The sequence below is a fragment of the Chelonoidis abingdonii genome, chromosome 8 (genome assembly GCF_003597395.2).
Source record: "Chelonoidis abingdonii isolate Lonesome George chromosome 8, CheloAbing_2.0, whole genome shotgun sequence".
Classification (NCBI taxonomy): Eukaryota; Metazoa; Chordata; order Testudines; family Testudinidae; genus Chelonoidis; species Chelonoidis abingdonii.
Window position 1 is genome coordinate 93,901,847 of NC_133776.1, and position 251,972 is coordinate 94,153,818.

At 42.6% G+C, this 251,972-nt stretch overlaps 2 protein-coding genes across 2 annotated transcripts in view; both read left to right on the plus strand.

The window, feature by feature from the left end:
• IL1RAPL2 (interleukin 1 receptor accessory protein like 2) overlaps nt 1–77,815 on the plus strand; it is a 556,252-nt gene extending 478,437 nt beyond the window's left edge. The window contains exons 7-11 of the mRNA XM_032767086.1: nt 47,923–48,052; nt 54,787–54,932; nt 61,863–62,006; nt 66,717–66,887; nt 76,673–77,815. Coding sequence (XP_032622977.1) covers nt 47,923–48,052; nt 54,787–54,932; nt 61,863–62,006; nt 66,717–66,887; nt 76,673–77,370 — 1,289 coding nt within the window. The 3' untranslated portion in view covers nt 77,371–77,815. The remainder of the gene's footprint in view (nt 1–47,922; nt 48,053–54,786; nt 54,933–61,862; nt 62,007–66,716; nt 66,888–76,672) is intronic.
• A 36,569-nt stretch (nt 77,816–114,384) lies between these two features.
• On the plus strand, nt 114,385–241,255 carry NRK (Nik related kinase). Its single transcript, XM_032767056.2, has 31 exons — nt 114,385–114,650; nt 121,618–121,683; nt 160,892–160,948; nt 169,549–169,674; nt 170,491–170,601; nt 172,264–172,354; nt 174,779–174,909; nt 178,538–178,592; nt 181,608–181,686; nt 182,616–182,791; nt 184,706–184,778; nt 185,203–185,410; nt 186,347–186,511; nt 189,256–189,411; nt 193,484–193,636; nt 200,261–200,392; nt 201,468–201,535; nt 202,763–202,884; nt 206,115–206,203; nt 207,635–207,741; nt 211,299–211,392; nt 214,341–214,505; nt 215,408–215,537; nt 216,640–216,798; nt 219,157–219,300; nt 221,068–221,202; nt 224,351–224,451; nt 225,905–226,054; nt 228,390–228,549; nt 239,778–239,917; nt 240,757–241,255. Exons 1-31 carry the CDS (start codon nt 114,594–114,596, stop codon nt 240,838–240,840), a joined length of 3,684 nt encoding a protein of 1,227 aa, XP_032622947.1. The 5' UTR covers nt 114,385–114,593; the 3' UTR covers nt 240,841–241,255.
• The last annotated feature ends 10,717 nt before the right edge of the window (nt 241,256–251,972 follow it).

Genomic DNA, 251,972 nt, shown 5'->3' on the forward strand with positions numbered 1-251,972 from the left:
TACCTCACAGGGGTGTCAGTAGGATAAATTATCTGTAAAGTAAGTTGAGCTCTCCAGATACATTGCATTTTATAGTGCCTTGTATTAGTGATCTTTATTATTATTATATTTATTTTTTTTCAAACAAGGCCATTCTAAACGATTGCACTAATTTTCTCATAAATTTATGGATTTTATTGGTGGTCCCTTGACAATAGTTTATAACAACCCTAATGTGGGTAACCCTCATTGAACCATGCTCTAACTGCATTTGTGAAACTGCAGTATCTGTGCAAAGTGCCGTTTAATGTTAAGGATGTTCATAACTTTTTAACGGAGTTACAGTTTCATTCTCTGGGATTAATGACTGCGGCATTAAATACTTATTTAGGAATTTGGGAATGTTCACTACAACTTCATTAAGACTGATACCTCTCATTTAAGGCTTTGGGTAAGGAGAAACTCCTTCTCCTTTCACTGTGTTTAATATTTCTGTAATAAAGAATTATATTAAATGGTGCGGTTTTCTGTCGATGCAGCAGTAGTCTGGTCTGCCTGAGTGCAAGGTTGATCAGCCAACTTTTAGGTTCAGGTCAGAAATGGCCTTAGTTTTCATGTCCCAGAGTATGAAGGAAGCTGCTAATGGCATGTTCTGATGATGGACGCTTTCCAGCTCTCTCTCAGACAGATGGTGAGCAGAGAATTTGCACTCGATGTCTGCATTGTCTAACACAAAATGGCCAAATAGCATTTGAAGCACAAATGTGCAAAAGAAATAGAAAACTGAATTATGTTTTGCTAATGTTCATTGAAATTTTTGGTTACCATAGTCTTTCTGAGACTAAAAATGCCAATAATGCCACCCCCCACAAGTACTCACCAAGTTTTCTACAAATGTCTCATTTAACTCCTGATTCACAGTCTCACTCTCGTTCCCAAATACATTCAGCTGTAGCTAATTTGGAGGCCTTGGACTTCTGGCCTTCCAAATGATAAGAATTAGAGACCCAGCTTCTATATGTAAGCAAACCCCCTACCCAACTCCCAAATAACAGATCACAAATTACCTCTACTAGCTCCACTACATAACACTTTGGTAACATGCAGGAGATATTTGCTGGTTTGGCAGACTGTAGATGGCATAGGCTATGGAGCAGAGGGTACCAGCCTGGTTACCTTTTGGTGCTGCAATCCCCCCATGCTCCAGGTTGCAATGCTACTCACTCAGATTTGGAAAGGGTGGGTGTAGTGGCTTATGGATAAGGCTGCTGGTGGAGGGAGGGGTACCTGAAAATGAAGAGGAGTGTCAGGCAGGGGTGGGGAGCAAGTCTCTGGGCCTCTCACTTTAAATGATGCAACACAACCTTGGTATATGCTTTAAAACAAATGTATTACTGAATTTATTATAAAACTTACCAAATAAACAGCAAGGCCTCAGTCACACACTGAGCACCATGGGAGGGAAGGCCTATGCCTCACTGAGGTTCTAGCTAGGTGCGTGACAAGTCTACTTGCAAAGGTCTGATCGAAGGATCGGAGCCCAGAATCTTCTGTCAAAATGTGGAGACAATGTAGGTTTGGAAGGAAGGATACTTTCTCAAGACGTTGAGACTTCAGGGGATGGAGACGACTTGGTAATTAGACAAAAGTTTTGAAATTGTCGACTGATTTTTGTCCTCTCAGCTGTTGGCTGCTCCCTCAGAACATCTAGTGAAATGTGGAGCGCCTACAAATAATTATTCAGTTATGTCAGGAATGTACAATACTCAGCAGCTCTGAAAACAAGGCTGTTGTGTCTGAGGTTGGGCAGCTAAAACTTGAGTAAACTTAAATGAGTGGGCAGTTTTTGAAAATGTCGGCCTTAAGACATCAGCCCTGCAATCTGGTTCATGAATACAGCTTTGAAGTCGATTTACATCCAATGAGACATTAACTTCAATGGAGCTGAGATAATTTACTCCACCTGAGGATCGGCCCAAGGTGTATATTTTATCATTTCATTGGTGTTGCTTCGGGTGTTATAACTTCTTTTAGAATTTGGGGATGAGAAGAGTTATCAAGTGAATAGTTCTTCAGAAAAATGAATACACTGGAGAGAACCATCCTTGGCAGAGGAATTTAGTGCAAATTGTTCATTGAATCAACTTTGAAAATCAGATAAACTGTTTGTTAAAAAAGAAGAAAAAAGAAAAGAAAATCATGAACTTCAACAGGATAAATAGTTAAATGGTTTGTTACCCACAAAGCCAACTTGGAAATGTGCAATGCCAGGCCAAATTCATCCTTGGGGTCCAATTCAACCCCCTGCTTTTTATTATTTGAATGTTATATGTATTGTATCATGACAAGTGTTGTTTGAAATTAATTCTGCCCTTCAATCTTCCGAAGTGATACGCTTTTCTCTGTAGCTTAGCACAGCTTAGTTGTAATTCATTACAATTTGCACTGGGCATCGCACAACAAAGCTTTTTCTAAAATGTAAAGATTTTTTTAATTCCCTCTCATCGGTCTACTTGACTTACCTCATTAGGTTTGTTTGTGTTAACATTTAGGTCTAAATCCACCCATCTGATCAATGGGAGTACATCTCAGATAAGCAGCAGAAATGAGAGGATATTTCAGCTGCTATGCAGAAACATTTTATGGATGCTTCTCTGCTCCAAACAGGGAGTTTTTCCTCATGGAGAATAAATCCAATAGCATTCCACAGAAATTACTGTAAAAAACAATAGAATTTTAGACAGAATTAGACTTTGTTGTTGGCATTGTTTTTAAGTAATTGCCCTGTGGAATTCTATAACAGGGTAAAGGTTCTTTATTAAACTCTACAGGAGGCTCAAAAATATAAACACAACATTATTAAATTCTATAGGAATTTTCAGTCAGGGATTGGAACATGCAGTTAGGTAGTCATCTGATTCCTGTTTATGCTTCAGCAGAGGCAATATATAATATTTGGTCCTCGTGTGGTATGATGAACACACTTCTAAAGAATGAGATTGCAGGGAAATTTCTCTACTAGTGAAATGATGTGAAAGTCCCAAATTTCTTAATCACATTTACAAATACATACATCTACAGTGCACGGTGCTAATTCCTTTGGAATGAAGCAATTCATTTATTGTCCTTCCAGAGAGGCAATACCTGCTGTATCCTAGAAAAATTATATCACCTCCTCCTCCTCAGCTCACGTTGGCTATTTGCTCAAATTTCCCATATATAGGAGAGGTGGGGGATGAGGAAGAGTAAGAAGGAATATTAGACTCCCCGTCTTGCTGCAGCTGCTCCCAATGTAAAGTGAAAATGAGCTTGGCCAATCATTACATCTGCTCCTCTTTGACAGTGAAAGTATAGGCTTCCAGAGGCCCATTGCCATCATGCCCAGAGTGGTGTTGGTGCAGGGAGGAAGGATCTCTTATGATAACTAGACCTGCCTTTATAATAGAGAAATGCAGTTGACTGTGAAATAAAAATCTCAAAACTTCACCATACAAGGCTTCCAACAAATATAACATTGAGGAAAACATTGCTTGGAATTAGGGCTGGTTAAAATTTTTCCATCTAAACTGTTTTTTGGATGGAAAATGGGATTTTTGACTGACTGAAAAATCTCGCAAAGGCTGGCCACTTCCTATGGAAAATTTCAACTTTGTCCAAAAACACCCAAAACTCAAAAATTTTCATTTGGAAGTGCTGTCATGCTGACTCATGGAAGTGTCGTTTGGGTGCCTTATGCCCCCAATCTCCATTATGGACCAGGCTTCCTCGCCAGACTACATGTCCCATTTATACCTTGGCCACATAATACCACATGGCACCACACCAGAAGGATAGACCAAGTTATATCATGGGTAAGGATTCGATTGAGTCACGGAAGTGACCGATTCTGTGACTTTACTGGACCTCTGTCATTTCAGGGTCAGCTGTCAGTGGCAGGGGCGGAGCCAGGACTCTGCATCCCTGCCCTGCACCTGCGGCTAGAGCTGGAGCTGTTCCCCACCCCACGCACACCCTGACTGCAGCTGGGACTGGAACTGAGATTGTGCGCCTGTGGCATCAGCTGGAGCCGGAGCTGAAGCTGGGGCCCAGTCATTCCCCACAGGGCTCCAGCTGCCATGCCTTCCTCCCTCCCGCCCATCCTCTTCCCCCCCCCCCAGTAATAAAATCCTGAGAACTGACAACACTGGATAACCGGCATCGGTCTGTCCAATTTTGTTGTTCTTCTTGACTCCCAGCACAGATAATCATTCTCTCTCTCTTTAAATTCATGTTTGAGAATAGTATAGAGAGAAATCTATAAAGTACAGCTGGAACAAGACATTTTGAACCAATTTTGAACTCTAGGGGAAAAAACCTACTATATTGAAGTCAATAGCTAAGCTCCTATTGACTTCAGTAGAGCCAGTATTTTACCGTACATAGAGGTAGCTGTTACTTGCACACTGAAAGTATTTGAACACCACAGGTCTAGAAACTCTTCCACAGTGAGCTCTGTATAAAGAAGCTCAGGAAGAAACATGTTGATTTCTGTTGCAAATGCACAATCTCCTGACATTAGTATTTAGTCTTTAATGAACTTTCTCTGTGCTGCTAGTTCCAGAATATCAAGCAGCAACTTCCAGGAAATTTTAAATTTATAAACATTTGCTCATATGGAAACTGTAGTTTGTTCATTCCAAGGAAGTTGCAGTGTCATTACCTCAGGCTAAACCAAATCTTGCATTAAAGTAATATAATACAAACATGATAATTTGTGGCAGTTCAGACTGTTCACCAACTGAACTGGGAGGCAGAACACTGTAATTGCACACATGGTTATTTAGAAAGGTCTTGACATAAAAATAATGATGTTAAATGGGTAACTAGTAAACAGTGAGTTGTATTTATAGATGGAATCATGCATCAGTGAATAACAGATAAAGTTAGAATTAGTTGGACCTGCTTTGATTTGTCTCACCTTCAATCGTGAGATACCATGGCTGTGTCTGTAACTACCAGGGCTCAGTACTATACACTGAGAAAAGGCTTTTTATACTCCTTTAATCTGCATTCAGATGAAAAGATACTTCCCTTATTATTTTTAATTCCTTCACAAATTTGGAATGATATTGCTTTCATGACCTTGGTATAATTAACAGTAGCTATTTCTTGTTAATGAGCTATTACCTGCAAATCCATATAATTCTTCTGACAGGCTGACAGTGTGACTAATTAACAAGGTTTGACCAATAGCTCAAATCCACCGGAAAGGGTTTTCTCCTTTGACACTAAAAAGGTTCTCTGAGGCTCTGTGTATGAATGTATCACAAATTGTGAATGGCTTCTGCAAGAAGGGTATCACAAAATCACCATGAATAGCAGTTTGTCTGTAACGTTAACCTAGTATAGGGGATATTTTACACCACATTCACACTGGGATTTAAACTTTGCTCACAAGGATGATGTGTATACATCCTAGGAAGTGGAAGTACATTATCAGACAAGTTTTGAAAACGGTGTCTTTAAAAGACTGCAGATGTAGAGGGCTAGGCGTTTCATAAATAAGGGCCTTATGGAAAGAATCTTGTAGAGAAAGGGTTTGGGGCATATGGTCCCTGTCACAGAGAGTTTACAAGCTAAGTATAAGACAAACAATTTGAACCCTGGTTGAAAAAGAGGCGTTCCCTTTCTCTGTTACTGAAGCTCATTGTTGATGTGATGTCTGTATTATATAACTGACAGCATGCACCTAAAAGTATCATGGATACCTACAAGTCTGAATATTACTGGAACCTATTTGGTTTCTAGGGAGAAGGCCATACTGTTTTCATTTCCTTTGGGTCTACTGCCACATTCCATCCCTCGTTAGATCAATGATAGGTGTTTTAGTTACTCCATCTGTTCTCTGAAGTGACGCACTGTGTCTTCACTGCAAAAGGTGGCCTGTTTTTACATCAGAGGTAGCTTTTAACTTAATGTAGCTAGTTAAGGTCCACCCTATGATCCCGCCTTAGCATTGATGTCCTTAGCTACACTGGGATAAAAACTATAGTGCCTTATCTCCAGTGGGATTTTGTATGGAGGCAGCTAACTCGAGATAGCTATCTCAATATAAAATAAACCACTCCCCTCTTGCAGTGAAGGCATAGCCAAAACCCTTGCTTAAGCAAGGTATTTAAACGTATGGTAGCCTCCTGGATGTCAGTGCTTAAATTTACATACAGGATTAAGCGCCTTGGTGAATTAGGGTTAAAGACTGTGGTGAAGAGAAACAATCTGAAGTTTTCTGAAGAATTAAATCTAAAGTTAACTGGAAGTTCATATGCTGTAATAGCTCTCAAATTTTTCTGTGTTTTGACTGTACTTGGCATTCAAGTCCTCAAAAGTTCTCTCGTAGGCTTTTAAAATAAATAATACTGTAACCATATTTAAATTGGGTGCAGTCCTAGCAATCAAATGTTATGAAGGTTTCATTTAAAGAAGGCACATAAATTATAAGGACTTTAGTCCTTAGGATAGACATAATAAATGGTCTCTCTTTCAGCGAAGAGATTGAGGAAGAGCACCTGGGACTGCATGGATTCTCCATAGATACCACTTTAACACAGCAGTGAGTCCTATGCTGAGAATGCACAGCTAAATACATAGCAGCTGTCAGACTGCAGATATAACAGCGGGAGTGTGTTTCTCTGCTGGACCCAGTCCATCTTCAGTTATTTAAGTTCTGAATATTATAAATGACGTACAGGTTTGCTTGAATACAGGTGACGGCTGTTCATTGCTGATGGAGGTAAAGGCAACAAACCTGAAATGTGCTAAAGATATCCAGTAGGTAAACTGTATTTTCTTATTACTGTTAGTCTACCGGAATATATTGTGAAAAAAATGAACTTCCCTTTACTACAAAAGCAGAGCATGATTAATGTGAGATTCACCACGGACAGTCACTAGAACTCAAAGTGCACTTCTTGGCTAAACATATCATTAATCTTATCACAAAATACTTCTCCATTAATAGCAGCAGAGAGAAGCTCCCACAAATTCCAAGCCATAAAAATTCTAGGAGGTAGCTACATTCTGGCTCCAGCGTGGTTTTCACCTTCAGCTTCAACAGCCTCCTTGGTGAATTACTGTTGTTATATTTGTAAGTAACACTCCACAGAGAATTTACAAAGCAGCAGAGTTGCTAAAGCTTCTGTCAAGGCTTTAGCACCCTAAATACACAGGGCCAGTGCAACCATTTAGGCAAACTAGGCGGCCACCTAGGGCGCCTAGTGATTGGGGGCGCCTAAAAGTCCCCTCCGGCGAGGAGGTGGAGTGGAGGTGAGCTGGGTGGGGGTGCACGCGGGGAGGGCCGCCTGCAGTAACGGGGGGGGAGGAGGCGCACAGGGGAACAGCTCCCCACCCCAGCTCACCTCCACTCTGCCTCCTCCGCTGAGCACACAGCCCAGCTCTAAGTCTCCTCCAACCGGTGCCGCACGCCTGGGTGGGGAGGACAATTAAAGCAGCGCCAGCGTGTTCAGTGGAGGAGGTGGAACCGAGGTGAGCTGGATGGGGGAAAACCCAGGCAGGGTTAGCTGCCGTGGCGGGGGGAGTCTCCCCAGGCAGGGTTAGCTGCCGTGGCAGCAGGGGGAGTTCAGGTCTCCCCAGGCAGGGTTAGCTGCCGTGGCAGATGGGGGAGGTCAGGTCTCCCCAGGCAGGGTTAGCTGCCGTGGCAGCAGGGGGAGGTCAGGTCTCCCCAGGCAGGGTTAGCTGCCGTGGCAGATGGGGGAGGTCAGGTCTCCCCAGGCAGGGTTAGCTGCCGTGGCGGCAGGGGGAGGTCAGGTCTTCCCAGGCAGGGTTAGCTGCCGTGGCCGGGGGGAGGGGGGAAGTCTCCCAGGCAGGGTTAGCTGCCGTGGCGGCAGGGGGAGGTCAGGTCTCCCCAGGCAGGGTTAGCTGCCGTGGCGGCAGGGGGAGGTCAGGTCTCTCCAGGCAGAGTTAGCTGCCGTGGCGGGGGGGAGGGGAGGTCAGGTCTCCCCAGGCAGGGTTAGCTGCCACGGGGGGACGGGGGAGAGTCTCCCCGGGTGGGGTTAGCTGCCGTGGGGGGACAGGGGGAGTCTCCCTGGACAGGGTTAGTTGCTGTGGCGGGGGAGAGGGGGGAAGTCTCCCAGGCAGGATTAGCTGCCGTGGCGGCAGAGGGAGGTCAGGTCTCCCCAGGCAGGGTTAGCTGCCGTGGGGGAACAGGGGGAGTCTCCCTGGGCAGGGTTAGTTGCTGTGGGGGGACGGGGTGGAGAGGGATTAGCTGTCATGGTGGGGGGGCAGCTGTTGCGGGGGGGGAGCTCCCCGGGTGGGGGGCTGAGTTAGCTTCTGTGAGGGAGCGGGGTTAGCTGGGGGGGAGGGGGTGCAAGGTGGAAGTTTCGCCTAGGGCATGAAACTTCCTTGCACTGGCCCTGTAAATATGCATAATCTCTTTAGACCCTAGAGAACAGCACCTTCTAGTCTCATTTTCTCCTCTCTCTCTCTCTCGCTTCCCCTACCCCCATGGTTTTCTGCCTCAACAGCCACTTAAAAACAAAAAGTGCGATCCTTGGCTGAGGGGGCAGAAGGCAAAGGTGGCTCTAAGTGATGGTTTACACATCCTCTGGCCAGCCAGAGGAGGGGCCGAACCAGCTTCCAGCATGAACTTGGGACTTTTCAAATCACACCGATAGAACAGTGCCCTAAAAACTGAGCACCTCACACTCTGGCCACAACACCTGCTCACCCAGTGTGCTTCCTTCCACCTTAAGTGTCCCCAGTAGAGCCCCGCAGCAGGGGGACCAATCAAGGATTGCCTATTGTTCCAGAGGCACAACGTGCGGCTCAGGGTCTGGCCCATACCAATGATAACTAATCTATTTTACAAAGTTCCCAACAAGTGACACAAAACCTTTCAGCAAGAGTGACACCAGGCTACTGCGGTGTCCTCCACTTTGATTTAAGCGGCGCATAGCCCAAAGTAGGCTTTAAAACCTGTACTTTTTAAAGATGAAGACTGAGCAGCTTTTAACTAACGTCAAAGTCTATGTTGTGCCAAGAAGCTAAGGCTATTCCAGTCTCTCACTTCAGGCTGGCAGTAGGAATTGTGCAATACCACCAACTATTATCACCGTCCAGGTCGTCCCCAAGCAATTTCTAGTCCGGGGTTCCCAGACTTGTTCCGCCACTTGTGCAGGGGAAGCCCCTGGCAGCCGGGCTGGTTTGTTTATCTGCCATGTCCGCAGGTTCAGCCGATCGCGGTTCCTAGTCTATAACAGCCAAAGCACTGCAAAGCTCCATACATTTATATACAGTATGTAAGTAATTACAGAAACAACAAAGAGTCCTTGCAGCACCTTAGAGACTAACACATTTATTTGGTCATAAGCTTTCGTGGGCTAGAACCCACTTCATCAGATGCATGGAGTGGAAAATATAGGTGCAGGTATAAATACATGAAAGAATGGCTGTTGCCTCACCAAGTGTGATGTCAGTCTAACGAGACAATTCTCAATGTATGCAATCGCATACATTATATAACAATCCGTTCTTCAAATTCAATGTATTGGCCAAAGAAAATCCTAGACAATAAAAATATTCCACTACCAGTCAGTTTAGAGCCAGATTGTCACCCAGGCTGAGAACAAAGAGTAGCAGAAGTCTCCTTACTTACTCCTTATTTGTGCAGGCTCACCATATCACTGCTAGCAACACACGGAAAGAGCAGCCTGTGATGGACCACTCGCCAAGTCTTCTCAACCTACCAATGCAACGATCAATGCAGCTGAGCCAGCATTGCAGAAGAAGCAATCTGTGACAGGTATAGGGCTGGTGCAGGTTGCTGTACACCCTCCAGAAGAAATGGGGGAGTAAGGAATCAGGTTGTGACTCTGAATCAGTCTGGTTCTTTGTCTACTTCTGGGGCAATAAACTGTGTGTTATCCCTTGCTCGAGGCTGTTGGCCAATCCACAACTAAGCCCTTAGTGAACACACTTTGCAGAGTTTGCAATCATTTGAAGATCAGAGAGAAGTGTTCAGCACCTAAGAACTGTCCCAAACCACTTTAGCAATCTGATTTTATATTAAACCATTGTCAAGGTCCTTTGCTTAATAACATGATTAAAATATTCAGAGGGATCTTGATAATTAGTTGACAGCATTGACTCCAGTGGTTAAACCATTACCACATTAATGCAGGAAAGACTCATAATAGACTCGCAGAACTGCCTAACTTTGAGCAGAACTGCTGCAAACTTAAATCAGCAGTCAAGCCCTGAAGGATTTCACAGTCACTATAGCCATGTTTGTGAAGTGATTGTGGCTTTAATTTTTGAGTCAGCTTTCTCTAGGCTGAGAGCTGTGTGCCCTATTGTTTGTTAGCAAAGCGCCACGTCTGCTGGGGAGCACATCTGTGAAGAACTTGATGTGGAAGTGAAAGAAGATGAAGGCTTTAAAAAGGTGTTAATGAGTTGGAAACGGGTCAGCAATGCATTCCTGGCTCATTAAAGATATTCTCTTCATTCCAAATAATTGTCAATTTGGGCTGACATTCTCAGAACACCACATCAAACTTGGGTGAACTGGGGAACTAGAGATAAATCGAAATGCCAGCTACTCTCTCCTGCCATGGAGAGAATGGATAAATATCGATTTTAAGTACCTACCAAAACTAAAAATGTATGACTGTTTGCACCATTACAGGCCTTTTTATATCCAAACCCCTTTGTAAAGAACTTTTTTCAGAAATGTATATTTTTAAAATTAGCACACAGGGGGCTAGCTTCTCAGCTGCTATCAGTCCTGGAGCTTTGCTGATTTACACAGATGAGGATCCGGATCATTGCACTTTATATCTCTACTAAAAAAACAGCCCTTATCATTCTATACCTCCCCCAGGCCAGGACTGCTGAGAGAGGAAGCAAAAAAGGGATGATTTATAGATGAACTTGTTTTCATTCAAGCCTGAGGATCATTTTTGTATTTGTTCTTGTTTTTAACCTAAAACCAATTATGGGGATTTCCTGTTTTGTATTTCAAAAAGCTTTGCTTCTCCTGATAAAAGGCAAAAATGACCTTTTCCCAAATCCTATTAGTGAGCCATAAATTAGAGGTGGGATTTTTTTCCCCCAATAAATCGTAAAAAAGTGAACAGTGCATACTAATAAGAAAGTGCATTTCACAAAGTGTATGACAAAGGATTTGCTCAGTAAAGTTAGATGTTGCTTGACATAAGGGGTGCTTGGCGTAATCTTCCCTAAAAAACAAAACAAAAAAAACAAAACCAAGATCTAAGCAATTTTCTGGATTTTTACCATTTCCCTTGTTTCATAAAGACATAGGTCATCTTGCATTGTCAAGGTGTGTGGTTTAACATGGGTGACATCCACTGGAAACAATTCTTCCTAGCAACTGGCCCAATGAGGCAAACTCTCATCTGTGGGAATTCTCTTCTCTTCTCTTGGAAGTGGTTCCATCCACTTTGGCTCATAGATTCATAGAGGTTAAGGTCAGGAATTACCAGTAAATCATGTAGTCTGACCTCCTATATATCACAGGTCCTTAACTTTCACCCAGTTACCCCTTCGTTGAGCCCAATGACTTGTGTTTGGCTAAAGCATACGTTCAAGAAAGGAACGTCATCTTGATTTGAAAACATCAAGAGATGGAGACTTCACCACTTCCTTTAATAGTTTATTCCAATAGCTAAACACACTCGCTGTTAAAAATGTGTGGCTCATTTCTAACTGGAGTTTGTCTGGCTTCAGCTTCCAGCCACATTTCCTTCTCCATGAGATTAAATACCTTTAATATCTGGTATTTCCTGCCTGTGAAGGTCCTTATACACTGTAATCAAGTCACCTCTCAATCTTCTTTTTATCAGCTGAATGTGTTGAGCTCTTCCCACTTGGAAGCATTTTCTCCAGCCCTCAAACCATTTCTGTGGCTCCTCTTTAATGGTAGTGGCCAGAGCAGCAGCTGGAGACTCTTGATTCGTTGCCTGTAATGTATAGAGGCAGGACCCAGGTTGGAAACTGCTGTATTTGGTTAAGTGAATCAAACAACATTTATAATCTGAATATTTCAGACCTGATCTTGCACCATTGAATTCCATGGGAGCGGGATGACACCGCAGATGTATGCCCAGAGCAAAAACTCCACGGGTGGAGGCAGAAGTGGCACCAGGGTTTTTGGAGCCTTAGGTGGGGGTCCTTCCGTGCTCCCAGTCAGTGGCAATTCTGCGGCAGGGGAGTCCTTCCACGTTCCTGGTCTTCAGGGCACTTCGGCGGCGGGTCCTTCACTCGCTCTGGGACCCGCCGCCGAAGTGCCCTGAAGACCGGGAACGCGGAAGGACCCCCCCGCCGCCGAATTGCCACCAAGGGCGGCAGCCCTCCCAAATCCTGATGCCCTAGGTCACCTAAATGGAAGTGCCAGCCCTGGGTGGAGGCGAAGCATTGTTCAGTACTAGGCAATGCCAAATCGCTTAGTTAAATCTGCTACAGTCAGCCAGTCTATATTGGGCATTCAAAGAAACTGCACACCGATTGCTGAAATGTAATCACTGAGTCACATCACTGAGTGGTTAATCTCTAGGAAAGTTAACTTTCTCGGCACAGGCTAGATCACATCAGTGGGAATTGTTTTGCTTGTTTATTCCCAGGTCCTGATTGTGCCTTCTGCTCTTTTTTGCAAAAGGGATTGTGAACTATCCGGTGGGAGCCACTTTGATGTCCTGTAACATCGCTTTTACTGCACATTTCAAAAATGCAAAGGCACAGCTTGCTTACTGTAGCTCAACAAAGGAGCGAATCAATGTAAATCAAAGCACTTGCCAATACAACATCTGCATGTGTAGGCTCCATTATTAGACAAATCTTTTCAGGGCTTCAAAAGGTGGTGCCAGCCAACAAAATCTGCACATGCCATAAACAGGGCTGTTTCCCTTACTGTACTTGGCAGGAATTTGTGAAATTAGCAGTTCAGCTCTTTGGAATACCAGCAGGAATAAGATAAAAAGACTATGCCAGTATTTACTGACCACGCCGCTGCATTCCCAGGCTGAAACACAAAGTCATTTTTTGACATGCCTTCTGTGACACTGGGGCTGTTGCTCAGCATCTTAATTTCCTCAGTTCCCTCTTCCCAATGTTTGATGTTCCTTTGAAATAGCTCTAATTATTCATTAGGCAGTTCAATGTCAATGACAAGGAAATAGAAGACATAGCTATAGCTCCATAAAAAGAAGTCAAAAGTGAGAGTGTAGAAGTCCCTCTTGGGTTTACACTCTACAAGTCCTCTAACAGGGCACTAGGTTCCTCCAGCCTGCAGATCACAAAAGTGATTTTGGAAAATTAGGGTGTTATGGGTATTATAGGGTTCTGTCCCCTACATCAGCATTATACTTTTTCTGGCAAATGGGGAAAGTGAAACTTTCCTGGACAGAATATGGAAGAACTTCTGCCACCCATTGCCTCAAAGACCACAGTGGTAGCATCTTGCAGCCACTGGTCCATCCACAGTTTCCTTTAATCACTGTTAGGGCCCTATAATTTGCTTCAGTGATATTTTCACTTCAGTCACCTGGTTTGTCACCTGTCTTTGCAGAAGCTTTGTCAATAAATCACTTATTGATTTGGAGTTAAGTGATATTTATCACCTCAGTTTTTGTGTTGCATCTCTGATACCTCTAAAAGGGTGTCCAAAAAGTCACCGGGAGGCCAGAGCACTGGAGAAGCTCCTTGTTTCTGATCCCGGATGGGTTGTGGAAGGCAATACTCACACAAGATTTACCAAACTTCTCCCAGCCTTACCCATTTCTAGTAGCCCACAGCCCACCTGTATGTAGTGACTGGAACTGACGGTCAGAAGAAAATTTCCTGGGCCTAGTTATGAGCATTCACCATTTTGTCTCCCTTCTCCAGGTGACTTAGAATCTTGCATTTAAAATTCAGTCACTTAGAATGGATTTAAAAAGGGGTCTGATATTTATATGGAAAACAAAACAATACAGTGGTGCTATAGTAAATACTAAAATTATGAATGAGAGGTTTGAAAGCAACACAATCCCTCGTGCTTCAGCACGTAAGCCAAAATCAATTATTGCGGGTGAGGAGGAAATGTTCCCTGGGGGCAGGTTATCCCATAGTTGCTTGATTCCTTGCACCTTCCTCTGAAGCATCAGGTTACTGGACTAGATGACCACCGGTCTGATCGAGAATGGCAATTCCTTTGTTCCTAAATTGGCACTTTTAGCTCTTCAGTGATTATGCTGGGGGTTAGATTAGAAAAAAATCAAATGAAGAGTCAAAACTATAACGGTTCAGGGCTGCCCAGGGGGGAGGCAAGTGGAGCAATTTGTCCCTGCCCTGGGCCCCGCAGGGGCCCCCACAAGACTTTTTCGGGGGCCCTTGAGTGGGGTCCTTCACTCGCTCCAGGGGCCCTGGAAAACTCTCGCTGGGCCAGGGCCCCTGGAGCTTCTTCCACTCCGGGTCTTCGGCAGAGGAGGTGAAGGGGTAGCATAGTTTATATGTGGTGGCCTTATTATTGTAAAGGTCGGTACTGTTCATTCAAATCCAAAAAGCAACACAAAAGTGATCAAAAAAGTCAAATCTTTAAGCCAGAGAAAGATTAGATTAAAAAACGAACAGAAATCTATCAGCATCATTTAATGCTTTGGAAGCAACTTAATGGCTCAGAATTACATTTTTCTCCTAGTGATTGACTATATCCATTTTCTCAAGCTCTTGATCTGTACAGTTTTCTAAAGCATTTGTTTCTGTTAAATTAGCCTGCAGTAGCTGCTGAGGCTTTGATACTGCATGTCGGTGTATCTGATATAGTCTAATAATATTAATGATAATAGGCCAAATCCTCAGAGGCGAGGAACTCCTGCAATTCCCATTGGAATCAATGAAAGTTGCAAAGGATTGGCCCCTCTGAAGGTTTGGCTTATTGATAATGCGTTGCACTTCGGTGGTGCCTTCCAGCTAAGGCTCAGCAGAGAAATATATGTAAGTGTCTCAGTTAATTTAGTTCCGCAACATCTCTGTGAGATAGGGTATCATTATCTCTATTGTACAATTGGGAACACTGCTGAGGGAGAAATGCCTACGCTTCAAATACTGGTGCCTACATGCTAATCAAGGTGGCCTGATTTTCAGAGGCACATGTCACTCACAGCTCCAACCGAAGACATTTGGAGTTGTGGGTTCTCATCGACTTTGCAAATCAGATTATTTATGTGCCTGACTTTGGGCATCTGAGTTGGAAAAATTTAGTGGATTGGTCTGCTTGTTAGAAATACTGAGCACCCTTCCTCTCCCCTGTTGAATTCCATGAGAAAGTCAGTTCTCAGTATCCATAAAGATCAAGCATTATGTGACTTGCCCCAGGCCACAGAGCAAATCTGTGGCAGAGCTGTAGAACCTATAATTCTTGACATTCAGTCCTGAGCTTTAGCAGCAGGATCATATTTCCTGCGTGAAACAAAACAAGGCCAAATCCTGACATCCAAATCAAATTTTACTCTGTCCAACCAATGTAGGGTGACCAGACAGCAACTGTGAAAAATCGGGATGGGGTGGGGGGTAATAGGAGCCTATCTAATAAAAAGCCCCAAATATCAGGACTGGCCCTATAAAATTGGGACATCTGGTCACCCTAAACCAATAGATGTTTGCTTGAGTAAGGAATGAATAAAATGTGAGCAAGGTAGGGTCTATAATTACGTTTTTTTCTTTAGATTCATTTCTCCCAGCACATAAATTCAAAGGGGACTGTCAATAGACATGTCTGTATACCCTTTTTAATCGCCGACTAATTGTTTGCTTGGCTCTATTGATCTTTAAATTACATAAAGTCACAAGCAATTTCTTAGTTCATGTCTGTGGCGTTTGTAAGCAATACCAATATAATAGCTTTGATCTTAGATCATCTTGTTTGGAACTGACAACATTGTAAATGCTTGATGATCAATCCTTGTCCAGGGGAGAAGAAGTTGTCTGTTTCCTAAGGTGAGGCAGAAGAGATTTCCAATCCAGGAAGAGGTTTGTTAGCCACCTCTGAACATGCTCCCCTTTTCCCCAGCCAGTCGACCAAAGGTGGTCTTTCCGTTTGGGCATTCTACTGACAAAATGCCTTTGATTCTCAGCCACTGGCCCCTTTTGCATCCATGCTCCCTCCCACCTCCTCCACACACACACACACAGAGCAGGAAAGAGCTTTTTTAGGCTGGGATTTTCAGAAGAACTTAAGGGCATTATATGCCCGATCTAATGGCCTAAAAGAACCTTAACTGACTTGCCCAAGGTCACCCAGGAAATCTAAGATGGCAATAGAAACCAGATCTCCTGACTCCTCATCCTGTTCTTTAGCCCCAAGGACATTTTCCTCATCATTCAAACCCTGATGATAGGGATCTATTCCCTCTTGGCTTTATAGGATGCCATCCTTTTAAAAATAGAACATGAGAGTTTTATTAATATTTAATAACTCCCAGCTTCTCACCAGTCAAAGTAATTTTAAAGCTGTTACCTCTTCCATAGGGCAGAATCTTCCCTTCCGGGGTCCTGATGCTGGACCCATTACTCAGGCTGAGCAGCACTTGCTCCCAGAAGCAGTACTATTGGCTTAGATGAGAGTTAGTTAAGTGCAGAAGTTAAGTGCTACTCCTCCAGGTACAGGTTGAAGAACTGGGCTCATAAAAACACGTGAATTGTGTACCCAATTATTTAAAGCTTTTAGTAGAAAATGATGATATGTATTTTAGTGAAGTGACATTAAAAAAAGTGTAGGTTACCATTACATAGACAGCTCAAGGGAAATTCCATTGGATTTGGCTGCTCTTTTTGAGTAGTTTGTTCAGTGGTTCTCAACTTTTTCCATACCAGGACCAACCCTGGTGGGACTGAGATGGAAAACCCCTCCTCCCCCTGCCCATTTAGCAATATAGGAAGGACAAAGTGGTCATGATACCCTGCCTTACACCTGAGCCCGAATTTCAGGCTGAGAAACCCCTGTTTTGTTGCATGCTAATCATACTTACTGGGAGTGGAATCACTGGTTTTTGTTTACTCTTTTTCCAGTATTGTCAACTCTGAGAGGTTAAAAAACAACCATGGGTCAGGCCCAAAAACTCATAAGATTGTGTTTAAAAAACATTTTGGATGCTTTTTATTTGCTTTCTGTGTTTTGAGTTTTTATGGTACACTTGACTCAAGTGTTTTTTTTTAAGTTTTCCACAACTATGAGATCTAGAAATGTACTTTAAAAAAAAAAAAAAAAAAGCTTGGATTATGACCTAATCACATGCCTCCAGGAGCTGGGTCTTTTGAAAGAACATCAAATATTGAGATGCGCACACAAAATTCACAAAAGTTGCAACACTGCTTGTCCCGCTCCTGAATCTTCCTGCATTTTACTCCACATTTCACCCTTGGCTCCAGATTTGTGGGCAGGATGCATAACAAGCCAAGATAGAACAGGTGTGTCGCTACAGTGCATGACAGTCTTAGGGTGATTCTGGACTTTGTGTTAATCCCCATCTGTGTAACTTCCTTCCTTGTTTCCTGTCGGGGTGTTCTGGTGCTTTGTTTTGTCCTAATAGAAAAAAATCACTAAACATTGTGAACATGAAAGTGCTTCTAGGCTGCCCTGCCTGTTCTTATTGTCAATCAGAATGTAGGCATTCACTCGGTCATCCCTTGCTCAACTAAAAGTCCCACTGGCTTCACGGGAAATTTTGGGTATGCCAGGAGGGCAGGATTGGACCCTTCGTTTTTCAGTCTGGCTGCTTTATCAAGACTGTTCTCAGTTCTTCTGGCTCATTACTTTCTTGCAGCAAATATCAACAACCAATCTGGATTTTGACTGAGCTCATTAAGATAAGCGATAGGCAGTTGTGCTGGATAGCCTCCTGTTCCCTGGTGTCATCGACAGCCTGCACTTCGCTGCCACCGACTGATTGACTCGCTCTGCTGCCATTTGATTTAATTTACTCTTGTCGTTTGAATAACCTCACTACTGCCAACTGATGTAATGTTGCCTGTCTTGCCTCATCGCACCACCTATATTTGTCATCCTGATCTTCCCTTCCACCCATATTCCCTCTGTGTCTTCCCTGCCTTCCTACTCCTCCCTTCTCCCTCCTGCAGTCTCTTGTGATCTCAAGCTCCCTCCCAATAAAAAGCTGCAAAACAGACCCAAGTTATCACCTTGCCTGACTGTTGTAACCTTTGACCTCTCTTCCCCTTTACCTGCCCTCCAAGGTTTGTTGCTGTAACTTGTCTGTTAAATTTAGGGCTCAGCACACTTCCTGGGTTCCTAGCCCTTAGCTCCCAATAAGCCTGCTTGAGCATAAACCACCTATAATCCTTGCTCTGACAAGGGTCCCGGAGCCATGTGGCGCAGCTTCTAAAGTGAGCAGAGTTCGGCTGGGAGGCACTGGGGCTAGGGGATGTGGTGGATTTAGCGCCTCTCCCAGGCAGCATCCACTGCTCGGGCCCTTAGGGACCAGTTCTTCAAAGTGCTGAGCATGGGAGTTGATGGGGCTCAGCCCTCACTGGAGTCAAAGCTGCCCTCCTCTGGCAGATTAACTGTGAAAGGCTAGTAATGTTGCTACCACCCTGGAGTGAGGGTCTCTCTGGGGCAGCTGCCCCTGCTGGGATAGCGTCGTATGAAAATGTTGCACCCGCTGAGATTAAACTAGTTGTAAGCTCTTCACCGTGGGATCTGGGTGTCCTGTCTGTAAAGGGCTGTGCACCTTTATGGAAGTGCATAAGTAACAATAATATGGAGTTGATACCGAACAAAGATTAGAGTTTGCCAAAAAGGAAAGTTGACGAAACTCTTTTCCACCCAAATGTTTGGTGGAAGAGAGAGAGAAACTTGCTATAGCATGGTGGTTATGGCAGCGGGAAGCCCAAGTCAAGTTAAAGCCCACGTTCAAGTTCCTGCTCTGGAGCACTCCACATCACATCAAATGAGGTAAAGCCCTGAATTTAGGTCTCTAACATCTCAGACCACTGCCCTAACCACCAAACTACACAGTGTCGGAGACCCATGCTCTTTCTCATTGTTTTCCAGCCAGCTCTGCTCAAGATACAGATTTTAACACTCTAAACAACGGAAGGTATGAAACACATCAGAAAACAGAAAGGTGTGATAGAGTTAAAGAAATGCCCAAAATGACCAAACCTGAAAACCATCTTTCTCTTAGCCAATCTGCTTTTAAAGAAAGCAAACATTCTCAAAAAGAATGAGGACCATTATTGGTCAGTGGCCTTTAATTTAGATTAAACATTCTTATCTGGTGGAATTTTTAACTAAAAGCTCTGAACAACAGGAAGAACTAAATGTGAGGAAAATTCCCCAGACAAGAAGTGAGTGGATACTAATGACAGGTACCAAAAAGAGTATGTCATCTGGTGACACTGTATGTGCGCATTGGTTTCTCATTACTACAAGTCAAGTCATGTAGAACTCACAGCTTGCCCTTTACCATAATTTATATCCACCAAAGCACTAAACAGATTCATGAAAAACTGCAGCCAATCCATATCTATCATGTTTTATGTCTGGTTGAAAAATATGGGAATTACTTTTATAAGTTACATGAAATATCTGCTTTTCTACTTGAAACGATAACGGTCTCTGCCAATGCTTATTCAAGATGGTTTGGGGTCGGGGAACGAGATTGGCGAGGCTTGTTTTATTGGTGGGAGAGAGAAACCCTTAACCTTTTCTTTTGAAGTAGAGAAAATGATTAGTGGTAATATGTGTGCATGAGGGTCTCAGGAGAGGCCGGAGCCACTCATAATGGAAGACTGTTTTCAGCTAGGCTTCTCAAACACTGCTCCGGCAACATGAATCAATCCTGATATCAAACCCCCTAGGATTAGTTCAGTTCTCTCTCTTGAGAAGAGGCTGCTAGCTATTGTGAACTTTGCCAAATTTACAAAATCCACTGGGAACTGGACAAGGTGGTATCTTCACAATGTAAGTGTGACAGGGTTCAACTCACCACCGCTGGTGCCCCCTGCTGGTCGCACCGGGAATTAGCTCTTGACCTCTCCGGGGCATCCTCGCTGCATGGTAGTTTGCCCGTTGTCTCCGTTCTGTTGCCCTGGGATCCGCGTTGCTCCCTGCTCAGCGGCATCTTCTTCAGGACAGTCTTCACCCACTTCAGGACACTGCCCTCCAGCAGTGCCCACTACTCTGGTCTCACCCCCTTCTAGGGGGGAAGGTTAACAGCAGTCCTTCTGTTAAACTGCCATAAGAGAGCTACTCCACAAGGAGGAGGAGCCACCTCTGAGCATGATCTGCTTCCTCTCCCCTTCCCTTTACTTCTTGTTCTCTGATGATCTGGGAATATATCTGAACATGCAATTTAAAGAAGAAAAGCTCTCCAGGCCATTAACAGTTTTCTGAGCCATCCAGTCACCCAGAATTGTTTTTTTTTAATTTACTGACATTGGAATAGAATGATTAAGGAGGACGTTAGAAATTGGAGAGGGTCGAAGAAGAGTTACAGGAATGACTCGAGTTATGGAAAACATGACTTCCCACAAGAGACTTAAGGAGCTCAATCTATGTAGTTTTTCAAGGAGAAGGCTAATAGAGGATTTTTTGACAGTCTCTAAGTATCTTGACAGGCAGAATCTATAGGATACTAAAAGGTTTATTAGTCTAGCATAACAGGAACCAACAGCTTGAAGTTCAGCTAGAAAAATTAAAACTGGGAATAAGCTACACATTTTTAACAATGAGGGTAATAAACTATTAGAACAGCTTACCAAGACATATGATGGCTTCTCCATTGGTTGAAATCTTGAAATCAAGATTGGATCTCTTTTAAAACAATACTGTCTAATTCAATCACAAGTTAATAGGCTCAATGCAAGGATTAGTGGGTGAAAGATTCTGGTCTGTGTTTTATGCAGGAGACCAGAATATGTGGTTATAATGGTCCCTTCTGGTCTTAAAATCTATGACTCTCAACAGAATTTTGAGAGGACTGGGTCTGAGCATTGGAAAAACTCCAATTTATCATGCCATAAATATAACAGTAAAAAAATCACTAAAGGACTTTAATGAATTTCATATAGTTAGTAAAACAAGTAAAGATGCAAAAGCTGCAAAAAAAGATGCAATTTTCAACTTGAATCACATAGGCTTATCGGAGGCCACGTCCCAGGGTGTAGCTACCTGCAGTCAGAGACTATACACACATTTCCCAGACCTCTTTTTGAAATTGGTATCTATCAAAGGCAAATGTATCTGACGCTCCATCATGCTGTCAGCACTTCTGGAAACTTCAGAGCTCAGTGCCACAAAACACATCTTGAAACAGAGAAATGGAAAGTGTTCAAGGAAATTCAGGTTTCCAAATACTGTTGGCAGAATAGAAATAGAAGTGGGTGGGAGGTGAGGAGTTGCCCTGTGGAGTTGGTGATGCCGATTTATGTTGACATTCAGGGAAATAAAGCAAACACTTCTGATTCCTGTGTGGCTGTGTTGGACAAGTCACAATCTCACCTTTGATTAGCAGAGACCTTTGCTCCAACCCCTGTTTTATGGCAAGATGATTTAATTATCCGTAAACCATTGCTGATTGATACATATCAAGTTGAGCTTTCTAGCTCTCCAAGACTGACACTTACGCAACCACTGATGGCAGCTTATTTAATGGCTTAAACATCCTACAGATGGTGCCATTTTCCATAACTTCTAGTCTGAATGTTTTCTGCTCCATCTTGGCACCATTACTACTTGTTTACTGTCATTGATAAATTAGAATAATTGATCCGTGATTTCTTTATCAGCTCCGTCTCTGTAGTTATAGACAGTTAACATATGTCCTTGGAACTGTGAAGTCATCCTTTTCAAAACTGAACCCATCCAGTTCTCAAACCTTACCCCACAGAATCTATTTTGCCATTCTTTTACAACCTTGTTACTTTTCTGTGGACCCATTTCTAGTCATCATCTCCCATAATTGTTGCTTGCATGCAAAACTGTGCGCACCTGTTGTGACTCTGTGACAACTCCAGGACATATTTTGACAGTAATTTGAAACATGAAGGCTTCTCATGACAGATGCACCAACTTAGGAATGCTGTGTAAAGCAGAGACAGTACTTTTGACAAGCAAAACTGATGTTTATTTTCTTTAAAAGCCATTTGTAACGACAAGTCCTTTTGAAATTTTGAGAGAGGACAAGCAATTGGCACAAAATGGCAAACTCTGCTAAAGACATTCATACCCTAATAGGGTCCCGGTGGGTCAGGGCTGTGATTCAACACCCCTCCAGTAGCCACTATCCTTTTAAAAGTTAAAAAGCACTCGTACTTACAAACTGCTTGTTAAGTAAAGATACGGTGTTCGTGGCTTGCAAAAGTTCCCACATAACACAGAAAGAGGCACATTTGATTTGTACATAAAATAAAAATTCTAGGTGTTGATTGCTGCAAAAGTTCTCGAGTCGCTGTTCACTGTCAAAGAGGTCTTGGTCTGTCAAAAAGTTCTGTGAGTGCTAGGAAGATTTTCTGTATAAGAATGAGGCCTTTGTGCTGTTCAGCAGCGTGAGTGGCATTCTCAAATTAGCACCAACACACTTTACTCCTCTTAGGGAGATTTACTTTTGTTAGGCGGAACTCCAGTGAAAATGAAGAGCAGCAGCAGAAGTATCAGTGTGTCCCTGTTTTTCAGATTTGGTAGATGAACTAAAGAACCCGACTGACCCAGTGAGAGTAGTTTTCCATGGTTAATTTTCTCTTCTGTATTACTGATTTTCCTTTTTCATTATGTTTGAAATTGAGAGAGCTTTGTTCAATGTTAGCAGCCTATGGCCATGTAGACATGAGACTGCACTGAGATACAGGGCAGGAGAAAAGAAAATGTGTGAAAAATTGAAATGACAAGGTTATGTTGGTAACTTGTAATATGGAGAAAGAAAATGTATACCCAGTGTGCTTTGCCAGTAGTAAAAGGAAATGACCATACTATACAGGAAGGTCTTTAGAGACCACAGAAAAGGCAGAGCTTGAGTCACGATGATTTAAAACAAAAAGAAACTGAAATATTTTAATGTAATGGGCGTGTATTTTGGAGATGGGAGGATGGTTTAATAAAAAAAAAAACCTAATTTCTCCTTTCCAGGTAGTCAGCTTAGAGACTTTGGAGTATATTGTCAGCTGAGATGAGACCAATTTTGGGGTGCAATTTGCATCCATATTTCTGCACCCAGAAAGCAAATTGCCAGTGTAAATCTGTAGTAGTTCCACCTCTATTGCTTGCAGTCTCTTAGGGGCACAACTATTCAGCTTTGCGCTTGCACCGGAGCTGTGTGAAAAAGAGACCAAGCTTCTGAGAATTGACCCCTTCAGTCTTGTCTGCGTGCACAAGCTGTGCTGCTAACTGGCATAGAGGTGCTTCTACTGGCAAAGCTTATTCTTACAGGGGAAGGAAATAAGGGGCCTTTAGGTTACTACTAAGGATTGTACAGGTGTATAATTATATTGGTAAAAAACCCATCCCTGACTGACCTACTGGTATAAAAACTATGTGTAGACCAGGCCGCAAAGAGGGAACTTTCTTGCAGATTTCCCCTCAACAAAAGCCATCAACACAGATGAGAACAGATCCTTCTAAAACTGTCAGTTTTGAGTGTCCTCCATCATTTATTCAGGTGATGCTGCATCATGGAGTTCTGAGACACCTGAGTAGGGATTGTACCTCATTACTCATCAATCTCTGGAAATACTTGAATTGTCTCTGTACCTGCCCTTCTCTCAGTAACCCAACCTGTATCCCACAGTATGAAAGAAAAGGCCAACCTCCCTCCACAATGGGGGACAAAGAGATGCAGAGGGTGGAACTTACAGCTCCTCTTGTGCTCACTTAATGAATTTTATATGGTGCTCAAGCACTACAGTGCTGTGACCAGAATAAGCCCACAGACAGAAGAAGTTCAGTCCCTCTGTACAGAGACCACACATGGTCTTTATATTATTTTTGTGTCGGAGGTTCCACTTTTCCCCTATAAAACTTGTCCTAACTCAGTAAAAACTTTGAGTGAAATTCACCCCTGTGTACCATATAAGTCTAAGTCAGGGGTCCCCAATGCAGTGCCCGTGGGCATCATGGTGCCTGCGGGGGCATCTAAATGCTCCCGCATCCTGGCCGGCGGTCGAGCATCTGCCAAAATGCTGCCGAAATTCAGCGACCACGCTCTCAATGACGCTGCTTGCTGTTGACAAGTGAAGTCATCGAGAGGCATCACCACCAAAATGCCGCCAAAATTCGGCGGCATGTCGGCAGATGCTCGACCACCACCACGGTCCTACGTCTGGCACCCGCCAGCCTAAAAGGTTGGGGACCACTGGTCTCAGCTGAGCCCTGAAATGAGACTTAAGTGATGGCTTTCTGCACCAGGTTGAATGTCACTCTCTTCTCTTTCCTTTTTTCAAGTTAGACTAGAAAGCATCCATACGCAGGCTCTGATCACCCTGCCACTTATTTAATATTACAGAAGCAAAATGTAAGGCATCCAAGCAGGGGTGAGCACAGTATCGACTGCTCACACCCCATACCTACCGTCAGCCTGTCTGCTAATAGCAGGGTATCAAGGGGAGACAACCCCATTACATGTGAGCATGTTATCAAAAACAGAAACCCATTTTAAAGCATAGTCCTGTTAAATAATGACATTCATTGGTATAATGCAAGACTTTTCACTGAAGACCCGACACTGAGAGTGCAAGCACACTGATGGACTTGTGTTTGCATTCTCCTTGACACACAGCACTTCTTTTGCTTTGTTTTACTCCTTTGAAACAACCCCTCGATCCTGTACCCCACTCCGTCAGCTTGTTCCAAGAGCTTTGGCCTCCGTTCCAACTAACATCCATACTATTGAAAAGGAAATGAGTATATTTCAGTGTGGGCAGGGCCAGTGCAACCATTTAGGCGACCTAGGCGGTTGCCTAGGGCGCTGGGATTTGGGGGGGCACCATTTTCTTCAGCAGCGACTGCAGCGGCTGGATCTTCAGCTGCCCCGGTCGCCGCCAGCATTTAGGTGGAGGGAGCTGGGGCAGGGGAGTGCGGGAAGGGCCGCCTGCAGCAAGTAAGGGGGAGGGAGGGCGGCACGCAGGGCAACTCCCCGTCTCAGCTCACCCCTGCCCTGCCTCCTCCCTGAGCATGCCGTTGCTGCTTCATTTCTCCCGCCTAAGCTGATTGGCGCCACAAGCCTGGGAGGCGGGAGAAGTGAAGCAGCCACAGCATCCTCAGGGTGCTCGTGCTTGTGCACGGAGCAGGGGTGAGCTGAGGCGGGAGGGTGCCTCAGGGTTGAGAGTGGGGAGCTGCCGCAAGTGGGGTGCCTCAGGACAGAGGGGCGGGAGCACTTCAGGGCGGAGTGGGGAGCTGCTACCGGGGGGGCGAGCCTCAGGGCGGGGGCGGGGCGAGGGGCGTGCAAGGTAGAAGTTTCGCCTAGGGCACGAAACATCCTTGCACCAGCCCTGAGTGTGGGGTTGGCAGACAAATCAAGAAGGAAAGCCCTTCTCATCTTGTGAATTGAAATTATCCAGTTGGATCATTACCTAGGAAGGTAACGCTGCATCATGGTCATGCACACACCGCCTTAGGAGGGGGTCAGCACCATCATTTATATTCTCTTAATCATTCCACAGCCGGCTCTTTGCCCACCTCCCTTCAGATACGTAGGGAATGTTTGTCCATGCTGGCAGCGAGGTTAAAATTTCTAGACTTCTTTCAAGTTATAAAGGTCCTGCTACTCCTCAGCTTAGTGGCAGTTGTCCCTCTGAAACATTCTATCTGGAAGCATAACCTCTATCCCCAACTTGCAGTCCCCTCAGTAGATACAGGGCCATGTGTGCTGATGCTGTTGGGGCATAAGGAAGGGGTGTCCAACCTACTCACCTTCCTGTGAGAAAGTTGATGAAAACACCTCAAGAAAATGCAAAAACACCCTAGTGATTTCCACTTCCATTTCTGCATAGACATGATTTTGAAAGTGGATTTGTTTGAGGGGGGCAGCCATGGGCTATCAAAGAGCTCATGTAGCTAATTTGGGTTGAGTTTGAGAATAGCAGAAGAATACATTTTATATCTATGGCTGACCCACCCCTACCAACAAAAATGCTCAATATTCAGGACATTGAGATGCACAAAAATACCACACCCTGGAGCTCAGTGATTATTCTGTTCTCCAGCAGCAGATGCTGGGCTAGCTACACCCTAGTTAGTGCAAAGAACTGTAAGTTCCACCCTCTGCATCTTCAAGGGGTATCACATCTAGTGTGAGAGTCACCTCATGGGAAAGCAAGTGGGGTTTCCGCCGCCATCCTTTCCCGAGGAGTCAACCCCGGGCAGTTTTAGGAATTCAACAGGCTTTGGGTCAGCCTCTTAATCTTTGATAGGGGCCCCATTGTGTCCCAATTAGTAGAAACTGCAGTAGAGAGATGCACGGAATTAGCCCACTGCCCTAATCACCCATTCCCTAGGCAGTCCTGCCTGCATTTTGAGTGTTCCACTGTGGAAAGGATTTTTCAGGTGTTTTGTAAGCTGCAACTCCCTCCACACAGGCTTACTATCACAGGGGGATTGCCTGGCAGGGCTGGCCCAGGATTAGTTTTGAATCTTGCTCATTATCTGCAAAATTCAGAAATTGATTAGAGTAAAGCAGAAGGCAAAACATTTCCAGGCAACAGTGAAGCCTCAGAGAAAACAAACCTTACCTAAGTAAAGGACCTTCCTGTTCTTCAGGCAGCCAGCATGGATATGGCAATGTAGATTCGGGCTTTAGAAAATCAGATTATGGAGCAGAGATTCCAGGGGAGTCAAGTTTAGTCAGGATGATGCCTGTCACACTAGAGGAGCTGCAGAAACTCATGTCTTTCTCTGGTAGATGGCCTGCAGATAATCACAGCAAAGGAGGACTTGGCATGCTGCTCACTAAAGGTTCTACACAGCTGACACAGGTTCTGACGCATGTTTTAGCTCAAACCTTCCTTGCCATCCATACACAAAGCCCTAGGACTTGTGCCTGTATGTCCTCAGAACAGGGGCTTCTTGGGAGGTATGTCTCTCGCTGGGAGACATTAATGAGCTGGGAAAAGAATCATTTTTTCTGCCAAGAAATGAAGGAAATACCTTAGCACAGGGGTAGGCAACCTATGGCAGGCATTCCAAAGGGCGGCCCGCGAGCTGGTTTTCAGTGGCACTCACGCTACCCGGGTCCTGGCCACCAGTCTGGGGGGCTCTGCATTTTAATTTAATTTTAAATGAAGCTTCTTAAACATTTTAAAAACCTAATTCACTTTACATACAACAATAATTTAGTTATATATTATAGACTTATAGAAAGAGACCTTCTAAAAACGTTAAAATGTATGACTGGCACGTGAAACCTTACATTCGAGTGAATAAATGAAGACTTGGCACACCACTTCTGAAAGGTTGCTGCCCCCTGCCCTAGCAGGTGATTTGTTGTACAGTGGGAGAATTTTACCCAACCTTTTCTACATTCAGCCTTCTACTGGTCAGAAACCCATAAGCCATGTAGAGATGCCTCTCAGACTCCAAGTGCAGCGGTCATCATGCCCACAATTACGGACCCAGTGGTGTCTGCTATGCCACACTTACTCCCCTGGGTAAAGCCATATAGTAACAAACTCTTGTAGCTATATATAGCGGTGGGTAAATGTCGACCACTTAATGGTGCCTATTGTATAGGGTGCTGGAGATATTTCTGAATCTGGAAACTGTACTGCAGTGTTCTCCCCAGGAACGAGACATGTTGTATCAGATTTAAAATCCTTCAAAGAAATGTACACAGATTTGCACAAGCCTCGTCGTATATCAGCTGTTCCCTCCAGGGAGTTATTTCACAGCCATAGATCTGACAGATGCATATCACCATAGGTCAGTACTGCAGTCATGCTTCTACAGCTTTGTGTGAATAGCCCATCACCACGCTGTAAGATTATCACAGTTACCTGGATCTTTACTGATGCCCAGATGGTGGCAGTAGCTACTCCAAGGGACAGGGGAGGGAATCATTAACCGTTTGTGGATAATGCACTAGAAGCAGCTCAAATAACAGTCTTGACAGTGAAGTGTCTGTGGTCTCCTATTAGATCTCGCAGAGAGCAACTTAATTTCTTTCTCAGTGCTATCACAGTTAGGAAAAGAGATAAGCATAAAGAAGGGCAAAGCTTTTCTCTCAGAAGGATTTTGTAAGCTTCTAGTCTACCTCCTAAGTAAGATACTGTCTTGTCTCCAAATAACACCACAGGCAAGGCACCACATGGGACATTTCAAGGCTCCAGAACTGTAAATCATAAAAGTCAGTTTCTCTTTGGTAGCCAGCGCTGTATGCAAAGTGCTCTTGTGGCACAGTTTTAGCTGTTGCTGGCTGCCGCTAGAATAAAGTATAGTCTTAAATGAATGTCGCGGTCAGTCTGTAGATTGCTCAGGCCATGCTTAATGCTATTGATGACCCTGTCCATGCCCTCAAGTTCTTCCCATGACTTCCTAGCCCCCTTTATTTGAAGATAACAAACTCTTGTTTTTGCACGATATAACTACATTAAGTTCAGACAATGGTCTCAGAAGATTGCTCTATATTAACTGATACAATAGCTTTCCCCAGTGGAACAAGAGTTCATGAAGAGTTCTCCACAATGGGAAAATATTACTTCCCTTCTCGCTTTGTATTTCAGATTCAAATTAGCAGCTATCTTCTTTTGAGCTCTGGGAAGGACGTGAGCCCTCTCTCCACAAATGGTTATTTTTGAAGGTCTCATCATAGCCACATTATCTCTGTGTATGATTCATGGGGGCCCAGACTTTTTTCACCATTGCAGGTGGAATGCCTTAAACCACAAGCTTCAGAGTTAAACTAGCTGTCACAGAAGTGGCTGGCTGATTGTTAGCCATTGCCTGTAAACTTATGACTTTACAAATTCTTGTTTAAAGAGAAGAACCTGGTGTCCTGTCGTTGGGATGTGCTTTTCCACAGTACCAAAGACTCAATCTGGGAGCCCAGTTCACTATCTCACAGTATGGCCCATTTGTGCCACTGTCCTGAACCAAAGGAAATGTAAACTCAGCAGATCTGGTCACCTGGGAATTCCCCCCAATCAATGCGGAAATCGCTAGGCATTGTGGAGATCTCATAGGACTGTGTACATAGTCCTTCCAGACCCCAGCCCTAGGGAGCATGGCCAAGGGAAAGGAGTATGGATCCAAGTACTACTGGATCACATTGTGGTGATAGGTAACTGGGCATAAACTGGAACAAGCCAGAGAGTTTTTTAACTTTGGGATGAGAGCTGAATTTGCTGCTAGTCTGCCACAGAACCAGGGTACTGCAAAAATGGCAGAGAGTCACTTTTGTCCACTCCTTCTGCCCTGGTGCTAGATGCACAAATCCAGCTCTCTGTTTTTGTTGTATTCCTCTCTCTCCTAGTTAAGGGTTTTCTGAGCTAATTTTCAGTCCTTGCAGAGGCTTTCCTCATCCCCCTTCCCTTTTTACACAGCAGGGGATTCATTAACCTTTGGAGATTTCCCTGTTGTGTTATTAGAAATTGCCTTTTCTTTCCATGATCATCTCTGGGCGGGATGCCTTGAATCTCAGGCAAGGCACTGGGGAATACGATTGGATTTGCCTCACCAAAGCAGAATTGTCCTTGGGCAAGCAAAATATCCACAGGGTTGGGTTTTTTTCCATTGTCATCAGTCTGACAAGGGTGAGTGAGTGGATTTTTTGCTTGGGCAGGTAAATTTTCCTCTCAGCTTTGCAAGGCTGGCAGTGCCATCTCTCGTGATGGTGCAGACCTCAGGAGTTGTGAGTCACAAAGCCTTCATGATTTGGCACTCACCAAGCAAAATTTTGGATTACTAGAGCCCTACGTGCCTGAAATTACACGTACTAGGTGGCTAATGTGAGTTTTATCAACTGAGTTCAAGGCAAGAGACTCCGAGTAAACTAGAGTTCTCACCTCTAATAGGTTTAGGGCAATTAGACTATTGCCTTCAGTAAATCACATCTGTCAAAGAAAAACCAAGGTCATTTTCAACATGACACTTACCTGGACTGATACATTATGGCTCAAATCACTGAGCACCATGGGTCGTCACAATATCTCCTTAGGAAGGAATTGTTTTAACCCCTCAAAGTTGTTTGAGTTTTTCTAATTTATTATGACTCTTTTAGTTTCATTCAGCTTTATTTCCCCATTAAATTATCGCATGCCTGCTTCATTTAGATCTCATCTTTTGATTAAATAAATGGACCATAAAGTATTCCCCCCCTCCCAAGGTTCTGAGAATAAAAACTAAAGAACCAGAGAAAATTGTTTCTTTTTCCCATATTAGCAAATGTTTTCAATGTGCTTGACCTTTTTTCAAAATTTATATCCATCTTAATACTATTTATGCCATTACTTGTTTTTTTATAAGAAGGACAAATAAAAAAATGTTTTGTTTCATTCTGACAGATTAGAAGAGATTAAACTTCACAGTAAATTGTTTACTGGATGACTGAAATACAATAGTGATTCACTTGCTAGGCAAAACACAGGTTGTATTTATTGAACTCTGTTTTACATTTTTACTCTCCTTAACCGTTATCTCTAAATTCAAATAAACAAATGGAAATTATCTGCTGGAGCGAGCTTGGTGAAAAGGTCATGCCTGTAACATTTTTGTTTTTCTTCTTAAAAATAGATACTTTATATATTTAATATTCACTGGGGCTCTGATTTGGCATTGCACTTAAGCATGTGCTTAAGCATGCGAGTAAGCCCATCTCCATTGAGCAAATATAAGAACATCATGAGAATAGCCCTACTGGGTCAGACCAATAGTCCAGCTAGCCCAGTATCCTGTCTTCCAACAGTGGCCAGTGCCAGATGTTTCAGAAGGAATGAACAGACTGGACAATTTATCAAGTGATCAATCCCCTGTCATCCGTTCCCAGTTTCTAGCATTCAGAGGTTTAGAGATAACTGGAGCAGGGGATTGGGGTCCCTGACCATCTTGGCTAATAGTCATTGATGAACCTATCCTCCAGGAACTTCTCCAGTCCTTTCTTGAACCCAGTTATACTTTTGGCCTTCACAATACCCCCACAATACAGGTTCCATCCGTGTAACTCCATTAATGTTCATACTGCTACAGTGGTTTACACCAGCTGAGGAGCAATACTCAAAGAACAATAGTCCTCATTATTAACCAGGAAAATTGGTCCTTGGCACTCAGTGCATCATTTTTGCAAAACTAAATCCACAAAGACAAAGAGCAGTGAGGGTTGAATCCTCAGCGAAGGGCATTTTTGGCTTTCAGCAGGAAAAGGTCTTTGGCAAAGTAGACAAAGGTAACACTCTTCTGCCAGTATGATTGAAGTAGCACAGCACAAGCTGCTCTTGCTGAAGACAATACTCATGCTCTCAATTGGTTTTTTCCTGTCTTCTTTTTTTAATAGTTTCACAATAACTAGAATTGTTGGCAGCTGGCTCTGAAGTGGCCTCAGTGAATGCTCTCTATTTCCCCTTATATTGCTGCTTATTTGAGTCTATATTGCAGCACTTCTACAGGCCATATTCTGGCACTGAGAGGATATATAACTTGAGATTCCATCTATGTGGGATGAAGCATTCTGCTGAAGGTTCCCACAAAAATCTGAAAGTCTTGATTGGTGGTTAGGCTCCACCAATCCCACGTTACCAAACCTTCCCCAGTGAGGAGCTGGGAATTTTAGCTGAATAACACTTTCCTTAACAGCTGGACATGTAACCTATACCTGGTAAATTCTCCACCATCATAAACAGGTAAAAGTCACACCAAAATTCTTCTTAAAATTAAATTTACTACTTCAAAAACAGCAAGTTTCCTGCTAATGTGTCTGTAATGAATTTCAAATAGTCTGTAACTTTTTCCTGGATGGTCGGGGATTCAGTGGAGCTACTTGACTGATAGAAAAACACTGAAAGATGATTTTCTGTACCTTGTTATAGGAAGTAACAGTCACAGCCCAGCAATCCTGATCACTTGAAATCAGCATGCTTGGCATAACTTCTATCCTTTTTAGGGGGAATAGGATACAAGGTTTACTATTAATTACATTATTATTATTATTATTATTTATTTTATTATTAATTACCTTTTTTAGATATTTGTGAGAACATTATCTGTTTGGTTGCATTGTAGATATGTTAGTGAAAAATGAGTGATCACAGTTATTAATTTTATTATTAAAAATCACACATACTGTGTAGTGATGTAAATTTATGTAATGCTTTACAAACTGAGGACAACACATGCATACACACAGTAGCAGCCCGTTTTCCTATCTTGTACTGAAATTTAAAACTCAGGACCTGAATTTTAAAGTGCCCTCTATTTCTGTGCATGAAATTTTGCTTTTTTTGCCAATTACCTTACGAGTGCTGGGCAGTGAGGGCTGGGATGGGCTGGAGATTAAATGGAACAGTGGCTCTTAGTTCTGCTGCAGAGTTGGGTTCTGGATTGCGAAGGGGCAGACCAAGCTGCACTACGGCTATAGAAAGAAATGGCTCCTCGTCCTGCTGCTACTGCTGTCGGTCATTCCATTTAGAGGAACTCACCCCCTGGATAAAGTCCCCAAAGACTGAAGCATTCAACGGAAGGCCAGAAGAAAGTCTCAAATGACCACCATGAACTTTGGAGCTATAGTCTGTCTATATATTCACCAGTTGTGTGAGTCTGTGCATGCACTTATAGCTGTGGAGAACCTATGGTAGCTATAAGAAGCAGGGGGAGATGTGTGTATCCAGATCTTTAATTAAACTCCATTCCTGAGGCCAGAAAGCTCTCTCAGACCTGCCTGCACACATCTGACATGAAAGTGTAGTCTGACCAGCCCAGCGTATGTTAAACTCTAAAGAGCCCTGCCGTGTTAACCTGACATCCACACTGAACCACACCTTCACAGCCACTTGAAAAGCTTTATCTTTGTCATTCCAACATGAGAGAGGGATATCCTTGGTCTTTATCTTAACAGGATAGCTTTATCATTGTCTGAGCCCCCAAAGCTGAGAGAAGTTAGTGTAGTTTCTTAACTGTGTTCTATCATGTTGCTGATTTCCTTAGCAATCTCGCACATGTATTCTGCCTAGAAAAGTGAAACTTGCTAAGACAAATAGCCACTCTATACATGTGAGTAAGATACAGGATTTGGCCCTTTGTGTGGTAGATTATATTTTTCTGAGACCCCCCGCCCCAAAAAACCCTACTTGTTAATGTATCTTTAATTTCCTTTGTAGGAAACCTGATCACCCTGTTACAAAGTGATGCCAGATAGTATCTCATTCTTCCCCTGGAAGAAAAAAAAACCCTATCCCTAATTTATTTGTGTTATGCTGAAATGCCAGAATAAATTTTCATAGAGAAATATTAATCTTTCAAGTTCCGGTCCTACTGGAATGCCTCCCACATGTGGGCTGGCAGGGGTGTATGAAGGGCAGTTTGGGCTCCGTCCCACCAATATGCCACCCAGCAGAAATCTGCTGGTGTGGAGTGGGAGATAATCTGCTACTGGCATATACCAGTAGTAGATGGTTTTTGCTTTTGGATTAAGAGCGGAATCCAAAGAAGCAATGGTGACTCTGAGTCAAAATTCCCTCCCTGTTTTGCTCCTGAGGTAGCTCAGCTGCATGCTGCCCCTGATTCAGGGAAGATTGAAAAGTGAACCTCCAACCCCCAATGGCTATGAGAAATGGGCTTTCTGGCTGTGTTGATGGATCAGAGTGCAGGTCTTGAGCATGCACAATGTGAAGAGTGGAGACAGTTCTCCCCATTCCCTGGTGAAAGGTAGGCTAGCATGACAGCTTCAGTGTGCAAAGGGGACCTTTTACCTGCTATTTGACAGAAGTTATTTCACAAAGCATTTTACCAGAGGATGGAGAAATTCATGTAATTCCTTATACACTTTGTATAAGGCTGAAGTTGTTGCCCTTAACTGTAGAGGGATAAAAGGACTGGCCTGGTGTGGAATGAAATACAGGCAGGGATGAGGAATAGAAGAAGTCTGTAACAAAAGGAAATAAGCAGTTGGCAAATAATTGTCACGACAAATGTCTGTCTCTTTCCTCCAGCTGTCAGATCAGTATCAAAGACACAGTCGTCTGCATGATGTGATTAACGAGAGAAACCCCAACTTTAGTTCAAAGGCTGATAGTGTGAAATGAGACCTGAGATCTGCAGCCCATAACAGTATGTCACTCCCCTGGCAGAAAACATATCTCTGTACGCTATTACTATAATTATCTGATCATAGGAGGCTCACATTAGGATGTAAGAGAGCAGGGCTTCTGTTTCAAAGGCATTAGTGACAGCTACTTATAGTCTGAAATACTACCTCCTCTTTTCCAATTCACAGTTGTATATAAAAGTTTCTGCTAGACTGATGAAATAAAACATGACAACTTGTCTCCTAGCCCTAATGTAAATTTCCACTTCATTATTATTAATCGTATTTGTTAAGTGCCAACAACATGATCAGGACTGTTCAAGAGACAGACACCAGGACAATTCTGGCTTCCAAGAGCTTACGTAAGATGCAGTTTGCTAAGTGAAAGCATCACTGAGAAAGTGCTGGAAATGTGTCACTCGGTGACTCTGTTCATATATGAGTAGCCAGATGCGATGCCAAGTGCTCTGAGATCTTCCCGATGACCTGGATTGGACCTGTAATTCACTATATTCTGCCTCATTGGGTTAAAGTAAAAATCACCCCTGTTGCTGTGTTCTCAAGAGGAAGAACAAAAAGAGGTTGCAAACGGGGCTGGCCCGAAAAGAAGAATTTGGTTTTGCAGAAAAATGTGAGGGTTTGACTCACATCGGAATGGAAAGGAGATGGTTCAAATACTTGAGAGTGTGTGTGTTAAGTCCCTGCCCAGCCTGATTCAGAGCAGGTACTTCCACTTGGGTTCCCACTTCCCAGGAAAGAACCCTCACCACCAGGCTATTGCCCATTCCTCCATAGGGTGCACACTCGCTCTCCTCTCCCCGACCAGATTTCCATTCTGGACCTGAGAAATCTTCCCAACAAAAGTTTTGTCGAAACTGATCTGTTTCCATGAAAAAAAAATTGCTTTCCATTAATCAACATTTAAAAAAAAAAATGTCGAAAACTTCCGACCATTTCTATCTGCATGGCTTCCCCAGATATTCATTGAAGAGTAGTTCAGTCCCAAAGCAGTTGTGGTCCCTGAAGGACCCCAGGTACTTAGAGCTTATGGCGAGGAATTTCAAAACTGCCTTGAAATTCACTCAGTCTCTTTTGAAATTCCTAGCTTGGGGTAACAATTTTGAAAGAAACTAAAAGCCAGGTATTTAGGTATTTAAAGATATTTAGATTAAAGATGCAAATAGGTCAGGTGTTGGCAGACTATGGCCCACGGGCCGGATCCAACCCATCAGGACTTTGGATCCGGCCCATGGTATTGCCGCCCCCATGGTGCCATGGGCCCCATGCCGCTCCAGGAAGCAGTTGGCACCACATCCCTGCAGCCCCTGGGAAAGGGGGGACAGAAGGCTTTGCATGCTGTGGGTACCTCCCCCGAAGCTTGCGTTGGCCAGGAACGGGGAACTGCATGCAGTTTCTCCACCCAGATGTGGCCCTCGGGCCAAAAAGTTTGCCCACCCCTGAAATAGGTACTTATTATGATCCTCAAAAAAACCCCTAAGCATCTAACACTCCTTGAAATCAGTGGGAGTTAAGCACACAGAAGCTTCTGAAAATTGCACTAGCTGCCTAAATATATTTAAAAATCTGGCCCAAAGTGACCTACGAGCCTAACTCAAATTTTCAGAGTCTCTTAGGCATTTAGGACTGTGTCCCATTGACTTTCAGTGATACTTCAGCTCTTAAGTGACTGTCACTTTTGAACATGGAACTTAGGATCCTAGGTCATTTGGGTACTTTTTGGAAAATTTTACCCTAGAAGATTTTGTTCCTATTGATCCATTTCCGAGGGATCAAGCACCGTTTCAACCTCTTGTATATTTTATCTTGGCTTTTCTCTTCTTGCAAGGGCCACTATCAACCAGAAGAGCCACAAGCAGTATATCCTGTGGATCATCATTATTTCCTGTGAATTAAAAATGGATCAGGGTGTTCAGCATTCTCACCTACAAGCTGTCTAATGTTGTTCTGCTGTCTCCCAGATATGCTGTATGTGCTTTTGAGTCTCATGCATAATAGCTATTATGGAATAGCACAGATATCTAGCAGCCAAATATGTGAGGATGGCTCAGGACATTTTTAAAAAAAAGAAAGACTGGAACAAAAGAATCAGGAGCAGCTTCAGAAACTATAAAGGTCAAAGCAGGACAAGCATAAGATCTTGTACGTTTTCTTCTCTGTATTCTGGCTTGCACTTTTTCTTATTGCCAAAGAATTGCTTTAGCGAAACAGTCCAGATGTGAGTGAATATACAAGTTCACAAGTTAACTCGTGTCATGTACAGCAATTTCTTTTTCACACCTCTCAGCACAGATGCCAAAACACCGTTTGTATTCAGTTCTTGAATCATGCTACAATGTTGGTGACCTTCTTGAGATTTATTTTCTTTGTAGAAGTTGCAGAATATAGCAATCCAGCACCTGAAAAAAACAATTCTTAAATGCTGTTTAAATTATTTTAACAAAGCTGGAAGCTAGTTAGATAATTTTCTTTCACTTTAAAATGGCATTATTAGAGCAATCAGTGTCACTACACAGAGCAGGTCTCTTTGTTTATCAATTTTATTTAAAAATGCTTTCAGCGTGTTAGTTCCTGGCTCATCCTTTCATTATTCAAGCATTAGCTGACACTTGTAAGGATTCTGCCCCGGTCAGAAATCTACTAGTTGCTGAAATGAAGAATATTGAAACATGCAGCAATGGAATTTTTCAAAGAGCAATGAGCCCATGGACTTTAATGGGTGCAGTTAGGCCAACGCTGCAGTTTTTTGAAAATCCTACTAACCACCTTTCCTGTCTGTTCTTGCCAAGAAAAAATTATTTCCTTTTAATATAGATCATCTAGGTATGGCTTATTTTCACAGACCCAAATAATACAATTTGTGCTTACTCGGGTCAAACTGCCATTGGCCTCAGTGGGAGCATTGCCTGAGTAAGGGAGAGCAGGATTTAGCCCATAGCCAGGATTCCACTTTGTAAAATAATCAGTTAAGCAAAGGAGGAGGGGGGGAACCACCTATAGTAATTAGCATGAACATTGTAAATCATGTTATACCAAACAAAACATGGTTCCTTTGATCAGTTCACGCTCGGGAATGCTAGTAAAAAAGAGCAAGAAAGTTGTTAACATGCCTCAGCCGCTAAAGATATTTACTGCAGCTGCCTCTTCCAGTCTTGTGGAAACACTGGGAGTCTGAGCAGATCAGCGGTCTGTGGGGCAAGGTGCCACAGGCCAACGTATTGCAGGGCTGCTAAAATTCCCTCACTTTTGAGCGAGTGCAGCAAAGGTAGAACAAGCATTGTGGGTCAATTGCAGTCCCAGGATCTTTGGAGAAGTGGAGGGAGTGGGGACCCAGACGAGAAGCAACAGGGGGAGGATCTAGACTGTACCTTCAATGGTAACAGCAGCAAGAGGGAGAGTGGAAGTCTAAAAAGTAGGTGGGATGGGTCTAATAAACTCCTTTATTTCCTGACCACAGCCACATAGTAGTGGTCAATATCTGCTGACCCCAGTGACTGATGTTACAGGGGAAGCAGTGGGGAGAAAAAAGAAATATGGGAAAGGGAGGGAAAGAAAGTATTTAGTGGGCATCTTGGCGAAACATTGTGGTGAGAGGAAGAGGAAGTGGGGGGGGGGGGAGAGAATGGAACTCAGAGGGTAAAAAGAAGGGAGAAGGGAAAACCTGAGAACGAACCATAAAGCTTTTGAGTCCAAAGGGAATTGCCAAGTGAATAAACGCTGAGAAGGGGGAGATTTTGTGGCGGGATGGAAATATGGTGAAAGACAGAACATGAGGGAGAGACAGGAAGAACCGAGTCTTGGGAAAGAAACCCAGCCTGGTGAGTTGGAGAGAGTGAGAAGAGAAAGTTAGAAAATACTGACGGAGAGTAAAATGGCAAAGAGCCGGCAGAAAATGATGGAATAAAGGTAGCAGAAAATAAAGAGGCAAACAAAAGAGGAGAAGGACTGGGATGAGAATGGAAAGAAGATACAGCACACATGAAAATAATACAGCCCACAATGGTCAGTGCAATCATTTTTATTTTCGTTATAATTTATTCCTTTTCATGAATGAGGCTTTATTTACCTTTCATGAGTTCGATGCCATCCTGGGGCCTCTGGATGCCATATTAGGGTGCACGAACTGGCACTGATGTGTGCAAAATGGACTTCTAGTTGCCTAAGTGCTGATCTGAGCATCTGAATCCAGGATTTGAATACCTCATTATGTGCTCCTGTGCGATCGATTACGCCCTCTATCTGCAGAGTCTCCAGCTTCCTCTGCCTATTACACTAACTAGTCAGCATCTATATTCAGGGTTTATTAAATGAATTCAGTATGAGGGGGAGGTATCAATTTTTAAACCAACCTGATGTTTATTCACCACATGGCACAAATCTCAGGAAGTGCTAAATACCTGCATCCGTGTTCCATTGGAATCAAGGAGAGCTGTAGCCACTCAGAAGCTCTCAGATTTGACCCATGAAATGTATGATATGAAATATGGGAATGAGGAGGACATTTGCTGACAGTAGCAGAAGTACAGAAGTCCTTTCTTTGCACAGTATCATACTGTTTATTCAGTTCTAATGAATATGCACAGCTCAGCAGAGGTTGCCTACCTAAATCTTTCATTAACTGATACCTTTTAAACGCAACCTTGTAAACTTAAAGAGCAAAGAGACACCCTACTTAACAAAGCATTTGGCACCGTATGTATTTTTTTTTCCAGAATGTCAGACTAAGAGGGTTGATCTTAGATTGCAAGACTGACCTCTAGTGTAAAACATCTGCTATTGTTTACTGTCATAAAATCTATGGATCTTATTCAGCAGATATTCAGTATCCGCAGGCCACCCGAGTTCCTGCAGCTCAGCATCTACAGAGCTAATTCTCCCTACAACCCAAAAGCTCTTATTCTTTGTCTGGGCTCGGGTGTACTTGTGGGTTCCTGGATTCTGCCTGTTACTGCCGATTGCAAGAGAGTGGCTAAAAGCAGGTCCTGGGAAGGAACTTGGCGAAAATTGACAGCAAACTAGACATCAGCTTCTGCACAAAGATTGTTTTTCATGAATCAAGGTTTATGTTGCCCCTGGCATTTGTGGTGTGGATAAATTGAAAGTAGAAGCCCTGTCTCCCTTATCGCCTTATGTCCAGGATTTCCTTCTGAAGTAAAGGAAGTAAGTTCTTTACTTCACTGTTCTATTCAGTTCAGCTCACTTTGCCAGATGACTATAAGACAGTCTGCTCTTTGGTTAATTCCAGACATTTTTAAAGTTCATTATAGCAGTCCAGATTTCTGGTCAGTGACAAACCCATGACACAATGATTTGCCTTGCAAACCTCACAACTGGAGATTCAGATTCAGTCCCGTAGACAGTCTCTAGAAGACTGTTTGTGAGATGGGCTAAAATATGTCTTTCATCTCTTATGTCTAGTTATCTGAGTAATGATGTACAGTACTCAGTGGAATGTCTATGTAAAGTCTGCACATGAAAGTCACGTGAAACAAAAGACAAAGTTGTCTTGTGTTACATGAGCTTGTAATAAAATCATAAAGCATGCAGCTACATCCTCACAGTTTAGGAAGGAACATAAAAAAGTTAGAAGAGAGGTCGTAAGAACATAAAAACGGCCATAGCGGGTCAGACCAAAGGTCCATCTATCTCAGTATCCTGTCTACCGAGAGTGGGCAATGACAGGTGCCCCAGAAGGAATGATCAGAACAGGTAATGATAAAGTGATCCATCCCTTGTTAATCATTCCCAGCTTCTGGCAAACAGAGGCTAGGGACACCATCCCTGCCCATCCTGGCTAACAGCCATTGATGGACCTATCCTCCATGAACCTATCTAGTTCTTTTTTGAACCTTATTATAGTTTTGGCCTTCACAACATCCTCTGGAAAGGAGTTGACTGCGCGTTGTGTGGAAAAAATACTTCTTTTTGTTTGTTTTAAACCTGCTGCCTATTAATTTCATTTGGTGACCCCTAGTTCTTGTGTTATGAGAAGGAGTAAATAACACTTCCTTAGTTACTTTCTTCACACCAGTCATGATTTTATAGACCTCTATCATATTCCCACTTAGTCGTCTCTTTTCCAAGCTGAAAAGCCCCAGTCTTTTTAATCTCTCTTCAGACGGCAGCCATTCCATACTCCTAATCATTTTTGTTGCCCTTTTCTGAAACTTTTCCAAGTCCAATGTATATGTTTTATAATAAAAAATGATACATGGATAAGATAGGAGGAGAGAACTTGGATACTCAACACAAATACACAAAAGAGAAGAGCTGGGGAATGTGATGACAGCTGATTAATAACTTTAAAATAAATGAAGAGACAGCATTATTCCCAGAACTAGGTAGGCCAAGGAGCATTGGCCTGAATCTAAATGTTAAAATAGATATGAGGGGAAAATTAAGACCAGCTGGATTGTACAATAGACTCTGCCCTCACCGCAAGAGCAGTTGAAAGTGAGATAGTAAGTGGTCGTGCAAACTGCAAGGGTCCAATGGGTGACTACAATGTTCCTGGCTGGCGATACAGCCTGCAGTTCTTTAATAGTCATAAGCACTGTGTTCTATAATTGAACTGGGTGATATAATGTACATTCTTCGCTGGTGCCTCTGGTATGTTCCATGAAACTCTGCCAATATAAATCTGAAAGCCACTTGAATAATGTGTGCCCTCTCTCCCTCCCATTGCCAGCTGAGAGCTCTAGAGGTCACAAAATGCTGATGTCTAGCCAACATCTGAGAAGACGGATGTGGAACTGCTGGGCCCAACTGCATCTTTCCCAAGAAATATAGTGTCTTTCTATCAAGTAAGACACCTGCACTATTGTCAAATGTGAACCAGTTAAAACCTAAGCATTGATGAGGAAGGCCTGGAATGAGAGAGTGATTCTGCAGAAATGCACACATCTTCCCTTCTGCATGTGCACAATAGCCATTACTGAGGCAAACGAGATAAAAATACCATATAAAGGCACTAATCAGTAGTATTAATGCCCATAGTGTCTACAGATGCAAACCCCAAAAATGAACCATGCAGAATTAACTAGACACCGCTTATGACAAGAAGGATTTCCTTGTGAAGGGGGTATCCTGTACTCTATTCTGCAGGCCAACATCTTCAGTCTTTTGTTTGGTAGACAGTTTTGGCACCTTAACCCAGCTGAAACTGTTTTCTATCTTCTGAGAAGGCAGAATGCTACTAAAGCAGATGAGCATGATCACGGACGTGCCAGAGAACCAGTATGTGCATCAAATTGGTATATGAGTGGTCAGATTCTTGTCCAAGATTGCTGCTAGAGCAGTCATGAACCTCTGCCCAGATTAAAGAGAGATCCTGTCATCAGTCGAGCCAAGTACTGACCTGACTTTGGAAAGCTTTACCTCATTTCTTATGGCTTGGGTGGAGTGTTTTGTGCTTTAGTGTATAAGGAGAAGTGTGTCATGAGGAAAGGAGACTGAAGAAAGCTAGTAAGGTCTGTGCGGTCTAAGCAGTTCTAGAAAGGAAGCACCTGTAGATGGTATCAAAAGTGGTTTCCCCACCAAATTGAGTTTCCTGCAAAAGAGGTGCAGGTGCAGAGACCAAATTATGACCTTCCACAAAAATTGTGCTGATTCAGACCCAAGAGTACCATTTTAACTGTCTCGGGTTATTGTTTAATTGTGTACTATGCACATATCAAAATCAGTTTATGGCCAAAGGGAAAACAACCCCTGCCCAAGTATCATCATTTTTTAAAACTTGTTTGTTTAGAAAACAGTTCTCCAGTACATGTGCCAGGCCTCATCAGAAATCCTTACCTTTCTGAAAGTATATTCTATACAAACAACAAGTGTGCCATCAACCTGCATTTTCAAACTTGAGTGCCAATATTTAGAGACCTAAATGCATCCATTGGCACCAAAGAAATATAACTTGTTTTCCAGCAGCACTGAGCATCCATGCATGGCCTCTCTAGGGTCTAGTCTCTTTTCTCCACAGCCCCTCGACTCTCATCTTCCTAGTTATATTGGACTGCGGTAGGATTACTTAGCTGGCAGGGGAAGACAGAACTCTGTCACTTTAAATAAATGTCATAACAAGTGACACAGACGGAGCACCTTTCATCCAAGGATCTCAAAGGACTTTATTAACCATATTAAGCCTCCTGACACCGTTATGAAGATGTTACCTCCATTTTAGAGATGGATAAATTGAAGCACAGAAGGGTTGTGCCTTGCCTGAGCTCATCCTGCAAATTCATGGTAAGAACCAGAAATAGAACCCAGCAGGCTACACTGATAGAACCACCCAATGTTGTAACTATTTGGGGTGGGAAATCAGAATGGGTTTGTGAGATTTGAGGCGGGAAATTGATGTCATCATTACCTTTTATTCCTCTGACCTGACATTATGTAGCAGAGGTGAAGTCACAGAACAAGTAAAATCTTGCGTGCACCTAAGAAGTCTGTTCAGATCCGATGGGTCCATCAAGGAGGAGTTTTAAAGGAGATGTGCTTTAGTGACATATGCCACACAGAATCTGATTAACTGATGGATGGATAAAAATATGATGTGTGGTACCAAAGTGAAAATACGAACTGTATTACCCTATGGTCTGGAAGCAGCTGCGTTAAATGCAAGAGACATCAGAAGGCTGGAGGCAGTAGGGATGAGTGTCCTTCCGAAGATGGCATGTGTAAAGTGGAATGAAAGTACAAGAATCAGGAAATCCCAGTATTTCAAACTTTTGAGCTTTTGAACAAAGGATAATGGTGACAAGGAGCCTCATTAACATTAGTGGGCTTTGGATCAGGCAATCTGGACAGAACCATTTAAACCTTATCCACCGGAGGAAAAGATCACTGTAACAGGAGGGCTAGGGCTAATCAATCTTGGTTACAGACTGAGCCAGACCTGGAAGAGAGCAGGGTGATTGCCCTGTAAAGAGCAGCAGGGGGCTGCAGTGAAGGAGAGGATGTTCAGGGATTAGAGACTGCTAGGAAGGAGCAGGCTATAGCAGAGAGTAGTGGGAGTTAGGACAAAGGCTTCACCCGGGTAGGACACGCCAAAGCAGGAAAGGTACCAGGCAGGAAGAAGAGACACCTTTGTTTTGTGTAGACATTTGGATGGGCTGGAAAACTTTTTTTGAATGTTTGTTGATTTAATAATGCAGAACCCAATGAAGGATGGGAGTGGACAAAAGTGGTTGGGATTTTTTTAGTTTAGTGAACAGTCCAAGAGGGGAAACTGAGGAAGGCCGACTCTAGCCTGACAGTAGGCCACAAGGGGGCACATGAGAGGCATCTGGCCTGATTCCAATCACTAACAGAAGTTAGCCAGAAAAGACTATATGAGTGTTCTTACCGGTGCAAATAGCAACCAGTATAAAGTGGTAGAAAATAAGCTACCTGCCTACAGAGAAATCGATATGCCAGTGTGCATCAGTTGGATCCTGTGATCTATATACAGCTTTTGTTTTTGTGCACCAGTCTCCGAGGCATTCATTTAGCCATGATATTTCAGTTTTTAAAGGACCAAACCCCTTTTGCAGAGTTATTTTAAGCATCATTCATTTGAGGCTGGAAGGGTGTAATAGTCAAGACGAGATGCAGTACAGAATATGCCACTTGCACAATATGCCAAACCCACAGTAAGAATGTTCAAAATCACACAGATCAATATTCAACTGCAAACACTTTCTCAGTCCTTAGCAAAGACTTCCCGTGAAATCACTTTCAGAAAAGGTCTGCAGGATTTGGCTAGCTGTTTTTAGTTGGAATTCTCTTCTGAAAAATGAAATGCCAGGGGAAATGTTAAAATGTACTGTAGAATTCATATTCATTTATTATGAAAATAGTCATATGAAAATTGACAATAAGATTTAGCTATCAAAAGTTCCAGTTGCCAGCAGTTGTGCCTTATCAGCTGGGAATTTACAACAAGCATGTCTGATTGATAGAGTAGGGGAAGAAAGCAAAAGTAGACACTTCTGCTTGGAAGCAGAGGCTTTAATGTAACAAGGTGACCCCAGTTTAAAAAAAGGAGAATTAATAATATCTAACAGTCTTTTCTACTCTTTCCTCACTGTTAGTTAAAACGCTCCATTAAATGTTGACTTCATTAGTAATCCCTTTAATCATTCCCCAAGTTTTAGCCAAATATTTAAATTTTAAAAAATGTCTTATCGGATTTAAATTGAACTCACTGACAATCGAGGCAATTGTAGAATCCCACAAAGTATTTGGAACTTTGATTTTTAATTATATGATGTAAGAAAATTTTTAATTTAGATAAATTTTAACTCTTTTGTGCAATGCATAATGTGAATAACTATGTGCAGTTCTCTGGGGGCTGGGCATGGATCTACATGAGTCAATAGAGCCCTATATTATATGCAGCTATATATTAACTTTTACTCCAGTTGTCCAAGAAGCTCCGTTCAGTACGTGATCACTATGATAGGCTGCCTCAGAGCCAAATCCTGCTCCCATGCTGGTGCAATGAGAATCACTAGAGGCATCGCATCCCCTGATTCAGAGATTCTGCCATCGATGGTAGGATTTCTTCAGATGGGTACAGGGTATTATGGCACACACTTTGCTTCTTGTCTATATGGGGTTGGTTGTAATTCCCAGAAAGCCAATGAAACAGGCTTCAACTGCAGCCAGTTTTATCTCAGCGTGGGATGGAGGAATGGTGGGAGCTTGCCCCAGTACTGAGATTTACATCTGGGTATAAAGTCTTCTTTTAAAGAAGCCTTCTTAATGTCTTCTTTTCTGGCCTAGGGGTATGTCTACACTGCAGGCAGGAGGTGTGATTAGTCTTACTAGCTCAATGCTGGCTTGAATAATAATAGTAGTGAAGCCACAGCGGCCACTTCAGTATGCACTCAGGGTGGGTAGGGGTAGTCGTGTAGCTGCCATGGCTTCACTGCTACTGCATCACACCTCCCGAGTTCTGACTGCAGTGTAGACAGACTCTCAGCTTGTAAGGCTGAAGTAGGCCAATAGGGCAACCTGGGAGTTATGACCTGTACAGACCAAGCACAATAAAAGTAAAATTACTCCATGTGGATGAAATACCATACAAGACCACTGCATAGACTTTTGCGTACCTCTGGGGAACAGGAGGACTCTGTGTACAGCTGTTTGCAGAAGGTATTTCACCCCGGGCATAATTGTATTTGTACCATTTTGTAATACTTTGAAAAGACAAGTTGTTCCATCAGATAAGGTCTCTTATACCTGCCTTTGACGCATCTGCTACAGGTCACTGTCAGAGGCAAGATACTAGATTAGAGGGATGACTGGATTGATCTGCTATAGTCAGTCCTATATTCCTAGTTGAATACAAACTGCAGAGGCTGTTTCTTTCTTCTAACTGAACTTTTACATTAAAAAGATCCGTTTATTTTTCAGTTTTGTCAGCATGGCAAAGCTGTGAACTACAACCATAACTTGCAAATTTAGAATGTATAAATCTGTCAAGGTAAAGAATGCTGATCCAATGTATATACATTAGGTGTGTTTCACAGGCAGAAATACTATACTGGCAGCTATTTAATTAACTTTTCCTACTTTGTTAAGTGTATGACTTCAGGATATTTACTTTGCACTTATAGAAATCAGACATCTCTTTAGAATGTTTTTGTTTCTTTCATTTGATTCTGCGAGAATCTGCTGGGTTAATGAACAAAAAACATCCTGTAAGAAACTGTTCCAGCACTACTTAATGGCCAGCACAGTGTGGGGCAAATACTGTCATTTTTAATAGACCACGTCTAGCCTTTTTCTTTTTTCACATTGCTCTAACTGTCTTTTTCCATTAAAGTCAAACATGGATTGAACACCCGCATGCCAGGAATCACTAAAATGTATTTAAATTGATACGCATCGTGTCTGCTGAGTAAACAGCACAATAAGAACTTACACCTGGCATTGGCCATCTATAGAAATTGCAAAATGTATATAGCTGGGGGACTAATTCTCAGTCACATCAGTTAAGGACACTAGTCAGCAGCTCATAGAACTGGTTCCTATGTGAGAATGCAGATTGGTCCAGAATATTTCAGAGAATTATTCCCCATGTTATTGTCTTGCAGTGAGTGAGCTGAGCAGTTCTGCATTTGGATATATATTGTTTGACTGTTGATTCATTGATCCTTTATATCGCTTTGTTATGGCATTAACCAGTATTGCAGGGGTGTGTGAATAAATGTAGATTATATAATCTATACATCAAGCTATCAGTATATAATCAATATTTATAGATATCAATATGTTCTGTGGCTAACTGCAAATAATAAACACAATAACAGTAAATAGTGTAGTGACAATTTTCATGAAACCTTGTTTAGCACACTTTCATGAAGTGCATTCTGGTTTTCTTTCCATTTTTTCCTCCCGATGTTTTCTGGAGAAACAGTCTTTTTCTCAGACAAGATCTGCAGATTTTATTTCCCTCACTGTACTCTAAATTTTCAAAGTGACTTGTGCTTTTGGGAGCCCAGCTTGAAACAACTTAAAGGGTCCTGATTTGCAGACACTGAATATTTAGCATTTTATGGAACTCCGGCTCCTTTAAGGTTTCTGAGGTTGAGCCCTAAAAGAGTGAGGTGCCCATTCTGTTTCAGTGTAAAAATTGTTAATTACTAGCATGGCTGGCACAATAAAACAGTTCTTCTAAATATAGTTTAGTCCTTTTTCCACCTCCTGGTCTTGATCTAATTCCAGTTGAAAGTCTTTTTCATTGACATCAGCTCAAGCTCCCCCATCTTCTTTCTTTGGAGCTAGGGATACCAGAGCCTCTTCAGCAACATCCGTGACATATGCATGCTGAAAGAGATCCAACAGCTGTATTTGGATACTCGGGGAATGGGCAAGATTCCCCAAAATTCACTGGTGATGGCTGCTATTGCTGCTTTAGCTACAACTCCAACTGGCAGGCAAGCAATCATCTTGCCTGCAAACCAAATACTGAATGATCCTTTTGGCTATCTAATATAGCTAAAGTCATGTTTCAATGAAAACTTATCTAGAAGCTGATTCCTTGGAGAGAAAACAGAGGCAGCAGAACCATCTGTGTTTTGTTTTATTTCTTTTAAAAAAACTTTTGAGAGAGAGAATGGGAAAAGAGGCTTCTTTACTTTATTATCTGATCAATCATTTGAGTTTTAATCATTTTTCACAAATCCAATTGATATGAACATTGCTCCTATTGTGGCTACCTTGCAATTATACACAACCTTTACTTGAGGGGCTTTAAATGCTTTATGAACAGTACATGTGTGAAGTGGGAATTATTACACCCATTTTACAGAAGGGTAGACAGAAGCACACAGATTTAGTGACTTTCCTACTGCCTCACGATACTGGCCAATTTTTGGAATAGAACCCAGAACCTTGCAGGGAGGAAGGCCTCTCCTTTAGCAACTAACCCAGCATGACTTCCCCATGACCATTTCTAGTAGCTACCTTCTCACTGTCCATGTGATACCATTCTGAGAACATTTAAATGATGGATAACGTAAGAGGTTTATATTGCTACTATCCACTGCACATTTTAGTTCACACGGTAATTTCCCCTCACAACTCATGGCTATTTTTCCTTATAGCCTTTTACAAAGAACTTTATTCAAAACTTTTAGCAATAGAATTTTCACAGGTATTTTCCTTCACTGACATCTATGCTTATTTGTCTAACCTCCTCTCTGTATGTTATCCTCAGGTAACCCACTAAGCATTGCCTGCAAAGCATTCTTTGGATTCAGTGGAGAATCGGGCCCCGTGATCTACTGGATGAGAGGGGAAAAATTCATTGAAGAACTAGAAGGTCACATTAGAGAAGGGGAAATCAGGTACTGTTTGGAGTATTTATTTTACTGCTAAAAAAGTGGTATGGCACAACAGAGAATGTTTTTAACAGCTTTTTAATTGGAACCAAAAATGATTTTCTTGTCTAAAAAGTGATGGATGGCTGCAAACCAGTGCAACATTAGCTCATTGCTTCTGAATATACTCTAAAGACAGTGTGGCTATCCATGTGTTCTGAGGATATGTCACCAATTTCCCTAGGCTACCACTGACATGCTTCTGAATGTCCTGGGGGTTGTTTTTGGCCTTTAACTATAATGATATTGTCCACTACATTTGCCCCAAGTGGCTGCTCTTGGGAAATTAATGTTATTTTCAGTATTGATGTTAATCCTAAAGATGGATGGCCACCTGCCAGAGATTTCCACACTGTTTCTCTTCTATTTGCCCAACCAGCATAGAGAATGTACAGTGCACATAACTTAACCAGTGCCTTCTCTAAGCATTTGTGTTCCTTTCTGCAGAGAAACAAGTAATTGTGAGGTTTTTGTTAACTCATTTTGTGTATTTTTTGTTTCATCAGACATTCAGATTGCTGACCACTGCTTATTGTAAAAGTTTTAAAGAAAAGAATCCTTCATAATATGTGTCTCCGTTAATTTGTATGAGTCCAAATGAAGCTCGTAGTTCATGGAGTTTGTACGTAATTATATTCCCTTGTCATCCCTTGTTAATGATCCCCTGACTAAAAGCTTCTTGAGTAGGCCCCACATCTTCATCTATGTTTGCCCAACCCATGGTGATGTTCCCAATTCTCCTTGACAAATAATGAATAAAAGTATTAAAAGAACCAAGGTTGTTTTCATGTCTTCCATCTCTCACTTGTTTAAGATCCATCTTTAACAGCAAATTGTCAAAGAAATCCAAAATAACAGACCCAAAATTTCCCCTTAGTCACATGTAAGATTCCTCACAAAAAGTAAGAAGGGTTTTTATTGCACACTTGCTGTGCTGTTTAATGACTGCCAATATAAAATTCCAGCAAACTGCTGCCTGCATTAATGAGCATTTTAAAAACTCTTCATATGGAAGTTCCTTTATAACAACAGAATGATTTTGTCACTCCCCTGGAACATCCAAACTTGATTCCAAACTAAGTCCCCTGTTCTGCCCCAAATTATGTGCATGCCTCTTCCACTGACTTGTTTGAGAACTGGATGTGCATAGAATTTAACCTGAAAGTCGCAATATCTTTCAGTAGAAGTACATTGGGCTAAGTTCTCAGCTGCAGCAGATCTCTGCTCAGTGCCACAGGGGAAGGTGGGAGTCAAAGTTGGCTGCCACGCATCTGTCCACACTTGCCAGAGATTGCTGGAGCCCAGCATGATCTGACCATGTGCCCTCCTGCAGCCCAGCATGCATTCCACTCTGGAGGGCATTAAACCAGCAGTGAGCCCTTAGCACAGATTACAATTGGTTTCTTTATCTGTTGGCTTCTCAACTTCATTGATTGAATCGGAGGTTAAGTTGCATTTGTGTTCCGTTGCCCCTATCTAATTGTTCCTCTTAACTAATTTCACATTTCCCCCAATTAAAATCCTTTAACTCAGAGCATAAACTCAGAGCAATTCAAGTGTGTCTTCTCTGCAGTACATCTAACAGCACCATATATCCCCTCTTGCTTTTATAGACCATGGTCAATGTTAAAAGCTCAGCACTTGCCAACAGCTCCAATGCTGTTATGTTAGGTGCCAGAGTTCATGCTTTTCTTTAAGTTGGAAATAAACACAGCAACCACATACATGGTAACTGTTTGAAAAAGTTGACTTTCTCATGGTGACCAGTGTTGTCTACATCCAAGATTGACCATGCCCTCTTAATTCAACACTAAACACGGCTGTCATGTTACGAGCACTGCAAGCCTGCCCATATCTTCCATCCAGTCATTGTTATTGATCTTTTCCAAGATAAAAGGTATGCAATTGATGCTTAGAAATTGATTAGCAGTGGTAGGCCCTGTCTATTTGACACTTGTCCTACCGTTCTGCTATCAATGCATCAGCCATAGGTATGTCCCTTTAAAAGCTGAGATAAACTTGTAATAACCGGGCATTGATACAATCAGACCAATGAGTTTCCAGGCATTTTTGTGTTGCTAAGAGTCTAAAGCTGTAGCTCTACTTTGTATTTTAGAGAAAGTTAGAAGCCCATCCCTTTGCTTTTCAAACTTAATCTGAATCTTCCCTGGCTACTTCAGATATTTTCCTTTACACAAGATTTAAGCTACTCCCTTCTGTTCTGAAGAGAATGTAATATAGCTGGTGAGGTCTTTTGTACACAGTCATGTGACACTCCAGAGAATCTATGATATCCATTTCCACCTCTAATATTGATAATTGACAGTGAATTAATCTGTGCTTTCTTAGGAGAGCACTACAATGTGTACTCAGATATATTCCTTTTGAAGTCATATCCATGGGACTATTTTCCTGGGTAATGGCTATTCAGCATGGTTAAGGCCTGTAGAACTGAGTCTGGAGTGATTTATCAAGAGGTTGTGAGATGGCATGACAAAGAAGGTAGGGGCTGATCACCGTAAGGTGGTGATTATCATTGCAGGGGCAAATCAAAGATGGGATCTTCTTTTTCTAAGTGAGAACGGCCCACTCCTACCTCTCTCCCCTTTGAATTAAATTCACCAAAGGCTAGAATACTGTAGGGAAGGGGGTGGGGGATGAGACTTTGCCCAGATTCTTCTTGCCCAGGAGTGGGATTTCCACACAGTAATAAAAATGTCATGTAAATTGAACCAGTGCTGTTAAACAAGGAATAACAGTCTTTCAGCCTGCCTGCAGAGTTGTGAATTGCATCTGATTAGCAAAGGAATTCTCAGTGAATTTCAATTCTATTCCTTTGCCACAGCCGAGAAATATTGTTCACTATAAATCTTACTTTACAAATTACCCTATCAATTGCTAATATTTTTGTCCTCTTGTGACACCATAAAATAGTTTACAAATCCCTTATAATGCTTGTCTTGGAAAATATATTTGTCTTTTTTTTTCTCCCCAAAAGAAGCTTCTCCGTGTTTAAAATGGAAATAATTTAATTCCTATTCAGTGCATGAAAAGATGTGAATGGGGACATTTTAAATTGAAAGCCTCATTTTCCCTCACTGATTTATCTCGCTCTCTGCACTCTCGCCCACACAAGTCAATTAGCAAGTGCAAAACACTCCAAGAATACGTGAAAGCTTCTATTCCACTACAAGAAGTAAGAAAGCAAAATTACTACTGCTATTTAGCTAGCGTGTTAGGGTGTGTCCGCACTGCAGTCACAGAGTGTGGATGCAGCTTGCGTAAGCATGCCTGAGCTAGCATTAATCTGGCTAGCTCAGGATCCAAAGCAGTGAACCGTGGCAGCATACACTTCAGCAGAGGCTACCCACTTGAGTCATTGGTTACAGCCCAGGCAGGTTGGTACAGCTTACACTGAATCCTGTGCTGCAGTTTCACTGCTCCAAGATCCATTACATTCGACAAACCCTTGAATGCTTTATAGACAAGTAAGAAGATGATGACTCTTCCCTGAAGAGCTTCCAATATTAAAAGACAATATACAGGGGAATAAGTGATTAAGCAACGAAGCCCACCATACAGCTTGTTAGTTCAATGGCTTCTGTCTGGAAGTGTCTACGTATGTGTCCTTTCATCTACAATCTATCTTTCTTGAGGGAACAACTAGGGTTTTTGTGCCTGTTAGAAATAGTGGCCCAGATCCTCGGCTATATATGAGAAGTGTATATCACAGGGTGGGAGTTAGCCTACAGATGTGGCTGTAGATCACATGTTGATTAATGAAGGCCCTGATGCTGCAAACAGAGTTACCTGTATGTACACTTATGTGCCTAACATCAATGAGAGGGACTGTAATCCCTCTGCACCTAAGTCATTGTATCTCAATTTGCTGCATGGGAATTTGGATCCCTGGGTGAAGTCAACAGCAAAAATCCCACTGACTTCAGTGGGACCGGGGTTTCTCCCTGTGTATGTGGATCCCTTTGCAGGTTCAGGGCCTGCGTTTGTTAAAATTCTTCTTTGCTTCCCAGAAAACATGGCTCTGTCTATTCACAGGATCAGTTACAAAATGCAGCCATTTGGAGATTGCACATCTTGTAATATTTTGTGTTTGTACAGAACACATTTAAAGGAATTTGTCATGAGCTCTGTTCTGTGGGTAAAAACCAAACAAAAGGTCTAACCCCATTAGGAGCTTCCTAGAGTTTGCTGCCTTTACCTCAGCCCACCCCAATATTGAAGCATCTCTTCTCATTTCCATGATTAGATCCCCTTCTACTGAGTTTATTTCTCTGCCATTTTAATTAGCAACAGAATAAGTGACAATGATTCTCAGTCCAAGTGCAAATCTTTTTTTTTTAAGAGAGCTCTTTTTAGATGATGCTGCGTTATTTAAGTGTAGCGTGAATGGCTGGTACTTTCATTTTAAATGGCTTTGGAATAATAGTTTATTTTATCATAATTTTAAACTATCTTTATAATTGTCATTGTGTGTAAGATTTGCTCATTATAATAAATCTAAGCCTGGGAAACCCTGAAAACTCATGAACTGCTTCTGATTAATTCCCCCAGATATCTTCTTTGTTAGCTGTTTTATTCCTTCCCTGCAGTGTGATTTGTGGACCAAAATGGGGAGCATATTGTTTACCAATAGAGAAGAAAGACGGGCCAGGGGAAACTATCTCAACAGATACAAAGAATATTAATAAAGAAAATGGACTTAATTGATTGGACGTGTAATGAGTCAGCCAGATGGAATGCAAGCAAAAATTTAAGTCTGCAGGCTGAGCATCTTCTCTCTGGAGGTTCCCATTCTGTCCAGAAATGATGCAAATTCAGCTTTTCTTGCAGTATTTCAGCCCTTGCAGTCTGTGCCAGAACCAGGAAATGCAGAAGTACACAAGAATTGAAGATAGTTGTGCAAAAAGAAGCAATTCAAACTTTTCCAAAATTCAAAGATATGCTGGGGGGGGGGTGGCAGTTCTGAATCTCAACACACTTGTGCAGATACAGTGTAACTAGAGAAAATGTGGCTCCCTCCAGTATGGTTTCTGAGAGTTTGTCTCAGATCGCATAAGGTTTCTTGGTTTTAGAGACGGAATTGAAAGGGATTAACATACTGTAACTAGGTGGTTTAGAGAGGCACTTGAGTCACAAGTTCAATGCACACCCAAACTGTAGGGGTGGTCAGAACCCAGAGGCAAATCCAGATTCTGGACCACAGGATCTGGATGCTGGATCTAACCACCCACAAACTCCAGATCACTATGTTACAGCTGAAACCATCTCTTACTTTGGATCAGATTTTTAAAAGTTGTCCACTCTCATTTGGGCATTAAAATTTGTTGCCAGATTTCCCAAAGTGCTCAGCATGCTGAGTGCATGTCTGGTCCTGAGCTCTTCTGAAAATCTAATACTGAGCACAATGGGGCCCCCATCCCAAGCGATACTTGGTTGAAAATTGTCTATCTAAATTGTTTTTCTGTGGGGGAAAACAATGGGTTTTTTTTAATTAAGTGAGCTACTTTCCATGGAAAAATTTTTCTTTTTATTGAAAACTCCAAAATCAAAACATTTTTGTTTCAGCCAAAAGTTTTCAGATCTTGTTTTTATGATGAAAAGTCAAAGTTTTACTTGGCGGGGTGGGGGGGCTTTTCCAGCTAGGTTTGCATTACAAATGATAAACAAGTCTGTTGCTGTAATTTTGGGCTTCCTTGGGGAATGGATTTTGTTCTTTGGGAAACCTTAATTTATTTTTCCAAGAGTCTTTACTGTTGTGATTGCAGCACCTATAGATGTAACTGAGCTAGCATTGATCTAGCTAGCTCAGGTGGCAAAGCAGGGAAGCCACTGCAGCATGGGTAAGCCATCCAAGTAAGTCACCAGGATCCCAAGCACGTTTCTACAGCCCGTGCTTCCTTGGCTTCATGATTCCAGTACCCGATCGAACTAAATTAAAGATGTGCCCATAAGCACTTTGCATTCTTAGTGCACTGCATTATACATGGTGCATGTAAAACTGTACTATAGTCATTACAATGCTACGTTATTTGTGAGTGCTGTGCAGAGTTCCTGATGCATTTTTCTCACATATTATGCAATAATACGCTAAGAGGGCTGAAGTGACTCCGGTGGCTACAGAGCTGATTATGTAGACGCTGCATTTCCTGTTGCAAACTTGTTAGATGTCTTTTACAGGCAGCTGATCAGCACCAGTGTCATCATCAAAACCCATCTGGGTTTGTTTGTATTGGTTGGGTTTGATTTTTACATACTGCTGCAGGATTGCAGGAACCCAAACCCTTCCCCTCTGTGCCTTAGATCATGTGAAAGACTGAGCCACAAATCATTGATCCTCCACGTGGTGTGCCCATAAAAGGGGAAGAGCAGAATCCCAGCGATCGCTGGCTTTCCGCAGAGCTGCATACCTGCTTTCGTAGGTTTTCCACCAGAGCACAGTATGCAACCCTGCTTCTGCAGCACAGCCTCATCTTACTCTTAACTGTGGCCTCATAGCTGTCTTTCCCCGTGCATGATCCTCCCGTTTCTTCTCCACCTATTAGGGGCCCTTTCAGGTCTCCTCCATGCTGCGTAAGTGGAAGGCAACCTGTGGCCTTTTGTACACTGTGTGGCATATGGTGATCTTTTCAGGGGCATCCTGTCCCTATCAGACTAAGAGGAGACGTCATTCTTCCTTTCAGACTCCTCAAAGAACATCTTGGAGAGAAAGAAGTGGAATTAACATTAACCTTTGATGCTGTTGGGGAGGCAGACCTGGCTAACTACACCTGCCACGTGGAAAACCGAATTGGACGTAAGCATGCCAGTGTCCTTCTGCGTAAAAAAGGTATTTAACTCTCCCATGCCTTAGAGAATGGGGTGAGATCCTGGCTCCACTGTAGTCAATGGCAAAACTCTCCTTGACTTCAAAGGGCCAGGATTTCTTCCTGTGTGCTTATTGCAGCTAAAATACGTGCGCCTTGTGGCATATGTGTACCATTAAATGTAACATTGTTTTAGAGAACTACTGAGCTCATATTTAGACTCAGTAATTGAGTAATATGGCCCCAGCTCCAATGAAGTCAATGAAAGGATTTCAATTTAAACCAGCTGCAAATTTGAAAACACACACTGTTTAATATTGAAGTTCATTGTTTTTGTATTTCTCGTTTATCATATTTTCACTGATTAAACTGAGCATTTTAAACAGTACAGGTGCAGGTTGATTTATTACAGTAACAAGAAGGAAAACACTGCTACAGAGGAGACTGTTCATAGAATCATAGAATTTTAGCGTTGGAAGGGACCTCAGGAGGTCATCAAGTCCAACCTCCTGCTCAAAGCAGGACCAACCCCAACTAAATCATCCCAGCCAGGGCTTTGTCAAACTGAGCCTTAAAAACCTTTAAGGATGGAGATTCCACCACCTCCTTAGGTAACCCATTCCAGTGCTTCACCACCCTCCTAGTGAAAGAGTGTTTTCTAATATCCAACCTAGTGCTCCACACTGCAACTTGAGACCATTGCTTCTTGTTCTGTCATCCATTACATCCAATTGATTGTTAATCCATTACCATTGTGTTTACCTTTACCAAGATATTTGCAGGATTCACTGTGCTGAAAATGGCAAATATTGCAAGTGCCATGATATTTTTAATACTGTTGGTTGTAGAAGAAACATTCAAATTAGTATTACCTTTTAAGAAACTCGGTGGTTTAGAACAAGCCATTATCTTATACAGAATGTAAAAGGTATCTCACTAGAATCCTTCCCATTTTGTTAATTTCAACATCCCCTCTCATTTGGAATTAGGGTGACATTTAGAGGGAAAGACTCCATCAGCCTTTCCCCACTGTCTCCCCTCTGCCAGAACCTTTCACTGACATGTACAGCTACACACAGCAGTGTGGACACAGCTTGTGTTTCACTGCCATGTATAGCTACACATACCCAACGTGTGGTGTAGACATGGCCTTATGGAGATCCCCATTCAGTCTCAAATGAAGCATTCCAACAGGTGCAAAAGCTGTGAAATTGTATCTATTGGAAAAGCAAAACTGAGAAGCCACAGGAAGCTCAGGAAGCAAAACTGAGAAGGCACAGGAAGCTCAGGAAGCAAAACTGAGAAGGCACAGGAAGCACACAAAAGGGTTAACAAATTGGGCGCATTGCTAGTGTTACTCTTGGTTGGAAATGCATTTACCAGAAAAGTAAAGTTATTTTTATATGTGCACCTGGAAGTTTCCATATAAAGGTTGCTGAAGCAGTATTTTGTTTCCTTTACTGAACGTTTAGGGTGCACAAGGAATAGTAACAAAATTCAAGGCATTTCAGAATGCTAGTGCCACTACAGAAGAAATATTGCTGAGTATAGAATTTGGAAATTGGAAAGGACCCCCACCTTTCAGTTATTCTATCATCTCCCCTTGCACTGTGACTGGATACATTTCATATTCACCCTAGAGTGTCACCAGTAGTTGAATTTCAGGTCTTGCCTTGAATATCCCCATTGGTGGCAATGCGAGAGTGATTCTTGGCTGCTTGTCCCATTGTCTAATTGTCTGCATATTTATAAAGTTCTAATATTTAATCTAAATTTCCTTGTTGTGCCCTAAACTAATCAATTCTTATCCTATTCTAATTGCCCTTTGTCTCCCTGTATGGACTTGCAAAGTACCCACAGAGCGATGAATATTAATCATGATGCTCCAATTATAGTATTAAGGATCAAAAAGAAAGTCAAACTTTAATTGTTGAATGGAGTTTCTGGATTAGGCACTGATCCCTTAAAGACAGGGCCACCCGGGTGGGAGGCAATTTGCCCCAGGCCCCGGACCCCACAGTGGCCCCACAAGAATATAGTATTCTATAATATTGCAACTGTTTTTTTATGGAAGGGACCCTAAATTGCTTTGCCCCAGGCCCCCTGAATCCTCTGGGGGGACCTGCTTAAAGAGCATGTTTAACAAGGAAACTGTTCACGTGCTTAGATTAAACGTGTGCTTAAGTCCTTTGCTGGATCAGTGTTTTAATTGTCTTGCAAACAGGCAGGTTCATTTCAAAGGATAAAAACTACAGCTGTACCTAGGCATCAAGAAATGTTGGTGGTATATCCACACAGTAATGGTGTTTTATCTAGTTATTTAGGATTCAGTGTCATCCAGAGTGGGGCAATTTTGCCTACAAATTAAACAACTACAGCTTTAGATGGACAACTTTACATGGAAACCAGTCTGATTGTCCCACTTCTGAAAACAAAAACACGGGTGTGTTCTTGAGCCATGAATACCACAGTCTATTCTCTGTCACACAGTTCTTCACTGGTGTCTTTCAAAAACACTTTATTATTTGCTTTGATATATTTTAAAATGTATTTTCCACACAATCTTTGCCCCCACGCTGCCTGAGTATGCCTGTTACTTGGGAGTCCATAGGTTATGCAGTCCTCATTCACCTACCAGCAGCTTTCCTCAGTAAATAACAAGGAAATAGCTTAGAATTCCCTTTAGATGAATTTGAAAACAGTCCTTGGCTTTTCTGATAAAAAAAATATCTAAGTGCACTATAAAATGTACTTCTTACAACAGAAATAACTTGTCAGGAGCTGCTGAGTCGAATCAATCAGTGGCCCGAGTTGAAAGACGCAGTAGGCTTTTCAATGAAAGGATATACTGCAACAATATCAGCTCAACACTTATTTTCAAGAACATCCACTTCACATCAGATATAAAGGAAACAAATTTTGTATTTGATGTCATCATTAGCCATGAAGGAACCTTCTGAGCTTCACTGAGCTATTGGTTACTGGGTATTTGTAGTTCTCCTAGCATTTAAACCAGCTCAGTGCTCCAAATAATATATCATGGATTAATCTTTTTCATTATTTTAGATAAGAAATATTCTTTGCAACTTTTCCCTTTACTGATTTTCCCTCGTGTAACAGCATAAGGGCCAGATTCTTAGATGCTTCGTGCTCCACAATGCCTTGCTGCACAAGTTATCCCATTGACTTTAATGGGACTACTCAAGGAGAAAGGGACTACTCATTGTGACTTGGGGCCTGAATGAAATAGATCTGAATGTATTTTTTGGTTTTGATTGAAGTAATGGGCTAGACTGCAAACTACACCAAGATTGGAGACAGTGCAGCTCAGGGGGGAAAGGTCTCAAGGGCTGGTCTACACCGCGGGAGGGAATCAATCTAAGTTACGCAACTTCAGCTACGTGAATAATGTAGCTGAAGTCAATATGCTTAGATCGACTTACCACGGTGTATTCACTGCGGTAACTTGACGGCTGATGTTTCCCGTCAACTCCACCTACTCGTCTCACTCCGGTGAAGTACCAGAGTCGACGGGAGAGCGCTTGGCGATCAATTTATTGCGTCTACACTAGACACAATAAATCGACCCCCACTGGATGGATTGTTGCCCGTTGATCCAGCGCATAATGTAGACATCCCCTAATAAGTCTGGGCCAGTCAAGCACTGAAACAGTCAGCCAAAGGGACTGTTGGGCCATCCCACATCCCTTCTTACATATCAGTTAAGCAGAGCGGGAGGGTGGGTGACATAGAACCAGCTACACACACAGGGCTGAGTACATTTACATTTAGCCTAGTCTCAGTCCCATATTAGCAGAAGATAGTGACAAACTGGGGCGAGTTCAGAGGAGAGGAAAGTTATGAGGAAAGATTAAACCATGTATAGCTTGGATATTTATGTGGTCTATGGGAGGTACAAGTCAGGCTAATGGAATGTAGTTAAGAAAGACAAAATTTTGGAAGAGTGTAGAGCTATCAGACTGTGAGTAGTCTCCCTAGGGTAGTTGCGCTACCTCTATCATGCAGGACTTTGAAAATGAGCACTGAGAAATGCAGAGTGACTTTTTCCTTCTCGTACTTCTGTGGGACTATGCTTTCTTGCTGGAGAGATCTTGCAAATTGGAAATTGAAAATTGAAATTGAAAATTGAAAATAAGTTGAGGGCATCTGATGGTTAATTACTGAAACATGAAGCATTGCTAAATGAAACTAAGCCCAAAATGTGCCCACCTAATGTTCTTTTTTCAACCTGAAGATGACATCAGTGGCAGAATGATACTTTTTCTTAGCATCTGAGTTTTTGCAAACTTTATGCTTCTAAACTTTGTCTCTTATCATCCTAGTTCTTTGCTTTATGTCTCTTTGAACTATATATGTCAAAGTGGTAAATATCTGCACTGAAATCTTGTGTAAAGTAATCTGGGCTGTTGGTGATAGCTGTGTCAGATTGTCGTCTTGTAAATTTTATGGATGGATGAATTGCAAAGCAACGCTGAGTAGTTCTAGTGTCTATTCTATGTTTGAGAGGACACTTCAGTCTGATAATGGGCACCTCCAGGTCTACAGATTTATTTATTGTAGGTCATTCCAACTTTTGTCATTGGTTTGTCAGTGACCAGCAGAGCTCTGGGGACCTGGGTTCTATTACCAGCTCAGCCACTGGCGTGGCGTCACATCGCCAGTCTGTGCTTCAGTTTCCTCATCTGTAAATGGGGACAAAGACTCTTACCTTCTTTGTAAAGTGCTTTGAGATCCATTTATGAAATGTGCCCTTTATAATTATCATCATATTAGCATTTTCCTGGTGCAACATCAGCTGTAATCTATAAATGTTTACGCCAGGCTCCACTTGTATGGCTCCAAACCCTGGCAGTTTTGCATTATACCATTTCCTGAAGGCTAGAATATTTGGGCTTTGTTTGACCAGAGTACTGAGATGATTAAAGAGACAAGGACTCTCCACAGAAAACAATCCTGCCCATGGCCTACAAAGACACACAGGAAATGTTAGGATTGGCTGTAGAGATGATACAAATGGTTGTTATGGCTTATAGAGAGAAGGACTCAAATTTTGTAGGTCTCTACAGATTCATCTTAGTTATTATAAATCAATGGGCCCTTATTGTCCACAGTGTTAAACCTGGGTGGAGGCAAGAGAGAGGGGATTACGTTTGACACCGAATATACAATAGAGCATAACGGGTCTTTCAGCTTTGTCCATTGAACAGCACAGAGGAAGGTAAAATTAAGAGCAAAAGTGAAGAGAATGATTAATTTATTTTCCAAAAAGGAAAAATCTTTATCTCAATAAATTCTCCAGTACTTTCCTGATGTCACTCTTCCATGTAAACAGTCACTGTCATTGTTACAAGGATGTTCTGTGGTTGTAAATGGCAGAGAGATTGTTCCTGCGGCCACAATGGGAGCTGATATTGACCAATCAGTCCTGAATTAAAACTTTGAATGGAGGGAGGGATAGCTCAGTGGTTTGAGCATTGTCCTGCTAAACCCAGGGTTGTGAGTTCAGTCCTTGCGGGGGCCATTTAGGGATCTGGAGCAAAAATCAGTACTTGGTCCTGCTAGTGATGGCAGGGGGTTGGACTCCAATGACCTTTCAAGGTGTCTTCCACTTCTAGAAGAGAAGTATGTCTCCTATTATTATAATAAAAAATTCTATTCCGTGGGAAATTCTGATATTTCAAAATATTCTTTCATCCCGATTTCGAACAAAAAGTTGAAATTTCAGAATTTTCTGTGAAATGAAAAAAAATTTTTTTTTGGCAAACATCAAAAAACCCTTATTGAAGAGCTGCAGTTCGTAAGGTTACACCGCTTGGTTTTGACTTTGTCTTATCTAATAAGTAGTATATTGGCTATAGTATATTGATGAAGAAACAATAGAGTCCAAACAAAGCGTTTGGATCATTTTTTGTCAAAAATTTGGACAATGTCAGTATGTTCCAGTGAAATTTTTTGATTTCATCAGATCAGCATTTTCCAATGGAAAGCTGTTCCGTCGGGAAGTTTTCAGCCAGCTCTAGTCCCTTTTAAGATATAGCACGTACTAAGCAAAAGTTTGAGAACTCCCACCTTACGCACATTGGTACCTTTAGTATGCATCATACCAACAAAAAAAAAAGGCACTTAGCTGTGTCGTGTACATCCCTGGCTTCCCACTGGCCATTAACACTGGACATGAACATTATGTTATGCACTCTAGAGGCTAGAACAGGGGTTCTCAAACTGGGGGGCGGGAGCCCTTGGGGTCACGAGGTGATTACATGGGGGTCGTGAGCTGTCAGCCTCTACCCCAAGCCCCGCTTTGCCTCCAGCATTTATAATGGTGTTAAATACATTAAAAACACTTTTTAATATATTAGGGGGGTCACACTCAGAGGCTTGCTATGTGAAAGGGGTCACCAGTAAAACAGTTTGAGAACCACTGGGCTAGAACAATTCTCAAATGAGTTAGCCAAAGCCCTGGCCTACCAGATCAAATCAAGTCACCTGCTGACTTTATAACTATAAAAGTTTTATTTAGTTTGCATTGGGTAACTAGAGTCTCCTAAATAACAGTGAAGTCCATCTAGTATAATTACTCTTACAAACCATGTACAGTATTTGGCGCGTTGTGCCAAAACAGAATATACAATTATCCTCTGCAAGCTATTTAGAGACTGATTAATACTCTCTGTAAATTCACTGCATAATTCCCTTGTCGAAGAGTTATGACTATGGCCTCAAATGAATTTTAGGTGGCAATTGTAGACTGGCAGTAGAAGGAGTGAATAGGTAAAGTATGATAATAGTTAATGAACTGAAAATTGGGTAGACTTAATTTTATAATGGCAATAAAGAGAAGCTGCTCAGTTGTATATGGAATTGCACACTGAATTAGTGCAATTAAAGCTTGGAAGGATCATAACCGGTCTGTCTTTTTCTGCTTATTCTAGATTTGATCTACAAAATAGAGCTTGCCGGAGGATTGGGAGCTATCCTTCTTCTGCTTATTTTGCTTGTGACGATCTATAAATGCTACAACATAGAGTTAATGCTATTCTATAGACAGAATTTTGGAGGTGATGAATCTACGGATGGTAAGTAGTCTCTCAGGGAAACTGACTATAAGCCCAAAAGAGATATGGGCCCAGTACTGAGGGACCTTAATTTTAACTGAAGCCAAAAGGTGCCTAAAGTCAATTGAAATTGAAGGTATTTAGCACCTTGAAGGATAAGGCCCAAAAATCCTATTCCAAAATCCACTGAAATTAATTGGATTTCTATTGACTTCAATGAGCTGGCAATAAAGGAATTGTTCTGAAGCCTCTTTTATAATCCTTTTATTGAGGACAAAGTGTGAATGGATTCCTCAGAAGAATTCAGTTAGGTGAAAATCAGTTCTGACCCTTCCTCGGATTTCTTAAATTCCATTCATGTTTCCCAGCATCACTCCCAATAAGAACAGCCACCAGTAAGGTGCATATTACGGATATTTCTTGCTGGACAATTTCACTATATTTGCCGATTTAAAAGAATCAGCAAAAAATGCAGTAATTATTTCTGTTAATTAATAGGTCGATGCTATTTCTCCCCACTCCCCGCCCCCCCAATCAAACACTAGTTAGGAGCAGGAAAATAATTTAATGCAGATATGTGGACTATTTCAGAGGACTCACTGGACTGGCAGTTTGGTGTAAAGCAGATAATTTTTAAATGCTTTCCCCCTTCATATCTATGGTAGGTTCTTAACTTGTCTGCAGTGAGACTACTCGTGCTTAATAAGCATGTACTTGAGTGCTTTGCTAGCTCAGGACTTTGGTTTGACACATGAGGTTTGATTCACCACTGCATTATTAGCTTCAAAATCAAAGTTTTGAGATACTGTAAAACGGAAGCAACCCAGATGTGACTCAGGTCCATATAATTTGTTCCATGTTAGTGTACTCTGTGTCTGCCAAAGAGCTAGAGTGGCATTTTCAAATGCTTCTAAGCCACTTGGGAGCATAAGTCAGTGAACGTCAATGCGCCTGAATCACTTAGGCACTATTGAAAATCACAGACCTAAAAAACCCTATATTTTGGAAAAGAAGAGGGGAAGGTTTTTTCCTCTTATGCAAAAATAACCGGTTCCCCTGAACTATTGCGTAGGCACCAAGCTGTGTCAGTGTCCAAATAATAATCCTTTCCATTAAACACTGTATGGATATGTTAAGGGAAATCCTGGCCTTTCTCAATTTTGCCTTTGGCTTCAATGGGGCCAGAATTTCATCTGCTGGCTTCAAGAATGTGTATGCTACTTATGAGGCAAAGGAAAATAATTTCCCTCTTACTCTGTCTGCATTAGTAGAACTGAGAAACTGTTTAAATATCATGACACAAAACAAATCTCTTCCAAATGGTCAGAATTCAGACTGACAAGTCATCAGCTAGGTTCTTAGGTGGTATAAACTGGTGTAACTCTTTTGACTTTATTTCACACCAGCTATTACTTTGATGCTTCACGCCAGCTGGGTCTGTAGCTCAGAGTGCCAAACTCAACTCTGAATTGCCTGGGTTCTGTTGACTGGTGTCATCAGCATCAAGTTATTGCTATTTTTAATGTGATTTTTTTTCTTGTTTGCTTCGTTTTCATTTAAAAAACAACCCTGGTTCCTGGAGGTTTAGAGAATGTCCTTTCAGCACACAGGTCATTTTGTGCACCTGTTAAATTCATAGGCACTGACTCTGTTCGGGAGTGGGTGGGAGGTGCTGGGAGGAGGGGAGGAATGGGGCAGGCATAGGCAGAGTGAGGGCAGGGCACGCTTGAGGGAAGGAGTGGAGTGGGGGCAGGAGAAGGTGGGAAGGGGACAGAGCCTTGGGGAAGGAGGCAAGGACGGGGTGGGAAGAGGCAGCATGAGGGAAGGGACTGAGTGGGAGCCAGGCCTCGGGCTGAGTGGCAGTGGAGCACCCACGGGGAAAGCGGAAGGTCGGCACCTTTGGTTAAATTTGAAAAACACAGTTGTATTTCCAATGGATGTTCCAGTTTGTTTAGAGGTATTATAGCCTAGTGTCTTATCCACAGAGGCACAGAGCCTTAGTGAAATCACAGGTTCTGTACTGATATTCCTTCTGTCTATGCAGAGTGCGTTAAGAATGAGGACAGGCATAAAGGTACTCCTGTATAGATCCAGTTACTGGATTGGGTCCTAAAACTATTTCTCATTTATTTTAAATGGTGGTGCTGAAGCCAGGTGGATTTGTTTTATTCTACAGTTAAAAAATATCTTGTGTAAGTTTTCTTAGATAAATTCACATCCTGTACAGTGTGCAGCTATATTTTTAAAGAAAACGTTAAGGATTAAAAGGTCCTATTCAGAGGCCTTTTTTTAAAAAAAAAATTAAAGCAGAGATTTTATCTAATTCACCTGACTCCATGAGCCAAAACTTTAAGGAAGACACCAAATATCACAAGGCTGACAATAAGATCATGAGAGTTGACAACACTGAAGTGCACAGTTGGATGCATAAGTGAGCATTTAATTTGTCTTTGCAAATCAGATACAAAACACGTGCCTAGCGTTTTAGAAAGCCAGACCCAGGAAGTCCACACGTGTTAAATACACACAGACACTTGTGTTTCCCAGACAAAATATTTTTTTCTCAATAGCAAGTTAGATTTAAAACAATGTTCACACATTTGTTAACCTTGACTATTAACCTGCTCTACATCGTAGCTTGATTGTTTTGATTTCACTCTACTTTAGAGCCAATGTCAGTGGTCATCCCTGGGGTTGGCTTTACTACCTTGTCAAGGGCCTGAACTGTAAGTGGTGACATCTGCCTCCCTGATCACCCATTGGCTGTCCTCTGAACACCTTCTGGCAGGTTCCATTGTTGCCTAGTGCGTCAGATTTTGGAACAGCCTCCAGACCTGTCTGATTTTAACCTTTGTGCTGCTGGTCTTCCTGACTCAGCAGTGCTGCCATCCTTGCCATTCTAGTAGTTTGCTGATATTGATGAAATGTTAGGATATCAGTTAAACTAGATCCCATGCTGCTCTGGTGATTAGAGGCAGATCTGTTTCTGTTAACTGAGCCATTGAAGGTAATCACGCAAGACCTAGCTCATCATATCAAAATTTACCAAACTGTCTCAGAACCAATAGTTCACTTGAGCACCCTGTTTTCACCGTGAAATCAATTCCACAGCTAAGTAAACAAATGCCCACATCTTGTCTGCTTTTGCTCATGAGCCACAGTGGACTAGATTTATCTAAGGAATATTAGGGAAATAGTCACCATGTACAGAGCAGCAATTAATAAATCACATTCTCATCAACTATTTATCTTCCTTTAATACGAAATATTGATGAACATTGACTCTGCTATAAAGATCTTTTCCAGTTCTTTGCAGAAAATTGGTGCTTAATAATCGCATGTTCACGTACTTCTCTTTTTACTACATTAATGATTTGATTTTTCATTTTCTGTAAGAAATGACAGCTTGTAGCCATCACTAGAGACCTTTCTGTTAAAACTTGACTCTTTCACATATGTATTTTTCCCACTATTTCTGAAATAGCTGTAGGACTATAATAAAGGTAACGGCCATTAACTAAGACAGCATTACAAACCCCAAACATTAAAAACGATGAATCAGGCCCAAGAAAACCCTGAAATTAGCTTAAAAATCATTAGATTTTTTTAAAAATTGAGTTTCTTTATATTTGCCTTTTGGATTTTGTACTAACTCAAGTTGTGTTTTCAGGCTTATTTCCACAAACACAAAGGCTTGGAACTTTTTTCTTTTAAAAGCAAGCTCAGATTTTCCCCTAATCAAATGAATCCAGGAACTGGAACTTAAAGAAAAAATCCAGTTATCATGAGACTCACAACAACATTGCAAGAGTTGGCTACACTGCTAAGATGCTGTAATACAATGTGGGTGAGATTGTCCCCATCTTGTTCTTGTGGGGGTAAGTGGCACAAACAACCTTAACCTCTGTTGTGCCTCTTCTGCCAACTCAAGGGCCAGGTCAATTATACTACTTCTTTAAAGTGCCACTGAGGGTGCAAGCCATCCCTCCACATTAACCAGCAGAGATGGCCAGCAGCTAAGGGAGGCGCTCAAGTAAGTCAGGCAGTGAACTCTGTGAAAGGCTGGGTTTGATTAAGGCACAATAACTACTGGAGTTTCCCTGGGAGTGGTGCACCTCTGCACTTCTTTCCCTCCCCCACCACCGCCCAACATACACCTGTACCAATCAGGCACAGTCTGGTCCTTCATTATGTATAAAGGACAAAGAAGCCCAAGCTGCAACATTTGGACTTTCCCAAAGCCTGTTCGGGTGTGGGACAGTCTCCAATGCACCTGTTTACCTTTTGCTGAACCATACAAAGCCATAATTTACCAGCTCAGCTTGCAAAGGGAAAAGAAGAAGTGACAGATGAGTGCCATCTTCTTAAAACTTCTATAAAAAGAGTTGGATAAAATGAGGCTTATGAATACCCACTGATAAAGCCGTATGGAGTTGAAAGTTATGTATAAAACCAGGAATAATTCACAACCTCTATTATGCAATATGGAACACTTGTGTTTCACCATTAAAAGTTTTTGGTATAATGCAGTGGTTTTTAAGCTTGATATTGAACAACCAGGAAGAAAATATTTTCACCAGTACTGCATTCCTTACACGTGCAAAATCCCCACTGACCTCATGATAGGAGTTATGACACACAAGGGTTTCAGAACTAGGCCACAAGACAGTTTACCTCTGCCTAGTACATTTACAAACAGATGACTGTGAATAGGCTTTTGTTTCTCTACAGACAACAAGGAATATGACGCCTATCTCTCTTACACCAAAGTGGATCCAGATGCATTAGACTGTGATAATAACGAAGAGGAACAGTTTGCACTTGAAATACTGCCAGATGTTCTGGAAAAACATTATGGATACAAGCTCTTCATTCCAGATAGGGACCTGATCCCTAGCGGGAGTAAGTACTTCTGAACTTTGGGTTTAATCCTGTCTGATGCTATTGGGAAGGCATGTTAAGTATAGAACAGAGATAGTTACAGTTCATTCTCTTTGCAAGCCTGCTTTCAGAAGCTCAAGAGTTTCCTAAATACACGAAGGTGTGACCTCCGGCTTAGGGTCTGATCCTGCACCAGTGAAGTCAATGGGAATTTTGCCATTCACGTCAATGGAAGCAGGATCGGAGCCATACAAAGGGGGATTCTGCAGAACTGTAAGCCATAGTAAAAAGGCTCAGTGTCAGACAAAGGTAATTGCCAAAGGCTACTAGGAAGGATGATCGGTACACAGCGAAGTTCTAGTGTATCATTTAAAATGGGATCTCTCAATAATTATTATTCAGGCAAATACTTATTTGTCCACAGCAACCTTACCAATACAGCAATTCCTACTGTCTTCTACTTTTTTTCTGATTTTACAGTGAGCAAATATTATACTTCTGTTTCCAAGTTAACGACATCAGCTGAGCCATTTTTAAACTAGAGTTTTGTCCAAGTGCTGCACTGATAATTTGTACTGTGTAAATAATCCCAATTTTCCAAAGGGATGTGCACTGTTCAGTTATCTGATTCTGTTGCCCATTTCTAGTTAGTGAAATGCAGTTGTCCATTTCAGATCAATTTCACTGCAGTGGCCCAGTATTCTGCTGCATGTGTTGATGTCGGTAACCACAATGACACATCTATAGCTGTTTGGTTTTTTTCCTGATTTGTTGTGGGACAAGTAAAAATTGACATTGTAATATGCATAATATTCATGGATTCTGCATGCACGGTTTGTTTGCATTTATACCATGTGTTTTTGCCAAATAGTTGAGATGCTCCTGTGAGAAATATGCTTTTGAATATTAATTTAGTTTGCAATGTCTGTATTCAGTTAGCTTCCACTAAGACGTGTTAGAAAAGGGAACTATGTACCTCTGTGTATGTGTTAATGTAAAAGAAATATAAACATAAAACCCAACTATGTCTGCTCCTAAGCAGATGTACAGAAAGCCCTGCCCTATACTGAGGCAGTTATAATCAGCTGCTTTAGCAACTTGCCTGCAAAGGAACCTGATAATGTTTCCCCAGTACCACCAACCTCCACTGCACACTCCAAAAATGTGGGCATCTTATCCCTTAAGTATGTGGAGGAATTGAAAGCAGAGCCACAGCTTTGCCCCCCGCCTCGCCTCAGTCAGTGGCTAGTCAGAATGCACATTGCCTCTTTGTTACACATGGAGCAAATGCTTCCCTGGTGTTTCTGAAGGCCTTATAGCAGTCCCTGCATTTGCAGCCTGTAAGCGATGGCTACTTACCCTGTCCCTACTGCAGTGCTCCTTTACCTCTACAAGCCATCAGATAGGGTCTGACCTTACACCACTGAAGAGCATTGCAGAATTGGTCCCTATCAGCATCAGCATATCATACCGCTTCTTAGCAGGAGTTAGAAAAGTCAAAACATTCCCTTCTCTCCCCAAAAGAAACTGTTAAATGGAATTGAAAGGGTTAAATGCCTAGGCAGGACTCTGTTCTTTCCTGGCTCAGAGTGCAGACTGGGAAGCGTAATCCTTCTGGTCTGAGAAACAGTTACGTTAATAGGTAAGATACTGTTGAGAGAAAACACAGATGTATTTGCCATAAAAATCCCAGTGGGCTTGATCACTAGCAGGGATTATAGTAAGTAATTGTGGTTCAGATACAGTCCATGCAGCAGGTTTTTGGTTTTTGTTTTTTTTCATGTAGCAGTAGTACAAAGTGAATTAAAGAGAGAGTTTAAACGTATCCTTTTAATGATAACATATTGAAGGTGAAGATTTATCTGACACGAGTCTGCTTCTCCCAGCTGCTACAATAACTAGCATACAATTTTATGTTTGGCTACCTGTCATTCAGACACTCAACAAATACTTGTCATCATTTTGGGTATTCATTTAACATCTCCTGGAATGCTCATTTTATGAACATTCACAAATTTAATATCTCTTTTCTCCTCTCCATCATCTCTGCTTCAGCATTATGAAAGGGCTTGATTCTTTCATACAGAACCTCAAGAATGCTTAATCAAACTTAATGACGACAATGCAGAATAAAATATGTACTTGAATTGGCATGATTTGTGTGCCTGGGATTTGTGAAAAAAAGGAACTGTATTTCTAGAGGAAAAATTGGACTTTTGTTAAAAACTGTTCAGACACACAAATGTATGTATACCCGCATATATGTATGGAACATACCTACTTAGATGTTCTATTTAATATTGACTTTACATTACAAAGGGTTATCTACAGTAGATTAAAAACAGAACGGACAGAATAGACTGCATAGGTGCTCCAGAGAAGGAAACACACAATTTATTTTTTAACGAATCTCTCAAAAGCAACAGTTCTATCAGACTATCTGGTTCTTAGGTGCAGATTCCTTCCGGGGGAAAAACTGATTTATTTTTCTAGTGAAATGCTTTCATGTACTGTATTTTGTCATCTGATGACACTCAGTATAATGCAGCACTTTCCCACCAGATGATCTGGGGTGTTTCTTCATATAACTTTTCTTGTGCATTTAAGATAATAAGATTCGAATGCTATAGTCAATCGTGTATCCTTTGGAAGGCTGGTTGTTACAGATAATCTCTGCGATGGTAAACTGCTGCCACAGGAGGGTGTCCATTATTGCTCTGACTTCCCGGCATGAGGCAATGCATACAGTTGCTCTCTGGACTGGGAAGTATCCAAGTATAGATTTGTTAAATAGCGTTTGGTGGTTTATTTTGTCTCAGGGCATTTTTGAACAAACTGAAAAGCTTACCTCAGTAAAATCAAAGGGCAAGTTTGATTGTGGTTTAATTAAGTTGATTCTTAGTTTAGCCACTGGAAAAAAAATATATAATAGTCTCTTTAGGTGGAACAGAATGGACAAACACCTGTCAGGGATGGTCTAGGTACACTTCGTTCCTGCCTCAGCGGAGGGGGATGGACTAGGTGACCTCTCAAGGTCCCTTCCAGCTCTGCATTTCTATGATACTGTCTTTATATGCAGGATATAGAGCCAGATGGGCAGGCTACTCAGGGGGAGTGAATGGGCCATTACCTAGCCTCAGATACCCAGCAGAGAATTTCCCTGTTGGAGAGGGAACTTCCTGCTGGTATGTCTGTGCCATATTCAAGCCCTGCACTTGAGCTCCCGCTCTTGAGCTGGGGGGGAGTGCTGGGGACAGGAGGGGCCATACGGGGGGGAGCATGTGCAGCAGCTGTCATTGTCAAGTGGGTTCCAGCAGCACAGATCAAAAGGCATCTTCCATTTTGGAAAATGGGAATCTGGCTTGCGGAGGCCAGATCAGACAAAGGCAGATTGCTGCTTACAGCAAGCTCTGCTTTCTGTGGTATGGGATACTTGAATAAAAATAATATCATAGCAAAATACAAGTGATCTCTGCCTTCCTGAGAGAAGCACGGGGAGAGAGGAGGTGTAATGGAATCTACCTATGTTGGGATCCCAAAAAGCAAGAAGACCTATTTGTGAGTCTATTCCAATAAACTAACTGGGTGTCCCTAAACCTCTGATGTCCAGAAGCTGGAATTGGACAACAGGGGATGGGTCACTCAATAATTGCCCTGTTTTGTTCATTCCCTCTGAAGCATCTGGGCATAGTCAGGACCCCAGGCACGCCGGGATGCCAGGCGACAGCAGAGCCCTGGCAGGGGGCGGCAGCTGGGATGCCAGGCGCAGAGGGATGCCAGGCGGCAGCAGAGCCCCAGGCATGGGGCCAGCAGCACAGAGGGACCCCACGCGCAGGGCGGCAGCCGGGACCTTGGGTGGAGTTTAACCATTACCAGCAACCGATAAGCATCAAGCTTATTGGTTAACCAGTTAAACTCTTACATCCCTATTCTGTGGACGGTTGTGATTTTCATGAAATGCCATTTTCTAATGGAAAAATATCCTGGTGGAAAATGTTTCACCAGTTGTAGCTGTTATATGGATGCAATAAATACATGAAATCCCAAAGTCCTTGCTCACTGTTTTTCTCAATCCTTACTCAGAATACAGTCATTGCCTGATAAATGGCTTAGTAACTGAACAAGGACCTCAGGGTTTGGACCTGAGTTTTAGTGGGGTAAGTTCTATGACCTAGAAAACTTCCTGTAAATCTTGTTGCTGGGTAATCAGCTTGCCCAAGGGGACTCCAAGTTCATCATAATTTGATGAAGCTGAAGAGTAGCGGAGATGACACAGAAGAACCCTTCAGCCATTGCATTATTCAGGAATAGGGGATATTAAACATAGGTCACTATATATCGCAAAGAGGAGACTGATGTTACTGGAATTATATTTGTCACAGAGGAAGAGGAAATTCAACTTTCACTTCTAGGGTCCCAGATTGGTTACCGTTTCAGTGAACCTGGACCGGAACATACTTCAATCCCTTTCTCTCCCCATCCCCTACCGAAACTATGGAAAAGCCTTGATCTGTATCTGATCTTCATAACCCTGGTCTTACCTCTGTGACAGGCTGGATTGGAGCCTTGAATACTGACACCCTCAAATGCTGGGGTAGTTCAGATCCAAATCCAGAGTGTGGATCCAAACTTCACAGCTCAGGCCCTGCCCAATGTGCAGTGCAAATTAATTTGTTGGTCCAGTTCGTAGTATATATGTGTCCACATCAGTCTGTGTAATTACACTATAGTGTACAGTTACCACACAGTTTGACAAATTTGACACAAATTGAACAAGAGATCAAGGGCTATAGTAACATGCCAACCCAACTCACACTTATCCTCCTAACCGTTGAATAAAATTCCTCGAGATGCCAAAACCAGGATGAGTGGGTGCCATTTCATCCCGAATACTGCAATGAAGCACATTGGTAGCTAGCGGTCCCAGACTGTAGAGAGTGAATAGTTTTGGGGCTTAGGCACTGAATTTGGACACTGAACTATAGCTGGCTCTGCCAATCCTCCTTTGTGTCTTTAAGTAAATGATTTAATCTGACTGCTCCATCTCTACTATTTAGCCCAAGTGAAGGGCGAGAAGATGTCTCTGCTCTCACCCTCCCCTTCCACCTGTAGATGTTATTACCTGGTTAATTTCCAGGTCCTTTTTCCAGGGGCTTTGCTTGACCACTGCAAATGAGGGGAGGGAGTTGGCAGGCCCCATGCTTTCCCCATATTCTTGCCCAGGCCTAACACACAGGCTAGCCATACAAGTTTTCTGAAGATAACTATTAGGAACTGGGCTTCCAAAAAACAAATGATCTGGGGGCCTATGCCTCCCTGATATAACTCTGGCCATGTACCAGGGAGGATGTTTGCTTTTTATTCATTTTATTTATAAGTAGGGTGGCAAAAGTGAACCAGGTCATTGAAACCAAGCTGAGAGCTACAGGCTAAGAAGGAAGGTCTAACGTAATGGGAGATTTCCCCTCTGGCTTGTATTGTTTCATCTTATTTTTGTTCTAGCACCTATTAGCAAAGGCGATTTTATAAAATGGAACTAATAAATACACTCATTGCGATATGTGCTGCATAAGGCAGTAGATGGCTTTGGTATTTGAACTTTACTATTTCCTTTAGTGTCTGGTGTGAGATCCTAAAAAAAAATCTTTATGTCATAACGCTCCATTCAGAGTACATAATACATACTCTATAGTGCTACTGCATTTACCGTCCATTGTGTTCCTCTTTACGTCTTTGCTTCTCTGTGTCGGCTTCCAGTCAAGTCTGACTCACAAATGCTAAATGGGAAATTACACAGCTTGCACGGTCAGACTTGGTGTTCCCACTGCCCTTTTCAGGGTTGTTGCATGCTCTTTTCTTTTGCTACAAAGGGGAGTCCCGATTCTGCAAACCAGAGGCTAATGTGTTTTCTCATCATCATCTTTAACCAGCTTATACTCCCACTAAAAGAAGAACTGCTGTGCCTCTTGAATTTTGTAGGGTTTTGGTTCTTTGTTCACTTTCTCATCCTCTTCTGCAGTACGGTACCTACCAGCTAAAACAGGAGACAAAATGGACCACATGTTGCCTGAATCAAACTCATAAATAAAATGTAAAAGATGCCTTTTGCCTATTTTGATCAATGTTAAACATTTCTCCTTCTGTTTTATTTCGTTTGGTTGGCTTGGTTTGGTTGGGTTTTCTGTTGTTTTTCAGTTTGTTTGTTTTTTTGTCAGTGGCCATGCTACTTCACTGTCCTTTGAGAATCTTTATGGTCACAAAATGCTGCTGATCAAAAGCAGATTATCTTGATTGAGACAGGAAGCAGACTTTGAACCTCACAACTTCCACTCCCGGTCCCTCTCATTTCTGGCCAGATCCTCAACTGGTGCAAATCAGCACTGAGCTGTTGAAATCAATGCAGCTGCGCTCATTCCTACCAGCTGAAGATTAGTGATGCCACTCCAAGAAATACAATTGCACTCAAGTAGTTCTATGTTGTTTATGAAATTTGCAGAACTTTGTGATTATTTTTTGTTTTCCAACTGGTAGTAAAATTGGCAGAGGAGAATTCCCCTACTTAAGTTTCACATCTGAAATGTTTTCTCAGCGCTCTGTTTCACAGATGGCATAAAAGCAACAGCAGAATATTCTGCGCCTGTTGCAAAAGAATCCCAGCCTGCCTGTTTCACCACAAGCAGGGACATTACAGAGAAGGCAACAATGTTGGCTTTGTTTTAGTGCACGTTTTCCAAATCACAAGGCAATGTTCCCCTATAAAAATAAATGTTGTGTAGAGATCTTGTGTTAGGTCCCAGCCTCTGTCTACCACCACAAGGGAACTGGATTCTGGACATAACTTGACAGCAGAAAATTCTCCTGGAAGAAGAGACCTTCCTGCTGATGTGACGCCAGTACAGCCAGCTCCTGTACCAGCCACTCAGCCTAGCCCCATATGGTGTGTTCATGGATGGGGCTGTGCTGATCCTCCACCGGTATAAAGCCCCTTAGGACCATAACCACGTGACATAAGTTAGTGCAGCTCCAAGACTCCCTGAACTCACACGGGAATCTGGCTGGTACAGACTCAGGGAGTCACAGGCTGGAACTTGGCATACTGCTGTGAAGATATTGGAATGATTGTGTATTTAGGGGTCGAGCAATTTCAAAACCTGCTTTCCTTTCCTTTGGGATGCATAGAAGGGTGCGTCTAGTTGTGTGCAAGCCACTATTCTCAACTCCATCCTCACTGCCCCAAAGGATCCCTTGTTCACTGGTCAGGTCTGTCTGTGACCCAGCTGCAAACTTGAGGTTTGAGAAAGGACTCTGAAGGTAACCTTGTAAGGGCTAATTCTGGTCACCTGTAGAAAGAGCTCTAAATGTCCACCCATTAAACTGCACACAGCAAAATAGAGGAGAAACACAGATGGGTGAAGAGCTCATATGGGGAAGCCAGGGTGTCTTTTTTCCCCCAGATCGCCTCTTCAGCTATAGAGGATATAAAAGCTAAGTCTGGTGAGTTTTCAGTTGAAATGATACAATATCAGCTTTATTGTTGCAATTAAAAATATCGCCACAATTTCTTTAAAAAGATAAGTGCAATGGATTGATTTTTTTAAAAATAGTGTGTGTGTTGTAACAGACATGCATAGTACCTGCGTAGCTATGAATAGTATTAAACTGAATATGTGAGACTTTCTGAAGTGACTGGACAATATTGTGTCCTATGCACTTGTACACACCCGTAGTCTGAATTTCTTGAAGGAGGAATGAAAATGTATCAGGAAAGATGCATGATGGTTTGTTGTTTTACTGTATCTTGCAGATCCAACCTCTAATGATGAAGCTTCCCACCTAACTTCTTTCTTTTTGGGAGCAGAAAGAAAGGAAGAAAATGAAGAGTCTGAGCTGTTGATACATTGGGATAATCTCTTTCCATTGTATTGAACATTTCTACCTTGCCTTCAGTTTTGTTTCACCAGTTCTGCTGATAGCTTTCCTACTGCCGCTGATCCCCCCCCCCCATTTTAATGCTGAATTTTCACTTCAATAAGTAAACATTTTAGAGAGAGCAATGTTTTTTCCTTAGAAAATATCAGTTTAAAAAAAAATCAAAGAACTGTATATGCTGCATGAGTAAACGATCATAACACTTTAACTAAAAAGATTGTTGCATAAACAATTGTACTGTATGTGTATGTCTTGAAATGTTTGTTTGTCTGTAGGGTGTATAAAAATTTGCTTTTGTCATATGTGAAATAATTTTTTCTTGCTGCTAAGTGGTGAAATAAAACGCTGGTAAAGGCAGATTTTATGCTAAATATACCCTGAGTCTCCTGAAATGAAGATATTTCTGAATGTCTGTTGGCCTATTTCATAGCTGTTTGTTTGGTGGGAAGTAGTGTCAATAAGCATGCTGCGGCATTTTGCCTGGGACTATAAAATTAAGTATTACAGTAAAAGACGTTGCTCAATGAAGTGTACTGTAACCATTCATCCTGCTAGAGGTCAGTATGTGTAAGACAGACACTGCCCTGTGCTGACTAAAGGCCTGTTGTGTGCAGCTCCTGTGTCTAAATCTTCATTTGTAACACATGCCTTCCCTCCTTTCTCAGACTGCGTGCTTTTGAGTAGCATAGCTGCGAAGGACAGTTTGTTTAATAAAAAGGAAAGTGTTACCAGCAAAATGATATGCAACCAAAGCACGTTTTTTTCTGTTCTCACTATCTTTATCGCTGTTTATTATTTTTCTGGGTCTGATCCAACACCCACTGAAAGTCTTTCCATAGCTTTGAATGGTTTGGGGTCAGGACCTCTGTAAATAGATGTGAAGAGGTCCATGTCAGATTACTTTCATTGGCCTCTCTCCCCCATTCTCCTTTGTCGGGCATATCAAACAAACAAACTAAGATTCAACCCCCAGAATGAATTCCGGGCTGATAAATTGACCTTGTGAAACAGGAAGATGGTGTACTGCATCTCTGCTTACATCAACACCTTGCAAATGTTAGCATGCATAAATACTGTAGAACATACCTTTTCCTTGTTAGTGGTACCTCAGAAAATAAACACCTCTGAGTAATTCTACATTTGCTTATATTTTCCATTTGTTTGGGGGGTTTTCCCCCCTATCATCTAATGAAGATTCTGTTAATTATCTTATGTATGTAGAAGCATAGATTTGCAATACTAAAACAGATCATTGGACCTCCAAGATTGTGATCAATGTGTGTAGAAAAAGGTAAAAGCTGCCCATGCTGTACCTTTCCAATAACATAATTTGTACATGTGGTGATGGAGGATTCCTTCCCGAGCACCGGTTAGCTACAATCCATACACCCTGAATCATCCTTGCATCCTTCCATTCTTTATACCTTGAAGCATAAGAACTGCTTACTGTACCTTAGCTTGCATCCCAAGAAATTTTAGTAATGGCCATAGCATAGGTTGTGAATTTTATGCTTTACACAAAAGTTACATTGATCTAGAGCAAAAAATTTTCCGTAAATGAAAAACAAATATTGTCATTTGTAAGTCACTGAAATGCAGCTGAACAGTGAGGAAGTTAAATCAATCTTAGCTATACTATGATGAATATGGGGAAACCATTAGGAGCTAGACTTTTTTTTTTCCTTTTCTAAATTTTACGTAAATAGAGGGATGGTGTATATTAATGTCCAATCATATTTTTATTGTAAAGCTCTATTAAATGGTGGGGATCAGACCCTTAGTAAACCTGGGTATTTTAGTATACTTAATTGCAAGACTAATGTTTTAACACGATAGACTTCTTTATTTTATTCTCTCTCTCTCTCTATAATTTGTAGCATACATTGAAGATCTCACAAGATGTGTTGAGCAAAGCAGAAGACTCATTATCGTGTTAACTCCAGACTATGTTCTCAGGAGAGGATGGAGTATTTTTGAGATGGAAAACAGGCTCCATAACATGCTAGTCAATGGAGAAATCAAAGTTATTTTGATTGAGTGTACTGACTTAAAAGGCAAAGTGAATTACCATGAAGTGGAATCTTTAAAGCACACCATCAAACTTCTCTCAGTGGTCAAGTGGAAAGGACCAAAAAGCAGCAAACTGAATTCTAAGTTTTGGAAGCACTTAGTCTATGAAATGCCAGCGAAGAAAAAAGAAGTTTTATCTCGGCGCCAAGTCCTGGATTCTGCAGAACAGGGACTTTTTGGAGACCTCCAAACTGTGCCGTCTCTTGCTATGACAGGCGCTTCTGCCACTTTTGTAGCATCTCAAGCAGATTTAGCCGATTACCATCAAACAGATTCCATGCAAATGAGACATTATTGCAGAGGATACGAGTATGACATGTCAGCGGCAACCATGCCAATAGCTTCTATAAGTAATCACCACACCTATTGTAACATACCCTTGACACTACTAAATGGACAGCTACCTCTTAATAGTATGATGAAGGACACCCAAGAATTTCACAGGAACAACCCATTGCTACCTTTATCATCCCAGGAACTTAGCTTCACAAGTGATATTTGGTAGTGAAGATGAGAACTCTTTTGAGATGCTTTCTGAGTACCATGAAGACAGATTTTTAAAGAAAATTACATCAGTGCCACGGGGTGCCGAATCAGATTTGAGGCAGAGGCACATTTACTCACTTTTGTACCTGAACTTTTTGTTTACATTTCCAAATTATTGACAAAGGGGACCATCTTTTGTAGTTCACTATGTAGCTCATATCATTTAATGTACAGTTGTATTGATTCTTTGAAGGGGGAAATATATCCTTTGATTTTAACATGTATGTTTTACAATCTGGTATGGATGGAAGTTCAATACTGTATATGATCTCCGACACCCATCTTTACGTAATGGGATTTCAACTATTTACACAGAATTTTAAAAAAAGAAAATATAAACTTTAGTACAGATTGCAAATTCTAAACTTAACATACTATAAAAGAAAATATGTCTTTGTAGAGCACACTGGATGAGCCATTCTCAAAAGAAAACCCTAGGCAGCACTTCCCATAAGGTTGTCACAAGTACATTTTAGAAGATGACCGGTTGATACAACAATGTGGCTGAAGAGTTACTAGCTTTATCAATAAAGTGCACAGTAACTGCAGAATAAATCAGCTGCTCACATCAGCATCCATTCATTTTGTTATTGAGGCATAACTTAGTCCTAGTCAATGGTCAGCTATGTGTTTTTTATTAACAGATTATTAGCATATTGTCAGATGTTTAGGATGATTTCAAACAACTTTTGTGTGGTTTATTAGATTTCACAAATGTTACAGTTTTAAATGCCATTTTTTAAACACTTCAAGTACAAACTTCATTGTCTGTTAACAAAATCATGATTTCTTAAACTCCCCTGATGTGTTGTAAGATTTGTACTAATGGCCATGTAATTTTACATATTTTTTTCCAAAACTGAAACAGTTGCAATTTAAAATGTACATGTTACTGAGAATATTAGCAATAGAAAATTAATACAGCAATATTCAGAGATTAAGAGCTAAATTATTCAGGTTTGCTACTAATATGACTTCAATTGCAGTGATAATCATCTGAAATGCAGTTATGAAAGAGAGAATATGCTGTCTCTATATCTACCTGTCAATTTATATATCTTTTACTATGGCTCAAGCACAAGTATTTCTTTTCTCAGTGCTTCTAGCGATACATTGTGTAGATTGGGTTGCCTAAGCAGCTCTTAAGGTCAGTTCATACATCTCTTACTCATGTGAGTAGTTTATGTGTCCCATGAAAATAATGCTACTTATCCTCTTGGGAAGCATTCTGAGCTCTAGGGATGACAGTCATTCTCCAAGTCCTAAGTATCATTAATTATTTAATCAAGGAGTCTCTTGGAAACCATTAAGATTGGTAAGGACTAATTACATGATTAAGGGTTATAGAATTGGGCCAATGGAGACAACAGCGTTTGAAGAAAAAGTTCTGAACAACAGAGGCAGGAACCAATTCTGCAGTTCTTAGCAAGGCAAAATTCCCATTGACTTTAATGAGAGCACACCCAACATGAGAGTTTGCCTCTGTAAGGGCTGCAGGATCAAACCCAGAAATAGGTTGATGGAAGGCAATGTTGCCCACATCTTAATATCTTTTTTAGTCTTGCTGCTTTTTGCATAAGTTAAAGTTTGCACTTTGCACATAGCTGCCTGTGGTTCAATCAGCAATCAAGGTATAGTAATTCTCACATTTTGTAAATGTTTTTTTAAATCATAAGTGCAGTAAAATTAAAATGAATACCAACTTAAGATCAAAAGAACTAAGTATTTGTCCAAAGGTCATAAGAATGAACTTAAATGTGCAATAATCCATAAAGTTCTGTATTTTTCCATTGCTTCTCTCACAATATTTATCAACTTTCTCTTGCACCCCATCACACTAGTTACGAACTGTAATATTTTCATTCTGTTCTCAATAATACAAGTTTATCTTGTTTTTCTAGACATTCATGCATTAAACGTGGAAACCTAGAAATGATAGTAATTTATTACAAATGTGGAACTATAACTTACTCTTTTGTAAAGTCAAGTTCAACATATGTAGGTATTTAATATAAATATTTTTCTATTGAGAAAGAAGGTGATTTTATCACCATTATAAATACATGTATTTAAAAATGAAATTTACAACATTTGCACTGTTTTATAAGTGTTACAGATTGTATTTACACTGGTTATGTTCTTTAATGAAAAGTGTAACTTAAAAAAAACTAAAACAAAATTGCATGAAGAGAGTTGCATATGTTTAAGTGAAAAGCTGTACTTTATTTTCATTTTCCCATTATTCTAAAATCTTTTTAATTCACATAGAATGTTCAGTGAGATTTTTAAGCCTACTAGTTCTGTATTGAGCATGCAAACTCTGAAAACATCTGTAGGTCTAGCTGCTTCTTTTATTTACAAGGATTAAACATGGGTCTCAGTTTCAGTTGCTTGGCCACAATATGTATCTCAGAGCAGCAGATACCCAACAACGAAATGCAGCCACATCTGCATTGGGGTAACATGAAAAGAACAGTTTTTCTGTCATTTTTCAGAACACATTGTGTATCTATGTATCTATATATTTTAATCGTACATGACAAATCACATTCTGCTTTTTAATCTGAGATTTACAATTGTGTATCACATGCTGCTACAATATATACATAACTTGGAATCTGCCGTATCCCTCTGCTTTGAGTATGGGAAAAGGGAACAGATCTTGCAAGAGATACCACTTATTTCAATTCACATTACAAAGAAATTACATGGTGGAATTCTAGTTTTGCTTAAGTAGCAATTAAGCTTCTGGATAAATTTTATCAAAGGGTTTAATTTAGAGTTAAGTGGGACCTGAGTGGTGCATAGACAATGTGCTAGTCCACTGTTCCTGGGGTGAATTTAACCTAATGGGCTCTACCAAACTCCCATTAAAGTCAATGACTTTAATTAGTCTCTCTATTGAGTTCAGTGAAAAATGGATTGGGGCAAAGGGGCTTTTGTCCTAGTATGTTCCAACATACCCAGGAGAACGTCATTACCTGAAATAAGCAATTGCATGCACCATATTTCGCTTGACTTTCTTTAGAAAAACAATATATTTGTTCTACTTGCTTAGAGGAAGAGATTTTGGCTGGCAGAGAATATTTAGCAATGTAAAATGGCTGTGAAGAGATGGGAAATTCAAAAGGAAGGAGGGGAATAGCAGCAAACTGAGTAACATGCAGGCTCCAGACTACAACGGGCTGTATGGATAAGCAAAGGTCTAAATGGTAACCACAAGGTTATTCTGGTTTGGGATGACAGTCATCTTTTTAAAATGGCATCTGTAGCATAGTAGTGTTTGAAAACTATTTTACATACATTTATCCTAGTGTGTGAAAAACCTTCAAAAAATCTAATAGGAATGAAAAGACAATTTATAAAAATGAGATTCATAAAGCTGGAAATATAAATCTGTTCAGTCTTTCTACTGATTCTATTATAGTGAGGGAAATTCAGACAGAAGACCATTTAACTTGGACTGAAGTGCCAATTCTGAGTGAGTACTGACTGTTCTTGGAATGATTTGTGTAATTACAATGAATCATACTATGTGGGGATGGGGTGTTATGTACCAGTATTTCAATAGTTAATATCCATTTTGCTGAATGAGAAGGCTGTATAATTAAATGTTGTCATCCTCTGTCTATATAAGGCTTATCTAAAGTCCATTGAAACCATTAGAAGGATGCCCATCAGCTTCAGTGTGCTTTGGATCAGACTCTAAAGATCCAGGTTTACTGGAATACAGAAAAGAAACACAAAGAAAGAAAGAGGCTAGTAACTATTTACTTGTTTAAGCTGTCTACAATCGAACTTGGTTTTGTGTTTTGCTTTGTTTCAATTCAATGCTAACACAAACTGTGGTACTTCAGGGCTGTTTGGCCTTGGGAAAGGAATTTAGTGTACCTCTTTGTTATAAACAAGATAAGGACTTAGAGAAAAACAACAAATGCCTTTTAAAAATCACTACCTTGTGGTTTTAAAAATGCTTCTACTCTGCTCTCACCAGAGTTTCTCCTGGTTCAGCAGTCCATCCCCATTCAGCAAAATGCTTAAACACATGCGTAAGTTCCATTTACTTCAGTGGAACTTAGGCAAGTGCTTGAAATTAAGCACATATGTAAATGCTTTACTGAACTCACACTGGTCACTTTTCAAATATGCCCTTTACCTGGTAATAGACCTTCTGAATAAAATCCAATAACTGAGCTTTATTATACCATAAGGCTGAACAACCCATAGAGATTTTTATTCTAGGCTTTTTCATATTCTGGGATTCCTCTTCCTAATAGATGGTCTCTCTGGGCCCAATCCTCAGAAGTACTGGAGCTGAGGACCTCAGCCGCTCACAGGATTAAGTCTTCAGAGAGAGTATCCTAGCTGGGCTTTTAATTTTCCATCTTCTGAACTGATCTGAATACCTTGACAGACTCACCATTAACAGGTTCCAGGCTGTAGAGATGAGACGATCTTCAGTGCATGCTAACCTGGGACTGAACTCTCTCCAGGAAGTCAGTAGCAGATCTGAGATCAGAGGTTTCTTCTTTGTTACAAAGTCAGTTTGGTAAGTTTTCCCAGCACACCGTCTGTGCGCAATTCCTCTGAAGCTATGCCACAGCTCACAGATGGACTATAGTTCCTCAGTACATAACAAGGGTCAAACCACAGGCCCTATGGTATGCCAGTAAGGGGTGAGACAACCCCTTACTGCTGCATAACCCAGCCTTGCATCAGACCACTCAATCACAAGGCCATTTAAGTCTGATGTGGAGATGATCTGCACCTAATCCACAGGCACCTGGCATGGAGTTGCTTAGTGTGGTGGACCAGGAATGTGATCTGTGTGAGCTCTCTACCCCCCAAGTGGCCTTTTATGCATCTTTACCAGCTCTGAAACACCTGTGGGGACCATAGAGGTTACTAGAACCCTAAGGAGTAAGCACCATGCTATTCAACACAGGCACAAGGGGGGACAAGACTGTATCAGGGTCCTTGTATTCTTGTAGTTCACGTATGACATTTGCCTGTTCCTAGGAGAATTACTGGGGGGCTCTGACTGTAGTAGGGTAGGGCCAGGTCTTTCTTCAGTACAGGTGGCCCCATCTTTAGTTAGTATTGCACAGACAGAAACATCTTGAAACTGGCAGATGGAAGCTCACTTTGTAGCCTGTTTAGTTTCCTCAGTTATTCAGTTTAGCAGTGACCTTCCCACCTCTCCTTCCCTGATATGTTCCAGGTGCCATATACATCAGCTAGGGCAGAGATCTTACAAATGCCGCCTGTGGGGAGGCAGCCACACCTGCTCTCCAACATTCAAATTAAGTCATGAGGGAGCGTAGGATTCTTTAAATCCATTGAGATTGCCAGCAGTATGGCCCTATTGCCAACACCATGTGATGGATGCAGATAGGATCAGGATTGGGCCTATCAATCCATCTAGGGTGTTTATTCTGCACCTATTACCATAATGTCTTGATGATCTTACAGCCCAATGCATGCCAAATTCCTGTTAGGAGTATAAGGTTAGAAGGGACCTCCTGGATCATCCACTCCAGTCACCTCCTACCACAGGCAAGCCCATCATATACCCCATTCATAAACTTATCAAGCTCTATTTTAAAAGTAGGTAGATTGTTTGCTCCCCATTACTCCCATTGGAAGGCTTTTTTGCCCGTATAAACTGTGTCTTCACTGGGACGGCTTGCAGGCATAGTTCTACCAGAAAATCCTTTTCTCATGTAGACAAGGCCTTAGACTCCTAAGCACCTAAGTCTTTTTGAAAACAGGAACTTAGGCTCAAAAGTCAGTTAGAAGTTTTTGAAAATTTTACCCTTGGTCCTGTACTCTGACAGCCCTTTCTGGGAACGGCTGGTACGTGCTTTATGCCATCAGAAGGAAAAATAGGTACTGAACATTATAAAATAATAATGCACACATTTGTTTAATTGTGTAAATATTTGACTATTTATAAGTTTATGAAAAAAATGCACTAAATGTCCCCCCAAATAAACTTTTGGAAGCGTTTAACATTGAAATATTTCAGAAGTAGTCTTGTCCAAATACTTACCTACTTTTCTGCCCTGATTAGCATAGTTTATATGAAAAACCACAAGATTTAAAAAAAAACAAAGAGGAGTCCAGTGGCACCTTGAAGACTAACAGATTTATTTGGGCATAAGTTTTTGTAGATAAAAGACCCACTTCTTCAGATGCATGGAGTGAAAATGAAAAAATGAAAGATTTTTTAATACTTTATAGAAAAAAATTAAATTAGAAAATAGGAAAGTAGCAGCCCACTCGTGTTCCATAAAGACAGTGTTGGTTTAACTTTCCTTGTCATTGAGATGTATTTAACCTTACTCCCCTGAAGAACTGAGCTGACTTGCCTGTGGTGCTAAAATGAGGAAGTCTTTTTCAATAATTAGAACAAGACGACATTTGATCATCTTAATGGTTAACACACTAACTACCCTACATGGAGAAAATGAAAGTAGGCTTTAACAAGCACGCTCTAAAGAGAAATATAGAAAATCTGTATAAAGTGGAAAGCAAAAGCTATTGAACCTTGCCAAAACATTTGTCATATAAATGATAAAAGGGTAACCCTGCCAACAGAAGCAGAACACAAGCTGTCAGCATTTTCACTTCATTGCAATATAGCCGCACAGCTATAGACCAAGCAGGGAAACGAATACATACAAAATTCAGTTTTTCAAGATGAGCCAGATTGTTATGGCAGATATACTGTAAACTACTCCCCTAATTCATTTTGCAGTAGTGCCAGATACCATGTAATTGACTGTATTAGGTTGTAAGAGCTTTATTTTCTTCAGTACAAAGTCCAGACAAACTCTCTTCTATTGGATGAGTGTCATACGCTTCTTTAAGGCTTTAAAACGGTTTCTGTTGATGGAATATTGAGTGGTATACAAGGCTGTCTGGTATTAGCTTTGGCCAAAATTTTCAAATATAGGTCCCTAAAGTTAGGCCCCAAAACAGGAGTAGCTTGATATGCAGAAGTGCTCAATACCGATAGCTGTTACTAAATCCAGTGGCACTAATATTATTCAAAACCAGTGGGACTGGGATTGAGTTCAGTGGAATGACTGATGTGTTTAAAGTTAAGTGTGTTTGCTGGATGGGGTCCAGAATGCTTAGCAGCTTGTTGGATTGTGCTTCCTGTGTATCGAGTGATTTGTACCAGTGGTTCTCAAACTAGGGCCACTGCTTGTTTACCTGCCACATCTGCAGGTTTGGCCGTTCACAGCTCCCACTGGCCACGGTTCGCTGCTCCAGGCCTATGGGGACTGCAGGAAGCAGCACAGGCTGAGGGACATGCTAACCGCCCTTCCTACAGCCCCCATTGGCCTGGAGCGGCGAACCGTGGCCAGTGGGAGCTGCAATCAGCCAAACCTGTGGATGCAGCAGGTAAACCAACTGGCCTGGCCCGCCAGGGGCTTTCCCTGAACAAGTGACAGCTCTAGTTTGAGAACCACTGATTTGTATAACAATTTGTGCCCTGCTCTGAAGGAGGAGTATAGCAGAGCCGAGGTGAAGATGAAAATTCTCACAGGGAGGAGTCCTGGTGTATTTGATATCTGAACACAAATGATGTGGAATTCAGAACTTGGCACTAGGCTTTGTGATGTGGAGAGGTGACTCTCATACAGAAAACTGAAGGGGAGATTGCTTTTTGCTACCAAACACAGTTGCATGAGAAATCAAGACCCTGATCCTGCATAGACTTGATGTAAATTAGCCTTCTCAGAGAATATTCAATAAGAATCATATCTAATGAGATGTGAAAAAGCTATTATAGTATACAATATACTATGACCGGTGTCTATGTGAATCAAATGTAACATCTGCCAGTAGCTACCAGGAAGCATAGAAAAATTAATCCCCCAACAGAAGGAATTGAAGAGACCGACTCCCGTTTTCAAAAGCCGCTTTTTACATTGTGCATAGAGAATGCAGAGCTGTCCCACAAATACTACCACCATTTGAAACCTCCAAAGCCCTTTGAGAAGACCTCAAAGCTCCTTGCAACCATGAAATAAACTTGAGACCACATCACTAGAGTAAGAAAATGTTGCCATTCTCAGTTTTCATAAATGGGAAACTGAGACACAGAGAGGTTGAGGTCCTGCCACAAATCAGGAACAGAAGCAAGATCTCTCAACTCCCAGGCCTGGTCTATGCTAATGCTGAAGTTGAGCTAAGTTACGCTAGTTAAGTTACAAAGTAACGTAATGTAACTTAAGTTGACATACCTCAGATCCACACACAGTGGTGTCCATGCTACATTATGTCAACGGGAGACACGCTTCCGTCAATTTAGTGTGTCTTCATCAGACCCAATAAATTGATGCTGCTGCATCAATCGCAGAATGCTCATTTAGCCATGTAGTGTAGACAAGGCCCCTGTCTTGTTCACTAATCGCTAGCTAATCCTTCCTCGGTTACAATACTTACAAGCCCAAGTGACAGTCTGAGTGCACAAAAAGTGTAGATAGAGGTGACTACTTTGAAAGAGTGGGTCAAGATTCATTAGAAATCAATGAGATTTGGAGTTTGGCTGTTAATGGCTACAGTACTATTAAGAAAGAAATAACTAAAGATCAGTAGATGATTAGTCCATTTGGATGGAGTGCAGATTCTGGAATACACTGAGGGAGAAATTCACCCCTGTGCAGAGAGAGTGGTGTATAGGCCTTGGGCTGGGGTGAATTTCACATTGTAACAAACAGAGCTGAAATCGAGGAAGAACTCAGCTCCAGCACTCACTGTCCTACTGTCTAACACTGGAGCAGAGCGTTAGAAAAGACGTTTCTTACTATTTCACTGGATGAAGAAAAAAAACAGTGAATATTGAAGGAATTAAATGTAATTAAATTTGGCCAAGAGAAAAAAAGCTCAGGGGAGAAAGAATAGATAATTGGACCCACCTGCCAATGCTCAATCCCATGTTCTGGTCCCTACTTATTACCTTCATTGTGCATTACACCACTTCGCCCACTTTGAGCATGGATATCACACAGAATAATCTGTTGCTTTACACTTAATCCAAAGGAATAGAAAATAACATGCTGCTTTCAGGTAACCAATAAATTTAATTTTGTAGCCTGGGCATGGATTTGTAGCTGAGTTGTCTCTTGATCAAGAGTAAACCTTGTGCGAGTCTGTGTGAATGGCCACAGATTTTGTGTCCTTTGCCCTGTTTTTACTACAACTATCCCATGGGATATCAGACCTATCCCTGAGAGCTAATCTTGGCACTTTCATTTGGGATGAGCCACCACTGCTGAGAGAGGAATACACAGAGGTTTACTATCAGCTGTGGGACATACAGTGATTTGGTTTGTACTTTGGAGGGACATAACTTGATAAGAAGATGGGAGGTTAGACTACTTGATTGCGGGAACAGATTCCTGGGGAAAGGAGGCGGGAGAACTCTGTATTGAAGGATGATTGAATCCTAGCAAATAGAAATGAATCCAAACTGAAACGAGGCAATTTAAGCCCCTAGGGAAATCTGAAACTGGGCCTCAATTTCATTGCTGGACCCCCATCTTCATATTAAGTAGACCCAACACCTTGGCTACCAGCATGCTTAGCCTATTGAAAAAACTCCAATCCAGATCAAAATGTTGGCCACCTAAAGCCTATCTTTCCTGGGAGAGTGTCTGACGGCAAAGCAAAGTAAGTTCATCTTATTGCATTGTAGATTCAAAACAGCTTATGACAGAGCCAGAGAGAAAAAGTCTGAGCAGGAAAAGGAAAAGGGATGAATGTTAACGAATCCATATTTCCTCTCCTGAGACGCAGCCAGCCCAGGCACCTTTTACAAATAATGGGAAACCGTACGAAGAGTTAGGCATATGAGTGATTGGGTTAGGGTCAAACAAAACCAACAGTCAGAACGAGCATCAGATGAGCAAACGCAGACTTGATCCTGCAGTCAGATCCACCCGCTGAGGGCTGTAGTGTAGACAAACTGGTTGGTACCCCTTTTAAATAGTTGGCAAGCCCTGCGGGCCTCCTTGTTTTCCTGGGGAAAGTGTTAAAAGGGATACTACCCAATTCTTATACACTGCAGTACAGACTCCCTACAGGTGTAAGTTCCAGTCATGCAGTTCCGATTGCTGTTTTAGGCCCTGATGCTGCAAATAGGCCTCGGTAATATGAGAGCAAACAGTAATGAAAACACTCTCTTAAAAAAATCGGGCATTGAGTCCCTTCCCATTTATCTGCATGTCATAAGCTTGTCAGGGCCAGGAGTGGTTGTTTTACATGTCTCTAAAATAATTAACACACATCTACATAAATAATATAAATACAGCATCTGGCAGATGATGCTCAGTTACTCTATTAATAATGTATTATGCTAATGATCTGTCTAAAGCTGAGAGGAGCCGAGCAGATGTGGGCTGAGGTTTTCAAAGCTGCCTAAGCGATCTGGATGTCCGATTCCAAGTAAAGTTCATAGGAATTGTGTTTCTAATGGCTTTGAAAAGCCCAACCATAAACATTTTAAATGGCAGGAAATAAAGCTGGAAGACTACAGAATTACTGTATGGTAGCTACTGATGCATAATGTGGACATGCTAAAAAGTAAGGTGACGTTGCACATAGCTGAAAGCCCCAGGAGTCAACAAAATAGTGGCAGAATATAACTAAAGCTGCGATTGCAGAATGCAGCAAAGCTAACCTTTGGGCTGCTAAGCATTTTTCCTTTTTGGCAGCCAGACAAATGTTACGAAAGAATGACTTTCGGCATGCATTGTATCCGGAGGGTTAACAATCATCTATAAGAACAGATGCAGAGATAGGGCTGAAACTGGCAGACTGTGCTTCCTTTTCTGAATGAGTGGAGAGCTATGGAGACTCAAGGGATGATGGGAGTTGTCTGTGTTGGAGAAATAAGGTCACAGGAATGGTCAGAGGGGCCTTGGGAGTGATCATAGCAACAGCACAGAAGACAGCCAGAGAAACTTCTTGACTTTAAAAAACCAGCTTCTCATTATTTTACACTGACCACATTGCACTAACTTTTAATAATGAGGGGAAATAAAAGCCTAATGAAGTAGGAGTGACTTGTAAAGGGACTTAAAGAACATTAAGCAGGTACTGCAGGAAAAGAGGCTATAAAGCAGCAGGTCTCCCATGTGATTGTTAACAATGGGAAAATCTCAACAGGTTCAGTGCAGATACATCAATCCAATAGGGACTTGGCTCAAGGTATTGCTAACAGGATAATACAGAGCCTTTTACCCCTCAGACAGAGGTTTAAATCCAGCCAAGTTCAGCACTGGGCTGATAACCAAAATGGGTGCCAAATGGGATGTACACACCTGACAGCCAGGAACTGGACAGAGATCAACAACTCACTTCACACAGGCCACTAATGGCCATCAGATGAGGCTTTTGGCTATCTCAGCAAAAAGATCAAGGACAGAATAGGCACAAAGACCGAACGACTGTCTCAACCTCTCGTGGTGATTCCTTTCCAGACAGGGTGTGCATTTATTAGCTGGGCGGTGTGCGAGAGCTTATGGGTTGGGTCTGCACCTGGGATAGCAGATTTCAGTTTATCCAAGCCTTCTTGGCCAAGAAATCTCATTAATGTATGAGATTTCCAGTTTTCCAGCTGATTTTAGGCAAGGTGGAGAATACTTTTCTTGGGGCATTACGGCAAAAAATAGCTCCCATTTGGACCATCAAAACAGAATCAATGTTCTGCCATCTTAATGTGAATGAATAGGGAATTGAGCTAGGAGTAATCGTGGCCTTGATAGTACCACCAGTATGGCTACGATCAATGCTGCTGTCCTTAATACGGTGCCTTTGGAATTCTTTCTGTCTTGTATATTTATTGCGGACCCCACATCTCTGAATTCCATCAGTTCAGTCTGTCTGCGTGCCCACGACCTTGCGCCTTAAAATGCAGCTTCTGCCCTGTGCTGTCACCAAGATGCTTGTTCTTCCCCTCAGGAGTTTGCCAGGCCCTGAATCTTCCCACTCCCTTCAAGAGCAGATGAGGTGAGGCTATGACATGGTACATCAGTCAGCTGCCACTCAATTAGTAACAGACCAGAAGACAGACTATGGACGAGACTACCTCATTTTGGAAATGTATATAGTCCAGAAGTATTTGCCGCTGTCTCATCTGGGAGAATTCATTGCTGTGCTTACACAGTGCAGAATGATGACAGCACAATCTTATGTACACAGGGCACTGAGGCAGCTAAAGCAGCGTATGACATGCTGAAATGAGCTCCAGTTTGTCGGGGAAATTTGTTACTATAATACTAAAATGCATCAAGTTAATATTTATCTTAATGTAATGGAGGCTACTAGGAGATGGCCCTGTGTTTTTTTTTAAGAAATGAAGTTGGGGAGGGGGGAAATTCTCACTAAGTAATTGAGAAGTAGAGAGTGAGCCTAGATCGCTGATAACTGCAGCCAGTGTAATGCTGCACGTTCACCTACCAAAGTCAGGAAATCGAATTCTCCCTCTCAGACATTCTCTGTTCCAAACAGCCCATTGCTACACCTGATTTACCCTGAAATCTGTCTGCGATCGCGGTATTTTAAACTGCCATTCACAGAGGCTACCTTATTTTTCCACTGATTTCATGAGTCAGATCACATCTTTCAATGGGCCTTTATGGACACCCCATTTGATGTCAAAGAGGGGAGATCGCTTACAGAAAGCGAGCTTGAAGTGCAGAGTTTGAAAGGCTAGAAATCACTGAAAGGCCAGCTCGGCCAATAACGCATACTGTAGCAATTGGAATTAACATACCATTGCACTGCAATAACTTAGGAGCCACTCCCAGCTATAAAACAGCCAGTAATGGACTCAGATGACCCCAATGTTCCGAATTTGGCAGGAAGCAAATGCCAAATAGTTGTTCATATGCAAAGTAGATAATTAAGCTTAAATGGGACCAGTGAACCAATAGCCTTAACCTTTATTAGAACCTAGCATCATTTCATTGATGTCGCTACCTCCCATACATCAAGGGAGTAACTAACTCCTCAGAGAGCAGTTGATGGATGGAGAAGAACAGGTGATAGATTTCAAGTACCTGTTGAAAACCACAAATGTTCTGGTCCTTCTCCAGTCATGATACAACCACCTTATTATGACACAATGCAACAACAACACTGCCTCTAAGGTATAATTCCCAAGAGGAATCACAGTTGGCCAATCTGTGTTTTATCTTAGCGTTCTCTTGCATATGGACCAAAAAAGAAAGGGGATCTGGATTACCCGTTTTGCAGATGACTAGAGATTAATAATAACCTGAAAGAGAACAGTACACCTGAAATGATATCAACATTTACATCTGTATAAATCTGGAATAATGCCATTAAAATCAATGCAGTTTTTATGGATTCCCATCAGCTTCACTTAGAAGAAGATTTGTCCCATTAATCCTTGAATGTTCAAAGGAAATATAAAATAACAATCAGCTGCACCTGACTCCCCTTTTGCCCAAAAGTCTTTTAAAGCCTCTGTCAAGGCCAAAAACATATCACTGACGTTTTTCTTTTCAAAGGACTAATTCATGTGAAGTTGAATGACAGAAACTACATTTCTTCTGTGCCTTGATAGGACTTAAAGAATGTATTTCCAAACTGCTACACGCGGCTGAAATTAACAATGACAAAACTTAGTTTTACGAGGATTTGACATCAAAATACTTTACTGGGACTTCAGGGAGAAACATGATGAAAAAGATTGAGCTGTACTTTTAAAAAGATGAAACAAAGCAAAATGTGCAACCTATTGTGCAATGCTGTGCATGAGGGGGGAAAGATGCCTTCCTGACCCTGACAGCAATTAGTTTACAACCCAAAGAATGAAATATGATTACCCTTATCATAGTGTGCATCACTGGAAAAGCCCTAAGCAAATCTCCCATGCAAAGTTACCAAAGAGTATCCACACACACAACATGCACACACCCACCCCGACTTAATATTTTATAAACACAAAAAGAAGCCAAATGGAAGAAAATCAATTCACAAGTTTAAAAAAATGATATTGAGGGGAAATATTGGCCAAGTAGGATCTAGTCCAGAAATCCGTCTCACTTCGATTTGTAAGTGGGATATGTGGGGAAAAATAATAGTTGTATAAGGAAAAGCAGGTTCTCCCAAACTCCATTAAAAGTAAACAATGCTAAGGGGCATACACAAAAAAGATAAGCGATGAATATCCTAACAGCACAGAAACAAGGACATAACAATGGGCTGTTTAGTACCATCACGTGCACTGGAAAAGTGGAGGTGGCCACTGGAAGGGATTAAATATGACTAAAAAAAATGCAACTATCCTAAGTACAAAAGACTCATCAAAAGAAGCCCCCAAAAAGGGGGAGGGGAGAAACATTGAATGCAGACCATTGCTACATTGTTCATGCAAATGTCAAGAGAAAACACAAACCCATTCGCCCATACTTAAGTAAGGCAAACCATTATCTGGCTGAACAGACAGACATGCCTGGACGAAAAAACAATCAATCTCTCTGGGGCTAACCTAAGACCAAAAAATATAATCCAGTATTGGCGTTCACTAGTGCTTTTGTGGTTTGTTAGTTTAAAAAAAAAAGCGAGAAAAACCTCTGAAAGTCACAGCAGCAGAGGGGAACAGTGGCGGGACCAAAGCAAAGAGCATAGCAAACAGGCAGAACTGAAAAGAATTGTGCATGTGCAGTCATCAGATGGAACATCGGCAACCTTTGCGAGTGGATTAACGAGAGCGAGGCCCAGGCCTGGAACTGCATGGGAAAAGTCTTCTGAACAGCCAGCCTAGCAAAAGCTGCCTGAAAAACACCTTTGTGGTATAACTAAAGAAACTGTTCAACTGCCTGGGCACAGGGCAGAATAAAATTAAATTGAGGATAACCAGAAATGTGAGTAAAGTCATCAGTATCATAAACCATATCACAATCATCTATTTGGTGATATAACTCTGCTGAACCCAGTTTGTCTGTCCCCGTAGACCCAAGGGAGAATATAGGGGACCATCTTCTCACTTGCAATAAAGACTCCAGAACAAAAGTGCCTAGTTAGAGCACTGGGGTTGACTCTAATTGTTCCAGCAACAACAGCTCACCGTTTTGGAAAATAGGCGATAGAGATTGAGAAAAGTCACCTCAGATCTCTTGCACAGATGAGAAGCCTGAGGAGAAAGGGAGTAAAAGGTTGAAGAGAGGCAGCAGTGGAGTTTGCAGGACTTGGATGAGGAGTTCTAAGGGGAGGGAACAGCGAGCTCATCCACAGCTCTTGTAATTTTAGGCAGTGGACCAAGACTCAGGAGATCAGAGTTCATTTCCTGGTTTTCTGTCTAAGGCTGTGCCTTTAAGGGCAGGCTTTGACCAGCACAGTTCTACTCCTCTAAAGACAGGTATTCTTGGAATTGTTGTCCACCAAGGTCACACGACTGCAGGCTGGACGCAGGGCCTGCTGGGGGAAGATAGCCAGGTTATAAAAGAGCTGCCAGCTGCCCAGAAATGGGGAGGATTTGGGCATGGCTAGGAAGTTTTCCCATAGTGGCTTAGGGAACAGGCCTGGGAAAGGAGTATAACTGCCCCACTGCAGGGTGCTGCTGTGTAGTAGTATCTTAGGCATATTGTGAGCTTGGAGGCAACAGCTGCAATTGCTCCAAACACAAGGCCCTTCCCATAAATGCTCACAGCTTTTGAGTACAATGGAGGTTTCCTTTACTAGTGCGGCAAGAAAATATTACCCCAGGCATTGTGCTTTAACAGTTATCCATAAATTAAACCGGCAATGTCTCACCCACCCTTAATGGCGGGTCACAACAGGATATGAGGAAAACCACATCTGTGGGGCTCTTCCGAACACTGCCTTGTAGCTGCCTGCTGCTGCTACTAACTTCCTGTCAGTGACAGGCAACCGGCTGCTTCTCGGTCCAACCCTTAGTCCCACCTCTTGGGCTGCCTAGAACTATGGATTCTCTCCACAACCAGCTCTCAGGCTATTGCTGATGGCTTGCTGCTCCTCCCCACTTGTAGTCTCTGACTTTGGGATCTCTCCTTTTCCTGTGCTGGAGAGATTATAGAGCCCTCCACCGGCTCAGTGGTAGGGGGGCGGGGGGAGTAACAATACTCAGTAACGAGCCAGCAAGTTCATTATAGGACCCTGTAGCAAGGCTGCGGCTAGGAGCCTGGACAGGGCCAGGGAGATAAAGGAGGAGGCACAACCAGGAGCAGAGCAATAAGGAGCACTGGCAGTGGTGTGCAGGTGTGAGCAGTGGTTTGCTGTGGAGAGGAAGCCAGGGAAGGGACCAGGGAGGGGATCTGAGGAGAACGCTGGGACTAGGTGGGAAAAGGCCTAGACAAAGATGAGCACAGCAGGCAAATGGCCCTGGGAAGCAATGGCAGACTGTTTGGTGTTTAAAGGTAGGCAACCTCCCATTGTATAGGACCCTATGGTGGGAGCCTATAGTAGAAGAAGGGCCTGGGCTTCTCTATAGTACTGCTTTGTGGTGGCGGTATTGGGTAAAGGATCCTGCCAGCAAGTGGGAGGACTTGGAAAGGAAGCAATTGCAGCCTGGGTTGGGCCAAGTGTTGTTATGCCCTGGAGAAGGAAGACGGATGGGCAGCCCCTGAGGGGAGGGCTGTGGCCCAGTGACCAGGCTATGGGGAAAGCTATGGGCCTTTTGAAAAGTCAATGCTTTGGAATTTATGTCAGACTTTTTGTTTGCCCCAGAAGGGGAGACCTTTTGCCAGCTCACCCAACCCAGCTGGGAAAGAGTGTCTCTGAGGAGCTGCTAAGCCAGCAGATGCATCAGAGGTAAGATGCCTGTTACCTATGCGACACTGGGCAAGTCACTTAGCTTCTCTCTGTCTCAGTTGCCCACCAGTAAAATGAGCTAGTGACACTTGCTTTCTCCCACCCTGTATCTGCCTTCTCTTTTCAGGACAGGGACTGTCTCTCATTACGTGGCTGTACAGCGCCTCGCAAAACGATGCCTTGATTATACTTGGGGTCTCTAGGCACTTTTATAATACAATAATAATTTCTGCAACCTCCAATCCCTGCTGCTGAGGCAAGAGCCCTAAGCTGTTGTTTATTGTCTGTCAGGACTATGTGACAAATGCCAGATTGGAGTCAAAGGGAGGGGAGACTAAGACAGAACTCCTTATAGGGAACCAAGTGATAACCTGATCCTGCTTCCACAGAAAAACAGAGATCTTGAATGGATCCAGTAAACCTCCTGCCACAGTGTAAAATAGGTGCCACCACCTCATCTTTACAGCCTCAGTGGATTCTGAGAGATCCCCATCCTATCGCTGCTTTGTGCGCCCCCTCCTACCTCATCACTGCAGTTCCTTACCCGTGGCAACAGGTACCACCATTCACATCCGCGTGCTTAACCATGAGGGTTTTTTGTAACTGAGTCATTCCAGCCAACACGTAATGTATATTGAGCATCCGTCTTTGAGTAAGGAGGAGGTTGGATGGTAGAGTGTATGTGCTAGCGTTGTTCACCCAGCCTTCTGATAGTCTTCTCCTTTCAGTTCCTTATCTCAAAGTTAGCTTAAACAAAGCCACTCAGAAGGGACTGCCCACCTTATGTGGTTTTACTCTCTGCTTGAGTTTGTGGTATTGGCTACTTAGATTGTAAGCATTGCTCCCACTGGTCTATTTGGGTTACCCTGGGTTTTCCAAGGGGGACAAAAGCCTGCTCTAAGGTTATGCACGTGGTTTTGCAGAAGGTTATGCAGTGGAAGAGTAACCCACTGGTGGCTGGGTGTTACAAGTCAGCCTTTTGTGACAATCACAGAGGATAGATGAGTTGTACAGCCTCCCACTATTGAGATGTGACTCTTCAGCTCAAGCTGTAGCAGTTTATGCTTGTAGCTCTGAATGCCCCTGATAAGTCAGCCAAGATGGCGGTCACTATGGAAGCACCACACATTCTTGAGAACTGGGTTGTTGGTTTTTTTTTATGAGATTTCCAGTTTGGTTGATAAAGGTATTACTGTGAATGTAATGTACTTAGATTTCTGTAAAGCATTTCACTTGGTACTGCATGGCGTTTTGATTAAACAACTAGAAAGATATAAAGTTAGCCTAGCACACATTAAATGGATTAAAAGCTGGCTAACTGATAGGCCTCAAAATGTAGTTGTGAATGGGGAATCGTCATCAAGCAGCTGTGTTTCTAGTGGGATTGCACAGGGATCAGTTCTTGGTTTTATGCTGTTTAATGTTTTTATTTATAACTTGGAAGAAAACAAAGTCATCACTGATCAAGTTTACAGATGACACAAAATTTGGAAAAGTGGTAAATCTTGAAGAGGATGGGCCACTGATACAGAGTGATCAGGAGTGCTTGGTAAGCTGGGTGCAAGCAAACAGGCATTTTAATATGGCTACATTTAAATGTATACCTCCAGAACAAAGAAGGCAGGCCATACTTACATGATGGGGGACTCTATCCTGGGAAGCACTGAGTCTGAAAAACATTTGGGGTCTTGGCAGATAATCAGCTGAACATGAGCTCCCATTGTAATGCTGTGGCCAAAAGGGCTAATGCAGGGGTAGGCAACCTATGGCACGCAAGCTGATTTTCAGTGGTACTCACACTGCCCGGGTCCTGGCCACCAGTCCAGGGGGCTCTGCATTTTAATTTAATTTTAAATTAAATTTTTTAAACATTTTGAAGCCTTTATTTACTTTACATACAACAGTAGTTTAGTTATATATTATAGACTTATAGAAATAAACCTTCCAAAAAGGTTAAAATGTATTAGTGGCACACGAAACCTTAAATTAGAGTGAACAAATGAAGACTCGCCACACCACTTCTGAAAGGTTGCCAACCCCTGGACTAATGCAGTCTTTGGACGTATAAACAAGGGAATCTTGAGTAGGAATAGAGAAGTTATTTTACCTCTGTATTTGGCACTGGTGTGACTGCTGCTGGAATACTGTGTCCCTTTCAGGTGTCCACAGTTCAACAAGGATGCTGATAAATTGAAGAGGGTTCAGAGAAGATCCATGACAATGATTAAAGGATTAGAAAATCTGCTTAATAATGATTGAGATCCTTGAGTCTATTTACCTTAACAAAGAGAATGTTAAGAGGTGACTTGATTACAGCTTGTTAGTATCTACGTGGGGAATCAAATATTTAATAGTGGGGTTTTCAGTCTACTTGAGAAAGATATAATGTGATCCAATGGCTGGAAGTTGAAGCTAAACCAAATTCAGAATGAAAGTAAGGTGTACATTTTTAACAGTGAGCGTAATTAACCATTGGAACAATTTACCAAGGGTCATGGTGGATTCTCCATCACTGACAACTTTTAAATCCAGACTGGATGTTTTTCTAGAAGATCTGCTGTAGGAATTACCTGGGGAAAGTTCTATGGCCTATGTTGTACAGGAATTCAGACTAGATTATCACCATGGTCTTTTCTGGCCTTGGAATCTATTAACTTAAACTGGAACAAGACTAATCCTCTTGGAAACTCCACACAAGGTTCCAGTAGACCCTTGTCACCTCCTTTATCACCCAAAGGCTGCGGCCTAGATCATGGCACCATTAAGTGTTGCCAACTTTTGCACTGTTTGGTCTTTCTCTTAAAGCCTTGGATCTTGAGGTCATGCTATTTCATGAGAATCTCAGCTTTCATTTAAAAAGTACTACTAAGTTTCTAGCCCTTGTGGTTGCAGAGAAAACATAAAACCTAAAGGCTCAAATATCAGGAGCCAAAAAGGAAGAACCCAAAATGTATTATCTTTAAAATATCACGATTTTAACCAAACTCATGATTTTGGGGCGGTCTGACTCACAATTTGTGATCTCTTGGGCTGGCAGTACTGCAAACATACAATCAGAATCAAAAGGAAAAGCTTTAACCTATTCAGAACCTATTTTCTAAACAGTTCCCTGCTGCCCCCACCCGAGGTCACTTCCAGTTGCAGTTCCCAGCACTCTTCACTTCACTTTAGCTACAAAAACTAGGGTGACCAGACAGCAAGTGTGAAAAATCAGGACCGGGGTGGGGGGTAATAGGAGCCTATATAAGAAAAAGACCCAAAAATCGGGACTGCCCCTATAAAATTGGGACATCTGATCACCCTAACAAAAACCTACGGAGTCAATTGGACTTGTCTGACCTGATGACCTTAAAGTATCTTTTAACTGTACAGTACCAGTTCCTAGCTTGATTGGCAGAAATCTACAAGATCCACCATATTGTGTTCCTGTGCTTTCTTTTCACATAGAAAGAGAGCCCTGCAGGTTTTCATCTAGCCCTGTGAACATTTTAATTAAATATGGATAGTGATGTTTTTAAAATATAATCCTCAGAGACCTCAATATCTTTAATCAATTGGCACTTTTAATTCATATTTCAGCACATGCCACCTGAATCCAGGCTATCTCCCTATATATTACTATAATGGGCATTCTACCTACTTGTCACCAAATAATGAGGATAAACCCAAACAAGGCAACACCTGGATACTATGGTCAGAGAACAACTAGATGGCTACATTTTCCTGAATTAGGTAGGTGGAGTCATGACATCTACACATGTGACAGCTAGAATGAATGGCACTGAAATAGACCTATCAATATTGCATAAGAAACAGTGATTTTTGACATAGTAACCTAGCAACAGCCTTAGTGTTTCCAAATACTATACCCCTTGCAAAATTGTCATGAACATTCTCCAGCCCAGGCACAAAATCTATGTCCTTTCTTCCCCTAACAAAATGATAATGTCAATACTAATAATATTTTACTCACCCATGAGAAAATTCTGCTCCAGGTGACTGAGTGAATACCAGTCTTCAAGGATGAGTTAAGGAGACTATGGACATTTTAACATTATTATTAGGAAGTTACATCAACAGCTAAAAGACCTAATTCAGATTAGGGCTAGGCATGGTACAAACATGTAGTAAAAAAGAGTAAAAGTGAGCAACCTCATAAAATGCACAAAATCTCAGATAGTTTAAATCAGCATTAGGTCCTTCAAGCAATGAAAGCCTGTAAACTGTTTTAAGGAGGTGTCCAGAAGCTGAAGAAGTTAAAGGTATTTGAGCAGTTAATGAAGCTTAAAGCAGTTAAAAATTTAAGCTGCTAGAACAAGTGGAGTTGGTTTAAATCTCCACTCTTAGAGTTCTAAGTACAAGTATGCTGCAGGGTACCAATTCTGGGCTCTGTGGTGGCTCAGCCTTTGGACAGAGGCCACAAAGCTGGCTTGCCTGCTGCCCTGGAGAGAGAGATTACAAGGCAGTGTAGACCTGGCATCATGTGTGGCCAGGGTACTTTCTACTCCAATTATTATGGGCTGGCAAAGCGGCCCCTGGGGCCATTCAAAGCACCTGTATGTTGGACTAACCTGAGGCACCAATTTAACTTACCTAGGGAGCCAGTCTCGTGAGAGGCACCTCTCAGAACTTGGGAAGCAGAGTGTTAGGATTCTAAATTCAGAGATGGGAGCCGTATTCCCTATGCTGCCACTTTTCTCCTCTTCTCCCTGCCTGCCGACATTGTCCTCTCCCTCTTCTAACTACAGAAGGGGCCTCCCTGCTTCCTCTCACTGCTCTCTTTAAGCCCCTTCTAATAATAACAAGGCCCCACTGACCACTTTCCCTGTACAGAGTCACTTCCTGGCTAGTTCTCTCAACCCCATAAAGCTGCCTGGCCACCTGCTGCTTCCCAGTCTGAGCCAGAAGGTGGGACCAATATCAGGGAAAGGAGCAGCAAAGCTGGCTGGGGAAGGTAGGGTATGTCTGGTTCCATTCAGGAATCTCTGTGTCGCTTCTCATTGTTCCATCGCAGACCCTGGCCTCATATCCCCATTCAGATCAGACTCCATCCTGGAAGCTGATGGTATTTATAATGGTGGGACTCACTGTTCATCGGATTAAATCATCTGCACAATTTTCTCCACCAGAAGGAGCTGGACCTGTTTAACAATTTGACATCTTAACTCCTTAGAGTGGCTTATTGGTATTTAATATCTAGCCAAATTGCTTCCTTACTACTGGTGTTGAGCAGCCATCGGTTACAAAAATAGTAGATTCATCCCATATCTACTGAGGGGCAATGGAGCTTTTCTTCTTCACAGCACTGTAAAACCATTAAGGAATAAGTCCTCTCCACACCTCTGTAAGGCACGAGGAATAAGATCTCCATTTTACAGATGGGGAAGCTAAACCAGAGAGGTTAAGCGACAAGGCCAAATGATTCTCTGTCTCAAAATTTAGAGGAACCTAGAGCAGCCAAGAGTAGCCAGGGTGCAGCAATACCTCCGCCCAGCATGCCTCCTGCATTGATGCTATGCAGTCAAGGATTCCTCCTATGCCAGGGTTAATTCCCTGGGGTGCACCTATAGCTGCCTCATACTGGTATAGGCAGAGTAAAGGAGCCTTGTAGCAACAATGAATCAGGTCTGGGGAGATGAAATGACTTGCCCAAGGTGACGCATACTATGGCAGAGTACCCCAGTCTCTTGCCTCGCAGTCCAGGCCCTTAACCCCCAAATCATCCTGTTCCCAAACGTCTGAACTCCTTTGACTAATTGAATTTTAAAATGGTTACAGTCAGAGCCGACAGCTACACTGTGCAGTGCGTCAGAACGTAACCCCACTCAAGCCCTCCACTGGCTCTATAGTCACTGCAAAACCAGGTTTGTAATGAAAATGCTGGCAGGTCCTTAATTAGAGCAATGTTAACAACTATCATAGAGAGCACAATATTACAGATATAACGTCCAGCCAAGCTTTGTTAATATACAAAGATAAAGATTGTTCAGATGAGACAGGGAGGGATATAATGGAAAAGACCATAGACTTAGTCACCAGTTAATGTCGGATGAGGCCAGTATCACTGAGGGTTTAAATGAGTTTCTCTGTCCTTCCCATCAAGTGATCACAAAAGAAGCAGTAGGCAAGATCCCAAAGACAGGAGTGCCTTTCCCTTGAGGGAAAAGAAAAAGATTTCAAAGGCTCAGGCACTGTGCTGGGGCAGCTGAGTTCATTCAAAATGTTCAAAGTTGATTAAGTACTGAGATGAAAAACAACACAGGACTTTAAGGAAGTGGGATTGAGAGCAGGAAAGACTTTACTGGGGATGTTTAATAGCTCACTTTGGCCAGCTTTTCTGCCAAAGTTCTCGATGGGAGCTAACGTACTATGGTTCTTCTTTTTTTTCTTTTTAAGAAAAGGAGCAGCAAAGGGCCAAGGAACTATAGATATGCAATTGGGACTAGTAATGAAGCATAAAAAACCTTGGAAACATTTAATTTTGTGAGGCACAGAACTGATTTATAAGGAGAGTCTCATGCCTGAGAAAATAGTTGAACTTGCTGAGTACATTGCCGAATTTGTAGATGGCATTAAAAAGCAGAGATGGAACAAAACTAGGACATTTTATTTATTCATACTTTGGAAGTCATTCCTGCTTTGAAAGTTGGTTTTGCAAAATCAAAACCATCCTGGTTGTTTTTTTTAAGAACAAAATGACATTTATCTGACAATTCCCCTGCCTGTAAACCTTGGGTGATTCAGATATGAGTTCCTTATTATCCAACCCATCACACTTCAGTGGCTGGGATAAAAGGGAACTCTGATCTGAGTCATCTGTGGCTTAGTATTTGGCTTTTTGCCAAACCAAACCATACTTAACAAGATTTTAAAAGTCCAAAACCTCAACCAGTCTGTCAAAAGTTAACATAATTTGTCAGAATTTCAGAAAAGCAATTGATGCTGTGCCACGCAACAGATTAATTTATGTCAGTGTGGAAGCTATGAAACTGTGATGCCTTTTGGTTTCTTTGTACTGCATTTTTAAATGTCTTCTTGTGTGCAGACACAGCAGATGTTCCCCCAACCCCACCCCAACAAAGTTGCTACTAGAGACAAAAGACACATACTATGCTGAAATTCACCAGAATGCACATAAAACCCACCAAGATCTGAGGAACGAGTGTCCCACACGGTATCTGGAAAATTATCCCTTGCACAACATACGCAACTTTGAATAGGCCCCATTAGAAGCAACTGGAGTCTACTACTTCTGCAACAGGAGACTGGGGAAGACCTGAACAGAGAGAGAGAGCGCGCGAGAGATGTGAGCGCACACAAACTTTTTACATAAAATGAGTGAGTTAAGCTTTGGTGTACCCCATCAATTCGTCTTGTTATCTCTCCTGCAAATTCTTAAACCAGCATGATCACAGTGCAAGCCAGCTATGCTTGAGGTGAGAGGTTTAAAAAAAAATTTGCAAGACCAACGAAAAATACTAAGATTGGCTCTATTAAAGTATAATTTTATAATGTTCTCAATTACATAGTGATTCAGAAGGGATGGGTGAAAGGAACTAAACTAAGCAAACAAATTTAAAAATATTAGGTTGATGAAGCTCATTGGAGAAAAGTAAAAAGCACCATTCAGTAAGGCAGAATCCTTTAATGTGGGCAATCTGTTTCATTCTTCTATTTTTATTCTTCGCAAGCAATTTGTTCTTTCTCTCTCTGTTATAAGCTGCCAGACAAAATCCACGTTGAACCTGATGTACTGGGGAGTCAGGCAGATATATTGGTCCGTCAATAGCACTTAAACCGAACACGTGTCAAGGTGCCCAACAGATAGCAGCAAGCAGCGGTAAAAAGGGATGTTGGCAATGTTGCAGGGAAACCAAAGAAAAAGGTAGAATTAAGAGGATGTCAAATTCAAGCTGAAACTAAAATATAAAGAGTGAAATTCTGACCCTACTGAAGTTAATGGGAGTTTTGCCTTTGACTTCACTGGAGGCAAGATTTCACCCCAAGTTAGCAATTTCAGTTCAACTATTGCATGAAACTATCTTTGTGAATAATCCATAGAGCAAAAGGATATGGGTTAAAACACTGACCCTATTGAAGTCATATAACAAGTGGGGTTCCGCAGGGGTCTGTTTTGGGACCGGCTCTGTTCAATATCTTCATCAATGATTTAGATGTTGGCACAGAAAGTACGCTTATTAAGTTTGCGGATGATACCAAACTGGGAGGGATTGCAACTGCTTTGGAGGACAGGGTAAAAATTCAAAATGATCTAGACAAATTGGAGAAATGGTCTGAGGTAAACCGGATGAAGTTCAATAAAGACAAATGCAAAGTGCTCCACTTAGGAAGGAACAATCAGTTTCACACATACAGAATGGGAAGAGACTGTCTAGGAAGGAGTATGGCAGAAAGAGATCTAGGGGTCATAGTGGACCACAAGCTAAATATGAGTCAACAGTGTGATACTGTTGCAAAAAAAGCAAACGTGATTCTGGGATGCATTAACAGGTGTGTTGTAAACAAGACACGAGAAGTCATTCTTCCGCTCTACTCTGCGCTGGTTAGGCCTCAACTGGAGTATTGTGTCCAGTTCTGGGCACTGCATTTCAAGAAAGATGTGGAGAAATTGGAGAGGGTCCAGAGAAGAGCAACAAGAATGATTAAAGGTCTTGAGAACATGACCTATGAAGGAAGGCTGAAAGAATTGGGTTTGTTTAGTTTGGAAAAGAGAAGACTGAGAGGGGACATGATAGCAGTTTTCAGGTATCTAAAAGGGTGTCATCAGGAGGAGGGAGAAAACTTGTTCACCTTAGCCTCTAATGATAGAACAAGAAGCAATGGGCTTAAACTGCAGCAAGGGAGATTTAGGTTGGACATTAGGAAAAAGTTCCTAACTGTCAGGGTAGTTAAACACTGGAATAAATTGCCTAGGGAGGTTGTGGAATCTCCATCTCTGGAGATATTTAAGAGTAGGTTAGATAAATGTCTATCAGGGATGGTCTAGACAGTATTTGGTCCTGCCATGAGGGCAGGGGACTGGACTCGATGACCTCTCGAGGTCCCAATATTATTTCCACTGATGAATCAGTGTATGGAGGGTGAATTGTACATAGGCAGAGAACAGATGCATAGATATGAATGACTGTATAAATCTATAGGTGTTCAGATATCAAGGTGACGGGCAAGGTAGAACAACCTGAGTGAAATAGAGGAGGAAAAGAGAGGGGAAGTTTATGGTGTGGGGAAAAATGAATACGGAATACACTTTGTTGCTGTATTGACACAGCTTTCATACCACCAGCCATGTATGTGCATAATTCATCATTTAACACATTGAACTACAAGCAAATGACTCCAGCTGGGAGCCCAGAAAAAGAGAGAGAGAGAAAATGCCAGGGATTCCAGAATGGGAAAAATGTGGCTGTTCTAGTAAAAGTATTTGCATGGATGTTGTCTGGTACAGCAGAGAAATGTACTGGATTTAAAGGAAACAGGAAACCTCCAGTAAGTAGCATTACTTGAGAAACTCAGCTCTGCAGTGCTGAAACAATACTATGAAGTCATGGGTCATGCTGTAAATGGGAGGGTTATCAGCCTACTAAGGAAGAGTTTTCTCTGGCTCTTTATGTACAAATAGATCGAGACACACATTGCCCAGAAATGCCCTTGCATAAGGCCAAAAAGAACATTTGTTTCTCCAAGAGCACCAATATGTAGCATTCTGACTAATTTGTGTTTTGAGTGAGACCTATATCATTAGCTTTACCATGGGAGATAAGAGGACATTGTGGCTGTGATTAAATTAAGAGGCGCTTTTTCCAACTGGGCCTATCCATTCAGGGATAGAAAGCTATTTGGTCATTTAATGTCTCATTTTGGATATCCTGCAAAACTAAACTATCATCACCACCAGGAACTGAAAAATGAACTTTTTAAAAAGAGATTAAAACTTCTGGGTATATTATTGAATGCTGTAGAGAACATGGTTTGGGTTTTGTTTTTTACTCCTCAGATGCTAAAAGTAGAGGTAGATCCAAACTCAATCCCTGGATTCTTGGATCCAAACACCATCAAACTCAGGAGAGTTCAGATCCAGAGGTGGATTCAGGTCCAAATATTACCTCCTGACCTAATCTTTACATTTATAAATCAAGGTTTAATAGCAGAATTCGGGAAGGGATGAAAAATATTTAGCACTTAGGACTTGATCCAGAGTTCACTGAAGTTAATTGAAAGACTCCCACTGATGTCAGTGGACTTTGGATCATCCCTTAGATGCTATGGTAATGAGTAGTGTAGAAATACCTTAGACAGTAGACAGATGCTGTGATATCTTAGTTAAATGCTAGGTCTTGGAATCTAGGTGCATCTTGCATGAAACTATAGAGCGTCTCTTTCCCCTGCAGGCTACAGGACTGCCACATCAGGCATAAGAGATATGTTGACTGGTACAATAGTTCCCCATACACTATATATCAGAGGTCAACAACCTTTCAGAAGTGGTGTGCTGAGTCTTCATTTATTCACTCTAATTTAAGGTTTTGCGTGCCAGTAATACATTTTAACGTTTTTAGAAGGTCTCTTGCTATAAGTCTATAATATATAACTAAACTATTGTTGTATGTAAAGTAAATAAGGTTTTTAAAATGTTTAAGAAGCTTCATTTAAAATTAAATTAAAATGCAGACCGGAGGCCAGGACCCAGGCAGTGTGAGTGCCACTGAAAATCAGCTCGCATGCCGCCTTTGGCACATGTGCCATAGATTGCCTACCCCTGATATATATCCTCAAATCTAGGGATGGATGAAGCTGTGTTTCACTTTGCTCTGATCAACAAATGGTGCATGTTCAACATTGTGTGGGTCATTGGCTTTCAACCTTCCCAGACTACTGTACCCCTTCCAGGAGTCTGATCTGTCTTATGTACTCCCAAGTTTCACCTCACTTAAAAACTACCTGCTTACAAAATCAGACATAAAAATACAAAAGTGTCACAGCACATTATTATCGAAAAATTGCTCACTTTCTCATTTTTACCATATAATTATAAAATCAATTGGAATATAAATATCGTACTTACATTTTAGTGTGTAGTATATTGAGCAATATAAACAAGTCGTATGAAATTTTAGTTTGTACTGACTTCGCTAGTGTTTTTTATGTAGCCTGTTGTAAAACTAGGCAAATATCTAGATGAGTTGAGGTACCCCTGGAAGACCTCTCCGTACCCCCAGGGTTATGCAAACCACTGGTTGAGAACCACTGGTTGTGGATAACTTAGTTCCAATTGCAAGTATCTGGAATGAAGACATTCACAGGGCACATACACAACACAGTTGGTCATAGACAGTGTCTGCAACTTGTAGCCCTATGGCAGAGAGTAGACACAAGTCACCCACGAAAAGAAAACCATGTTATAATTGGAAACTTAGGGGACAACTTTATAGTTAGAGGATGGTAAAAAGAGGTCAAGTAAATCAAGATCTTAGCAGCAGTGAGTTTGCTCTATAGGGCTTCATAAAAACCTTAGCAGCAATAGATCATTTCTAGGATGATGTTCTAAGAGGAAACAAATCTAAGCATTGGCCAAGGAGCCCTACTGATTGATGTTGGTTGTGTTTTCCTTAATACTGTATTAGTTATTGCCATTAATTTATTCCACTGCAATTTTATTTAATAAACCTGTTGTCTGTTGTCCTCTTCCCCCATATGTCTCCACCCAGGGACCTCTGCGGAGCACTGGGAGAGTTACTAAGCTCACCACCTTAGCTGGGCAGGCAGGGTGACCCTACCTTCCTCCTCGCAAGCCAGCAAAGCTAGCCAGGCTCAGAGAAGGGTTATGCAGGGGATGCAGTCCCCAGGACCTCAAGGAGCCCCATGCATGTCAATGCAAGTTGGGCAACTAAATTCCTTTGGGTTTCTGGGCCAAGGAACTTCTCTGCATTGACCCCCAAAGCCAGGGTGTGCCTTAAAGACACACCAAAGGGTTATTTAAAATCTCTAGTTAATATTCAAAAACCATTTCAGAGTAAATTCAATAAAAGACTGTTACTTCAGAAGGAATATTCTGGTGTCTGAATTTCAGAAGCTGCACAGGTCCTAGTATAGACATGACTTACATTGGCAGAGTGAAGTGTGCACTAGGGTAAGCCATATCTGCACGAGGATTTGCTCCATTGTAGCTTCACACCAGTGACTGAAATCCCAGTGTAAACAAGGCCTAAAAGAAACAAGCCAGGCAGCAGTTTGGAACACACTCTTCCTTTAGCAAGTGTCACACCTGGCAGTGATCATTATTACTGGGCCCAGATCTGAAGTCAGTGTGAGATGTTCCAGAGAGTGGAGTTCGGGATTAAGCCCCCTACTTCTTGGGTACAATGGCATGTCCTTTGTTGAAACAAAGGAAGTTCCTCTTCCCCCTTTACACTTGCATTTCCCTTTTAATACAAAACATCCTTTGCATGAATATGGCTCTTTAACAGACCTTCATGCTCAGGCCTGCGGTGGCTGCTGGTGGATTTGGTTGCAGTGGCTTGTACTTTGCTGCAGGAGGAGAACAGAAGGCTGTACCAATATACTGCTGCCGTGCAGTCGACTGTCCATGGTGGCTTTTTTTTTTTTTTTAACTGACGTAATTCTAAAGGGAATCTGTAAACTTTTTTATTGTTAATAAGGTTAATGTATTTTCTTGATGTCTTTACTGGCAGTCTGAGATGTAACACTGAATTCACTGATCACTTTGGGCGTTATTCTGACATGCCGCCTCAGGCAGAAGCAGAGTGCAAGGTACAATAGCAATAACATAAGATAGCAGAGACCCTCTCTGCCGATGCTTGGTCAGGGACTGGAGCGGAAACAGCCTACAGAGTCAGCAGTGGGACTGAGAGCACTCCTGCCACTTCCTGTTTCTGCAGAAACAGACCTCAGATTGGCAAGTGGAAGATAAAGGATTTAGGGCTTGTAAGTCTGGTTGCACTCTGAAAAGTGACTATGTACAAAGGGCACTTTCTTACTCAACAGATCTGCCCCCTCTCTATATTCAAAGTTAAGATCTGCTAGCATTCAAGATAAAAACAAGCTACCCTTTACTGCTGTGAGCCCTGGAAAGCCAACACAGCTATGAGACAAACCATGAGCTGGAGTCTGTCCCTTCTTTGGTATTATCAAGAGAATTGCTTCCTAAATTCCAAGAAGTTTTACCTATGTAAGTCTAAGGAAGGCAGTGGGACTGCATGGGCATCATTGAAAACCTAGTTCTTCTTGCAGGACCTTTACTATTGGCAGGGGATTAAAGGAAAGGGACCATGGTGAAGGGTAATGGTGGTAGCGCTGGGGAAAGACATTTCTACCACATCCAGGAGTTCTCACAAAAATATTGCAAATAATTTTGTACCTCGTGAACCAGATTTTTAAACAAGCTAGGAGTACAATTACATATGGAAAAGGTACACGTGGTAACATGCACACACCGTAGCTGCGGTTGTGCTTGTGAATGGCATATGTGCACAGGCAATGGTCATACACAGCTACATATGCAATTGCAACAACACATATGAATCAGAGGCACGGTTATGATCCTAACTTGATTTGAACTCAAGCATTTACCTTTTTAATTTTCAACCACCAGTTCCCCTTCTGTTGTTACTCTTGTGTTGTTGGCCTATAAGCTCTCTTTAAGAACATCCTGCTGTTACAGTAACTTCACTGTGGGCTGATGAGTACCCTGATGGATAGGAACAGAGGGGGCCATGACTTTAGAGTGAACCCACTATGTCAGCATAGTCCAGCTGACAGTTGTCTCATCTGTCAACCAGATGGTTCTGGGTTTGAAATCCAAGGTAAAGCCACATAAAAGAGCCAAGCAGACAGAATAGATGCCTGACATCCTTCCATCTTTGTTTTTAAAATGCAAAAACTGCCTTAAAATACATGGTCAATCTGTAACTCAAGCCAAAAAGTCAAAGCCGTTGCATCTTTCTGGCAAGGATACTCACCGTATTCCATGTGGGAAGCTGTGAATACATTTACCTATTTTGTTTTACTTTCAATAGGATCAGTACAACCAAAGGTCAGTACTTAATCCTTGGCATCAATGCCAAATCTGCATGGGAACTGAGGGCGGCCTATGGACCCTGAAAGCACACTCCATATAGAAACACTCTAGGATTTAAGGACAACCACCTGCAAATCCAGGTTGATGGAATTACAGGAATTCTGTATAATTCACCGGCAAAATTAGTTCAGGTTAACTGGAACTACGGGTTTGAGTGTCATTTTTATAGGGCCTAATCCTGAACCTGTGAAGTCTATCTGAATAGGACTGAAGCCATAAAAGGCCTTGTATGTTCCAAGCCCCCATCTTAATAGAGACCACCTCTGTGCCCACTGGTAATCACATGACCTACCAGGGGCAACGACAGCAATTGATCACTTGGTGAAGTGTTAGAAAGTAACTATTTTAATTTACTTTACTGATGGTTAGCAGCTGGAAGCTAGGAAGGCTAGCCAGCACCGTGGGACCAGCCTGCTCTCCAAATACCACCAGCAAATGTTGATAGACCACATTTTAAGAACCAAAAGATCCCAGTGGTTCCAAATTAATTAGAAGTAGGCAAGATAAAATTCATGTTTACTTGTATTGTGGTCGTGCCTATGAGGCCCAGTCATAGCTTGGGACCGGCGTGCTCGGTGCTGTACAAATATAGAACAAAAAGACAGGCTCTGCCCCAAAGAGCTTACAATCTAAGTAAAAATATTCCTTAAGGCAGGACAGTGGAAAAGCTAGAGATAAGGAAATGGAAAGAACTATCTGTCTCTGGGATTACTGCTAAGCTCTTTTTAGAGCCTGATCCTGCAATATTGAAATCAATGAGAGTTTTGCTTTTGACATCTATAGGAGCAGGATTATGCCCTACCACATGGGCAGCGGCTGGTAGGAGGCCAGAACACAGGAAGCGTCCATAAATTATTACTGTTATCCTTAATCAGCTGTAAAACATTCTTTGCCTTGTAAAAATACTATGTACATTTGTGGTAAGACATGTTTCCTGCCCTAACAAGCTAATAATCAGTGAAAGACAAGACAACAATGAGGCAACAGTTCAGAGATAAAAATGCTTGGAAAGGTTCTCCAGGAGGAAAACAAGGTAGGTAGGATCCATTAAAGAAGAGAGTCTCATGGAGGTTTTAGAAGGTGGCAGAGAGAGAGGACACTCAGCAAACAACTGGGAGACTCTCTCATGTTGAGGAATAGCATGAAAGAAGGTATGACCCCGAGAAGAGAAGGAGACAAAGACAGCTCTATGGCTAGGGATTGGGAGGGGCACAGGGAGCAGGATGGAGAGTGGAGGGAATGACAGCTGAGACGTAGGCTAAGGTGAGATTTATATAAAGTCTGGCAGGTGAGGACAGGAATCCAGTAAAAGGATTCAAAGGGCAGGCTGGCACAGAGTGCTAGGAGGTGACCTAAGCAGTGGAGTTTTGGAAAGACTGGAAGAGGGTGGGGAAGAGGGCAGAAGCAGGAGAGGAGAAAGATATAGTAATCAAGCTGTGAGAGGAGCAAGGGCTGGCGGCGTTTGTGTCATCAACAGATGCTTGTCCCCACATACATAGTTCAGCCCCTTGAACAAACTTACACATACCAAGATCTGATTACCGCAACCAGCCCCAAGTCCATAATTGCCCTCCGGCAGCTAGCATACAGAGGAACTGGGTGTGCAAGCTGGGGACAGCTTCGCTGTTAATATACACTGCAGGGAACTATTTTAAAGGAACATTTTCAAGTCAAATGAGGCATCAGCATTTCTTCTCAAGGAAATTGCTAAAGGACTTTATTTCAACATTCTGTCCCTCAGCGACAGGACTTGCATCCGCAGTCGTGTGCTAACAGATATTTGAAACACTGTGACTTGGTTTCATATGTAAGATTATAAAATGCCTATTTCAAAACTGATATGGGTATCTCAATCCGGCTAACTCTTTTTCCAGTGGACCTCTGCTCACTCCTAAGTAAAAGAGTATGAAATTCTAGCCAATGTCTCCTAAGGATGATTTTTAAAGTTCAAGGAGTTTATCGGAGGATACAATATATTTCCCTTGACTTGTGCCTTTAAGTATGAAAACTAGACAGCCCCACAGCATGTAGATCTCTTCCATCCCACAACAATGCAGTCGTACATTATGTTCTTTCTGTATTTGTAATTACAGGGCAAAACAGATTTGTAACGGGCAGCATAGTTTGTAATCACATGCCATCCTGAGAGCTAGCCATAACACTTTACTGCAAGCTTGCCAACTACATTTTTGCCATCCTGCCCTAAAGTGTAACTGATTCCTCTCCACCATTATCTCACTGTCGTGCACCAAGCTGGCTTAAAGATGGGTTGGAATTCCCTTTCTTCCAGGATAAAGGACTCATTTTTGTGAATGGAATCTTCAGTTCCTGCTGCAGAACTGGAGCTCAGAAAATTGTTCCCTTCAGCATTAACTACTGGCATGTATTGATTCATGCCTTCAAGGCTGTCTCCACAAGGAAAGAGTCTAGAAACATCTCTAATAAAAACATGAAAGCTGGAATCCTCCTTTGCATGGCTAGTTACCCCAAATCAGGGAGGCCAAGGGCTGTGGGCTTTGCAGGGGCAAAGGGCAGCTCTGTCTAATGTATCCTCCTCTGCCCAGTGTGATTTCTCCTCTCCCCTCCTCCTCCACTATAACACAGAATGTATTCTCTATAACAGGGAGTGAAACCCACTGGAAAGAATTTGGGCTCTAAAATTATATGCCAATGTACTGATGTGTTTTTCTTTAAATCTCTTCCAAGTTTACTTTTCACTGAAGTTTGCCAGGTAGGCAGCCTGGGATTTCCTCTGGGGTACAACCAGTCCAGTGACCTCACTGCCTCTAGAGCAATCAACGCCGACAACTCATAGCTGGGGCCAGGCTTCTATTTCAAAAAAAAAAAGAGACCAAGAATTGACTGATGACATGGAGGATATGCTCAGTCCTTGCAGGAGTGGAGTCGCTGGACTTGCTATATCTAGGAATGCCACTCGTGGGGGCGGGGAATGCCTGCATTGTGGTGCCGTGATGCTGTCGGCTGTTTCAGGACACTGGAAGCTACCTTGCAGAAGGTAGAACTGCCCTGCTGAAATCAGTCTGGGTGGTGACCCAAGCTGTCCCTTCCTGTGAACGTTGGCAGGGCTAGCTCCAAATTCTCAGGGGGGGTCCCACAACTTCCATAGCTGCATCCGCATTCTGTACTGAAGGGAACTTTTGAAAGCGTCTGCCCGTCTTTTGCTATGGCTGCTGAGTGCTCTCGCTCTCTAAGTAAAATCAAAGTGCCCATCATTCCCTCTCATATGAGCCTTAATATGTATTCACAGTTAGCAGGCATTTCTGTCCCACACAGGACAGAGGGCGGGTGGCTTTTCCCAGGATACACTGTGAATTTCAGGGCAGCTATACAAAGGGCAGGACTGGAGTGCCTGTACAGAGGGGCAGCCAAATAAGAAGCAATACATAACATTTGGTAATGCTCTGTGGGCTGTGCTCCTCCTCAGCCGCATGACCATTGATTCCCTGGGCCCAGCATAAGAGACTCCAGCTGGTAAGAACAGAGCAGCCCATGTAGGGATTGCTGCACTGTGGGGAGGAGGTAAAATGGGCCCAGCAGGGGCCACTCCTCCCCTCAGCAGGGGAGACCTCCCCCATACTCTGGGGGCACTGGGATTCAGGTGGTGCATCCTCCCCCACTCCCTGCTGTGGGATCTAGGAGGTGGGGGTAGAAATTGCAGAAAGGAGCCAGGCAGAGTTTCCAGCCAGTAGGGACCGAACCAGCCAAAGGAGGGACCCTGGGATATGCCACTCACTGCTGAGGAAATGTTCTCTGGCTTCTCTGTTTTGCTGATCGGCAATTTGCTCCAACCTGCCCCCTCCCTCACAGCCACCTCACCTTGTCAGCTTCACTGAACACCCTCTTCTCCCCTCCCCTGTCCCGCTCACCCCCCTGCCTTTCCCTTTTCTTTCCATTTAGCTGATTCCCCTCCTAAATCCCACCCCCAAAATTATGGAAATAACATGCCATGTGCTGCCATCATATTGTTCTTTCCACTGTGTGTCCTCGTCCTCTCCCACCTTGTGTCTGTCTTAACTGTTTAGACTGTAAATTCTTTGGGGCAAGGACTGTCTGCTACAACACCTAGCACAATGAGGCCCCATTCTTGGTTGACCCTGAGGCACTACCATAATGAACATGATTAATAATAACAGCATCCTCCATGAGCCAAGAAATGCAGGTGTTAATGGTGCAAAGCACTGCATTCAATTCCACGTGAGATGCCCTTGCAATCTCTTCAGTCTTGCCAGGGCAGATTGCAGCAGAAAGCAAAGCCCACGCATGGATGCCCCTGCCTCAAAGATGGGTGCCCCTGCCTACAAACAGATGGCCTACCCCTGACCAGTTTGCAAGAGGGGCTTCCATGGAATCTGGGGAAGGGAGCATGACATCACTTGCAAGCCCTCTCTCTCAACCCTCCAAGGGTTGCTGGTCATTCCCTCCAAGGGTGAATCCCTGTGCTTGTCTTCACTGCAGAGTTAAGTCTAGTTATAACCTGAGGGTTGCGCATCTCGAGTCCTGTCCACACACAACCCCTTCACTCGAGGGCGGTGGTGCTTCTAACAGAGTTGGCTAGCCTGGCAGGGGTACATGCTACTGCTCCACAGAGCGTGACTCAGCAGCTGCTTTCACCATCACTTCTGTGCAGTTCCAGAGTTATTTCACAGTGTGGCAGCTCTCATTGAAGCGAGGCTAACGCGAGGCGTTAACTGGTGTTCGATAACTCCACTTGACTCTGCAGTGAAGACACGACCTACTTGTGGGGAAGAGGTGTGACTTGCTCCTCAGACTTGAGTCTCTGGAGGTACCTTTACACTGAACCCTCCCTCCCTGCAGAAGGCTAAAAATAGCAGTGTAGATGTCCTGGCTTGGGCTCTGAGACTAGGGTGACCAGATGTCCTGATTTTATAGGGACAGCCCCAATTTTTGAGTCTTTTTCTTAGATAGGCTCCTATTATCCTCCACTGGCTGTCCCAATTTTTCACACTTGCTGTCTGTCACCCTATCTGAGACCCAATCCCCATTGTGAACTCCAGCCCAAAGGGGAGTGTACCGGTGTTTGTACCCCAGTAACGCAAGCCCTGCAAGTCGAGCTCTGAGACTTGCTGCCACGGAGGTTTTTTCTGTGTGTTTTGCAGTGTAGACGTATAGCTTTGTCAAGCTGGCATCAGTGCTATCTCTGCAAAAGAAAGGGAGAAGATCCCACGCACCCCTCCAAAATATTTAGGGAAAGGGGTCCTGCCTTTAGCAGGAGGTTGGACTAGATGACCTCATGAGGTCCCTTCCAACCTTTTGATTCTATGAATAGCAGAAGCTGTCCAGAGATCAGGAAGAAAGGAACGGGGCAGGGGGTAGCCCTCAAAACAAGGGATGCTGGAACAATTTGTATATTGGGGGTGCTGAGAGCCATGGAACCTGACTATAATGGAAACCACTTGAAGCCAGGGGGTGCGGCAACACCTATGCCCAATACCTACCCCAGGAGGCTGAAACTCTGCCAGCAGAGCAAGCTAGGAAGCTCCCACCTGGAAGCTGTCGAGCTCTGGCTCGGAGCAGAAGCGCTTCTCCAGCAAACAGACATTGGCTGACTCTGGAGAAACTCAAAAAGAGAAAAGCAGAGGAAACAGCTGACCTGGGATCTGCTGGGTCTGACACCTACTGGGTCCAGCCCAATGTTCCCCGTAATCTAATGCCTAAGTGGAGACGTTGCGGGCTCGATCCAACTGTCGGGTTTTGCCCCGAGCTCCGGAGGGGCTTGGTGCACTGGGAGCAACTAGCCTGGGTCTGCCGGCTCCAGCTCGTTACCTTTCTCCCTAATCAATTCCCTGCCCCTCCCTCCCCAGTCCTGCTCCTCTCCGGCCACAGCTGCTGCATCCAAACCCGCTCGGGCACGTCACTTCCTTGCAAACTTTCCCGAGGAAATGTCTCTGCAAAAGTTGTTTTTCTTCAAAGAAACTCGGCTCCGGGGCTGTTTCCTCGCCCTCTGACTGGATTTCCCGGCGGTGCCTGCTGCTTGCATGTCAAGCTTCCTGTGTTTGTCACACAGACAGACAGCTCGCAGCCATGGATGGACCCGCTGACAAGGGCTGAGCTAGGTCGAGACCGTTAGCTCTGCAAAAATCAATAAATTACCTTCACTCCGCTCGTGCAGCGCCCCTCATCCTGCAGAGAGAAACGCCTGCATTAGCGGGGCTTCTCCTGCACAGCCACTGACTTCAGCCGGGTGAAGTTTCTCGGGACCTCGGATCATGGCTCGGGACTACACGGCCAAGAGCTTAGACAACATCGACCTGGCTGCGCTCAGGGTAAGTGGCACCTCTGGCTTTAGCCTGGGTTGGGGCAGCGGAGCTCATGCAGATCTGGCCGGGCTGGAGCCATCTGAGCCTGGCTGAGGTCATCTGCCCTGCCTAACCTGGGTTGAGCCAATGCACGTCTGCTTTGGCTGATCCGATCCATCTCTAGCCAGTGTGACCTGAACCGAGCCGTGCTTAGCTGGGCTTTTCTCCCCCAGCCGGGTCCATGTCCCTGCATTCGCAGAGCCAGGAGCCGACCCCAAGGCTTGCTCGTACCCAGACGCCTGTTGCTTCTGGTTTCAGCTTGCTGCCTCCTGCGCGGATGTTTCCTCCTTCTCCTCTCTGGATGAGAAGCCTCAAGGCTGCTTCAGTCATTCCTGGTGCTGTTGTTTTTCTGGTCAGGGTAATGGTGCGCTTCAGTGTCAGAACTGAGGTGTTTAGAAAGCGATTTTCAGCCTCTCTCGGCTGCTGCCCTGCACCCACACAATGTGTTTTCTTCTTCTATATTATTCTGGCAGATCCTTGATTTTACAGCATCTGGTTTTAAGCTGGGATTAGCAAAGGATTCCCAGCCTTACAGAGTTTTAGGTTTAGTTGGGAGACAATTTTTTTCCCTGATGAGTACAAGTCACTGCTGACTATTGCAAAAGGAGCAGCTAGGTGGAGTCTATGCCATGCACCTTTAAGGACAAAATAGCTGATGCCTGATCTTTTAAAGGTAGGTGTCACTATTTAGGTTGCCTGCAAGCTGCTTAAAGCTATGTAAAGACGTCCTGGGCTGTGCAAACTGTGGGCCCAGTCTTCCTTGCATGACTGACCTTTAGGGGGATCGGACTCCTTGCGGAGTAAGATGAACAGGATTTCACCTCATCTGTGTAAATATCTCTAAAATGCACACCAAGGGCCACGTGTTCTGGTGGTGCAAATGGGTGAAACTCTATTGAAGTCAATGAAGCTGTGCCAAGGTCCACCCGCAGAGAATTTAGCCCGGAGTAGTCACATACACACCACGTAGGACTGAATGCTCCTCACCTTGCTGCTGCAATAACTGTAGTCAAGTCAACTCACAGGCTTAAAATAAACAGGATTTTAGGGGCCAGAGATGGTATTTTATTTTATTTCAATCTCATCACTGTCCCCTTCCCCAGTAACTAACTCACATTCATTTCAATTAGAATTATTTTAATCCTGCAAAGGTGTGGGGAGAAGGTGGGTGTGGTAAATAGGGCCCCTATAATGAAGAGTATGTGTCCTATTTTTCCAAAGCCAACAAAGCTGACATGAATATGGCTGATTATATGTACTAGCATTGTGACTGCTCTTGCAACTTCCAGGGTTTTAATGTAAACCAGCTCTGTCTCCTTAAAAACGATCCTGGTCATTTTTTATGCCCACAAAGAGTTAACACAGTTGGTTGCAACTTAGGTGGCCAGCTTAGATTTTTAAAAAGATGAGTGGAAATATCATGCCAGTCCAGCCACAGCTATTCTTCTAATGCACTCTTCCAATCCAGGGAGGGGAAAAAACTAGTAAAACTGCGGTGAAGTGCTTTCAACCTCAAACAGGGAAACCAAAGCAAGATATTTTCTAAAAATGACTTAAAAAGAGGGTTTGGAAAACCCTGCACAGAAATCATATGGCGGGGGTTCCAAACACAAAGGCAGGAAGAATAAAAGGCCTGCAGTATCATAGGGATTGCAATGATGGCACAGGACCCACTGACCTGGTCATGGCCGGGAAAGCCAGAATTCAACCTGAAACGTAGCTACTCTTGGACGAGTAAGACAAAGTGATGAAGTTAAGTGGATGTGTCTTATCGTGTTAAAGAAGTAAGAATCCTGTGTGAGCAGGAAGGAGACTAACTTTGGAAAGCAGCCTGCTGACTTTCAGTGTTAAAGCCAGCAAATCTCCCACAGGGTTTTATCCCAGAGATCCTGAATACTGCAGGTCTAGACCTCAGTAGGGATACACTAAAGAGTCCCAAAGTGCCCCCTTGATCCACATGTAAGACAGTGTTCAGCTACCTCCACAGCATGGTCCCCACTCCCCAGACCCAGCAGAGGCTATAGTCTTGGGTCCATGCAGGAGGCAAGAGTGAAGGCAGGCTGAGGCCAGCAAATTTTTCCAGCCCCATGGAAATTATGAGTGGAGGGGAAAACAAATTTGATCTGGGGTCATAGTGCCTATTTTGCAAAGCCGTCTCCCTGAGTCAGCCATGGCCAAAGCTATCGCATTGTTGTGAGGGAGGCAGCTGACTGAGGGCAGAACCAGTGTAGAGGCACATGGCCTCTGGGCAGATGGCATTAGTTCCCTGTGTGTTAGCCCCACCCTCTCCAGTGGGATGGTATGAGGGGATCCTCACAGAGATGTCCTCCTCCTGGGCCCCCTCCTCCCATGGGAAGGGGTGGTCTGGCCCATACATTCCAAAAGTTTAGGGAGCATCAGGGTGGAGTTCTTCTGCTCTTTGGCTTCCAAACCAGATTATTACCCCGTGCTGCCCTGGTGATCTAACGGTGTAAATTTATGTTACCAACCTCCCAGGGTTGCTCGTTTCATAAGGGCAACCAGAGGGCTAAAATGCCTTTTGATTTTTTTTTGTTCCTGTAAAGAGGGACAGAGGCCCAGTAGAAAAATCAGAGCTGCAAACTCTTTTCTCTTGCCTGGCTGTAGAAGCCATGAAGAGTGTATTTCAGTTGGTATCCTGTTGTGTGCAGCATTTGGCATGCCACCCAGTAGATGGGTAATATGTTGCCCAGGTGGCATCCAGGTCAGCAGTCTTGCTGTTGCCTTTTGAACACTCTGCAAATGATAAAAGAAAGCAATAAGACCAGCATATGGTTCAGGGCATTACAGTAATTAACCTCAAAGTGATGAATGTTTGGGTCAGAATTTTGGCATTGGTCAAAGGAAATGTAGCAATGTGGCAGTGGGTAGGTGGTGAAGGGTTATACGGGCTGCGGAGTTTTAAAATGTTCGCTGAGAGGAAGCACTACATCAAAGATGATTCCTACCTCTGAGATAATGAAGAAGCTGGCCCAGTGTGAGGACTTACCCGTAATGTGCCAGCTGAGGATGCAGTGTTCATGTCCAACCAGACAAGGACAGTACACAGATCCCAGCATTTGTGACACCAGCAAGGCCTGGTTTAATACTGTGCATTGATTAAAAGAAGAGAGATGGTCAAGCATATTGGCTCCAGTCATTTCTTTGGAGACTTGAGACATGAAATTTGAATTGGCTACTAAAGGTGGTAGGGTTTTTTGCTATGTCTGATCTGCTGTTGGCATTCAGTTAAATGGTGGAAGCCAGTAGCTAGCTGAGTAGGTTTTTCCTAATGTGCTCAATACTTTCACAAACAGGTCTGGAAAGGGTGGGGGTAGTTGGCCAAATGGGTTGATAAAGCTCGTTTTGAGGCAGATAAACCCTGCATAGGTTATATTTGCATAAACAGAGAACTTCTTTCCTCTCACCCTATTATAGGCAGAACTAATTTTACCATTAAGGTGTTGGGTGCATGAACTTACTGAGAAATTAAATTTCTTTTCATCCACATTGTTGTGTGCCATTCACAACTGCTAATTTATCCCCACCATCTTCCAGAGAGAGAGCCATGGGTGGGGCAATTGCTCTAGGACTCTATATAGTGCAGTCATTCACACAACATTTTTGGTGGCCTCAGAGTGCAGCCGCCAACACTTGTTGGTGCCGCTCTGTCAATTTTTCCTAAAATACATCATTAACTTTGGGGAAAACAAATTAATATGCACATAGACATGCCCAAATCATTGTAATTTACTTATATAGGGTTGGTTTTTTGTTTTTTTTGTCAGACTCAATAATAAAAATAATGTACAGTTGTCTCTATTCTTTACTGGACCTAAACAGACTAGAAACACAAATAAGGTGCTTTGCATGGTGTCTTTTTTTCCTTGTATCAGAGGGGTAGCCATGTTAATCTGAATCTGTAATGCATCCGACGAAGTGGGTATTCACCCATGAAAGCTTATGCTCCAATACGTCTGTTAGTCTCTAAGGTGCCACAGGACTCTTTGCTGTCTTGTTTTCTTGTGTCTTTTGCTTTTTTGGTTGCTTTTCATTAAAGTCTTGCTAGCTGTTAAGCCTGCTGTGAAAAGTGATATTAGTATACCAACAAATATGACTTTTCACAGCAGATTTACTCCGCCTAGGCAAGCCTGGGGACAAATTAAGTCCTGAATGGGGAGATGGGTAGGAAAGCAGTGGAGGCCGGGGGCGATGGGGCACTGGGGGCCAGTAGTGATTGGGGGGGGTGGCGGGTGAGCTCAGGGCCAGAGCCCGCCACTGCATGGCTGGAGAACAGAGCCCAAAGCCCCGTGGCTGGAGCCTGCCAGCCCAGGGCTGAAGCCTGACCTTACCACCCCAGACAGATGGGGAATTTGCTGGCCGCCTGCTCCTGCAGCTTTTTGGGTCTCCGTGGGAGGAGAGGAGCAGGGCCCAAACACTGCTGGGGACTCTGGGGGAAGAGCCACTGTTTCTCTCCCCACCACCACCACCTCCCAGGAGGCTGTGGCTGCAAGAAAAGCTGCTGCTGGCTGCATGGAAGAAACAGTGCTATAGTGCACATTACACAAAGGCGCTCTAATGCGGAAGAATTCCAGGGAGGGTGTCTGAACATTTGATTGGACTGCCTAGTAACCATGGCTCAGCACTGCGAGTAGCGCTTATGCCGTCCTACTGTAAGGCCCCACGAGTTTAGAACTCAAGCCTGCAGAGCTGCCAGGCTGTTGGCATCTCCATGTTGCCAGTCAGCTGCTGCTGTAACCAACTTGCTGCTCAGCTGCCCATGACCCACTGTGGGCATGGACCATGGGAAGTCCCACCTCAAGGTGTCTGACAGGTACCAGCTTCATGGCTCCTGATTGGCTCCCTGTCCTATATAAACCCAAGGGGTGTTCCAGGAAGTGGCCAGGCAACAGTGTGGCCCGCCTATAGCTGCCAGACCCATTCTTTGCTCCTGACTTTGACCTTGGCTTAGTTTGATTTTCGGCTTAGTGCTGGCTCTAACATAATTGAAAGAAAGAGCACAGCTAATTAGATCCCAGACCAATGGAAACGAAGCACCATACAAGGGCTCCACTTCTGCAAAGCCTTTTATGTGCTTTTCTAACTTTTTGCACATGAATAGTTCCATTGATTTTGGTATGCATAAGAAATTGCAGAATCGATACCGAAATCAAGAAAGGATAAACTCAAACTGTGCCATAGCGTCTAATGTTAATTTCTCTGCTAATTTCAATATATTTCCTTGTGCCTTTCACCCAAGCATGTGCATAAGTGAAAAGTCAGTCTGAACTTGTTCCATCTTGTTAGTTAAACAGAACAAATCTACAGACAGTTGGAGATATGGGAAGGACACAATTAAAAATCATCTAACTACAAAGGACGGAAGATGAGTGCGTTCAGATTTACTGTCAGGGAACACAGAGAATCCAAGCAAGATAAAAATAGATGTTCATGGCTATAAGGAGGACTTGTGCTTTTGCCACTTCCGGAGCTATTTGACTTTGGAATAACTGCGCAGTAACGCAATTGTAGAAGTCTCTGTTACATTGTTCTCATGATGAAATCTATTGCATGCTCATCAGGACATTCTGCTGACAAAAAACCTAGTCCGGTTTTGTTGACGCAGAAAACTCTTGTTTATTTCAGAGGGGGATTTGCCCAAGCAAAATGGGTTGGATCAATCCCTAGATGGACAGTTTCTGTGCCAAAAAAAAAAATTACTCAACAAATAATCTTCAACCAGATAAACATTTTTTTCTGTGATAAATGACGGCCTTTTCTAGTCAGCGTCACAGAAACTGGACTTCTGAGTGAATTATGTGATTCTATAGCACATCCCTCAGTGGTACCCAAAGATATCACCTGACGTGATAGATAGCTAAAACAGATGGTGAGAAACGGATTCACGGAATTAATAATATTTCATATAAACTTCTCAATGATATCCTCCAAAGAAATGCAGTAGAGTGATAAATTGCTCAGTCAGCTACCAAGAATCTGGTCTCTTGAGTTCTTAATGGTTTTATATAAATCTCTCAAGTGAGTTTTAACTGAAACAACAGATTTCTTAACATGCTGAGTTGCAGGAGTAGATGTTTACTTGTCCATACTCTTCTGCAGAGTACTCTTGCTACTTGAGAAATGATACAAGGTAGATCTCAACTTCGTCCTTGTGGACAAGGGTGGGTTTTAATGGAGTGGGTGCTAAATGAGCAGGAATTGTACTAGCTTATTTCACATAGGCCCTCGATCATCTGTTACGTGGCAGTTGGTCGTAGTTAACGGCAATCAAGTCTGGATTCAAACCCATGATGTTGAGACAAAAAGCTCTTTATTCCTTGCATCTTCCAGTCCACCTTTGCAAAGTGAGACAGTGTGCATTTTAGACGTGGACTTGATATTGTGATTGTTTTGGTAAGGATAGGTCTAAATCAAACACAAATGAGTTATAGGACGTTTTTGTAACTTTGGTTCGTTCTTTCTGTAGACCACTAACCTAAATTTTTCATGACAGAAGAGAGGCGTCCAAATGCATCCTCTAGATAGGCTCAGTGGTTAGACTTGGGACTTCTTGGTTCCATTCCTGCCCCTGCTACTAAATTTTCATGTGACCATGGGCAAGTCATGTAACTTCTATGTACTTCGGTTTACCCATCTGCATTTATGTATGATATTGGTGTGTTTGAACTTTCATTGGCGAAGATTTATATAGTGTTTTTAGAGGCATGGATGAAAATCGTAATAGAAGTTCATCATATTTTACTATTAATGATTATTGTATTACTATTTAGTTTTATTATCCTCTCTATTTGTAATATAAATTGTTACAAGAAAGCATGTTGGAATTTTTTGCATTCTGTTTGTAACAGTAGTGCTCCCTTCGAAAAGTAAGTAACCGCTTTGCCATGAATAACAGTATTTCCTGTACTTTTTACAGGATCCAGCTGGGATATTTGAACTGGTGCAAGTAGTTGGAAACGGGACATATGGACAAGTCTATAAGGTTTGATGCCGGTTTAATTTACTGTGTCTTTCCTGCTATAACTGTTGCCCTATAGCAAAGAACAGGAAACATGTAAGATGCGGGAGTAGTTGTTACAATAATAGCTTGCTTTGTCTCTCTGTGTTATAAGCATAAGTCCCAATTCTGAACCTTAGCGTCCAAAATGTGGGTGCCTAGCATAAATTCCTCTAAGCTTAATTACCAGCTTAGATCTGATAGCACTGCCACCAGCCAGATTTCCAGTGTCTGGTGCACTCTGGTCTCCCCAAACCTTCCCTGGGGGACCCCAAGACTCAGATGCCCAGAGTCTTACAACAAAGGGAGAATACCCCTCCTCCCCTTGTCTCCTCTTACTCGCTCCCAGGCTTCCACTCCCTGGATGGCCCGGACGATCACCCTATTCAATTCCTGTGATGAAATTGCAAAACAGAGAGATTCAAGTTTCTTGTACCGTCTCATTTTTGTAGTTCTAGGTAGCTTTTGCCACTCTGACCAAAGAGATTTTCCCTCCCCCCTTTCCTTCCTCCCACTTCTGGCAAGGTTTAACTAGGAAAAAATCCAACAGTTTAAATAAAGCTTTAAAATAAAAAAGAAAAAACAAATATCTCTTATCAAGTGTCACTATACGAGTATTGCTTAAGAAAATCTGAATAAACAGCCTGTATCCAAAAAAATACAATTAACATGTCCGCAACGACACACATGTAATACAAAAAATACAAAAGCCATCTTGTTTTGTCTTACCTTGTACTCACATGGAACACGAAGATTGAGAGTTGACGAGAACGTTCATCGTCAGAGCCGAGAGCACAGAGAACAAAGACCCGCCCCGAGTTCCCTCCCTTGAGATTTGAAAATCTTGTTTCTGATTGGTCCTCTGGTCAGTGTTTGGTTCCCCTTGCAGGGTGAATATAGACATTAACCCTTAGCTATCTGTTTATGACACTCTGCATAACTGTTTGTGCCCGATCCTGAATAGTGGCAGCAGTGAAATTGTGTGTTTTTTCCTCCAGTGACACTTTCACGTTTTTGTGGGCAGCTTACCATGGTGACCCTCACACTGATTTCCATCACCCTAGTCTCTCCATCTTGTTGTCATTTTCACTCTAAAAATATTTTCATAGATTGCAGGTACAGTGCAAATACAGTGAGAACATTTTAACATGAGAAATAACTAGTATACTGCTGGATCCAGTAGAGTGCCTTCTTTGGGGGAGAGGACACAGAAAAATATTCACACAAATAGTCGTGCGCTACAGGGAGCTGGCATGAGTGAATTACTTAGCCATGCTCTTCAGGAGGGCTGACAAGTATCTAACTCTTCCTGTTGCTACAGTTCATTGCTGGGACACTAGGGCAGAACTACCAATCAGTTAGTTATGTCAACGGATAATTCACCAAGCACAACATGAACATGCTATACAATGCTGGGCAAACTATGCAATACACAGTTTGACTTAAGAATTAGTGTCAGCTGATCTAAAGAAGTGGATTTGGGGTCTTTTAGTCACGAGGCCTTCTTTAGGAAGGATCAGAAAAGGAGAAATAGAGAAAATATATAGGGAATTTAGATCAGTGTTTCCCATCTGGAGAAGGGAAATGGAGGAGGGTGCATGGCACAAGATTAGTCCAAGGAGAGCACAGGGCAGGTGAGAGGCCACAGCAACGGAGAAAGCTCCTTGGATCTCCCACAACGCCCACCAGAAACAAGCTCCCGCAGCATTGGATAATGTGATGGGCTACTCTTTGGAAGCCACTTTCATCTATCCCCGCTCCTTGCTGTGTAATGCAGTTGGCCACCGGACAAGGTCACATTTAGAGGATTCAGGCTCAGGCTGTATGCCACTAGTGTAGGCTTCTCTTCTCCTGCAGCACTCGCTCAGCTTTGAGGGCATATGTAACCCTGCTCTGTCCATCCACCAGTGGACTCTCCCACTCTCCCAGTCTTCTGGTTAGCGGGGAACAGTGAAGGGAAGCCGCAACAGAATAACAAGCTAGAAAAGGAATAAATTTGTCTATGAATACACACGCAGCGGGAAATAGAAAAAACAAGACAAAAAGGAATAAGGATCGAAGGCAGGAAAAGAAGGAAAAAATGGACACGGGGAGGGGGCATCTATTGTATCAGGATCTGGTGATGGAGACTTAGGCTCTCCTTCAGCTCATCCATAGCAATGGGAGGGTCTCCGCTAGGAAGAGGCTGTGAACCTCTTTGTGGATAGCACTTATCGTTCCTCAAGATGCCCAAGATATATAATTCTCAAATCTATGTTAGTGTTTAATAAGAAACAACTGATCCCACATTTTGGTCTCCCTTTGAGATTTTAAAGATCTGTAGATACCTTATGGAAAAGCCTGGGACACCTTGTCTGTAGAGACAGTTCTGCTGAAATACTGTATTTTTTGCCTTTCCATCCTGCATTTTTTTTATTTGACATTTTTATCATAACTTTCCATCTGCTGCAGTTGTTAAATCTCACTTGTTTGTTACAATGCAGCTCAATGGCTGCGGCAAGGATTATGAAGTCAAAAGTAGAGAATTCAGAGTTCCAGTAGGCAAATCAGAAGCCAATAAACTTTTAGGGCCTGCGAAATCAGTGGGGTTGCATGGGTTTTACGTAGGACAGAATCTCCGTCTGCAAAAATGAAGATTGCTGCTGCCTGCTACATCATTTCCCTTCATAATTTAAAATAAACCCATTATTTCTATCTGGTTACTCTTTTAAGGATTTTTTGGGGTTGGAATTAATCAGCCGCTCTTTAATCACCCTAAAAACAGGAAGGAAAAACATAGTTCAGTTTATTTGCTGAAAAAGAAAAAGTTTTGAGAGATCATATGGTTTAGCTGAATGTTAAAATCTAAGTGCAAAAGCATGTAAGAAATGTTGATAATACTAATTAAGGGTAGTGCCTGAGGCATTTGTTCATGGGAATGAAGGAGAGCCTTGTATTTGGTGGAATGTATGGTACAAGGATAAATATGATTGGGTAACACTTCCAAGAACCAGTGACCAAACAGTAAATGGGTCAGTTTAGATATCTGGGAATGGAAAATAATCACAGCAGCGTAAGAATTTAAATAAGGCGAATGTTAATAGGACAATAAAACCAACTTTGTTGTAATAATTTGTTAGGGCTTTTCAGATCTGCAAGCTAGGGACAGATTCTGATGTAACTGAGATCAGAATCTGGCCCTTCAAGTGCTAAGATAGCAAAGCAATACCATGGTTTTTTTTTTTTTAAAGGCCTGTTTGTGAGTAAACTGAACAAGAATGCTGCTTTCAATTCAGCCTATTTTGCATCGCTTAATTTTTGGCTGTCTGTGAACATTCTTACCACTAATGTTTCCTTCATATAAATATTTCTGACCACTGGATTTGGGGCCCATGACAAAGATCTGTTTAATCAAGAAATACAAGTGGCTCTTGGCGGAAGTGTAAAGTTAAGTCATCCAGTCAAGAAACGTAAACAATATGATGTGATTTAGGTGACCAGACACAAAGCTTCTAGCAAATTCCAAATATTAAGTAATCAGCTGAATACTCAGTTTGAGCTGTCTTCACATAATCCTGTGCTCAAATGTGTTTGTAAAAGCCATTGATTGAAAATTTTTTGAATATTAAACAAATTTATTAAAATGCAATCTCTTTGCAGACAACTTGCAAACCCGGGGGTTAAATGCATAGAATAAACGGTGCGGCCACCTGTAATGGAAATAAGATTATGGTCAGAGTTATGATATTTACATATTTTATTCTGGTGTATAATTTGTTTTTGATTTGTACTTAGCTTGGATTGATAGAGATGGGTTAGTGGATGCTGGCATCATTTTTTTAGTTTATGATCATAAATATTTTAGTCAGAAAGTAATCCCAGCTATCCAAATACTTAATTGTGTCCTAGGAGCATGTATTGATTCTTCAAAGGCAGCAATATCTTCCATACATACAAAAATAGCTAAATATACACAAAAACAACCTAAAACACAACTCAGGCTCAACAAACTGTATCCAAAGTAGCGAAGCAGAGCAGTTGGATCTAGAAAATCAGAATTGTTATACTGTATTTTTTTAAAAAGCATGCAATGCTGTAAAAACAGAATTAGAGGTTCATCATTACATAGAAAAAACTGCTTAATAGACTTTCTGAGAGGAAAAAAATGATACCTAATCACTGGAATGTTGTAGACCCAGTTTCAGCTTTTTGCCAATTAAAACTGAAGTTATAAAGCCACTATAAGGCAAAGATTGTAACAGAAACACCAGTCTACAGATGTAGTTGGCCCACAATAATATTAGAGCCGCACAGAACAGCTCTAATGGTAGGATCTGTATACGTTAAGTGAACAAAAGCTAGAGAAGTACGTATTCAGACAACATATGGGGGGGGTCAGGTTTGCAGATCCCAATACTGGCAACCTCAAACATTCAAAAATCATGAGTCAGACACACAAAATCATGAGTTTGGCATAGAAATAATCAGAGTTTTATAAAATGATATATTTGGGGTTCTTTTTATTTTCCTTTTAAATTTTTTTAGGCTTTGGGTTTCACATTTTCATGCTTTTATCTTCAGCCATAATGGCTAGAAACATAGGTTTGGATTCGGGTTTTTTGAGTGACAGCTGAGATTCGTATGAAATCACGTGACTCCATGAGCAGAGACATTAAGAAAACAGATATCACGTGGCTCATGATAAAATGGGGAGAGCTGGCAACACTGATGATGGTTAGCGAGCGTAGCAAATTTAACGTTACATAAAAAAGGTTCACCTTAACCCTTTCTTTCAACTGTGCCACCTCAGGTTTTAAACACAGAGGGAGCAATGGTGTCCAGTCCCTGAACACAGGTTTGCATGAGATTGAGGAGCTGTAAGGCGCTTCCCTTGTGCATGGGCTGACTGGCACGATGAATAGCCCTTGTGCTTAGGGAGGGCAGGGGGAGTGGTACCAGCCTCTGCGAAGCATGCAAAGAGGAGGTGAGGTTAATGGCACCTTTTCTGGACCCCTTCTGCACGAACCAACAAAGCTGGCTCCCTGTGGAGCAAATTCCATCCTGCACCCCCTTAAAGCGTGGCCGAGAGTCCCTGCAGCTTTGGAAGTCATTGTCCTAGCCTGCAACACAAAGCTGCTCAGAGCTCCTCCTGGGGCTGGGTACTTTGACCACCCTCAAGTAGAGAAATGTCACAGGTTAGCCTATAGCAGTGGTTCTCAAACTTATTTGATTGGCCCCTTCATCTTTGTGTCTGTAGTCATTTACGTCTCCCCCACCCCAAGTACATATACTGCCTCTCAGCTCTGACGGCAGCGTGGCGCCAGCAGCAGTGCAGAGGTAAGGATGGCAATGTGAAAAGTGAACAGCAGACTTAGCACCCCATTGCCACCCTTACTTCTGCACTGCTGCTGCCACCAGGGGCTGACAGCCAGAGCCCCACCTCTAGATGAGGGATTGGTTGGGAGCAGGGAACGAGGAGAGCCCGAGCCTGGGTGCCAGGGCTCCGACTGTCCTCATGGGCAGTGGGTATCATTGGGCAAGGGAGGCTAAACCTCCTCTCACCCAAGCCATGGCCTCGCCCATGCTCTGCCCTGAGGCCCCAGCCTCGCTTCCCCTCTCTCCCAAAGGCGGTGGGGGCTCAGCTCGGGCCAGCGGCTGGAACTCGGGGTTTGGGGCAGTCTGGGATGGCTTGGGTCAGCATGCAGCTCAGGTAGGCCGGCGCCCAGGGGCAGCTCAGGTTGACCCATGGGTCGGCTTGGTACTCGGGGTCAGACCTGTGCTCAGGGCAGGCCGGCTGGTGCTCGGATCAGCCTGCACAGCTAGGGCAGGACACCTGGCGGTTTGGGGTGGTTTGGCTGGCACTCCTCTGGCTGCAGTGGTGGGCTCTTGGGACTCTGGCAGGGAAGAGGGGTGGAAAGGTTAGGGGTGGGGCCTCGGGCAGAAGGGACAGAGCCAGGGGCTCACCTCCCCAAAAGGTGGGGGTTCACATGCCTCCCAGGTATGCATGACCTGTCTGTATGAGCCCCAGCTGCCTGGGGCTGACAGCCAGAGCTCTTCAAAAAAAGCACACAGCTCTTGCGCCTCCCTTGACATATTCCCAGGCCTCTTTTGGGAGACCTGCCCCAAAGTTTGAGAACGGCTAGTATGGGTGGGGGAGGAGTAACTCAGTCCGTTGGTGATATAGTCATTCCTGACATACTGACTCATTTATTAACAAGCAAACCTGCTATTTGGGTGCACTTGGCTTGATCCCCAGGGGAGATGCTGTATAGATCCAGTGAGGATTTGTAACAGGTACTGATCAATACAGCCGCCCAGATGGGGCAGAGAATGCAGCCATTTGGATGAATATTACAGCCAGGGAGGAAGTGAGAATGTTGTAGGCCGTTGGTGTGACACTCTGATTTCAGTTCCTTCTAAGTCTGCAACCACATGACCTCAGGCTTTCATCTCGCAAGTTTGAGCCTGGTACTGCTGCCTGGAAGCTGACTAAGGTTTACGTAGCTGCTCCCGGACATGGTGTAGGAGAGGCAGTATGTGGCACTCTTTCCTGTGAATCAGTGCTGAGTGATGTCCAGGACGTTGTACTGTTGGAGGTGGCATCATGCAGAAGAGTGGTAAAGCCAAGGGTCTGACCTCATGTGGTCACTCTTCGCAAGGGACTCTTAGTGTCCTGGCCCAGGTTTTTAAAGCTATTTAGTTGTTGCTGTGCTCAGCATTGCAATGCCCAACTGATTTAGGAGCCAAATTCTCATTTTCAGAAGGGATTTAGGTACTTAGGAGCCTAAATCCTACCTAATCCCTTCTGAAGATGAGAATTTGGCTCCTAAATCAGTGAGGCATTGCATGCTGAGTGCAGCAATGCTTAAATAACTTTAAAAATCTGGGCCTTGGTATCTGTCTACCTGGACTACCCTGCATGGTATCATCTGCTCTCTACTTTCTCCCCTAAACTGTTGTATTGCTGTGAACTGCTAAACCCTAGCCATGTTACACCCCATATGAGGGTCCATTTCAGTAGGGATTTATATGTATATCAGTTGAATTGTTTAGGATGAAACATACTGTTTATTTTATTTACTATGCCTTTAAGTCTGTGTCAGCCTCGTTGGTGGCTGTGTGCAACAGAGATCTATGAATAGAATCTAGGTCTTCTGACTTCCCGCCCTGAGCATTAGCCACAGTGGCACTCTTCCAGCAGGTGTGACCATGAAAAAACTGGGTAGCAGATAGGTGGGGCACATACAGTCGGCGTCATTTTTAAAGAGTCACTCGTCTGCCCAAAACCACACTTTAAAGTGTGCTCTGAAAAGCGACGGTCAATCCCACAAGCTCAATGTGGTCTCTGAGGCTCAAGCTGGGTTCTTTCTTCCTCACACGTCAGCACCACGGTAGATGTTGTAGGCCAAATTAGGCCATCGTGACACCCATGCAGCCTTATTGTCTTCCGTGTGACCCCTTTGATGGGGCCTTTTGACTTTGATGTTCACTTCCCTATCTTGGTCCGAAACGTTGGCTTTCTTGTGAGAAGGCATTTGTGGAGGGCTGAGGCCAGGGCCTGGGGAATGAATCTCTTTAGGGTGATCTTGTTTTGGAATATCTGCTTGCAGGCTGGTGGTAAATTGTGGAGGGGTTGCACAGGTGCTGACTTTTATATTTCCCCATGGCTGCTCTGCCCTGAGGCCCCCTCCCTCACTCCATCTCTTCCCACCCCCGATCCACCCCCTTCCCTAAGGCCCCCGCCTGCCTGCTGCTCTCTGCCTTTCCCCAGGCACCTCCAACCAGCTGCCAAATAGCTGATCGGCAGCCGAGTGGAGGCCCCGCCCAACAGCTGTGGCGAGTGGGTGCCTGAGCCCCAGAGCACCCACGGAGTTGGCACCTATGAAGGGTTGTCACTGTTTTGTGTGGCACTGGTGGATAATGATTGCATAGTTAATAGGTCACAAGGGTTCCTAGAGCTTAGGATGGATGTTCTTTTTTGGCTGCTTAAATCTAAATGAGTAAATGGGTTGATACTCTGGGTATGGTTTACTGTCCTATCACAGGCATGACTGCAGGTCATGTAGACATTCCCAAGCTAGCTTCAATCTAGCTAGCATGAATACCAATAGTAGTGATGCTGTGGCAACATAGGCTTCAGAATGAGCTGTACAAGCCTGCCTGGGACACTGGCTTATTACCTGGCCAGCTAGTCCTGCTACTGCTTCACTGCTATTGAAACTCGAGATGGCTAGGTTAAAGCTAGCTTAGGTAAATCTACAAAGGCTGCCATCACTCTTCCAACTGCAGTATGGACATACCAAGAGTCAACAATTCTGTGGATGATGGACTCCAGCTCGCTGTAATGTGGCTTCGTCGGTTCTGCAGGACAAACAGGAGCGAAACACCAAGAAAAACTTGCCTTTATCTCTACTCTGATCATGGGTGACTCTGAATACATACAAGGAGCAGATCTGCTGAGCAAGAAAGTATTATTTTTACACAGCTGCTTTTTGGAATTGAACCACTCTTCAACGTTGGCATGAGTTATGAGCTACTATAATAGTAATGTTCAGCAGCAGGTGATGTCATGAAACATACGTGTGACTTTTTGGCATCTCTTAAACAATTGTTTAAGTCTGTTAAGTTCTGCATAATTAATTTTATTAAATAGCTGAATAAAATAATTGAGGCCTATTATCCAGAAAGAACCATACAGATACTGTACATAGTTTATTTGTCAGGGAAGAATTGGAATAGCATGCAAAGCATCACATGGCCTTGCTAAATTGTGAAGTGTGAAAACCTGAGGACTATGCTGAAAGCCTTAATTGATGATTGTGCCTTAGGCACGTATTTGAAGGCTAAATTTAAGAAATGTTACTATTATGTTCACTGAAAGACAAAAATTGAACATGCTTGGGCACAAGGACTGGGCTGAAATCTTTCAACCACCTGCCTCTGAGGGCTGGATGGGCTAGGCTGCCTTCCTTGGAGGAATGTTAATCCTTTATCCCAGAGCTTGTCATAATCACAGTTCTTTTTAAAACATCAGATAGGCACAGTGTATTTTAATACCATAGTTCCTTATTTTTGGTCAGTTACGTTTTCCAGGCCAATTATAGTCACCAGGGCTCTGGGGTTTAGCAAGGCAATAGGGGCTTCTAGATAAGGGTAAAATATAACTTCAGATCCCAGCAGCGGTTGGTTGCAATATTGTTCTGTATGTTGCCTTTCTTTGTAAAGGCTTGAGTTTTTTAAGAGTTCTGTTGGCCTTGTTTGTTATCTTGTCACTTACTAGCTTTTTATATTGTAGTCCATTGGCTAGGGTGTACAGTATGTGTACCACTGTCCTCTATTGGATGCAGTCAGAATTGATCAAGTGTGTGTCATCAGCCCTTTAGTGCTAGCAGCTAATGGAGATTATCCTTTAGTTCCAGTGGTAGGGGTGTGTGCTTTGGGAACCAGAGGATCTGAGTTCCATCTGTGCTATTGCCATGAAGTTTGAAAAGCCATGGTGAGCAGCTGAAGGAAAACCATGAAGTCCTAATGTAGGTGGCCACAGGTTTGTTGTGGTATCGTTGTATATATACTAGAGAATCACAATTCTGTGTGAGAAGATTGTAGTATGGCACTCCAGATTTAAAACAACAGACCCATGATTTTAATAAAATGTGTACACCACAGATACTGCTAGGTGTTTCACCCTCTGCTGTTTACTCTATAGGCAGGTTCACATACACGTACCCTCCAAACATACAGTCTTCATGAGTAGGGTGACTAGATAGCAAATGTGAAAAAGCAGAACAGAGGGTGTGTATGGTGGGGGGGTAATAGGAACCTATATAACAAAAAGCCCCAAATATCGGGACTGTCCCTATAAAATTGGGACATCTGGTCACCCTATTCATGGGGCTTCTGCCACATTTGGTGCTTTCATTTTCTTCCTATTTAGAAAAGAAAAAAGATATTCTGTAGCTGCTGTTTCATTGTACTTTGGCCACTGAGAGAGTGTCAGAGGCAACAGCAGGCTATGTGCTACTGCGTGGTTCACATGTTCCTGGAGCAGTTAGAATCCAGAGAAACTTGTTACTCTTACTTTTGTCTGCAGATCATGCCACAGTGGAAAGTGTCTTGATTGCTAATTGCCAGGTTCTATTGTATCTTTTTCATTTAGGGCAAGATTTCTCAAAGGCCCACCCTCCCTTTGGTGAGAGCAGTTTGCACCTGCAATTCTATTGCAAACACAAACCAGAGCACTTGCCAGGAGAAATTATTTAGAGGCACAAGTAGTGTGATTCGTACTCTGAAGCTTCCTTTAGTGACTGAACCCCAGTATTACTAAGTCTCATGATTTTATTACAAGTATTGTTTTATTCGCTGTTGTTTCTTAAAGCTCCTGGACTCTTGTAAGTAAGAGTTTCAGCTTTCATTTAAAAAAAAAATAAAATGGTTCTAGCCCATGTGGTTTAACGTGCTTGAAAACGTGAGCCCTAATGACTTAATAGATCTGGTAACATTTTGCACTTGCCTTGGACAAGGTGCTAGGCAATGGGGAATGAGGCCTAATATTTACAAGTGGGAAAACGGGCAAAAAATGTATTAATTCATTGGCTATCTTTTGGATATTAGGGGAAGAGGCTGGGTAATTATCTTGAGCAGATCTTGATCATGCAAAGTGCTGAGCACTCAGGCAACTGAAATCAGCTACTCATGTGCTTAATGGAGCTACTCATGTGCTTAAAGTTAAGCACGTGCTTAGGGTTTAAGTGCTTTGCTCTATCAGGATCAGAGGGATCAGCACCTTGCAGGATTGGGAGGTGTGTGCTCAAATCCTTACCCACTTATTTATATTGCGGTACTCACGGACCAGGACCCCCATGTGTTACAGAACTAAAAGATGGTCCCTACTCCCAAGAGTTCACAATCTGATCTGAGAATACAGCCGTAGGTTTTCCACTAGAATTGCTGCATGTTTTATTATAATGGTTATTTAGTATTTATACGGTGCTGTAGAAAGAAGCACATCATGCCTATACAAATCAGGAACTGGAAAAGAAAACTCCTGTTCTAAAAAAATTAAAATTGAATTAATGAGTTTGGTATGAGTAACTAACAAGGGGCATGGTGACTTGAAAGTAGCTAAACCTCATGGGAATATGACAAGTGAGTTTGGTGGTCTCAACTTTGGGCCTGATTTACCACAGTGTTACTCTCATGATTGTCAGATAACTGTGGCTGCTGATAACACTGCAAGAGAACTGGTAGTAAATGCAGACAGAGTTCTCTATCCTGTTTTCTTCTAGTACCTTAATATTCCATTTCTTTCCTTAATCTTTTTATACAAGTCCGTACAAGTGTTTAAATAACACATTCAGCTGCATCGGTGATCCTCTGTCAAACATCTTATCCTTCCTAGAGGGTAGACAACGAAAGAGCTCATCACCCCTTTAGTCCTGCTACCAGATTTCAGAGCAAGGATAATATCCAAGTACAGGCTGAGATAAAGAGCATAAAGAGATAAAGACAGCAGCTACTGACAATAATAGCTGCTGTCCGAAAGTACACGTAAGTTTGCAATAGACTTCAGCTGAGCTACACCAAGATAAGCTGAGGATCTGGCTTGTACACTTTAAAGGCCTGGTTTTAAAAAGGCTGAGTACCCATGTCCCCTAATGCTCAGCACTCGAGCTGGGCAAAATTTTTCGACAAAACCTATATTTTGGTGAAAAATGCAGATTTGTGTCAAACAAAATCTGTGGCAAATTTGCCCACGTTGTTTTGGTCAAGAAAACCCTCTTAAAATTAAAGGAAATTTTGAAACAAAAAATTGTTTTGAATTCAGAAATCAAAACATTTCATTTAGAAAATGCCAAAGTGAAACATTTCAGTTTTCCCTGAATATTTTTATTTTTAAAATGTTTAACGATCAAAAGCTCAAATTTAAACAATGTTTCTTCAACCTGAAACCCCCATTTTTTAAATGCCAGTAAATCAAAAAACTCAAGTTACTCACAAAGCTGTACTCACCACCTCTGCAAATTAGTCTGTCTCAGAGTTACACTAGTTCTTTCTGTCTCCTTCATTATCCCCATCACAGAGGTTCACAGGCCAAATTAGATTGTTGGTCAAACCTGGGATCTCCACTGTCTCCTAGGTTTAAAATCTAAGACACCTGAGCAGTCTTATAGTCCTTTGTGGCTTCTCCTGGTTGGAAATGATTGGAATGTCGAGAATTGAAAAATCAATCTGCAGCTCAGTCAGTCTAAGGCCAGGTCTACACGACGCGCGAAAATCGATTTTAGATACGCAATTTCAGCTACGAGAATAGCGTAGCTGAAATCGATTATCTAAAATCGATCTACTCACCCATCTTCACCGCGCGGGATCGATGTGCGCGGCTCGCCATGTCGATTCCGGAACTCCGTTGGTTTTGGTGGAGTTCCGGAATCGATGTAAGTGCGCTCAGGGATCGATATATCGCGTCTAGATGAGACGCGATATATCAATCCCCGAGCAATCGATTGTAACGCGCCAATATGGCGCATCGTATAGACGTGGCCTTAGACTGTGTCTTCCCTGAGGAGTTAACTTGAGTTATCTTCACTTGAATTACACTGACTCTCTGCTGCCTTATACCCTGTGTAGTCATTTACCCCAGTGCAATGGGAGTGCAAAATTTTTCCAAATCAGCATTTTGCACCCATTTTGCACAGATGTCAATAACTGCACAAGATGCAGGGCAGTGGAGAATCAGCCCTTCCTCCCACCGTCCAAGTGCATCTAATGCAGTTGCCTGCCACAACTGGTGTTCATTGATAGGCCCTTAATTATTCCTAAGGTAAGAGTCACCAGCAGCATACTGACCAAACACTATGTGGCAGGGGGTGAGGGGTGGGCAAGTAGAGGGGCTTGACAAAAAGGCAACAATTGGCCATTTGTTTGGTCACTACAATACCACGTATGTCACTAAAAATAATGTTATGAAATTGAGTGTAACGACTGCACTGGGGAGAGCTTCTTTCCCTAATGCCCTCCCTCCTTCGTCCCCTTGCATGGTGCCTAGATATAATGGTGTCGGTTGCATGACCCAAGAGGAGGCTGAGGGAAGACTGGCTAGTGCACACGCCAATATTCCATGCCCCGTGGAGGTGTGGCTAAGCAGGGTGGGGGAGGAGCCAAAGCCCTGCCTCCTGGGTGTCTGCTAGTGCCCTGGTTCAGCCTTGTGGCCCTGTTGCACAGCCCAGCCAGGAGGAAGAAAACAATTTGGCCCAGATTCGTGCCTCACGCTAGTTTCTAAGCAGGCAGGTGGCAGGACGCTCTCCCTCAGACCAGCACAGGACTCTGTTCTCCTCTTCAGGCTCTACCTAGCCGGTTGGGCTGGCAAAGCAATCACTAACACTGCCTTTTGGTGGGATTTACAAGGGAATTGAGTTTGGAAGCTGTTTTTTGTTGCCAGCCCTGGTTGAACCCCTCAGTCAGTCAATAAACCCAGGAGCAGGTCAGCCACTTCTGCAGCTGTTATGAAGTGTCCAGTAAGTCACTTTACATTTTACTGTCTAGGAAGTGATAAAATTGTATTTGCCATGTCTGGGGTTTTGGCTGTTCCCAAACTGCTGGCCAAAAGTCATCTTCCTGGACTGCACAGAACTCTGAATGTGGATCTTGGGAAGAAAGCAAAAGAATAACTGATTTTCAGCTCATTTTGTTTTTAAAATGCACTTGTAATCTTTAAACTTACACAGTTAACCTGTCCACACATTTTAAAATCTGCTTAGAATCCCACAGTATTTTTAAAACAACAGTTTTTAAGGTCCTTTTCCTAATTCCCCAGTAGTTTCTTGGGTCTGATGAATGGAGTGATCCAGGGAAAACTCTAGACAGAAAACCTTGTGATCTTTCTGGTCCCCTATATGGATTTTTCCCTCATAGGTGACAATCTGGGCTATATTGTACAGTGAAAGCAAAATAGAGTCCTGGTCTGTGACATGGGCGCTTAGGTATTACTGCACTATAAATAATATATTTTTGTGATTAAAATGAGGCAGTATTATATAATGGTTAGAACAGGGAACTGGGACAGAAGCGATCCGCATAATGTCCCTAGCTCTGCTGCTGGATTCCTGTCACTAAACCTATAAATTCCAGGTTTTCAGAAGATCTCTGTTCCCCTGTAGGCCCATAAATAAGGTTCAGATTTTCAAAAGTGCCAAGCATCCCCCAGCTCCATCATGCTGTTTCTGGCCAGATTTTCATATCTTTCAATGGGCTGAGTTATTTTGAAAATCTAGTCACTTATTTTGGTACCTAAGTGGGAGTGGAGATCTTCTAAAAATCCGACCCTTTCTGATCCCATGTATTCGGGTGAAGATAATAAATCTTTCCTATTTTCGTAAAACTCCTTGACATCCTTGCATAAAAGGAACTGGGATAAGCACGAAAAATTATTATTAGAGCTGATTGGAAAAAATTTGACAGAATAGTTTTCTGTAAAAATGCAGTTTCATCATCTAAATATTTTGTGAAAACTGGTTGATTTTTTTTGATGAAATTTTTGACAGCAGAAGAAGTCAAAACAAATCATTTTGGTTTTCTCTTTTTCTTTCAATAATGCCAAGAAGTTTCATTTTGACTTTATCATTTTGCTTCAATTTGTATATTATAATAATTTTAATTATATGTAATGTTTAAGATGATCTTTTGCAGCAAATGTTTCTGAATCAAATTTTTTTTTGGAATTTCCATTCTGTGAGATAATTTGCTATTTCAGCTTTGTTCCAATTCAGAACAAAAGCCCATTTCAAAATATCAGATATTCCATTTTCTAACTAGCTCTAATAATGATTTATTATTATTCAGTTTGCTTTCCATATTTTTCCTGTGATATTTCCAATGAGTATTTCTTGCATATTTGTATGTCCCTTTTTGATAATTAAAACAAACTTTTGGAATGAGGAAAAAGGACAAAAAGAGCTTTGTCTGGTGTGCTTTTAAGAAATTAATTCCATTGAAGTTAAGGAACCTTCTGGCCTATTGAATTAAATTTTATGATGGAGTCTTGCTAGCATTAAGAAAAATAGGGAATAAACAATTTGCAAATTATTTCTGCTACGGTACATTTGTCTACTTAAATCTCTTATTTTTACTTTTTGCTTTAAACCTGTGAATAATTCTGCTAAAATATATAATGAAAACATTATAAAATAAATATGCATTTGATTCAGATATTGGACTCTGAGATGTATTATTTAAGCAGATTGTCCATGATTGTAACTTGTAACAAACCTGGATGATAAAAGAAGCAGCCTGGGAGAAAATTACGTCTTTAGTATTTGCCCCTTCCAGCTTAACATGAAAGATTTATTAGAAAAGGCATCCTTTCAAACATTCCACATCCACTGGCCAAATTATGTATTCAAATATGGGATTACCACATATTTGTGTCTCGAGGCTCCGGGGACCATGAGGCACTATAAATTCATTACTTCAGTGGAGTTGTTCCAGATTTAGATTGGTGTAGCAGCCTCCAGAATTTGCCCAAATACGTGCAGTTTATACGTGCTTTACTCAACCTGCAGAACCATGCAGACAATATGGATCCATAGATTAGGTATCGGACATTGTCCATCTTGTAAGTTTCCTTATTGATGTAGTGTGATAGTTCCTGAATCATTAGACAGTGTTTCACTATCTGTCTCCATAGACAGGGTTGGACATGGAGAAGGAACGATGGAGAAGAGAGGTGGGTCAAGTTCCAACCTCTTGATTATGCCTTCCTTTCTTGAGAACATCAAGAAGACTTCGCCAAACTTCTTTCACTGGGGGCAGTAGCAAAACCAAGATTGGAAACTTTGGCCTCCCATTCAACAAGCTGGAGAATATAGCTGAGAAGAGGATTGTTTTCATCTCTTTTCATCTTCCTTCCTAACCTGTATTTTGTACAGAGAACCCACCCTGCAAATGACTCTGCATGGACAAAGTTTTGTGCCCACGCAGAGCCAACTGAAATCAGTGGAGGAGCTCCGTGAGGGCATAGCAGGTTTGCCCATGCAGATTCACATGTGTGATCAGGTCCTTAAATTTGAACATCCTCTTGGCATGGCCCTCTCTTTTTATGTTTGTAAAGCATTTAGTGTATTTTTGAGGCTGTTTTAAATAGTAATGACAAATATATGGACAAAGTCCGGTTGACTTCTGTCTAAGGGCACATCCACAAAAAAATACCTGTGGCAGCCAGTCTCAGACCCCGAGTCAGTTTACCCAGGCTCGTGTTTGTGGGGCTAAAAATGGCAGGGTAGACGTTGGGGCTTCAGCTGGAGCCTGGGCTCTTAGACCCTCTCCCCTTGCTAGGTTTCAGAGCCCAGTTCAGCCCAAGCCCAAGCAGCTCCACTGCTATTTTGAGCCCCGCAGCACAAGTCAGTTGATACGTGCTCTGGGAGTCAGTGCGGCAGGGTTTTTTTTGCTGTGTAGACATTCCCTAAGTCTGTTCTTTTTTTGTTTGTTTGAATTTCCAGATTGAACTTTTCCATTGTTCGGAGGCATTTTTGTACTGTATATTTGTTCTGTGCACACATTTGAGTGCCAGCAATCCCTTTAAAAATAATAGCTTCTGCAAAAGAACTTGTGTCATATTTGTGGCTTTTTGGTTAGCAAAAAATGAAAACATGAGCCATGTGAGACAGAAGTGACACACGGGGTTTGCAGAGACACCCATCACCCAAGTAGATGCACTGTGTGCAAAGTCTGAGGTTTGTGTGGGGTAAGAGAATTTGGCGCAGTCAATGTGGATGAAAGGCAATTTTGCTTTCTGAGCTTCTGGATTTGCTTGCAACAGCAATGTTTACATTACAGCCGTGACACTCTCTAACTTTGATTTTTATTAATGGGCAACACTAGGAGTTCTTCATTTTAGGAATATGGGCACCTTGTACAATGTTCACAGGCTTTGCTGTGGGTCAGTGTGGGCTGACTGGCACCGCAAAGGGCTTATCTCACTCTCACTAAAATCAGTAAGAAGACTTTCTTTGACTTGTGGGAGCAAGACTGGGCCTCAACAAATGGGATAGTCTGTGTGATATCCAAGGTTGCCTAGACTTTGTGGAGTATAAAAGTTGGTTGTTAATGGGGAGTCTGAACAGTCAAACACTGTTGTGTGTTAATTCTGCCTGTACTTGCAATATAGTTTATTTTCTGTGAGATTACAAGCGCATATGCCAGTAGTGGGTTTTCTTTTCTTTTTGGCTGCTTTCAGTGCCAGGCATGTAATATGAATCTCATAAGCTAGTGTTTTGTTATATAAGCTATTAATTTTTTTCTTCTAATCCTTGCGCACTGTGTAAAAAAAACAGTAACGGTATGATTTATTAGGAGTCAGAACACACAACTGGATGTGTGGTCAGCAACATATATGGATAGGCTGCTTATTCAGATTTTATAGCAGCAAAGAGCTGATTACACTTCTTTCTCCAAAGTCTATGCCAGCTTTCCAGGTGGCATCCAGGTGCCGATTTTGATCTATTGAGCCATCTGTAGCTTGGGTCATGATTACCTCAGAGACTTCTGTGTGCCAATCAAGATCACCTGGGGTGTTTTTGGTAACGGTCCCTGGGGCTGAATTTTGTGGGGCTAGAGGTAGGGCCTTGTCTCTGGAAATTGATGCCTACATTGGCCTGTCAAGACGTATGCATGTTGGCCGTCAGTGTAAATTTCATCTATTGGGATTTCTCTTCAGGAGGAAGATAGTGGGATTTACTGAGATTGTGGCGTTTCTTTTAGATGACATTGGTCAATCAGTTGTTGCCTATGCGGTATTGTTACATGTCTCCAGAACCTTAGCAATGGGAATCCGTTTTAGAAAGGATCAAATACCCAAGATGCGTGATTTGACCTTCGGTGTCTTCAGCCCGCTCAGAAGCACGTGTGTGCATATTGTGCTGTTGAGTTCTGATAGAATTCTCATAACAAATGTCCTTTTAAAACTACAGTGGAGACGAGGTTCTGGTTTGGGCTCATCTGCATTTGTGGCTGAAAGCTTGTATCATCAAATGAGGCGTCTGCCTGGACCCCAGTAGGATCAAATGAGTCGTCTGTGATTTATGAGAAATGAGTCGGTGGTGGTCAGACCTAGTTCCTGCCCCAAAGAGCTTGCCATTTTTTGGATCTGTTTGTACTGTGCCTGGGACAATAGGGCTCCTAGGTTTGATTGCAATGCAAATAATAAGCAGTGGCCAGGTGCCTCTGCCTCATTATCGCCTCCCACCCTTCGTCTGTTAGATTATAAACTCTTCGGGGAGGGGGGGGGAATTATCTCTTAATATGTGTCTATACAGTGCCTAGCACAATGGCACCAATCTTGGTTGAGGCCTCTAGATGCTATAATACAAACAATAACAATAATTCATAACAGGAAGGAGGATAAAGAAATCTTTAACTGCCACTTTTTATGCAGAGCCTGTTGTCTAGGAAAACCTCCGCTCATTGGTGTCTTTTATGAGCAATAAAAAAATAAATTAAAAGGAGAAACCAAGTTTAAAAAAAAGTTAAAACATGCCAGGGTAATTGGGAGTTCCAAAGAGCTTAGGCCATAACCTGAGCTAGTGTAAATGGACACAGCTTCATTGACTTCAGTGGGGCTGCACCCATGTACATCCGGTGAGATCCTGGCCACTCACTCTAGAATGGTTACTTGGCTTGATAGTGCCAGTGCACAAGTAGAGAGAGAGAGTGATTGATTGATTTGAAGGTCTGGCAGAAAAGAAAATGATTCTCACCTTGCTGCTTGGCAAAAACAAAAGCAGGTTTTAGCAGGTGGAAAAGCTGTCACTTTGACACAGAACCACGTTCTCACATGTGGCTGCTGTGAAGGCCAAACCACCAGCTGCGCCCAACCCTAATTGTGGCCAGCATTTACTGAGGTGATTATTGATAAGGCTCCCTTCTAATTGGAGCAGAAGATAGATGAATTTGGGGCTTCTACCCATCAGAAGCCCTGTTACTCAGTGGTAAAGCAAGTGACTGCCAGCCTGCTACACCAGTTTATTTAATGATTTAGTAGCACAGAAGTAAAGGGTTGATTTTTCAAAAGTTCTTGGCTTTCGCTTAACTCTACCCTTATTGAAGTTGCTGGTACAACTCCAGGAGCTGAGTCAGACCAAAGCAGAGCACTTCTGAAAATCCCACCCAAAGTAGTTGGGCGAGCCAATATTGACACAAGCAGAACTGATAGAAGCCAGGTTCAAATCCCATTCAGAATGTCCACTCCTCATGAAATTGGGTTAAAAACAGACTTCTACTTAAACTGGGGTGATTCTGGATGTAGCCCAGATCTTTGAAAATAAACATTTGGACCCTGATTCTTCAGTGTCCAGCGATTGGTGTTGTTGTCTACACCTGGGTGTAAAATGCCACCAGGTCTAAATGATAGTGCTTTACACCTACATTGCACTCTCTTTGGCTGCAACAGAGCCCTAGGGCTCAGCTTCAACGGTTTATTTTTAGTAATCATCATAACTTCCTTCTAGCATGTATTTAGCAGCAGGTTCCTGTTAGCCACTTGGTTTTCATAACACTGTAATATATACCTGTTTTTATATAGCTGCAAAGCTATACATGCTGGGCCTGAATCTCATTTATCCTGAGACTGCTTTGCTGTGCACCACTCTAATAGTGTTAATGCTGCTTGCTAGAGCAAATAAAATCTAAATAAGATTCAGCCTCACCTGTATAGGGAACAGTGATTTAATTTAAACTCCCACTTTTCCAAAAGTACTTTGTCTCCACCAGCCGAACGGGGGACAATTGTATCCTTCCCCTGTGTTGCAAAAATCTATTTGTATTAAAGCACAGTTCCCAATTCCCATGGTGTGATCATGAGTCTCAATATATTTCATGTCTTTCTTAAAGCCTGAGCTGCTGGAGTCATGGGAATCTCAGCTTTCATGTGGAAAAACAAAGTAAGCATCTAGTCCGGATGGTGGCAGAGAAAAGCTTGAAACCCTGACCCAAGTGAACCCTAAACCGGAAGGGAGATAAAAAGCACTTAAAACATTATCTTTAAAATCAATCTTATACTTTTTTATCCAGTCTCATGATTTTGAGGGGTCTGACTCAGGATTTTTGAACATTTGGGGTTGGCAATATTGTAAAATTTTGGCTGTCCCAACATACATTTTTTTACAATGGAGATTTACTTGCATGGGAAATAGTATGCTGGTTTTTAAGCTTATTTTATACCCTAAGCCATCCCCCAAATCTTTGCTACTCTGAATGTGTTTCCCCTAAGCCCCTAATACAGGCTAGGGACCTAGTGGAATGTTCAAGTTGTTTACTTCTTCTCCCTCACCCCCCAGCAGCCCCCATCTGTTTTGTTATGTGATGCAACTGGTTGTCTTGCCTGTTGTTATTAAAACTAAAATTGGGTCAAGGAGGCAGTGATCAGAGGTAGGATAGGCTAGAGTTTGAGAACTAGGTTTGAAGCTGAATCACAGGTAGAGTTTTGGTTCAGATTCAATAAAGCTGAGGTCTTATGATCTGGTCTGGCGAAATTTAAATCTCATTATTATAATTATTATTTTATTATTATATAGTTATGTTCCATAGTACATAGGGACCCCAGTGAGGATCAAGGCCCCGTTGTAATAGGTGCTGTATAGATGTATACAAAGGGAATTACTACAACAGCAGCTGGGATTTGTAATTCCTGGCTCTGAAGGAGCTGTGTGACTGTGGCAGCTGGGGCTAGCTGTCCAAGTACAGTCCGGTCCAAGGTGCGTATTTGGGCTGGCACGAGCGGCCATGCATGCCCTTGCAGCCACACTTCTGTTTTTAGCACACTAGCTCGATTGGAATTAGCACATGTATGTCTACCCGAACTGGGAACTACGTTTGTAGCTCCCAGCGTATCATACCCAGAGATGCAGCGCCTGCTCTGAAAAGCTTACTGTGAAATATCAAGGGTAGCAGGGAGAGGGATACAATCAAGTACATACACAGGTAGCAAATGTACTTTTGTAATTTTAAAAAATGGTTGTAAATAGGTAAAATAAGTGCCATCTTGTCGCTTCTGTGCCTCACCTCCAGCCATTTTGATGGACTGATTTCTTCTTGGCATTACCCCAGAGGTGGGACATAATGGATCTTAAAGGTATTGTAAAATCTTCTCTACTTAGACAACAGTGTGGTCCATTATCTATTAACGGATCCCAGGTCAGCAGAAATTTAACATAAAAAGTTGACAAAGAACAATGGGTAACAGAAGTGAACTACTTCTGTCACAAAATCCTATGAGCTCTAACTCCAAATCATGGCTGAAGTCTTGCAAAAAGATCCAATTGCATGGACCTTTACTCCAAGGGGACTTCAAATGAGCGTAAGAATCCACAGAGGGGGAATCTCTTTGCAGGAATGGACCCATGATATCACAATTCTGGGGCCACTGAACATGGCTAGGAGAGCAAGAAAAGTTTAGCAACTCTGAAGAAGGAGAAGTGTCAATAGACAGGATGTACTGAAGAAGAGTGACAGAAAATGGATTAGAGACCAGTCTGGTGGGGCCAACTACACGATATTAATGAATAGTTGAAATTGTAGCCTTTGTAGGAGCTAAATGTTCACGCTTGTCACAGGGAGAAATGCCTGGCAATTCGAGTGACCAGATGTCTTGATTTTATACGGACAGTCCCGATTTTTGGGTCTTTTTCTTATATAGGCTCCTATTACCTCCCACCCCGTCCCAATTTTTCACACTTGCTGTCTGGTCACCCTATTGGTAATTCATAAGCAACTCCTCCAACATTGAACAAAATGAGTCTGGGAGGATAAGAGCGTTGAAAGACGAAAACGGATCAGAGCTTTAAAATCTGGTAAAGCAATCCTAGAAACTCGTAGCCCCTTCTTTGATTAATTCATCAAGTAAAGTTAAATCTTGCTGTTGTAACTGCTGCTCCTGTCTAACTGTAGGTCTGCAGTTCTTCAACTGGACTGTATTTAGCAATTGTTATACAATATTTTTCCCAAGAGTTCTCCTTTCATCTAGTTAATTTCTCTCTGGGTAGACTTCAGTCCCTAAAATAAATGCAATAAGTGGACATGCACTTTTAGCTGGCAGGGAATTATTAGAATAAGTCTGACCTGTAGCTTACTTGAAGAGAGAAATTTTGCCAAATAGACATCTGTCATATGAAACATTAGAGTGGTTTAGACAAAATAACAGACTCTACTCAATTTAGAATTTTCTTTATGAAAAGCAAACCTTGAGGCAGTGTTTCAAGACATAATAGAAAAAAGTGAATTAAATAAACTGATTTGTCTTTTCAGAAAGACAAATGTAAGAAATCGTTTATTAATTTTGGAAACCCAATTCTTCAAAACATCGAATGCTGTAGACAGTGGACATAGGGACCCTTTAGTCAGATTTGTGGACACAGGGGTCTGTTCTTGCAGAGTTCTTTGCAGGAACAGTGCCTTAGAGATTATGTCCTGCAGAGTCCAATCAGAAATCAGGAGACCAACATTTTGCAGTACTCATCTCACAAACTCTAATTGTGGCCATCAGATCCTTCTTTCTATGTCTAGATGATAGTCAGGTAGAGCTGGCTGAGAAAATGTTGTGTTTTTTTAAAATTTCAGTGGAAAAATGGGACAAATTTTGTGCAAAAATTTTTGCAAGAAGTTTGTCCTTTTTCTGAACCAGCTTCATGGCCAACTCTGATGATTTAGGGTGGATGCCACTGAGTTTGTGGGGTCACATCCTGGCAAAAACTCCTACTGATTTCACTGGGGCCAGGATTTCACCCACAGTATCCACCTCAGGAGGAAAGGGTTGCGTGATGTTATTTGTCAGCAAGTTAGCCTGGAAGGAGACATACCGGACCATGAACCAGATCCATCAAATGGTTGTCAGGAAGATTTTTGTTGTTTGTCCTACTCTGTATTTGTAGCAATGCATTCTAATTCTTTTCAACAAGTAGTTTTGGGTCCTGCTATCCATGCACCTTACCTGTCTAAGGCCTGATCCTCAGGAGGGATAAACTAACTTCTGTGGAGCTACACCTGTTTACCCCAGCTGCAAATCTGGTCATGTATGTATAGATATAAAGCATACATGGGAGTACGGTGTGGTAATAAGGTTTTACCAGCATGTATGTGAGATGGATGCATTATTCACAAGCTGTGCAGGAGAAACTTCAACAACCAACACGAAGAGTGAAAAACAAATCCGATGTTAAAAAATTCTTACAGTTTTAATGATCTAGGCTAAAATTTTCAATAGGAGTTAAGTACCCTAAGGGAGTTAGGGCACTTATCTCTACACTGCATTGTAAGCCTAGGGTTTGAATCAGGCTCAAACCTAGCCCCCCTTCTGTCTATACACAAGTTGTGCTAACCCAGGGCCTGGACCCTGGATTCCAGGACCCCAGAGGAATGAAGGTTCTGAGCGTCAGTCAAGCCAGAATCCAGTGTTAAAAACCTGTTGTTTTTCAGTGTAGATGCAGCCTGAGTGGACTCGTGCTCAGGGAGTCCACCAAAAGTATACCACAATTCCACGAGGCGACTGTCTGTGTCCTCTGGTTAGTCAACTTTGGTGGACAGTTGAGTTTTCCCACACTGTACCATGAACAAAAGGCTAGAGGAGCTATATTTTGGGAGGGCGCTAGGCAGTTTGGAATATAGGTGGTTGGACTTGGGGCCTGTATAATGAAGCGTAGAGGCTGGAACCCTAGATTGGAACAACGGTTCCTAACTTAGGGTTATAAATATTAACAAACCCAGGATCTGCTGCTAACCCTGGGCTTACATTGCAGTGTATGCATACTGTTAGGCTCTTCTGAAATTCCAGTCCTATTAGTTATATAGATAAGGATATTTCTAAAAAAACATGACATGATTTTAACCTGAGATTGTCCCTTGTGCATACTGCATTGTATACAACAGAAAATTCAAATAAATAACAGTTTACAAAACACACAAGAACCAGGGACCTGATCACGCTCTTAGAAAAGTCAGTGGCAAAATTACTTGAGAGGGAGCATGCCTGAGTGCGTGTGTGCGTGCGCGCGCACACACACACACACACACAGAGTGTACATTTGTGTGTCTGATCATACAAAAGGTTTTATTAGCATGAGGGAAGGCCACATTATTCACAGATATATTTAACTTCATGGTTGTCACTGATCTGCACAACTCAGAGCTTTGTGGTGAAGGTTGGCCTAAAACTCAGATTCTTCTGCTCCAAAATACCGGGCCCCTTCCTCTGAGCTAAAGGAAAATCTTCATTTCCTGTCAGTAGTACAGGGCCTATGAGACACAGTTTAAACCGTTCTGATTTAATTTAGAAGAGCATTGTGATGCATGTACGCATTAGTTAGTCCATTATGTTTCTGAAGCTGGATACAGACTGCTAAGGTCAGGGAAGAGAATTCATTGGCGTGGAGACATACTTTTCTACCTCACCCCACTTTAAGTCTCTCTGTACGGGCCTCATCCTGTAAAATGAGAAGAGAAACTTCCAAAGCCTGAGTTTTTCCTAAACTGTTTATTTTTTTAGTATGAATATTTTCTTGGTGCCACAGAACTTTGCTTTCATAAATCACTCTCGAATTCCACAGGTGCTGAGCAGCTTTGGCCTTATGCTAGGGCCTTTGAGGTCTGAGCCCATGTAGTTTGAGAGTGAACCCTGGTCAGACGAAATGAAAGTGGCCCCCTATTCCTTCCCACCCGGTTCTTTCTGGCAGTTAAATTCCAGCGCTGCTGCTGACTCATGGAAGCCTGCAGCCCTTCTGCCAGCAGGCACCCACAGAATCAGAAAATCTTTGAGGCAAATAAAGCCTCCTGTGTTTGTGAAATCACGGTTTTTTGGCATGGAAAGATAGCAGCATCCTTATATAATTGCATTTCGGAGGTTGGAAGCCCTACAATGTGTTTCAACAGATGTTAAGAGGTGTGACAAATGTTTAAACCCAAGATGAATGGGAAGACTGTTTAAACCGTTATTTATGTAAATACTGAAATTAAACCTAGAGAAATCAGGTTTTATGTCCCAATAAATAAAATGTGAGGAAAGGGAATAACTGAGCAGCCTGCCTTTTCACGCATCTCCTTCTGTTCACTCTGGCTCTGCTCTGTGTCTGTCTATACTTAGGCGTGGAACCTCTTTTCTCTCGATCCTAATAATGGCTCCCATTCAGGAAGAGTGCCTAAATACTTGCTTTGTTTTAAGCACATGCTTATGTCCCCTTGAAGTAATGGCACTTAGGCACATGTTAAACACCTGTGTGTTCTTCTGAACTGGGAACACCCAGTGTTTCAGAGAAGCTTTAGTCTTCCTGGTTAAACAATTAGGAAGACATCCTTTGGATTTCCTTCAGGATGCTTGGATTTAAATCACTCAGAGTCTGAGCCAACTTCATTAAAGTCAGCGGGAGCTTTTCCACTGACTTCAGTGGACTTGGGTCTGGCCGTCACTGAGCATAACTGCACCTGTGCTGCCCTATACGTGTGCCCCGAGGTCTTTGCGGTCCACATAGATCACAAGGGCGCCTAGCAGACTAGCTCATTAACTCTGTGTAGTCAAATGTGCTGCCGCTTACTGTTTTCCTCCATTTTCCGCCAAGGGCTACAGCTTGTTCAAATGAGCCTTGAGAAGATCACCCCATTTTTTTCCCCCATTCATCATTATACATGTTGGCTGATGGCATCTGTAGGAGTTCTGCCAGTGGACTGCTACCCTAGTCCAAAACTTGAGAACCTGAAATGGGAGTAAATTCTGTGTGCCTTTCACGGTTGTGCTAGGACAGCTGCCGTGTAGTTGACATTCCAGTAGGGGGCTCCAAAGAGCATCAGGAGCTAGCGACCTTTCACTGCATAGCTAGATAGCCATAGGGCAGGGCCGGCTCCAGGCACTAGCTTATCAAGCAGGTGCTTGGGGCAGCAACTCCGGAGCAGGGAGGCACTTTCAGGTATTCGGCGGCAATTCAGCAGAGGGTCCCTCACTCCCACTTGGAGCGAAGGACCTCCTGCTGAATTGCCGCAGATCGCGATCGCAGCTTTTTGTTTTTTTGGCTGCTTGGGGCGGCAAAACCCCTGGAGCTGGCCCTGCCACAGGGGAGGGCAAAAGGGCACTTTCTAAATGCCCCATAACAGCCACTTGGGCAGCAGTGGGTTGAAGTAAAATTGTATCAGTAGCCATCATTGCCAGCTACCTCATTTTGTACTGACTTCTCAAGCATAATCAATGAGTAATTTTTTTAAGATATTAGCAATAATGGCTGCTTGGGTCCAATTTTCAAAGTAAAACACCTTCCTTCATTGTATGTCCAGGGTGGGATTTTCAAAGATGTGCAGTGTTTGGTCTAATTCTGCTTCCATTGAAGTTAATGGTACAAAGCCCATTGATCCCTGCTGGGAGCAAAGAGAAGCCAACATTGACACTCCTAAAGCCTAGAAAGAAGTATTTTCTTTGTCCTGAACCCTAGCTGTTCCATAGAATCATAGAAATGTAGGGCAGGAAGAGACCTCAAAGTCAAATTCATATTTTGCTTTCACATTTTGCACAGAGACAGTAATCTGGTGTTTATATTGCAAAAATGTGGATATTCAGATCTGTTTGTGAAAAGGTTTAAGTTCATTCTTTTTGTCTGGTTGTCTTTTTGCATTGGCCTGCAGTCAAACACAGATGAACATTAAGCAAAACATACACTTTGCATTTCCACTGGTACAATGGGAGGAAATAGGAACTGTAAGGGTAAAAAAAAAGAAAAGGAAAAAAAAGCTGCTTCTGGTGGCTGAGTGCCTCTTGGTTTTTACAGTTCATGTGGATCATGATATAATCAGTTGCAATGTGGGCATAAAAATTGTCTATTTCTTCCCACATCTGTTTGTTCTAGTCATTTGCTCTGAAAAGGTGACATGCACACCCCAGGATTTTTATTGTATTCTAACTAATGGAAAAAGGTACATACTCTAATCTCTCCTCTTGACTAACGTGCCGCTACTGTTGCCCCTTTTCAACCCAAGCAGCTAGTCAAATATTGGAGTCCTGGGAATGTTCCAGTTAGAGGTAGAAATGGATGGATTCTGGTATTCTTGACACAGTCTTGTTTGTTTACATGTATGTACAAAGTCCTGTGTCTCTGTATGCAGAAGGAACCAAGAACAAAAGTAGCCGTTTCTGAGCTTGCAGCTTTAAGCCTCTTTAGGCAGCAGACCCCAAAGCTTTCTCTCTAGCCATTCCTGGGTCACACTGTGCTCATAGGGTACTGTGTGGTGTCTTTGCTTTTTGTCTCTCTTTCTCTGGTCTTCTCCACATCTGTGTGTTCTCTCACACACCATTGTGTATTGTCACAAAGCTGTGTCCTCATCTCCATGGGTCCCACATTTCCTGGCAGATTTTGCTAGCCTCAGACCCTCCACACAGCCCTGCTCTCTCTAGAGGCAAGGGTCACAGGTTACTGAGCCATTTTCATCATAAACCAGCAAGGGAGATGAGGAGAAGCAACCCTCCCTGACACAGTCTCTGTTGTCTCCCAGTCTCAGTGATTAATCAGGGAGGAGAGGGGGAAGCCCAGGCCCACCCTCTACTCCAGGCTTCAGCCCCAGGACCCTAATCGTAGCAGCTATGGTAGCTGACTTTTTGGAAACAGGACATGTACAATTCCCTGGGCCACTTTCCCACAGCAGCCCCCACTCAATATCTCCTTCACAGGTACCTCAGGGTCTCCTTTCTTGCACCTGATACAGATTTTGTACTGCTTGCTTCCTCCTACAGCTCCTGACACGCGCACCTCACTGACTAACTGGGAGGCTTTTATTAGTTCCAGCCAGTCCTAGATGGCTTCAGGTGTCCCAATCAACCTAGCTGTCCCCACTGCTTTCTAGAAGGATCTTAATTGGCCTCAGGTATCTTGATTAACCTGGAGCAACTGCCATTTGGTTACCATGGTACCAGGGATTTGTTTAGCCTGGGGCTAACATACCTGTTCCTCACTGCTTTACTATAGTCATCTGGCTTTGGCCTGTCACAGTATGCACACACACCTGCTCACAATACCCAATGGAACCCCCTGCCCACATGGTGCTCGTTTCTGGGCTGGGTGTAACACTGCAATTAAACACCCACAGCTAGCCCATGTCAGCTGATTTGGGCACGTGGTGCTTGAGCTGTGGGGCTGTAAAATTGCGGTGTAGGCATTTGGGCTTGGGCTGGAACCTAAGCTATGGGACCCTGTATCGGGGAGGGTCCTAGAGCCCAGACTCCAGCCCAAGCCCAAACGTCTACACCGCAGTTTTACAGCCCCACAACTTGAGCCCCACGATCCCAAGTAAGCTGACACAGGCCAGTGAAGACACAGCTACCACTCTGAAGGCCTATTAGGGTGTTAGTCTGTATCAGCAAAAATAATGAGGCATTCTTGTGGCACCTTAGAGACTAACTTGTTTTAGGTGTGGCTCTTAACTGTCTCTTACAACTATGTTGAATGAAAGATGTAGTCACACATCAGTTTGAACAAGGTTTTAACACAGCATATAATAAGGTTTTACCCAGCTTGTAAACACTACTTTATTATAGGGATGGGAAAGTCTCATAACTTAACCTCCTGTGCATGAATTTTATGAGTGTGGCTGATAGGAGTTACGGCATTTTTTTTTTTTTGCTTAAATCAGGGGTAGGCAATCTATGGCACATGTGCCGAAGGCAGCCCACAAGCTGATTTTCAGTGGGACTCACACTGCCCGGGTCCTGGCCACCGGTCCGAGTGGCTCTGCATTTTACTTTAATTTTAATGAAGCTACTTAAATATTTTTAAAACCTTATTTACTTTACATACAACAATAGTTTAGTTATATATTATAAACTTACAGAAAGAGACCTTCTAAAAATATTAAAATGTATTACGGGCATGCAAAACCTTAAATTAGAGTGAATAAATGAAGACTCGGCACACCACTTCTGAAAGGTTGCCAACCCTTGGCTTAAATACTCAGTAGATCTGGGAGAAATGCACACATTTTGTTTTTTGCCTATTTCATACCCCCCTCGAATTTTGATAAAATGGATATTTTCATTTCAGATCCACGCAGAATTTTGTATATATTTGGAGTAAAAAGCCACCAAGATTTGGGTAGGGGGGAAGCTAATTCCTATTTAGAAATAAGCCAATGTTTGCTTTAAAAGGAACTCATTTTTCACTAGATATTGACATTGTTTTTGCTGAATAAATTTGCTAACCTTAGCAAAATTATCATTTTCAATGAATGAAATGTGACAAATTTTGATTTTTTGATTTGGTTTTCGATTTTGTTATTAATATTTCACCTCTCTAATTCATGGTATTAATATAACTGCTGTGTTTTAATACAGTATGTTGGATATCAATAATTAATCTCTGACTCTTTATGTATCAACATGCAAGATTGTTAGATTACCATTGATGTTTTACATCTTGCTGTTCTGTAGTGTAATATGCAGTTGTTCAACTATATATTCTTACCTATATTTCCCATTTAAAGGCTAATAAATAGCTGACTGTATACTGCATGGCATATATACATTCACAAGGTCGTTTGTGATTAACCACATAAGAATAACATTAGGAACCATAAAGAACATTTTTGATTATTTGCAGTGCATTAATTAGCATGTTGTTCACTGGAGTTGGTGGGTAGGGATAATCTTACTCTGTAGAGTCACATGTATATGGTTTTCCTGACGTGGTTGCAGCTAACACCCCTATCTGGGGAAAGATTCCTGCAGCCAGATCTGTAAATGGTGTAGCTCCATTTAAGTCAGTGGAGCAATGCCAGTTCACCCCAGCTAAGCTTTCTCAGCCCAGAGTTTCTAAGGTTAGGCCATGGCTACACTGGCGCTTTACAGCGCTGCAACTTTCACTCTCAGGGGTGTGAAAAAAACACCCCCCTGAGCACTACAAGATATAGCGCTGTAAAGCCTCAGTGTAAACAGTGCCGCAGCACTGGGAGCGCAGCTCCCAGCGTTTCAAGCTACACCCGTAGAGGATGTGGAGTACGTGCAGTGCTGGGACCACACTCAAAACTTCAAAGCGCTACCGCTGCAGCGCTTTGAAGTGCAAGTGTAGCCATACCCTTAGGCCAGTTGAGAGCTAGGAAGATTGTTTAGTTTGCTGAAGTGTCATAAATTAAGGAAATTTTCTCACATTATCATCATTGCTTTCCACTCTCATTGTTGGCTATAGCCATGGTAGATGGTAGAGGCAGCTCTCTAGTTACCATTGAAGGCGGATGTTTATGGAGAGCGGCGAAGGAGAAGGATTTTATCCAGCCATCAGTTGCCCTGGTGCCCCAGCATTAGAGCTGTGCTTGCTGTGGATTTTGAGTGAGAGTTAGAACTCTTTGGAGTATAATAGAGATGAGGTGCCTGAGGGAATGTGATGTGTCTACAGGTTGAGGCTTCTGACTGGGCTACTACACTGCTTCTCAGCACTGCCTGCCACTGGGTAGCATCCAGGCAGCACAGGCGGCTGGTGGCTTTGCAGATTGCAGCGTATCTTGCTCTGTTGGCATGAAAACGGTCAGTAGAAGGAAGAAGCTTTGCAGATGACAAATGGAACTGAGAGGCCTCCCAGAACTGAAGTGGAATAAAGCTCATTAAGCACTGGAATAAATAGCCTAGGGAGGTGGTGGAATCTCCATCATTGAGAGTTTTTAAGAGCAGGTTGGAAAAACATCTGTCAGAGATGGTCTAGATAATACTTAGTCCTCCCTTGAATGCAGGGGACTGGACTAGATGACCTCTCAAGGTCCCTTCCTGATCTATGATTCTAAGAGAACCTGTGCTCACAGGCCTGAGGGACTCCTGCCACCTCAAAGGATGGAAAAATCCCTCAGGGGAAGGTGCAGTTTGATTTAGGAAATCAACATATGAAAAACAGGCAAGGCTGTGAGAGAGCTGCCACAGAGAGTTTATAGCCTCAGCCAAAGCAGACTTTTCACAGCAATACCTCCCGATTGCATGATTAAAACAAAAGGACTGGGCCATAATCAGAATTAGAAACCCGTCAAGGAGTGTCCTGAATTCCTTGGGAGTTGGGGGGTGAGGAGAGGGGAAGTCTAGTAATTAACTGTCAAAGAGTGATGGATTTTTTCCACCCCGGCTGTCACAATTGCTGTTGTAAATCATTTGTTATGGTTTATAATGGTGTAATCCTGGAGAAATTGTTCATAACTGCAATTCAGTGCATGTTTTTAGTGCATTAACCACCCTGAGCTCTGCCTCAGACCATTAACTAACAAAAGCTAGCTATAAACTCCTAACAACTTGTGTCTCGGCAATTATTCCTGTCCCATTTAAACAGTTTCCCTTTCCCCCCACCAAGCACTGAAGCAGGCAGGACTGCAGCAGGCTGTCCCTCAGCCTCCCCTTCTCTGGTACCAGCCAAAAGCAGGCAGGGCCGTCTCCAGGCACCAGCTGAGCAAGCAGGTTCTTGGGGCAGCCAGGGGAAGGAGCAGCACATCAGGCCCTTCGGCGGCAATTTGGTGGCGGGTCCCTCTCAGAGGGAAAGACCGGCCGCCGAAGAAGAAACCGACATGGTGGAGTTGCCGCTGCTTGCAATCACGACTTTTTTTTTTTCCCTCCCCACTGCTTGGGGTGGCAAAACCCCTGGAGCCGGCCCTGAAAGCAGGGAAGGCTGAACTTCCTTCCTGGGAAAGCAAAACTGGTCAGTCAGACGCAGCTCATTGCCTTGACCTAAGCAGCCCCCAAATACACATGCTGTGCACTATTGCTGTTCACCTGTAGTACCTAGAGACCCCAGGGGCGATCGGGGCACCCAAACAGTCAGTTGCAAAGAACTTCCCATCTCAATACTGAAAATACACAGAGGAAACAGGAGTGAAATGACTTCCCCAAGGTCATTCGCAAAGCCTGGACTAGGCCTTGGGTCTCCGACTCGGGGCCTGTGCCCTATCCAGGGGAGCGCGCACACTCTCACATGCTCTCTGACAGCTACCAGGCTAGAAGGAGAGGGGAAGGTCTCAGTCTGTCGGACACACAATCCTGTGTTGGACGTTTGCCAGGAGCAACGGGGCCACACACACGCACATTGGCGAGAGATGGGCACAAGCTTCGAAGTTCAGATGTGGGTTTTGAAAAGGGAACCTACTTGTTTAAGTTCACCAGCAATAACAGCCTGCAGTTGAGCAGCTTTGCCTTCACCTTGCACTTATGAGGAGTGAGTGGGTGGCTGCCTGTTTCCTTTATCGTGCTGTGGGCTCCCTTATACTAGGACCAGTCACTGTCCTTGGAAATGCCATATCAGGTCAAAGTTTTAAAATAAATATAAGGAGATATACCTATCTCATAGAACTGGGAGGGGCCATGAAAGGTCATTGAGTCCAGCCCCCTGCCTTCACTAGCAGGACCAAGTACTGATTTTGCCCCAATCCCTAAGTGGCCCCCTCAAGGACTGAACTCACAACCTTGGGTTTAGCAGGCCACTGAGCTATCCCTCCCTCTATACAGTTGGTGTATGACCCCAAGGGTATGGTAAAAGTTCAGCAGAGAGGCAGCTGTTGCTCTGCCTTTCACAAGCTCCTCTTGCCTCAGTTTAGCTGGGACAGATGGAGCGGATGGACCCAGAAACAAGGGGAAGCAAATGAGTGCTTGGTGCCAAGAAAGACATGTGGGATGGGAGCTACAAGGGGCTGACTTGAGCCAAAGTAAATCGTCAGTGAGAGGGAAAGAGGAGATGGAAGCCAGAATCAGTCATGAGACACTTGCAAGCTAGAGCCCTTGGCCCAGATTCTCTGTTCCAAACCAGGTGGAGATGCCCATGCGCAGAGGGACTCTCCATTTGTGTAGAACTGGAGGAGCAGAGCTGGAGTAGCCACCTTCTGCAGCAGCTGCACTCCCCATCGCCCCCGGCACAGGGTGTGTAAAGGGGCATGTTGGGATTGCGTGTGCCAAAGCTGAGCTCCGCTGTGTCTGATTCACTGCGTAAGGGACCATACTCTACCAGCATAAATTAGATCAGGAATTCTGCTGGGGCCAGGTGGCTGTGAGCGTCCATCCCTGCTCTGCAAGCGCAGCTTGAATGTAATTGAGAATCGGGATCGCCGCTGGTAATTGCTGCCTGGTCCACACAGGAAAATCATTGGCTTGCTCCTGATATGGAGCAGCGTTTGCAGTTTATTGTTCTAATCAAACGAATCTCATTGTAAATCCATGAAATTGCTGCAAAGCCCCTTGTCTAGCTCATAGCCTGACCACTACTGACGTTCTCCATATGCATGTACAATGTGTCTGACGCACTAGGGGACGCAGATTAAGGGCTCCTCTAGCTAAATTAATTGAGAAGATAAATACATGGTCTAATCTATTCCCATTCTCTGCCCTGCTGTGTGAATACCCAGCTGGAGCACACAAAAACCAGATCTCTGGCATGGAGTAGCCTCCACAAATGTAGCTGTGATCAGCGATAAGTAGATTTAGGGGAATGTGTAAACTGAATTCAGTTTTGCAAACTATTATTACAGTGACTAGTTAAATAGGAAAGTGCAACAAAGCTTTCTTTGGAAACATATTGCAGAAGAATTTTGCTATTTGAGGCCTGATCCAAAGCCTGTTCAAGTCAATGGGAGAATTGCTTTAAGCCCCTGATGCATGAAAATGATGGAGAGATCTTTACTAGAAAAGTCATCGTGTTTGAGCACTGCTAGATGGTCGGGCTATTGCTGAGTTTGCTATTATTTAATGTAGTGTTCGAGGTGAAAACCTGAGTGACTCTCATGGGTTGGGGTGGGGGGGCACTGCTGGATAATTTGTCTGTCCTCTCAACTGTCATAATAGACTGACAAACTGAGCACCTCAATGAAGACTGAAACTTAAACAAACCTCTTATTAACTACATGGAGTCACTCCCTTGCAAACACCTTCAGCCTAATTCTGCTGAGCGCGAGCCGTGAGTTAAAAGACTAGCCTAACACAGGACGCTGCCACCCAAACACCTCTAGCTCCCTTTGAGCACTCTGCAGAAAAACAGCTTAGAAACTAACAGCTTTTTAGCATCTGTCGTTTGTGGGGTGGGGTGGGGTGAGGAAGCCCTTTAACCCTTTTCTGCTGTTGGAAGGTGTTTTCAAAGCAATTTCCTTTTTTTAGGGGCCTAATTCCGCTTCTCTTACTCACCGGGGGGACTACTCACGTCAGTGAAGTGCCCAGAATTTGACTCTTATATGACAGGCTTGTTAAGATGTCCCACAGCATAAACACAGTGGCTGATATTACTCAGCAACGAAATGGTCAAAACAATCAGTGGGTGGCTTTAAGCAAAAAAAACAAAAACAACACCTCTTAGAAAAAAGATACCAGTTTTTCCTGGCTTACCGAAACAGACCCTTGCGGCTGCTAGAGAAGTAGCAGTGGACAAGAGTTCCCATGAACTGTGGATAACCCCTGAAAGTTATTGATAAACAAAACACAAAAATAAAAAAAAGTCTTTACTCAGGAAGGTGGCTTGAGTGAGAACTTCAGGGTGGAGCTGAAGATGTTTAAAACCACTTATAAAGCTTGCCAGGAAAAGAAACTTGCTGCAGCTGAAAAGCCAAGGGAGCTGTGATTTTACTTGTATTATCACTGCCATTCTGCCAGAAAAGCCAATAGCCTTTTCTATACATCAAAACAACTTTAGCATGCAACCTCTGGTAAGCCTCACTGCTAAACTGCACACACATTATGTTAACAGTCCATGAAAATCTACATGCAGGAATTTAACCAGGGTTAATTAGAGTTGCCTAAAACATTTTTAAAGAGCCATCCCTGTGGTAGCATGCTCACCTTATAGTTGAGAGGTTCTGGGTTCAAGTCTCAGGCTGGGACTCTGGCTTGCAGCCAATGCTGACAGCCTGGGGACTGTTATTCATTGGATAAGGGATTGAAAAGATTTCCCTCGGACCCCTCTCTGGTAAGTGTCTAAATGGATTTTAACATTCTTGTTGGCTGTTTAGAATAAAATCTGGGAGAAGTCCAGTGTCCTCTCTGCCGTTCCCGTTGCCTCCCATGATTGAGGCTGTGTGTGTGAACTACTGTGGAGTGTGTCATGACTGTCATGTTGTCTCTCTTTAGTCATAGAATCATAGAACTGGAAGGGACCTCGAGAGATCATCTAGTCCAATCTCCTGCACTCAAGGAAGGACTAAGTACTATCTAGACCATCCCTGACAGGTGTTTATCCAACCTGCTCATAAAAATCCCCAAAGATGGAGATTCCACCACCTCCCTAGGCACTTTATTCTAGTGCTTAACCACTGTGACAATTAAGATATTTTTCCTAATGTCCAATCTAAACTGTCCTTGCTGCAATTTAAGCCCATTTGTGTCTTGTCCTATCCTCAGAGATTAAGAAGAACAATTTTTCTCACTTCTTCTTGTAACAACCTTTTATGTACTTGAAAACTGTTATGTCCTCTAAAAGCAGCAGAGAATCCTGTGGCACCTTATAGACTAACAGACGTTTTGGAACGTGAGCTTTCGTGGGTGAATACCCACTTCGTCAGATGCATGTTATGTCCTCTCTCTGTCTTCTCTTCTCCCGATTAAACAAATCCAGTTTTTTCAGTCTTCCCTCATAGGTCATGTTTTCTAGACTTTTAATCATTTTTGGTGCTCTTCTCTGAACTTTCTTCAATTTGTTCACATCTTTCCTGAAATGTGACACCCAGAACTGGACACAACACTCCAATTGAGGCCTAATCAGCGCAGAGTAGAGCAGAAAAATTACTACTTGTGTCCTTGCTTACAACATTCCTGCTAATACATCCCAGAATGACGTTTGCTTTTTTTGCAACAGTGTTACTCTGTTGACTCATATTTAGCTTGTGATCTGCTGTGATCCCCCCCCCTCGCCCCTGCCCCAATCCCTTTCCTCAGTACTCCCTGCTAGGCAGTCATTTCCCATTTTGCATGTATGGAACTGATTGCTCCTTCCTAAGTGGAGTACTTTGCATTTGTCCTTTATTGAATTTCATCCTATTTACTTCAGACCTTTTCTTCAGTTTGACTAGATCATTTTGAATTTTAATCCTATCCTCCAAAGCAAGCCCTCCCAGCTTGGTATTGTCCGCAAACTTTGTAAGTGTACTTTGTATGCCATTATCAAAATCATTGATGAAGATATTGAACAGAACAGATCCCTGCGGGGCCCCACTCATTATGCCTTTCCAGCATGACTGTGAACAACTGGTAACTACTCTCTGGGAATGATTTTCCAACCAGTTATGCACCTACCTTGTAGTAGCTTCAGCATATTTGATGGGAAAGGCCTGTTTGTGCATATCTGGATGCAGGTGGCGTAGGCTCATGTGGAAAGTGTGTATTTGTCAAATGTGTAATGCCGTCCTATGTCAGGCTTATTACAGAGGTTAGGATGTGCATAGGCTATGCTATGAAAGGAGCCACGTCCCTGCCATGTTAAGAAACTTAGGGTGTAGACCCATTACTTATTTATTTCTGGAAAGCATGCCACAAATCACACCCACAACCCCACATTTCACCACAAATAGCGTTACAGTTAGTGTCTCATGACAGAATTAAAAAACTGTTTCATAAGATGTTTCCAACCTTGCTAAAACATTCTCTCTATTCTGGCCCTCCAGCATTTTAAATGATTGCATTCCACCCAAGTAATTGATCCATGGGGTTTGTTAACCTTTTCTTAAGAATTTTGTGAGGGCTGAGATTATCTTCCCAAATCCAAGCCAAAAAAAAGAAGAAAAGCTCACAGGGAGGATGGGAACAAGAGTGAATCTGCAGGAATGGCTTAAAATTCTTCACTTACTATCAGCTTTTCTTCTCTCTTCTTGACGTGGAGACATATTTGACATTTCTGGTTTACAATGATAAAAGTAAGCAAGTACAGCAGGTCTGAACGGAGTGGAGATAATGCTGGCTGTAAAATAACAGCTATCTTTTATACAAAGGGACAAGTTAATTGGGCAGATGTTCTGATATCAAAGTAAAACACCAAGGCCCCCCCTTCTTAGCTATTCTGTTGAATTGTCTTTATCCCATGCAACGCTATCTTTGTACCAAACTTTCTGTGCTTATAACAAAAGGAAACCCTTTTCTTTCCCACATCTCAATCCTCGATCTAGCTGTGAAACAGCAACGATGAGAATCCTTTTAAATTTTCAAAGGCAAACGACGTGTATCATCCTTTTGCAGTGCACACAGCTGCCCTAAAAGCTGCTGTCACCTAGAGAGGTCAGCTGCCTGCTAGGTACAGTGGCTAAAGACCTGAATTTATCAGCATGTTTAATTCCAGACAGGCTGTGGGGTTAAATCAGGGTGCCAGCATGTCTGGCATTACTGTACTTCGTGGTAGGTCCTCTTACTGTATTGCCAAGACATTCAATGCCTGGAAATATTTGCAAACAATGGCCTCCAACAAAGGAACTGTGGCTGCTAAAAGGAAGCTTACTAACCATGATTGACGTCAGCTGAAATGGATAGTGACCAAAGGCAGGCATCTGTCTGGAGAAGCATTCATCACTAGAGGCTCTCTAGTCAGACACGCTGATGGGTGTGTCATGCACATGTTTTGGGTGTGTCTCATTTATCTTCCTCTTAAATTCTGTGCTAAACTAGAATTATAGGATTTCTTTGTTACGCAAAAAAGCTTTGCAGGCCCACAAGCATCCCCACGAGAAGAGAGCACTCATAAATATACAAAAATTCAGCATAGTTTATCTTTTATAAAGGAAAGCAGGACTGTGACATACTGACTGATATTAAAGAAACATTTTTCTTAATGCAAAATTACTTAGCCCCCAAAATAATTCTCATATGGAATTTTGAACATACAGGGCCTGATTTTTTTTTTAAAAGGATCAACTCGCCTTCTAATTTTACAAATGTAAATTGCAACTGCAAATCACAGTGTCCACAGATCATACCAGTTCATGTTGGAATACCTGATTTCCTATGGTTTACCCTCTGCAGTTAATTGTGGGTACAAAATTGCAGACAATTATTTGCAGGAGAGAAATGGCACTAAAAAAGCTGAAGGCTATTTCTGCCAATCTGGCCCGGGGAAAACATAATTGGAGCATTTAACCTATATGATGTCAACTCGTGTAATTTGATGCAATCTTCAGCTATGAGATTAGTGCTGGTTAGCATGGTAATACACTGTACTTTCCATTGCAATGTGACCTAGCCATCCTGATGAACAGAGAAGTGAAAAAGGTGCATTTTAAAGTAAGGCTGTTGCTTGTCTCAGTTTCTGGGTCTCAGCATTGCACAGTTGGACAGTCTCAGTGTGCATTACAAAACTCAGAAGGGTTCCCCCATGTCAGCAGAGAGCATTATTCTATAAGTGCAAAACCTCCACAAGCTTTTCAAGTTGATCCCTGACCCTTGGTTAACCGCGTTAGCGCTGAGAGTTCTAGAGGCTTATTTCACAATATACACCTCTACCTCGATATAACGCTGTCCTCGGGAGCCAAAAAATCTTACCGTGTTATAAGTGAAATCATGTTATATCGAACTTGATTTGCTCCGCCGGAATGCGCAGCCCTGCCCCCCTGGAGTGCTGCTTTACCGCATTGTATCTGAATTCGTGTTCTATCGGGTGGTGTTATATTGGGGTAGAGGTGTAGAACTGTTGGGAGGCAGGGGATGTCTGAAGGTAATCCTTGATAACTGTGGAAAAGTTGCCAGATTGACAGCTTTGGACACTGTAGGGTACAACACAAAAAGAAGCAGTGCCAGCATCCCCACTTGTTTCACCAACTTGTCTCTGCCCTGATGTGGAGGGATGAAAAGGTGGTTTGGGCTCTATGCTCACTGAAGCCTTGACATCTCTGCTGAGATTACCAAGAAATGTTGGTTTGCAGGTTGGAGACACCTGTTTCCTGGGAGCTGTATTGCGACCTACAAACTAACATTGGACACTGAAAACAGGAATTTCCTATTCTTTACCTTCTGCAGTGCTGAATTTCATCCTAATGGTTTTGCATCATGCAGGTGTTATTTTCATTGACTTAAGACAACTGAACAAGAAAATCTTGCTATGCAAAATCACTATATTGATGATTAATTGGATTATTTTGCTTGCAAAGATACTTAATCCTGGCTCAACAGGAGGGGACGGACAAGCTGACCTCTTGAGGTCTCTTCCAGCCCTACTTTTCTCTGAGTCGGTGAATATTGTACATATGGTTTGCGTACATGTCTGTTTTACCTACAGCATGCCATTTATTTTCACAGGGCCGCCACGTTAAAACAGGACAACTAGCAGCAATCAAGGTTATGAATGTTACTGAGGTGAGTGAGCATCTGTGGAAAAAACTGTTGTCTGGATATATGCAAAAAGGACATATAAAACAACCAGCCAGATTACTACAGAGTGAGATAATTTATTGAAGAAGATGATCTGCTTGCATGAGTACCGCTTGCTGGGAACTGGGTTTTTTTCCTAACGTGCTGAGGCTGGTTGTATGAGTAATTTTTTTTGTTTGTTTTCAATCATGTTTATACAATGGGAGCAAAGCAATCAGGGCCAGTGGGTCTGTATATTTTTGCTAGTCTATAATGATGAAGAAAAGAATTTTCTTCCTGCTTATTGCTAGTTGATTATCTGTTTCCAGAGATAGCAAATAGAAGATTTCCTGTAGCTCTGCGCTGCCCCTGCTGTGTTTCATCACATCCTTTCCCCTCACGCGCCAGCTATTCCTCTGTGCAGTACAAAAATCTAGGGCATTGTAGTCACACTGACAGCAAGCAGGAAAGAACATGTTAGAGTTGCAAATGTTGCTTTTTTTTTATCAGATAGATGAGAGAAGGAGACAGTTTAATTGGCACAGCCTTGCTCACATTTATAAAGTGGTGTCAGAGTTAGAACATAGTGTCATGGAATTTACTAAGCATTGATTTTTTTGTTCCTCCTCTGATCGGTGCAGCTGATTTTATAGTACAGCAACTTGCCACCTCAAGACAATATTAGCATGAAAGGCCAAAAAACTTTTCCCCCCTAGAGTTTCCTGCAATTCAGTTCTTGCGTATTATGGGCCTGATTCTCGTTTACACTAAAGGACTATCTACACATGAAAATTAATCCAGAATAAGGTAGGGTGTGCATTTAAAGCAGAATAGCTATATAATCACGCCATGTGTGAACATTCTTATTTTTGACTATAAATGCCTTTTTCTCGTTCAGTGTAATCCACTTCCAAAGTGGATTAAAATAGTAAAGAAAAAGGCATTCTTATTCCGAAATAGTAGGCCTGGTCTATCGTTAAAACTTGTACTGGCATAGCTATGTCAGTTATGGGTGTAGACTTTTACCCACCTAACTGACCCAATACAATCCCTAATGTAGACACATTTATACAGGCATCGGTGTTGTTGCCAATGTAGTTTGTGTCTCTTGGAAAACTGGTGTAAACGATGGGGACAGAAGCACTTTTTGCTGTCTAACCTGTGCCGCTGTATCATGTAGACATAACCTAAGAAAAGGAGATCTTAAAGCAGGATTAAGTATAGTGTAACTCACACCCACTTTAAGGCCCTTTGACACTGCCAGGGTAGTACAAATGGGCCGTAGTATGAATAAAAACCAGGCTCTATATCTTGATTAAAATATACTTGTGTACATATATAAGGTCAAACTACTAAGGTTTGGTTTTCTGTCTGTGGAGAGTGTACATTTTTGAAACGACTGAACCAGTCAAGTGCTGGGACTTTGCTTCTAGCTCTGCGGGTACAGGCCTAGCCATTTACATTGTTTCAGAGTAGCAGCCGTGTTAGTCTGTATCCGCAAAAAGAACAGGAGTACTTGTGGCACCTTAGAGACTAACACATTTATTTCAGCATAAGCTTTCGTGAGCTACAGCTCATTTCTTCGGATGCATAGAATAGAACACGCAGACAGAAGATATTTATACATACAGAGAACATGCTGACGATAGCTCATCTCAATTGGTTGGGCTCTTCCTGTTGGTATGCATATTTCCTCCTTTTCATGTTCTCTGTATGTATAATATCTCCTGTCTGTGTGTTCCATTCTATGCATCCGAAGAAGTGGGCTGTAGCCCATGAAAGCTTATGCTGAAATAAATTTGTTAGTCTCTAAGGTGCCACAAGTACTCCTGTTCTTTTTGCATCTACATCGTGTTGTAGAAATGAGTCACCGAAGAGGAAAGGTTTTTGGGGAGTGGCAGAGGTTGAATTTGTGGTGGGGTGGGAACCCAAATCAGACTCCCAGATCTGAGCATCTCCAGACTTCAAGAAAGAGATCAGCTGGGAAGGGACTGCCAGAGACCCAGAGCTGACGCAATGGCACTGAGATCTTGTGTGGATAGCTTTTGCCTCCCACTGAACCTCAGGGATTCACAGGGGATGGGGGTTGTGCCAGTGGCCTGATCCATGGGCAGGGGATAGAGACCACCATAGGGAGTATCAATGTGAAAACTCAAGGCAAGGAACTTTACAGAGATCTCCTCCCTTGTGCTGCACACCGTTTGATATTCTCCACATCTAAATGATGGAATATTGTGTGCACCAGTACACTGTTGGAAACCAAACTTAAATGAAAGATAAGCTAACCCAGAGGCCCAGATTCACTGATTCACATCAGTATCTGTTTGCGGTTCTGCAAACACAAAACAGCCATAATCTTGCTTAATTGACTGGTTAATCCTGGTTTAGAGCTGCTTTGCATCACCGTAGCAGCACAGAGCAGCTGTGGTGTATTGATGGTATCTGACCCACTATTTGGGGGTTGCACAGCCTCTTTACAAGCTGAGGATTTACCAGTAACAGACCTGGTTGGTTTTGGTTTGAATCATCCCACACAAAATGGATTGTGTCTTTTTAAGAATTCTGCAGCGCTTCAAGGCAAAATCTTTAAAGCTGGTGTAACCTGTTCAGGGGTTTTCCCTGGTGCTCTCCCCTCTAAGCCCTGCTTAGTATAAGAGCTCTTATGAGTTCATAGCTTATTGCAGTAGGACTGCAGGCAGAAGTTTTATTGATCTTAGTCTGCCATTTCACAGCTGCAAAGTTTCCAGGATATTAGGGTGACAGTCTGGTGCTTGGGAGATCAAGTCTGCTCTGCCACAGGCTTCCTGTGTGACATTGGACATGTCACTTATGCCCAGATTCTCAAAGGTATTGAGGTGTCTAATTCCCTTTGATTTCAATAGGAATTAAATACCCTTAAGGATCTAGGCCAGAGGTTCTCAAACTGGGGGTCGGGACCCCTTGGGGCTTGTGAGGTTGTTACATGAGGGGGGAGGTCATGAGCTGTCAGCCTCCACCTAAGCCCTTCTTTGCCTCCAACTTTTATAATGGTGTTATAAAATGTGTTTTTAATTTGTAAGGGAGGTCGCACTCAGAGGCTTTCCATGTGAAAGGGGTTACCGGTACAGAAGTTTGAGAACCACTGATATAGGCCTTAGTCTCTCTGCGTCTTGATTTTCCATCTTTAAAAAGGGGATAATAGTTCTTCCCTACCTCACAGGGATGTGTGAGATGAAGTGAGCTGCTCATATATTACAGGAATAGAGGGCCATAGAAGTATTTTAGACTGAACTACTTTCATTCTCCAAGAATTCAGTGTAATAAAATTAGTTGCCTGCTAAAGGTTCAGTGTTTCTTGCACAATGTTATTGTCTAGCTGGTATTAAGTTATTTTCTATTCCCTTGGCTTGAAAAACAGGTTTGAAACATATTAAGTAAAGTATTGAAAAATATCAAAATGCATCCGCTCTAATGTGCTGAATATGCACCACATCTGAGGGCACATTCACAGGGCGATCGACTTGTAATAGACAATGGGGCATATTCATAATAAAGTGATGTGAAATGAAGAGCTTTCTAGCCCTCCTGGAGAAGCCTCTGTCGTTCTTGTCTTTAGGTTACAGCCTTTGCTTGTTCAAGTCTGAGGACTGTGTCAGTTTTAGAGCTGAGTAAATCTGTTCTCTCTCCAGCATGCGCTGCGAGATTCGGAGCTGCTTTCTTATGATCGTAGCAGGATGCTGTGGTCAGGGTGGGATCATCTGGACATCTGTCAGGAAGTGCTGCAGTGTCATGTAACAGGGAGGGGCGTGGGAGCTTTAAATGACTATATGAGAGCTGAGGGTAATGTGTGCTTCTGTGCCTCTTTACACAGGCTCTGCTTCCTGTTATCTGATCACACCTAGCAAAGTGTTTGCAAAGAGATCAGATTCTTGCTGCATTACTCTCCCTGTGGAGCTGTGTCTATGGAGGGAGCAGCAGGCTGTCCCTGTGAATCCCTTGCTTTCAGTCTTTCCAGTTATCTAAGTGCTATTTATTTAAATGAAAAACTAATATCGGTGCCATAACAGTTGTAAGGGAGTCTCCTGGCAGTGTGTGTATCAGCCTCATCTTGTTTCCTCTTGAGGTTGGAGGTGTGTGCTGCTGCTACCTACCAGATAGGGCCACATTTTCAAAAATAGCCTTTGAACATGAGCCTGTAATTTTGTGCATGCAATCATCTATGCCCAGAAATAACTCGGTTTGTGTGGGGAAACAGCAGTGGCTCCTGCACACCTGGGAGCGACTTCTATTTCTTTGCCAGCAACATTTACAAGCAGATTTCAAGGCTCTTTGGAAATGTGGCCCATAGCAATATTAACAAGGAGAAGATTAGGACTGGAATCATGAGCATCTGGATGTATCCAACCACTGAGGCTACTTCCCCCTCCTTCTCCATGACCCCCATCTACTGAAGGGCCTTACATCACCCCTTTTGCTATCTTATCAGAACATCTCACCGTCTTTCATATATTTATCCTCACAACACCCCATTGTTCCCATTTTACAGATGGGAAACAGAGGCACAGAGACATAAGGTGACTGGCCCAGTGTCACACAGGAAGCATACAGCAGAGCAAGGAACTGAACTAAGTCTCCCAACTCCCAGACCAGCACACTATGCCCAGGACCATCTACCATCTCTCTGATCTTCCACTGACACCTGCTACAACTTTCCAGTAACCAGTTTCACGCAGTATCTCAGCTCCCAAACTGAGACACCCCCGTTTCTGTCTTTTTACCTTTTGAAGACCTGCCTGTTGTGCAATTCGTGCCTCTGTCTCTGTAGGGGCAGAATAGTTTAGATTGCAAGGCTTGTTGCCCAGTCTCAACGGAGCGGCCTGTTGTCTCATCACTAGAACATTTGAGCAGCATAGCACAGTATCTGAGCATCATCAGAGATCCTGGAGTCTGGCATAAGGACATCTGAAGGTAGTGTGGGGATGAAGGAAAATCAGGAATGGCAAGGAGGGTGATTGCAAGGATTCTGGGAAGCTAATAATGGGAAGAGATGAATCTAGGGGTTGTACTAGCTGGTTATAGGAAAAACATGTATGTACTTACATATATGGCCTCCATTACACTTGTGTACTTCACAAACTTACATTTATGTACATTCTCAATGCCCCAGTTAGGTAGGGAAGGATTAATATATCCATTTTACAGATGGGAAAAGAGAGCGACAATGACTTTGCCCAGTGTCTCCCAGGAAGTCTGTGACAGAACTCAAATCTTCTAAGCCCCAGATCTGCATGCCCTAATAGGGAGAAGAAGGGCTTGTGGGGATTTCATCACCCCACAAAAGTCTATAACTGGAGTAGCTGGGGTATGGGTGAGCATACAATTTATTCTGCCCGTCTTCAGTTATAACCACATATCTGTGTGTCTTTCTGAGCCTGCAGAAAACATTTAATACACTTTTTTAAAACAAAACTGGGCTTGCTTAAATACAGCAACCAGCAGACAAACCGGGACACCATAAAAGTTCTGAAGGAAAGAGACAGCAGTGAAAAAGAGGCAGGAATGCACCAGCTCAAAGAGAAGAGCTAGCACAAGCTTGTGAGTCACTGGGGGATTCTGGGAAACCCATCTAGCTGGGGAGTTCCACAGGCTGAGGCCATAAATGATCATGTCTCTGAGGGAAGAGAAGGTCATAGAGTTTAAGGTCAGAAGGGACCGGTAGATAATCTAATCTATCCCAGGGCATTAAACACCATCCAACCACTCTCACCCCAAAACCCACCACCAGAATGAGCCCAAGTATCCCAGCCCCTATGCCCCCCTCCCCCTGGAGACTAAACTATTATGTGCCATTGGCAGAGAACAGCATGGGCTGAGATGCACCAATGCCCAACTCTCCTGCAAGGGCAGGGAGTTATGTGAAACATATGCCCAGATGATCCTGGCAAGCGACTTGCACCTCATGTTGCAGAGGAAGGTGATAAAAGCCCCAAAGTTCCTGCCAATCTGACCTGGGGGGGAAATTCCTTCCTGGCCCCATCTTTGTTCAGGATTATTAATTCAGGCATTGAAAATGCTTTTTGCTATATGTATGTATCTGAACGGATCATTTGAAAGGTCAGGCCAGCTTTATCCTCTGACTTCCTCCCCACCCCCCATTTCCATCCCTCTGTCTGTGCTGACTAGAATCCCACAGCAAGGAAAGCTCCTGCTCCCTGCTAGAATTCTTATGAATGCTAGAAAGGAAATTGTAATGGGTAGAGAGGGGCAGGACCTGCTCCGATTAGCCAACTGAGCTGGCCAGTTTCTCACTCCCAGTTGATTGCGGAAACCTCCCTCCCCTAATGCCACATGGCTCAAGATGGTGACCAGGCACGGAGAGCGAAATATGACCTTCCAGGGCTGTGCGGCAGATGCTTTAGAGCAATGCTGTTACAAGGGCGAGGCGAGTGAGGCACTTGCCTCAGGCACAGCTCTACCACGATCGGAGGCGCTTCAGCAGCAGCTCTACTGCCACTGCTTCTTCGGCAGCAATTAGTCCCTCTCGGAGGGAAGGACCTGCTTCTGAATTGCCGCCGTTGCTTAATTCATTCTTCGGTGGCAATTCGGCAGCAGGTCCCTGAGTCCCTCGGAATTTCTGCTGAAGAATGAATGAAGTCGTGGCCGCAATTCGGCAGAAGGTTCTTCCCTCCAACAGGGACTCATGGACCCGCCGCCGAAGAGCCTGGAGCCGGCCCTTGCCTCGGGTGCAAAAATTCCTTGTTACGGCTCCACTCTAGTGTGTTCTGGCTGAGAGCCGTTGTGAGGAATTCAGCTTGAGTCATCTAGAATTCTCTTGGTGGCTGTCCCAGCTCTGCTCAGCTCCTCTTCACCTTTTTTAATTACACTGGGGCAGCACTTAGGGCACAATCAAGCCCAGAGTTTTCCCTTTCCTTTTCATTGCAAATATAAGACAGATGAAGTGGTTGGGGTGCTGTATGCAACTTGAGAGCCATGTGTTAATGGCAGAGCGGCTGTTTTAATACTTCAGAGTTGATTTTGCTTTGAGTGGAGCCTTTTTACACTTCTAGTTTCCTCAAGCTTAAAACAATTATTTTTTCTGCATGTGTATTCTGGCAAAATTTCTCTTCTGGATTAATGTCATTGGGTCACCACATGGCCACCATGCGTCTATTGGGAATGTTTTTTTGGTGTTTTATACTAGGCGATGACCCATTTCTAGGACTTCTTGAGAGGTTTTGGCTCCAGCCTATCACTCCTCCATGTGTCTTACCCCTCCCCACCACACAGCTGAGATAGGACAATGTCACTGTTTTTGTGAAACATTCGTGCTGACAGTTAATGGAATGCTTTAATGGCAAGGCTACTGGAAAGTTGTGGGAAAGGGCAGAAAAATTCCTGCAACTGCCAGCCATTTTTCTCTTCCAATGGACCTTTTTTTTCATCAGCTCCTAAGTGCCAGGATAGTTTGCAACAAAAGGTAAACTAATTATCAGCCTTACTTGGTTCCTTTTAGCCGAAGCAGCCAGACAGATCCTTAGCACAGTGCACATATAGCTGCAGTGTTCCAGTAATGGCAAAGCAGGCAGCTAAATGCACATGCCCTTAACTTGGAACCACGTACCATCTCTTGAGGATGCTAATACAGACACCTGAGTCCATAAAGAAGAGACAGAAACATCCCAGCTGGCTAGTTATAAAGGAGCCTGGATTCTCCATTGGATCAGAGATTTCTGTTTGCAAAGAAGGATAATCTCATGGAGGATGCCACTAGATGCTACCAATGACATTATTTCTAATTCATTAGAGTGTTGTTATTTATTTATGTTGCGGTCGCACTCCGAAGTCCCAGCCAGAGATCACAACCCCATTGTGCTAGGCACTGTGCAAACACAGAACAAAAGATGACCTCTGCCCCAAAGAATTTACAAACTAAGTATAAGACAAGAGACAACAAGTAGATACGACAGGCAAACAGGGGAGCACATGGCTGCAACACTCCTCAGCATGATAGGCAGTAGTTTCTGCACTCCAGATGCTTGACTTTTGTCCAGCTTTCTGTAGATAACTCTACACTCTGCTAGACTAACCCTAAGATGAGGAGAAAAGAACAGGGTTCTAATCCTGGCTTTGTCTCTGAATTGCTTTGTGCCCTTCGGCAAGTCACTTCTCCTCTCTTGGTTTCGGTTTCCCCAGCAGCAAGATGAGGAGGATAATCAATTCCTTGGAGGGTATCAGGAGGATGGATTAGTTGATGTATGTATTATGCTTTAAAATGTGTAAAGCCCTGTTTAAATATGACATGTTAGTAGTAATATTTTATTTCGCTTCAATCTGGTTAATTTCTCCATGAATAAATTAGTATATATGTAACCCACTGAGGAGTGAGTTACAGGTCCCCATCTGTTCTCAGTCCACACAGGATACGGGTCTATTACAGCCACAATTAGACAGGTGCGGCTGTTGAGCTCAGTGATTTAGGTGCCAGGTCAGTCTTAAACAGAAGAATGAAGAGCTTGCTCCTGTGATTGTAGGAGGGCCTAGCCCTTGATTTCCAAGAACAGAGGGTTATGAAAACAATGCAGTGATGAATATGTTACCATCTTTACTGTGTTCTGCTCTTGCTACAGAACGAGGAGGAAGAAATCAAACTGGAAATAAATATGTTAAAGAGATATTCTCATCACCGGAATATTGCGACGTATTATGGAGCATTTGTAAAGCAGAGCCCTGCAGGCCAGGATGATCAGCTCTGGGTAAGAGTTGAATCCCTTCTGTGTTTATCAGATTTCCCTGGGAGAGCAAATCTTCATTGGGAGCTCCAGTGTGCTTAGCCCTGAGTCTAACTCAGTGATCCAGATTTTGCTTTGAGGACTACTTTGCAAGAGAGAGACTTTCTGCCTGCCTATCTGCCCCACTTATGATTGAGAAGTGAATTGGAGAAGGAACACAAGTGGGGCTTGGTACATTTTATGGTGACATGGTACCTGTAAGACTCTGAGGTAGTCAAAACACAAAATAGTTTTGTAAATAAATCGCCTTTTTTCCAAAACACAGAATTCCTTTTTTCCCCCTATGAAAATGTAAATTGAAAAACCATGTTTTTGGTTTTCCTGGTTTTGATTTCATTTTTTCCTTTTAGGTCTTTCCCTCCTTTTCTTTCTTTTTTTTCCTCCCCCTTTTTCCGGTGGCAAAATGGAAACAGCAAAAACTGGGGGAGGAAGGAAAAATAAAGACCAAAAAATTCAGTAAAAATATTTCTGATCATTTTTTCAAAATCAGTTCTTTCTGAAAAATGTGAAAACAAAAAGATTTTCTGAATGTTCTCAAAATTCTCCCCTGCCTCGCAATTGGCTCTAGTAAGGAAAGACATGCCGACAGTGAGAGGCATTGCTGGATTGTTTTACACCAGCAGCAAAGTGAAATGAAAATTTACTCCACTTGCAATCCTCAGAGGTTGGAGGTAGCACCATCCGTTTATAGTTAAGCCTGACTGTGTAAGACCAGAACTCGAACAGTGTGTTTAAATGGGGATTACGTTAAGGATATATACTGTGTTTGCCTCTCTGCAGTTGGTGATGGAATATTGTGGAGCTGGCTCTGTAACAGATTTGGTAAAGAAGACAAAAGGTAACTGTTTCAAGGAGGACTGGATTGCGTATATCTGCAGAGAGGTTCTCAGGGTGAGTCTTGCTAATAGAGTTTGCTTGTTGTCACTTGACAATCTGAAGAGTTTCCTGTAATAACTACAAGATGTGGCACCAGGGCTGCTTTATTGTCAATAAAAGAGGATGTCCCAAGTTACTTCCTGGGCCCAATCTTCATTCTTTGCTATTTATTTCTCCTGGACAGTACAGAAACCAAACCAATTTCTCATTGTTTTTTGTGAAACACAGACAAATCTGGTAGCAAGGGTTACATAGCAAGCCAGGCTGAAAAGATCCAAGTCCATTAGCAAGATACTGATCTATCATCACCATGGAGTTCTAACCATTTTTAAATAACAGTAAGATAAACACATATTATGGGAACTGCCATTCAAATGACATATGTTAAAATAGTGCATTAAGGCTTCAAAGGTCTAAAGTCTTTTATTTGTATAGGAACAGAGATGGGTGGTCTGTCTGGTAGAACATCAAATAGCCCATTTGGATTTGGGACTGGACTGCAGATTTGAATAGATACCAAATCCATGAGTCACTGGGGGCATCTGTTCTCTTGTTGGGAATTACTCTTTCCTGTGAATGGAGTAGCTCTACTGATCACCTGGAAATTTTGTTGTCGGGGACTTCTGCTTGCTATCATTACCATGACCCACTACGGTTTGCATTCTGCCTCCATATGGGGACACGAACGGCCGTATTTTCAGTGGAGGCATAAAAACCTCCCATCTGTCCCTGGCAAAGGGGTAACTGACTGAGACGGGCAGGTACGCAGTTACTCACTGTTCAAGTGCAAAGGTGGGTTAATTTTTGTGGACACGTGCTGTTCTACTTGCACCACTATGGCATCCCCATTAGAAAATTTGGTTTTACAAGCCCCCTTTTAATTTAAATACTGCAACTTAAGATGATAAATACATGTTAGTGTAGGACAAAAGGGAAGGGCTACGCCCATCTCCCTGTGAAAACTGATGAAGAGCGTGTGTGGAGAGTGACCTGTCAGCAAGGAAATTGTGGACAAAAGTTAGATTTTGTTAGAAGCTGTTTGTTTCTAGTCACTCATATTAGAGAGGGCATTTTTGGTGGGGCTTGTGCTTCTTGTCTGCATCAGTTCAATATACGATATTCCATTATTTCTAGCCTCGTTTAACTAATGTTTTGAAACTAAAATAGTCTCGGATGGAGAGGTGATCACCAGTGACGGAAGTCTGTGGGAATCTGGCTCAATACAGGATTTAATCCATTGCGACAAGTCTTTTGTTCTCTGCATACTCCATACACAGCACTCCGCACACTGTGCAAACACTTCGCTGTTCACACCCCAGTTTCCTCTTTAGTGTGCCTTTAACATGTGCTGTAAATGGGCATCCCTCTGATTCTGAAATTACAGTGTGCAATTCTGGGGCCTCTTTCTCCTCTTATTTGTCCTCAGAGATGGTCTCCTGCTGTCAGACCCGTGGGAGCGAGAAGAAAATCAAACCCATTGTTGCTTTCTTCTCTTATTGCTAAATGAACGTGTTGCTGCCAATCGCTGCTAAAGAATTTTAGATTAGAAAATTTTAGTCCCTTTTCTCCATTAACATAGCCAGAACAAAGCAAAAGAACTTCATGGGACAAAATTCCAAATCTATGAAACTGATTTAAAAGAAAAAAACAAGCTAGAACCATGTGGTTTTCTTGCAGGGTTTGGCACATCTTCATTTGAATCACGTTATCCACCGAGATATTAAAGGACAGAACGTTCTCTTAACAGAAAATGCAGAAGTAAAACTAGGTAAGTTTCTCTCAGTTTTTTCTAGAACTCTGTTTGTTATTTAAAGATATGCTGAGGTTTCCGTGTTAACCTGAAAAGGATATCTAATAACCCAAGAGTGAAAAATAGATTAAATATAGTTGTAAAGACTCACATTTATATGGTGCCTTTCAGACAGAAGGATCCCAAAGGTCTTTATAGGCTCTGTGCATGGGAATTGCTCTCCTCATCTGAAATACAACCATCCCAATAGAGTCAAACTCAGAACCTGTTCACTAGCCCACATCAACACTACATTATGCATAAGTACCAAATTCAGAATGTAGGAAATTATCCTTGTCATGTCCTTTCTGCCCAGACAAGTTGGCGGAGGTAATATCTGCTACTGGACCAGCTTCTGTTGGTGAGAGAGGCAAGCTTTTAAATTTACATAGAGCTCTTCTTTGGCCAACACAGTTTAGAAAAATCAGTTTTGAGCAATAAATTCCACTAAGCCGTTTTTCTACTAGAAGTGGGTTAGGAGATTTTAATGAAACTGATAGTCAGTGCTGAGGCCGTGACACATACTTCACCCTGTCTAAAGGTCACCATGAAGTTATGTATAAAGAGTTTCCACCCAAGGGTATTTGAGAGCCCTCTCATTTCCACTTCCAAATGGTATGTCGCAGTGGCAGACTATTGACAACTTTTAGCTCTGTGAAAACAAACAATGTCAATAGCTCAAAAGCAAATGGGAACAGTTAGGTCTTTGGTTTGTTGGAAGGACATCACAGGGAATATCAGGCCATTTTTAAAGAGAGCGTATCAAGAACGGTGCTTTTCTCATGTAGGATTTTTCTTTTGTTTTCTCTGTTTCATTGTTTCAGGCATTCAAAAATAAAATAAAAATTATTCTGTGTAGATACTGGGGGAGATCCTCAGTAAATGTAAAGCAGCATAGCTCTGACGCCTGGTGAAGATCGGATCTATGTGGTGAAATCCTAGCTCCGCTGAAGTCAGTGGGAGTTTTATCCCAGGATTTCACTGAGTCTTTTTTCCATTTGGCAAATTCTCCTGCCGTACTTCTTGAAATTAACAAGGCCTTTTTTTGTTTTGTTTTGTATGGCTGCTAACAACATAACTGATGTCTTTCACCTATTAAAAAAATAAAGCAAGTACTCTATTTTATGTGAGTAGACAGTAATGAAACATTTCTATAAAGTACAAAAGTAAAACTAAAATATTTCCAGAGAAATTTAGCTCAGCCATGTCTAAAAGCCAAGAAGCTGGAAAACTCAGACTTCAGAGATCCAATGTCATTCAACCTTGTTAATGGGCTTTGTATAAAAGACTAACATTTCACATCCAAAATACAGAATGCATGATGCTTCAAAGAATAGACGCCCACCCATTATTAGATAAGCTTACACAATTTAGTGCTACAATAATTTCATGTTGCAGTATGGTTCTCTAAGGTCTGTTTATCAGTAGATGTACCAGAAGTTGCATGCAAATTTTTTGCTTCATTGGAGTCAAGCATGAAAATCTGCTCATTGGTGCCATGGGTAATAATAGGGTTGTACCCTTCCTAATCTCTTTTTCCTCTACTGTTTACACTAATGGGATACTACTGTAGCTACTTGATGAGTAACACTCAGCTTTATTTATACCTTTTTCCCAATTGATCTGATATTGTACAGAGGTGTTTTTTTTAATTAATACAAACACGTAGTTACTGAATGTGGGTCCTATTTATTATCTGAGCGATGATATTTGACAATACAACTAAAAAATCATATTGAGATGCCACTGCCCATTAGCCTAAAAGAGCACAGTATAACTTAGTCCTCTTAATGCACTTAACAGATGGATAAAACAGTGCACTCCCCGAACATATTCTGAGATGGGAGTGCAGTGAAAAAAGGTCTGTGAAACCATTCAGAACAAAGCAATCCATTTCCTCACTAATGTGCTGACCTTATCCAACTTTAACCACCAGCAGTAATACTAGACATCTCCCAGTCACACCTGAACACTTATTTGTAGGTTTTTGTTTTAGATTAAAATACCATTTGAAAATCTTAATCCTCCCCCCACCCTCAACATAGTGCTTAATCCAAGTATATATTATATTCCATAGAGATCAATAAAAAGCACTATGTAGGAGTTAGGTATTACTGTTATCATGGGAATACATCCTTACAGTAGCCGTTCTGCCAAACTTAGCATGGATCGTGTTAATTTTAAATTTTCCTTTTGGACTGTCTGATATAAATAGCAGAAAGTGGCAAATTCCCAGCATCTCTGCAGTGGGCTCCATCGGAAACCCTGTATTATAGGAGCTCAAATCTGCTATGCATTGCAACCCTAGAATTTGCTTTCCAAGCAAAGGCAATAACGTATCAAACATTTTGTCCTATGAATTCAGCACTTGGCTCATTACTTTACGCTTGCTTAACTCTGCAGTGGATTTTGGGGTAAGCGCTCAACTGGATAGGACAATTGGGAGAAGAAATACATTCATCGGAACTCCGTATTGGATGGCGCCCGAGGTCATAGCTTGCGAGGAGAACCAAGACTCAACGTACGATTACAGAGTGAGTGTTCTTAGGAATTTAGAATCAATAGTAAAGTAAACACGCTTTTGCTATTGACATCCTTTACAAGTAGTTAACCGAAAGAATTGAAAAAAGGCGTCACCCTCCCTTAAAACCACAATCATGCAAAGATCTGTATTTTGAATATGCGGTTTGTGACCAAAAAATAAAGAGGAGTTTCAATATGAATTTATTTTCTTTGTGAACCGTTAACGTACAAAATGAAATACAAAGATGTTTAGAATGAAATGTACGAAAGTATCGCTTATTCTCTGAAAAGAAGACACAATATCTGGAGGTGGCTAGGGTGAAAAGGCCTGAAAAAAGTGGCTAAGAAGCAGTGTATTGTTAGCATGGCTTCTTTCCTCTGTGGTAGCGAATTATTTTCCCTTATGCTTATTGCACAGTCCCCAGGGTAAATTTACAATAATATCACATGTATAATTATTAGATTAGAACAACAAAAGACTCCTCACTCCAGAAAAGATCACTAACCATTCCCCACAATTAAGCTCTTGGGAGAAAAAGTCTGAATGAATATATGGGTCTTGTCCTTATGACTATATCTGGACTGTTTTCTTGGTGAGATACTCTCTCAACTCATTCATGTCACTGTACAACCATGAACCGAATATCCTCCTCACTGACACCAAAGAAATAGATAGAGTACTTGTTATTCTCCTGAGGCCATCTGGGCACACTGTAATTTGGATACCAAATAATGGCTATCAAAAAATTCTCTGGCTGTCCCCCTTACTATTATAATATGCTGATTTGGCTCTAAAGAGGCACATGATACTGTTTGTCAGCATCTGGTTGAATTGCTTGCACCACTGTCATCATTTACATATCTGCACACACCACATAGGACAATTTCCAACGAATGCTTTCTGAATGACTGTTCTCTCCAAGTCCTTGTGTTGGGGTGGTTGCCTTTTTTTGTGCATCTTGTCCCTATAACAACTGGGTAACAGAAGGATCATCAAAATTACATCTGTTATTCCAGCTGTGGGATAGTCAGAGCTCATATTAGTACTTCTGTTTTCTACTGAGTCAAAGGGCATGATTCTGATTTACACGGCTTTGCCACTGTTGAAAAATGGCCTTTCACCCATGTAAAGACGTCTTAACATAAGAGAGAATCCGGTCCAAAGACTTATTCGTTGCCTTTTTTCATACTATATAAACCTTATCCCAAAGACTCAAGAAGGTTATCTGTTAGCTCCCATCCATACCCCCAATTCTATTCCCATTTAGCACATTTTGTAGTGATGACTGAAGGGTCCAGCCAGATTCCACAGACTGCAGTAGAACGCTGATCAGCCGGGGGTTTCCAAAGTGCTGATTCAGAGACAGCGTTGTTATTCAGAAGTGTGGACTAGGGCAAGTATTTATAAACATTGCTGATATGGTGAGTGAAAAGCAGGAAGCTGTTCTGCTATGCCCATGATTTCTCATGGGTCCTGCTTTTAAAAAATAAAAAAACATCCCACCAAAAAATGCAGCCCTTCCTAGCTCACTAGCCTGGTTTCTCCGTATACCCCTGTGCATCAGCCCACAGTTACCTGAAGCTTGCGTGCATGTCCCATCATCACCAGAGTCTAAGCCATGGTCTGCACTGGGGGAGGGGGGGTTTCGATCTAAGTTACGCAACTTCAGCTACTTGAATATCGTGGCTGAAGTCAACGTGCTTAGATCGACTTACCATGGTGTCTTCACCATGGTGAGTCGACTGCTGCTGCTCCCCCGTCGACTCCGCCTGCGCCTCTCGCGGAGGTGGAGTACAGGAGTAGACAGGAGAGCACTCTGAGGTTGATTTATTGCGTCTACACTAGGCGCGATAAATTGATCCCTGCTGGATTGATCACTGCCCACCGATCCGGCGGATAGTGAAGACGTACCCTTACTGTACTACAGTGGGTGGCCATTCGTTTAGAACTTTTTCTAAAAGACCTCCCTTTTCTTGCTTTCAGTCATTAGTTAAATGACACAGGACCTGAGCCTGAACCCTCTCCAGCTCCCACTGAAATCCAGTGTCCTCCTCGGGATCAGGCCCACAGTCTGCAGTGCAAGTTGTTTCCAGCCTTGTAAAGCACCGTGGGCTGGCTTTGCACTGTATACATTGTGAAGGTGTCGTCTTAGGGCCAGGTCAGACATGAGTAGCTGTCCATTAAGGACTTTTGTTCGAAGGCTCCAAGGATTTGCCTTCTGCCAGTATTTTGTCTCATTTTCTGCTGTGATACAGCATGGCCAGAGGGCAGCATAAGAGTGTTAGCAGGGGGCCTTATTCCCTGCCAAGGGAGGAAGGTTTGCTTTAGATTAACTAGAACAGCTGTGGCCAGTTAGAGCACCTGACTCCAGTTAGAGCACCTGACTCCAGTCATGGGATATAAACCCCTGCTTCAGTCAGACAGGGGGTGGTAGTTGAAGGAGAAAGGTTGGATTGGAGCAGAGTGCAGATTGCAGAAGAGAAGAGTTTGTCCAGAGAGAAATAGAAGGTTTGGAGGAGTGCTGCGGTGGATTGGGAAGCCCAACAGAAACCCTAGGTAAGGGGCACCAGGCTTGTATAGAAGAGAGGCGAGAAGCCCTTCACAAGCTGACGGGTATGAGAGGGAAGTAACCCAGGGGAAGAAACCGCTAGTCAAGTGGTTCACCACAACCCCAGGGCCCCTGGGTTGGGACCTGGAGTAGAGGGCGGGCCCAGGTCCCTCCCTCTCCACTCCCCTCCTCCAAGGACACTAGGGGAGTGATTAAGAACTGGTTCAGAGGCAAGCAATATCGCCCTGAACCTACCCCAGAGAAGAGAAAGCGCGAGACCCAGAGAACAGTACCGGCAATTTGCCACACTGCCTAACAAAGCGCTATGAGACTTCAGGGTGTCCTTATCTTTTATATAATAATCATAGAGATCTCCCGTAAATGTATTTGGATAAATGAATCTGCCTAGGTGCATATGTCCAAAAAAAGAGAGAAGTGTTGCACACCACTAAACAAGTGGAAGCCTGGTTACGTCCTTAAAGTCAATAGCATTACGCCTGGTTTACAGCTTTGTGATCAGAATCTGGCCACTTGGGTTTATGATGCTGTGTAATATTCATAGAGAAGACTCCAATCTGACCTAACTGAACTAAGTTTATATTTCTATGTAAATCTGAATACATTGTTCTACTTTTCTTCCTACTGGCTGGTAACTTGTCCATGGATTGAAATACCTTCCATGGGGCTGACTGCCATCTCCGTTCAACCAGTGTAGGAAAGCAGTGGGATGAGAGCAGTATTTGGCCCAGTGGGGTCTCACCTGTGCACCTCCTCTGTAACAGAGGAGAGAATCTGGGCCATGGCTTTGCGTGGGCCCTTCTATATTTGGGAACTTTTGTTTTTAAAATGAAAGGTCTGTATTTCGGGGCTAGTTATTTTAATGATGAATCAGCTGTTCCAAGCTGTGTGGGAAATGGAAAGCTGGCCATTAGCACATTTCCTACAGGCTCTGCTGGGAACGGGAGGGAGCAAAATGGATATCGCTCACAAGAAAAGACCCTTCCATGAAACTCTAGGCAAGCATTATGTTTGTTTGTTTTTTAACCCTACATACTGCAAGTTACGTCATTCACGGTTTCTTTTCCTGCAGAGTGACTTGTGGTCTCTGGGAATCACAGCTATAGAAATGGCAGAAGGAGCTCCTCGTAAGTGATTGGGTATAGTTCTTTGTTAACTAGTTAGCCTAAATTTCATAGACACGTTCTGTCCTGCTAGGTTGGCTTATCTCCTGCTCGTCTAGGGTGTGTATACTGCATTCAGCTCTGACTGACTCTTTCAAATAATTAGTTATTTGACTCTTTTCCTATCTCTGCTCCTTTGCGCACCCTTTTTTCTTTTGATTCTTGCGCTGTGTTTCGTCACCCCTTGCCTGCCTTTGGGAAGATAGGGAAACCGTCTGTTGCCTTCTAGAGCTGAGGTTAGTAGTGTCACTTCATTGATCGTTACATGTGGATATAGATGAGCAAGAGCGATTAAAGCTTCAGCGTAAATGTGGGACAGTTTTAGTTCTGGGGCTTCTCCAGAGAAAAGCATCCCTTGAAAATGGTCTCCCTTCCTGTTGTGGCACGAATCTTCACCCTGTAATTCCAGATGGAGGATTCCTCCAGGAGGTTGGATTAGGGGCCGGTGTCAAGAAAGAGCTATTCACCTTCACGATGCATCAGTGGGCTAATTCACCTCTTTGGCCTTCCCATCAAGGGAATCAGTTCTTCATTGCGCTGCAGCCCATGCAGTCATGCAAAGGGAAAATGCTACCGAAGCAAAACACGATCAAATCTGAATGGGAGCGTTTCACTCCCGCTTTGCACTGGTGTAAGTGGCTGTCTGAGGTGCAGCGTAATGGAGGATGGGGCCACCCAGAGACAGAATTTTGGTCTGGGGTAAGTGCCTTGCTCACTCCTGAGTTTCACAATGATTACATCTGTTCCCCCCTCAAAGCAATTTTGGAGATCTGTGGAGTGAGACCCTCTGCCCCAGAACAGCAAAAATACTTCAGCCACACTTCAATCACAATTCTGATTTGCTTCCATAAACTCTCCCCTCCTGCAATTTTCTTGCTCCTCCAGACCGTCTCCTACAGCCACATGGCACCACAATTCTGTCAACATGCTTCTGGCATAAATTTTCTTTCAATATTATCTACCAAAGTCAGATACTCCTGATATAAGACACCATTGCAGAATGTAATTTAGATGCAGGGTCCTGGTTATCTAGCGCTGTTGTAGACTATTACCCTTGTGCAATAAGGTAGGTTTGTGCCTAGGAGCACAAGGCGTGTGGGATGTTCTGCAGCTTAAAGGGTGTGAAGACACAATAGGGGTGTTTGGCAATTGCTGAACCTGCTGGAGGGGATCCTATTCATAGTCTAGGACCTGGCCTATGCTAGAAAGCACCTGGGCTGTGTTTATCAACCAGTCAAGATACAAGTCAGGCCAAACTGAGTTCTAAAGCATTTTCACAAATCATCCTCCAGTCTAGCTAGAGCTTAGTCTTGAGGATGAGTCTTAGAGGATATTTTTTAATGTAACAAACATTCTTATTTCATACCATATTTCCTCATTTCAGTTGTATTTATTTATTGTATTTTCACACGGGCTAATACTAGTAGGCAAATTTTAGGGATGGTGCGATAGTGTATTTATTATTTCTATTGAGGTAACACCTAGGAGCCCCAGGCATAGACCAGCACTCAGTTGTGTTAGGCTCTGTACAGACACAGAACAGTCCCTGCTCCCAAAGAGCTTACGATCCAAGTATCAGACAAGAAACAGTAGGTGGATACAGACAGACAGATGTCAGAACACCAGGAAACAATGAGACAATAGAGCCTAATGCTTCTCTCACACCTGTTCTACACTCGTGGGGTTCCATTGCCTTTAATAGGCTACATCTCCGTTACGAGCTAGGGTTGTCATTCCCCCACTAGCTCTCATCAAGCTAGCATGAGTATGAATAGCAGTGCAGCCGCAGTGACACGGTTAGCAGCAGCTGAGGTGTGGCTGAGCCATGCCAGCTGTGTACCCAGCCATTGCAGGCAGGTTGGTACGTGGCATGGCTAAGCCATGCTTCCTCTGCTGCCGCCCATCCCCTGCTATTTATGCTCTCCCTAACTCTGCAAGAGCAAGTGTCCACGAGCAGAGGAATCGCACCTCCAACGTGTAGAGTAGATGTAGCCATGGAGTTACTTCTGATTTACACCCATGTCCCTGAGATGATCAGGCCTGATAGTCCCCATCCGTGTCATTCAACCTGCAGTAGCATTTTGGAGGGGCAACCATCCGCCAACATTTCCACTCCACACCCGGCAAACATGACACATTGGGAATGTTCAGTGAAATGTACGGGGTGGACTTTCTGGGATAGGACAGGATTTAATTTTTAGTGCTGTTTTCAGCGTTGACCTGCTACAAAAAAACCACGAGTGGGTGTACAGGGAAAAAACAGCATACCAAGCCCAGTGTTGGAATCTGTTTAGAAAGCACCGATTGGTCTAATAAGTGGGCACAGAGTTCTTAAATACAGTGTAGCCAAAACATGTTCTTAGCTATATGCCCAGCTCCAACGGAGCAATGTACCAGTTCCTAAGCCAAGTTTTTCTCTTCCTACTTTTTCCCTTATGCCACATGTTAACAAACTCCTCGCTCAATAGCATCTAGCTTATTGTTCACCTCAACTGTAAACCAGGCATATTAAAATATGATCCAGAGTTTGGCTTTCACATTTAGATGTAAATGTCCTTTCATCGCTATGAAAATGTGCTTGTTTTATAATCCAGTCAAGCATTCTTTGGCCTTTGTTTTGAACAGAGATATAGAGCCTTAAAAGTCTGAATGGATGCATTAATCATTTCAATGGAGTCCTTCCTTTTACTGAATCCTTACATCTCAGCTATAGCAATGTGCAGTCTGGCCCACTCAGAGCCCTTCTGTGCTGCAAAGCTTTTCCTCCTCTGGGCAGTGAATTCCACTGAATAGCATTGAACTCCTGTGAAGGGCACTTCCATCCTTTGGAACAGGAGGAATGTTAAAGGGCTGCTACTTCTCATATCAGAAAGAGCTGTTCAGCGCACCCACATCACCCTGGGTCAAAGAGATCAAAGGCCAGGGGAAACCTGGCACTGCTTTTGCGTACTCTTTAATAGCTTGTGTTTTCCTTTGCAGCCCTGTGTGATATGCATCCCATGAGAGCTCTCTTTCTCATTCCACGAAACCCTCCCCCAAAACTGAAATCCAGAAAATGGTAAAGATATTTTTAAAATATATTTTAGCAGCCTCAGGCTTCTGTGGGTATTTGATGCCTGCAGCTCAGAGACAGTGATCTTATCAAATCTTACAAATGAGGTTTTGTCTACGCTGGTATTTCTGCTTCTGATGTAATCTCCTCTGCTACTGATGTGAGCTCCAAGTATTGACACAATTCATATTTGAGAAGCATGATCTGCACTGGGGCAGATTACCCGAATGTGAAACCCAGCTAAGCTGCACTGGTACAAATTGCACTGCTTTGGTGTAAACTGTGCCTCCGCTAGGGACTTGCACTGGTGACTGAAAGTCCAATGTAGACATGGCTTATGCGGGATTGCTTTGATCAGTATTTATCTGGAGACCTCCAAGGAAAACCCAGGGTGCTGCAGGCAGTAGTGTTGGTGGGCCAGAAGGTGGCACTGTATCCAGATACGTCAGTAATGAACACATTCCCTAGCATGAATTTAGGGAGAATTGTGTTTGTCTTTCAGATGAGATGTAAAATTGTAGTCTTTGATATATATGATCATTATGGACTTTTGGTAAGAATAGTGGTGATAGTCTTATTATTATAGTCAAAATTCAATTTCAGTAATTATTGCCTCCTTAAATTTCCCCTACTATTTCAACTGGATACAGGAGGTGAAATTCTGCTCTCAGTTACATTGGTGTAAATTCACCGGAATGTCACAGAGCAGAATTTGTCCTAGAATTCTTCCTTACTCTGTGTCCTAAACTTTCAGGTAGTGGTGTGATATACTGATAAAACTCCTGCTGTATTCCACCCCAGAGGAGGCTGTGTTTTAGTGTTAGCCAAAGCAAACTGTCTTGGGATCCTCCAGGGTGAAAAGTGCTATGTAAATTTAAGCAAAATTTGATTTTCATCTGATTTTGTTTGTTTGTTTGTTTGTTGTTTTCCCCCAGGTCCAAGAAATTTCTTAATTTTGTTGAAAGTTGCCTAGTTAAAAATTACTTGCATCGTCCATCCACTGAAACTTTGCTTAAGCATTCCTTTATCCGAGACATGCAGAATGAACGGCAAGTGCGCATCATGCTGAAAGACCACCTGGACAGGACCAGGAAGAAAAAGGGAGAGAAAGGTCAGGTTAAAAATAATGCAACCATAGGCCCTAATCCTGCACAGAGCCTTATGGAAGGTGGCGCTCTATGCAGACATGGTGAAATTCTGGTCCCATTGAAGACAATGAGAGTCTTGCAAGTTGCAAGTGACCTCAGTGGTGGCAGGATTTCACCCACAGCGTTTGTCTGCATGGAGCTGATTGCAGGGTCAGACCCGAGGCTGGAATTTTAAGAAGGGTTCAGCACTCATCTGGGCCCAGATTTTCAACAGAAATGAGCTCCCATGAAATCACCTAGATAAATGTCCGGATTTTCAAAGGAGCTCAGTGCATTAAGTGCATTGACAATCAGGATGTAAATGTTTGTACAAGAGCTGCTAGGAGCTGAGCTCTTTTGAAAATCTGGACCCCAAGTGACTAAATCACATAGAAGAGATCAATAAATCCATATCTTTGTTTTACTCCTACCTGGGCTTCCAACCTACTGATTTGTCCAAAACCAAGAATCTGAGTTTGTAAAAACTAAAACAAACTCTAACTTTGTTCTCCAAAGCAAAATTTAGAAAAGAATCTGTTTTGGACTAAATGATTGATTTTGAATAAATGACCATATGTTACGTGATATCAGCCATGCATCATATAGAGAGAGAGAGCCATGGTCTAGTGGCCATTCAGCATCTTCGCCTCTCTTTCTCCATCTGTATATTTTACACCTCACAAGGGCATTGTGAAGATTAGTTGAATATTAGAGCTTGTTTGTAAAGTGCAATGAAGATTAAAAGTGCTGTATTGGTTTGACACAATGAGATTTTTGTATCTGAAATGAAACTCCTGCTGCAAGGTATAATTTACTTACTGAAATAAAAATACTACATTGTATAGCATTTATCATCTGAGGATCTCAAAGCTTTTCGAACAGTAGCAAACACGAGGAGGAAAACAACTTATTAAAAGGTTACACATTTGCCACTTGTAAAAAAGCTAATGGTAATAATTACATAAATGCTAGAAAACTACATTGTGGGGGGAAATCCTACTTATAGTCAAAGCTCACCTGATAGTGAGCGATGTTACCATTCATTATGCACTTCAGTAACTTTAAAAAAAAGTTGCAGACACCCACTTTCACATTGTGCCCAGCTGGAAATAAAGATGCTGTTCATGCTGGGATGAAATTAAAACTTCAAAGAACTGTCTTCATTATAAAAGTTGGAAAGAACTTCAGAGTTACAACTTTGCTTCTTTATGAGCTGTTTATACTAAAGCTCAAATTAACCAGTTAACAAGATGTTTCTTTTTTGTATTTAATTATTTTCGTTAATTTTCATATGAATTTAGGGCAGGCAATGGCAGTGCAAGCTTCCTAACACCCTCCCACCAATGTGCCTCAAATCCTGTTCTGAGGCACCCTTCTCTAGATGTTGCCACCGTTTTTTGGCTTTTTCTAATTGGTTCCAATGTGAACACCTGCTTACTGAAAAGTAGACTAGATTGATGAAACCCATTTAATGTACACCACTCAATGGGAACAACCTTTTAGACTTCGTTTTTCAAAGGGCTCTAAAGGAGTTAGTTTCCTAACTCATATTGACTTTCCCAGATCATCTGAGCTGGGTTTGAATGGGTTACCTAACGTTGAAAAACTTAGTAACCATCCATAATCTCCTGAACCATCTACTCCTTTCGTAAGGAGTTCCATTAATGACTAGCTGAAGATGTCTTTCTTTTCCTTCTTCCATTACATTTTTAAGACTCTTAAAATCTGATACATAAAGGGCCCTGATCCAAAATCCATTGAAGTCAAAACAAGCCTGTCATTGGCTTCAGTGAGTTCTGAATCGGACCCTAAAGTAATTTGCTGTGATTCTGTAGAACCATTACTTAGGTTAGTATAGGGAGGTAATATACTTCTTTTCTCGGTATTTTTTTTTATAGACGAAACAGAGTATGAGTATACTGGAAGTGAGGAAGAAGATGATGAACTGGATGAAGATGAAGGAGAACCAAGGTTAATTTTATTAGCTGTGTGTAATATTGGACTAACGAAGGCATTTTCATCAAAGGCATCTCTCCTCAGCTAGATGGGTTTTCTTACCATATTTTAACCCCCTAATGCTCTGTGGTACCCAGTTAGCAATGACTGGTTTGTAGCTGTTGCATCTAAATGTTGAGTGTTGTTTTCATAATTACTCAAGAACGGGGAGGGAATGTCTCAAACAAAGAAGCAGGTAATCAGCTTCAGTCTGGATTTTGTAGTATAGTACAGTAAATACCGAAGCATGGCCAGCCTACAGAGAATGATTCTGTGGAGATTTATTGGAATATTTACATTTGTTAGCACAGGCAGCAAGTCATTTCCCAGCGACATGTTATATTTGCTCTGCAGCTCTAATGTTATGGTGAGTCTTATAGATACTTCCCTTTTGTTTCAGTTCCATAGTTAATCTCCCTGGTGAATCAACGCTCCGTCGTGAATTTTTGAGGCTGCAGCAGGAGAACAAAAACCGGTCTGACCCTCATCGACAGCAGCAGCTCCAGCAGCAGCAGCTAAAGGACCAGGAGAAATACAAAAAGCAGCTGCAGGCAGATCGGCAGAAACGAATCGAGCAAGAAAAAGAGCGGAGGAAGAGGCTGGAGGATGTAGGAAATGGCTCTTCTTTGTAATCCATGTATATCAATCGGTGACAAATGAAAATATGCCAATTTCAAGAATAGGTTTTGAAAGAAAAAAGCCGTGTTAAATTCTCGTCACCAGCTGGTTTGGAATCTTTAACCCTGGTAGAAATTTGTGGCTTCTGACCGCTGAGATTAATCCATGTTGTTAAAGGTTCTACCCACTTCCTGCTAAGTCCCTGCCCATGTGCTCTGGGAAGTCGCTGTGTAACCCCACTTACTTCAGTGTGGTTGGACCCCAGGAATGGGTAGGCAAAACAGAGGTCTAATTCTTATTCCCTTGCTCCTGTGCATAGTCCAAGTTCAAGTCTTTACTTGTGAATCCAAACTATGCTGGTACCTGTGATAGGATTGCCCTCTGCTTTCGTGGTGCTGCATTGCAGTTGCTAAATCAGAGTCATGGCTTTTCATGGCCTCTGAAGCCATGATAGGACAGGAAAGCTGATGCTTTTGAAACACCAGACTGCTCAAACAAAATCTGAGCACTCCAGATAACTCTTCCCTATCAAAATGCCTTGTGCTGAAATAAGAAATTCTGTGATTGGGGCTTGTTGACCAGACAGCAATGGTTAAATCCTGGCACCAGTACTATTAATGGCAAAACTGCCTTTGACAAAACTCCCATTGACTTCAGTGTGGCCAGGATATAATCCCAGAAGCTTTGTAATTATTTTAATAGTGAACACAACCAATAACTTCTGTTGGGTCATATTAGAATACGTAACAAGTGTTTCCCCCACCTTCACCACTGATTATACTCCAGGAATGTTTTTGGGCCTTCTGTTTTGGGAATGTCTCATAATTATTAATAAAAAGTGTATAGCTAATTGCATAACTAATAATCTTTTTAAGCAAAGAAGTAAGAATTAAACTGAACAATATTATTCCCTGGCACATATTCAGCATCAGAAGAGAGAAGAGGAGCTCCGGAAGCAGCAAGAATGTGAGCAGAGATGGCCAGAAATTAAGCCAGTTCAGCGGAGAGATGAGAAGTGTGAGGATGACAAGAGAATTGTTGACGAGGAAATGTGCAAAGTGGACGGACAGAGGAAATCAGAAAGGAAGCAGGTATAACTCTAGGACTTACTGATGCAATTCATGGCTCCTTGTTTCTGTGGTTGAAGTCTAAATTCATTAATGGAATTTCGTTCCTATAGGGGGCGCTTTTTTCATTTATTGACTGGTTCTTTTCCTCACCTTAACAGCCCCTGGCAACTCTGCCCCTCTCTACTTGTATAGTGTTGAATCATCTCTGTTCCTCCAGCAATGCCAGAACTCTTCTCCCTAAGTTTTGCAGTTTTTTCCATGCTGTTCCTTAACTGTAGAACTTCTTTACTGAATTGGTCTGTAAAACCACAACCCTCCTCGTCTTCAGCTCATGCCTTAAGGCCTGCTCTGCCACAGTGCGTGTCAGAAATTACTAAGAACAGCCCAGAAGAGGCTGTGCACTCACCTGGTGTGACGGGTTAGATCACAGAAACCCCCTTGGGAACTGCCGACTGATGTGCCAAGACTGCTTCTGCCCCTGCTTTCCCTGTCAGCCTGGGACTCCAGCACCCTGTCTTGTTGAGCCAGACATGCCAGTCTGCTCTAACACAGACCCAGGGTCTGAACCACATGCCCCAAAGCTGCAGACTTAGCTGAAAGCAACTTGAGAAATGTTCCTGTCTTTAACACTCAAGATGCCCAACTCCCAATGGAGTCCAAACCCCAAATAAATCTGTTTTACCCTGTATAAAGCTTATACAAGGTAAACTCATAAATTGTTCGCCCTCTGTAACACTGAGAGAGATATGCACAGCTGTCGTCCTCCCCCAGGTATTAATACATACTTGGGTTAATTAATAAGTAAAAAGTGATTTTATTAAATACAGAAAGTAGGATTTAAGTGGTTCTGAGTAGTGACAGACAGAACAAAGTGAATTACCAAGTAAAATAAAATAGAACACGCCAGTCTATGTCTAAGAAAACTGAATACAGATAAAACCTCACCAGTTCCAGTAGCCTTCCTTTTACAGACTAGTCTTCTGCTAGTCTGGGTCCAGCAATCACTTACACCCCCTGTAGTTACTATCCTTTGTTCCAGTCTCCTTCAGGTATCCTTTGGGGTGGAGAGGCTCTCTCTTTAGCCAGCTGAAGACCAAATGGAGTCTCCCAGGGGTTTAAATAGACTTTTTTTGCTCTGGGTGGAGACTTCCTCCTCTCCCCTATGCAAAGTCCAGCTCCAAGATGGAGTTTTGGAGTCACAGGGGCAAGTCACATGTCCATGCAGTTTTTACAGGCAGCAGCCATTGCTTACCTGCTCCCTTGAACAGCCTCATGTAGACTTCTTATGTGGATTGGAGCCTCCCAAGATCCATTGTCCCTTAAGTGCTTCTTGACTGGGCAATTAATTTGCACATTCCTTTCTCAAGAAGCTGATGAAATGCTTTACAAAGGCTACTTAAAAATCAAGCCAGTGCCCAGCCAATATTCATAACTTTGAATACAAAAATGATACATGCATACAAATAGGATTAATAGATTCAGTAGATCATAACTTTTACAGAGATATGTTACATGGCATATGCAGCATCAAACATATTCCAATTATATCATATATACATTCATAACATATTCCCATGAAGCCTTATGGAGTACACCGTCACACCTGTGATGACTGGAGCACAGCACCCTCTTATCCCCAGCTCCCACTTATTTTTCATGCTGGGGAAGGCCAAGAGAGTGTGGTGTATGCCAAATCTGGCATACATCTGGGGAACTCTCTACATAAAAGACCATGGCAGCTTTCCGGCTTCTGTGTGAGCTGTGCATTTCCTGTTGATTTAGATTGGATTATATTTCCCAGTAAAGTCAGAAAATTTGAAAGTCTTAATACATACAATAGGATACTGCCAGAAAGCATCAGATCTGGGATATTTCTTCTGTTCCTTGAAAGTGAAGTAGAAAGTGATGATTACGTAAAACAATCAAAAAATAGAAATGGAATACAATGCAGATCCATCTGATCCCTCTGAGCACAATGTACATGGGATGGGCTTGGGGCATATGTCTTCTGGTCTCCTATTTCATCTTGTTCTCCTGGAAAAGAAGGTCCAGGAAACCCCCTCTCCCCCCCGCAACACACACATACACACATGCTTTCTGAATACGTTAGTGAACTTGTATACCTAAGAAACTATATGATGTATGGTATACAATTAAAATAATCCCAGTCAATTACTTTTGACCTGATTGAAAATATAGTTATCCTATATCCTTCCCACAAACATCAGCCCATCTTTAATGTAAATTCCCAGCTCCTTTATTTTCCTTCTGAATATAACCAACCCCACTTTCTCCCTCATGAAATGAAGTTGAAATGGAAATATTTTAACCACCTCGATCTTGTAACAGACGCCAAGTCTAGCATTTTGGCCACAGTGTTTCCACTGTGTTTTAACAGGTGAATTGCTTATATTGAATTGGAAACTTGGAACTCTTCAAAACTATAACTTTCAATAAAGCCACTGGCTTTTGGAAAGGTCATGAGAGTATTAGAAAGGCACCAAGGAAAAATATTAAGCGGGCACTTTGGAGCTGTCAGGAGAGCTTTTTCATTATTGTTTTAGGTTCTACTTCTTTTAAATGCAAATGCAGGAAGTTTTGGTTTATATCAGACTTCGCAAGAGCCAGGATTCTAGCCATTTTCCAAGGGGACCTAAGAGAGCTGGGTACCCGACTCCTACTGAAATTCAGCTCACACGAGCCCCTTTAAGAATTTCAATAGGAATGTTTAAAAAACAAAAACGTTAACATTGGCTTGTTTTTAGAAAAAGGTGGAAGAAGTGCAGCACAATAAGAAGCTACATCGTACTCTTCCCAAAGATCAGACCCAACTGCTGTCTCTTCAGCATGACCACAAGCAAAAAAAGAGAGAGCTTCCAAAGAGCTCAAGTTCAGCATCACAGCCTCCGCCAAGCAAAGAGGTACTCACATAACAGATTGTTACAGTTACATTTTGTGATGTGCAGATAACTCAGACGAAGGGAATTGATTGGTCTTTTGGATAAACCTTAACCCTATTCTGGCCAAAGGTGTGTATCTTCCCAGGCACTCTATATCATAATGAAGCCTGATTGGCTGCCACTTCTCCATAGAGTACAGGTTTTGTCTCCACTACTTCTACTCCAAATCAAAATGGATTTGATGAAGGAGAGGAGAATAGTGAGATCCTTCCACACAGCCAGTATGGCCCACTTTCTGCAACAGCATGTAACCCATCTACTTTCTCTCACTGTCATGTCCTTGCCTTCCAACGCAGGATGAATGAAACATGTGGCTTATGAGATTTGGTGAACCTCTGAGACTGATTTTAGGTTTGCAGAACTAGTTCAGATTGACAAATTTTTTTCCTCTACAATTTAAACCCAAGCACAAGTCTCTAGATTCCTATTGCCAATGAACAAGCAATGTGACATCCTTTGCCACTCGCTATACTTAAAGATCTTTAGTTAGTTATTTGCAGTGTTGGTCCCAGAATATTAGACACACAACGTGGGTGAGGTAATGTCTTTTATTGGGCCTGCTTCTGTTAGAGAGACAAGCTTTCGAGCTACACAGAGCTCTTCCAGACCTGAAAAATAGCTGTATGTAGCTCAAAATCTTGTCTATGTCACCAATCAAAGTGGACCTAGCAAAAGATATTACCCTCTACCACTTTGTCTCTTTACCTAATTAGTTCAGATTTGGTGGATAATGCATGACCATGTAGTCAGTGACTTCCTTTAGACAGTGCTTCAGTTCTTTTTACTAATTCAAAAAGGCTTTTGTCCACAAAATGGATTCTTTATATGTGTATCCTACTGATTGTTTGTATCGTGTCATCTTGTCATGGAGCCAAAGCTCCTTTGCTTCCCTTATTGTATATATTATGCTATAATTTTTAGCCCCTTTTCTCTTTTTTAAACTTCCCAGCCAGGGACTCAATCCTGCAGCCAATGGAACTACCACGTGATTAGTTAAGCACATACTGAAGTGCTTTTCTGGATTGGGAGTAGTTTGCTAGAAACTTGCAGAATCAAGCCCTGCATGAAGCTATTTGTAAAGTACGGGGCATGAACAGTATGGATGATATTTCTAGCAAAGCACCTTCCAACATATCTCAGTAAAGGCTTTGTGAAAAACTCTGTGAGTGCGTGTGCTTGTGTGTGTAAAGAAAGCAGAACACTGCTCCAGTATCTAAACAAGTGAACTCTGATGTTATCAGTGTATGAGCTTTAGATTAAGAGATCTGCAGATGTTCCCAAGGTGGAATTTCCTCTGTTGCTGATAAAGTATATGAACTATTTTACTAGAATTTTGAAATGATACGTTTTAATACTGCAAAAAAACCAAGCAATGATATGAAATCAGTTTAGGGTAACAAAAGACCTAAGCGTGTTATTACAGTAGCTGTTTGTGAAAACAGAAGAATGCATAATTCTTTTTGAAGTGCAACTTAGCTACCAAAAATAAATGTCTCCTCTCCAAAAGGTTTGTTGTATTAAGTAAGTAAATAAATAATTTAGTGAAATCTGAATTCGCTCTTTTGGAAGTCAGCGTTTGTTTTGGAAACCTAGCCAAGGCTGTGTCAGCACATTGGACCCACAAAGAGAGAAGCGAGCTATTTACTAAATGCATACTTACAAGAGTCAATAAAAGTGTTGTGCTTCTGCTAAACTTTCTGGGGGGTGGGTGAAGAAATGCATCTCTGTTGAGCCTATTTAACTTTCTGTTTGTGATAGTCAAGGGAAAAACCTATAGCAAAATGTCAACTCAAATATTCATCTGTTTTTGGCATGTGTTCCATAAATGAGCTCTTTGTACTTGAATAAAATGTATTGTAGAATTTAGTTCATTTGGTTACTGTCAAATTTTAAGCTAAATATTGAATCTTGACATTACCAGTTGTACACAGCTGGACTCATCTGGAAATATGCATCACTGAGGAAAAAAGATAAGAGGAATCAGATAAATATGCACTTCACACAGGGTACTAATTGTCTCTTGTGTTCACTCTACCAGCCGCAGTCATTTATTTATTCTATTTTGACAATAGATTTTATTTAATCATATTTGTATGTCACTATTTTTCTGAAAACGTGTTGGAAAAGAATTGCAGGGTCTCAGTGGAGGTAGTAAAATATTTTTTTTGTCAGATTTTGGAAAAAAGCCAATTGCTTTTCAGTTCAACTTTTGTTTATCATCATTTAAAAAAATTCAAAATGTTTTGACCATCTCTAAAAATTAGGTCTCATTGAACTTCAGTTGTATTGATCTTTCTCCTGCTTTATTATCCAAAGAACTGCCAACTTATACTGACAGAGGTTACTCCCTCTTCCAGAGCTTTTTCTGCAGAAATCTAATCTGTTAGGTTAGGTTCTTTAGTATTTTTTATGAGACTTAGTTAAGTGACTGTTGATATACACTCATGCCCAAGCCTCACTGGCTTTACAGCTGAGTAGAGCGAACTAAAAAAAATTGTTCTTCGTGACCACGGAAGCTACTCTTGAGAATTCATTCACTTAGCAATAAAAAGGGATGACTGCTTAGAATCAGTTAATGGCTGTGGCTAAATTACAGCCCAAGACAATGTACCTTCAGTTCTGCACTGCAAGGGAGGTGGGCACCGAGTGCTGAGGCAAGTCCCTTAAGCTTGGTCTTCCCAGAGCTGATCTCAGTGTCTGTCATTCTGCAGCTGGGTGTAGCCCTGCCTGTGTGTGTGCTAGAGGAGGCTTAAGAACCTTGCTAGACAGGGTAAAGAAGGCCCAGGCTGGTGGAACAGGCAGGCTCAGTGGTATCCCAGTACATCAGGTGGCACCTTAAAAGGGAGTAACCTGTCACAGTCCAAAGTGCTTCAATATTTTCATTTTTCCTTGCTAGTGACTGGGGGTGGGGGAGAGGACTTGTCTTTTATTGATAGAGGATACAAAAGATGAAAACCTAGCCCCACTGCAGTCAATGAGAGTGATGCCGTTCACATCAGTGAGGCCAGAATTTCACCCAAAGTTCTTGGTGTACTTTGGAAGTTTGTTTGTTCTAATGAAGTCCTTTTTCCAATACAGATCTGTGAAACTAATGGGAATCGTTCTCCATCACCAGTCATCAGCAGGTTCCTAGAATATGCTCCTAACAGTGTTAATGCCCTTTCTAACATAGGCATAAGCACCTAGATACAGTGATAGGTGCATTAAAAAAACCCTACCTAATAAAATATCTAGACACCGATAGCTAGGAATGATTTAGCGTTAATCATTGGGTAGCTCTGTAAAACTGTTCCTATCCTTCTTAATCAGAGGAATGGAGAAAGCTTTATACTAAAGAACTGGAATTCGTCCTGTTGAGTAAAACCAGAAAGAGCTGTAGGGTCAAAACTGTGGGAAAGCAATTTTGTAGTGAGCAGGGCCTTTGGAAATGAAAGGATCTTTGTACAGTTTAGGGCATTTTCATCTGCCAATTTACGTGGTGTGGTTAACATTCCAAACAATATAAAATGCTATAACGTATTTTAATGCAGAAAACCACCTGTAGCAATGTCTGCTTTATTGGGTCAGGTGACTGTACACCAGGAGCAGAAGGAACGGGTGCAGCAGACCACACACTGCCAAAAAAAAGAGAGAGAAGGAAATTCAATGCTAATTCAATGTAGATTTTAAATCCTGTTGAGTGACATAAGGAAAGGTCCTCCTCCTCCCAGGGATCTCAACTAATAATACATTGGGTGGCATGAAAACAAATTGCAATCCAAGCATCTCACAGATGAGACTTTTACTTGGCAGTATCATGCTGCAGCGAGTTTTACTGCAGATTGGAAGCATCATGCAAAAGGCGAGGTTCAAATTAAGGAGAATGTATAGGTATCGATCCCTCACTTGGATCGACATGGGCAGATCTTACACACCACACGGAGTCTCAAAGTCAAAGTGACTCTGCACAGACATCAGAGTGCACCCACAAGGATCTGATGGGAGGACTGAGGCTGTCAACTGCAATGTGTGTGATTTTATTTCTTGTTTTCAGGACGAGGACAGAAAGAAGAAAAATGATGGTCTGCAGACTCATCTCAACTGGACAGCAGTTCTTGGACACAAAGTCACACCACATACTAGACTAGGTTCTGGTAGTAGCTCTAGTCCTTGCACCCCAGCTTTGCAAAGAGCAGTGCTCGCACAGGTAAAGTATCATGATTCCATATGCAGTATGTAAAATATGGGGTGAAATCATGGCCTCACTTAAGTCAACTGCAGTCTCAGCAGAGGAGGTAAAAGAGGCCTTCCTCCCTCTGGCACAGCTGACTAAGGACTGTGACAATCTAGCCCTAAGAATTTGTTGATACCATCCTTTCCCGATGAATTGTATTACATTGCAGATTAGGGCTAGATAACAGCTAATTTCAGATATGTTGATGCTTGACTGCCTGGAGTCTCTGATGTCACTCTTCCATGTGTCACAAAAAGCCTGAACCAACCATGCAGTTTTATTTCCTATGGAAGGAATTTATTCTGTATTATTTATATAGCACCAGAAAGGTACATGACACTTGACAGAACAAGTGAGAAAGGCGGAGAGTCCTGGAAGGCCTTGACACTGGCAAAATTGTTGCCAACCTTGTGAAATATTCTGAAAGCACATGGAGGTGGAATGAGGAATAGTTATCAATGTAGGATCAGATTTTGCTCCTGTGCGGCGCCTGGAAGATCTGTGGAGTTCCTCTTGCCGAGTTTTCTCTGTGTTCTTCCATCATTGGTCGAAGATTTGCCTCACCCTGGAAGAAGTAGGGGATTTGACCTAGAAGCCTTATAAATCCCCTAAAATCTCCAGGGAGCCAACTGGGACACCAGCTATCTCCACTGAGGCCTTTCACCTTCACACCTAGAGGAAAGTTAGTATAGTTCCATTCTCTGGGATACCACACATGCATACAGGTTCTTCCCAGGCCCAGGGCCCTGGTTCTAAACAGCATCCCAAAGGGCACCAAGAAGCTGCCACTTTCCACTACTGTGGAGGGTTTCACAATTTCCAGAATAATTTTTTCACCGTCATAACCCTGGAAGACTTCTCAAATTAAGATGTGGACTACACACTTCTTGTTTTCTATTGCAGTTGCTGTCATGTGCTGTTCCTGCTTCAGGCCCCAGCTTTACAGAACTAATACAGCTGTCTCTGGAGAGGCATCTCTTGTGTGTGTGTGTGTGTATGTGGGTGTGCCCTGTTATTTTCTTAGAGTGTGAGACCAGTTTAGGCACTGTAAATGGGTTGGGACTCACCACCCGCAGCGTCTCCTGCTGGTGATTTTGGAATTAGCTCTATTGCAGTAGAGCGTCCCCTCCTGGTGGTGTCCCGTCCATTGTTCTGCCCTCTGCTCTCCACTGCTGTCGCTGGACCCACGTTGCTCCCTGCTCGGCGGCGTCCTCTTTGAGGCCACTGCCCTCCGGCAGTGTCCCTTAGTCCATCTGGACCCCCTTCCGGGGATCAGTGATCAGCAGTTCTACACTCCATCCACCATGTCCAACCACCCTCTGAGTCCAATCCCTCCTGTCAGGGATCTGGCATAGTCTAATGGCTGCTCCCTATGGCCAATGGCTGGGTGTATTGCCAGGAGTGAAGCAGGGGACCCAGGCCTGCCCTCTTCTCTGGGTCCTGGCCCAGGGACCCTCTGGCAGCAGCCTTGCTGTCCTCCTTCTCTCCCCTCGTCTGTCTGCTTTCTTGGGCTGCTTCCTCTACAGCCCCTTGCACCCGCTAGGCCCTTCCTTTCAGGGCCTGCAGCCTGGCAGGTTACGGGCTCAAGCTCCCTAGCCTCCCTGAGCCTGGCCAGCACTGCGCTGTCTGCGGTGCTAGTCTCCTCCCTTGGAGACTGACCTTCCCCTGTCAAGGGCCTGCCACAGACTGACTGCTCCTGCTCTGGGCAGCCTTTATATATGGGTGAGCCTGGCCCTGATTGGCTCCCCATAAGCCCTTTTCTGATTGGCTCCCAGGCTGCGCAGGTTCCCTGGCCTGCCACAGCCCATCCTCCCAGGGAGTGGGGTAGTCTGCCCCACTACAGGCACAGTTCATCCTCTTTTCCCTCACCTCTCAGGTTGTATTCCACATTCTACTTTGCGTGGCCAGGAACCATTGCTGTAACTTTTTCATGATCCTTTTGATTTTTCCTTCCTCGTTCTCATCCATATACCTATTTTTGACTCCTATCCTTACAGCTTCTGCCCCATGTAAAGTTGCCCAAATCTCTGCTATTAGATTCTGGATACTAACTAACTGTCCTAAAACTGGAAGTTGGCTTAAAGATTCCTGTATCAAAGGCATAAATTATATCTACGCAGAAATTATATCTTCCAAAAAGCATGTTTGGAAACATACTGTGTAATAATCCTTCTCTTACATCAAAACCTTTTAGTTTTGCCGTTAGTCTCAAGAAGAAAATGAGGTTTGTGTTTTCATTCCTTTTGTGAATCATCTGAATGCACACACTGTAACGGGGGCTGGCTCCAGGCACCAGCATTCCAAGCTGTTGCTTGGGGAGGCAATCTGCAAGGGGCGGCAGTCCCTGTTGTTTTGCCCCCAAGCAGCAGCCGAATTGGCGGCCAGAGCAGTCCGTGTGCCCTTAGGGCTGCACGCACGTTTCCGCGGTGGCGGCAATTCGGCAGCAGCTTCTATGTTTAGCTGTCCACTGTGGCTTCAGCTAAATATTGACGTTGCCGCTGTCACTGCCACGGAAATGCGCCTGCCGCCCTAAGGGCACACGGACTGCCCCTGCTGCCCGCGGCAGCAATTCGGTGCGCTGCTTGGGGCGGCGAAAACTGTAGAGCTGGCCCTGACTGTAACTTAGCATTTTGGGGCAAGGTGAAATGAACCAATGCCTTCTTGCCATATGTGCTTATGGTACAATATGGCTCAGAGACCAGCAGTCATCTGCAGCATACAAGACTCAGAGACATAGACTGGTAAAACAAAGTATAGAGCGGTAAAGTTCATTTGTTTCTCAAAATATAATAACATTGACTTAAAAGTAAACTGTAGCACTAATATGAAAACTGAATTAATCCCAGATGTGTGTGTTGAAGTACCACTATCCAGGCTTTGAAAAGTCAGAGTAGGAGCTGTTTGTTGTCATAGTTCAGACTCTGTGAGATCAAGTGACAATTAATGGTTTGCCGAACCTATATCCGAATGATGAAAAAAGAAATCTCATCACAGCCACTAAGATGCAGTGAGCCTGATTTGGAAGTGCCTTGCACCTTGTGTAGTCCTCTACACCCATGCAATGTGGGTGCAAAACATTACCAGATCCTAATGGTTACATTTTCCACCCACTCTTCGCTCACTTTGCATATGATAAGTTGCAAAGCTGTGGTGAATCAAGCCCCATGGTTATCTGTGATGCATTCTGGGTTATCTTCAGAATAACGTGGTGCCTGAGACTTATTTTTAAAAAATCACATATTTCCCCTCTCGCTGTTTCCCACAGCTGGGTTAATGGAAAAATTTAGCGCATAAATCTGTGATGAACTCAGTTTTCATTGGCTTTGTGGTTCACCTGTAAGGATTTGTTGGACATATTTTCTCAGTTGTGTATATTAAAATTTATAGAACACTATTAATGTCCTACTTTTTTGCCAAATTAGAACCAGAAAGCTGGCTATATTAAAATAATCAGCTGTGCGTTAAATCATGAATTGATCCAAGCTCTGCAACAAAGATACAAGTAATTAAAATAAATCCCCTTCTTTATGCCATCCTATGACAACTTGTGGATAGTATCCAGGAACACCTGTGGATGCACACCAAAATGTTATTAGGGCTGTCCTCACAAAGCAATCCAGTGTGTCGTGTACTCCCCATCTGGAACCTTTTTCAAAAAAGCATGGCCTTACTGCTGAGCATTATGTCCTCTTCTGTCATAATTCACATGCAGCAAAGAGCCCATTACCTCAACTCGGTTAGGATCCATTCTTGGTTCCAGTGCATCTTTCTGAATCCCACAGGGAAACCTCAGGGGTTAGGAGTGGATGAGATGCCCTCACTTTTGCTTATAATAAAAACAGTAGGAGATTGAGCTCTATTTAATTCAAAATCATCAACACAGCTTTTCTCTGTTAAAATGATTCGTTCAGACAAACGCAAGGAGATGCAGTATTAGCTATAGGGCTTAGTGTGACATCCGCCGTTGTACACAAAGCCAGGACACGTCCTACTTAAGCTCTGTTAGGTTCTGGTTTGCAGAACACATCATAGGATGATGGATTCTGAGTTATACCAATACCCCAGAGCTCCACTGCTTTTGATTTATAGGGTGTAATTCTGGCTCCATAGAAGTCAGTGGCAAAATTCCCTGAGACTTCGGAGGGGCCAGAGTTTCACTCGTTGTTCATAAGTGAGACCTGAATGCTATTTTAGCCTTGGACTGGCTATCTGCACAGGAGTAGATTTCACCCTTAGAGCACATTGGATTTGGGTTGGATTTGTCCAGTCACTGGGGCCCTGATTCAGCAAGGCAGTTAGGCATGTGACTAACTTTAAGCACAGGAGTAGTCCCCTTGACATCAACAGAACTGCTCACATGCTTCAGTTTAGGCACATACTTGAGTACTTTGTTGCATCAGGGCCTAGGAGAAGATGGAGAAAAATGTTCCTGTGTATTGATAACATACCGGTTATAAAACCCATATCCCCAGGTTAAACCAGGTTAGGGAACAACTTGCAGCCACAAATAATTCTGGTTAAATAAAAACTATTATTAGTAGCAATCATTGTGGGCAAAAAAAGTTATTTTGGTCAAAATGAAAGGACACAAGCTGGAAAAATAGATCATTAGATGTTCTAACTGCTGATAAGGCTATTTACTCTACAGAGAGTCAACCTAACTTATCCCCCCAAAACTGAGATAAAGCACCTTGAATCTCTAAGCAGATGAAACAGATAAAACTGTGTCCTGCAGCTGCTTTTCCTGTCCAAGCCTGGAAAGTATAAACTGGGATTTGCTTACTTCTCTTTTATACTTTGTTCCTTTCAATATTTGTTACGGAATCTTAATGAGGACCTATTGTTCCCATAAAGTAATCAGTCCAGGTTGGGTTATAAAGATGTCAGAATCATAATACAATATGTTACAGAAATTCTGTGCCTATTCTTAGTTATTTGTTTTACTTGTATTTTTTATATAAATTACAGCATTGGTCCTTGAAAAGTAATGAAATATTAAGTAAATTATAATCACCTCTGTTTATAGTATCTTTCTACTGAGCATTTTAAAATTTTGTGTAGACTTCAATTAATTAGTCAGTAAAATACCACTGTGAGGTATTGTATAGAAAAAATGTGTAAAGAAACTTCACTCATCACTGAACTGCAGCTACCTCTGGAATGAACCACAGCAGCTGTTTAACTGAACATAGCAACACACTGTAGCAATTTGGGACAAGAAGTTCCCACTGAATTCACAGTGGGATTTTAAGAGGCAACATGTAATTTGGTTAGGATACAGGTTTAGTACCTTTATTCTTATAAAAAATTGCAATGGTATCTTTAAGGACTGGAAGTGATCCTTGTTTTATGGTGCTTTTGAAAGGAGGTACCTTGAAAGGAGGCAGCAAGATGTTAGCATGCTGGTGCATTGCTTCAGTCCTGAATCAGAGGAAAGAATGTCAGCTAATGAATAACTAATAGTACTTCCTGCAGTACCTAGATGTTCTCTGGAGAGCTCATGCCATGCTTAGCATATGAGATCTGACAGGATAACAGCATGAGAGATTATAGCTGCAGGCATCTCTCTGATATTACTAGCAACACCAAATGGATTGCTACATAGAAATTCCTCTGGATGGCTCCAGCTCACACAACATCATTGCCAGATATTTTCCCTTATTCTTTTCTTGAATCCAAGATGCTTGCTCTTTTCAGCGACAATCATCACAGTAGATTTTTTGGCTTCTTTCACCCCTTGGATGAGTCTAGTTACACTGCGGAGCTAGATTAATTATTTTCATAGAACTCAAAGGATTTTTTTTTCTTAGCCAGAAACCTTAAGTAGCAAATGCTGAGTATTTGGTTCTTTTGAAAGGTTGAGTTTTAAAGTTTGTAAATGTTCTTCCATTGGGAATGAAGAGCATGGGCAAGAATATTTTCTTGCCAGTTCAGGCCAGCTGCTGGTCAAATACAATAACCTGCTTTTATCAGGGTGCCTAAATTGGTACCCCTTGATTTGATTCTCCCTGAGCTTTGGTGAAATTTTTGTTCCAAATCTGATTCATGGCTTGGTCTCGTCTTTAATTTGTACAGCTCTTGGGGAAAAAAACTGTTAGTTACCTTTTGGGAAACATATTTGCAATACTTAACTCTGAAAATAGGAGTATTTGGTTGCTTTATATGCAATATGCATACTTGAAATTAATTCTTGCATGAACTATTCATTTCAAAATCTGGTTGATTTGCACCATATGTTTTACACCATCCAGTTAAGCAGTTGGCCATGTACTACTAAAGAAATATTAGCTTTTATGTTTTTGTTTTGTTTTGTTTTTTGAGGATGAATGTGAAATATAAGAAATTTTTACTGGCAATATATTTTATGGTACCCATTATCATGAAATCTTGGTATACCACATCCTGAAAAAAAATAACTTCCTTTACACTGGTGAAGATAAATAAGAATGTATTATTGTGCTAATGGTCCTTATTTAATGCAATATTTCTGCTTTGCCAAATACCTGGCTAGACCAATAGTGTGGTGGGGGGTCGTGTTTGTAGAGTGATTCTACTGGCTAGGGGATAGTGTTTGACATAAACTTCATTTGTTTGAAGAGTGAAAACCTCCGGACCAGTAGAGATGTATACCACAGCAGTTCACTGTCAGACATGGTGATAACACCCATGAGCCCAGGACAGGATGATGTATTCTGGAGCGTTTGTCAAAATGAAGAGCAGCCTCCAAAGGTACTGGAAACTGAAGGGGTGTATGTTCCGGTTGGACGTTATTAATAGTGCCTAATTCAGCTCCACTGAAGTCAGTGGGATTCATTCCACTGACTTGCTTCATTAAATATTGAATAAGGCCCTTTACCCCCACACACACGCCCAGAATTTATACATGTGCCTTGATACGACACTGATGGTCACATGACAGATTAATTCTCCCCTTGATGCAGTTCTGACTCCTGCTGGTTTTCTTCCCCCCATCTCACTATCCGTTTCTGAATCTACAGTTAATTTACAGTTGCTAGGAATGGCTATTGCAGATTAAACCCAACACACCGATGAAGGGGGTTGTGTGTAAAATCTTGGCAAAACTCCCATTGACTTCAGTGAAGCCGGGATTTCACTCTGTAATTCTGTCACTCCCTTCTTTTTACTGGGTTAGAATAGACTGATAGGATATTAGTAAAATCGCTTAGGAGTTCAAAATTGGTTATGCGGCTGAAGAGATCTTGCTAATCTGGAAAAGATATGTAAAAACATGGATTTGGGTAAATATTATGATATCTGGTCTAACTGAGTGAGTGCTATGTGTCAGTACATATAATATATATATATAGACACTTAGCAAGACCAACTATTTAGGTTTCTTTCCTCCCTGCCCCCTCAGCCTCCCACCCCGGCTTTGAAGAATCTAGTTACACCGAAGAGCTGGATTATTAGTTCCCATAATTAAAAGGATTTTTTGTTCCTTTTTTAGCCAAATATGCTGGGTATTTGCATATATATGTTCTACTGCCCCTGGGTGGGTGTGTTTTTTGTAGCAATTTAAGGTTATTCACCCTGTAGGCTGGTTGCCCCTGGACAGGAACAACATTTATGTGACCAGAACTGTATATCTCCCATTCATTACAAAAACTGACCCAACCATAATGTAGTTTCCAATAATAAGACCTATTCCCAGAATGTCCCACTGGAGCATTTTACTTCTCTGTGTTTTAGTCTGTCTTGTATTTATGCAGGATATACACTGGGATTATTAACTGAGTATATGAGATCAGAGTAGTGAACTGAAACATTTGGTTAAATCTTTAAGGTTCCAGAAAGAACGACCTCTAAATTTTACAGCAGGGATCATCTTGGTCATCAGAAATGTCCTTCAAGGTAAGCTCCTCTGTATTTTGTGCTTAAACTAACGTTGATTTATTATCAACAGGAAAACTGAAGCCAGCTCATTAAAATCAAAGCCGTAACTTCAGGAACTCCACTGTCAATATCGGTTCATACTTCATTTAATGGAGTTACAATTATTCCCTCATTTGAGCCAACTTGCGCGCAAAGTACCCAGCCAAATTTTCTGACCTTGAACCTTAAAGAAGCTTCTAAACCTGCTCACATTTCTCCTCTTAACAGTTTACATGTGTGATTTTGAATGCAGATAAAACCTGCTTGTGGCTCTGCTTCTCTTTTTGCATCAGCATAATTTTAATCTCATCATATTATCAGTCCCTAATTGCACGAATAATATGTAAGGGCCTGATTCTGCAAATTTGTATGCAGGGCATGATGCTGAATGCTGTGAGTACTCTCATTTGATCCAGTAGTTTGAGCACAATGAATACTCAGTGGGCCTGACTCTCTATTGCCCTGCATATGGTGCCATCATTCACACCAGTGCAAAAGTGGGTGTAAAACCCTTCAATGCAGCTTTGCTAACACCCACTGGTGTAAATGACTGCATGGGAGCAGGCTAATGGAGAATCAGACCTATGTGTAAAAAGCAACAAAGAGTCCTGTGGCACCTTATAGACTAACATATGTATTGGAACATAAGCTTTCATGGGTGAATACCCACTTCGTCAGATGCATGTAATGGAAATTTCCAAAGGCAGGTATAAATATGCAGGCCAGAATCAGTCCGGAGATAACGAGGTTAGTTCAATCAGGGAGGATGAGCCCCTCTTCTAGACCTGTGTGCGTCACACTGTGGGCAGGGTGTAGAAGTTGGTGGGTTTTGGCACTGATGCTCCTAGTTTCTGTCTCTGACTCTGCATATATGCAATTTAGCAGTGCCTTGTGGTGTTTCTGCCAATAGCTTCATTACTACGTGTGCTCTCTTTAAGAATTATAGGCTGCAATGCAAAAAGGAGGCATGGGCTAGTAGTTAAATCACAGTGTTTGGAGTCAGGAATTCCACAGTCTTCATTTTGACCCAAGGCAAGTCCCTTTATCTTCCTGTGTATTCAGTTCTCTCTTTGCAAATGGAGGTAATAATACCTACCTACCTTCCGGGGAGTGTTCTGAGGCTGATTCAGTAACGTCTGTACATGCTCTGAGGCCCAGGAAGAGAAATGCAAAATATTCTGATATGATTTTTGTCTCTGTGTTTAGTAACGTGCAGCAGTCATCCCCGGGGGGACATGCTTTGAAACTAAGCAGCAGCAGCAGCAGCAACTCTCCTGGCAGCAGGCAATGGGAGATGGGATCTCATCTCAGCAAAAGATCAACCTCAGGTGATTCTTAGGTCAATGATTTATCAATCAAAATGTGTAACGTTCCTATGCCTTGAAATCTGGTACATGTTGAGTCCAAGATGTCAAAATCTTGCATACAAATGTATATTTTTATTCACTACATGGCTTTAGTGACATGATCTGGATTGCTTTTTGGATTGTATGGTCTGTGTTGCAAGCACGGAGTTAAAATAGAAACAGTTCCTTTTTTGAGTGCAAAAGTGACTGTGAGCATGTTCCCAGATGGAGAATGTCATAAACCGTCTCAATTAGGAGATGAAAAACAAAATCAATGTCTTTTTATTCACTAATACTATTGAAAGTCGGTGGATCTGGTGTTATGGGTACATTGGCCTAATGCTGTACTAAGGGTAACTCAAGGGAGTTTTTCTTCATTACCTTTACTACTTTATTTGATTGCGAGCTAATGAGATGATACAGTTTAGCAGCTGTTATGTATTAACATTTCTGCACTCCATTATTGTTTTGGCTGGGGAAGACATGAGATTCCCCATTCAGCATCTTAAGAAACATTCCTTTGGTAGATTATAATTTATTGAAAACTATAGTGAAACTTTTAAAGAGGGCCGAAAACAAATTATTAGCTGGAGACAACCACATGTAGAGTAACCAAAATGTGTGGTGGGTTCTAAGCTTTGAATCACTATTTGTGAATGAAGACTTGCACAGCTCACTTGGGGTATGCTAGTTCGTGCAAATGCGTGACAGTACAAACTCGGATTCCTCTTAAATATGTGGCTTGAAGCACCAGCAGCAGCACTGAAGGGGAAGTAGACGCCGTATTCCTCTCTAGTTACTCCTAAATGTGTTATAATTTCATGTGTTGTTGTAGGTGTGTTGGTCCCAGGATATTATAATTCTTCTAATATATGTACCGGTTACATATATTGAGCCTAGCTGACCACTGCTGTGTAGCTCTCTGCAAAATGGTAGCATTTGATACCCACTTTGCATTATGTAAATGACTACTAAGGCAGTGAGAAATCGGTGGTGTTTCCATCAGTTTTACGGCTGATACCTTGGTCTTAGAAATACATTTCATGATAATATGGAATTTAAAGAAAAAATTATTTTTAAAGTGATGTTCGTGTTCATTTACAAACACTTGACAAAGGAAGGCCGAATTGCATATTTATTGCAGTCACACATTCAAGCAAACTTTGCTTTAAAGAGTCATAAGATGTAGGAAACTTTGCTTCAGGAACAATCCAAACCACGCCTTCACATGATTAAACCTTGGTTTTCTTTTGCTTTTATGTCATTTTACGTTTAAGTAATAGATTAGCAATAAGCAATCATGCAGCAACCCAACTCCGCTTTACCGTCTCTGTCTGATATGTAACGCTTGTGCTATTCTGGTAAGGGGAAATGAAAACCTCACTGGCCATGGAAAGAATAGAAAAACTCCCCAGTACTTTAAACTGTCTCCTTGGGTTCTTAAGTGTAACTGAATGACAGCTAGATATGTGGTATTCAGGAAAAAGTTTTATTTTCTCAAATCCAAAGGAACAGTGAATTAGATGTTTAAGGGCTATAAAGACATTTAAATTAATATAGCTGCCTCGTTGCTTTAAACACTCAGTGACTAGTAATGAGTTCTGAATCAAAACAGATTTAGAAAAATCTTAAATCCATATAGTGATTGTAAGAAAATTATGTAAATACACAAATAACTGCCTGGATTATTAAGTCCTAATCTGTATGGGCCAGATTCAGCCATCCTTGCTGTCACTGAGCAATGCCTTGCTCTGTAAGTAGTCCCGCTGATAGCAATGGGACAGGTCATGTATTAAGTTTCTAAGCAACGAGTTAGGTTGTGAGCTTCCTAGCATGCCGGTGCAGAGGAGTAAGGGGTAATACGGTGCCCAAGTACTTCCTTTCATGGGCCAATTGCATCATAACACCATATGTGGAGAACGACAGCCGCGATCCTGCTTGGGAAATAGCCAGGCATGGGTGGGGAAAGGGCGGAGCCTTGGCTACTCCTCCCCTCTGCCCCCCCCCGCACAATGAGTTAGCACGGCTAAGCCAGCAATCTGTGCCAGGAGAAGTGCTGACATGGCTTATTAGTGCCAAAGAATAAAGAAAAGCAAGACCTGAACAGTGACTTTCCAAAGGGGGGTCTTCTTGCACCAGCCAAGGAGGGGGAATTCTCCTCTGCTTTTAGCAGAGGGAGCAGTGCAATTTTACACACCCTAACTCTGACTTGTATGGCTATGTCTACCCCGCAAGTGAAGGTGTGATTGGAGCACAGGAAGGCATAACCACGCCAGCTTTAATCGAGCTTGGAGGGAAGATGTGGCGGCACAGGCTTCAGGGCAGGCTAGGTGCCTCAGGCATACCCAGCCTCCCCAGCAGGTTTGTAGTTTGGATGCTAGCCCGTGCGGAAGCCTGTGCCACCACACTGCTAAGATTACCCATGCTAGCAAGGGGCAATCTAGCACAGATATGCCTACCCATGCGACAGTTGCACCTGCACTTTCAGTGTGAACATGCCTTGGCTTGCACAGGGGACTGAATTCGGAGAGAGATGAGAGCTCTGAATTTTAGACAGTGGCAAAATGTCATAGGATACTCTAAAACAATATGGGGCTTGACTCCCCCTTATTCATGGGAGCAGAGCCTTTGACATTAGAGGGACTGTTCACATGAATAAGGAATACTTACCTGATGCTAGTTTACAGGATTGGGCCCTCTGTGCTGTTTCTGCTCAATCATAATTTGAAGTGCACGGGAAAACGTGCACGTGGGGTTTGGGCCCAGGGCTTCCATCCTCTGTTTTGGCCTGCAATCAGTGGAGCACAGCTGGGTGGCACCCACTGCTGTGGAATGGGCTGAGCAATCACTGATGTTTAAGAGAGTTACGCTGACCTGTTGGCCTCAACCCTAGCATGGCCACTTTCCCTACTCTTCTTGTTCACAGAGCTGCTGCTTTTCCACGGTACACAACGCTTGTGCAAGCCATTTGGCTTCCACTCTGCCAACCTAACCTAAGCAGTAGAAATGCATCAATATTAGCTGTGTTTGGGACTTCCATAGCCATGCAGGGCTGCGGGGGGGGGGGCTCATCCTGAACAATCAAAGGAAGGCTTCCCTTTCCATGCGAGCAGAGGAGGCCTATCCACATACTGAGGGATTGTCCAGTGTATGTGTTGTATGTGCCATGTGTTTAATGCTTCTCTCTACAACTCTCCTTTTGGGGAATCAAGGATCGTCCAAGGCAGAGAGCCTGCTGTCCCAGAACCACCTGCAGCAGTGTAAGAAGTCTGAAAATGCTCCTCACCCTACCCAGTTTTCAGTAGGTTCTTTTACTGCCAACACTGTTTTGGTTTTGGTCACACTTTCTAGTAAGGGTACATTTATAAACAGTATCCATGTTAAATTGACGTTTTAATTAATGGTTAACCAATTGTTATAGAGTCCAACCAGTCAACAGGCTGCTCATAGGCAGAGCATATGACCCACTGTAGCACAATCTACTGCTGTCCTTACAACCTTCTGATCACCTACCAGTCATAGCTGTAACACGCTTAATAATGTATTAACCCTTCAGGAGCTGTGTATAAACGTCCCTTTAATATAAAGTGTGACCTCTGTTTCTTGCTTTTTTTTATTAGTTCAGCCTTGTAAAATTGGGTGTTTGTCCATCGGTTCAGTTAACTGGAGCTAACATGCCCTGAGGAAGAGATCATACGTGGAATGTTTGGTATTTTAAAAGTTGCAGGGAAGGCTCTAGATGGCTTGGAGGAATGCAGAGCCAGGGACAGGGTCATATCTAGAGCAAAACTAGCAGCCTAGAGTTCTTAACGTCAGCGAGCTGTTCGGTGGTCTGGGTAAGACAGGTTTAGAGGAGAGGAAGAATGGTCCAGTGCTTAGGGCAGAAGCCTGGGACATCAGAGAACCAGGTTTGCATCCTTGTGTGACCTTGGCCAAGTGTCACAGTCTCTCTGTCTCAGCTTCCCATCCTTACGATTAATCCTTACATTAGAGATTGTGTGCTGCTCAGGTATGCAGTAATAGGTGCCGTAGAAGTATCGTTGGCAGATAAATGATGGTCTCGCTTCATTTCCCAGTAGACTTGTATCCACATGATCAAAACCACCATCACAATTAGCACTAAGTGTCCACTTCAGCAGACTCAGTGGAGGCAAAGAGCTCCAGTTTGAGGCTAAATTATGGCATTTACCCATTGGCCCAAGTAGGCAGCTGGGCCAAGGCTCTTTGAAGCACAATCTCTCCCCAAACAGCCTGGGGGAATGTGCATATAAAGTGAAAGTGAGAGGTTTGTTTTTCCTGTGCATATTACCTCTCCATACAAGCATTTTCTACCTCGATATTAAAGCCCATTCCTTAAATGTCATTGAGATTAAACCTAGCCTTGGCCCCAAAATTCAAAAGTAACATTTTTAAAGAGCCAAGATTGGATGAAAGGTGCTATGCTACTAGTGAACATTCACCCTGCTAAATTGTGGTTAGATGTTTGAGCCTAAAATTAACAGCTTGGTTAAAATTAACCACACACCATTACTAGAGTAATTCAGTCATTTTGATTTAGCTCTTTATTCTTTGTGTACTACCTAGCTGAAGTGTTATCTGCCTAATAAAGAGTTTTAGTTAAAAGTTGCAGTAACTATTTATAAACTAGAAATGGACTAAGATGGCTGCGTGCTCCTGTGGTTTTGCAGTGGATTCTCAAATGGGAAAATGCAATCGGGTTTTCTTTATTCAGAGTCCAGCCTTCTTTGCCAAAGGGAAAGACGGTGCCACAGTAGCAGAATATTCATCATCCAGTGATGAACTGCTCAGCAGCGATGAAGATGATATGATTCACACAAGGTTAGCTTTTTTCTTTTGTTACTAATTCTTTAAAATGCAGCGAACACCTCCGGGCTACTGCTGGTCCCCGACATAACACAGCCGCCTCCAGCTACAGCGCAGACAGGAAGGGGTTAAGCCCCAAGGAGGCATTTGTTCACCAGGGCCTAGGGAACCTGACTACAGGGGGAGGGTGCCTAGGGGAGAGCAGCCCCACACTCCCTGCGGGCAGGGCCCAGGGTGGTGGAGGGGCAGGTGAAGAGGATGCAGGGTTGGGGTGCGAACAGGCTAAAAATGGCTCCTCTCCCCACTCGAGAGCTGAGCTGAGGGGCAGAGAGGCTTCCCCAGGCCAGCGCTGTGCAGGGCTTTGGCACACTCAGGGCTCAGCATCTCCTGGCCAGTGCGGGGCTGGAGGTTCTTGGGCTTTCCCAGGGCACCAGCCCAGCCAGAGGCAGTGGGGGAAGGAAGGAGCTGGCCAGACTGTTGGTGAGCTGAGCAATTGGACCAGGGGTTGGTTCTCCACACAGCGCTGGGAGCGGGACGTGCCCCGCCGGGGGGGATATGGAGGAACAGTGGGGCTGGTGGGGGAAGAAGGGGCAAAGCAGGGAGAGGACAGCGAGAGAGGGAGCACGTAAAGTGCAGATTGGTGGGCAGCAGAGGTGACACATAACCGGCTGCCGCCTGGCACCTGCCCACACTCACCAGCCACCGCAGCTCGTAGCAGGGTGGGGCCCTGCTGGCCAAGAGCCAGCACGCTGCGGAGGCTGGGCTGACGGACCAGCAGGAGGAGCGACCTGGCCCCACACACTGCAGCTTCGCTCAGCCACCAGCCTTGCACACCCACTCACATTGTCAGCCACTGGACCCTCCTCCCCCCCACTCACTGCCGGTGGGTGGGCAGGTGGTTTGCAAGCAGAGATCTGGCCAGCAGCAGAAGTTGCGAGTACTGATGGGGGGTAGGAGGGCGGGAGACAGGATGTCTGGTCACCTTACATATGGGAAAAAAGTGTCTTGTCCCCTTGACCAAACCCCATTCACTGCTGCTGCTATGGAGGGTGTGAGGAGCAATCTCTGGGCATGTTTTCAGGGGAACCAGGACAGGGGCAGCTGTCTTTCGCCATGGGCTGTTCAGCAGAAATGGTTTGCGTGCTATTTGCTGCTCTGCTTATGTTGCCAGATAAGTCAGAATTGCCCTCTGTTCTTTTAATAAAGGACTTTCATGCATGTGGTCTGCATGTGTTAAACTATCTATATGCCTGTACAGCGTATGTGCATGTGTACTGCATTTATGCATATTAATACCACTCCAATGAGAATACATCTCCTGGGAGACTTCACAGTGTTCAAATAACTCCAGTTCCTCCTAAATCAGGGGATTTCTTGTGGCTCATTTTCATAGATCAGTTTCACATCTCAGCTCTGACTTTACAGGCACAGTTCATACTTGCCGACCCCTGGATTTGTATGGCTCTCTTTGGTCACAGTTAATAAAAGTGGATTTCAGTTTTCCTTCAGGGCAAGTCCCACTCACCTTCCTCATAAGAGCAGTTCAGCGATCCCTCCTCTGTCAGGTCATGCTTCCTTCCAGTGTTATTAGATTTACAATTGTTTAATTTAATACCTTCTGCAGAAGCAAATCATTGCTCTTCTTCGTGCTCTGTTCCTCTGAAAACAATAGTCCCTTGCACTGCACTGGCTCCACTGTTATTGCCTTTGCTTACATACGACAACTCCTATCAATTGTGATACAGCCCCAGTAGCACAATAGAGTTTTTCACACCAGGCTCCAGAACCAGTTAATAGAAAATTGGGGGGGAGGGAGCAGAAAATAAAAATAAACCTCAATGAAGCGTAATAATGAGAGACGCATAAATCACACATAAAATATACAAATACAAGTTCAGTCCTCCAATGGTGTAAATTCGACAACTATCATCAACTATCTTGCTGAGGATCTGGCCCTCAGAACATACCTTCATTTGTCAGGAGTGAGCAGAAGTCCAGGAGTCAGGAGATTTGGGATCTGTTGCCATACCTGCCACTAACTCACTATGTGATCTTGTGCATATCACTCACGCCTTTCTGTGCTTCAGTTTTCTCGTGTATAAAGTGTTAATGACAATAGTTTATGGACTTTTGTACAATGCTTTGAAACTCCACTATGCTGTGCCAGCACTGAAGACAATAAAAGCTCTCATGTGTTTCAAGGGAAGCCAGATCAGGCTCATGGATTCTGTGTGCACTCGATAGGAGGAACCCTATGCACTTTGTGCTCTTCCATTCCCATTGTATTAAGAACAATTGCACAGCTTGACTCTGGTTAGAGCAGAGTGTCATCATTGTTGTAATCATCTCCACCCCAGCCCACGCTCCTCCCTTTCCTTACAGCACAATGATGGCTGGGAAATTGTTGCTGAGGTTCACCTGAAGAAGATGCCCAGGGCACCTTGCCCTTCTCATCCAATACAGGCTAACTTTGAGTCTGGCCATGTGATTGGCTGCCCCGGAGGCCATAAAGGGATATCTGATTGGCATGGAGGGTGGCACTAACCTTTCCCTCTGTAGGCTGCTGCTGGGGGAAGGTGTGAGGCCAGTTCCTGCAGCCATAGCAATTATTTCCCACCCTACGAATGTGCTGAGGGAGGAGTTGGGTGGCTTATAGGTTGAATACATGGACATGTTATGCATATTTTTTCTAATATATTGCCATTTTCTTTTCCGTTGGGACAAACTCAGACAGCATTTGCATACCTTTTTGTGATTAGCATTGCTGCTACTCTTCAGGGCCTCATGTGGTTCTTCCTGGGCCAAAATTGAGGGGACGGAGGTGGTTATAAATTCCCAGATTATCATTTGGTATTTAGAGTTAATTGTTGTCGTGGGACATTAACATCCACTAGTAGAGACTTGCATGGATAGCCTCAGTGACTGCTGTGTCTGGAGCACAGGTTTAAGGCTTGTCATCCAGGCCTTGCGTCTAGGCCTAGCCAGGATGGAAGGTTTCATGACTGCTAGGGGCCCTCTCTCTGGCTTTTAGGTCAGTAAACTGCAGTTGAATGAAAGGGTAGCATATGATGGGGATGGTTGGCCATGGCCAGCTTTGCTGTACAAATACACATTTTCCACGTTTGTTTCTTTATTGTTGTTTCCTATTTATTTAATAATAATTGCAGCCTTTGGACAAAAATTCATTAGTGTGGGAGATACTTTCTTTGATGGGCAGGGGAGTGGGCAAAGTACATAGTCTAGCCTGTCTGAAGTGACTACTCCATGGACCAAATATCAGTTGCCTAATTGAAGTGGTGTCTGAAAAAATTATATTGGAGTCAATGGGGAAAGTATAAAGTAATCGCTTGGTATTTGGGTGGTAGAGGGGTGTCCTGTTACAAGTCGTCTTTAGTACCAGTTTCAGCATAAAGTCTATGTAGATTTGTGTGCAAGCTAATCAACTTGCTCCTATGCAAAAATATCCAAGTGTACTAGCTACTATTAATTCAGTGACGTTAGTTTATTTTAGAATGTGTGTGTTTTGTTTTCACCTTGCTTTGGTCTGCTCATTAATTGGAGTTTGTTACCAGGCAACTGCTAAGTAATGGAATGGCAGATTTCTCAAGGACAAGAGTTCCAGATGGAATTGAACTGAAACCCCAAAGCATTATAATAGAACAGAAGGTAATTTGGCCATTTGAAGGTGGGGACAGAGGGAAGGTGCGGGGAGTCAAATTGCCTATCATTGCTAATGTATGTGATAAACATCATTTCCATTTCTTCTGAACAGCATCCAGTCATTTTCCTGTCAAGTTTTGATCTGCAATTTCAAATTACAGCTACAAACCTTTAAACAATTTTGAAGTCATTTCAGCTTTTGGGTCTCCTATAAATCCGCTTATTATTACAAAATTGTGCCTCCTTATTTGTCTTTCTTTCTTACTGAGTAGAATAGTTTCTTGAATCAACAGATTTGTTAAAGGACCTACGTAACACAACATTATCAGTCATAATACAGAATTAGGGTCCAGATTTTTGACCCTCTTTATAATGTTTATAATTTAGGGAGAAATATCCTCTCACTTTTTCAATAATTACCCGTGAAAAATACCTTCATTCCTAGGAATTTAAGAAGTCATAAAGGACCCCCCACAAAACACGTATGTTGTGCTCTCTCACTCCATCTGCTGGCTCAGCTCCACCTGCATTAACTTGCAGACTGATCCCAGAGCAGATAATATTCCTGGTACACGATAAAAGAAAGCAAACAAAATAGAACCATTCTCTCCATTGGTGCCTTGAGAACACCAGGCTGGAGTAATAACAAAACTTTGCTCTTGCGGAGCGCCTATTATCCACAGACCTTGAAGCACTGACAAACAGTAATGAATTTATTCTCATTTCAAGGATGGTGAAGATGAGTCACAGAGAGATTGAGCGACTGCCCATGGTCATACAGGCAAACTGTGATAGAGCCAGCAATAGTGCTTAGGTTCCCGGACCCCAGCCCTGGCTTCTGAGCCTCAGTCACAATAGTGTCCTTCCTCTCTCTTAGGAAGGAATCAAATGTTGGTTCCGCAATAGAAAAAGCAGCAAGTCTGTAGCAAAAGAACTCTTAGGCTGTGTCTGCACTGTGGACCTTACAACAACACAGCTATGCTGCTGTAAGGTCTCCCATGTAGCCGCTCTTTGTGAGCAAGAGAGATCTCTCCTGCCGGCATAATTAAACCACTCCCAATGAGCAGCGTTAGCTGTGTCAGCAGGAGAGCCTCTCTTGCCGACATAGTGCTGTCCACACCAGCCCTTTCATCGGTGAAACTTACGTTGGGCTGGAGGGTGGTTTTCTCACACCCTTCACGGACAAAAGTTTTACCGACAAAAGTGGTAGTGTAGACAAAGCCCTAGGGTCATGCGTCAGAGACGGGATTACAAATCATAGAAATGTAGAGCAGGAAGGGACCTCAAGATGTCACCACGTACAGCCCCCTGAGACAGGGCAAAGGAAACCTAGACTTTCCCTCACAGGTGTTTGTCCAACCTGTTCCTAAAAATTTCCACAACCTCTTTCAGAGCTTACATACCTTTATAGTTAGAAAGTTCTTCCTAACATCTAACCTAAATCTCCCTTGCTGCAGATTAAGCCTTCTTGTGCTACCATCAGTGGCCATGGAGAACCCTTGATCACCATCCTCTGTATAACAGCCCTTACCGTATTTGAAGACTATTATCAGATGCCCCTGTCAGTCATCTTTTTTTCAAGATTAAACATGCTCAGGGGTGTGTTTTTAATTTTTTCTTAGGTCAGCTCAGGTTTTCCAAAGCTTTTGTCATTTTTGTTGCTCTCCTATGGACTCTCTCCAGTTTGTCCACATCTTTCCTAAAGCGTGGTGCCCAGAAATGGGCACAGTACTCCCACTGAGGCCTCCTCATTGCCACATAGAATGAGACAATTACCTCCCCTGTCTTATATACAAAACTCCTGTTAATACACCCCAGGATATTAGCCCAATGGCAAGTTTAAAAAAAAAGTAGAATAAAAAATGCTTCACAGCATCCCTTTAATTTCCAGTTCGTTATCTGGCTTTTAAAAGACAAGCAACTTCAATTTAGAATTCACTGCTTGTCTTCAGATATATTGGCCAGCATTCACAAAGGCTTAGTTTACTTCACTAGGTTGTTTATCAGCCAGCAAACCACACAGACTGCAGCTTCTGATTCAGCCAGTTTCTTTTTTTTTGCTTTAGTATAATTCAATAGGAAATTTCTAATGTAACACTTAGCATCCCATTGTTCCTACATCCCAGCACCGATGGTCCTCAAATACCATCCTTCCCCTTCATCCTCCATAGCAGACAGATCCTTCTGCACTCCACTCACCACCAAGAACATATATCAGTGTCTCAATGACCCTTGTTTAGTCATTTTCCCTGAAACTTGGCCTTTGTACCCAGAACCCTCTGCCCTACCACATCCATAGATGCTACTTGTGTGGTGTCTTATAACCCAGTGAGCTGACAGGTATAAGGAAGGCTGCAGTACAAAAATGCACTGTATTGGTAAGACTGAGATTCTTAGTCTTCCCAGTCTTTTCAATGTGCCTTTACTGAATGTAATTATGCCGTAATCAAATCTTACGGCTACAGTAAGTGAAAGTTTTAATGACAAGGACGATAATGAGGTATGGTCTGAGAACAGGGCTGGAATCAAGGAACTCATGAGTTCTGATCCCAGCTGTGACGCCAACTCTACCTGTGGTATAGGGGCAAATCATTTTGTTTCTGTGCCTTGTTTTTTCTACCTGGATGACAGTACCTCCTTACCTACCACTTGGGGATATGAAGATTTATTAATTAATTAATGAAGGCTATTTTGTAAATAAGGCACATTATTGATGGTGTTTAAATGCTTGTCATATATCAGCATATCCGTGCACTGTCATTTTAGTTTATTATTTTTGTTGGGTTGACATTTGTGCCATAAACTGATTTTCTTCAATTGATGTACCACATATAGTACTGTGCGTCCCCTCACAATGCCCCACCATCACTTTCTGTCCTACCTAGCCAGGGTTACACAACAAAACAAAAGTATGTTGTGGTGAATTTAACTTCCCAGTCTGTTTTCATGTGCAGAATCATATTGCGGGGAAACAAAGTTGTAGCACCCAGGAAGGACTGTGGAGCATACACAACCAGAACTATCTCCTGCCAGATCTCCTACAGCAAAGCCAAATTTCAGACTCCTCAGCAAACCAGCAAAAAGTTACCCAGAATAGCCAAGGACCTCCGAACAAATCTGTAAGTAATAAGGTATAGCTTCAAACTGTGTTCATTAGCTCCACTGCAATAGCACTTCCCTCCAGTCCTTCCTTTTCCCTGGCATAGGGGCCAAACGTGAAGGACTTTTAATCCAATGGATCAAGTCTCGTCAAGAGAAGAGATCTTTGGTCCCCTTCCTTTTCAAAGAGGCTTGAACCAGGGGCCAGTAGAAAGTCTTGGGTGCCCTAACCTGATCCCTAATTCCTCTTCTGTTTCTCCATCCATTCCTCCTCTACTTTCCCCTTATTCTTTACTCCCTCCTTTCCCCCCTACACAAACATTAGTATACTTCCCCTGCACTCCATTAGTGTACTTCTTCTCTTTTCCCATGGTGCTAATGCTCTTAGATTGCTTCCTTCAGCCCTGTCCTAGGGTGCTACCTTTTCTACCCATCCTCTCTCTGCTGTGCCAATGGTGCAAATCAGCAACATCAAAGGAACATCACCAGCACTGCCAGGTGAGGGATAACATTAACAGTGCAAATAAGTAATAACTCTCTCAAGAGACAGGTCTTTAAAAGAGGCCTGGGTTGCTGCACCAGCATCCTCCTGGCTGCTGAGAGGTTTGAATAATGTCCTACTTCAAATCAGACAGCAGGGAGTGATCTAAAAGTGAGGTGTCTGTTTCTCTCTCTCTTTCCCGAGGGACCGATTAGTTCACTTCTATACTGTGTCTTGTCATGACTCTTTGCTCAGGCTTCCTGCTTTGTAGTTCAGTTTGTACCACAAACTCACACTTCAGAATTGTTGTTCAGATCTAATTATGTCAAGTACAGTTTCATATAAACCTCAGAGAGCTTTCTGGTTACCAACAGTGATATGCAATATCTGTTCCCTGCTATCAACTTCTGAAGTGAAAACCGACCTTATTTTTCACTGTAGATATCAAGTGCTGAAAGTACGCCCTCAAAGGGTAGTTCATCATCTACCACATCCTTTACTTCGTTCATAGATCCTAGACTACTACAAATCTCATCTCCCAGCAGTCCAGCAGGACCTACTTGTAGCTCTCGTGAGTATGCTTGCTTCTATCGTAAAATGCATCATGCCTGGCTCTTTATTCTTGGAAATTAAGATTGGAATTTTCTGGTGACTTCTTGAAACTCTATATCAGTGGTGGCAAACTTTTTGGCCCAAGGGCCACATCTGGGTATGGAAATTGTATGGTGGGCCATGAATGATCACAAAATTGGGGTTGGGGTGCAGGAGGGGGTGAGGGCTCCAGCTGGGGGTGTGGGTGCTGGGATGGGGCCAGAAATAAGGAGTTCAGGGTGCAGGAGAGGGCTCCAGGGTGGGGTGTGTGGGGAGGGTGGGGGCTTCAGCTGGGGATGCGAGCTGTAGGGTGGGGCTGGGGATGAGAGATTGGGGGTGCAGGAGGGTGCTCTGGGCTGGGACCGAGGGGTTCAGAGGGTGGGAGGGGGATCAGGGCTGGGGGTTCGGGTGCGGGAGGGGCTCAGGGGGTGCAGGCTTTGGGCGGCATGTCCCCCTCTGGCTCCTACGCAGAGGTGTGGCCAGGCAGCTCTGCATTCTGCCACATCCACAGGTGCTGCCTCTGCAGCTTCCATTGGCTGCAGCTCCCAGCCAAGGGGATCTGTGGGGGCAGCACTTGGGGTGGCGGCAACGTGCAGAGCCCCCTGGCTGCCCGTACGCAAAGGAGCCGGAGCGGGGACATGCCTCCGCTTTCGGGAGCCGTGTGGAGCCACAGCACCTGTGGAGCAGGGTAAGCCCTGGACCCCACTCCCTAGCAGGAGCTCAAGGGCTGAATTAAAATGTCTGAAGGGCCAGATGTGGCCCCCAGACCATAGTTTGCCCACCTCTGCTCTAAATCCATGTTAATAGTGTTGGATTTCATTCCACTGCTTCTGCCCAGGTTCCTGATGAAGTGTGCATTACTCTGTTCTTGTGTTAGCCCAATGCATATTCATGAATACATCCAAAACTGTGCCGACATATGGTTCTACCTCATGCTACGTTATGTTTTGCAGAAATTATTCCCTGGGTGTTGAAACATGCATCTCTCTGGAGTTGCTTTCAAATTTCAATAAACAAGTCATGTGTGAGGTGTGACCAAGGTGTGAGACATCTTTCATGACTCCCTGTGTCTTTTCTTCCAGCATCTAGCCCCAAAGCAGAGCCTATTAGGAGAGGGAATGCAAGGAAAGGCTCTGTTGTCAATGTCAACCCGACAAATATCCGGCCACAGAGTGACAGTCCAGAAATTCGCAAATACAAGAAGAAATTTAATTCAGAGATCCTGTGTGCTGCTCTGTGGGGTAAGCTTAGAAATGAAGGGGCACCTGTCTAGTTAGAAAACAGAGGGACAGCATGTTTCTGACAATATAGGCGACGCTGATATTTTGCATTTGTATTGCACATCTTATCCCAGAGATGGGGATGGATAGCTCAGTGGTTTGAGCATTGGCCTACTAAACCCAGGCTTGTGAGTTCAATCCTTGAGGGAGCCATTTAGGGATCTGGGGCAAAAATCTGTCTGGGGATTGGTCCTGCTTTGAGCAGGGGGTTGGACTAGATGACTCCCTGAGGTCCCTTCCAACCTCAGTATTCTGTGAGCTATTTACCTATAGCAGCATTCAAATGAAGCCACATTAGAGGTGGAAGGTGACATCCAGATGAATCTCCATTGCAAAACTTTCTGTTCAGCAGGGTGGGAGGACATTTTGGTGAAGGCACTAAATTAAAATCTTTCTCACTGAAAGAGCCAAGAGCTCATCATTCGCTTCCAGAGAGTCAGCACCTGTGTTTTTAAAGCTTTTTGCCAGAAGGTTTCCCACACAGTAAGCCACACAATATTTTATGAATCTTCCTTAGCTGAATGAAGTGCTGAATTGATCGTGCCAAGCTTTGCCAAATTATCCCTCAGGTTCTGGAAAGTGGGGCGGGGGGGGGATTGCTCCCTCTCTTCCCCTCCGCGGCAGCCCCCGAGCTGGAGCTGGGAAGGAGGAGTGTCTCTCTCTCTCTCCCCCACCATAGCAACCCCCAAGCTGGAGGTAGGCAGGAGGGGGTCTCTCCCCTGCCACAGCAGCCACAGGCTTCTTTCTCTGGCCACTGCGGCCCTGCATATCCTAAATTCCCCCCACCCCTTCTTCTCATCCCACGGCCCCCTCCCACCTACCCCCATTCCTCCCAAGGCCACCACTTCACCTTACATGTGCATCTTCTCCAGGGTCCAGACATCTAATTAGTGGAGCCACGCCTGCATGGCTCCACTAATTAGGTTGGTGGCCCTTCATTCTCGTGTGCGTGGCCACCCAGGTGCACACCTTAGAGGGAACTATCCACGGACCACCTAAGTGGAGCTCACGGACCACCAGTGGTTGGCGGACCAGTTTGAGAATCTCTGCCATAGAGTCTTTCTATGCGTATCTTCTCTAGAAGCTAAAACAGATTGAGACATCAATTCTATCGGAGGCTGAACTCCCTCTTGAGAAATTTGTGGGAGTCGAGGTACTCAGCACCTTGCAAAATCAGGCACTTACAGAGAGAACACTATGGATATAAATCAGCACAGATTTATTAACTCCAGGGGAGCAACTCCACTTTAGCCCAGTTGTGGATGGGGCCTGCATTTCCTGGTGCCTTTGCTCTGAAATGGTTTTCATCATCCATCTGTTTTAGGAGAAGAAAGAAGATGAGCTCTGTGTAGCTGACACAATATTTACCTCCAGTCAGCTTGAGTCTCACATGAAAAGCAAAATAAATGAATGAAATAGGGGAAACGCTATCCAAAGGAAATGCGGATTTCCAGTATACGGCTTCACTTTTGTTTAATGCATGTTTAAAGGAGGCCAAGATTTTAAATTAAGAACAGGACAGCGTAGCAAAGTCTGTAATTACATGTATGCTGAGATTGAATAACTCCAGGTCCTCATCGGAGCTTTGCCAGTAGAAACGATGGTTTTGTGCAGTGTGATTCTTTATGCCATTTTATTTCCACTACAACATGCTGATTAGGAACCTTACCAACTATGCCAGCCAAACTGAATCCCCATCCGGTGGGTGTCAGTTCATGTCAGCAGCCCATTGGAGCCTTCACTTTGTTGGGAATAATTAGATTTCAGAAGGATTCACTCCATTAATTTGGCATTCGAAAGCGTATTTATGAAACACGGAAATTTTCACTCCTAAACAATCCACTTCCTAGCATCACCTGTTCCTTTTCTAGTGTGCCTCGTGCTTGGGACTGTTACCCCTCATTGAATTTGAGGTGAGAGGTGGTTCATAGATTTTAAGGTCAGAAGGCACCATTATATTGTCTAGTCTGACCTCCTGCGTAATGCAGGAGCATTAGTGGAGTTGCAGTTCTGCGATATTCACAGACTGCTTTTGGGATCACAAAGCAGTTTAAATCCACGTTGACTTCAGGGGGACTACTCATGCTTAAAGTTACATGTGTACTTAAGTACTTAGCTGGATTGGGGTTTTATTGCATTGTGAAATAGTGAGAATTCTGTAATTCACTTTTCACGAGGTCATCTGCATAGTGCCAGATAATATATCCGAGGCAGTTAAGAGAAGGAAGTCTAAAGCAGAGTCAGTTATAGATAAGCAATTAATGCTGAAATGTGCTATGACTCAGTAGACAATTTACAGTGGTTTTTATGTACTAACAGGAGTAAATTTACTGGTGGGGACGGAGAACGGGTTATGGCTGCTGGACCGAAGTGGACAAGGAAGGGTTTACTCGCTGATCACAAGGAGACGATTCCAGCAAATGGATGTTCTGGAAGGACTCAATGTGCTAATCACCATATCAGGTTTGTTCAGTGTCTAAAAGTATCTGACCCACTTTATAAATTATAAAGAAGAATTAGGTTATGAATTAGGTTATCGACTTCCCTCTTGTAGGACAAAGCAGGACAATTATTTTTGCTAATAAGAAAGCATTCTTCGGATAGCTGATATTTGCATCCTCCTTCCAGATTCGACTGTGACCTGGGATATGCCATTACATGCTTAATGTGTAAAATGATTTGTGAGATATAAAAATGTGCTGAATGTTTAAAACTGACTGGTTCCCATCATTTCATTGCTGTTAAGGCAGTCTGTGTTTGGTTAATTGTTTATATAACATGTGAGCATCGCTCTAAGCAGATTTCCATCCAAAAAAATTGTTACATCACATCAGTGTATGGCTGGCAAGAGGGCAAACGTATCATGTGAGGTCTGAGGTCCTCAGCTCCCATTGGCTGCCATGGCAGCTGAGGATGCTTAGCACTTCACAGGATCTGGCCCTGGATGGGTAGATTGGAATGGCTGCTATTTATACACAGGTTGGACACAGTGCATTTGGCATAGCTGAAGCCCAGATTTGCTCGTTCCGACTTTCCACGTGATGCAACCTCCCTTTTGAGCCTCTATTTTGGCTCTAGAATGCTATTTGCCTTATGTAGGTCTAAAAACAAAATTAAAAAGACTTCTTGAGATAAGGAATCATGAAATAACCCCCCCGCCCCGGTCATAGGGTTCACTCACTAGTGGTGGCACCTCCTCCCGGTGGTTCTGGGGATTAGCCCTTGCCAGGCGCTGCCCTCCTCTGGCAGTGTCGCTACCTGTTGTCTCTTTTACCCTGAGGCCCCTCTTACGCCCGGAGCTGCAGCTTCCTGTTCGTGGCTTGGCCCTCCCACTAAGTTCCTCCCTTTCCAGGGAAATCAAAGTCCTTCAGGACCAGCTAGCTGGCTGGTGTCGCCAATGCCCTGCGCCACTTCCCAGTGGCTGGCAGGAGAACCCAGACCCACCCTCTACACTGGGTTCCAGGCCAGGGTTCCTATGACAAGCAGCCAAGCTCTGTATGGTCCTACCCCTTGCTGCTGTTTCCCTGGGCTTCGTCCTCCTCATCTGGCGTCCTCTTTCTGGGTTTGCCAGTCCAACCTCCCTCCTCCCAGGCAGTGACTGTAGACTATTTCCTTCTCGCCCCTTGCTGCTCTCAGCTTCTGGGCTTTATACAGCCCCCTCCTGTTCCTGCCCATTTCCAATGAGTGCCCTGCTGCCTGTCTGCTTCTTCAGGTGCAGCCTAGGCAGTTAATTGGCCTGCCTAGCCCTTCAACCTCTCCAGAACTTGTGTGGGGTGGGCACCGCCTCACACCCTCCAACAGGAATCCAAAGAAAATAGGTGCCTACAATGAAGGCTGACAATGAATTGGAACTGATGTAACTCCCCCATCCAGAATGGCTTTTCCAGACCATGTCTGTAACCCTCCCTTCAGAGTGGTGTGACAGAAGTCTAGGGGCTGCCATTCTGTGGGTGGAAGGAAAAAGCTTCGTGTGAGGTATCAAGATTAGGAAAAGAGAAAAAAATAAATACGGGTGTGTAAGGGCCACAATGCAATCGGTGTGTCGGTCCCATGGTAGACATCAGCACCACATGAGGTCTCCTCTTCTGCACTGCTGGCCTCATATCTCAAGTGAAACGACACAAATCTCTTGGTACTCTGGGTCATAATAATCCCGGAGGCTGACTACAAGAGATTTGTACTGCTCTGAAGTAAAATGGGTTGCCTCTTTTTCTGATCTGTGCATGGCAGGCAAAAAGAATAAGCTGAGGGTGTATTATTTATCCTGGCTGAGAAACAAGATTTTGCGCAACGATCCAGAGGTGGAGAAGCGGCAAGGCTGGGTGTCTGTGGGAGACCTGGAAGGCTGCGTGCACTACAAAGTCGGTGAGTCTCGTTCCTGGGCAGCCATACGCAGTTCTCCTTTCCTATCTGATCATACGTATTGGCTACATTTTCCTTCACCTTTATTGAAAAATTATATCTGGGCTTTGACATTTCTTCAAACCTGCATGCAGTACATCAAGAATGCCCCATCCCTTCAATTCCACATTGCTCCTCCCTTAGCAGCCTGCGAAGGTTGTCTGAACTGAAAGGCAGGACGCTTCTGTTGCTCAGCCAGTGATTTCAGCATTCTGGGGTTGGCTGGCATCCTTACTACTAGTGGCATTTTTCACCTCTGTCATACCAGTTTCCTCTTCTGGCCCCGAGTACCTGCGCAGTAACAGCATCATTGGGATGCCTGCAGGTGATTGATCAGGATGGGTGTCCCACAATCCGTCCCTGTCTCTATATTGTATAAGCCCTAAATATACATATCAACGTTATACTTAAGTATGCAATAAAATGCATTTGTGACCCTCGCTGAACTATCATCTGGCTTTTATTTGGCTTCTGCATAGCGCACCTTTGAAGATGAACACTAGTATGTGTGACAGTCATTATTACTTTAGAACGCAAGATATTTCAGTGATTCATGCTGTAGCAGAACATAAAATAGATTTGACTGTATTAAAAGATGCTATATTATAATTGTGTTTTCCCAAGCAATATAGCAAACTAATGGGTGGGTGGGTGNATGGGTTGGTGGGTGGGATGGGAGGTCTTTGCCTTATACTCTGTTTTATTGCATTGCTTTTACAACACAGTGCTTTAAAATTGGCATGGTTTAGAATGAAATCAGGACAGAAAGCTAAATCTGTGTGAACATATAATTATTTTCTTTTTAATTCTAGTGCATCTGCATTTATTTTCAACTCTAATGGCTCATTTTTAGGTTTTATAAAGAAAAGTGTACACAAATGTAAATGTACACTTGTTTGCAGCTTCTGGGAGGATGGACATGAGATAGAAAATAACTTAAGTAATTTGACAAAATGGTCACACACAAGATTCTCGGGGAGCCAGAAAACCTCTAACATCTGGAGAATCCCCTGCAAACCTCAGACAAAAAGCCTCTCTGCACCTTGACATTTCCAATTTACCAAACTGTGGTCATGTCTATAGGAGTTGTGCGGATGCCCTTGGACTTTGCAGACAGCATCCTCTTCTCAACTTTGACCTTCAGCAAAATGCAATGTATTCCTCTCTTTCCGTAGTCAGATAGACAGGGATTGTCTCTGTTTCTTTGCTGCTTTGGACAAGCAGCAGCTGCTATTTCACTATTTGCAAATCCTTGTGTATTCTGACCTTTGTCCTTACGGGCACTTTTCCTGTAGAGAGCAAGAAAAGACTGTTTTTTATTTTTCTTCGTAGGTTGGCCTTTCTCATCAGTATACCATCCTTGTCCAGCCCCACCCCTTCACCCAGCTGCCATTATGTGTTGTGCCTGTTTGAAATGGTCCTGTTTGAGCAGCATGTGCTGAGCACACTCTTACTCCCCCAGAAATAATTCTTACCTAACTCATGTAACACCTGTGTCTTTTTTAGAGAACATGACTGTAATTTGCCACACAGACACTGAATGTAAAATGAGGCAGAAATGTGTAGGAAAGCAACACCCTTCTGGCCTGGTCTATTTCCGAGGGAAATGCTCATGTCTGGCAGAATTAAAATAAAACAGACCAAAAAAGCCTTAATTTTCAGTGCCCGGCTCTGTGTTTACTGTTCATAAACCCAACGTGAGTTTAACCAACTCAAAGAAATTGCTCCTTTCGGAAATGCTTGACACGTGGGGAGGCCACCGCCGACACACACGCTGAGATGAGAATAAAGCCTTTAGAGCTCCACGAAGGAGCTCAGCAAACCACTGGCCCTCCTTTTGTAGACTAGAAGATATCACAACATGTGCTTGATAGCGTCGCTAAGTAATGCCGGCGGGGGTCTGTAGCATGACAGAAAATCCTTTCAAAAAGCAATTGTCTATGGAAGAGTGTGCACAGCTGTTTATCCCATGATTTCCCCAGCCTCTAGCAGCGAATTGAGGCCATCTCACTGAATAGAAGCAGAAATGGATGATCGAGACTATTATGGCAGGCTTTTTGTTATTTGTTTGTACAGGACCTCGCGTGATGGGCCTGGGGGCATCCATGCACTCCTGCAATACCCACACTAAACCAAATAAATAAGAAACATAACCAAAAGAGTATGGAAGTGGAGATGAAGTCTTATGGCCACTGCCATAAAGCCACGATAGAGCCCTTAGCTTCTCTGAGAATGGGAATAATAGACTTGCTTGGTTGATAGGGGCAGTGTAAAGACTAATTCATTAAGTTTTTTATACTGCTTTGAGATCTGTACAACGAAAGGTGCTATAGAACGGCCCAACTCAGTGCCCACTGAAGGTAACGGAATGACTCCAATAATGAGCATTGGATCTGGCACTAGGGACAAGGCATCACTATTATAATTGTTAAGCATTCATGCCAGAAATCTGACTGTAGAGTTTCTTGTCCAACCCAGGAACAGAAAATTATCCTCTGACCTATATACATTGAGTCTAAAAGCTTTGACTTCCCATCACGAATACTAGTAATGAACTGCTTGCAAACACTGCACAGATCTTTCTGTGCCTCAGTTTACCCATCTTTAAAATACCACCTTTGAAAAGAATTTTGAGCAGCAGACGACGGTATAGGCCCAAGTGTAGACTTCAATAAAATAATAATTTTGCATTGCTTCCTTCCTCTCTTGGGTCCCTATAGTGACCACGTAGGCCCCCGTCTTGTATACACCTATGCATGTGAGTAACTTCATCGCATACAAAAGTGCTTGCATGAACAGAGCCTTCTTGATTGTCTGTAAGTAGCTAGCATAAATTTTGGGTGATAAATATTAATAATAGCAATAAGCACTGGCTGTGTTACTGAAAGTTATTGAACTATAGGTTCAAAGTAAAAGAGAGATTCTTTACAAGTAGTTGTTAAATATCAACAACCAGCATCTAATCCCATTACTCAGTGAATGGTACCTTACTCTAAAAATAGTCCCATTGAAATTATTGGGTGTGATTAAGGGCATCGGAATCTGAACTCGAAGTATTTTTTATTTGTATGGGCCATCTGAAACTGAAATAATTGTTCCTTTTGTATTGTAGTGAAATATGAGAGAATCAAATTTCTTGTTATTGCTTTGAAAAGCTCTGTGGAGGTGTATGCTTGGGCTCCAAAGCCCTATCACAAATTTATGGCTTTTAAGGTAAGACCTCATCTTGGTTTAAAGGTATCATTAGCACCCACTGTTTTATCCCCCATCGGCTGTTCCAGATTTTGTTGCTTTGTGTAACATTTATTTTTAATTTAGGAGCAAATGAGTAAACTTTTTTTTAATTTAGACCATTTTGCTCACCGTGCAAATGCCACATATCAAATTGTCTCTTAAACATTGCAGACATGCTTTTACTAACAATCAACAATTGTTTAAAACATCTTGTCTAAAATATGTGTCTGGACACACAAGCAAATGAACTGCCTCAACAGTAAGGGGAAATAATTCCTAAGAGTGCACAATGTTGGTCTAATACCCTATAAAAATCAGGGGAGAGGGGGTTAGGGCACCTAAAGGAGTTAGGAACCTTATGCAAGTCAATAGGAGTTGGATACCTGACTCCCTTAGAATTCTTTAATCGTAAAATCGCAGCCATGAGGTCAGTAAGAAAGGTCCCATTGACTTCAGTGGGAGCAAAATATAGCCAGCACTGAGCACTTCTGGAGATGTCACCCAAAATTAATCAAATTTAGCACAGAAATGTGACTGATGACCATCGTGCATAATTCAGCTTCTAGATTACAGAATCAGTAAGGTAGTGTCATCAATATTTAATTTCAAGTATGTGGAAAGAAACACCTAAACCTTTTGTGACAGAGACTGAACAAACTTCTGGGTTTCATCCAAAATAAACAGTAGAAAGTTGATTGAAGCAGACTGTTACTCTGAGACAGGAAATCGCAAACTCAGATCTTTGATCAACAGAGAAATGAAATAAGAATGCTGAAATACTAGAAGATGGCATGGCTCAGACAAGGGACCAAATTTTGTTTGATTTATCCAGCAGTTCATAGACTTAAGTGGGACTAATCACCTGAGTTAGATAAACAGATACTAACTGTAAGGCCGAATTCTGCCCTTAGCTATAGAATATTGGGATTACAAGTGTAACTGAGAAGAGAATTTGACCCTGTGTCTAGTATAGGGATGTATTTTTAATAAACTGACTCTTTACATTAGAAGTAGTAACTCCTTTGTCTTCAGTATATAATTAATATGTCTAATTAATAGATCATTGAATGTACTCAGTTACAATAAACTAGGTCAGGAGATAAAGTGCTGCCTATGAATATCTTTACAGCTCATCTTTTGTGGTTTTGGTACATTTATCGTCACACCTTCCTCTGTTGTTCTTTTACACTTCTCATTAACTTGCACCTTTTGGTTGAACAAGGAAGATAATAAAATTCCATTGTAACACAGGAACAGGGACACTGATGTAAATGTGACATATAACCACCCAGTTTTTGAGTTCTAGTAAATATTGAAAAAGGTCATATTTGTAAATGTAAAAATAACAAACCCAGAAACCAGCGACTCAGTTAGCAGTTACTATATTCAGAATGTATTTGTAATTGTATCTGACTTTTTTTTCTCTTTCCAGTCATTCACTTCACTTCATCACAAACCGCTGTCAGTTGACCTGACAGTTGAAAATGGACAAAGATTAAAAGTGATCTATGGCTCCCAAGTGGGATTTCATGCTATCGATGTGGACTCTGGGTCTGTGTATGACCTGTACTTGCCAACTCATGTAAGATATTACTTCCTAAGGCTGAAATAATTGAGCTGTTTCCTTATTTATTCCTCATTGCTATAGGTTAATGGTGATTAGATCAGTGGTTTGGATCTAGGTTATCTTCTAAGAATGTGTATAATTTAGGTTAGCCAACAAACTTTTAGTGTTCGAACACTTTAGAAGCACCATGCAGATGGACCCCTGTGCTCACAGTAGGTCTCTGTGCAGAGACAGCGGTCCACTAGGATGGATTTCTGTGCACGAATGGGGTCTAACTACAAAATGAGCCAAAGCAAATCCCCTGAACTTTGGGGAGATTTGATTCCAGATCAAAACTTTATTGTCTGTGCTCTGAACTTTTTACTCTTTTTACATGTTATCCACCCCCCCACTCTGCATCTTCCAACGCAGAGAAACCCACTCCTATGGCATCTTATCTCTGGAAACCCAGCTGAAGATCAGGCCAACTCCTAGGCACCCAGACAAGCAGCACCTGCCAAACTATGCCAGTGCAGTAATTCTAGTAGTTACCGTGATGTTAATTTTGTAAACTCATTTGCATTAAAATGTAACTTATGTAGATATCTAGTTGTTGAAAACAATTCTTTCTATTGATCCACTTGCTAAAGGCCCATGTTATTTTTATATGTGGCATGAAGTGGTTTCTTTCGTCAAGATAGTAGCATCATTGATTATGGCACCATTCAAAGTTCAGACTAGTTTATAAGTCTAACCAGGATTGCCTGCCCACTGCATGTGTAATTTGGTTGCTCAGCATGGCAAACAATTTCTAGCACAATAGATAAAAGGCAAGGGACAAGGTGAACCCTTTTAAAAGATTTACTTTTGCAGCTCACTCCAGATATAATGAGGTACATCAGGAAAGATATTTCCCAGGTGAACGCCCTGAATATGGGGCACCTGTAGAAGAGGTGTGACTCCCTTTGGGTGCCTCTTCCACTGTAAGTCAGCGTGTGCTAAAAATACTTTTTCCCTCAAGAGTCTTGGATCAGAAATAAATGTGCTGCTACAGTGGGCTGTATCTGTTGTAGTATTTTGTTATTTTGGGGACTGTCTGATAGATGATAATTATCACAAGGCAGTTTTCAGTGTTGGCAGCCCAGACTTATTTTAATCTAACAGACTGAACTGAGACACGCTTGCTTTCTGTGCCCTCTTTTCCCTGTTCCCTCTCTCTCTCTTTCTCGTCTGCATTGCTCATGAGAATACCAAGGCAACGCATTAAAATTGCTCTCCGACTCTGGATACCCGTTTTAGTGTTACGGATAGTAGTTGCGGAGACACGGACTCAAGTGGTTGGCCTGAGTGTATTCAGTTCGGCAAGTACCGCTTCTGTGCTTCTTTTCTGTTTGTTGTGCCATTAAAGTGTGGATAAGTGTATGGGGTTGAAAAAGAAAAGATGTGTGTTATTGGCTTGTGAAAAATGACACTCCGCTTGTCTGTCTCTTCCTGTGGAAATGCTGATTGCAAGGATATTTCATTGTTTACATAAAGGGAAAAGATCCTGTTAGTGTTCTAGAAATGTTTATTTATTGTTTTGTTTTTTGTCTGAAAGTACTTGCCATAAAAGCCCCACCTCCATAATTATGTGCTTCTTATAAATCCTTTCGCACTTGGGAAGTGTGTTGGCTGCTGTGAGAGTGAGCTGGGTCCCATTCTGCTGTTTGTTTTATTGCATGCAATGCATCGTTCCTCTGGTGCAGTGTAAAATGTAAAGCCAATAGTATGTAAAGTAGCACTTTGAATGTTTAAGGACATTGTATGCAAAGCAGGGAAAGACCTTGCAGAGATGTTCACATTTAGAAAGCTCAGGTGATTCTTTCAAACTAGCATAAATATTAGCATCAGAAGTGCTAATGAATCATTGTTTTAGCTCATGAGTTATGCTAGGTGTTTATCACAGAAAATGGAAGTGTTGGGTTCCTAGAATAGGGAAGTCAAGTAAGTTGTCTCCCATCCTCTTCTAAAATCATCTTTGAATTAAAATACGGCTCACACTCCTTCTGTCACTTTATATAGCAGCATTTCATGAACAAGTCAATAAATCTCATTGTATCTCGGATGCTCCTTGGCTTCTTTATACCAAGTAATACTTGTAAATATAAAGTGAAGAATTGAACAGTGACTTCTCTAGCATAATAATACCTAAAAGGGGGGAAACAGAATAGCCCTTTTCAGCTAGCAAAATATATAGCCCATCATAAACCAGGTATTTACTTTCTGTGAGTGGTGACTCGTTTTTATTGCTCTGCCAAGCTATTTAGATGGATATAGTCACTAAAAGTGCAGTCCATTCTCTGATATAAATCTTAATAAAATACGATTTCAGATCCAGGGGACTATCCACCCACATGCCATTATTATCCTCCCTAATACCAATGGAACAGAACTTCTACTCACCTATGAAGATGAAGGAGTCTACATTGATATATATGGGCACTTCACAAAGGAAACTGTTTTACAGTGGGGAGAAATGCCAGCATCTGTAGGTAAATATGAAAAACAGCACTGTGTTGAATGTAAGATCCTGTTCTATGAGGTCCGAGTTCCTGATTAGGTTTGTGACCATGTGAAAGGGGATGTCACATTAAGCCACTTCTGGTTAAAACAGATTTCTAATGAGTAAGATGTCCATGGATTTCTGTGCATTCCTGACCCAATCAATGATTATAAAAGGGTCTCCACATTTATTTGTATTCATTTCATGGTGTTTATGCCATAAAGGGTTTACTACAAAGTCAGAGTTTGTATTTTAGGATGAAGGCCTGCCAATAGGTATACTCTTGTCTGGTAATCATTTTAGTGGGTTAAAAAGGAATGAAAAAGTGAGGCTGTTTCCTGCTTTGAATCTTTGATATCCATGGTATTTTGTATAGAAATTCACAGTATGTAGAAAGTACAGTAATTTAATGGGTCTATAATAGTGTTTCTCAATCTTGTTCCGCCACTTGTTCAGGGAAAGCCCCTGTCGGGCCGGGCCGGTTTGTTTACCTCTCCCGTCCTCAGGTCCGGCCGATCGTGGCTCCCACTGGCCACGGATCACTGCTCCGGACCAATGGGAGCTGCTGGAAGCAATGCAGGCCAAAGGGACTTACTGTTTGAGAAACATTGGTCTATAACCATAACATCCTATCAAATTGTGCTTTCATCCATTCAAAGTACAACAGATTAGATATAGCGTTAGATGGGGTGTCAGGCTATCTATGTTTTCATCCAGCCTCACAAATGCTAAAAAGGAGGGTCTGATTATTTTTTCATCAGGCCTGTTTTTTTTCTTTAGGTTTCCAATTGTTAATGTTGTAACTAAGGACAAAGAAAACCCACCTCTGGCAGGTTTTTGCATTTGTAAATTTCACCTGATTGGCTTTCTGTTTCTGTGAATTCTTATTATTATTCTTTTTTTTTTTAAGTCACAAGCAAATCATAGCAAAACTGACCTAATTCATTTCTCATGCTGGTGTAAATCTGGAGTTACTCCATTAAATTGGTAGAATTACATCAAAGGCCCATCTTTTCTAGAGGGCTTCCAGCCACTTTTGAGAGCGAGAGACCCATCTCTGTCTTGAACTCAGATGCCTGCATGGTACCATATTCACTGTGCTGCCACCGTAGCTCTGAGCAGCAAAACCACTTTAAGAATCATTTTAAGAATTGGTTCACTTTTGTATATATTAAAGCCAGGTCTACACTAAAAAGTTAGGTCAACCCAGCTACATTGCCCTAGGGATGTGGAAAATCCACCTAGTTAAGCCAACCTGACCCCTAGTGTAGACAGTGCTAGGTGGATGGAAGAACTCTTCTATCAACCTAGCTACCACAGGTAGGATTAACTACAGTGACCGGAGAACCCCTTGCTTCACTGTAGTGTCTACACTGCAGCTGCAGCATTTCTAGTGAAGGCCTGGCTTCAGACTTGGTCTACATTTATACCTGCATAGCCATGTCGATCGGGGGTATGAAAAAGTCACATGCCTGACCAACATAGCTAGGCCAACAACCCCCATGCTCCCCCATACACACAGCGTAGACACAGCTATACCAACAGACTAGGTACTGTACGTTCCTTCTCCTCTGCAAATAGTGTCCTCTTCATTTTCCAACCCAAATATTAAGCAGTAGGGTGAAAGTAAAACACATCAAGTACATCCGCCTCTGTGCTATATTAATATTTAATGCCATAGGATACACTGAGCTTCTACATCCCACATGCTAACGTTAGTATGAAACAATCACTGATAAAAGAACCATTACCCAGTATGGTTAGGAAAAGAAAAGTTCTGTCTGTGAGTATTGACTCTAATGGGAAGCTGGATTGCAAAATGGAGACAGCAGCCTGCAGGAGATGTGATGCCATGGAAAGTGCATTCCTTTAGCCTGAATTGGAGCTGCATGTTCTTAAGAAGGGCATAGCATTACAGTTTAAAAAGCAATCTTAATGTTTCCTCCAAAGTAACGTTGGTGCATATATGATCAGCTTAAATATTTAAGCTTTTTTTTCTTCTTCCTATAAATGCGCTCCATTGATTTGCACTCATTTTTCCCCCTTTGGGAAGCAACAAAATTTTAAAGCTGGCTTCATTTACCATCCTGTGGTGTCAGACGTTTTCCTGGATCTTGTCTCTAACAATTTTTAAAGCATGGATGAACTTGTAGCTATTATGAGATTGTCTGTATTATTTGAATGTGCGGTAAGTGCCAACAGTGTTTGGCTCTGTACAAAACATAGTCCTTGTCCCAAGGTGTTTCCTTTTAGAAGATGAACAAAGATCAGACAAAATTACAGAGGGAGCCCCGGAGGCAGATATACGAGGTTATATATAAGGAACGAAGTGTTTTATTACCTTTAGCTTCAGAAAAGTAGTTGCAGTAAGGTTTGCATATATGCCAACTCTTACGGCATACTCCAAAAAGCGGAGTTTGTGATTTTGGGCATCAATACCTGTCTGCAAGAATATTCCCGTTTAATCCAGAGTTAGCGAGAGATTTTCAAAGGCACAAAGAACAGTCAGTGGCAGTTGTGTGCCTAAATACCTGTTGTGCCTTTGTAAATCCCCCTCCCTCATTGCTTAAAGCAGTGAGACAGCAAACCCACAGAAACGTTTAGGTGGCTTGTAAAGATCTACTGTATACTGGGCATACATGGGGACTATGCTGTTTTGTCACAGGTCGGGATTTCAAGGCAGATCCCCCAAGGGTGTAAACTGAAGTCAGCAGAGTTAAATAGATTTACAGCAGCTTCATGCTAGTGAAGTGGCAGCTGCCATTTCTTCAGGATGCTCTGCTGTGCACTAGAGCAGGGGAGCCCCAACTTTTTCTTCAGGTGGATAGCATCGTAAGAGAAAGATGACCTGGTAGCTATTCCTCTTTCCATTTGGGATCGCACAACCACCTCCCCTTTCCTTCACAATCACACAGCATCCTTTGAGTGTCTACAGGAATGGCTTACATGCAGAAAGTGACAGCAGGCAAGTAGCTGAATGGAAGGGGGAGGGATAGCTCAGTGGTTTGAGCATTGGCCTGCTAAACCCAGGGTTGTGAATTCAATCCTTGAGGGGCCACTTAGGGATCTGGGGGAAAATCAGTACTTGGTCCTGCTAGTGAAGGCAGGAGACTGGACTTGATGACCCTTTGGGGTCCCTTCCAGTTTTATGAAATAGGCATATCTCCATATAGTACTTCTTTTAATGGAGTTTAACAGCTAGGAACAGCAAGGAGAAGACAGCTCTGGAGGACTAACCACCTCTCCACTGGCCACCACCAAGGGCTGTGCAGACAAATAGGACAGTTTATCCTTGGAAGAAGGGCACTCTTTCTCTCTTCCCCTCCTGCTGGCCAGGGCTCAGCCACTGGCCTCCAAACCATCCTTCCAATCAACCTTAGGCCACCACACTTCCAATATTACTACACCGCTGTCTGCAGTGGTCTTGACTATCCCAGCCTAGGGCTTCTTGGAGTAGAAATTGTCAATCATAATGAGTTTGACAGTGGTCTTCTCCGTGGCACCAGATGTTCCACATGTGATTGGAGTCAGAGTTCATCTAGAGCAGGGGTAAGCAATCTATGGCACGTGTGCCAAAGATGGCACATGAACCGATTTTTAAATCCTACCCAGCCCGACATGGCCCGCTCTTCTCCACCCTCAGCTCCTCCCAGCCCTCCCCCCGCAGGGGCAAGGGGCAGGGGGCAGAAGCTTGGTCCTGCCGGCTCCCCTGCCTCTTCCCGTAGTGTGTTGGGTTCCTGCCCCTCCTTCGCCTCTCCATATCTCCGTCCCTCCCTCCCTGCCGGCCAATCAGCTGATGGCCCTTGCAAGGGAGGGGGTCGGGAAGGAGCAGAGTCAATGTGCTCGCTGCTCCCGGCAGAGGCAGAGAAGATGCAGAGGCAAGGCCTTGGGGAAAGGGGGGGTGGAATAGGGGCATCTCCCCTCCAGCCCCCTGCCCTGACCCCCCCTCACACACACCTCAGCCCTCTGTGCTGACCCACACACACACACCCCCAGCGCTCTGCCCTGACTCCCCTCACACACACCCAGCCCTCTGCCCTGAGCCCTGCAGCCCCACACACACCCCAGGCCCCTGCCCTGAGCCCTGTGCCGCCCCTCATACACACCTCAGCCCTCTGTGCTGACCCACACACACACACACCCCCAGTGCTCTGCCCTGACCTCCCTCACACACCCCCAGCGCTCTGCCCTGACCCCCCTCACACACACCCAGCCCGCACCCTGAGCCCTGTGCCCCGTGCCCCACACACACCGCAGGCCCCTGCCCTGAGCCCTCTACCCCCCCCCATACACACCCAGCCCTCTGCTTGACTCCTTCATCCCCCCCACGACCCCAGCCCTGACTCTGACACCCCTACACATACCCAGTCCCCCTGCCCTGACTCTTGCGACCCCATGCAGCCCCTACATCCTGACTCTTGCACCCCCCACATCCCCACCCTGAGCACCAAACAGGAGCTCCTGCACCCCCCTCCCCACATTCCCACCTGCACCCCTTGCACCTCATTTTGGCTCCTGGCCAGACCATTCACCCTCAGCCCTGTCTCAATATACTCCCACCCTCAGCTCAGTGCAGAGAGAGGAAGAGAATGGACCAGAACCAGGGAGAAGGTAGGTACCCACTGTATGTGGGCAGGGTCGGGACCCCAGACTGGCAGTGGGATGAGTGGGTCCGGCAGCCAGGATCCCAGGTGGCAGGAGCTGGCGGATGGAACCCCTGAGCAGCAGTGGGCTGAGCCGCTCGACCCACTGCTAGTCTGGGGTTCTGGCTGCCAAGCCCTCCACAGCCCACTGCCAGTCTGGGGTTCTGGCTGCCAACCCTCCACAGCCCACTGCCAGTCTGGGGTTCTGGCTGCCGGACCCTTGCCAGTCGGGGTCCCGGCCGCAGGCCCCGCTCAGCCTGCTGCCGGCCTAGGTGAACAGAACCCCAGACCAGCAGCGGGCTGAACAGGCCAGCAGCTTAAGATTTAATTTAATTTTAAATGAAGCTTCTTAAACATTTTGAAAACCTTGTTTATTTTATAATACAACACTAATTTAGTTATATAATATATAGACTTATGGAGCGAGACCTTCTAAAAACATTAAAATGTATTACCGGCATGCAAAACCTTAAATTAAAGTGAATAAACGACGACTCGGCCCATCACTTCTGAAAGGTTGCCGACCCTTGATCTGGAGGCAAATGGACCCAAGCCGTAACTTCCGGCTCAAGCCAAATCCTAAACTTTGGGGGCTTCGAAGAGCCTGATTTAGTATTTTCTTTTAAGCATGCATTTTCCACCAGTGCTCTCTCATACTCTTGCTCCTCTGAAATTCTTGGCTCAGGCCAAAAGCATTGAAATATTACGAGAGAAACTCAGGTCGCCACATTTCTTGCATGGCCAAACCTAAGAAGAACTTGCAAGTTTCTCAAGAGATCCTGTTCCCTTGAAACTTCCACACTTAACTAGGTTATGACAACAATCTGTGTGAGCTGTACTGAAGATTTTCCTCTTATGAATTTCGACCTCGTTTTTCCAGAAGTGAAAGATTTGTGTGTTAACTCAGGGTTCTAGCTAGCTGACACTGGCTTGATTCTAAATATATGGTCTCATTCTTTAACAAAATTATTTCGGGTAGTAAACTTCCCTGGTCTATTAGAATATCTTAAGTGATTGAGAAAGGTGGCAAATACTTCCAATATAATTGACGGACCTAGGGCAGGAAAACTAAAAATAGCAGCCTCATGTAGTCTTTAAGGTGGGACCTGTGTGGCCAATCCATTAATCAAAAATTGGAATGAGGAAACTCAAATCCAGTGGGAAATTTAAAATTGTAGAGCTACTCTATCTATATTTAATTGGTGAGCTATTTCAGCTATGTGGGGCTAAACACAAATAGAGATAGCGTGTTTTCTTCATATAACACATGATTTTTAAAAAAGTATGGGGTACTTGTGTCCTTTCATATTTGTAAAAATTATTCAAAGCATGATTTTGGGGGGTGGTTTGGATGTCCTTTACAAGGAAGCAGAAAGGATATTTCTGCAAAGAAATGGAGCACTCTAGCCAAAGCATCTTATAATGACATTGCTATATCAACACACTTTATTGGTTCATGAAATAATTGCAGCCCAGTTCATCCAAAGAAGAGGTCTGCTCATATCGGAATGACTCTTATTGTCCTTAAGAAAACCACAGCTTGGACCTCATTTACAGCTGTTCCCGGACCCTTAGTGCACCCACAAAATTCCCTGGGTTTTATTTCTATACACTCAAGTATTGATTGAGGAGTGAGCAACTAGTATAAGCCCAGAAGCTTGGGATATAGCTACATAGATATTTACACATTTTTAAAAGTCTTATTTAAAACACACTAAGTTGTGTGTAACTTTGTTATGGTAGGGACATGCAGCACGTCAGACCATGCGCACCTTAACTCGTCCAGTGCAGCCTAACCAGGACAAGAGCATGCTCACATGAACAATGTGTAACAGAGGGGAGTTTCTGGTGAAGCTACTAAAGCTTTTTCTCTAGATAATTTCACATCACCAGCATTCTTAGTCTAATGAAAGAACGTTTCATAGTTAAGAAGAAGAGCCTGTTCTGCATGTTGGATATCTAGAGCATGAATAACGTGTTTTTACCTTGGAAGTGCCTACAGACACTAACTTCAGGGCTTTCCTTGAAACGGCCTGATTTGAACTCCCATTAGAGTGAACTCCTTGAGCACTGTGCTAACTTCTATGCTATTTGCCAGGGGTTAAGGGAATATTATGGCAGGCTTCCACGGGGCTGTACAAATGACCCTTCCTTGAGTATATGCTGCATTTCCAAAGTGAAATAATGAGTTCACAGGGACACAGGCAGTAACCAGAAAACTGCTCAGCTGTGATTTAGTAACAATATTATACTGCCTTGCCTCTGGCACCAGAGGCAGAACTTGTCACCCTGGTTTGCAATGGGTTTAGCTTTATAATTTATGTATTTCTGAATTCTGTCCTCAGATACATGCATGCCATTATCCTTGTATCTGAAGACAGAATTTGGGACATAGTAGTAAATTGGTGGCTGATAAATGGATGACATGTGACTCTGAACGGTATCATTTGTAGCATTTAACTGTAAAAGGCAGTGTCCTATGCCCCAGTAGGGCAAATTATTTCCCATCCGAAATGCAGAGTCCTTGAAATATCTCTGCTTAAGGAAACCTTGGAGGGCCAGCGATTAACTTAGAAGACACGATCAAAATGTAAACTCAGTTCCCTTCAGGGTTAACTCTGTTTATGCATGTTTGTGTGTATGTAAATAGGCCTGGAAGAATTAGATTTTTATCTGTAAATGTCTGTAAACAATCGATTTCACCATCACAAACTGACAAAAAAAAAATTCCCATTGATGATCATTGAAATTTCCAGATATGCAAAGTAAGAAAAATGCTGCTTGAGAACTTAACTGGGGTTTGATTTAAAGATACTTACTTTGTATACTTTGACATGTGATGGTGACAATTTATATTTCAACTATAGTAAAGCTTTAATTTTTTAATTTCAATGTCTACTCTCATTAAACAATTGTTGTCTAACTCTCCGATAACTTCCCACAGCTGTGAAAATTTAAATCAACAAAAACTGAAAAAAATTGCTTAAAATAAGCATCAATATTACCATCAATTTTTTTTTTTAAGAAAAGTTAAATTCTGCCAAGCTTCTATATAAAGAACACCAGATCCAGTGTCCTCAGTGGGTCTGCTTGAGCAAGTAAAGGTTTTGCAGGATGAAGTCATGAGGCAACATATTTAGTTAGTATTTTTCTTAAACAATGTGAGCAAAGCCCCAAGGAAAGGATTGGACATGTCACCAAAATCCTGAGAGAAAAACACAGCCATTCTTGAAGGGGTTCAGTATATTTGTGCACAATTTTTTGTATGTTGGTGTGCTGAGTATGACAAATTAGGCCAGCAAAACACAAATTAGAGACCTTTCTAAAGTGTGATTGTTCCTCTAGTCTTCAAACAGTGAAGTACAGTAGCAAACTAGGGTACTCTGATGTAGCTGCAGTTTTAAAGAAATTCCTTAAAAAATGTAACATTTATGTTGTGACTATGCTATAAGCACATACAATAACACCACACGATAGCATCTCACACAGATGAGAGGACCATGTAAGATACCTCTGTATTTTAAATTCACATAGAAAAAGACTTTCTGGGCAGCTAAAACCACAGAGCCGAATTGTCCTCCCAGCAAGATGTGTGTGTGGAGGGAACCCTTAGGGAGCATCCCACTTCCACATGGAATGAGGATGCCCCTTCCATTCCACTTCCCGACTGGGCAATGTCCCTGTCCACATAGCCCAGAAATCACAGAGAGAGGGACTGTGTTAGGAGTAGCAAAGGCAGGGGCATGCAAATCATCCCCTTCTGGCACCATGGAAATTAATCTCTTAAGGTAATACATGCTGAGACTATATTATATTTCCACAAACTCCAGCCAGGGTCTTGGGGGTAGCCCTTGTCAGAAGTAGGTACTGTTACTGGGGAGGTGGGGACTAGAGCCTATGCAGAGGCACTGGTGTCCTATGAAACTCTTGGAATTTGCCACATTTGGGGTGAAAGCTGTGGCATTTTCTGTGGGAGCAAACTTCATGCCCTTGACAAGTGATGAGATCTGGCAAGGGGCTCCTTGCAGAGATTTCCTCCTCCCAGCTAGCCTGCTCCCATGGCTTTCCCATGGGAAGGGTTGAACTGAGCCAATATACTGCAGCAGGCATTGTAACAGTTGAGTATCTTCCCAGTTTATTTCTGGGCCTGCCCTCCATAATTCATTTAAGGATATGCAGAAGGGAAGTCCCATAGTGCATGAAATTTTAATCATCCTGTGGGTTGTGAAGGTCACTCTATCAAGAGCAGAATTTAATTCTAATATACTAGAGCACACCCTTAAGTATTGATTTGTATCTCACCAGCATGTTAATTATCTGATGCTTTTCATTCATGATAAGATATTAGAGTCCTATTATCTAAGAAGTCCAGGATCTATTGTTGAATGCATAAGGGAGCCAACTTCCAATCTACATTACTCCACTCCCAGCCTCCTTTCTGATGGTTCTTTAAAATGAACCAGTGCAATCCATGGAACGTCAGACTATTTGGTGCTGCAGTCAGTGAAAGGGATGAATGCTTGCCAGAGAGATGTTGAGTGCAGGGCAGCATTCACCATCTTGGCCCCCAGTGCAGTGACGTGGCCAGGAAAAAAGAGGGTCTGACAGAATATCACTAGGCTGTTCTCGGTGGTGGCAGATGACAGAACAATGAGCAATAGGCTCAAGTTGCCGTGGGGGAGGTCTAGGTTGGATATTAGGAAACACTGTTTCACTAGGAGGGTGTTGAAGCACTGGATGGGTTATCTAGGGAGTTGGTGGAATCTCCATCCCTAGAGGTTTTCTGACAGAACAAGGAGTAATGGTCTCAAGTTCAAGTAGGGGAGGTTTAGGTTGGATATTAGGAAAAACTTTTTCACTGAAAGGGTGGTGAAGCACTGGAATGGGTTACCTAGGGAGGTGGTGGAATCTCCTTCCTTAGAGGTTTTTAAGGTCAGGCTTGACAAAGCCTGGCTGGGATGATTTAGTTGGGGATTGGTCCTGCTTTGAGCAGGGGGTTGGACTAGATGACCTCCTGAGGTCCCTTCCAACCCTGATATTCTAGGATTCTAGCCTCCCATCAGTTATCGATGGCTGATGGAAATTTACAGCTGATGTCAACTGTCCCCTCTGATTTGGTGCTTCATGTGCAGTTGCAAGCTGAGTTAAAGCTTTTCCTTTGTATGGTGATTTTTTTAACTTTTCCACCAAATCTCAGTTGAAACATGAAGGGTGTGGTGAAATGCTTGATACTGAGTATTCTACTTGGCTTCACACCTACATTTTATCCCCAATGTCAATAGATACAACAAAGATTTAGGGTGAAACTCAAGTCATATTGAATTCAGTAGGGGTTAGATCCTCAAATGGAAATTAGGTGCCTATGTGTCAGGATCTGGGCCTAGAAGGTTTGCCATTGACTTCAGTGGGGCCAAACTCAACGAAATTCTCTGTAGCAACACTTACTTATTTTACATATATTGCCTAATTACCATGGCACAAGTGATTATAGTAATCTAAGTGCTATGTAATAGGGGTATATAACAATACTTTTAATATCATGGAATACAAGTATTACTGCCCCATCTTTCCAAAAAAATACCATGTTCATTTGTTTAACATACTTGTAGAAGTCCAAAACTGCTCTGACTTTTTTTTAAATAAAGTTTAGCTACAACTAAGACCTTTTGTGTAATGGAAGTAATTAGAGTGCATGACCAATATATTCAGAGACAGATTGTGATCTCGTTCGCACCAGTGTATATTCAGAGAAACTCCAGTGGGGGTGGGGGTCAGTGGAGTTTCTTCAGATGTATGGCAATGTAACTGAAATGAGAATCTGGTGCTCAAAGTGGCTGTTAACATACGTAGTGACTTTCCATAGCCTTCTAGGATGTATTTTGAATATCCCTAGTACACATTAGGCTGAAGTGCTGTTTAACCAGAGGAGAGGCTTTAATCTTTTGGGTGAACTCAAGTGGGGGGAAAAATTAACTATTAAAAACCTATAGGTATATTATTGAGTGCAGAGTGGATTTCTTGCCTTATGAATCCACATCACTCTGCTCTTTTTTTCATAGTGGAGCAGCAATAAAGGGCAGTGAAATGGCAGGGGTAAACACGCTGACCAACTAAAGACAGAGGGCAAAGCACTTGCAAATTCTGCTGCAGCTCAAAGGGTGTAGAGCAGCCACAGAGCAGCTGTACAGGCTGCTGGTCCTTGCCCTGCTGTTGTGTTCAGTGGAAGACTCTATATGGCCAACAAATTCCCTGCAAGGTCATCATTGCAAAGCCTGTTTATTCAGGTTTTGCACCGAGGCCAGGATTGAACACTTTGAGTGGCATTTGTTGAACAGTATTTCAGTGCAGGCTTTGTTTGGGTGTATGGGATTTCCTTCTCTGAACAGATACAATCTATATGGATTCCACTGGATATTTAAATACTGCGTGTGTCTGGATTTGGTTCAGTTATACAGTCTTTATGTTATTGGGGTGGGGACATGGAGCTGCCAACTTACTACTAGCAGACGAACATTTCAGGCTTCCTTGTGTTTTTCTAATTATCAAATCTGATTTTTATTTTATTTTTGTTTAGCTTATCTTCAGTCTAACCAGGTCATGGGTTGGGGAGAGAAGGCTATCGAACTGCGTTCCGTGGAAACAGGAAATTTGGAAGGTGTATTTATGCACAAGAAAGCACAGAAGCTAAAATTTCTATGTGAAAGAAATGACAAGGTACACACATGACTCAACTAGAGTGATTTAACAAATATGGTTTAACAGTTGAATAAGAAAAGAGTTGAGGCCATTTAATTTTTATTTAGCATTTTATTATAGTGCATAGTACTTACTTCGGCATAACCTCTCAATTAAAAGCAGACTTTGGCACTGATCCTACAAACTTTCCTTTGTGGGAAGAATCCTGCACCTTCCCAGAGCCCTACTGAAGACAGCCAGATCCTAGCCACCACTTCCACCTGCTTTGTGCTGCAGATGGAAAATCAGTTTAACCTCCTGTTGGCAAATCCCCAAGTGGTCTGCATAGAGAATATGTTGGGGTGTGGCTAGCGTGCCTCTGCATTTCAATAATCCCTGGCTATAAAAGTCTCTTAAGAACTGTTGCAACCAGGTCTGATTTAGAGCAGCCTTGAGCTAAGTATCACTCACCAATATTTGAGATACCACCGGTATCTCCTCAGTTAGATGTGGTTCAATGAGTGCATTTTGTCACATATATGTATGGTAATAATTGGTAAATGTTCACTGTAGCTTGTTCTGTTTCATTGGTGTATTTAGAATGCTGTAACCAGAAACTGTTTAGTTTACCTAATTGTTTGAAAATATGCTGATTTCTTTTCTGGTAGAAAATATGTAGACTATAATTTATTGCCAGAATGTATACTTGCAAGAATTAACACTTCATTTTTCTAAAAAAATGTTACCAATGGGATTAAAATTGAATTGTGATTTATATGTCATAGTGTTCTGGACTGTATTTCTCTCAGCTTTCAAATATGTTTAAAATATTCTCATACATGGAAACTGACAGCAGTCTATTCTTTTTCCTTCTCAAGGTTTTCTTTGCATCTGTACAATCTGGAGGCAGCAGTCAAATTTACTTTATGACACTTGGACAAAACGTCCTATTCAACTGGTAAATCACATCAGAATGAAGGATGCTTTGATGGTTACCAGTAGATACAAGCAGTGTGAAATGCTGGAAGGTTATACACTTAAATTTGCACTTTTTACCTACAAGAATCTGGTCATTATTAATTTATCAAAATTCATATTCCTAAAGTTGTTCAAGAATGCCATTTTCTTGTCAAACTATTGCAAATATGTTTAGTTCTATCTTTTAAAAATATGGTGCAAATCAAGACTGAATTCACAATGTAGCAAAGAGCAACTGTCATGGAAAATGTAGCCAATATAACAGGTTGCTTGTACTCTGAAAAGCGTACAATTTCTTTTGCACAAATATTTTAATTTTATTATTTTGAACTTGAGTCTCTCTCTATGGACAGCAATATCTATATGTAGATTTATAGTATAAAGTACACAAATATGTTATGAGCTGGAATTCCTCCAATTTTGAATTATTTTTGCTCGTTTCACTTTTTTCTGTTAAACAGTTTCACCCAAAGGCAATTATCCAAGTCTGAGAACCAGTGAAACAGCAACTGTTCACAAAGGGGACAGTTAGGGATTGAACTGCCCTGAGAGGTGTGGGTGTGCATCACTGTGGAGCTTGTGGAGTAGCTACTGTATACGTAGGCACCAGTACAGTAACGGAGTTTACAAAATGCATAAAGCTGACTCCTTGTATGCCTCTGGACAAGACTGAGCCCTTAGACACAGTTACTGTAGAATGTATTTGTAAAAATATTTTAAACAGCAATTTGTCCAAACATATATACACACGAAGCAGCATGGGCCTGATCATGTAGGTTTTACTCATACAAGTAGCCTTTACTCATGTAAATTGATTTCAATGAGACTATCCATGTCTATAAGGGTGTAGGATCAGGGACTCTGTCTTTGCTTGATTCCCCATTCCTGCTGATTCCACAACAGGCTTACATTTGTTGGCTTGTAAATATGCTCTTTCCAAAATGGATGTCATGGTTAACAAAAGTATTCTTAATACAGCTATAAAAATCCCCAGAGAACCAATTCACTATAAATAGAAAAACAGACTTAATTTCAGGCACTCTTTCTATTCTAGCTACTTCAGAATAAAACTGCACCCACTTGTTTCTATCATAAAAAGCTGTTCTCAGGGGCTTAATAGCAGAGACATGCTAGGGTTAAACTTTAAGGTTTAAACGTACAGTCATTACTTAGCTAATGTTTGTGCGGTGCTTTGAAAATGGAAAGTGCTGAGTATGACGATATATAATAATACACTCAGTACACAAGATCTAAGTCCAACAGTGAAATACAGTATAGACCAAGCTGGATGTAAAAAGAAAATGATTAGCTACAGTATTTTAAAAGTATTACCATTTTTAACTTGAAATGTGTGGGACTGGAAGGGGAAGTGGCATTGCAATATCTAGTCTTCTACCTCTATGATGATGATTGAAAATTGACCATGGTAGAGAGCAAATTAAAGTTATCATCAACTGATGGCTCTTCTGGTTAGTGGTCTTGGTGACAGGTATTCACGCAGCAAAACCACCACCTTGTTATGTACTCTCAGCAGAGAGGCCTAGAACTAGATGGGCCTGGAGGCTGATCAGCACTCTCACCCCCTACAGGTGATCCCTCCAGGCCTGAGGCATGTAGACAGGACAGTGCTAGCAGTGTGTGCACTGCTGCTGTCCATGTTCTTTGGCTAAGTGGAGGACTGCAGTCTCCATGGCTATCAGTCCAGCACATTTCGTAAGGATTAGTTCTTCTCAGACTGTATAGTGGAGTTTTAAATATTAAATATTCACATCTCAAATAGGTAGGTATTGATTTACAAGAGTTCAAAGCCAAGGCCATGCCAATGATGGAGGGGCATTTGCACACCCCAGTGGCCAATTGTGCGCCCAATTTAGGTTCTGCTCTGCAGTGGGTTGGGATTGCTGTGCCCAGGCACAGCTGCATTTAAATCAATGGGTCTCTGTGTGGGCACAGCACTCCACCCGTTTACCATCAGTTGCAGGATTGAGCCCATAATAATTGCATGAGCAAAACAGCAACAACAACAACGTCATGTGGTCCTGGGCTTCTATGCTACCGAACATTGGGCTCTTTTTGTTCAGCTTTCAAAAAAAAAGAAAAAACTGCAAATTAAAATAAATAAATAAATAAATATATACACACATACACATACACACATGCTAATAGACCAGCAATAACTCAAAAATGTAATTTACTTTTCATTTCTTCTAAAAAGCTGAAATACTGTGAAGAGAGGACATCTTTCAGTAGGTATCCCATGGGTGTGCAAAGCCTCTTATCAAAATGTTCTTGCTCTAGCACAAATCAGTGATCCTGGCTGCCCTGTATACTTCAAATTGTGTGCTTATCATATCAGCCTCTGCATTACATGAGGCATATGATTTGGCACTAAGATGTTCAGAAGAGTTAGGAGGAGGGTTTTCCTGACACCAGGCACTAATTCAGAAGAGTTTAGCACATAACAGTGGGAGCTTGGAACAGCCGTACTATGAGCTTAAAGAAGCAAATGTGATTACTTTTTTCAAGTGTATTGTAACAAAAATGTGATAGTGAGTTGACATATTGTAAAACTGTTTAGAGCCATACCAACAACAAAAAAGCTGAGCTTTTGGGAGAGAGAGAGCCCATAACTGCATTAAGTGTTTAATCTTACATTTTGTCTCCACTCCATTAGTTCAAATTCTTCTACATGTGGTGGAAGACATTAACAGCCAGGGTCTCCTCTCTGAGTTGCACCCATGTCAATATGGAGAAAATCTGGCCCTAAGAGAAAAACATTTTTAAGGGATTTAGAAGTGCAGTTCCAATTAATAATGAGAGCTGGGCACAGCATAGGGAAAATGTAGGTGTAAGTGGTCAACCAAGACCAAAGGAAAGATTAGAGTGGCAGAAGAGGACAGAGAGTGAAGATGTCCAGAGCCTTAATTGAAGAATGAAGAAGGGAAAGTAGCTGAAGAAAGTGAATAGAAGTAGCTGAAGATAGGAAATAGATGTCCAGAAAAGTGGCTAAATTATAAGGGTTTGGGGAGGTTTGATTTCCTTAAGGACAGGAAACTAGAGTGTCTAATGATCAAGAGATATCCACAGTGGTTGGATGGGTTTATTTGGAGGGAGATACTGAAAAACTGCTGAAGCTCAAAGTAATTAAGATTTAGGACAATGGAGAGAGAAGTTTGAGACCCAAAGTCATTTTTAATGCCATGAATTTAACTATGCAGCATAAATCTAATGGTCAGACTCACTTTGTTGGGAGTTGTGTTTTTCCTTCAACTTCATTTAGTCATTTGCTTTATTTTATTATATTCTTAAAAGCAAGGAAGTGAGCTGTTAGATTGTTTCTTTTGTGTAATCATTTTGTTATGAATAAATACTGTAGCGGGAGATAGCCAACACATTAAGCTATGCAATATAGTTGTGCAATCATTTTTCTCAGAACACACAGGGTTGCCAATATTCATATTTGCATACAGAAGTCTGAGCTAATATGCCATCAAGGCACTATTTTATGTGGCTATAGTGTATATGTTTTAGAAATTTTAAACCATATTCTTCAATTTACACCCTGACTCATGACTTTAAAAACTGGGAACAACCAAGCTGACTATGTACTGTACATTGTGTAGGTGGGTTTTTTCTTTTCATTGTTAGCTGATGTTCAGATTGTACATTTGACAAAGCAGTAATAAAACAGTGCCCTGAAAAACAAAACAAGTGTGACTGTGAACTTGTTATATTGGCGTAAACTAATATTAAAACATACCAAAGTATTTCTTTCAATCTCTGAAACACACATATACACACACACACAGACACGCTCTCTCGCGCACGCTCTCTCTCGAAAGGTCTAGATCTATGTGTCTATAGCTGCCTACAGAGATAAAGTGAAATCAATATTTTACATGTTGCTTACAATGGAAGAAAGGTGGTTGGGCACTGAACTCCAAGCCTAGACTACACAGAACTTTGGTAACAGTGACACTTGGCACGTTGCTGCTCTGTGCCACTAATCAGCTATACAAACTCCATCTCAAACCTCAGAAAAGATGGAACTAGAGGATGGTACAGCATGGAAACATTAATACTGTACAAAAATTGGTTTCTGCTTTTATAGGTGGCTAGAATTATTAATGCCAATGTATCCCTTTTCACCACACTTCTTTGAGATACAGAGTACCAGCTTCTTTGTTACGTCCTGTAAAATTCATTGTCACACATTACAGTGCAGTTCATGATAACCTGCTGTGACAGTAATGCTAAAGGGCATAAAAGTGAAATCCTGATCACCCTCCCCCTTGAAGTTAATGGAGTCATGATTTTACCTTAAGTGAAAAAACGACGGCAAATGGCCTTTCATCAAGCTTTGTCCTCCTATTCTGACTATGCTTCTCAGGCCAGGTCTACACTACGCGCGAAAATCGATTTTAGATACGCAATTTCAGCTACGAGAATAGCGTAGCTGAAATCGAATATCTAAAATCGATTTACTCACCCGTCTTCACCGCGCGGGATCGATGTCTGTGGCTCACCATGTCGATTCCGGAACTCCGTTGGTTTTGGTGGAGTTCCGGAATCGATATAAGCGCGCTCAGGGATCGATATATCCCGTCTAGATCAGACGCGATATATCGATCCCCGAGCAATCAATTTTAACGCGCCGATACGGCGCGTAGTCTAGACGTGGCCTCAGACTAGCACAGCACGTGACTTCTTGTTTTTGAGCAAACTGCACCCTAAACATCTGTCCACCCACCTGTTTGCAGAAAGCCATAAGAAATTGTTAACTACCCTTGCCACTCACCCTCTATTTACTGCGCAGAATGCTGTTTCCAGGCAGTGTCTGATGCAGCTTATGAACACAGTGGGGTTGAGTCTCCCACACAATTGATTTAAATGGAGTTGCACCTGAATTACTGCAGCATAAGTGAAAGTAGAATCAGGCTGAGTGTCGATACAATTCTACCTGTGGGCGCACTGCATTCAGAGACAATAATTTATTCTCTGTGCTTTTAGTTTGGTAGCTCCACAAAATTAGAGATGGTTTTAGCATGTACTGGGAGGTAAGAATTCTGTGTTCTATTCCTAGCTTTGCCACTGACTGGTGGTCACCTTGGTCAGCTCACTTCACCCAGCTATAAAATGGGTGAAGTGATATGCACCTACCTCACTGATGGGTATTAACATTGGGAAAGTACTCTGAGGGCTTGTGTACATGGTAGGATGAGGGGGATGATTTCTAAACCACACTAAGTGCACATTCATTGGTCTATGTAGCCCCTGCTGGTGCGCTCTAACATAGTGCTGTTTGAAACAGTACTATGTAAAATGCACTTGGGAACCTTTAGTGTGTACCAGTAGGTCTACATGGTCAAATTAACATGCAACATGCTAGTGCACTTTAGAAATCACACTCCTATGGAAAGAAGTGGAAAGAGATAGGAGTGGGACAGGGACAGGTTGGAGGGGATGGGATGGAAAGGGTCATGCCTGAAGGGGTATGAGCAGAAGAATCTATGCCCACTACAGCACTAGTAGCCTAGTATGGAACCCAAGATTCCCGAGTGTCTCAATTCCTTTGCTGGCAGCAAATATCTGTGAAACCCACACTAATTCTGGTACATGTAGAGGATGACAACCTGCTATCAGCTACTTTATTAATTCAAGTCAAGTGGCAGAAGTCTATGCGGTAGATCTAATGGTTCCAATCTTGCTGGCAACCTATGTGGATGTAAATATGATGCCATATGAAAGAATTTGGTTTTTTCTGTTTGCATTTTTAAAAACCTAGGAATTTACACATACAAAATCTATGTTACAAAAACTTTATTAGGGTTGAAAAATCAAGCACTCAGGTTAGGAAATTCGAGTGTCACAGTTTAAGGGTAACTGTACCTGTATTGCCCCCCATGGTCCACTCCAGGAGTGCCAGACAGGGCTCAGGTCTCCATCTGTCACCTGAATCTTGGCAGAGACCCTTGTCCCGTTCCCTTCTGAGTGTGTGTGTGTGTGTATATGTGGGGGGGGGGGCGATGTTAAGGCTGAACAGGTCCCTGCAGGACCTGTACTAAACATGCCAGGAGTCAGCCATCAGTCTTATGGGGATCTAGTAGGCCAAAGTTCTTCAGCAGGATTGAGGCCCCCTTGGACAAAGTTTGTGTCCATTAGATGGATCAGTATGACCCTGTGTCAGTTTAAAATCAGCCTCTTTATACCAAAAGCCCTTTCTTTGTTTGTCACTGTTTGAACCCAGTTTGAACTAGTAAGTGCAAATCTCTCCAGGGCGTTGTACCTGTCTAGAGCTGTTTAGTCTCACTGACTCGCCTTACTCACTCCCACTGTTTTTAGTTCCTGGAGGAGCTGTGCTAACCCTCCCACATGGAATAGAATATAGAAATCAGTCAGAATTTTAATACAGTGGTCCCCAAAGTTATTGCACAGGGTTGTAATATATCTGTCCTCGCCAGAATTATTGTGGTCTGTGCACCAACTTCTACAGTAGCTACCAAGCCAGAAGACACAAAACTTGGCATATGAGCACCTCCCCCTTCTCCTACTGCCATCCCCTTCCAGAGATGTGCCTTCTGTGCTGTGCCTCTTGAATCTGGCCCTCGATCTCTAACAGCAGCAGCAAAATATAATCGTGTCACTCCCAATCTCCTTTAACATGGGGAAGTATATGATGTCTGCAGCACTCCATCAGCAACTTCTGCCAGCTGTTCAGCCAATCCTGCTAGCTTTATCCATTAACCTGCTTCCATTGTGCAACATCTTCATCTATGATGCCTACTTCAGAGAAACTAGGCTTCTTGGACCAGCTCTTCCCTCTCATGTAGAGAAACCCTTGGAAAGAGGTGAAGAACAGGAGGAAAAACCTCATGACATTTTCTCTTGCAGTGTTTTCCACAGATCATTCTGCTGAGAGTGAAGGTGATGATGCCCACCTCCAGAACAAACAGGATTCTGCCCCCAGAACCTGCAAATCCCCTCACACACACACAGCATCCTTTATGCCTCCACTAATTTCAAAGCCCTCCAACCCTCCTTCCTCCATTTTCAATGGAACTTCCCTGCTAGGGTTTTTGTCCACCTGCCGCTGCCCTGGGAAGTTCCCCATGGCATGGACTAAGTGATTTATATATATCATGGTCTACAAAAAAATATGCCTTTGAAAACCAAACAGTGCAAGCTCAGAGTGAAAACTTTTGTTTTTCATCTCAAAACTGGAGCATGCAAAGTACAAAACCCACAGGGAATGATTTATCATTCCTCTAATGCATAACGATTTGCTGAACAACATAGGTACAGATAAATACATATATTTTGTAAATTGCACAGTATATAGAACACGCTGAGTATAGCTTTCATCTAGTTGTAGTCCCTGTCTTCAGTGGAACATAAATGAAACTTGGCATTTTAATTTTATTCTCTGTTTTATAATGGAGGGGGAAGTAGTTTTATGGTACTAAATTGTTCTGCAATGAGATTGTTTCTATAAGAAGCGTCTCACAATCCAGTTTACAAGTTCAGGTTCTGTGCTTTGACAACTGTATTTAAGTTAAATGAAACAAAGGCAAACCTGCAATCTATATAAAGAGACTGTTTTCTATGGATTCTAAAAGCTGAGCAATAAATCAAACTTTCACCTAACAAAAGTACAAGAGACCTTCCTGCTCATAACCTGCCACTTTCTTTACAGTGCATAGTGCTGATTAAAGGGCAAGAGGGTGTCTGCTGGGTAATCATCTCAGATGATATTTTAGCATTATTTACAGTTTCCTGTTATTTTCAAGGTAGGGTCAACAAAAGCACCTAGGAGATAATGGTGAAACAAATGTTGGGAAGGCTATTTTTCATCCTCAGAATAATTTGCAACAAACAATTCTATTTTACAGTAGGCTTTATCATCCTATACAATAATAAGATGCTTTAGCTGCAACATGAAATTTTATCTTGTGCCTTTTGTTGGTCCAATGCTACTTGTTTAATGATTTTTTTTTCTTTTTAGTCAGATTAGGCCTCACAGATTCTTACGCATTTTCAAACGGCAATGAAAAAAGGGACCTTCTGCAATTGATCTTAGTGACATATGCCATACATGGTAACTAAGGGCTCGATCCTGCAAGGGCCGAACTCTCTCCCCAATCCAGAAAAGTACTGAAGTATGAGTAGTGCCATTGACTTCCGTGGATTACTCTCATGCTCAAAGTTAACACATGGTTAAGTGCTTTTCTGGATCAAGGTCAGCACAATGCAGTTAGCCACAAGTTTCCATGGTCCAGGAGGTTGTTGTTGAGGGTATACTTCTCCCTCCATACTGACTGAGAAGGTGTTTCTGCAGCTTTCAAAGACTGTCCATTTCCCATTATGATCACAGACTCTGTCTAACCCACTTGTCACATATTGTATGGCAATCAGTCCCATGGGAATGCTCTTAGTGAAACTCAGATACGATCAGCAACAGTAACACGTTATCCTAATCTTTGGGGATGGGCAGATTCTTCCACTGCTGACAATTTCAGTCAGCCAGGGAAGAGATTTAAAGAGTGCAATGGAATGCTAAACTGTTCAGCCACTAGGTGGCACTGTGTAAAATACCTTATTTAAATTAACCTCATCCATACCTGGCATAGCATTAAAGGATTTTATGATGATGAACGCATCTGGTGTGTATGAGAAAGCTCTGTATCTGGCAGCGAAGTACATGACATGGCATCAAAGTAACAACAAAGGTTGCAAACAGAAGGAGTAAAACAACAAAGGTTGCAGGATCTCATCAACATAACCCCTCTGATACAGCTTTGAAAAACATACCTAATGGAGAGACTGGAAGCCGTATTGTGCAAGATTTCAAATTGCAAACAATTTGCATCTCCACAAAGAAACTGGAGATATACAGATATCTTCTTTAATTTATGCTATGGGGAAGCAGAAATAACATATCTTTAAATCCTTAGACCTTACTGCAGACTGTCACCAAAATGACTATGACAGGGTTCTGGCTGTCTGATGCATACTTTATACCTCACAGAGGTGTGATTTATGAAAGAGCATGTTTTCACCAGAAAATTCAAGAATTAGGGGGAAATGAATGTTTTCTAAAAGCTCAGCATTCATTAGCTGAAAACTGTGGTTTTAGGAATGCAAAATACAAGAATATCAGACACACTTATTATTGGGTTAACAGAGAAAAACCTTTCACAACATGTGCAACTGAAGAAAGACTGAGCTCTATAGCCACAGCAGAAAAACAGAAGTGAAACAGCAAAACCCAGAGAAACTAGACAAACCTGAAACTAGCTTAGAAATTGTAATGACTTTAATGTTAAAAGTCATTATCATAAAATCACTGAGGCAAGGAGAGAGAACTCCAGGGCTAAGAGGGACAAATTCCAGCCTACGGAAGGTGTGGAAAAAGTCATAGCCCAAGAGATGATGCATGTCTAGCCGAAGGTTGACGATGTTATACATGCTTGAAATATGGGCATTTTGCAGCTGTTTGCTGCACTGAAGTAGTCAGCGAGTTGACTCATATTACAGGCAATCAAGAGCCATTGTTTCTGGGATCTATTGCTTGTGATGACACAGAATCTGCCTGGAGAATAAAACTGAACATTCATGGGAAAACTATATACGGTAAAATTGACTCAGACACTGATATCATACATGTCTCAGAAGCGACTTACAATCACTGCCAATTCCTCCCAGAGCTGAAGTCATCTGACACAGCTCTGACTATCCCTAGAGATATTCTGAACTGCATAAGCCAGTTTACCACAGAAACAACTTACAAAGACAAAAGCTGTGCATTCAGTGCGTATGTGATCAAAGATTCAAAGATCAACAAACTGTGGCAGCCATTATGGGCCTAGTGAGAAAGGTGGAAGAACTCAATGGAGGAGTTGATGATACCAGGTTTCTGAAAGGAGAACCAGTACAAATCAGTTTAAGAGACAATGCTGAACCATACAGTGTACAAGCACTTCTAACAGAGAACCCTTGAAGAGATTAGCTGTAGATTTATACAAATTCAGAGGACACCATTACTTGGTGATCATGGACTATTTTTCCAGGTAGAAATTATGTACTTTAAAGACGTAACATGTCACAGTATTATCAACAAACTGAAATGCACTTTTGCTCACTTCAGTATTCCAGAACAACTAGTGACGGACAACACACAATCCACTGCAACAGAATTTAAGTCATTCCAAACAAAATATATATGATTTTGATTACAAGCATCCCACACTACTCAGAAGCAAAAGAAGAGGCTGAGAGAGCTGTACAGCCATCCAAGAAAAATCTTACAACAAGACCCCCGTTCCTTGTTCTTCTGATTTACAGATCAAGCCCAATAGCAACTACTGGATATAGTCCAGCACAACTCCTGATGGAAAGACAACTCAGAACTATTGTTCAAACTTAGAAAAAGAATCTATCTCCAAAGTGGCCAGACATGACGAGAGTATCGAATCAGATAAAAAGGATAAAAAAGCTTATGAACACTTTTACAACAGATGTCATGCAGTTAGAGACCTCATAGGTCTAGAACCTGATGACTGTATTCATATCAAATTAGATGGAGAAAAAGGATGAACAATTGCAGCTGTTGTAAAGAAAAAGAATTCAGATCACGTGTGATAGAAACCAACAGCGGACAGTTCAACAGAAACTACAGTTTGTTCTTCAGAAAGAAAAGAGTAAACACTAGAAATGGCACATACAGAACAGGAGAAAGAAGACTCAAGGGTTCCAAAGCAACCACAGTCAGACGTTGCTACTAATGGACAGCTTGATGACCAAGTTGTTACACGTTCGGATAGAGTAATTAGAAAACCAGTATGATTCAGACACTTAGAATGAATATTGAACTTCAAAGACAGCATGATAGTGTACATTTTGTAAATGGTAAGGACGTATAACTTAAAGGGGCAGATGTAATGGAATGCTAAACTGTATTATATTATTCAGCCACTAGGTGGCACTGTGTGTAAAACACTAACGAGGTTCTACTAACACGCTGGGAATGGAGATTGTTCATAACTTTGGCCAGGTCTACACTGCGACTTTAAATCGGTTTAATGGCCGATATACCGATTTAACGCTGTATCCGTTCACA

Bases quoted from the DNA above. Each gene is read 5' to 3' on its own strand.
- NRK (XM_032767056.2), top strand. From the start codon at position 114,594: ATGGCTCGGGACTACACGGCCAAGAGCTTAGACAACATCGACCTGGCT. The intron at 182,792-184,705 runs GTCAGGTTAAAA...TTTTTTTTATAG, and splicing joins GAAGAAAAAGGGAGAGAAAG to ACGAAACAGAGTATGAGTAT. The intron at 211,393-214,340 runs GTAATTTGGCCA...TTTCATGTGCAG, and splicing joins GCATTATAATAGAACAGAAG to AATCATATTGCGGGGAAACA.